Here is a 288,358-nt window from a genome sequence, read left to right as displayed (position 1 = left end):
ATATCTATCTAAGTTGTGACTTTGTCCATGAAGGGACAATGCAACAGCTCTGATTTCCTGTGCATGACATCCAGCACAGATTATAGCTAAATGATCCAGGGGTCATGCAGGCATTACACTACTGGATTTTCACACAGGGCTACATATTATCAAGACCAGCCAGAAGACGTATCCACGCTTCATCTGCAGTACACTGCCACTGAAGCGGACATTGAGGTTTAGCTAATATGCCCTAAGACATTCCCATATCAGGCCAGGTTAAGGTCATGTCATGTCTAAGGTATGAATAGATCACATATCACCCACACGAGGTTTCAAGGTCCTTTTACAGTGTAAATCAGATGAAACTGTGCCAAAGAGGTTCCAGGCAATGTTGCGCATCATATTGGGAACAGGCAAGTTTACCAACTTTCACAGAAGAGTTTGTGTTGATAGATGGATAATGGGTGAGGGGGCAGTTCATTACACTGCCAAGGGGCAAGATAAGTTACCTAGCATAGGCGTGTTTAGAGGGACTAACACAAGGCTGGGTCATGAATGGTTTCCACCAGGATCTAAGTGGTCTATTTTGCCCATACCAGTTCTTCTCCTTTATGAGGTATTTAGGTCCAGGGTTAGACAGGATGTCATGCATGCAACTCTGATTGTTAAACTGCCTTTTCTGCTGCATGATGAGCCTGTGGTGTATTTTCTATGTCGGTGTGGAAGGGGTTCTAGGCGACAGGTCGGGAGTCAGTGTGGCTGCCAGAATCTGCAGGGTCTGCTGTTTTACAAACATTTTTCAATGTAGTATTGAAATCTAAGGATTGTTGTAATCGGCCTGGCTGATGGGCAGGCCCTGCAGCAAAGGGTTCCTTGCTTCAATAGGATGGCATTTGAAGTTATTCCATAATTTACACATGAACCCGTAGCAGGTGACAATTACCTGGCTGACGAGCTTTGTCCGGGACAGGGCAGGTTGTTTTGTTAGTCGTAGGTCTCAGATTGCATGTTTGCAAGGGGGACAGGAGCACAGTTCCAGCTGCCACCTTTCATGTGACCAAGATACCTCAGGGCTGCCAAACTGAATGATGTCTGTTTTACTGCTGTTTAATTTGAGTTTGTTACTGCTCTTCTAGTTACTCATGTAAATCATGCTGTTTGTACAACAGAGACCTGTGTCAGAGTAGTCTGTCCCACACGTACTCAGTTACTGGTTATTGTCAGCATACAATACGCTTTGAGGAGACGTACAATTTCCCGACGTTGGCCAGCAGGGTCAAGTATAGATTGAACAGCATCGGACTTAGGATAGATCCTTAACCCCATGACCAGGACGGCAATGTGATTTCTCAAGTGCATATTGTCAAGCCCTTAATAGCGGGTTTTGCAGCAGTTTCCTGCCGATGTACGCAGCAATATTGTGGAGAACTTTCTTGATATTATTGACACCTGTTGTTGGTAGCGGTGTCCCGGTCTTCTTCCCGTGCATGTAGGCTGAGCTTACATTCGGTTGCCATTGACATATACATACAGCCTCACTGGCAATCATGTAAAACAGTGCCAGTCTTGTCATTGACTACATGAACTGTACACATTTTCAGATAGACACACATGTCTGCACATGTGCATCGTGCAGCAGTAGCAGCAGTGTGTTACAGGGTCAGATGAGGGTGGTGTTGCCCATGGAGGGGTAATGCCACACTACTAATGTTAATTGGACTACTTGCACACACTCAGGATGCCCAATGGTGACATGTTATCACAGTCTCATTTAGCGTATAATTTGTCAGTACATCACACCTGCCATGTACTGTCATGTCACGTTCCATGGCCTGAATTGTGGAAAAAAAGGGCTTGTCAATTATGTGGTCAGGTCACTTTGAGACGTTACAGGATGTCACATGTTTGTTGCCTCCCATGTGGTATGTGATTTGTGCCAAATAATATGATAATAGGCAAATGACCCAGTGTCCTTGTTTTGGAATTGACATTTCTATTTTTTTTCAGACAACATGAATGCAGAGGAGAGCCATGCTTTCAATGTGGCAAAGGAACGGTGGCTTCACATCCGCCAGGTTAAAAAGGGCTACCAGAACATGGCCAAGAAATACGCGACTGCTAGGAAGGCTGGGACCTGGCACTCTATGCCAGAGGCTGTTGGACACAAGGACAAAAATAACACCTCCAGGGCTGCTGGCAAGGCTGGCCAAGTAAAAAAATCTAAGACACAGGTCTCACCAGTGATTGTGGATGTGCAGACCCCTCAAAATCCCATCACAACTACAGCAGCCATTCCGAGTACCAGCAGCCAGGGGCCGGTTCAAGCTGCACCGAGCCAGGGACCAGCCCAGACCACAACACCCCAGGATCTCGGGGCACCCACCACAACGCCGCCAATTGGTGAGACCCTACTAAAGATCCTAAATGAGCAGGCCTGGAACAATAACTTGCTCCTAGACGTTAAAAACGAATTGGTTACCCTGAACCGGCGGATGAATTACATAGCTGTCAAACTGGGTATTCCCTGAACATTGACTTCTTCTGCCCCACACCCCTCTTCTGCCTTCCCTCATTATAGATAGTTGTATTATAGTATTTAGATGTAGATTCGTTTTAGATTAGGTATAGTTAGTTTAGTATAGTGAGATATTTTTATGAGAGGATAAGATAGTGTTGGGGCTAAGTTTCTTTTCTCGTTGGGTGGGGGGTTGATGTCCTTTTTTAGTTTTGTAGTAGTGTATAGTTAGTATTACATGTGTAGTTTAATTTAATATGTGTGTAGGGATTTAAGATATAGTGTTAGTTTTAGTAATTAGTGTCGTTTTAGATAGGTTATATTTTATACAATAAATACTTTTGAATTTATTACTACTTGCAATGGTGTCAGGTAGGTTGCGGAGTGTGTGTCTTGACACATTGTATGCTTCTCAGGTCATCAGTGGAGTGATCCTCCTATGTGTGACTATGGATGCAACCTGTTACTGGGATGCATGTATAGTGTTAAGTAAACCTTAGCTGTGGTATCTGTTGACTTGCATAGTTGACATGTTACATTGGATTTATTGTGTATGGGCAAATTCAGCTACTTTGCGTTCAGCTATTTTGCACTAAATGGCAAGACAGTAAAGAAGTTAGCAAATTTGCAGGAGTACTTGTGGAGTTTGTTGCCATTTGCACAAATATGTGCCCACATGTGCCTGTCACTTTGCCAGCGCACCATAATGCAACGAGGTCCCTTGAGTGAACTGGCCATTATAGTGGGGACGGCCGAGAAGATGTTTCATACTCCTAGTGTGTGGTGGAGGTTGCCAAACGGGGAGAGCTTCTATGGGAGTTCACATGCATCTTGTTGAGAAAGGGTCAGAGACCAAGCAGAGCAGCAGGTAAGGAGAATGCAGGCTCCTTGTCACAGGAGCTTCACAGGGATGGCGCTTGGGAAAGTAATGGATGCTAATATACGTTTGGCTCTGGACCCAAGAATCCTTCAGAAGTCCAAGATTGCTCTGCTGCGCGTGTTGGTACATAGCATTCAGATCCTGCTCAGTGTGTTCATGCGAATGCAGTTGCTGCTGCTGGACAATGTCCCATCTCATACTTAAATGCCCCATACAGGTCTTTTGCTGGCGCTGGGCAGTAGGGTGCAGAGGCATGCAGGTGCTGTACGCATGGTACATGCACATACCTGTGCCAAGAGGGACACATGTTTATTGGTGCTGTGTAGGTAGTTATGACTTTACATTTTGACTGCACTGACGGTGTCACCATCTACACAGATATGTAGCATCCAGGCACAAGACTTCATGGTGCAAGAGCATGATGGTGCTTTGCGTTACGGGTATATATGTATTGTGGGTAGGGGGTCACTTGGCACAATGTGTGCTCACACCCAGAGGGCTCCCAGGCAATTGTGCAAAACATATATTCACATTGGGAGGGTTCAGGGGCAGTTCTGCAGCACAGGGCTCAGAAACACAGGTCTCCCAGGCAGTTTAGCTGTGCCACCCTCTGGTTCCTCACAGCACCCTCTGGTTCACCACTGCCACCCTCTGGTTCACCACTGCCACCCTCTGGTTCACCACTGCCACCCTCTGGTTCATCACTGCCACACTGTGATTCATCACTGCCACTCTCAAGCTCACCACCCACGCAGATAAATTCCTCAACACTGCCAGACACCTCCACGTCCAGATCCACACCGACCCCAACACCACCCTCAGAGGTACACTCATCTCCAGCCCCCCCGGACCACATTGTCAATTCAGCAAATCCCTCGCCTACCTCGCCTGCAACCATGCACTCACCTCCACAGACTACATCCTCCTCGTGGAGCTGACATTCCAGCTCAGGAACAAGAACAACACCAACTCCAGAACCCTGTCGGCCACACTGGCCAACCTCAGCCTCAGCCAACTCGTCACCCCACCCACCCGCCCATCCACCCATGCCGCTGGTCACACGCTGGACACCACCTTCTACACAGGCACCCACGTTGCTTTAGTACACACCACCTGTTTCCACAGGACTGTACCCTGCTGCATCCATTTCCCCTTCAATGTACAGTCCACAGACCACCGCACACAACGGGTAACTCACCACTGCTGGAGGAGAGTGACTGTAGACCAGCTAATCACCACCCTTACCCACAGGCCACACAACAACTCCAACAACTCCAATGCTGCAGGCCGCCACCTCAGGCAGTGTATGTACAACTGTGACAACACACTTGTGCCACTCAAGGCACCCTGTAAAATCCACACCAGCAGGCCAGCCTCCGCGTTCACCAATGTGCTGTTGCGCATCCAGAGTTGGATGCCGGAAACTGGAGTGGATATTGCTCACCATATGCACTCCAGACAACCACGCAGACCACAAGGATGCCATACACATACATCACCACCTCTTGTGATTGGCCAAGGGGTGCTCCTTCAAAGCCTAACTGGATGACAACGCACACGGGAGCAAGGGGCTCTTCTGCATCGTAAGGGAACTCTCCAACTCCAGCGCCAACACCAACAACATGACTCCCTCAGTAGAACTGTGCAACTCACTAGCCATCTTCTTCCACTGCTAGCTCGCTGATATTCATGACAGCTTCAACACGACACCCACCCAAACTATGCCAGGCCCCAGCTCCCCTGTATACACCAGCAGCGCATGCCACCTGACCTCCTGGTCCAATGTCAACAGCAACGAGATACACAAGGTTACGTACTCCATCCACTCACGCTCCCCTTCACACCTATGCCCACACCACGTATATAACATGGCAGATGCTGCTATCTGAGCCGACTACAGAACAGCAACATTTCCATGGAGCTTGGAACACAACAAAATCTACACCCTCCTCAAGTAGCCAAAGCCCGGCCACAAGGACCTCAAGTGCTTCCGGCGTATCTCCCTGCTCCTGTTTCCAGGGCGGATCACTGAGAATTGCTCAACATGCAACTGACCCACCACCTGGTAGACAACAACATCCTATTGCCATCCCAGGCCTGAATCATACAAGTCCACAGTACCCTGCCAGAACTCATGTTCGCCAATGACGACATCATGAGCCAACTGTGCAACAGCAAAACTTCTGCCCTCATCCTCCTGGTGATGTGTCCCTATGCCAGCATGCCCTGGGCTCTCCAGGACTTGTTGTACAGTACATGAGGGTAAGCAATGTAACAACTTGCACGGTACATGAGTGCCACTGTGCCCATCCACCCACTTCCACCCGTCCCTGTTTGACACTCACCCTGCTTTTGTTGTGTGACTTCCAGTACAGCAGTATCCTGACCCTGGCAGAGGCGCACCTGCTGATGCTTACTTCATGGACCACAATGCTTTGGGGCAACACGCTGATAGGACAAGCAGCGTGCGACCAATTGGACTTTCTTTTATATTCAAGCTCCCTTGAGCTGGTGGGGCTGAGGAGCCCGGGTTACGCACCTGCGTGCCACAAGTGGTACCGGACCTGAGGATATTTTTTGGCAGCCTACGCAGCACCCCTACATATATGCCTATTCCCTGCTGACGAGAGGTAACAACCTCGAAACACGTGTCCAGGGATGGCCAACACGACAGTGATTTTTTTGCCCAAGACCCTGGCAGAGGCGCACCCGCTGATGCTTACTTCATGGACCACAATGCTTTGGGGCAACACGCTGATAGGACAAGCAGTGTGCGACCAGTTGGACTTTCTTTTATATTCAAGCTCCCTTGAGCTGGTGAGGCTGACGAGCCCGGGTTACGCACCTGCGTGCCACGAGTGGTACCGGACCTGAGGATATTTTTTGGCAGCCTACGCAGCACCCCTACATATATGCCTATTCCCTGCTGACGAGAGGTAACAACCTCGAAACACGTGTCCAGGGATGGCAAACGCGACAGTGATTTTTTGCTCAAGACCCTGGCAGAGGCGCACCCGCTGATGCTTACTTCATGGACCACAATGCTTTGGGGCAACACGCTGATAGGACAAGCAGTGTGCGACCAATTGGACTTTCTTTTATATTCAAGCTCCCTTGAGCTGGTGGGGCTGACGAGCCTGGGTTACGCACCTGCGTGCCACAAGTGGTACCAGACCTGAGAATATTTTTTGGCAGCCTACGCAGCACCCCTACATATATGCCTATTCCCTGCTGACGAGAGATAACAACCTCGAAACACGTGTCCAGGGATGGCCAACGCGACAGTGATTTTTTGCTCAAGACCCTGGCAGAGGCGCAACCGCTGATGCTTACTTCATGGACCACAATGCTTTGGGGCAACACGCTGATAGGACAAGCAGTGTGCGACCAATTGGACTTTCTTTTATATTCAAGCTCCCTTGAGCTGGTGGGGCTGATGAGTCCGGGTTACGCACCTGCGTGCCACGAGTGGTACCGGACCTGAGGATATTTTTTGGCAGCCTACGCAGCACCCCAACATATATGCCTATTCCCTGCTAACGAGAGGTAACAACCTCGAAACACGTGTCCAGGGATGGCAAACGCGACAGTGATTTTTTGCTCAAGACCCTGGCAGAGGCGCACCCGCTGATGCTTACTTCATGGACCACAATGCTTTGGGGCAACACGCTGATAGGACAAGCAGTGTGCGACCAATTGGACTTTCTTTTATATTCAAGCTCCCTTGAGCTGGTGGGGCTGACGAGCCCGGGTTACGCACCTGCGTGCCACGAGTGGTACCGGACCTGAGGATATTTCTGGCGGCCTACGCAGCACCCCTACATATATGCCTATTCCCTGCTGACAAGAGGTAACAACCTCGAAACACGTGTCCAGGGATGGCCAACGCGACAGTGATTTTTTGCTCAAGACCCTGGCAGAGGTGCACCCGCTGATGCGAACTTCATGGACCACAATGCTTTGGGGCAACACGCTGATAGGACAAGCAGTGTGCGACCAATTGGACTTTCTTTTATATTCAAGCTCCCTTGAGCTGGTGGGGCTGACGAGCCCGGGTTACGCACCTGCATGCCACGAGTGATACCGGACCTGAGGATACTTTTTGGCAGCTTACGCAGCACTCCTACATATATGCCTATTCCCTGCTGACGAGAGGTAACAACCTCGAAATACGTGTCCAGGGATGGCCAACGCGACAGTGATTTTTTGGTCAAGACCCTGGCAGAGGCGCACCCGCTAATGCTTACTTCATGGACCACAATGCTTTGGGGCAACACGCTGATAGGACAAGCAGTGTGAGACCAATTGGACTATCCTGGCCTGCGACTCCTACAACAGTCTCCTCACTGATGACATTGGCCACCTGCTCCTCCAGCTCATCCAGCTCCTCCTGTGGAGCTGGTCCACCGCCTCCCGTCGCACTTGCTGCCCTTAGGTTCGCTCCCAGTTTCTTTTTGGTTTTGCTCTTCGTATCGTGCCACCGCTTCTTGCACTCGTCCACTGTCCTCATTCGCTCCCCCCTGGCATTGACCTTAGTCATGATGTCCTGCCATATTTCCCTTTTCCTCGCCATGGTGACGGTGGAACTCACAAAGAGTTCCTGCTGGTGTCGCGTCACCTCTTCAACCAGTTCCTGGTTCTCCTCCGGAGTGAACTTTGGGTTCCTCTTCTTCTTGGCCTTTCCCTGGGTCTCAGCCTGGCCTTCCTGGGTGTTGTTTCTGCCCTCTGCACTAGTCCCTGGCTGCTCACCGTCATTTTCAGTATTGTCCATAGTTAGCTACAATTTTCGGTTTAGCGGGCATTTTTTCATCCCGCTAACGTGTTATATGGTAGCCTTGGGCCTATTGGTTTAGCGATAATCATCGCTGATAGGCCCACACTATTTGTATCGCATGCTTTTATCGCATTTCTGGAGACAGGAACAGACTAATTTGCATATAGCCAAGTTCTGAGCTGGGATGGTGCAGTGAGCTAAAAAACGGTGATGGATCAAGCCCTGATCTTTGGACTGGGTAAGAGTGGTCTGCTTAATTCAGGCACTCTGTTCATCACCACCCCCTTTTCTGAATCATTTTGTCCACCATAAGCGTGGAAGGGTATACTCAGATGTGAGTCCCTTGCTCATTGCACCATCAGGATTCAAGCAAGCCGGGCCGACGACGCCTGAAATGGCAGAAACCGGTCCCCGGAAGCTTGTTTCCTTCCCAGTATAAGAATTGGCTTGGTAGTTTGGTTTGCCCTGTTCCCATCATGCACTGGGACAGGAACAGACTAATTTGCATATAGCCAAGTTCTGAGCTGGGATGGTGCAGTGAGCTAAAAAACGGTGATGGATCACGCCCTGATCTTTGGACTGGGTAAGAGTGGTCTGCTTAATTCAGGCACTCTGTTCATCACCACCCCCTTTTCTGAATCATTTTGTCCACCATAAGCGTGGAAGGGTATACTCAGATGTGAGTCCCTTGCTCATTGCACCATCAGGATTCAAGCAAGCCGGGCCGACGACGCCTGAAATGGCAGAAACCGGTCCCCGGAAGCTTGTTTCCTTCCCAGTGTAAGAATTGGCTTGGTAGTTTGGTTTGCCCTGTTCCCATCATGCACTGGGACAGGAACAGACTAATTTGCATATAGCCAAGTTCTGAGCTGGGATGGTGCAGTGAGCTAAAAAACGGTGATGGATCAAGCCCTGATCTTTGGACTGGGTAAGAGTGGTCTGCTTAATTCAGGCACTCTGTTCATCACCACCCCCTTTTCTGAATCATTTTGTCCACCATAAGCGTGGAAGGGTATACTCAGATGTGAGTCCCTTGCTCATTGCACCATCAGGATTCAAGCAAGCCGGGCCGACGACGCCTGAAATGGCAGAAACCGGTCCCCGGAAGCTTGTTTCCTTCCCAGTATAAGAATTGGCTTGGTAGTTTGGTTTGCCCTGTTCCCATCATGCACTGGGACAGGAACAGACTAATTTGCATATAGCCAAGTTCTGAGCTTGGATGGTGCAGTGAGCTAAAAAACGGTGATGGATCAAGCCCTGATCTTTGGACTGGGTAAGAGTGGTCTGCTTAATTCAGGCACTCTGTTCATCACCACCCCCTTTTCTGAATCATTTTGTCCACCATAAGCGTGGAAGGGTATACTCAGATGTGAGTCCCTTGCTCATTGCACCATCAGGATTCAAGCAAGCCGGGCCGACGACGCCTGAAATGGCAGAAACCGGTCCCCGGAAGCTTGTTTCCTTCCCAGTATAAGAATTGGCTTGGTAGTTTGGTTTGCCCTGTTCCCATCATGCACTGGGACAGGAACAGACTAATTTGCATATAGCCAAGTTCTGAGCTGGGATGGTGCAGTGAGCTAAAAAACGGTGATGGATCAAGCCCTGATCTTTGGACTGGGTAAGAGTGGTCTGCTTAATTCAGGCACTCTGTTCATCACCACCCCCTTTTCTGAATAATTTATGACAAAGTCACCTTTCTGCACCGCACTGCGTGACAAGGAAAGGGCAGGAATGTGCTGTATTGAAGGTAAAATGGCGTATTCCTGTCCTTTTCCTAGAGCTGGAGCGCTTTTGGAATTCTAAAGCCAACGCAGGCACCCTTGAACCATTGTGCAAGGGTGTCTGCGGAGTATGTAGGATTGTTTCTGTGCAAGAATGGACACCTTCCTGCACAAAAACAATCTTGAGAGGCACATTCCTCTTTCTATGTGTGCTGCAGAATGCAGCATGTATAGGAAAAGGAAAAAAACTAGGAGAAATAGAGGTATTTCTCCTTGTTACATCTCCCCTGGGAAGGTTTAAGATTGTGGCATATCTGCAGGTTTACAAATTCTTGTAAATCTGGGGATGCGTCTAAATCCATGGGAGTTTTATGGGAACAAGCATGCAATGCCCATGGAACGCCTTCCCAGGGCAGAGTAATACAAAAAAGCTATTTGCTCTGCATTGCATTACTCCAGATTTTTGGAGCCATGCAAAATAAATTTGTGTGGCTTTAAAAATCTCTCTCTAGGCTTGCGTCGTTTTTGCTCCACTTTCAAGCTGAAAGAGTGACCCAAACAGTCTCATAAATATGGCCCCAAATGTACTAAAATCAGCATGCATAACCTGCTGTGTGTGGGGTACTGAATTCTTGAAAGTGCCTTCTGTTCATCACCCTCATGGGCTACCTGTCAGTAATGTGAGACCTGCCAAGTTTACTTGGCAGATTTTGAAATACACACAGCGCAGCATCCACAGAGGCATCGATGTGTTGTGTGACAGGATGTGAGCAGGGAGTGCCATATCTACACAGATATGACTCTCTCCTCCCCTTTCCCTAGCGCCGACACTGATTATAGCTGCCAAGCGCCACGCACACACATTAGCGCCATAGCGTTAGGTTGTGTGGGTGGGTGTAGCAGAGGTTTTGTACAGGAAGTGTACTCTTCCTGTACAAAATACCATGCCTAGATAAGTTTAAAAGCTTTTCCCAATTTGTATGAGTGCTCCACAGTGCAGCACGCATGCAAAGTCAGAAAAGAAAGGAGAGATAAAAACATTTCTCCTGTTAGCACCTCTTTTGAAGTCAAGTCAACTTTTGGAGCCAAACCGGGTCTACAATTTTTTATAGACAGGGTTTTGAGTCAAAAGGCATGGGTGGTTGCATGGGAACACCCATGTACCACCTATTTAATGCTGCCTTGGCACTAAGTAATGCAAAGCAGTGCTTTGCTCTGCTTGGCGCTACTTTTAGGATGCTTTTGAGCACAAAAATTCGGGAAAAAACATTTTGTGCTGGTTAGTGTTACTTTTGTAACGTTAACCCAGATTAAAATGTTTGAAAATATGGATTGATCAGACACATAGGATGTTTTTGAACAGGTCCGGATTTGTAATAATATCTTTTTTGTGTGTGTGTGCTTGTGCGCATGTGTGCGTGCGTGCGTGTGTGTGGGTGTGTGTGTGTGTGTTGCGTGTTGCACTATGATGTTTGGAGTGGTGTTCTGGAAGATGCGATTCCATGGCCTTTGAGAAGTGAAGGTTTTCTCCGTTACCTAATTTTCTTGGTTTGAGTGTTTATCGGGCACTGTCAGACAATTCATGTCAGCAGCCTGCTAATGATCGCTGTTCCATTTACTTCCCAGCGCTGTACCTTAAAGTTTCCAGGTACGCCATTTATGACTCGTCCTATTGAAAGCATTAGAGCTACCTAACCATTCTTCGAAAAAAGTAGTCACAAATTCTCATCTTGGAATAGAACCACTTCATTTCACAAGAAAGATCAAATAATTGGGCATAATTATGACCACTTTATCCTTCTGTAATATGTTTTGCTGCCTTCACCCACTATAAATATCGCAAGCCTTTGACATCCAGTTCAAACCCATCGCTTTTTTGGGACAACTTCTCCTGTCTATTTCAAACTGACTTTATTACTCTGACCTTTACATATATTACTGAACACCAACATATTACGCTTTTGACGCTACATTACAACAGTCGTTTTAACCATAAGTTACTTATTTAAATGCATGTCCTTTGGAAGACCTGAACAAACGTTTCAGTTCTGGAACTTGTTGCTTTCGTTAACATGTGATGACCCTCTTCAACATGGACATAAAAGACATGTAATAACTAAAGGATCACTTAAATGCATTTCTTAGCTTTTTAAATCAGTCACTCTCCTTGAATGGCTGAGGTCGACTACACTCTGTTCACTGAAACAAGATTTGAATGGCTGGCTTCTTCTCACAGAGCTCGCCAAAGATTGCCTAGGCCTTTGCTAGAGTACAAATATCAGGGCCCAAGGCGAACGAGGAGGTTTTAAATCCATGCACCCAGAGCCATTGGAATCGGTCAAGCAGTCGTTCCCTTCGGTCACTGATCACCCTGATAGAGTGGTGCCTGTTCTTGCTTCCAGTTCAGTGATCCATCCCTACTCTGTCTACATGCACCAGAACTCTCTGAGAGTGCAATGGAGGACCTCTGATATTTTGCTTCACTCTACCCTCATTTTGTTACTCCAACAGAACCGGACAGCTGTATTGTACACTTTTCAGTAATCATGTAACACTGTTGTGATGGACCTTCCTCATTGTGAGAAATTGCTTTGTTGGTTGAGAAGGGTGTTAGCCCTTCTCAAGGAATAGCAGCAATCCTGGTCAGTGTGAACCACAAAATACACCAAGGGGCATATCCACAAGGACTTATCGCCGAGTTAGCGCACTTTATCCCAGCCAAAGTGGGAATACATTTATCACCATATTCCCAAGCTGGTGCTAACAGCCGACATCACCAGTTTTCTTGCTATAGCAGCCGCGAAAAGATGACACCAGCAACTAACGCTAATGATATGCAGAGTAGGCGTTCCCATGCAAAAAGCTGGGACAACACCACTTTGCAACATTCTCAACGACCAGCCAGAACGGCGATAAGAACCCAAAACATGAGATAAGGTGCGTTAGCAGCAGGGATTTAACACCTGCTCTTACCTGGTGTAAAGTCGGACGACAACCTGCCCCATAAAAGGGAGCCCAGCCCAGAGCCACACATGAAGAACAACAGATGCCATGGAGCCACTGATCATGCAGCTCGGAGCCCCAAGAGGGCCACAACACCCACCGCCACCACCACTAGGCCCACCACCTCCGGACCCTCCTGCCCTCCCCCCAGACTACCACAGAGGCAGCGCAGACAAAGACAGCGGACCTTCAGAAAACATACCAGCCTCACAGACTTAACACCAGAGGATGTCATTGCCCACTACAGGCTCAAAATGACAACTAACCTCCGCATCCTGACCATTATTGCCCACAGGCTGACGGTACCAACACAGCGGACAACCAACATCCCTCAACAGGTAAAGCTGCTAGCTGTGCTGCACCTGTTGGCCTCTGGTACCTTCCAACCAACAACCGCCAGAGTCGGAGGAGTCTCACAGCCAGCCCTATCAAAGTTACTCACACCTATCTTGGACGCCATCATCAGTTTGGTACCCCAGCACCTTGACTTCATCCACACTGCACAGGAACAGTTGGAGACCAAGCAAGGCTTCTACGCCATAGCTGGCTTTCCGCAAGTGTTGGGGGCAATTGACTGCACACATGTCCTACTTGTGCCCTCTGCCGACACTGCACACAATTACCGCAACAGAAAGCACACGCATTCCATCAAGGTCCAGGCAATACTGGCCCACCGGGGACTCTTCACCAATGTCGTCGCCAACTACCCAGGCAGTGTGCATGATTCCTACATCTTCCGACAGTCCATCATCAACCAGCACTTACAAGATGGCACCTACTGAACTGCTCGTTGGTAAGTACGAAATGTACACCGCACACCTCAACTCCACAATCATGTAACTCACAACTCTGGGAAGGCATATGTTACAAACTCACATACAACCTGCCAAACAACATGCCCACCTACCAGACACGACATCACAACTTACTGTGGTAACCTGGGATAGCCATGTACACAAGCCATCAACGGCATGGCACCTCAGCCACACAATAGCAGAATGTGGGGAGAGGTGGGAACCAGGCATGTACGAAGTGACCCATGAATGAGTATGTACACAATGCCAAGTGTGGCGTGGATGTGCTGGCCAGACTGCAGTATGCAGACCACAGATTTGTCCATGTCGCGATATACTGCTGATGTTTGGAGTGCAGTGGACAGTGGACGCAACCATGTTATCCCAGGCAATGGTAAAGACCTGGGACATGTAGCTGTGTCGTAACCTCCTGTAAGTGTAAGCGGTTGGGCTGGCATACGACAGTCCAGCGTAGGGGTGTGGATGATCACCCTGGGGCACTGGGCGTGGTTAAGTTTTGACCTTGCCAAGAAAGTTTCTAATGCGTGTATCTCTGTTGTACTGTCAGGGCCACCCATTCCTCAATGGACAATGTTGCAATGTAGCATGTCCCCAGAGCACGGGCTCGGCCGAAGGGATAAATGAAGGAGTGCAAGCCCGCTCTGGATCCGGGATCATACATGCCAACAGTTGTGTGTGTCGCTATTACCGCAGCATAAGCCAAAGGTCTACCCTTAAATGCATTGCAAGTTCACCCAGTCATGAACTCCACATCTGTGTCCGCCCTATCCTTACCATAGGCCTACACACACGTGGCTGCACACCTTCAACGCACAACAACACAGTGTCTTTGTCAGGCTTGAGGACATGCGCAGACAGGCATGACAATGGTGTGCCGTAGGAGTGCAAGTGATGCAACCGCGCTGTGCACACTAGTAAATAGGCTCGGTGGAGGGAGGAGCAGCAGTGTGGCTACCTAATACACATTGGTGCCGCTCATTTGCTACAAGCACTACATGTCAAACAGGAATCACTAAGTAAACATATCACACACCAATGAACCAGTGAGCCTGCCAACACATCATGCAGAACCAACTATTGACTCATGTCTCTCTGCACTGTCACAGGTGACCAAGGATATGCACTCTGCCCTTGGATGATGACACCCTTCCGATCCCCAAACACACTGGCCAGAGGCAGCACAATGTGGCCTACAAACGCACCAGGGACATCGTGGAATGCACATTTGGCGTGTAGAAGTCAAGTTTCCTGCTGCCTGGACTTTACAGGTGGAAGTCTCCTGTACAGCCCAGACATTGTCCCTGCATGTTGTGTATTCCATAACATACGTGTACGCACCAATGCCCCATGGACACAAGTGCCAGATGCACAGGACGATGATGAGGAAGATGAGGCCGGTGGACCACACCCCACTGCAGCTGCAGCAGGAATAGCCTATAGGAACACCATCATTGACAATTTCTTCTAATGAGCAAATCACATTATGACAGTCCTTAGCAATCATGGGACAATACAAAATGACCACAGGCACAGCATGTGCAAATACATTCATTCCAACACACATTCCCTGAGTGCATTTCACTCTTCTGTACAAGCACATCACTCTGACAAGTGTAAGTGCAACATGTAGCGCTAACAATCTCAAAAAGAGAGGCTGTTTGGGTGTCACATATTCGAAATGCCATTTCTGTGTGTCAAAGATAGTACGGAATTCCACTCATCAGCATTTCACATGTGTCCCAAATCATTACATATCAGCTGTCATTTTTTACCAACAATTGACAACAGGGCTTCTTTCGGGGTCAGATATGTACCACCATGATAGAGGGATGCACCCTGTGACTCAAGTCCCACAACATGAGCAACATGGACGTAAGGGGGAATCACTGCCCCTACATTCGTCCATGCTTTCATACTTGATTAATCATAGACATGGCACGTCTGTGTGTATTGGTATGTATTATGCACGTTCAGTGGAATGTTGAAGTTGTCTTAGTACTGGGCCAAGCAGACAACACTTTACAATGTTGCCCCATGGAGGGCCAGCCAGAGTCCTTTAGGGATTGACAAGTTACTCGGAAGGGGAAGAGTCCAGTCTGCAGGCTGATTGCTGTTTCATTGTTAAGCAAACAAAATATGGCAGTCCATGTCAAGGTCCAAGGTTAGTGTCGCAGAGCGTATCGGGGGTACAGTGGAAGGTGTTATTCCAGTGCATGATGCAGAGGTGGTGATGAGTGCTACTGCTTCCTACTTGCCACTAAGACAGATTCATCCTCATCTTAATCGTCTCACGTTTCATGTGCCTCACATGTTGGTGGTGGTGTTTGGGCTGCTGCACTGTGTGACACTGACACATCAGGGGCCGGAGATGTGGATGTAGAAGTAGCAGCAGCATTCATCTGCGCAATGTCTTGTGGCATTACTACCATGATGAGGATCTGCAGGGCATGGAAGATCCCATCTACAGCTTTCTCGTGTGTATCCATGGTAGCCATTCTTTGCACCTGCACCTGCTCCATGTTCTCCATGGCCCTCCTTATGTTTCCCAATTCACAGATGCCATCACTGTAGCCACTCTGACTAGAGAGTTGTTGTCTACGAGTCATGACTCCAGCGACACCAGCCATGGATTGTTGGAGGGCATGCGGCGGACTGTGGGTGTCAGTTAGGGAGTGTAAGTGGTCACTGATGGGACTTAGACACCCACGTATGGCCGCTAGTTTGGCTGCCATGAGGTCGAACCCCACCCGCACCTGTTCGGCAGCTCCTTCTGGCGGTCCAACACATGGCGTTGGAACACCATGTATTCTTTGGTGAGGTGCTGGGAGCCAGATGTGGTGGTAGGTGCCTCCTGCTGTGTAGTCTGTGCAGGGGTGGTCTCACCTCGATGGTGCTGGGCTGCCCTGCTTCTGAAGTTGGAGTTTGTCGTAGTCGTTGTCCTCGGGGTCGTCTCCATCATCACTGATGTGCTGTAGGGTCTGCTCTGCAGGAGGTGTTGATTGTCCCTCTGCAATGTAAAGGGGAGATGCAGTTTCACAGTGTGTTCCATGTATGTTTACGTATTGGCGAAGTTTACATACAGACTGCATGACAATGTACATTGTGACTATTTGTGTGGAGATGCCAGTTTGATGCGGGACAGTGGACATTTGTACTGCTTCACGGATGTGAGGTTGTACTTGTACATTGTCATCTCACAGTTTTTCACTGCTTTTAAGGTGCATTTTCCCACATGATGCATGGGAATTGCAGGCCTGACGCTGGTTATCGCTTATTTTTGTATCGCAGTTAGGGACATCGCTGCTTTTTAATTTTAACACGGTCATTTGATGCGTTATCATGACACTATCGCATGGTACCGCCGTGTTGTGAATAGGATGGTAACACAGAGTTATTTTCCCGCGATAGACGGCGATATGAGACATTACATTAACCGAATTTGGTGATGATTATCACACGTTCTTGAGAATATCCCACTAAATTAACCTGTCTTTAGCCCTCTGATACCTTGCCACAACAACAGTCAGGCTTAACTTAGAGGCAATGTGTAAAGTATTTATGCAATAATCAAACAGTTCTAAAGTGAAACATCACTCAAGAAAAAACCCTCATCAATTTAGAGAAATAGAGGAAAAGTTAATAAATTGTTTGACATCAACACCACACAGATCCTACCAGGAGAACTGGAGATATGCAATTGCAAAGTTTTAAGGTAAGTGTGGCGCCTGAAAGCACATAGCATTATTCACAGTTTTCTGGTCCTGCAAGACAGGGTTAAAGTCAAAGACTTAGCCGACCGAAGTCGAGCTTGTGCTGGATACTGGTACCAAGTTAGTCAAGCTGAAAAAGTTATCTGCTAAAGTCCAGCACAAAGAGTTCCATTCGTGTTTGCGAAAGCCATGAGGAGCAGGAAGAGTGTTGCTGATAGCTGTCTCTGTAGCATGAAGAACTCACCGGGTATCGCAGACGGTCGTCGCTGTAGTATGAAGATCTTGTCAGGAGACATTGATGGTCGTGGCTGAAGCTTTGCGCTGGCAGTCACCACTAGCTATTAATGCTGTAGTGCAAAGTGCCAATCTCGCGTTGCCAGTCATTGCTTGAGGTCGCTGTAGCATAGGCCAGCAGGATTCAGGTAGGTCCAGTTGCAGACCCATGCAGGCCCAGTGTAGTAGGTCAGATGGCCAGCTACAAAGAAACGTGTTGTGTCTCTATAGCTCAGAATGAGAGATCAGTCAGCTGACCCTTCGAGTCACTTCAGCCTGGGATGAAGGGTGCAGGTCCTGTCATCCTTCTTAGACAGTAGACCTCTAAGATTAGGGCAGTCCTTCTTTTGTTCTTTTTACATGCTCAGGAGTGTACAGGAGAGTTGTTCTGAGTAGCCCCTTTTTATTCCTGGTGTTCGGTTTGAAGTGGAAGGAACTTCTGGATATTCCCCTTACATAATTGTCTGTAGTTTCCTGCCTCTCTGCTCTGGTCCTAGTCTGTCTAGTTGTACAATAGGTTAGTGTGAACCCCCTTGTATGTGAGCTGATGCAGTCTTTGAAGTATTTCTGTGACAGGTGACAGGTCCGCCACCCTCATCAAGTCAGGATGACCCATATTACCAGTACCCAGACCCTCTATCATGTGGCTTTCTGGGAGAATTATTCAAAGACCAGCTGCCAACTACACATAGGCATGTGCCCCTGGCACAGGCTGCAAGCACCAAATGGTTAGAACATGAACATGGAAACTTTCTAAAAGTATTATTTAAGAATTTTGACTTGAAATCCAACTTTAAATTTCAATTCATCAGTGTTGAAAATTGGGTTACTGGTTGAGGGAGGAACTTTCTCAAGCAGCAACCACAATTTCTGTCAAGGTGAAGTTACTAGAAAACCTCAAAGTAACCTGTACGTAATCCTCTGGTAACTTGGCACAAAGTAGTCAGGCTTACCTTAGAGGCAATATTTAAAGCATTTATGCAGCACTTTGTTATCAATTATTTGAGAAAAATTACAAAAATTCAATCAATAGAACCGGAGATATGCAATTTTAAAGTTTACGTTAAAATAATGCCTAAAAGCACACAGAACCAACTGTGGTTATCTGGTCTCACCGGACCAGGAGAAGGCCACAAGTTCAGACCTCCCCCAATGGAGTGCAGGCCAGATGCAGGGACCAACTTAGGCTAGCTTAGCAAAATACTGTACATCCTGGTTTTGGAGTGCAACGAGATCCCGCATAGAGGATGCGTCGCACAATGGCAGTTACGATGTGAAGACTTGCATCGATATGTGTTGCGAAGTGGCAGTTCTGAGGAGCTGCAATGATCCTGTGTTGGGGATGTGGTGCACAGTGGTTCCAATGCAGGGCTGCAAGGTGATGCGTCATGCTGCACCAGTTCTGCTGGGAACACAGCTGGGCAGGTAGAGCACCTTCAGGCCCACTCCCAAGGGTCCAGGAATGGGGTGGCACCACTTGGAGGGCAAGGCTCACTGCAAGTAGAGCCCGGGCCCTGAGTTCATGCTAGTTGGTGCCTTTTCTGTGCATGAGGCTCTGATCAAGAGGCCAGCCAATGAGCACATGGAGTCACTCTCGATATTCTAGGATCAAGATGTAGGTCAAGTCCTTACACTCAGGCAGCAGGCAGCAGGGCATCGTGGCAGTAGGGCAGCAGGACAATAGAGTAGGAGTGGTTCTGGCAGAGCAGCAAACCAGTCCTTTCGAGTCTTCCACAGGTCAAGGGGTGTACTGAAGTGTTGGGTCTAAATGTCTAGTGTTTATACCTAGTGCCGACTTGCAGTGGGAGTAGGTTCTGGAGGTTTCCACCCCGAGAGGTGTATGGGATTTCCTGCCTCCCTGCCCTAGCTTGTCTAAGGTCACAATAGACTAGTGTCAAACCCTTTGTGAGTGTGCTCAGGCAGAGCATTTGTGATCTGCAAATGTGGTATGTGGCAGCTCCCCCTCAACAAGTCAAAGATGGCCCATCCTGCCAACAACTATACGTCTTTGTCCCACTGTCTGAAGCAATGCACAAAAAGCATCTGTCAGCTACACCTAGTCATGTGACCCAGGAAACCTGCACCAAATGGTTTGGACAAGAAAATACCAACTTTCTAAAAGTGCCATTTTCAGAAATATGACTTAAAGTCTGACTTTACTAATACCGAGGGTTTAAATGAGACATCCCTATCTTCTCTCAATTGAAATTTACGCCTTATAAAATTGTTTAAGTTAACCCAATGTTATCTTTTAAGAAAGTTAGGCCTTGTAGTAGTGAAAAATGAATTTAAGAGTTTTTTACTACCAGAACAAGTAAAAGTTAAAAGTACATGCCTAGCTTTTTACATATCACACCCTTCTAAATTGGATGCTTAGGGCATAACGTAGGGGTGACACATATGTATGAAAAAGTAAGGTTTGGGTCTGGCAAAAAGTGTATTTTGCTAGGTCTAACTGGCAGTTTAAAACTGTGCACATCGGTTGCAATGGCAGGCCTGAGACAGGTTTTCCAGGGCTACTTAAGTGACTGGCACAATCAAAGCTGCAGGCCTAGTAGTAGGATTTAATTTATAAGCCTTGGGTACATGTAGCATCTCTTTACAAGGTGACAATTGGGTGTGGGCCAATTTTACCATGCTTAAAGGAGAGAGCACAAGCACTTTAGCATAGCAATGGTAAATTGCCCAGAGTCCTAAAGGCCAACAAAACAGTTTCCTGCCCTGAAGAAGTCCACAGGAATGAAACACATTGGCTACATTCTTTTGACTTGTTGAAAAAAGAAGTAACTAATATAGGGATTTGGAGATACAACTTCTGCTGGAATTGCCATTATTTGATTCTGATGTGAGAATCACAAATGCTTACACTTTCTAAGTTATTTTTGCCAAACTATGACCTGATTTAAGTGTGCTGGGCCATTGTATTTATGGAAATTTTGGGATACTCTGTATCTTAGGAGATTTAGGGACATTGACTCTCCGGTCCCTAGCACCTCGTGTACCTAGATTAAGGTTACTCCACCTTGATTAAGGTTACTCCACTAAAGATAGGTGCATTCTATCTTTGCCTCAATCCCCTTTCTATTTCCATTGCACCTTCCCCATCTACGCCTACTACATTTTCTTCTGCTTGACTGAACTAGGAAAGCATTTTCACAGTCAGTTCCATCACCAATGGGAACTAAAAGTTGTCAAAAAAGGAGTCATCAAGACTATCTGATATCTCTGTCTCCTTACATGCACCCATATCCTCTGAATCTTGATGAAAGGAGGTAAGGCATATTGTTTCATTCCTTTCCAACTCAAAGGGAACACATCTACTGCTATTGCCCTGGATCCGGACGTCAACTGAAATACTTTATCTTATAAAATATCAAATTGAAGCAAACAACTCCACCTCCAAAGGACCAATACTCAATTCTATCTTCCAAAATATATTCCTTCTCAATTTTCACTGATGTAATCCTTCAAATGTCTCATATTCCAATCTACTATCACACTGTCCTTTCCTAGTAAATTCTAAGCTTTCATTTCTCTTCTATATTACTGGAAAGATTTCTCACAAATCTTTTATAATTTCTGTTGCCCTACCTCCCCCTAATCTGTTTATATAACTCACTGTTGTCATATATCGTTCATTCTAAAAATACTGAACACCCCTGTTCTTTGAAACTGCAAAGAGCAAACTGCCATCAAGACCTGCCATCATCCCTAACAAATGTATATGTTCATGGGGGGGGGGCATGGCTTGGCTCCAACCAAGATGGCTGCAAAATAGAGGTGCTCCCATGAGCCTGCAGCCCAAGACCTGACTTCCGTATTGATAGCCGTCTTTATTGGACCCCAACCTGTGAACAGGAATGGGGGCACAACAGCGGCCTCAGACAGGTAAAAATTGGAGCCACCCCCAAATCTCGGGGGCCAGGATAAAGATGACGTGAGGCAGGCCCGCAGGCATTGGACAGGCCGAGGGAGAGTGTTGCGAGCACTTGAGGAGGACACCGGGAGCAGGCGTCCGGAGGCTGAAAGCCCCAGGGGAGGTGACGATCAGGGAGCCTTGGGTGCCTGGCGTCCCCGGTGGAGAACAGCCAGGCCCGGAAGGCGAAACTGAGCACCAGCCATCTCGGACTGGACTTGGTCATGATAGCGACGGTGCTGAGGGAGTGGACTGGCCCACTTGTGGGGGAGGCCCCACAGACATCATGAAATGTGCATCCCAGCTGCAGGAGGGCATGCAGTCGGGGCTGAAATAGCACCTGAGGCCTGCCTGATCACAGCCAGCCCTTCTAGTGAAACAGGTGGTGACTCAGCGCTTCTCGGAAAGAGATGCCATGAGCCACCACGGGCCTGATGGACTTGAGTGAGGAAGAAAGCCAGTATCAGGGCTGGGCCTGCCGGTGAAGACCAGGCTGACATGACTGCTCAATGGCCCTGTGAATGTGTGGAGGCCTGGGGCTGTTGAGCGGGCCTCGCAGTTGCCATCGACTGAACACCCAAGTCGCAGGAGGGCAAGCAGCTAGGACTGAATCCTGCAACCCTGGAAGGCATGCCTTCGCTGTGCCTGCGTAGGAGAGTGCAGAGGACTGGAACTGAGGCCTAATCAATGGTCCGTCGGGGTGTAGTTCTTCCACCATCCCTTCCTAAAATACATGGGGCTCCAGGGGCCCTACCCATAACAGGCCTCCCCGGTTGCAGGAGAGCATATGACCGGGGCAGCTGTGGGATCTGCCTGGGTAAAAGAGTGGTTCAGGCAGGGCCTGCCTTACCGATCATTTGATGATACATGGCTGGGGCTGCTTGGATGACTGAATGGCTGGAAAGAGCCTGGCAGCCCTGTTTTTCTTTCCTTGGCTTTCTCCTCCCTCCCCCTTCCCGCTTCCTTGGAACAACTTTGGGGGAGGCCAAAAGGTGCAGATAAATATAATGAAGAGTGTGAATACACCGACATAGGTGCCAGTGTACCATTGGTCTGCAGAGGTGGGAGTTGCCGTGGAACCCCGCTTGTACATTAGGCACCCTAGGGATAGTAGCAGGGCCCCGCGGCAGATCAATATAGGCAAACCTAGTGCGGCATCCTGACACAGAACGACAGAGTGTTTGGGGCAGCAACAATTCATGGAAGAGTCAGTGGGAGAGTTTTAAGACACTGGAAGATATTCGATGGGAGAGCAGTACAATTAGATTAAGGATAGACCTGAAACAACAGAGATATAGTGAAGCCCTGGGGGGCCAGCCGCAAATCATCAAAATGTAGTTCTCAGACAACAATTGGAGGGGACAGGACAGCCTGGAGAGACCGAGGGCCCGCCAGAGCCCTGCCACGGGGTGATCATGATGGCCAACCAGGTCCTCAAGGGCTCCCTCGGGCCGAAAATCTTCATGGGCATGATTGACGTGGGGATCCTGAGAGCAGACTTTTAGAAGATTTCTGATAAAATGAGAAATGAGGAGTCCCACATCCATGATCTCCTGACTTCCTCTAAGTCCCTGGATGACCAAATACATACGTTGACAAAGCAGCAGTAGTAGCTCGCTGCGAGAATCGAGGATCAGGAGGGGAGGGCCATGCAAAACAATGTGTGTATTGTGTGGGTGCCAGTGTGGACCTCTTTGTGTAAGAATTGATAACTGCCCACCTTCGCCTTATTCGGTTGAGCGGGCACACAGGGCACCGGTCTCGCAGCCGAAGTGGGGGCCCGAAGAGGGGGCCCAGACACAACATCATAGCCTGGATTTTCAATCATAGGGACCAGGACGCAATCTTACAAACAGCCCGTTCACAAGGACACCTGAAGTATGAGAATACCAAGTGGTGCTTTTTTCCAGTCCTTACTTTGCAAGTCCAGAAGCAACGGCTGCGCTTCAATGAAGATACAATGCCCCCCCTGGGGCCCTCTTGGGTGACTCTGGAGCTACCATTGACCATAGAGGGTTGGTGGGTGATGCATGAGTGTGGGAACAGGTGGGTGTGGTGGCCAACGCCCTAACATGTTCTAGTTACACTTGAGAGTGACAGGCACTCTGCAAATTGGGGAGGTGGGCAGTCTAGTCCCACAGTGCAGAGTAGCAGGGAGTAGGGAGTTTGGGGTATAGTTTGGTTCAGAGTGGTTCTAGCAGCAGTTGTGAGGAGCTCAGTGAAGCAATAAAGAACAAGCGGGCAGAAAGGGAAGTTGGATACACATCAGGGAGATGTGACACAGTTCACATTGGCAAATTGGGGTTCAGTAACCAATCAAAATAAAAAATTATGTCTTGGAACATCAACGGATTGGGCTCCAAGATAAAGCACACCTTGGTGCTGCAATACATCAAATGACAGAAGCAAAAACTTGTTTTCCTGCAGGAAACTCTTCTGAAAGGACAATATTGTAGGGCCCTGGATAGATGGGGCTATACCCTAATCGCACATGCAGGAAACTCCTCAGGGTTACAGGGTGTTTTGTTCAAGCCTCCAACACCATACACCCTGGGTTGGACCTGGAGGGACTCCCTGGGTAGATATGTACTCTAAACGGGCTGGTGGGAGGGTCAAATTCTGAACTTGGACTTTGTCGGTGCCCTACCTGGGATGCAGAGAGACTCATTCACAACCCTTGGTGCAGCACTCCTGGATTTGCCGGCGGGATACCTGATTCTCGGGGAGACATGAACAATGATGTCACTTCTATGAAGCATGATAGATGGTGCAATCGTTTATGCCGCAGACCTGCTCTGAGAACGCACCGTTATCTCCAGTGCCATGTATCACCTGGTTCATTGAAGCCATCACTGTAATTGGCAGTCCACAGATGTGGTGCATCTGCATTCTGATCCCAGCTTTCTGAGGTTTTTGCTTTGGACGTCCTTACTAAGAACGTGCCTTTACTCCTTTTCGGCAACCTTTACACAGGCATGTAAATACAATGTTGTGATGATGATCACAATATTGCTCAAATGGGATCGAAATGTCATCGGCTATATGTACTCTGTAAATACTTCACCAATGCTTATTATTATTTTTGTGTAACGGTGTCTGACAATAATTCTGCTTGCTCCTAATCAAATGTGCACTATGCAAGCAAACCGCTCTGTCTGAGCTTTACTGTTTGTTGACTGTTTTTTATGTATGTACACCTAGTAGGACGCAGGCTTGTGTCCCATTTCACTGTTTGGATTTTACATTCTCAGAAATTAAAATATATCTGTCTGGCTGGACAGCCTTAAATATAGCGCTGATTCTGGTTCTATATTCATTCTTTTGAAAAATCCATTGTCCTAGTCTAGGGACCACTGTTTTTAAAACTCATAACTACCCAAGGTCCCTGACCAATCCAATTGGGTTCCCTTGTTCCTTATAACCACGGGAAGAGAGGAGACTCGGTGGAACTTCCCTCAAAACCTTCTCGGACTCCTTGGGGATGGTTGATTTATGGAGGTGCCAACACAAGACAGAACACCAATACACCCACTCGCCAGCTAGACACGGTAGTCTCTCCTGATTGGATTACATAATCACCCATTGCGACCGTGTAGGCCACTTTTGAAACACTCAGCCTTTAGTGCGGGGCATTTCAGATCATTCCCCAGTGGTTACCATTCTCGCAGGACCAGCGGGAGATAATGTTCTGCCACCCTGAATAGCGGCATGGCCCCTGAGGAGCAGAAAACGTGGGACCAGTTAGAGGAGGGTACTGAAAGCTATTTTCAATACAATGAAGGGTCGGTAGCTTTGCCATGTACTCTTTGTAAGGCCTACAAGGCAGTGATACGAGGGCACATCCAGGCTCTTACAGGGGTAGAGAAAAAGGAAGGCATGGCACAACACCAGACCCTGGAAAGGCAGAATAAATCCCTGGAAGCTGTGATATTTGGAAGGGGGTGGAGGGTGAGGACTTGGTACAATGCTTGCACCTTCGGCAGTGACAACTAAGGGACATGGCGGAGAATACTGTAATGCTGTAGTTGCTCACACACTAGTGGTGCAGAGGAGACTATATGATGTAGGCGATAAGGCTACCAAGCTCATTGCCTGGCTGGACAATCAAGACAAAGGTAGGAATTGGGTTACCGAACTTCACGACCGCAAGGGGGAGATTAACACAAGGAGTGGGGAAATAGCTGAGATATTCGCAACATACCACGAAAACACATACTTATCTATGTCCTGTAGGTCTGGGGAGACTGTGCAGAGCTCCTGGTGACCCTGACATTGAAGGTCCTCTCAGAGGAAGAATGGGAGAATCTGGATCGGGACTTGACGGTAGAGGAAATTAAGGGGGGATTCAGGGGCTACAGTTGGGCAAGGCGTTGGTGCCTGACGGCCTCCCCTTGAATTATTTAGATGCGTAAGCCATAGGTTCACACCCCACCTGCTAAATATGTATCTGGCTGGAAGAGATACAGGGGCCCTACCAGCAGACCAGAAAACGGATACAGTTGTGGTAATCCCAAAGAAGGGCAAGCCCACAAAGGCCTGTAGTTCGTATCATCCTGTATATCTGCTCAACATGAAACCTAAAGTACTGGCTAAGGCTCATGCAAATCGGCTGTCAGAAATTATAACTTCAGTGGTCCATCCTGACCAGTCTTGCTTTATTCCTGGATGGAACACCCATCTCAACCTATGGTGCCTGCAAGGGGTGATGCATATACCAGCGAAATCAGAGGCAGAGGAGGGGGCAGTACTCTCCTTACATGAGAGAATGGCCTTTGATAGTATTGAATGGGCATACATGTTTGCAGTCCTGCCTAGACTGGAGTTTGGCCCCAAATTGTGTTCATGGATCTGCCTACTTTACACTGCTCCAATGGCTAGCATCGAGATTAGAAATGTACAGGCCCCCTTTGAGGGGCCTAATATGCTTAAACTTCCTTTTGAACTGTATCGTTTTGACTCTGAACAACTGCTCAATACAAAGAGTTATAAAAAAAATATATATGTTCTTTCTTCTCCCCCAGATCTTATTTTACCCCAGTGTCCTGACTTATACACACTGCACCCCAACCAAAACTGCTTGAATTTGACTCTAGCACAAAATCTGGAACTGTTTGAAAGTTAGCTTGACCATTCCAAACTTCCAAATTCTCTAACTACCAGCTTAATTCCTCCCTCACTTCCTCTAGTACCTTCACATTGTTCCCGTACTAAAGTCCCTTTGAATTGCCTTAGTTCTTCAAACACTACAAAGCCCTGCATTGTGGCGGTCTAGAAAAACTGCCTGTTTTGATAAAGACAGAAGGCCATTCGTTAACTCACCCAAAATCACTATCTGTCATGCCATCATATGTTTTATCTCTCTTTTTATCAATTTTAACTTCCTCTCTGGTAATTGAAGCTGAACTTTCACTTTGTCTTTTCTGAAACCCAAAAACTCCAAAATTTGAGAACGTTGAAAGACAAATTTTTCCTGATTCACAGTGAAACCTAACTTTTCCAATATTTCCGATACCATTACCAAATAATCCTTCAACATATCTTCTTTCCGATTCAAGACATGAATATAAACCAAATAAATGATTATCTTACACCTCGCTCCTGTACAAAACCCACTTCTGGTTTCAAAACCTTTGGAAAACACCATGTGGTTGACTAGAGTCTAAACTATGGGGACTTGAATTGATACCATTAACATTCTCATCTGAATTGCAGAAACTTTTGTCCTCTGGCTCCAGTCTCCCGTAAGACCAATGTCAATGCCATTCCCATTGACCGGATCAAAAATCCTGGCCAAAGAACCTAAATGTCCAACAATCTGTCCTCGTGTTGCTCGAAAGAGTGGTTTGACACTTTGCTAGAGCTCCTTCCAAGCTCAACCCCTTAATTGCTGAGGATTTTTCACACCAGTGCTGAGCCCTATCTTAGCTGTGTGGGGTAGTTTGCGCTTAAGCCTCCATAGCTTTTGTTTCCCACATAAGGTATCCACGTCAAACTTGTTTTCTTTTTTATCAACATCCTAGGGATTTAAACGGTTCCCTGGATTTGTAGATTCCCCTGGAGCAGACAGAGAAAATATCCAAAACATCCCTAAATATTGGGGCTTTTGGGAAAACGTGCTCCACAAAAAAACATCTGGTTTGTATCTTAAAAATGGCATCCACAAAAGGTTTGCTGTTCTAAAACCAATGTTTCCCCAGCTTTCAGGAACACACAGAGCTGTATGGGAAAAAAAACAATTACCACAATTTTGGCTTTCAGCCTACTTCTAGTTTCTGCAAAGTAGACAATATTCTGTCTGCAGTAAGGGGTATTTGTTTAACTCCCTCAAGGTTTTACAAAAGAAAGTAACTGCTGAAATAAATAAAATATGAAAAATAGGTAGGTAGAAATTGCCATTTGTGACAACTTTTTGACCTGTAACTTCTTGTCATAATGGCTGACTTACAAACGCAATACACCACTACACCTGTTAGACTCTACTGGTCCATTGGATATATAGGGTGTGTAGGTTCTCCAAGAACCCGAGGTAACAAGAGCAACAACTGCGCATCACCTTACAGTGTTTTTTTGATTGTGTACCAAGAATGGAGCAATTCATGTAGTAAACCATAAAGAGTGAAAAATGGGCATGTAGGAAACGTATGCATTTCTGAAATGTACACCAGATGCTGAGTTGAGGAGCAGTGGTTATTTGTTTATTTCTGAATTTGTGGGTACCCATACTAGCATGTGATCCAGAGAGCAGTTTGCAAAATATCTTCTTTCTTGCACACTGGCTTACATTTGGAAGTCACAATTGCAAGGGAATTCTATTGGTAATAACAATATTCTACTATTCTGTACCTACCCCATAGGTGTGGCTGAGTCTAGTGCCCACGACAGGAACGGATCAAACCAAGGTCAATGGGAGTCACAAGGACTTTTACTGACCTTGGTCTGATCTGTTCCTGTCCCAAGTATTCCGTGGGACAGCATTTTTATCAAGACAAGTGGGGTAATGCTGGGTGGTAGGAATGTTGTGGATTCCTGTTAATTCTGGAAGCTTCCATGATCTATCACAGAAATGTGAGGCAAGTGCATGATTTTAGTAAAGTTTGAGGTTTGCCGGTCATTGTGGGTAGGAAAGCCTTATGGGATCCACACAAGGCATACCACCCTAGAATACCCTGGGTCTAGTTTACAAAGAGGCCTTTGGGTTGTAGGTTCCCTTTGGTGATGGCGGAACATGGCCCAAATATCACATCTACCCATATCGCTGCTCCCTCCAAGTAGCTCTTCAGGGCCTTTTGTTTGGCTGTCTCTTGGTGCACTCACAAAATTGGGGTAACTTTGTTATGAGGAGGCTTGTGGAATCCTTTATGTCTACAAAGGCGTCTAGGTATGAAAACCTATTGAGATCCACATAAACCACACCATCTGGATTCCCCTACTTGTCTAGTTTTAATAAATGTGCGGGTTTGGTAGGTTTCCCCTGGTGTCGGCACAGACAAGCCTCAAAAACCACATCTACCCACATAGCGAAAACAGGATGGTTTTCAGTGGGAAAATGTGGTGTGTCCATTCTATGTTTACAATCATGAGTGCTAGGACCACCTAAAAAGATTTGGCTTAATTTTTATGTGGAGACATGTGAACGCTGGTTGGATGTCAATTTGTGATGGCAAAGTATTCCAGAAATATACAAAACAAAATGTAAATAAATAAGTGATCTTAGCCATTTAGAAATTTCAAGGTTTGCATGGCATTATGGGTAATTGAGCTAGACACTACAAGTTACACCTCCCTGGATACCTCCAGGTGTTTAATTCTCAAACAAAATGAGGAGTTGTTACTAAACTTTTACTTATCGTGGTTGATTGTGGTACCTCCAGGAGTGCTTGCTTCAAAGAACATATAGTAATCACAGTATCTGAATATTGAAACTAAGACTTCTGAAGATGAGCCATAAAACCACAACAAGGCACTAGGGGGCAGATTTATGATGGGAATGCGCCACGTTTGCGTCACGTAACTGCGGCGTAAACGTGGCGCATCCCTACGACCCATTTACAACGTGACACATCTAGGCAGATGCGTCACGTTGTAAAGCCCTGCGCCACTTGTGGGTGTTCCGGCGCAGGGTGGGCGTTCCGGGGCGGGTGCGCCTCGCAAAAGTGGCTGAGTGAAATGTATAAGATTTCACTCAGTCACTTTCAGGCCAATGCTGCCTCAAAACCCTGCGCCTGCTTGAAGCAGGTATAGATGGGGCACCCCGAGCCTTGCCGGAGCTGCTTCGCGCTTGCGACGCAACTCCAGCAATGCGCCGCCTTTACGGTGCAGATGCGTCACGCATCTGTGCCGTTTTTGCCCCTTGGTGCGCCGCATTGTAAATGCGGCGCACCATGGGTGGCGGAGCAGCGGCGCAAAATAACTGGCGCATCCCTGGGGATTCGCCAGTTATCATAAATCTGCCCCTAGCTGTTTTATGGGCCATTCACACCCAATTCACGCTCTACACATGAGTTAATACTGACAGCCAGTGGCCCAATCCAACACATCAGTGCACTCACACCAACATACGGCCACCATTCAAGGACCTATCACATTATATGCCACAGGATTGAATCTCCAATCAAAACACCTCTCACTCAGTATTCAACCAACTTGGATACAAACACACCACAAGCAAACTTGGAAACACATATGGCCAGACATGGCGACGGTTGCTGCCTCAACAGCTTTAACAAACGAAAAAAAGTTTGACTAATGTTTTACTACCTGTCAATGTTCTGAGCATTACCAAATGCTTGCCTAGTGAACCTTTACTAATGGCTTCCATGAGGGCCAAACAAGGCTCAAGAAGACTTGTCTTTCTAATGCCATTAGTGCACTCACTGTGCTTAACCAACTTCTTCCAGTTTCTTTATGTGAGTTGGAGAGTGTCCGAGGATGCATAGATGCATAGATTCCTAAAACTGAGTGAGCATATCTAACTTTGAAAGTAAGGTGAGCATGCTGGGGAAGACTATCCTATGTTCCCCAAAGACCTCCTCATGAACTACTAAGGATGTTACTTTCTGGCACACAGGGTACTCAGTGAGAACATGGCATACATCCCATCCACAGTTCTCTGCAGGGCTGTGACTGTAATGCTCTTGTCATTCGGCAAACTGAACATCTACCAGGAGGATGGACATGGAATGCTGGCCACAAATATGACCCAGACTTGTAGTATTGGGTGCAGAGCTCTGTGTATCTTATCTCCAGGGGGGGGGGGGGGTAGCCTGCTGCCTACCTATGAAAAGTCAAGTGGTGGCCGCCACAAACAAAGGGTTATGGGGTATGTGGAGAGAATACAGAAGTGGGAGCGCACGGGGGTAATGCGGGGTGTTAGTAATATTATATTTTAAATAAGAACGTACCCGAAGGCGCCAGGCTCCTCCTGTCCTCTTCCTGGTCCCAGTAGCCCATGGGACACACTCCCATCCAATATGGCCTAAGCTGGATGGAAAGACGCTACGCACAGACTGGATAGTCTGTGGGGTTTCTCTCAATGCAGCTAGGCTGGAGAGACCTAAGTGCGCATGTGTGTTATTGCCAGCCTGAGACAGTCAGAGAAATACATATGCGCACTTAGGGAGTGCACATAGGACTCCTCCTCCCCACTCCCATGCCATGGCCTTGCCCCTCCCTACAGTGCTGGGTTAGAGCCAGCAAATATAAAATAAAACAATAGTAGAGCATTGTTTTATTTTTCATTTGCTGGCTCTGAGACAGGCAGTGGAGGGACAATCCTCCTCCAATGCAGAGGAGCCGCGGAGGTAAAACATGGATACACCTACTTGAAGAGCCAAGTCTCGAGCTTCATGTGGAATAATAAGAATTTTAGAGGCAGAGCAAATGTAAAGAGGCAGATTGTTACAGCCTTTTGGAGCATTTAAGAGAAGGAGAAGGCACTGCTGCCTGTTCTGGTGCTGTGTATGCGTGGGATGCATGCGAGTAGGATTCAGCTGGGCAAATGTGTCTGGAAGGGTTTTTTAATTTGAGGTGGTTGTTGAGGTGTGCTAGGACACTGTTGTATAAGGCTTTAAACATATGTGTCAAGAATTTTAAGAGTAACAACACAACAGAGTCTTACCCAATAGAGACACCTACATAGAAGGACACACAGTAAGGATTTGATACCCAATAATTCTTCTAAATCCCAAGGGTGTGTAAACCAACACTAAGCCCTGAGGTCCAGGTGTATTTTTAACTAAAAACATTACTACAGGTAAAATCTCACTCAAACAACAGAAAAAGTGAGCAAAGAGAGAGTGCCTCACGGTAGCACCACCCGAGGGGGTTCATGGCTAACAATTACCAGTTTACCCGCTTCTCATCATCGGCCCTCTCTCTTGGTAGTGTGTGAAAAAGAAAGCAAAAGTGTGTGGAATTCCTAAATAATAATCGTGCAGTGCAGCAATAGTGAATGTGACCAAAATATACACTATTCAATGGCTGTAAATGTGTATGTGCACCACGAACCCCAAGGAAAACCATTGCATCCGGTTCCCAATGTTAAAAACTGGGGAGGCTTGCTGGCTATCCAACTTTATTACACTGCTGCAAGCCTCCCCGGCTGAAAATGGTTAATACTGCACCATAATCATTTTCTTGATGCCAACATGTTTCGTTGCTCAAAAAGTTCCAGCAACATCGTCAGGGCAAAATGGGGTTCACTTTCCTTTATCTTCACACTCATTCAATTCCAGAGCCTGTAGTAACATTACAAACGAGACAGCAGTGAATCGCCAAAGGTTCTTCAGAGAAGGTCTTTGGTTGAGAACAAGTTTATACACCACACAGACTATTTTTGAACACATAACTTACCTTAAGGTCGCCTGGTCACCGCATACCAGCAACCATGTAGAATGTCGGACCACGTGTCACAAGATCACGTGTCCACCAGAGGCTCGTTCTCTTTTAAGCCCCCTGCATGACAAAGAAAAATGCATATCATCATGTCTAGGAAGCACACCTTTATGTGTACAGACGCCAAAGACCATCCTTCTATACAAATGGCCACATCTCGCGACATTCCTTACGAACACACACGGCCTCTTAACAATCGTATGAGTGCATCTATCAATGCCCAAATGAATAGTGGCATCCACACCCTTTCACAACTATCAACAGCAAACACTGACGACGTGCATGTGCTTGCTTAAACAACCTCAGCCCGTCTCCAAGTACTTCTTATGGCCCCCACACACACACGTACCGAAAACCTTACTGTTGCCGAGTCCAGCCGGCGCATCTGGGGATCCCTGGCACTGCCTGCCACCATACTCGCTCTATATCCTCAACTTCAACACCGCCCCTTCCGCAACGTGACGTCAGGGGTCATAGCAACGCGAGACGCGTTGCGTCGCTGTTCCGCGGGGCGGCCATTTTGGACAGGGGTTAAAAGTTTCGTGCCTGTTCAAAACTATGGCAACTGTTATCATCAATTAAACTTGCTCAAAACACCATCAAACCCCATTGGACTGTAATGGAGTTATATGGCCGGCAACCTAAGCTCCCATTATTACTTTCAAATGCTCTTGAATGTACATAGCATAGAACTGGCAAATAACTATGTGCTCTTTAAACAAGAATAATGGTAAAGATAAAAATGACGTGGCATTGCGATTGCATATATCTACGTTCTTTATTAAATTACCAGTGAATCTTGGTAGCTTTCATAAAAAGGAACCTGTCCCCTGTCACATCAAAGCATGTAGACCAAACCTCCGATAGTACCAGCACAAAGGGGGAGGGGACGTGCAGCTATTAGCCAGAGATTGGCCGATCTTACTGATTAAAACACTGAACAGGTATGTGGGGCTCTGTGTAGATTAGTATGTGAACCAAGGGTACCCAAGGCGGGATATGAGTGAGGGCACGGGGGGCAACCTGGGTGGTGATGTAATCCAGAGAATTTTAACATCGAGTTAGTCCCAGTATATGCCCCTAATCCCATCAGTACTTCAGCATCTGCTCACCTTATTCCACTCAATATTTACATTAAGTCCCTCACGATCTGCTTTTTCTGAGAAAATCCATTTTGCCTCTTTCCTTGCTAATATGGCTTCAAGATTATGTGTATCGCCAACCACCTTTTCAAGGACAGTCCATCTTAGATCTCTGTAGTCATGTCCTTTCTCAGTAAAATGTTGCACCAAGCGTGTAATCAATTGTTTAGCCCTTATTGTGCTGAGATGTTCTTGTATGTGGATCTTGACTTTGCGAGAGGTGAGTCCAATGTAATACAGCCCACAACTACATGTAAGTCTGTAAATAACATTCAAGGTGTTACAATTGCTAAAACGGTTTAAATGCCACGTACGACCATCATGTAAGGCAACACTTTTGGCTACCGCAATCAAATCACAGACAGAACATCCTCCACAGGGATAGTGTCCTTTCGGCAGTGTACTAGTCTGTGTAGAGGCTGGACAACGGGTGTGGACCAGTTTATCTCTGAGATTAGGGGCCCTCTTAAACGCAAAACGGGGGGGCTGGCATCCTACTGGTTGCTGTGTCCAAAATCGACCAGTGCTTTCTGATAATCTGTCTCATTTTTGTAGATAAGGGATCGAATGTGGTGACTACAGGAAGACAGGCCTGTCTTTCCTTAACATTTCTCTCAAGGAGAGCTTCCCGTGGGGTATTCAGAGCGCGCTTGCGTGCCTGCTTAATCACCTTTAACGGGTATTCCCGTTCTTTGAGTTTGGTTACCAACTCCTCTGATTGTTCCCAGAATACATCAGTGGTAGAACAATTCCGCCGATACCTGAGAAACTGGCCCACCGGGAGATTATCCCTTAAGGCCCTCGGATGGAATGAGCGATAGTGAAGAAGCAAGTTCCTGTCGGTGTTCTTGTGATGTACATTTGTGTCCAGTTTGTTATTTACCACAGAAATGTCCACGTCAAGGTATACAGCTATTTTATTGCTGATGGACCACGTGGACCGCAGGCTCCCATATGCCTTGTTCAACCACTGCAAGAATGTCATGAGAAGGTCCTCCTTACCCGTCCAGATACAGAGGACGTCATCTATATATCTCTTCCATAAAGGGATGTTACTCAAATATGGATTAGAGGGGTGGTGAACCACACTCTCCTCAAACTGGCCTGCATAAAATGCAAACCAGGCTGGGAGCAAATGTGGCCCCCATTGACGTCCCTGATGTCTGTAAATAAAGTTGGCCTTTATACTCAAAGACATTTCTTGTGAGTACCAACTCAATACACTGCATCACAAAAGTCTGGGGCGTGTCATAGAACGACTCAAGTCCCCCCAGGGCCCGCGCTGCTGCCACCAGCGTGGCATCCTGGGGGATACTTGTATATAACGACTCAATGTCAATGGTGACCAATAGTTGAGTCTCAGAGTCGAAATCAGTATCTTTCAAGATATTGAGGACGTTGGTCGTGTCTTGTACATACGACTTTTGAGTGTTGTTCCTGATTCTGTTCAAGAATTTAAATTTCTTGTAATACCCGTTGTTCAAATACTGCGACTTCAGGGCCGAGCAAGGAGTAGGGAGGGCAAAAAGTAGAAGGGCGGTGCAGATTGGTATTGAACATAGATGGAGACACCTTCTCTTTGTCTGGGAAAAACTTATGCAGCTTAATCTTCCTCATCATTTCCGATTGCTCCATCCTACAAAGAAACGTATCGTGTCTGGGGGTGGGAACAAACCCAAGGCCCTTATTTAACACCCTCTGCTCGGTTGATGTTTGTTCGTATGAGGAAAGATTAACCACAATGGGCCATATGTATCAACATTCCGTTTTGCGATTCCTAAATAGCGATTTTTAAGGAATCGCTATTTAGAAATCGCAAAATGGTATGTATGTAGGAAATCGCTTCTTTTTAGCGATTCCTTAAAATTCCTAAATTGCGATTAGCAAATTGCTAATCGCAAATTTCCCATTCATTTCTATGGGCCAGGAGGCCCATAGGAATGAAGGGGAAATTTGCGATTAGCCAATCGCAATTTAGGAATATTTTCAAGGGTGCAGGAGTGTCTCAAGAACACCCTGCTGCACCCCTAAAAATGACATGTGTGCTCATATGGCGCACATACATGCCCTAAGGGCATGTATGAGCGTCACATGGCACCTTTTGATGTTCAAAGAAATGCTTTTTAAAAAGATTTTGCAACTTACCACCAACTAGAAGTTGGTGGTAATTTGCGATTCCTTAATGGCATTTTGGGATGTTTTTTTCCTTGATACATTGCATTTAAGGAATCGCAAAATTTGCCATTCCTTAAATGCAATCGCAAAATAAGGAATGGCAAATTTAGCGATTCCTTATTTTGCACCAAAAATGTTTCATACACACCATTTAGCGAAAATGGGCTCGCAAAACGCCGGAATTCTGCAAATTTTGGCGTTTGCGAACCCATTTTGCTTTGATACATATGGCCCAATGTCATTGTTCTTAATCGACTGTGGGGTGTTCATAACCCTTAACTCTGGAAGGTTCTGGCCCTGCTCCGTGTGATGCGGGGAGAGTATCTCTGCCATATTGACTGGGCCCTGCCCCTGCCTCGACCCCTTTGTGCCTGACCCCCTTCCCCTCGAGCACCTCCCTGAGTTTGCCCTAATAAGCCCTTAGGAGCACCCCCAAATCCTTGTCATATCTAATGTCTGGGGCAAAGTTTATCCTGTTCTGGTTGGGTGCTGGATTGGGTGTTGTAGGATGAAGCTATCGGAAATGATGAGGAAGATTGAGCTGCATAAGTTTTTCTCAGACAAAGAGAAGGTGTCTCCATCTATGTTCAATGCCAATCTGCATCGCCCTTCTACTTTTTGCCCTCCCAACTCCTTGCTCGGCCCTGAAGTGGCAGTATTTGAACAACGGGTATTAAAAGAAATTTAAATTCTTGAACAGAATCAGGAACAACACTCTGCACATAATATGAGCAAGGAAGATTGACTGGCTGTTCGGTCTTTGCAACAGAACAGTGCTGTTACCATTAAGCCAGCCGACAAAGGCGGTGCTGTTGTTGTACCCAATACCTGCGATTATGAGACAGAGGTCATGAGGTTGTTGGAGGTCCGCATGAATTACGATCCGTTGATGCGTGACCCCACTCCGGAGCTTCTCGAAACAATCAAGAACATGGTGGCGGATGCTGTGGCCCAAAAATGGATAACATCGAAGGAGGCAGACTTTATCATCAATATTAAACCACGGGTCCCTGTGTTTTACATTCTGCCCAAGATCCATAAGCCACAGCGTCCGCCCCCTGGGCGCCCGATTGTTTCGGGCATCCAATCTGTTATGGAACCTCTGTCTCAATTCGCCGACTTCTTCTTGAGGGAAGCAGTGATCACTCAAAAGTCGTCTGTACAAGACACGACCGACGTCCTCAATATCTTGAAAGATACTGATTTCGACTCTGAGACTCAACTATTGGTCCCCATCGACATTGAGTCGTTATATACAAGTATACCCCAGGACGCCACGCTGGGGGCAGCAGCATGGGCCCTGGGGGGACTTGAGTAGTTCTATGACACGCCCCAGACTTTTGTGATGCAGTGTACTGAGTTGGCACTCACAAGAAATTTCTTTGAGTATAAAGGCCAACTTTATTTACAGACATCAAGGACGTCAATGGGGGTCACATTTGCTCCCAGCCTGGTCTGCATTTATGTAGGCCAGTTTGAGGAGAGTGTGATCCACCACCCCTCTAATCCATATTTGAGTAACATCTCTTTATGGAAGAGATATATAGATGACGTCCTCTGTATCTGGATGGGTACATAGGACCTTCTCATGACATTCTTGCAGTGGTTGAAGAAGACAGATGAGAGCCTGCGGTTCATGTGGTCCATCAGCAATAGAGTAGCTGTATACCTTGACGTGGACATTTCTGTGGTAAATAAAAAAACTGGCCACGAATGTACATCACAAGAACACCGACAGAAACTAGCTTCTCCACTATCGCTCATTCCATCCGAGGGCCTTAAGGGATAATCTCCCAGTGGGCCAGTTTTTCAGGTATCGGCGGAATTGTTCTACCACTGATGTATTCTGGGAACAATCAGAGGAGTTGGTAACCAAACTCAAAGAACGGGAATACCCGTTAAAGGTGATCAAGCAGGGACGCAAGCGCGCTCTGAATACCCCACGGGAAGCTCTCCTTGAGAGAAATGTTAAGGAAAGACAGGCCTGTCTTCCTGTAGTCACCACTTTCGATCCCTTATCTACAAAAATGAGACAGATTATCAGAAAGCACTGGTCGGTTTTGGACACAACAACCAGTAGGATGCCAGTCCCCAGTTTTGCGTTTAAGAGGGCCCCTAATCTCAGAGATAAACTGGTCCACACCCGTTGTCCAGCCTCTACACAGACTAGTACACTGCCGAAAGGACACTATCGCTGTGGAGGGTGCTCTGTCTGTAATTTGACTGGGGTAGCCAAAAGTGTTGCCTTACATGATGGTCGTACGTGGCATTTAAACCGTTTTAGCAATTGTAACACCTAGCATATTATTTACAGACTTACATGTAGTCGTGGGCAGTATTACATTGGACTCAGCTCTCGCAAAGTCAAGATCCGCATACAAGAACATCTCAGCACAATAAGGGCTAAAAAAACTTGACTACACGCTTGGTGCAACATTTTACTGAGAAAGGACTTGATTACAGAGATCTAAGATGGACTGTCCTTGAAAAGGTGGTTGGCGATACACATAATCTTGAAGCCATATTAGCAAGGAAAGAGGCAAAATGGATTTTCTCAGAAAAAGCAGATCGTGAGCGACTTAATGAAAATATTGAGTGGAATAAGGTGAGCAGATGCTGAAGTACTGATGGGATTAGGAGTATATACTGGGACTAACTTGATGTTAAAATTCTCTGGATTACATCACCACCCAGGTTGCCCCCGTGCCCTCACTCATATCCCGCCTTGGGTACCCTTGGTTCACATACCCATCTACACAGAGTCCCACATACCTGTTCAGTGTTTTAATCAGTAAGATCGGCCAATCTCTGGCTACTAGCTGCACGTCCCCTCCCCCTTTGTGCTGGTACTATCGGAGGTTTGGTCTACATGCTTTGATGTGACAGGGGACCGGTTCCTTTTTATGAAAGCTACCAAGATTCACTGGAAATTTAATAAAGAAAGTAGATATATGCAATTGCAATGCCACTTCATTTTTATCTTTATCATTATTTTTGTTTAAAGAGCACATAGTTATTTGCCACTTCTTTGCTATGTGCAATCAAGAGCATTTGAAAGTAATAATGGGAGCTTAGGTTGTCGGCCACATAACTCCGTTACAGTCCGATGGGATTTGATGGTGTTTTGAGCAAGTTTAATTGATGATAACTGTTGCCATAATTTTGAACTTTTAATCCCTGTCCAAAATGGCCACCCCGCGGAACAGCGACGCAATGCATCTCCCGTTGCTATGACGCCTGACGTCACGCTGCGGAAGGGGAGATGTTAAAGTTGAGGATATAGAGCGAGTATGGCAGCAGGCAGTGCGAGGGATCCCCAGAAGCGCCGGCGGGATTCGACAACAGTAAGGTTTTCGGGACGTTTGTGTGTGTGGGCCATAAGAAGTACTTGGAGAGGGGCTGAGGGTGTTTAAGCAAGCACATGCACGTCGTCAGTGTTTGCTGTTGATTGTTGTGGAACGTGAAAGGGTGTGGACCCCACTAATCATTTGGGCATTGATAGATGCACTCATACTATTGTTAAGAGGCCGCTTGTGTTTGTAAGGAATGTCCCGAGATGTGGCCATTTGTATAGAAGGGTGGTCATTGGAGTCTCTACACACAAAGGTGTGCATCCCGGACATGATGATATGCATTTTTCTTTGTCATGCAGGGGGCTTAAAACAGAACGATCCTCTGGTGGACACGTGATCTTGTGACACGTGGTCCGACATTCTACATGGTTGCTGGTATGCGGTGACCAGGCGACCTTAAGGTAATTTATGTGTTCAAAAATAGTCTGTGTGGTGTATAAACTTGTTCTCAACCAAAGACCTTCTCTGAAGGAACTTTGGCGATTCACTGCTGTCTCGTTTTTAATGTTACTACAGGTTCTGGAATTGAATGAGTGTGAAGATAAAGGAAAGTGAACCCCATTTTGCCCTGACGAAGTTGCTGGAACTTTTTGAGCAACGAAACATGTTGGCATTAAGAAAATGATTATGATGCAGTATTAACCATTTTTAGCTGGGGAGGCTTGCAGCAGTGGAATAAAGTTGGATAGCCAGCAAGCCTCACCAGTTTTTAACATTGGGAACCGGATGCACTGGTTCTCCTTGGGGTTCACGGTCCACATACACATTTACAGCCATTGAATTGGGTATATATTGGTCACATTCACTATTGCTGCACTGCACGATTAATATTTAGGAATTCCACACGCTTTCGCTTTCTTTTTCACACACTGCAAAGAGAGAGGGCCGATGATGAAAAGCGGGTAAACTGGTAATTGTTAGCCAGGAACCCCCTCCGGTGGTGCTACCATGAGGCACTCTCTCTTTGCTTACTTTTTCTGTTGTTTGAGTGAGATTTTACCTGTAGTAACGTTTTTAATTGAAAATACACCTGGAACTCAGGGCTTAGTGTTAGTTTACACACCCTTGGGATTTAGAAGAATTATTGGGTATCAAATCCTTACAGTGGGTCCTTCTATGTAGGTGTCTCTATTCGGTAAGGCTCTGTTGTGTTGTTATTTGGTTGAGTGGGGGGGCGGCCTTACCTTAATTGCCCCTGATACTCTATTGATCGGCAAGAATTTTAAGAGCTCTGTGGATAGGGAACCAGTGAAGCTCTTTGAAATGCAGAGTGCGTTCTTGGTGGAAGATTGAGGGGGAGCCTGGCGGCTGCGTTCTATATGGTTTAGAGTCATCTGCTTGAGTGAAGAAGTAATTTAGTATCGGTTGAATGTGGCACGTGTGAGTTGAGTACTGTGGTGACGATGAAGTGACAGCATGTGTATCTCTCCTAACTTAACTATCTGCCTTCTACCTATGTTGTATCCCTTCGAAAGCACACCTAGCCTTAGCTTTTCCTACTTGTTCATGTCTCTATCTACTTCCAAAGTCCAGACTAATCCTATATACTTGCCAAGTGAACTTTTAGTATAGTCTTTCGCGGCAGCTATTTGAAACTCAGGGAGACATGTTTTTCATGCGCCTTTAGTGCACTCGCTGTACTAAATCCAACTCATTTAATTTTGTGGATGTGAGTTGGGGTATCCACGGTTACTTTGAGGCCTAGATTCCTTGAGCGGAGTCATAATATCTACATTTGAAACTAAAGTAAACATGTTGGGGACAATTGTCCTAGGTTCCCTGAAGAGCTCATTAAAAATGACTTAAGTCTTTAGGTTTTGCTGTCAATACACAGCCATTGAAAAATGTATATTATGACAGCTCCACCCTTGTCAATTTTCCAATACTTCACTCGTATATGGCACAATGTAAAGCAGGTTGGAAAACTTAGCTATGGCTGAGATGGGCACTGGGACAGGAACAGCAAGTCTCCTGCATATTTCCTTTCTTAAAACAGACTCTGCAATGATGGCATGGTTGAGTTTTTCTCGCTGCTGTGGGAATGTGGTTGGCTAAGTGCCAGTTGTGCAGACTTGCCAATCAATGTACACCACACGAAGTGGAGACTACTACTTCTTCAGCAGTAAGACTTTAAATGATGGTCAAATGAAAGTCAAGTAAAGTCATTGGTCTTTCTGTACTGGATTGATGGTATAAAGCCTACACATCACATGTTGCCAACTGGATCAGGTGCGTAAACAGCTTCTTATATCATGTGCACGTTTTACAACTCGCATTGTATGGCTGAATTACCTAGTGATTGTTAAATGAACATGTTGTAATCAAGTCTATAGGTGGGCTTGTGTTCTTCAACCAACTGACCCAAACCTTGACCAGGTAGTGCTCCTGTCATGGATCGTAGTGATCACACAGACATCTTGCTAATCAGAGAACTTGAATGCGAGCAAATCGTTGGAAGGCAACTTAGTACTCTGGGATTTCTGAATCTTCTTATAAACTAGTTCCTGTGGGAATCCTTTTTGGCGACATCAAACTGTACTGCATACCATAGAGCCAGCTTTATACAGTTTGCTGTACAGCTCTGTCCTGTGTAGAAGTTGTCCACATAAAGCTTATAACCTTTATGAACGAGTGGTTGAGCAAGCTCCCATTCAATTTTTGCTGTGACTCTTTTCATAGAAAGGGCAACCTACAGAATTTCGAGTGGTGTCCTTCCCTGTGTACACTCTTAGGCTGTATACATAGCCAGCTTTCACACAACATGTACATTTTGATGCCATAACAAGCTCTTCTGCTCTGAACAGTAGCTGCCCTTTCTAAAGGAACAAGTACTCATCAATGGCTATATTTGTGCCAGGAATATAGATTTCTGGAAGCCTGGTGGACAAATTTTTCATGGCAGGCTAAATTTTGAACAGTTTGTCATGGTCTGGATGTCCTCAGTGCAATGCAGGAGAATTATCATTGAAAATGCAGCATATGCTGCAATAGCAAAAACCGATCCCAGCTCCTGACCAGTGGAAATCTGTTTGTTTCCCAAACCATGAGAGTAGATCAGTAGAACTGTGCACTTGGTTGGTTCACTTGCACAATTGTGAGCGTAAGGCTCAGAAATGTTTTCACCTCCCAAGTGAAGTGGGAGTCCACCGGTGTGCCCTAGAATAATGCTTAATGGTGCCTTCATGCTCTCCCAGAAACTGTTTGGCACACACATTATGGGATAACTTCCTCAAGGCTGTCAACATTCAAAAAGAGATGGACGTATTCAACAGGCAAAAGAATTGGTGTATCATCTCTACAGCCAAAGTATGCGGTGAATGGGGGTATTTGCAACTGCACTTAATTGGGGGCTGCTAAGAGGCGCTCGGTCTGTGCTTGCTGCCGCTCATGCCTGCTTCCTGGGCTGCCCCAGCCTGGACTGTCTCTCCGCGGCACAGAATGTGCTTGTGAAGGGACATCATGTCTGCCGCGTCCATATTCCTCAGAATCACTGGAATACAAGTAATGGGAAGAAACTCCTCTGACTGTAAAATCGCTTTCAGATTTTACTTAATTTTCTTCTCACTCAGATGCTGTCTCATTATCTGATGCTTCCTAAGAGCTTTCCTCCATAACTCGATGTAGGTCCTGCACAGCAGAATTCACCAAGACACCATGGGCCAGATGTAGGTAATTCTATTTTACCGACTCATAAATACCGAATTTTACCGATTCGGTATTTATGAATCGGTAAAATAGAAGGTGGGAGATGTAGGTAAAATCGGTATTTGAAATACCGATTCTGTAAAAATCAGTATTTTCCGATTCTGTAATTACAGAATCTGTATTTCCCATTGATTCCTATGGGCTTTGAAGCCCATAGGAATCAATGGGAAATACAGATTCGGTAATTACCGAATCGGTAAATACCGATTTTTGCAAGGGTGCAGGGGTTGTCACTTTGACACCCTCTAGCACCCCCAATACTGTCATGTGTGCCATGTGGCAGACAAACATGCCCTAAGGGCATGTCTGTCTGTCACATGGCACAGGTGTGCATGCACACATGTGCATGCACACCTGGATTCGGTATTTTACCACCCAATTGGATTGGGTGGTCAAATACCGAATCTGTAATGGCTTTGGGACTCTGAAGAGTCCCACCTACATATGGAAGATTCTGAATCGGTAAAAATACCGATTCGGTATTTTACCGATTCGGTAAATTTACCGATTCGGTAAATTTACCGAATCGGTAAAATATGCCCCCCACATGCCAAATCTTAAATACCGACCGGTATTTTGGCTCCTACATCTGGCCCCATCTCTGTTAAAAGCCAAAAAAGTGGAGATAAACCCCCTTGATAATATGCCCCTATGTGTTTTTAAAATACCCCTCACACACTATGATTCCCATAGTCTCATGCTTCATCATTGGGGTCTTCCCGTCCCTCTACGGGGCGGGGCGTGCTGCAGCCTACGGACTACACGGGAGCACTTTTTATTCTTGAAGATAGGCTATGTGTGGTGTGACAATTGTGTAAGTGATAGGGGGTGTGTAGGGATTGAAGTGTACAATATAACAAAGTTAAAAATTTCCTGGCTAGTAGAAAAAAAATGATTTATTTGCTTCTCTTGCTGGAAATGTTAAAAAGGGGTTGTGGTAGGGCTAATTAATGCGCCCTACTTGGTCGACATGTTTCGTAAGCAGTCCCCTGCTGCTTTACTCATCAGGACCTCTATTAATCCCTACTAAAACTCAGGTAACTCACTTAGTGTAGTATGCCTATTTTCCTAAAATAGAATAGCAAAAATCGGCTATTCTATTTAGCACCAGGGCTTGAGTTGGCCCTCAGAAAAAGAAAAAGTTGACCCAATCTGGTCTCTAGAAGAAAAGGAAATGAAAACAAAATGGGAAAAACACATGGAGTCAAAAAACAGTCTCAACATTCTTTCCAAAAGACAAAATACAGTCATGTGGTTTTCATTATTGACCTGTTAAAAAAAGTGATATATTCTTCTCATAGTAATTTTTTCTCTTTTCACACTGAAGATTTGCCATTTGGTGCAAACCACATATATGATTTGACTAAATTCATCGTTATTCGTGATATATTTATCATGTTTTTCATAATTTGTATCCAAGCATTTCACACACACACACAAATTACTCTCACTTTCTTAGGAACAAAGGATTAAAATAAACGGTGTAGATTGTGGTCGCCAGATCATGGTGCTGCCACTGGTAGTCATGGAGGGTTTTTAAGGGAATCTTTGACACCCGTTCACTGTGTGGGGGTTGCAATCCCACTAATTGCATGTATAAACGGAGTTGGTGGTTGAAAAAGAAACAATTCTGTTGTGTTTACGATTCGTGCAACCTAAAAAAAAGAAGAAATCAAATATACATACATTTATCAAAACTTATCGTGCCCCATGAGCCAGCATCAGAGGATTGTCCTTATGGTCACTGTGGGAAACAAACGAGCGTTCTAAAGTCAGTCATATGGACGTCTCTCAATGGCAATATATTAAAGACTTCTGGCCGTAGTCTTACTCACTTAACCGCGAATGTTATTCTCCTCATTCCACCCCTGTGCTGCTCCATGGGATGCTTTGGGGTGTCTGGAGCTTCGCTATTTATGTTTTGAATAACCGCGTAAAAAAGCCTTTTCAGTTGAGTCACTGTTCCCGGTTTTTCCGGAAGTAGAATGGTTTCCTCCAAGCGCAAGTGCGCTAACAAAGATGGTTCCAAAAACGGCAAACGCTTGGGTTTAGCTGCAGCACTAGTCTTTTTCTCTTTCTTTTGGTCTTACTCGTGCTCTGATAATTAAATTGTCCAGCCACTTTTATTATTCGTGATTAAAAACAAATGGAAAATGAAAATTGAGTATAAGTTAAACTAAGGTTGAAGATTGTTATCAATTGTTGGCGTTTTTATCCACAGAGCACCGATAATTGTAACTCTATTGGTCTAAATCTTTTGTGGTCTAAAACGTGCTCTGATAATTAAATTGCCTGGCCGCTTGTATAAAAGCAAATGGAAAATAAAATTGAATACAAGTTAAACTAAGGTTGCAGATTGTGAAATAGTTAGCAAATTTTGGCGTTTTTATCCACAGAGTACCGATACTGGTAACTCATATATGGTGGGAAGAGAGCCCGGTGAAAAGAAGGTAATCCTTTAGAAAGGCCCCTCCATATCAATCGTTAATCAGTAAAACCAATATAGCTGATTGGCAAACGGGGGATGGGCATAGGTTACTGGTTTCCCCAATCTCATATTTTAAAATGGGGATTCCTGTTGGTTATTTAAGGTGTGGACTGTAAAAAATCGGGGCTATTCAAAAGATTGCTCAGATAGGCCGTTCTTGACTAGGGACATTGATAAGTTTTAGTCTAGCAGAGCAAACTGTTCAGATGGAGGTCACCCATATAGTCATAGGTACGGTGCCAATATTGGCTATGAACACGGTTGTTGTGCATGAGGTTTTTATGCCATGGGATGTGTCCATCATAGCAGTTGTCCAGTTGTCCCCACGGAATCTCATTGTTTGAACATGGTTGTTGTGAAAGAGGTTTTTTACGCCATGGGATGTTTCCATCATTACAGTTGTCCCCACGGTATGTCATCGTTTAAACCAACAAGGTTGGTTTTGAGACGAAACACCCATCTCTGTTCCTTCTGGAAAAGGTATTTGTCATTGGTCACTTGCTCAATAACAGTCCATGAGATATCTTCAGGTTTATGGCCTTTTTCCAAGAAGTGTGTAGCCATTTTTGTGCTTGTTTTTCTGCATTTAATGCTACTTTTATGCTCACCTATTCTTATCTTTAGGGGTCTGGTGGTCATACCGACGTATTCTAGTCTGCATGGACATGTGATCAGGTAGACCACATTGTGGCTGTTGCAAGTGATGAATTTTCTTTGTTCCCATGAGGTACCATTTTGGAATTTCAGTTCTTTTCTCTTGTGAGGTTACATACTTTGCATCTCCCGCATGGATGATGTCCCTGTACGTTCCCTGTGCCGAGCGAAAAAGAGGCGTCCTCTTTCTTACATGGTCTGGTGTGGACCAGCATGTCTCGTATACTCCTGCCCCTTCTGTGCGAGAACATGGGTTTTGGAGTGTCTAACCCCCCCACTGTTCAGTATTTTCCAATGTTTTGTGACAATTTTTGTCACTTGGTTGGAGTTGGTATGGTATGTGGTGATACAAAATGGCCTCCTTTCCTCCTCTTTCGGTTGAGCTTCTTTTAGTAGGCTTTCCCTTCAGTGGACCAGCATGTCTCGTATACTCCTGCCCCTTCTGTGCGAGAACATGGGTTTTGGAGTGTCTAACCCCCCCACTGTTCAGTATTTTCCAATGTTTTATGACAATTTTTGTCACTTGGTTGGAGTTGGTATGGTATGTGGTGATTGGTGATACAAAATGGCCTCCTTTCCTCCTCTTTGGGTTGAGCTTCTTCGAGTAGGCTTTTCCTTCAGTTATTACGGGCTCGTTTATATGCATGATTGATTACTTTGTCTGGGTATTGGCGTGCCTCTAGTTTCTTTCGCAGATCTTTTGATTGGGATTTGAAATTAGCAATCTCAGTGCAATTTCGCCTTAGTCGCAGAAATTGACCATAGGGAAGATTGTCTCTCAGATGTTTAGGATGGAAACTCTGATACATCAGGAGACAGTTCTTGGATGTGGTTTTGAAGTGGGTGGTTGTCATTAAACTTCCATTTCTCGGGAAAATGTTGACGTCTAAGAATACTAGATTGCTGTTGGTAAAGGTGCTGGTGAACTTGAGGAAGTCATCCTGGAGGTTGAGCCAGGTGATGAATTGCTGTGACGTGGTTTCATCCCCATCCCATGTGATGAAAATATCATCGATATACCTTTTCCAGGTGTTAATGTGTTTTCTGTAGGGATTACTTGGGTGTAATATTTTTGTTGTTTCCAAATGATGCACATAGAGACCAGCAATGCTGGGAGCGAAGGTGCTCCCCATGCTGGTCCCATGTTTCTGCAGATATAGGGTGTCCTCATATTCAAAGACATTTTCTTTCAATGCCAGACAGCAGCATTCCATGATTACATTCCTTGGGGTTTTATATTTCCAATCGTCCTCGAAAAGGACATCTTCAATGATGTTTAGTGTCTCGTTGCGGGGGAGACTCGTTTAGAGACTTTCAACGTCACAACTAATCAATAGTTGGGTGTCTGGGTTGAATGTCAAATCCTCCAGGAGATTTAGGACATCCTTGGTGTCTATGAGATAGGTCGATGTCCTTTGTACCATTAGTCTTAGAAAGGCATCGGCGAATTTTGATACAGGCTCTAAGATAGATCCAATGCCGAATACAATCGGACGTCCAGGTGGATTGTCTATGCGCTTGTGAATTTTAGGTATTGTGTACATGTATGGTATCTTAGGATTTTCTTGGCATAGAAATTCCCCCTCTTTCTTGGTTATCCAATTATGAGCTAGAGCTTCTTCCACCATTGTGGTGATTTTCACCTTGATCCTCTTTGTGGGATCATTGCGAAGAACTTCGTAGTTGCGTTGGTCTTGTAGGAGTCATTTGCATTCTTGGTCATATTGTTGTCTCGTTTGTATGACCGTTGCCCCTCCCTTGTCTGCTGGTTTGATTACTAGCTCGGGGTTGCTGCTGAGTTCTTGTATGACTCTTCTTTCTTCATTGGTAATGTTCTGGAAGATCTGTCTGTTCTGTGCATTCAGGTTGTTGAGGTCTTTCATTACTGCTCTTTCGAAAGCAAGCAATTCTATGGGAAGAGTACTGTCCATGGGGGTAAACTTGAATTTGGGTTTAAGCCCCGTGTCACTTTGTTGTATTTCCGTTTCTTTGTCTTTGAAAAAGACTTGCCGTTTGAGTCGTCGCATACATTCTTGGACTTCCTTACAAAGTAGAAATTTGTCCATATTAGCCGTGGGTACATAACCCAAACCTTTTTCTAGTACACTAATTTGTGCGTCAGAAAGGTTGAAGTCGGTGAGAATAACTACTAAGTTCATTTTCGGCTTGTCGACGCCCCTGTATTCTTCTTGTTGATACTCTTGCTGGTTCGTCTTCTCTTGGTGTCCATTGTACATTCGTGACTCTCCGATTCCTCCCCTTGTTCCTCCCCTGGCGTGAGCCTAAAAAATGGGTTTGGTCATAATAAGAGTATTCTTGAGGTTGATAGGCCCAAGGTGGATATATTCCTTGTGGGTGCGAAAAAGGAGGTGGTCCATATTGTTGTGGTTGGTACATTGATTGGGTTTGGAAATTGTTCCATCCTCTTTGTTCGCGTTGGTTTGGACGTCTGTGATTGTAGCGTGAGCCCTGGTACCTTGGGCTTCTGCCTCTACTGGAATCAGAGCTGGTAGAGCCGGTGTCTGATGATTCATCGTCGGTTGCTTCTCCACGTGTTGGTCTATAATCATCTTTGATGTATGAATATGTTTTTTCATGGCTCCAGCGACTGGTATCCTTTTTGAGCTTATTATATTTGCTTTGCTTGAGAGTTGCCTCGAAATGATTGAGGGTTTTATTGAGTTCCTCCAGATGTTTCCTTAGATTGATGGGGGATTCATAATTTTTCAAGCGTACCTCAATTGCTTGTATCTCGATTTTAAGTTCTTGTGCCAATCTGCTTGCAGTTTTTATGATCAACACAATCCAATCTCTCGTACAGCGCCAAGATATCTGTGACCAATTGATTTTGAACTTTTTATCATTTAGAAAGTTATGAGGTTCATTGCGAACTACCAGGCCAGGTGGTGCAGCATTGACTTTGAGGTATTCTGACATCAATAAACCCATGCAAGGCAGTCTTTGTTTGGGTTCTTCTCAGTTCTTCTATTTCATCCCAATCACTGTTGCTTGTCGAGGGATCCGCTGTAATTAAATCCCTCAAAAGTGCCTAATGATGACATGATGTTTGCAATCTCATCCTCTGTGAAAGTTAGACCTAGGTTGGTGGCCATCTTGTGTATGTATAAAGGTAATGTGTTTTGTTCCAATTAGAGATGAGCAAAAAAGGTGTGGTGTATGTTTCCAAGTAGCAGAAAATCTCCCACAGCTGCCCACTGTCAATACTACTTAAATGAACACAAGGGGGAGAGTAGAGGTAGGAGTGACAGAATCAACCTCCTGAACTAGATACTCAAACAATGGGATTCTATCAATGGGTGTAATAAAACATTATTTTTATATATTTATTTTAATATTTAAGATGAAATCAAGTGTATGGAGCTGGTCTTTGTAGATGACAAAGACAAGCACTATGTGTTTTTAAAATACCCCTCACACACTATGATTCCCATAGTGTCATGCTTCATCATTGGGGTCTTCCCATCCCTCTACGGGGCGGGGCTTGCTGTAACCTACGGACTACACGGGAGCACTTTTTATTCTTGAAGATAGGCTATGTGTGGTGTGACAATTGTGTAAGTTATAGGGGGTGTGTAGGGATTGAAGTGTACAATATAACAAAGTTAAAAATTTCCTGGCTAGTAGAAAGAAAATGATTTATTTGCTTCTCTTGCTGGAAATGTTAAAAAGGGGTTGTGGTAGGGCTAATTAATGCGCCCCACTTGGTCGAAATGTTTCGTAAGCAGTCCCCTGCTGCTTTACTCATCAGGACCTCTATTAATCCCTCCTAAAACTCAGATAACTCACTTAGTGTAGTATGCATATTTTCCTAAAATAGAATAGCAAAAATCGGCTATTCTATTTAGCACCAGGGCTTGAGTTGGCCCTCAGAAAAAGAAAAAGTTGACTCAATCTGGTCTCTAGAAGAGAAGGAAATGAAAACAAAATGGGAAAAACACATGGAGTCAAAAAACAGTCTCAACATTCTTTCCAAAAGACAAAATACAGTCATGTGGTTTTCATTTTTGACCTGTTGAAAAAAGTGATATATTCTTCTCATAGTAATTTTTTCTCTTTTCACACTAAGGATTTGCCATTTGGTACAAACCACATATATGATTTGACTAAATTCATCGTTATTCGTGACATATTTATCATGTTTTTCATAATTTGCATCCAAGCATTTCACACACACACAAATTACTCTCACTTTCTTAGGAACAAAGGATTAAAATAAACGGTGTAGATTGTGGTTGCCAGATCATGGTGCTGCCACTGGTAGTCATGGAGGGTTTTTAAGGGAATCTTTGACACCCGTTCACTGGGAGTTGCAATCCCACTGATTGCATGTTATAAAAGGAGTTGGTGGTTGAAAAAGAAACAATTCTGTTGTGTTTACGATTCGTGCAACCTAGAAAAAAGAAGAAATCAAATATACATACATTTATCAAAACTTATCGTGCCCCATGAGCCAGCATCAGAGGATTGTCCTTACGGTCACTGTGGGAAACAAACAAGCGTTCTAAAGTCAGTCATATGGACGTCTCTCAATGGCATATATTAAAGACTTCTGGCCGTAGTCTTACTCACTTAACCGCGAATGGTATTCTCCTCATTCCGCCCCTGTGCTGCTCCGTGGGATGCTTTGGGGTGTTTGGAGCTTCGCTAATTATGTTTTGAATAACCGCGTAAAAAAGTCGGTTTCAGTTGAGTCCCTGTTCCCGGTTTTTCCGGAAGTAGAATGGTTTCCTCGAGGCGCTAGTGTGCTAACAAAGATGGCCGCCGAAAACGGCAAACGCTTGGGGATAGCTGCAGCGCTAGTCTTTTTTCTCTTTGTTTTGGTCTTACTCGTGCTCTGGTAATTAAATTGTCTGGCCACTTGTATTATTCGTGATTAAAAACAAATGGAAAAGGAAAATTGAGTATAAGTTAAACTAAGGTTGCAGATTGTTATCAATTGTTGGCGTTTTTATCCACAGAGCACCGATAATGGTAACTCTTTTGGTCTAAATCTTTTTTGGTCTAAAACATGCTCTGATAATTAAATTGCCTGGCCGCTTGTATAAAAGTAAATGGAAAATGAAATTGAAAACAAGTTAAAATAAGGTTGCAGATTATGAAATAGTTATCAATCTTTGGCGTTTTCATCTACAGAGTACAGATACTGGTAACTCATATATGGTGAGAAGAGGGCCCGGTGAATAGAAGGTAATCCATTAGAAAGGCCCCTCCATATCAATCGTTAATCAGAAAAACCAATATAGCTGATTGGCAATTGGGGGATGGGCATAGGTTACTGGTTTCCCCAATCTCCTGTTTTAAAATGGGGATTCCTGTTAGTTATTTAAGGTGGAGACTGTAAAAAATCGGGGCTATTCAAAAGACTTTTTTCAACAGGTCAATAATGAAAACCACATGACTGTATTTTGTCTTTTAGAAAGAATGTTGAGACTGTTTTTTGACTCCATGTGTTTTTCCCATTTTGTTTTCATTTCCTTTTCTTCTAGAGACCAGATTGGGTCAACTTTTTCTTTTTCTGAGGGCCAACTCAAGCCCTGGTGCTAAATAGAATAGCCGATTTTTGCTATTCTATTTTAGGAAAATAGGCATACTACACTAAGTGAGTTACCTGAGTTTTAGGAGGGATTAACAGAGGTCCAGATGAGTAAAGCAGCAGGGGACTGCATATGAAACATGTCGACAAAGTAGGGCGCATTAATTAGCCCTACCACAACCCCTTTTTAACATTTCCAGCAAGAGAAGCAAATAAATCATTTTTTTTCTACTAGCCAGAAAAGTTTTAACTTTGTTATATTGTACACTTCAATCCCTACACACCCCCTATCACTTACACAATTGTCACACCACACATAGCCTATCTTCAAGAATAAAAAGTGCTCCCGCCTAGTCCGTAGGTTGCAGCAAGCCCCGCCCCGTAGAGGGAGGGGAAGACCCCAATGATGAAGCATGACACTATAGGAATCATAGTGTTTGAGGGGTATTTTAAAAACACATAGTGCTTGTCTTTGTCATCTACAAAGACCAGCTCCGTACACTTGATTTCACATTAAATATTAAAATAAATAAATACAAATAATTTTTTATTACACCCATTGATAGAATCCCACTCATGCAATTAACCAGTCACTTTTCATCTTCAAGTGCAATTACCCACTGACTACCTTTGCACTCATACAAACACCCAAGCACTACTCTTGGAGTTATGCAATCACTCAAGCAGATCTATTACATATCTCAGTATCTAGGTTTCACTATATTTCAGAAATATTGTATACATATTTAGTTTAGATATCATAATGATTGGAAAATGTAGAGACATATGTATGTGTGCTTGTAACAATATGGAGAGACTTATAGTTGAGTCACGTAATAGTCGGATGCTTTATATCTGGCTAGGCCCAACTCCCATGCAGTTATAAAAACGCCCAGGAACTTGAAATGCAGTCTTCCAATGATGCAGACACTACATATGCGGTGTTGTAATCACTCAGTCAATACAGCTGCACTAATGCAATCCTTTAGGCACTATCTATGCACTCATACAATCACCAAGGTATTACTCATGTACTTATGAAATCACCCAGGCACTACATTTGCATTCCTTTTTTTACTCAGGCTGTACCTCAGTAGTCCTGTAATCACCCAAGAAGTACCCAGGCACTTATAAAATCACCCAGTCACTTTCTATGTAGTCATGTAAATCCCAAAATGTTACCTCTGTAGTCATGCAATCACCCAGGGGTCACCTATTTACTCCTTTAAACCCCCAGTCAAACCCCCTGTACTCATGCAGTCACAAATGCATTAGCTATACAGTGCTTCAATTACCCAGACACTATCCTTGTACTCTTTCAACCCCGCACGTACTTTTCTTGTACTCATGTAATCATTCAGCTAGTACTCATGTACTTTCAAAATCACCCAGTCACTACCTTTGCACTCCTGTAATCACTCAGCCAATATCTTAGTAGTTCAGTAAACACCCAGGCGGTACTCATGAACTTTTAAAATCACTCAGTCACTTGCTATGTTTATTTATTTTATTTATTTATTTTATTTTGAAAGTTTTATATAGCGCGGACAAGATCCTTGCAGATATCAGAGCGCTTTACAAAGAGAAGTACATGAGGGAGCATAGTCAAACAGATAAATCAATAGGTCAAATAGTACAAATAGGTGGCTACAAAGCCAAACATGTGTACAAAATAGTACAAGTAGGTGGCTACAAAGCCAAACATGTGAGTAATAAGACAGTTAATACAAATAAACAAATGGGTCAAACATGTAGTATAGATCGGTGCAGAGTACTAACAGTGTTCGAGATAGTAGTTCAGGTGTATTTAGCCATGAGGATAGCCTTTACTTCATTTTTAAAGAGTGTGGTGGAAGAGATAAGCCTGGTCTCGGGCGGGAGAGAGTTCCAGATCCTAGGCGCCATTCCTGAGAAGGAGCGCTTATATGTTTTTTCCTTCCGGAATCTTCGAGGTTTCAACAGAAGATTGTTTGTGCCTCTAGTGTTTCTAGCTCCTCCAGAGATTGTCAGTTTCTGAGCGAGGTATCCGGGTGAGTTTAGATGTAACGCCTTGTGTGTCATGCAGGCGATTTTCAGATGTATTCTAGCTTCAAAAGGCAGCCAGTTCAGGGATTTCAAGTCAGGGGTAATATGGGAGTGTTTTTTTGACCCAGTGATGAGTCTCGCTGCAGCGTTTAGAGAAACTCTTAGGGGTGCGGTTGTAGTTAGGGGGAGTCCACAGAGGGCGATGCTGCCGTATTCAATTCGAGGGATGACTAGTGCTTGTACTGCGGTTTGGAAGTCTTTGGCTGGGAGGTAGGGTTTAAGTTTCCTCAGAGTATTGATCTGAAAGTTTGCTCCCTTTGTTGCCTTGCTGATATGTTGCTGCATGTTCAGATTGGTGTCGAGTGTTATGCCTAGAGATTTTGCTGAGTCCACGATGGTGGGTTGGACATTGAGTGCGGTTAGGTGTTTAAGCCAAATTTGAGTGGTGGAGACCTTCGCTGGAGGTGAGATCAGAAGGAACTCTGTTTTCAGGGCATTGAGTTTGAGATGATTGTCGGCAAGCCAGGATTGGGTGCATCTGATCGTTGAGTTCAGGAGCAAGATGTCTTTGGGGGACTGTAATTTGAGATAAAGTTGGGTGTCATCTGCGTACATGTGAAAGTGTACATTGGATGCTTGTAGCAAGGTGGTGAGGGGTTCCATGACTAGGTTGAACAGAGTTGGGGATAGAGAGGATCCTTAGGGGACACCTAGCGTTACGGGTATTGGCGAGGACATCAGGTTGTTGCTTTTGAATTTCTGCGACCTGTTGTGAAGAAAGGAGGTGAACCACTTGAGAACAGTTCCAGATAAACCCATTCTTGCGTTTAGAAGCTCTAGTAAATTCTCATGTTTAACGGTGTCGAATGCTGAAGAGAGATCAAGGAGGATGAGGAGGCAGGTGTCGTTTTGGTCTAGCATTTGAAGTGCGTCGTCAATTATGTGAGTCATAGCAGTTTCTGTACTGTGTCCTGCTCGGAAGCCTGACTGGTGAGGGTTGAGGAGATCAAATTGTTCAATGTGTTTAGTCAATTGTAGTTGTGCGCATTTTTCCAGCAGTTTGGCGAGAGTGGGAATATTGGTAATGGGACGGTAATTGTTGAGATCAGAGGGGTCGGCTGTAGGTTTCTTTAGTAGAGGTGTGACCTGACCAACTTTGAGGGAGTCAGGTATGCTTCCTTGTTGGAGAGAACTGTTGATAATTTTAGTCCAGAGAGGGATAAGCCAAGGGGTAAAGTCTTTTACTGCGGTAGCAGGAAGGGGGTCCGTGAGATGATTGGATGGTTTCAGGGTGCTGAGCAGTTTGCCAATTTCTTCTTCTGAGTATGTGCCAAAGGTTGACCATGTGGCATTGTTTTTTGGTTCAGTGGCTGCTAGGCACTGGGGTTTGGAGTAGAGGCTTGCGTCGCGTCAATGAGGAGATCGCTCTTTATGTTGTCAGTTTTTTGGGTAAAGAAAGCAGCGAAGTCTTCACAGGAGGGTGCCTCACGCCCAGTGTTGAGTGGTTGGGGTTGATCCTTGGATTGTGATCTGATTAGCTCAAACAGTTTTCTCGGGCGGTTTTTTGCTTGGTCGAGCTGGAGGCTGAAGAAGTCTGATTTTGAGCGTTTTATTTTCCTGAAGTAGGCGTTTCTCTTTTTCTTCAGATCTTTTAGGTGCGTTGCCGAGGGAGCTGATCTCCAGGTACGCTCTGCCATTCGCATGTCTCGTCTATCTTCATTGAGTCTCCCGTCGTACCATGGATTGGAGATTTTAGTAGAGACTCTTTTTAGCTGCAAAGGTGCCGCCTCATTAATTATAGAGGTCATAGCGTTGAGATAGTGGTCAGTCAGTGTTTGAACGCCCGTATCACCTGTCGGTGGCAGTAGGAGATTGCACCTGTTAGGGGGCAAAGAGCATGGGTTGAGTTTTTTCATGTCTCTTTTCCAGACTTTGGGCTTGGAGAATTGAATCGGGTTGACTTTAACTTTTTCATTGATAAAGAATGTGACAATATGATGATCTGACCAGTCACAGGGTTGGATGGACTCAAGTTGGATAGACTCCTCTTTGGAGATGATCAGGTCGAGGATAGAACCTTTCTCGTGAGTTGGGCTGTTGCATATTTGGGTGAGGTTGAGGGCATCGAGGAAGTTTTTAAGACTATTTACCACCGCGTCATTGCTATCGTTCCAGTGGAGGTTGAAGTCACCAAGGTATATTTGGGTGAGCTGCCGTCCGGAATTGGTTGAGATCATATCCATGATTTGTTGGGAAAAGGTGAAGTTGTCCCTGGGTGGGTGGTAGATGCTGTGAAGAGAGCATATCGGTTTGCCCTCACTAATAATGTCGAGGCAGATGTATTCCCAGGATGTTGGGGATGGTAGGGAGGTGGAATTGACTTTCTGAACAGAGAGGTTATTCCTGTAGATGCATGCAATTCCACCACCTACTTTGCCTGCTCTGTCTAGCCTGATAATGTGGTAGTTGGGAGGAACCAGAATGTCCATTATAGGTGTCGAAGATTCAGTTAGCCAGGTTTCAGTCAGGATGATGAGGTCAAGGTCCAGCGATAAGAGGAGATCGGCAATGGCGGCAGAATGTTTCGAGGCCGATCTGCAGTTGAGGAGAGTGCATTTGAGACGGGGTGTGTTGAGGGTGGTAGACGGTTCTAGAGAGAGAGGGACTTTTCTAAGGTTATTGGGGATGGAGATGTACGCCACTAATCCACCAGATATTATCCCTGTAGTCATGCCATCCCCCAGGCACTAGTAATGTACTACCCCTGCAGTTATGCAATCATGCAGGCTGTATGTATGTACTCATGTAATAACCAACATACTAGTCTTGCAGTCATAGAATCACATAGGCCCTCCAGTTATGCAATCATGCATGCTGTATGTATGTACTCATCTAATAACCAACACACTAGTCTTGCAGTCATAGAATCATGTAGGCCCTACTGTTGCACTCATCTATTCACCTAAGCACTACTAAATTACACATCTATTCCTTCAGGTGGTATTTATACACTGATCCATGCACTCAATGTTTATGTGTGCACTCATGCAAGGAGCCAGTCACTTTTCATTTTCTAGTGCAATTACCTAGTGACTATCTTTACACTCATACAATCACCCAAGCACTACTCATGGAGTTATGCAATCACTCAAGCAGCTCTATTACATATCTCAGCATCTAGGTTTCACTATATTCCAGAAATATTGTATACATATTTAGTTTAGATATCATGATGATTGGAAAATGTAGAGACATATGTATGTATGCTTGTAACAATTTGGAGAGACTTGTAGTCGAGTCATGTAATAGTCTGCTGCTTTATATTTGGCTAGGCCCAACTCTCATGCAGTTATAAAAACACCCAAGAACTTGCCATGCAGTCTTCCAATGATGCAGGCACTAAAAATGCAGTGCTGTATCACTCAGGCATTACTGCTGCACTGATTCAATCATCTAGGTAATATCTATGCACTCATGCACTCTTTTGATCATGTAGGCACTATTCATGCACTTATAATAACCCTGGGCTTATTTCTATGCTATGCTCGGGGAGCGTGCGTAGTTTGCGTCACTATGCTCTACGCAAATTGCACATAGCAGTCCTCAACGTCAAGTTAGCGACCGCGAGTGAGCGAAATCAACATCCCGGCGAGACTTTTTCCTCGGTTGCGATCAGCAACATCAAGTTGCCGATCGTGAGCATAGAAAATAAACCTCCCGGCGAGATTCTCAACAAGGGGAGGTCAGGTATCTCATTGCGACTGGTCACGTATGATCGCTACTGCTCCCGATGAGAAACTACGAGTCCGCATTGAGAAAGCTGCCCTCGAGTACAAATCTACTCGAGCGGCAGAAAACAACCATTTGCACTGTGCAAGATGCCGTTTGCAATGATTGCACAGTATGGACAAGCATCCGGCACTGTGAAATCAGTGTGTACATCATTTTCCCTACCGCACTTCGCAGTTTGCATAGCTATGCGTAGCCTGCATAGTGCGAAGTGCACTTTGTGTAGCTACGCATAGCGCTACTATGCAATCTACGCCCAGGGTTAACTTGTATATTCACCTAGGCACTACCGTTGCAGTCCTTCAATCATATACGCACTACCAGTATGCTCATACAACCTCTCACATATTACTCCTGCACTCATGCAATCACCCACACTGTACTCGTACACTCCGCCAATATCCCAGACATTACCCCTGCAGTTTGGACTCAGGTGTAAGTCTCACTTTATTTCAAAAACTATATATGCATTTGTTTGTACCTTTTAAATGGAAGGTGTTTCTTTAATAATAGATAAGAATATTTGTATATAATTATTTTAGGATTATTTCATTATTTTTAAAATGTTTGTTTAGATATTCTCCATTATTATTATGAAAGATTCAGTATGACAAGAAAAGCGCAAACCAATGCATTCTATGTAGGAGAAAAGTAAAAGGAAAATTTTTATTAATAGAACTAACTTTTGTAAAAAAAAAATATGGGTGAATGGAAGCATACTTCTAGTTCAGAACCTTTTTTTAATGAAGAGAGCTATTTTCAAAACAATACATTAGTTCACGCAGTTGATACCAGTGATCATGCTTATGAGGTTAAGAACGGTTGTACAATTGAAAAAGAAAAGATGGTTCCTAGAAATGTGGAAGAAGTAATAGCTGAAGAAGTTCAAGTGAGACGTTCACAGGCTCCAGTATATACATGGGATTGTAGTAGTATTTGTACTATACAACAGGAATATACTGATATTTTATGAAATTCGTTACAAGAGTATAGTAAAAAAAAGTATTAAACAGAAAATTAAGATGTTGCAAGGACTAGATCCTTGTAAAGTGAGAAAAAGTACTGGCTTACAGGGTCATTTTTCGTTTTTTGGCTTGTCTTTCTAGAAAAATGTGTCAAAGTTGTTTTCATCATTTGAGAATGTTAGCAGTAAGTTAGTAAGAAGATTGTACTATGTAAAAAGTCTTGCATTATGTTTAAGTGAAATAAACACTGCTCTTTTGTATGGTTCAGTGTTTGATGTAAAAAAAAATTGTGATGAGATACAGTTTTGTTTCTTTGGTCCTGAAGAGGAGTGTGGAGAAAGTGAGAGTTTGAGAAGTTTAGGTGTTGAAGACTACTGAGTAGTTTGTAAAAGAACTTACAAAGTTTAGGTTTTTTGTTGTGAAAAACCAAACTATGTTTGAATTTGTTGTCGACATACTCACTATAAAAATCAAACTAGGATTGTTTGAAAAGTGAAAAGAAAACAAGGATAAGTGGAAGGAATTTGGTGCTTATTTGTTGGTTGAGGGTCGTTTTGAGTTGGGTAGTGTTCTGCGTATTTGTAAATATTGTTACAGCAAACTAGAAGAGAACAAAATCCCAGCTAGAGCTGTACATAATAACCTAGAGTTGGTAGCTATTCCTCCAGAACTGGCCGATTTAAATACGTATGAATCTGTTCTTATTCAATCTGTGCACCAGTTTCAGGTTATAGTTCATATGGAGCTTAAAACAGGTAAAACAGGTAATCTGCCTCCAACAGATTTACAAGGTTTAAAAGGAAGAGTTGTGTATTTACCTTTATATTTTAAGAAAAATATTGAAACTGTTAGCATAGAGAGAGGAAAGTGAACCTGTAGTTATTCTAGTTGATGGTGTACCTACAAAGAGTTGGAAAATAAGGCGAGAGTTAGTAGATGTAATCAAAGGTAAAAAGGCTATGTTCTATCTCATAGAAAAAATATTTATCATAAAAATGTATATCTTCAAGAACCAGAAATATCTTTAGAAGATGATAGAGAAAGTTCAACTGGCCAAATTGAAAAAATGGACAACTCCAGGAGTGAAGAAATGTATTAACATTATAGTATTCATCCTTTACATTCAAAAGAAGTGATTGGAAATACTATTGAATTATTCCAAATGAAGAAAGCGACTGGAAATCCTATGAGTGTTTGGGAAAGAAGTTTAGAAGCACGTTGTTTTCCACAGCTCTACCCCAATGGAAAAGGTGGATGATATGATGAACGACCAGTGCAGATTCCAGCTTCAGAATACCGCTCAGCAAGATTGTATTCAGAGGATCCAAGATTTCGACAGTGTGTTCCATATTTATTTCATCTTCCGTTTGACAGTGTCTTGTCTGTAGTTTCATATACAGTGAACCACATATTAAAAACAGGAGTTCATCTTAGACATCTTTCTGCAAAAGAATTTTTGGACAAAGATGAACAAAAAGACGATAATTTAGAATCTCAAATAATTAACTTGATGGCATGTCAACGTGGTACTAATGAGTATTGGTATCGTCGTCGCGGAGAACTAAAATGTCTGTTGAGAAACTTAGGAACCCCTACATGGTCTGTTTTGCTTAGCTGTTCTGAGTACGCATAGGACAATTTACTTGAATTTCTGCAAGAAGCAATTTCAAATGTAAAAATCATTGAATTGAAAACAGCTGATGAACTATGTTACTCGGATCCTGTAAATGTGTGCAGATATTTTTATCATAGGTTTCAAGCTATGATCTCTTTTATCTGCAATAAAAGTAATCCACCTCTTTGAGAAGTTATTAATTTCTTTTGGAGAAAGGAGTACCAAGCCAGAGGTGATAGTGATAAAAGCTTTTTGTAGAAGAATGGAAGAATATGTTACCTGTGCCATACCAAAAGAAGGAGGAAAAAATAGATTGAGACAACGAGTTTTATGGTTGCAAAGTCATCAATGTGGTAAATATTGCTGACAAAAATACAAGTCAAATGAAAAAGTTTATAGAAAATGTTGTTTTGGATTCCCACGTCCAGTAATTTCAAAAGGAGGAGTGAACAGTTTCATGTCTTCAGTAAGACATACTATAACTAGAAAATCTCCAAAGCATACTTGCAACATAAAAAGAACTCAAGATTCAAAATATAATAATGACTATAATCCAGTGATTTTGATAATGTGGAATGCAAATATGGATATCCAGTATGTTGCAGATAATTCGATTGCTGTTGCTCGCTATGTTACCTCATATATAACCAACTCTGAGAAGACGGAGTTGAAAGAAATTTCACAAGAGAAGACTCTTAGTAACAAATTGTACAGATTTAGTTTGAAAATGCTTTTCCATCGAGAGATTGGATCCTACGAATGTTCGGATCGGTTGACCTCTGCAAGTTTATATTCAAATTCAAGAGTAATCATTTGGGTAAGTCTAGGTCTTGATGCAACACGAAACTGAGTATTGAAATCTGTACAATAAATTGAATACTTAGCATTGAATTAACCCAAAAGTACAGATATTGTTAAAACGAATATTTTGGATACGTACTATCCTAAAAGAAGTCCACATATGGAAAACATATGTCTCTATGAAGTACTGCAACATTACAGCTATAAGAGAAATATTACTGAAAATATAAATGAAGAAAAATATGCAGTAATTGGTAGTGATGGATGTTTCGTAAAACATGCCAAAGGAAATCTTCTTAATCACAGGAAACTCAGTAGTGATACTCCAGATACAAGGGAACTTTTCTATTTAGCACTTTTGCAACTCTTCAAGCTTTGGCATACTGAAATGGAATTACTTGGAGATTTTGCTATGAAGCTTCTTTTAATGCTTGCAAAGAAAGCATTGAATGTACAATGTTTCCAAATTATCTGCAAATGTTGAATGAAGAGATTGAACATGAAACTAATATTGCAGCTGAAATAGCTAGAGACAGTTCTCAAGATAGTCAAAGTTCTGCTCCACTAAGTCAAGATCCACTAGGACAACCAATTTGTGAAAAGGAAGCAGCAATAGACATGAATGAAGTATAAACGGCAATGCAACAAGCACAACTGTATATTATTGAGTTTGAAAAGTTAGAAGAACAACTAAACATTGAACAGAAAGAAATTTATCAGCAAGTGACACAACAGATACAGCATGGTTTACTGCATAAAAAAAGATTGTCATTGCACATCATTTAAACCTATTCGAATGTATATCAGTGGGCAAGCTGGAAAAGGAAAACGTTTCTTACCAGTTATCTACTCAAAACCACTAAATCACATTTATCTTGCTGTTGTAACCACACCAACTGGGTTACAAGCACATAACATTAAAGGGATTACATTACATTGTTTACTTATGCTACCAGTCGAACATGAAAAAAGTTAGAATATCACAAGCTATCTGGAGAAGCTTGTTATGAAGTTTCAAGTGTACTCAAGAAAATTAAACTTTAGATAAAAACATATAATTGTATTCGGCGATCTACTACAACTTACTCTTGTAAAAGGACAACCAGTTTTTAAAACACTTGTCCATGAAAACACTAAGAAATCTTCGGGGAGTATTGGAAATGTGAACATTTGGTCTCTTTTTGAATGTAAAACACTTATTAAGAATTTACGACAAGCAAGTGATGAACAATATGGAAACATTCTTCAAGATATTAGAATTGGTGTTTTTACAAAACATGGTAAAGACGCTTTACAAAGGTGGCTACTAACAAACTTGTTTCCAAATGAAAATATTGCACCTGAAATAATGTACAAAAAAATTGGGAAAAGAAGTCTATAGTTTGCCTTATGCCAACACTGCAAGAGTGTTCTACATTCAATCAAGAACTTTTGAAACTGGAGAAACAAACAATAGTAAAAATGGAAGCCATTGATAAAATGGAACGTGAAGGAGTTACTATTATTCTCTCAGAGAAATCACAGTCAAAATTTTATTCTTTAGAAAAGTCTGTATTTAAGACTGCTGGCTTAGAAAATACTTTATATGTGTATGTGTAAACTGTTGGGTAATATTATGGCATACATTGGATGTAGAAAAAGGTTTAGCAAATGGAGCAATGTGAAATGTTGTTGATTTTGTTAATTATGAGAAGAGAGATGGAAGTGAAATTTTGAAGATTTAGGGCCAGATGTAGGAGCCCTAATACCAGTCGGAAACGGCCGATTTTGGCCGTTTCCGACCGGTATTAGGGTTTTCAGATATAGGGCATGCATTTACAGAATCGGTATTTTATCGATTCTGTATTTACCGATTCGGTAAAATTACCGAATCGGTAAATACAGACTCGGTAAAATACCGATTCTGTAAATGCAGATGTAGCTGGCACATGTCAGAGTGCCACAGGGCTTTAAGAATCGGTATTTTACCACCCAATCCAATTGGGTGGTAAAATACCGAATCCAGGTGTGCATGCACATGTGTGCATGCACACCTGTGCCATGTGACACACAGACATGCCCTTAGGGCATATCTGTGTGCCACATGGCGCACATGCCTATTTTTGGGGTGCCAGAGGGTGTCAAAGTGACACCCCCTGCACCCTTGCCGGATCGGTATTTACCGATTCGGTAATTACCGAATCGGTATTTCCCATTGATTCCTATGGGCTTCACAGCCCATAGGAATCAATAGGAAATACCTATTCGGTAATTACCGAATCGGTAAATACCGAATTTTAACGATTCGGTATTTCCACATCTGGAAATACCTACATCTCCCCCCTTAATATTTACCGATTCATAAATACCGAATCGGTAAAATTCGGTATTTATGAATCGGTAAATGTCATTTACCTATATCTAGCCCATAATTTGATCAGATTGAAGGCGTAAAACAGATTGTACGTTGTGTTGTTCGCTTTTTGCTTGTAAAAGACTTGTATGTTTGTAGAAAACAGTTTCCTCTTTCTTTAGCATATGCTGTAACTATTCATAAATCTCAAGGTTTAAGTGTAGATAATGCTTTGGTAAATGTTGGAAGTACAGTTTTTAAAGAAGTCATGGCATACGTTTCATTGTCTCGAGTAAGAACATTATCTGGTTTGTATTTGATTGATTTTGATGAGAAAAAGATTACTGCAGTTACAAACTGTGTGAGAGAGTATAATCAGTTAAGAAGACTGTGTGCTCCTAACTTAGGTGAATATCCTGTATATGAAATATGTGTAGTATGCCAAAACGGAAATATGATAAACATTGTACTGAGATTCAAAAAAATAAAACAATTTATGAGAATGATGAAGCTGCAAAGAAAATGAAAATGGACACTGTTGATGATATTGTAGGATATCAGTTAGAAAATAGTTCAGGTATCAACTGCTATGCTAATGTAATTGTGAATGTTGTCTTTTATCTAGAAGATCTTCATCTAGAAATTATGCAAAATCGAGAAAAACGATTTTGTTCTTTACTGTATTATATTTTGCAAAAGTTGGTAACTGATAGAACTAAAATCCATACTGCTTCTGGCATTTGGCAACTTTTGGATATATGTACTGGTTCTGTGCAATTTACACTTAATGTACAACAAGATGCACAAGAATTTCTTATTTTATGCTTGCTGTATTGGAAGATGAAGGAATAGAAATTGAAAATTTCTTTGGACTAAGTTACAGATGGAATCTTAAATGTGAAGAGTGTTCATTATCTTCAACCACTGAAATAGACACTGAACAATTCATATATTTGACAATACCAGATTGTAAATCAATGTCTTTTAACAAGTTACTAAAATCAGCTAATCAAGATATGAAATGTTCTAATTGTAAATCAGAAATGTTGTCAACATTATTTATAGAAAGATTTGGAAAATATGTCATTTCTAATGCTACAACATTGTAGAGCAGTTGGCAGAAAATTGGAAACCAAAATAAAAAATGTTGTGGCAAGTCAACTATCAATTTCAGGAAGAACTTTTAAAGCTGTGGCTATTATTTTCCATGATGGACCTACTACTACATCTGGACACTATACTGTATACTTAAAGTACAATAAAGGATGGACACATTGCAATGATGCACATTTGGAATTCAAATGTAGGTTGCCTTTCGAATTACGAGATTCATATCTGATATTTATTAATCCAAAGTTTTGAAAACTTCATTCGGCCTATTGGGAAGATGTGAACACAAGTTTATTTTGGATATTTTCAATAGAAATGGCTTTGGAAAAAATCATTCGTCCTATAGGGAAGATGTGAACAATTAGTATTTGCATTATTGTTTCTACTATTTATTATTCCATTTGTAAAATTGTGTTTGAAGGAAGTAGTTGATATATTTGCTCTTTATATTATACGCGATGTATATAAGAGTGTATATTTTAAAAATGTTACTTTAGAGTAATAAATGACTTAGTGTAGTTGAATAAAGTAATTTATAAACTGTAGGTAGGTAAACATATATTTGAGTTTGTTGTAAATATAATCAATGCAAATTAGTTTTTTTTTACAATCATACTGATTGCATTTGTTTCCCGCTGTTATATGATGATCTAAATTGACATCACTGTGTATGGTGAAATTCGGTAGAATCTGAGAACAGCAAAAAAGAGAAACTGAATATGTTATGTAATTGTAAAATGATGTGTTATTAAAACTATAATATTATTTACAATAACAATATTTTTTCTTCTCTTTTACAGAAAGTAATACTAAAGTTTGAAAATATTTCAAATTCAGTTTACAATTAAACAACTGCAAAATAGTCTGAATGAGTTTGATATCTGCTTCAATAAAGAAGATAAGATGAAATAATGTAATAAGCATAATAATATGAATTAATATTTACAGTCACTTTTATTGCAGTCATTCAATTTTTTAAACTCAATCATCTCACTCCTCAGTAATTACCTCTGTAAAACCTATGCACTCCTTCAATCACTGAAGTATAACGTATGTACTTACAAAATCACATAGGCATTACCAATCCATACCTTCAATCACTCTGGCAGCACCCATAATCTAAATAAAGTAATTTACAAACTGTAGATAGGTAAACATATAGTTGAATTTGGTGTAAATATATTCAACACAGTTTTGTTTTATTTTTACAATTATATTGATTGTATTTTTCCCCACTGTTCTATGATGATCAAAATTCAAATCACTGTTTATGGTTAAATTCAATATAATCTGACAACAACAAAAAAGAGAAACTGAATATGTTATCAAAATTGTCAAATGATGTTATGTTCTTAAAAATATATTATTATTTGCAATCACAATATTTTTCTTCTCTTTTACAGAAAGTAATACTAAAGTTTGACAATATTTTAAATTTAGTTTATGATAAAACAGCTGCACAATAGTTTGAATTTGATATCTACTTCAATAAAGAAGGTAAGATAAAATAATGTAATAAGTAGAATTGTATGAATTAATATTTGCAGTCACTTTTATCGCAGTCATTCATTTTTCAAACCTCAATCAGCTTACTCCTCAAATCACCTAGGCAGAACCCAAGCACTCCTTTAATTACTGAAGTATAACCTATGTACTTACAAAATCACATAGGCATTACCAATCCACACCTTTAATCACTCTGGCAGTACCCATACAGTTCTGCAATCACCCAGACATTACTTCTAGAATCTTGCAATCACACAAGTATTAGCTATGCACTCCTTCAATCATCTAGATATTTCTCCTCACTTATAGAATCACCTGAGCACCATGCACTCATGCAATCACCCAAGCAATACGCAAGCATTTACAAAATTACCCAGGCACTACCCATGCACTCCTTCAATCACCCAGGTACTACTCATCCACTCATGCAATAACCCAGGCACTACCCATGTACTGTTCCAATCACCTGTGCACTAGCCCAGGCACTCCTCCAATCACCCAACCAGTACCATGTATTTATTCAATCACTCCGCCAATACCCAGGCACTTATAAAATCACCATGCACTACCCTTGCACTCTTACTATCACCCAGCCACTACTGATGCACTCATGCAATTATCCAGGCATTACCCATAAACTAATGTAATCAGTCAAGCATTACCCATGCACTCACCAATCACCCATACATTACCTGTGCACTCATGCAATAACCCAGGCAGTAACCAAGCACTTACAAACTCACCCAGGCGCGACCCATGCATTCCTCCATTCACACAGGTGCTACTCATGCACTCCTCTAATCACCCAGACACTTCTCATTCACTCCTTCAATTACCCAGCCAGTAGCCATCCTCGCCTCCAATCACCCAAGCACTTTCCAAGAAGTTATAAAATCAACATGCAGTATCCTTCCATTTGTCCAATCACCTAGGCAATACTGATGCACTCATGCAATCACCCAGGCACTACCCATGCACTCATGCAACCATTCAGGCATTACCCATAAACTCAGGCAATCAGCCAGGCATTATCCATGCTCTTACAAAATCACTCAAGCAATACCCATGCACTTACAAAATCACACAGGTATTGCAAATGCACTCCTGCAATCACCTAGGCACTACCCAGCCAGTACCACACACTTATCCAATCACTCCACCAATACCCAAGCACTTATAAAATTACCACACACTGCCCTTGCACTCTTACTATCACCCAGGCACTACTAATGCACTCATGCAGTCATCCAGGCATTACCTATAAACTAATGTAATCAGTCAAGCATTATCCATGCACTCTTGCAATCACCTATACATTACCTATGCAGTCATGCAATCACCCAGGCAGTAAACAAGCACTTACAAAATCAACCAGGCACTACTCATGAACTCCTCCAATCACCCAGACACTACTCATTCACTACTTCCATTACCCAGCCAGCAGCCATGCATTTCTCCAATCACCCATGCACTACCCAGTCACTGATGCAATCACCAAACCACTGCCCATGCACTCTTCCAATCACTTAGGTACTATCCTTGCAGTCCTCCAATAATCCATGCACTACCCATGCACCCATGTAATCATCCAGATATTATCCATGCACTTCTTTATGCAACACATAGTAATTTCTCTTTTTTTTAACCAGATAGGCAGTTCTAACAAGAACCATTTTCTTTCTTCTTTTTTTGTTTTATTTTTTGTGTGTTTTTCTAACTCTTTTTTAAAAAAATCTGGTGTTTAAAAAAAAAAAACAGACTAAACTAACAAGACTGTTGTCAAAACTTTTGCAATGTAAAAAACATTGCAAAAAAAATAAATTAGCAGTGGTGGCTTCATGCAACAAAAACTATGGCATCAGTGGATTGCTTCCCATAACACAGAACCATCTTGCACTTATGCACCTTTCTTCCAGACCAGCAAATTCTGCTCTAATGTCAGGTCTTCTTGTTGATGTTCCAGAAGCAGTAGAAGCGCTTGGTCCTGCTTGCTGGTCATCCTACTGGGCTTGTTCTTCCAGCTCTCGTCTGCATTGCTCCCGAGCTAACTGACGAGGATGTATGGTCTGCAAATGTTATAGCATGGATGAAGTGCCACATGAATATTTCTTCTCAGAGCCCCGAAATAAAACATGTTTGCAGATGCTGCAAGTGACCTTCCTAGCATTTACCTTTTTTTCACCTTCAGGAAAGGTAAAAAAGGCCCACTTAATGCTTTCCTTCCTTTTCTGGGTTGGTTTCTCCAAATCATCTTCTTCACCATGGATGTTCTCTGGTGCACTGGAAGATGGCTTTCTTTGTTGTTTTCTCTAACAAAACACCAAAGAAATTGAATAAGAGAAGAAAACACAATAGGTGTGTCTCCTGACAATCTTCTTGAAGGAATGACAAAACTGGGTGGGGTGCTGTAAGTTCTAGAATGAAAAGGTTCTTAACCAATGAAGTTCTTTTTTTTTAAAGTCACATGGATTCACACACTGAGCGAGCAAAGCAGTAGACACCAGTTGCGAATCCGTAAAAATATATTTAACAATAATTTATCTTTATTCTAGTCACAAATATATGATTTCTATAAATGCATTAAATAATCTCTTGCTTCAATACATATTAAACTTCATATATATATATATATATATATATATATATATATATATATATTACCTACTGGCGGTCGCCAGTAGGTATATATAGTTAGGATTTTTTCTCTATGGGTTTTTTGAAAATTCTATGTCTAATAACTTTGGCGTTTGTGGACGGAATTGGCTGAAATTTTCAGGAAAATGGCACATTTTGTTTCTGAGCAGCCCCTGAAAATTGGGGGGGGGGTTCGTCCAGGGGGGGTCGAGAAAAAAGGGGGGTCCCAAAACGTGTTTTTAACATTGAGTTTTCCATAGGGCGGTTGGCCTCACTTTTAGCCCGAACGGCTGAATGGATTTGCACGAAACTTGGCAAAATTGTAGGGACTGGTAGCCCGATGTGCCTTTTGTAGGTCTCAATATATGTGCTACAGTGGATTTTGAGAAATTAACGTTTAAAAAAAGATATATATCTGTAACAGCGGACCGGGCAGCGCTCCAGGACGCGTACTTTTCGCGCAACGGAGCTTTGTGAAGCGAAGCTGATTGGTTCTCCGGCGTCTGTCAACATTCCAAACAGTCCGTAGCGGCCGCCATCTTGTCTCTCGGTAGGATCGAGAGACAAGAGGAGGCCAAAGCGAAGGGGCAAATGACCATAAGGGGGAATAGTAGATCCTCGCTGACCCCCTAGGTTTGATGTGGAGGTTTTAAAAGGGCCCCGCGGGGCAAAAAAAAAAAATAATAATAATAATCGAACGGCTGAATGGATTTGCACGAAACTTGGCAAAATATTAGGGACTGGTAGCCCGATGTGCCTTTGCTAGGTCTCAATATATGTGCTCCAGTGGATTTTGAGAAATTAACGTTCAAAAAAAGATATATATCTGTAACAGCGCTCCGCTTCGCGTACTTTTCGCGTTACGGAGCTTTGCGAAGCGAAGCTGATTGGCTCTCCGGTGTCTGTAAACATTCCAAACAGTACGTAGCGGCCGCCATCTTGTCTGTCGGTAGGATCGAGAGACAAGAGAAGGCCAAAGCGAAGGGGCAAATGACCATAAGGGGGCATAGTAGATCCTCGCTGACCCCCTAGGTTTGATGTGGAGGTTTTAAAAGGGCCCCGCGGGGCAAAAAAAATAAAATAATAATAATAATCGAACGGCTGAATGGATTTGCACGAAACTTGGTAAAATATTAGGGACTGGTAGCCCGATGTGCCTTTGCTAGGTCTCAATATATGTGCTTCAGTGCATTTTGAGAAATTAACGTTCAAAAACAAGATATATATCTGTAACAGCGCTCCGCTTCGCGGAGATAAAATTATATCTGTATTACCTAGCTGTTGCTAACACCAGTTAGCGACGGCTAGTAGGAGATAGCGACCATCTTGGGCCCCACTTTGCATGTGAGTGATATTTATCACTAATGACATGCAAAGTGGGCATGCCAAGATGTTAGCAACTGGAAACAGTCGCTAACATCGCTATCTCCTATTATCAACTTTTGGAAATATTCGAGATAAGCGCGAATATCTCCAAAAAGTAACAGCTGCCCTGAGCAGTTCTTAGCCATGTTATCCAATGGGAGGTGGATAACATGGCTAAGAGCATTAGCTCGGTAATGCATGAATATCGCTGAGTTTTCTGCGATATTAATGCATTGCGGTCGTTTTTTATCGTATTTGCGATAAACCTTGATAATAGCAAGGTTTATCTGCGATAATTTCTGACGGTAAAAAAATCTTTGCAATGCATCGTTAGGGATAAATATCGCTTAACTTTGGTAATATGCCCCAACGTCTGTTAACGTTCGATTCGAAGGAAATCAGGAAGTGTTGAAAAACATTGTCTGCGCCATCTTGTCTTTTTTCAAATGCCACACTTTTGTCGTGCACGGCAGCCATTTTAGATGCCTTGACCAGACCCACTCTGTGCACGCTGTCGATCCTTAGCATGGCTCCCCACCCTCGCAAGCATCTCACCCAGGCAGTGGTCACCCCCGCTCTCTGTCTTATGCATGGGTAATAAACCTCCCCCCATCTGCGCTGCTCTTCCCTGAGAATCACACCCTGTGCCCGCCCGACACCTCTCTTTCGCCCTATTCACTACCGCACCCTCTGACACTCCTTTTCCTCTGTGTCCGATTGTCCAGGCCGGTCCTAGGCTATCAGCTAGCCCTGCAGATGTAGTTTATGGCCACAGCTGTAAAGAATCACCCCTCTTCAAAGGAGTTATAGTAGATCAAGGCCCACACTCGATGAGATCCGTCACAGCAGAAGCGTTGCTATTATCTGAAAACCATCCTGTATTGTGATTGGGGAGGGGACCGAGCGTGAAGCGGAAGATTCCAGGGATGACTCTTTGTACATCAAAGTTTTTACAATTATGTGTCACATTAAAAATATATAGCACTCCGACAAAGTAGTAAGATTATAAAACTTTAATAATTTATAAATATATACAAGAAAACAAAAATAGTAATAACATATAAACATTTTTAGGGAAAAACAACGAAGTAGCGGTCGGCTGTGCGAATAGTCCCAACGCAGCACAACGTCCAGATTTCCGGCGTGGGGCGTCGCGGGGGGTGGGTCATCAGTAGCAAACTGTTGTGCGAATAGTTCCAAGGCAGCAGAACGCGCCGAAATCTAGATGACACGAAAGTGATGTCTAGTAAGTTGCCACCCAGCAAATAACGGCGTGGGGCGTCGCGGGGGGTGGGTCATCAGTAGCAAACTGTTGTGCGAATAGTTCCAAGGCAGCAGAACGATGGCACCAAGGTGATTCCAGTAAGTTGCTGCACTGGTTTTGGTATCCTACAATGCTGCTCCGAATAACGGCGTGGGGCGCCCCGGGGGAGGCGGCGTGAACGGGCCTCTCCAGGTGGAGTGTCATCTGTTGTAGTGGGGCGCCCCTTTACCGTTTCAGTTGCCATTCCGTCCGTTTTTGGTCCACTGTGTCAAAAGCCGCAATTCAGCTGAGTTGCGCCCACTCTTGCAGTGCAGCGATAGGCGGCTGTCACAGGACTCTCAAAATGGCGGCAGGCTCTTTCCTTTTTGGGCCTGGTCCACTGAAATGGCCCTGGGACACCTTGGAAATCGGACGCTTGTCTGCTAGGTCTTGGACCCCATTCTCGAAAGCGTCCCCTCCGCCTTGAGAATTCATCAAAAGTTTTGGGGGCCCCGACTCCTGCAGGCTTCTGGTGGGGAGCGGCTGCCATGATTGCTCGCGGAATGACCACGACGGAGCTACGAGATGGTGGTGCTCTCATGCTGACGCCAGTTTAGTCTGAAACATCCAGAAACAAGGTGGGGCTTTCATCGTTTGGGAAAAAAAAAAAGTTTTCATCCAATGAAAAGTGTTGTTTTTAGGTCATATGATCAAGCCTTCCATCATTAGGAAACCAAAAGTAAAATGAACCAATGAAAAGTTTTATAAACAAGTCACATGGCCTGTTATGCGGCATAGGGTATAAAATGCGGAGAAAATACGTTGGCACGTGAGGCGGCGTCAGTAGCGGGCCGATGTGCGAATAGGCCGAAGGCAATACAACGCGCCAAGATCCGGATGGCACCGAGGTGGTGTCCAGCAAGTTGCAGCACTGGTGTGGCCATCCTACAATGCTGAAAGTCGGCGTGGGGCGCCCCGTTGGCCTGTGAGTTTGCGTCAGTAGCGGACCGATGTGCGAATAGGCCGAAGGCAGCACAACGCGCCAAGATCCGGATGGCACCGAGGTGGTGTCTAGTAAGTTGCCGCACTGGTGTGGCCATCCAACAATGCTGAAAGTCGGCTTGGGGTGCCCCGTTGGCCTGTGAGATGGCGTCAGTAGCGGACCGATGTGCGAATAGGCCGAAGGCAGCACAATGCGCCAAGATCCGGATGGCACCGAGGTGGTGTCATAGTTGAGAGTTCTGAGCAGCGGTTGTAACACTGTCTGAAGCTTATTTGCAGCTGCTGCAGCTTCACTACGCGCCAAGATCCGGATGGCACCGAGGTGGTGTCTAGTAAGTTGCCGCACTGGTGTGGCCATCCAACAATGCTGAAAGTCGGCGTGGGGCGCCCCGTTGGCCTGTGAGATGGCGTCAGTAGCGGACCGATGTGCGAATAGGCCGAAGGCAGCACAACGCGCCAAGATCCGGATGGCACCGAGGTGGTGTCTAGTAAGTTGTCGCACTTCTGTGGCCATCCTACAATGTTGAAAGTCGGCGTGGGGCGCCCCGTTGGCCTGTGAGATGGCGTCAGTAGCGGACCGATGTGCGAATGGGGCCAAAGGCAGCGCAACAATATTTTCTGACTGACTCCACAAGGCGCTGAGATGCCAAGATCCGGATGGCACCGAGGTGATGTCTAAGTTGCGGACTGATGTGCGAATGGGGCCAAAGGCAGCGTAACAATATTTTTTGTATGGAAGATACCAGTAGGCGTTGAGATGCCAAGATTCGGATGGCACCGAGGTGATGTCTAGCAAGTTGCTGTACTGGTGTGGTCATCCTACAATGCTGAAACTCGGCGTGGGTCGCCCCATTAGCCTGTGAGATGGCGTCAGTAGCGGACCGATGTGCGAATAGGCCGAAGGCAGCACAACGCGCCAAGATCCGGATGTCACCGTGGTGGTTTCATAGTTGAGAGGCACTTCATCTGCAGTGGGGCGCCGAGATCTGGATGGCACCGAGGTGATGTCTAGCAAGTTGCTGTACTGGTGTGGTCATTCTACAATGCTGAAAGTCGGCGTGGGTCGCCCCATTAGCCTGTGAGATGGCTGTTCTTTGGATTTGGGCCTGGTCCACTAAAATGGCCCTGGGACACCTTAGAACTCGGACGCTCGATTTTTTTTTCCTTTCCTGTACATGCAAAAAAAGGTAAATGCCCGGTACGTTACACGCTTCATCTGCCACGATGAACTCTCCAGAGGAACCGAAAAAAAATATAGTTGTGGTAACTATACCATGCATCGTCATATGGAGAGGTGGCACCAATTAATTATAGTGCTGCATAAAAGAGAGATTTGGAGGAGAACCCCTGACCTGCTAGTACATTCATCAAAGAAGTGGCACTGAGAGCTTCAGAGGCAAGGGAAACGGTCCCAAATATTTAGAAGAACTTTGGAAAGATTAAAATGACATGTTTAAATTGTGGCAAATTAATTTCATGTGGACAGATGAGTGTTACTCTAATAAATACAGCATATGAATATCATCATAGTCGATGGTTGGTAGAGACATTTTGACTATATCCTGGACCTGCCCGTCCTCGCCCAAAATGGCGCCGGAATAAATGGGACTCGTAACTCCTTGTTGTGTACTGGTTGCAGAACCTTGAAATCACGAGATACGTATGCAGTTTTGAAGCACATGGCGGGCGGGGACGAGAATTGATTGAATATTTCGACATCCCTATTGATATTAAGTTCTGATGTGTTATTGATTACTGTACTATTGAAAGTTCGAATTAACGTCACCCATGGTACTTGCCCGCAAATGTATATCTAGATAATTTTATTGTAACTGGCCCTGTCGTATTTTAATTATAAAATGTACGTCCACCGATTCCGTAACTGTTAGACACCTTAGTTCTTGCAACCTAATGGCCCGCCCGTTACGTTCCTCTACAGTGTAAATGTCTACTCATCATATACGATTACAGTTTGCTCTGTGGCAGGCCCACGTGGTTATAGGCTCGTATTTGTATAATGAAATTTTCACAATAAAGGTTTTTAAAAGAAAACATGGTAGTAGTATATACATTGGTAAAGTTTTTAATAATAGTGACTGTTTTAGAATCATTAAAAGGCAAGTGAAATAAAGCAGACCAATTACATGAAGGGTAAAAGGTATAATACGAAGGAACGCAGTAAAGATAAATGGTCAAGGGCTGTTGTGTTTTCTATTCCTGCAACATAAAGTGATCGATAAGAATCTCATATTCAGGCGTATCGGCGACTAAGACAGCAGGTCGACCCTCTTTTGCTCAACGGCTCCGTCATGGGACGAAGAAACGCTCTTTTTCTCGAAAAAAGAATATATTTTACTTGCAGGACAGTTGTAAAATTTCCGGGAAAGTACATTAGCCTGGAACATTATAACATATATTTAAGAAAAAATAATGTTCGGAAGTAATGAAAAGCGTAATTTTTAGGTCATATGACTAAGCCTTTCATCATTACAATAAGAAAAGTAAAATGAACCAATGAAAAGTTTTATTAACAAGTCACATGACTTGTTATGCTTACATTACGCGCTGCGCGCCCCGGATGACTTCCGGATGCGCTAACGCGGCGCGTCATATGACGCATTACGCGACAACGCAGGTACAGAATATAGTCAAAATGTCTCCACCAACCAGCGGTCGGAACACAACCCCTTTCAGCAGGCTAAATAGTTCTGTTAAATGACAACAGAAGGGACAGGCAACAAGAACCATCAGTCAAAGAGGGGAGGGCTAGTTCTTCTCTACCGGGTTACATTGGGGCGCTACCGGAACTGATCGAATTGGTAGTCTACAGTGTTTCTGGATGTTTCAGACTGAAGCTGGGGTTAGCATGAGAGCAGCACCATTTCGTAGCTCCGTCGTGGTCATTCCGCAACCAATCATGGCAGCCGTTCTTTATCGTTATTTTGGGCGGGGTGGGTGGCGGAGCCGAGCTGTTTTGCAGCCATCATTGTGTGGAGTTCAGTTCATCTCACTAGTTTTGTATTTGTAATGAGGGGTTGTTCCTAATGTTTCTATTTTAGCGAGGTCAAAAAGAGATCCTATTAGTGGCCTACTGATTTTGCTCGATTCCTTTTCTTTTTTTTTACACGATTTTTCGTTATCTGCAAAGACTAAACAGAGTATTGCGACTCTGTGTTTGTTTGTAAATAGAGAATGAACCAAAGAGAACTAATTCTAAAACAGTAAATACTTGGATAACAATCAATCAAATGGAGAGAGAAGCAGGCACGACGGATTACAACGGGGGCAAAGGCCTGCGTTAACTACCTTTCACTATCTGCAAAGAGAGAGTACTCCTAAACGAAATGAGGGGGGGGGGCACCATTCAAAGCAGATCAGTGTGCATAAACACGAAAATGTTTTCACTTACCACGTACTTGACATTCGACAGCTTATGATATTTGCTATTAAAAAACCATTGAAATTCACTGAAAAAACCATAGGTTATAGACCATATATAGTTAGGAATTAGCATTTACAAAACCTTGAAAATTCACTGAAAAAACCATAGGTTATAGACCATATATAGTTAGGAATTAGCATTTAAAAAACCTTATTTTACTCACACAAAACCATTGAAATTCCATATATAGTTAGTTGCACTAACTATATATCGCGCACCCGCAATCCACTGCTGATCATGTCACATATTACATCATTCATGACATGGTCAGTGACATCACTGATGACATCACTGATGACATCTCAAATGACATCACTGATGACATCACTGATGACATCTCATTTGACATCATTCTTGTGCTAATACGATAAATCTCTTCAGACTCTAATATAACCTTAGATACACTCAGTGTATACAGACACTCACACACTGCCACTCATCCATGGAGTTACTCACACACCCAGTCAGTCATGCAAAGAAACAATCTCACCTCCATTTCTTCAACTATACAGTTAAACACACCTTACTTATTGAAACATATACTAACACATATTTACTCTCTTATACAATCCCTGATACAAGTTCACAATGATCGATACAACCACTCACTCATTCAGTGGCTCTGATGCACAGTTATTTATATATGCCAACTCTCACATGTACTGTGTTTTACATATGTACTTACTATGACATGTAGCATTGAGATATCCATTCACTCATCAATACACTCATGCACACAGTCAACTGCCCATGTAGCTGTTTCCACATGCACTCTTGAACTCATACACCTAGTGAATAAACTGCTCACACATCTATGCATAGAGTCACACACCTTCCAGCCACCCCCACACAAACTCAATCTCCCATAGAAATACTTGGGCAACCAATTAATAACACATATAGCCTCTCGTATAGCTAATGATCAACACATGCAGCAGTTTACAGAACAACAGACATAATGATGCACAAATTAAGACAGTTTAGTCACTAACCCATGCATTCAGTGACACACATTTAATCACTCACTCATACAGTCAGTCACGCACCTACTAAATCCTTCATCCAGACACTTATACATCCACTCATTCTTCAATATGTAAGACATATTTTAACTTTACAGAAACATACAGTCACTGGATGTTGTCATCAGTGATGTCATTTGAGATGTCATCAGTGATGTCATCAGTGATGTCACTGACCATGTCATGAATGATGTAATATGTGACATGATCAGCAGTGGATTGCGGGTGCGCGATATATAGTTAGTGCAACTAACTATATATGGAATTTCAATGGTTTTGTGTGAGTAAAATAAGGTTTTTTAAATGCTAATTCCTAACTATATATGGTCTATAACCTATGGTTTTTTCAGTGAATATATATATATATAGTTTTAAAACTTAAAAATTAGCTGTGGATTCGCGCACCCGGCGCAACCTCCGGAAGTACGTACGTAACGTAACGCGGGGTCAAAATTTACGCACCCGTCGCTTAGTGAGCGCACATCCTACACGACTTTACCAATATGGCGGGATGGATAAATGCACCCCTCCAGACAGTTGCACAATCGGTATGCGAATCCACTTTTTTAGGGAAAAAAATAATAATAATATTTATGTTTTAGAAGATATAAAATATTATGTGTTTTATAACAAATAAAAAAACTCCAAAAAATGTTTTCCCGATACGTTATAATTATAAATTAGCATTTAAAAAACCTTTGAAATTCACTGAAAAAAGCATAGTTTTCAGGAACGTTATAGTTAGAAATTATCATTTAAAAAACCTTTGAAATTCACTGATGTCATCAGTGATGTTATTTGAGATGTCATCAGTGATGTCATAAGTGATGTCACTGACCATGTCATGAATGATGTAATATGTGACGTCATCAGCGTTGCATTGCAGGGGCGCGAGTTATAGTTAGCTCAACTAACTATAACGACCAAATTTCTCTGGTTTTGTACGAGTGAAATGTCCAATTTACTATAACATCCCTGAAGACTGTGTTTTTTTTCAGTGAATATATATATATATATATTATGCTGTTATTTAATTTATTTGATGTGTTGCACTATGCACTTGACCTTTTTAAGATGTATTGAAGGTTTTTTTCAGACTTGGATTAACCCATGTAGGCTGTTCTCTAGGTCTATTAGTGCCTGTACTAGAGGGGAGGGCTATATATAGTTTGGATTTTATGGCGCCATCTGAGATTGATAAAGCCTGCTGCACAGGCGAAACGCGTCTCTCTATCTTTGCGGGGTCGTGGGAGACCTGAACAAAATAAATTAGCTTTATACTCACCGACCATGAGTACGTGCCACTTTCTCCTTGGAGTTGGATGGATGACTGGGATATATATATATATATATATATATATATATATATATATATATATATATATATATATATATATATATATATATATATATATATATATATATATATATATATATATATATATGGGAAGGAGTATGACGTGACTGCCTTCATTCGTTTTGCGCCGCCATCATGGAAGAGCACGGAAAGGTAGCACTTGAAACAGTGAGCTCACACCAAGTAGTAAGTTGTAGAAGTCTTTTTTATTTTTACATTTTAATTGATGCAGAGTGCCAATACTGCAAAAATAGAGACAAAACATGACCTACACATTTCGGCCTGCGACCTTCATCTGGGTCAAAGTGTACAAGTGAAAAAAGAGGTTGGTAGGACCCTCCCCCCTTTACAAAAAATCCATTGCTTTTCAGCTATTAAAGGAACATTACACATTTTTAACCAAACCAGTATGTTTCTTGTTATTACCTACTGGCGGTCGCCAGTAGGTATATATAGTTAGGATTTTTTCCCTATGGGATTTTTGAAAATTCTATGTCTAATAACTTTGGCGTTTGTGGACGGAATTGGCTGAAATTTTCTGGAAAATGGAACATTTTGTTTCTGAGCAGCCCTTGGAAATTTGGGGGGGTTTCGTCAAGGGGGGGCCGAGAAAAAAGGGGGGTCCCAAAACGTGTTTTTAACATTGAGTTTTCCATAGGGCGGTTGGCCTCACTTTTAGCCCGAACGGCTGAATGGATTTGCATGAAACTTGGCAAAATTGTAGGGACTGGTAGCCCGATGTGCCTTTTCTAGGTCTCAATATATGTGCTCCAGTGGATTTTGAGAAATTAACGTTTAAAAAAAGATATATATCTGTAAGCGCGCTCTGGGCAGCGCTCCGGTCCGCGGACCTTAAGCGTACCGGAACTTCGCGTAGCTAAGCTGATTGGCTCTCCGGTGTCTGTCAACATTCTAAACAGTCCGGAGCGGCCGCCATCTTGTCTCTCGGTAGGATTGAGAGACAAGAGGAGGCCAAAACAAAGGCGAAAATGACCATAAGGGGGCATACTAGATCCTCCCTGACCCCCTAGGTTTAATGTGGAGGTTTTAAAAGGGCCCAGCGGGGCAAAAAAAACAAAAAAAAAATTTTGTTTTTTTTTGCGTGGGGAGCGCCCGGTCCGCGAACCGGGAAGCGTTCTGGGCAGCGTACTGCAATGAAAAATGAATGATAGACTTTTCAAATGCTGTATGTTAATTGATTGTTGTTTTTGTTGATTATTTTTTATTTTCTTTATTTTTTAAGCATTTTTTTTTATTGTGATTGTGTTTCATAATTTATTAAACTTTCTAACATTTCATTGTCAGAAATTTCATAATTATCATTGAATATACATTGTAGTCTCTGAGGGTGTAAAATGTCCTCATTTTCAAGGAGGTTATCTACTGCTTGTACACATTGCAGTAGTTCTTTGTCTAAAGTTTCATCGAAAAATTCAATATCATTTTCATCATTGATTTCTTGGCTGCTCTCTTGCAGGACAATTTGAAATTCAACTTTCTGTTCGCCTTCCATTTTGCCTGAAATTTAGATTAAAAAAATATATATTAGTAGAGATAGGGCACTGTTGGGATTAATTTTGGGCAGTGTATAATATCAGAGTGGAAGTAGGAATATAAAAAAGTGTATGTGATTTAACGTAAGTAAATTCATAATTATACAAGAGAAGCCTAACTCCATCCATAACTATAACAGAGAAGTCTATCTAAATCTATAACTACTACAGAGGGATAGTATATAACTATCAGAAAAAGTTTACCATATTAACTTATAGTGCACAATATACTTCAGTTTTAAAAATAAAAACTTACCTTTAGATAGAAGTTGAAGGAATTAGTGAAAATCCTATTGAAATGTACACCAAGAAGTAGTAGTCAAAATGGCTGTGTTTTCTTCTCTTCCTTTATATATATTCAGGTATATAACCAATCAAATGTCAGGTAAAAAAAGTAGAAAATGAAAGTAACATTTTAATTGGTTGTCAATTCCAACACTTCAGATGTGTTTTGTGAAGTAATTTACCTCACGGTATTTAGAGAGGTCTACAGGCTAAATGGCTAAATGGAATTCCAATCAAATTTGTGAAAATGGTAGGGATTGGTATGTAGTATGAGCTAGTCTATATTTGGTGAAATTGTCTCCAGTGGCTTTTCTGTGAACTACTTTCCCACCTTTTTTGATGGTGCGCTTCCCAGGGAGCGACCCGGTATGCGAACCGTTGAGCGCCCCGGTTCGCGAACCTTAGGCGTAACGGGAGTCCACCATTTTGTGTTTCGGTCGAATTAAGATACAAGATGGAGGGCAAATAATGTTCAGAATGGGTAGAAGGGGGCACGGTAGACTTATCTTGACCCCCTAGGTTTTGTGAGGGTGGCTGAGGAGGCCCATATGTGCGAAAAAAAAACATTTTTTTTTTAAATTTCGCGAGGTTAGCTCCCGGTTCGCGTACCGGGTAGCGCCCCAGGGAGCGTACTTTGTTGAAAATTAGTGAAAAATGTTAGAGTAAAATAATAATTGTGAGTGATCAGATGTAGGGTAGCTCTGAGAAGAGCTTTTGGGTTTATGGTACATTTAGGTACTTATAAGTAGGTACCAATGCACATTCTTAAATTCAGAGTGAAAATTCTGTTGCCCTCATCTGAGAAGTGAACTCCATCTCCTCTGTAGATATCTTGCATGTAGTAACGCAAGTTATTGTTGTACAGGGAGCCCATTCCATGGTCTCTCATGTAAGCTGAAACAGATTTGTTTACATGCTTCCTCGACTTCTCAATTTGTGGACAAAATTGGTTTGACCACCTCCATTTCTGTCTTTGGCATATATTTGAATATACCAAGGCAGTCTGAGGAAAAAGTGCCATTAATTGCTCAAAGGTGTCCTTTAAAAGCATTTCCAGACCTACACCAGTCAAAGTGCCCAAGTCATTACCTCCACAGTGCACAATTAACAGGTCAGGTTTGGGCAAATGCATAAAGGTTTTCACCAATGGTATCAATTGGTGACATTTTAATCCTCTGTGGCCAAACCACTTAATTTCCACATCTTGTAAATTGAGGTTAGGTAAATTCCTGTTTTCAGTGTACCTTTGAGCCCAGTGAATATAACTATGTCCAACAATCCAGACAGAAAACATGGTGAGAGAAGGTTCTCCTGCAGTCAGATGAAGTGTGGCAATGAAATGGCAGTTGAAAAAATGAGAGTTTAAAATGAAAAAAACTGTGGAGTTTCTGTGTTCATGAAGCAGTAACAGTGATTGGTGGATTTTGATTGCTGAAAACAGAAAGTTAGGGTGCACGGATGAGTTATTTGAAAGATGTATTTTGAATGGTCAATAAAAAATCATTAAATGAAAGAATGCACTGGATATGCAGGTGCACTGAGAGTTCAGAGTTCAATTGCAACATTGTTGTGTGAACTTGCAAACACCAGAAGTCTTCCAAGAGGTGGTTGCTATGCAGAAAAGGCATGAAATGGCAGAGGGGGGAAGGGTTTTCATTTGAAAAAAAGTGAGGGAAGAGTTTTGATTGGGTGACATGAGAGATATGTGTGAAGAATTACAGCATTTCTGTGCTTTTGATAGCTGCAGACTCTGGAGTGCATACCTTTTGCTCTGCTGAAGACAAATTGGTGTGTTTCTGAGACTGTTTTCAAACTCAAAGTATTTGCTAAGGTGAGAAAATATTTCTTTAATTTAGATAGAGAATAGTGTGCTTTAAGGAGAAAATTATGAATTATGTGGCGCAAATTGCTTGTAAATATGCTCCCACCTGTGCAAGGAAAATTTAGATTTTTAATGTTTGTGTTACATAGCCATGTTAAAAGTGATACAAACATGCTGCAAAGGCAATTAAAAAACGCTTTTATGTGTCTTAAGGACATTTTAAGTAATTTTCCCATGTGCAGTGTTTTGAAATTATGATTTGAAAATCGTTTTTGGGGAAAAGGAATTGTTTTTAAATTTATGACAAGGACATAATGGTGCATGCTTCTTTATAAGGCAATTGACTGTCCCTGATGTTATTTTTCCCATTTTAATGTAAGACCTTTCTCTGTGGCGCAAATTGCTTGTAAATATGCTCCCACCTGTGCATGGCAAATTTAGATTTTAAATGTTTGTGTTACATAGCCATGTTAAAAGTGACCCAACCATGCTGGAAAGGCAATAAAAAAACACTTTCATGTGTCTTAAGGACATTTTAAGTAATTTCCCTGTGGGCAGTGTTTTCAAATTATGAATTGAAAATCGTTTTTGAGGTAAAGGAATGTTGTTAAAATTTATGTGCGCCATATGCCCCCAAATTTCTTTTTCAGGGGTGCGGCAGGGTGTTATTGAGACACCCCTACACCTTTGGAAAAATTCCTAATTTGCGATGAGCTAATTGCTAATTGCAAATTGCACCTTCTTTCATATGGGCATCCTGGCGCATGGAAATGAATGGGTAATTTGCAATTAGCAATTTGCTCATCGCAAATTTGGAATGGTAAAGAATCGCTATTTATTCCTTAAAATTCGCTATTTTGGAAATGCAAAATAGTTATATGATACATATGGCGGTTGATGTCTAACAAGATAAGAAGCTTAGGGATAGATTTATGATGACTGGCGCAATGAAGTGGACATCACTTACTTCATTGGTAGAGCTTTACATGTATTATGTCCTCTGTATTCTTCATCAAGCGTAACTTTAATCTGCAATCCTGAGTAGGCCTCACCTTAAACAAACCTCTGGATAGGCCACATCTTATCGTCATCCTGAATTAATCATTTAAAATGCTAGGGACATATTTATGATAGGTGTATGCCTCTTTTGCGCCACTTACAAAACACTGTCCATGGGGAAATGACTTAAAATATCCTTAAGACACATGAATGTGTTTTTTTTAAGCGTTTGCAATTTTTTTGGGTCACTTTTAACATGGCTATGTGACTCAAACAGTCAAAATCTAAATTCACCATGCACAGGTGGGAGCATATTTACAAGGAATGTGCTCCATGGGGAAAGGTCTTATAATGTAATATGGGAAAAATGACATCAGAGACACTGAAATGCCTTATAGAGAAGCATACACCATTATGTCCTTGTCATAAATTTGCAAACCATTACTTTTCCCCAAAAACGATTTTCAAATCATAATTTGAAAACACTGCACATGTGGAAATGACTTAAAATGTCCTTAATTCAAAATTTGCTATTCCTTATTTTGCGATTGCACTGAAGGATTTGCAAATTTTGCGATTTCTTAAATGCAATGTATCAAACAAAAAATATGTAAAAAAATGACATTAAGGATTTGGAAACTACCACCAACTTCTAGTTGGTGGTAATTTGTGAATTCTTTTCAAAAAGCTTTTTTTCCAAAAAACAAAAGGTGCCATATGACGCCCATACATGCCCTTAGGGCATGTATGTGCGCCATATGCCCCCAAATTTCTTTTTCAGGGGGTGCAGCAGGGTGTTCTTGAGACACCCCTGCACCCTTGGAAAAATTCCTATTTTGTGATGAGCTAATTGCTAATCGCAAATTGCACCTTCATTCCTATGAGCCTCCTAGCCCATGGAAATGAATGGGTAATTTGCAATTAGCAAATTGCTCATTGCAAATTAGGAATGGTAAAGAATTGCTATTTATTCCTTAAAATTCGCTATTTAGGAAATGCTAAATAGTTTGATGGTACATATGGTGGTTCATCTGTAACAAGATAAGAAGCTTAGGGATACATTTATGATGACTGGCGAAATAAAGTGCAAATCACTTACTTCATTGGTAGGCCTTTACATGTATTATCTCTTCTGTATTCTTCATCAAGCGTAACTTTAATCTGCAATCCTGAGTAGGCCTCACCTTAAACAAACCTCTGGATAGGCCACACCTTATCGTCATCATGAATTAATCATTTAAAATGCTAGGGACAGATTTATGATAGGTGTATGCCTCTTTTGCGCCACTGTGCGTCACTTTTATGATGCAGCGGCGGTGCAAAAGATTTGCTATGAGGCGACAAAATTACAAATTGATGCTTTTAGGCAGATATGTCATGGTGTAAAAAAAACGTACCACATGAAACCGATGCAGCAGTGATGCAAAAGATGCACCATGTTGCAAGGCAGGCCTCACTTGGGGCCATATGTATCAAGCTAATTAGCATTCACAAAGATCAAAATTCTGCGAATTTCGGCCTTTGCGAATGCTAATTAGACAAATGGTATATATCAAACAAGTTTGATGCAAAATAAGGAATAGCAAAATTTGCTATTCCTTATTTTGCGATTGCACTGAAGGATTTGCAAATTTTGCGATTACTTAAATGCAATGTATCAAACAAAAAATATGTAAAAAAATGACATTAAGGATTTGGAAACTACCACCAACTTCTAGTTGGTGGTAATTTGTGAATTCTTTTCAAAAAGCTTTTTTTCCAAAAAACAAAAGGTGCCATATGACGCCCATACATGCCCTTAGGGCATGTATGTGCGCCATATGCCCCCAAATTTCTTTTTCAGGGGGTGCAGCAGGGTGTTCTTGAGACACCCCTGCACCCTTGGAAAAATTCCTAATTTGTGATGAGCAAATTGCTAATCGCAAATTAAACCTTCATTCCTATGAGGCTCCTAGCCCATGGAAATGAATGGGTAACTTGCAATTAGCAATTTGCTCATTGCAAATTAGGAATGGTAAAGAATTGCTATTTATTCCTTAAAATTCGCTATTTAAGAAATGCAAAATAGTTTGATGGTACATATGGCGGTTCATCTGTAACAAGATAAGAAGATTAGGGATAGATTTATGATGACTGGTGCATCACCAGGGATGTGTCAGTCATCCTGTGCCGCTGTTCCGCCACCCATGGTGTGCTGCATTTACAATGCGGGGCATCATGGGGCAAAAATGGCACAGATGCGTGATGTATCTGTGATGTAAAGGTAGTGATTGCTGGAGTTGTATCGCAAGTGCGATGCAGCTCAAGCAAGGCTCAGGGGTGCCCCATCTCCACAATGTTGCGTCAAGACCTATGCCTGCTTAAAGCAGGCGCAGGGTTTTGACGCAGTTTTCTCCTATCTGATTGTAAATACGGCACACCATGGGTGGCAGAGCAGCGGTGCACGTTAACTGGTGCATGCCTGGGGATGTGCCATTTAACATAAATCTGCCCCTTTACATTTAAGTATGTGCAGGACACACAGAGTCGGTGAGGCTTATCCAAGGTTAAGAAGAGATGAGTCCTGTTCACTGAAAAATTAGACATAGTCTTCACCTGATCAGCATTGCTGGACATGGCTAAATAATAGCTGCAAAATATTACTCTTGTTAAACAATTTTACTATTATAATCTCTGAGATTTGTCTCTTACTCTGCAACATCTCATTGTTGTTATCTTTCTTTAAAGATAAAGACAACATCAACATGAGTGACAATCTGCAATCAGTTGATTTTGACCTCATCATTGAACTTGTAATTGAAACATCAGTGGATGTTGATCCATTGGATGATTTAAATCCTGAGGATGAAGAAGAGCGTGATGAGGATGCAGATTTGTCCGAATTATATGACATAGGGTGGGAAGCTGACCTGCTTGAGCCTATGGAAATATAAACATTTATTTTTAAAATGTATAATTAATAAAAAGTAAAAATGTAAACCGTTTAATTTAAAAATAAAGACACCTTCAAAAACAGGTTATGTGTAGTGTCTTCAATAAAATATTAAAATATGCTCATAAAATTAGATCAGATTCACATATAAAATAGCACAGGTAACATAAATATAAATGTCATTTCTTTTCTGCTATTTCTGTATTGTAAATTTGCCAAGGACTAAAAAATCTTCTATTTAAAATGTCAAGTAGTGTGTTAAGTTTTTGATCATTGTTATTGATTTACTGTTTGGTAATAGTGGTTAATAACATTTTTTATTATATTTTACCACAGATTCAACTGCAGATCATTTCAAGATTTCACCATGCCAACAATAGAAAGACAGAGAAAGGTGCAAAACGTCAAAGACAGCAGGTGAAACAAAATAAGCAGCAGTCCTCTAACAAAAAGATTTGTCAAGTCACGAAGAAAGCACCGGGTAAGAGCACAAAATATTTCATAAGAAATATGTGTAGTAAAAAAAATATTACTACAGAAAATGTTTCAGTCCATAAAAAGATAAGCAAATCAAATGGAAAGGAAAGGCCAATCAAAAATGTTACTGCTAGAGCAAGAGATAACTCTGTGCATGATAGTAGAAGGAAACAACAGTTTAGGGACATTCGTAAACGAATGTTCCGCAACAGGATAATTGGCAATTTGTTAAAAAATATTAAGAAAGGTCAACAGAAACTGGTTTTTTATAAGAGAAAAAAAAAAGTTGAGAAAGTTATTGATCAGGCATTTGAAATTAAACGTAAGTTATTTATTTTGATAATCAATAGAATTAGGAAGCTAAACAAGGCAATTTATGATTTCAAAAGAAATAGTAGATGGAAGAGAATAGTTAATCGTAGTAATTTTTGTGAAGTTTTTTCTGGAGAATGGATGCATAGTTCAAGCTGTGAGGCATTTTTTAATGAGGAGAGTTATTTCCAGGATAATGATTTGGTGCATGCAGTTGACACCAGTGGTCGTGCTTATGAAGTGAAAGATGGTTGTCCAGTTGAAAAAGAAAAACTTGTGACAACAGAGGCAGAAGAGGTGTTAGGTAATGAGGTTTTAGGAAGACGTGCTAAGGGTCCTGTGTACACCTGGAAGTGTAGTAGTATTTGCAGTGTGCGACAGGATTCCATCAATTTGCTTTGTGATTTTGTACGGTCATTTAATAAGAAAAGTTTGAAGCAGAAAATGAAGTTGTTGCAAGAATTAGATCCTTGCAGAGTGAGAGAAGTGACAGGTTTGCATGGTCATTCACTGGCTTGTCTTTCCAGGAGAGTATGCCAGAGTGTTTTTCATCATTTCAGGATGCTAGCAGTGCATCATAATAAAGTGAGGAAATTAGTTAGAATGTTGTATTATGCTAAGAGTCCAGCAATTATGCTTAAACAATTATGCGCTGCTCTTTTGCATGGTTCTGAAATAGATGTGAAGAACATATGTGAAGAAATTGAGTTTTGTTACTTTGGAAGTAAAGAGGAGAATGTTGAAATTGACCCAGAAGAAGAGGGTAATGTGGAAGATAGTGTACAGGTTTCCAGTACAGATAATTTCCAGAGGGAAATTGCGACGTTTCAGGTGAAATCAAGTGAGAGGCCTAATTTCACTTGTGTGTGTTGTCGACGCACTTATTATAAGAATCAGACTAAGTTAGTGGATTTATATGCAAAAAGTGAAAGGGAAAATAATAGTGAATGGAAGGATTTTGCAACATACTTGATGGTAGAAAATTGTTTTGATTTGGGATTTGATCAACGTGTGTGTACTTATTGTTGTTGCAAATTAAATCAAAACCAGATGCCTGCTAGAGCAGTTCATAATAATCTGGAATTGGTTGAGATTCCTTCTGAATTGAAGGATTTAAATACTTATGAATCTATTTTGATTCAAAGTATCCATCCCTTTCAGGCTATTGTAAGAATGGAGCCAAAGACAGGGAAATTGCCTCCATCAGATTTACAGAGAGGATTAAAGGGAAGAGTTGTTTATTTGCCTCTAGATTTGAAGAAAAACATTAACACAATTGGAGTAGAAAAAGTGGAAGAGGAACCTCTGGTTATCTTAGTTAATGGGGTTCCGACAAAGAATAAGAAAATATGGCAAGATTTAGTAGATGTTAGGAAAGTTAAAAAGGCAACATTGTATTTGAAAAAAAATAATAAATACTATAAGAATGTATATGTTGCAGAAGAGGAAGTAAGTGAGGAAGAGGATAGCGATTTGTGTGCTGGTCAAATTGAGAAAGTAGAACCCTCTACTAGTGAAGAAATATATGAAAATTATAGTGTTCATCCTTTGCATTCCAAGGAAGTCATGGGGAATGCTATTGAGTTGTTTCAAATGAAACAAGCCAAAGGGAGTCCCATTAGTGTTTGGGAGGAAAGTTTGGAAGCTCGGTGTTTCCCACAGCTTTTTCCAACAGGTCAGGGAGGAAGATATGATGAGCGACCTCATCAAATTCCTGCTTCTGAATACCGGACTTTGCGATTGTATGCAGGAGATGCTAGGTTTCGACAATGCATTCCCTATTTGTTTCATCTCCTGTTTGAAAGCGATCTGTCTGGACTGTCATATGCAGTGAACCACATCTTGAAAAGTGGTATACACATGCAAAACATCTCGGCAAGTGACTTTATGGATAAAGTCAATGTCCAAGACAGTATTTTGGATTCTCACCTGATTAATCTCATGGCGTGTCAGCGTGGTACTAATGAGTACTGGTACCGTCGTCATGGTGATTTAAAATGTATGCTGAGGAACTTAGGTACTCCCACATGGTTCCTCACTCTGAGCTGTGCCGAGTATGGCTGGGAAGACTTACTTGAATTTCTACGAGAGGCAAATGCTAACGTAGATAACATCGAATTCAAGACACCCGGAGAACTGTGCTCTTTGGATCCAGTCAATGTATGTAGGTACTTCAATCATAGATTTGAAGCTATGATGTCTTTCATCATGAATAAGAAGAATCCACCTCTTGGAGAGGTGTTGAATTTCTTCTGGAGAAAGGAGTACCAAGCAAGAGGTGCTCCTCATATACATATGTTGCTGTGGATCAAGGATGCACCTAAATTTGGAACGGATCCAGAAGACTCAGTGATGAGTTTCATCCAACAGTATTCTACGTGTGCTGTTCCAAACGCAAAGGAGAAGAAAAGCCTAAGAGAAAAAGTTCTGCGTTTCCAAAGCCATCGATGTGGAAAGTACTGCCGTCGTAAATTCCGAAACAAGGACAAGTTCTACACCAAATGTCTTTTCGGTTTTCCACGACCGGTGATTTCTAAAGGAAGAGTAAACAGTTTGATGTCTTCGCTGCGACATAATGTCATGAAGAAATCACCTAAAAACACATACAATTTGAAGAGGAACGAAGAGTCCAAGTACATCAACGACTACAACCCGGTGATTTTGTCCATGTGGAATGCTAACATGGATATACAGTTTGTGGCTGATAACTGTATGGCTGTGGCTCGGTATGTGACGTCTTACATCACCAAAAAAGAGAAGACAGAATTGAAGGATATGTGGGAGGACATTTCCCATGAAAAGAGCCTCAGCAAGAAGTTGTACAGTTTCAGTCTGAAGATGTTGTCGCATCGAGAAATTGGAGCTTACGAATGCTCTGACCGGTTGTCTTCAGCAAGTCTCTATGCCAAGTCCAGGAGTATCGTTTGGGCGAGTCTTGGTCTTGCTGCAACGCGTAATCGAGTTCTGAAACCTGTGCGGGAAATTGAGTATTTGGCGGAAAAGGAGCCAAACAGTACCGACATTTTGAAGACCAACATGTTGGATACATATTATCCAAATAGAAGCAGTCACCTCGACAATGTTTGTCTGTATGAGGTTCTTCAAAATTACATATTCAAGAGGAACATCAAAGAAGATACTGAGAAAGGAGTGTATGCTGTAATAGGAAGTGAGGGATGTCTGGTCAAGCAAAGAAAATGCCACTTGGTAAACCATCGAAAATTGAGTGGCGAATCTCCTGAAAAAAAGGAGTTTTTCTATTTAGCACTTTTGCAACTTTTCAAGCCTTGGCGTGCAGAAGAGGAACTGCTTGGAGATTTCCTCTGTTACGAAGACTCTTTCAATGCCGCCAAGGAGACCATAGAATGTCCTGCTTTTCCCAAATATGTAGAAATGTTGAATGCGGAAATTGAGCAGGAAGCAACGATTGCAGCCGAGATTGCCAGAGACAGTTCTCAGGACAGTCAGAGTTCTGCTTCATTGAGTCAGGATCCACTAGGAGGACCTGTTATCGAAAATGAAGCTGCCACTGCCATGAATGAAGTGGAAAGAGCCATGGCACATGCTCAGGAGGATGCGGTTAACTTAGAAGAGTTGGAAAGACAACTCAACGTTGAGCAGAGGAAAATATATGACGAAGTTACCATGCAAATTGATCATGGATTAAGTCATGACAAGAAAGAGTGCTCATGTACGTCGTTGAAGCCTGTCCGACTGTACGTGAGTGGAGAAGCGGGAACTGGAAAAAGTTTCCTCATTAAAGCAATTTCATGCTATTTGCAGGAAAGGACAGAGTCATCGCTGTCTTGTGTTGTCACCGCTCCAACTGGACTGGCAGCACATAACATTAAAGGGATTACTTTACATCGTTTACTGATGCTGCCAGTGGAGCATGACAACAAATTACAATATCACAAGCTATCTGGAGATGCTTGTTTTGAAGTTTCAAGAATCTTGAGGAAAATGAAACTTCTTATCATTGACGAAGTAAGCATGGTTTCCAATGTCATGCTTGCCTTTGTGCATTTGAGAATGCAAGAAGTTCTCAAAACAGAGTATGATGTGTTATTTGGTGGCAAACACATCATTGTTTTCGGAGATCTTCTGCAGCTGACACCAGTGAAAGGGCAACCTGTGTTCAAAATGCTCACGCATGAAGATACCAGGAAGTGCCTAGGCAGCATTGGCAACGTCAATATATGGTTAAACTTCAATTATGCTGAACTGCATGAAAATATGCGTCAGGCGAAGGATGAAGTTTACAAGACTATTCTACAAGATGTTAGAATTGGAAAAGTGACCGAGCATGGGAAAGAAGCTTTACATGCACGATTACTGTCAAATTTATATCCAGAACAAGATGTTGTGCCTGAGAATATTTTTCAGAAAATTACTGATAAGAAATCTGGAATATGTTTGATGCCAACTCTTGCAGAATGTGCCAAATTCAACAACAAAATGTTGCATTTAGAAAAGCAAGAGATTGTGAAACTGGAAGCTATTGACAGAGCAGAGCATATGGGATCAACAATTATTTTGTCTGAGAATCTGAAAACAAAATTGGATTCATTAGAGAAGAGTATATCTAAAACTGCAGGTTTTGAAAAGACTCTGAATGTGTGCTTGAACTGCCGTATAATTTTAAGAAGGAATTTACATGTTGAAAGAGGTCTGGTAAATGGATCAATGGGTAATGTTGTTGATTTTGTAAAATACAGAAATAGAGATGGAATTGAATTTTTAAAAATTAAATTTGATGGCATTGAGGAAGTACAGCTAATTGGTCGTTGCTCTGCTAGATTTTTGCTTGTAAAAGACTTATATGTTCGCCGTAAGCAGTTTCCTGTTTGCTTGGCATATGCGGTGACAATCCATAAATCGCAAGGTTTAAGTGTAGACAGTGCATTGGTGAATATTGGCAGTTCTGTGTTCAAGGAGGGTATGGCATATGTGGCATTGTCACGAGTTAGAACTTTATCGGGATTGTACTTGATTGAGTGTGATGTCACAAACATTTGTGCTGATCTAGATTGTGTTAAGGAATACAATAGGTTAAGAAGAGAGTATGCGCCACATTTGCCTCAGTATCCTTTGTTTGAGAAACGTGTGGTAGGCCGGAAACGAAGAAATGTGACCAATACTGGGGAGGTTGTAGCAAAAAGACGAAAAGTCGATGAACCTAAAATTACAAGCAGAAACAAAAAGGATTCTGTTGAAGATGTTGTTGGTTTTCAATTTGAAAACAGTTCTGGTGTCAACTGCTATGCTAATGTAGTGGTTAATGTTTTGTTTTCTCTAGAAAATGTAAAAGAAGAGATTGTGGTCAATTCTGATTAAAGATTTTGCAGTTTGTTAAATTCTGTGTTAGAGAAATGTAGCACTGATAGAAGAAACATAGAAAGTGTGTCTGAAATTCGAAATCTGTTAGACAGATGTTCAGGCCAAACACAATTCTCTCAAAATATTCAGCAAGATTGTCAGGAGTTTTTAATGTATATGCTTGATGTATTACATGCTGAAGGTGTAGATGTAGATCAGCTGTTTGGGCTTTCTTATCAATGGCAGCATGACTGCGAGAACTATATGGTATCAAGTACTACTAGTGTAGACTCAGAAAGATTTATATATTTAACTTTGCCAGACAGTAAATCAGTCTCCTTTAATAAGCTAGTAAAAGCAGCTGATCACAACATGGAGTGTAGCCAATGTAAATCTGAAATGATGTCCACATTATTTATACGAACATATGGCCAGTATGTAATTTTAATGTTCCAACGATGTAGGCCTGATGGAACAAAATTGACAACTTTAATTAAAAATTTTGTAGCTTCGCAGTTGTCAATATCAGGAAGGACTTTTGTAACAGCAGCAATTATATATCATGACGGCCCTTCAATAACATCAGGACATTACACAGCTTATTTAAAGTCTAGAAATGGCTGGTCATTCTGCAATGATTCTGTTTTAATTTTCAAAAAAAATTGCCGTATGACCTTAAAAACTCTTACCTGGTGTTTTTAAAACCAAAATTTTAGGGAAATAATCTCGGGATGTGCTCTGTGGAATTTCAAGAAGTTCTAATGGCTCCTACACAATTTGGCCTTGAGGATAAGTGTAGTTCAGAGACATAACTTCTAACCATAGGACTGGATGTCATGGAGAAATACGTGCACTTTGAATGAGTTCAGAAAAACTGTTTCTTTTTATAAGCTAATTGAAGCAGCCAATCAAAACATGGAGTAGAGGGAATGTAAGTCTGCAATGCTGTCTACTGTTTTACATTGCTTTGTGATTAAAAGTGATGTAGAGAATTAAATAATTGTAGTAGTCATAGAGGTAGTGTAAGTCTGCTTCATAGTAAGCAGTATCAGTGTCATAGGAAATGTAGAACATGACTGAGCAAGAAGGGGAAGATATTACTATTCCAGGATTGTGAAAATGATCTTCAACATTTTAATTCTGAAAGTTGCGGAAATGCCAAATGACGGGATTGGCTTACAAGAAATCCAAGAGTTATAAATGGCTCTGACCAGATTTGGCCTTGTGGAAACTTGTGGTAGAGAGCAAGAAGTCATTTATTGCATGTAATGTGTTTTTAAAAACGATGGAGATTTTCTTTCAGAAAGTGGCGGGCTGAAAGTAATAACAGCACAAAAGAGTGTAAGCTGTTCATAGGACATCCTTGGACGTCATGGAAAGTAAGTTAACTTTAAGGAGTTCTGAATTTTGATTTCTTATGTTGTATGGGTTTTTTAAACACAATCATTTTGATTGTGGTTTTTTTTCCCCGCTGTTATATGATGAATACCTTCAAGTCACTGTTTTTAGTGAATTTTGATACATTCTGAGAACAGCAAAAATAAACCATTTAACATGTATAATTAATTCTGTACTGTTTGCATTTATGATGTATATGTAGAACTGTGTAGGAGGCATGGAGAAGGTGAGGCTTCTGTTAGTGTCAAAGTTGTTGCATGCAGTGCTGCACTTCTGCGTATTCTTTCATATGCTAGACTACATCTGCACAATGAGATACCTAAGCAAAGGAAACACAAGTGATGTGATTGTGAAATGAGCAAAATAAATTGCACGTATTTCAATTACATCACCTGTGTTTCCTATCATTACGAATCACATTGTGCAGATCAAGTTTAGGTCTGTCCAGGGAAACATAGGAGGTTTGGACTTTGTTGAAGAGTGCAGTGGACATGACTCACTTCATTGGTAGACCTTCACATGTATTATCTCCTCTGTACTCTTCAACAAGTGTAAATCTCATCTGCAACCCTGAGTAGGCCTCACCTCAAACAAACCTCTGGATAGTAGACATCTTATTGGCATCCTGAAGCAATTATTTAAAATTTTAGTGTCTTGCGACACTTTTCTGAAACAACAGCAATGCAAAAGATGCACCATGTTTTAAGATAGGCCTCACTTCATCTGCATCAAGATACTGTTAGTTTAAAATGTATATCTTTAGGACTGTGTAGGGGGCCTGGAGAAGCAGAAGCTTCTGTAAGTGTCAAAGTTGTTGAAAAACTGTTTGTCCTTCAATCTTTTCCCTTGTCTTTTCTAATTTTTAAATACATGTTTTAATATTTTTCAAATGTTTGTTCTCTCTTTCACAGATTGAAAGTATAAAAACAAAAAGTGAGTAATTTAACGACAATTATAAGGTAAATATTTTGTACTCTTTTCGTTACATTTCTATCACATTTAACTACTATTAGTTCCACTGCTTCATTTCTTTAACCCTCAGTTTCCTGCCTTTGCTACTTCCCTCATTCCTTTCTCTATTACCTACTTACTCAACTCCTTCCACTCTTTTTCTCAGTCCCTCTCTTCTCATAGTTCCTCACTCTTGTTCACTCACTCCGTCTCTATTACTCTTAGTGTCTTTGACTGATCACTCTATCACTACTTGTTCATAATGCTTTCTCTGTGTAGTTGAAGCACACTAAGGGGAATATTATGAACACAGCCAATAAAATTATTGCTCTTTTTATTGGCAGAAAACTGGTGCAAAAGTGGTTTTAGCGGCAGTTTTCTGCCACAAAAGCAGCTTTAGCGACACATTTCTGCCAATAAAAGCTGCAAAACTTTTATTGCCTATGTTGATGATATGGCTCTATGTTACTTACATTTCTTTGCTGTTTCAATTAATCTTTTTCTGTTATTTTTTGTTTTCTGTTTTCTATTTTTTCTCTCTGTTATTCCTCATGTTTTAATCTTATTTTGAACATTCACTCACATTCTCCAAGAAACTCTTCTTTGTTAATGTTATACTCTCTTTTTTTTTCTTTCACTTCGTTATCTATTTTGTTTTTCACAATTATACCCTCTTCTGTCTTTTCTTCGGTAAATAGATCTATTAAACAGTATCTCTTCTTTACTCCCTACAGCTGTCTTTCTTTTAACATCACTCTCTGTTTACTTTCCTTATACTTACACTTTTTTTTTTTTTTTTTTTTTTTGGTTAGCTCCCGGTCCGCGTACTGGGAAGCTAACCCGGGAGCGAACCAAAAGAAATAGAGCTTGCCAGAGTGCTAAACATTCTAGCAATTTTTTTTGAAAGGGAAGGTAGTTCTGAAAAGAACTTTTTTTTAAATATTTTTGTTGTTTTATTTATTTTTTTTATTTTTTGAACATTTTTTGTTTTTTTGTATTTTCTGAACGATTTTATATTTTTTTTGGTTTTTTTTGGGGGGGGGAAACAACAAAAAACAGGCGTTGAAAAGGGCTCAACAGGAGCAAAAAAAAATTACTGGGGGCGGTTAGGGCAATCATGGTGTTCATACGCCAGGTTGAGTGCATTGATGCTCATGTTGCCACAAGCTAATAATGCACGACAGTGCATACATAAGTGAATCATGTGCCCAAAATTTTCTTGAATATTTGGCACAGTTTCCCGTGCCTCTTCTGGTGTTAGAGAAATCGGTATTGTTGGTCTGGCCACAGGAGTTGGTCTTGGATTGTCCTGCATATCCCTTATTTCCGCCCGGCTGTAATTTAGTGGATGCTTCCTTGTCATGTGCCTGTGCATTGTGTGATTTCCATAGCTATATTTTTTGTCCGTCCCTCTGGACAATTGTTCTTTGCATATGCGGCAGGTGACATACCTCGCATTGACTTTTTTTTGGCCACGAGGGATCGAATAAAACTGCCAGATGAAACTGGCTTTCTTTCTGGAATCTTCCTCCTCAGTGTTGGTAATGACCTGGGGAGGTGGTCCTCTCTTCCCATGAGGAGGTGGAGGTGGTGGTGGGGGTCCACCAGCTGAAGCTACCAATGAAGCCATTTTCCAATAAGCAAAATAGGTCTTCCTCTCACAATGATGAAAGTCAGAGTGAGGAAAGAAGGAGGGGTTTTCATCATTTGGGAAAAACAATACTTCTCAACCAATGAAAAGTGTTATTTTTAGGTCACCTGACCTAGCCTTACATCATTATGAAACCAAAAGTGAAATGAACCAATGAAAAGTTTTATTAACAAGTCACATGACCTCTCACGCTCATGTTACGCGCTGCGGAACGCGCCCCGGTTAGCTTCCGGGTCGCTAAGCTTCGCGCCCCGGTCCGCGCCCCGGGACACTTCCGGGTGCGCTAACGCGGTACGTCACACGACGCATTACGCGGCAACGCGATACGTCGCGTTTTCGCGACGCGCCGCGGATCGCTTCCGGGGAGCTGCGTTTCGCGCCTCGGTCCGCGCCCCGGGGCACTTCCGGGTGCGCTAACGCAGTACGTCATAAGACGCATTACGCGGCAACGCGATACCGTCACTATGTTGATTTTTTACCGGTTCGCGGACCGGGTCGCGGCATCAAATTGAGCTAACGGGAAGCTTCCCGGTCCGCGGACCGGGAGCGAAACAAAAAAAATATTTAAAAAAAATTATTAATAAACATATAAAATATATTTTTGGATTTAAATAAGAATACATTTTACAGCTATAGATATTTGCTATTAAAAAAACATTGAAATTCACTGAAAAAACCATAGGTTATAAACCATATATAGTTAGGAATTAGCATTTACAAAACCTTGAAAATTCACTGAAAAAACCATAGGTTATACACCATATATAGTTAGGAATTAGCATTTTTAAAACCTTATTTTACTCACACAAAACCATTGAAATTCCATATATAGTTAGTTGCACTAACTATATATCGCGCACCCGCAATCCACTGCTGATGATGTCACATATTACATCATTCATGACATGGTCAGTGACATCACTGATGACATCACTGATGACATCTCAAATGACATCACTGATGACATCACTGATAACAACATCCAGTGATTTTATGTTTCTGTAAAGTTTAAATATGTCTTACATATTGAAGAATGAGTGGATGTATAAGTGTCTGGACGAAGGATTTAGTAGGTGCATGACTGACTGTATGAGTGAGTGATTAAATGTATCTCACTGAGTGCATGGGTTAGTGACTAAACTGTCTTAATTTGTGCATCATTATGTCTGTTGTTCTGTAAACTGCTGCATGTGTTGATCAGTAGCTATATGAGTAACTATATGGGTTATTGATTGATTGTCCAAGTATTTGTATGGGAGACTGAGTGTGTGTGTGGCTGGCTGGGAGGTGTGTGACTCTGTGCAGATCAATGTGTACTTATATCAATGATTGTATAACAAGGTAAGTATGTGTTAGTATATGTTTGAAAATGTAAGGTGCTCTATGTTTAACTGTATAGACAAGAAAATGGAAGTGTGATTGATTCTTTACAGGACTGACTAGGTGTGTGAGTAACTCCATGGATGAGTGGCAGAGTGTGAGTGTCTGTATAGGTGTATGAGTGCATATGATAGTGTTGTAAAGATGAGTGATTGTATGTATGAATGATTGTATGGGTGAATGAGTGAATGTGTGTGTAGACGTAGGAATCAGTGAGTACATATGTAGTAACTAGTATTGGTGTGTCAATGGTTTCAAAAATTATATTCTGTATTTAACACTGGGTGAAACAGAGGTTATATTAAAATGTGAGGAGATGCATTGTATTGTCACATGAATGATATCATCAGTGATGTGGTCATTGATGTCAAATGAGATGTCATCAGTGGAGTCATCAGTGATGTCATTTGAGATGTCATCAGTGATGTCATCAGTGATGTCACTGACCATGTCATGAATGATGTAATATGTGACATCATCAGCAGTGGATTGCGGGTGCGCGATATATAGTTAGTGCAACTAACTATATATGGAATTTCAATGGTTTTGTGTGAGTAAAATAAGGTTTTAAAAATGCTAATTCCTAACTATATATGGTGTATAACCTATGGTTTTTTCAGTGAATTTATATATATATATACACACAGAGATTTCTCAGTGCTGAAATTATGAGAACTATAATGAGTCTCTTTGAAGTTACATGAAAGGCAGTTAAGTGTGGTACTGCTGCAGAGTAAAAAAACAAATTCCTGCTAGAGATATCTGACTTTTGTCTAGCGCCAGTTTTGACGCCATAAAGTATTGCAGAGGGCATGCTGGAAAGAACAGATCTGTATTATGTGGATAGCTAAGTGGATTAGTAAAGCCACACATTAGAAACACTTTAAAAAAGATTAAATGTATGTGAGAGAGGGGCTATGGAGAGATAAGAGGCACGTTTGCTGAATGGTAGTGAGGGAATCAAAGGAGGTCATGGTGTGCAATTGCGAATCACATGTTCACCTGTAGGCATCGTGACGCTAAATAACAGATATTTATTGAAAGTCATGGAAGGGCGCCAAAGTGACTGTCGCACTGGCTTCCACCAGCACTAAAGGCTGCTATGATGGTTCTGTGGCAAGGTAAAGTAATATTGTGCCTTTTTTCTCTCTTTCTTAGTCTTTTTGGAGAGCGTGCGGATATGCAGAGGAAAGGTAACGTGACTTTGTCACTACTGAATGCTGAACACTTCACTCAAGCACAAACCCACATACACTTTGAAACCAACAACCTATCTGCGTTCTACATAGGATAGTGTTTTAAAAGGATAGTTTTATGCTCTAGCAGAGATGGCGTATCGTTGGATGAATGCTGCCCAGACCCTAAGTCTGGTTCTGGAGTCCAGTTCTGAGGCAGGATCAGAGACTGAGACAGCTAGTACTGAGACAGCATCTGAGGAAGAGGACAATGGAGCAGAATCTAGGAGTAATTTTACAGTCAGCGCAGTTCCATTTGTTTATTTATTTTTTATTTAAGAAGTTTTATATAGCGCTGGCCTGACCCGGGGTATCGGAGCACTTTACATAAGATACAATGCAGTTAATCACATAGAAGAATAATAGGGAGGTCGTTGGCGGAAAGTTCTGCTTCGAGGTCTTGCTCACATCGGGCCTGTTTTTGGGTTCCGACTGCTGCTAACTGTTCCCTAGGGAGCGGTCTAGGAACAAGACTTTGAGTTGACTCTTGAATTTTACAAAGGAGGGGATAGTTCTGATGTGGGGGAGTTCCAGATTGTGGGCGCACTCCCGGTGAAGGATCGAGCCGCAGTTTTTTGTTTTCAGCGGGATGGGTAGAAGAGAGTTCGAGCTTCTGAGGTTTCTGGCCTGACCAGCTTTTTTGAGTTTAACCGCCAAATATTCGGGTTTTCCCGTGTGCAAGGCTTTGTGAGTGATACAGGCTGTTCTGAAACTAGCCCTCTTTTCCACTGGGAGCCACTTCAGTTCTCTGAGTGCAGAAGAGATGTGGTTGAATTTCTTGATTCCGTTGACCATTCTGGCTGCAGCGTTAAGCGTTGTTTTGAGAGGAGCAAGATATGATTTTGCTATTCCTGAGAGGACTGCATTTCCGTAGTCCAGTCTTGATAGTACCAATGTTTGGGTGGCCTGTTTGAGATCATTGGGCAGGATGAAAGGTTTTATTTTGTTCAGTAGTTTTAGGGTAAGGAAGGCGCTTTTAGCTGAATTCTTGATGTGTATGGACATGTAACCATTCAGCAATTTGGGGGTTCTCCTCTTTGTTTGAGATGAGGAGTACTTTGGTTTTGTCGGGATTTAGTTTAAGGTGGTTACTTGACAGCCACTGTTGGACATCTCTCAGTACATCATTGAGTCGTTGAATGTCCCTTATGGATGCGCTTTCCAAGTAGATCTGGGTATCGTCTACATGAAGATAGAAGCAGATGTTGGCTTTTTTAAGTAGTTTAATGAGGGGTTCCATTTAGATGTTGAAAAGTTGCGGAGAGAGCACTGAGCCTTGGGGGACTCCCTTATTGACTGGATGCAGGTCGGACGTAAAGTTCTTGATTTTTATTTTTTGGGTGCGGTTGTGTAGGAAAGAGGAGAATCATTGGAGGACCACTTTGCCAAGACCGGCTCTTTCTTGAAGAGTTCTAATGAGAAGTTTGTGGTCTACCGTGTCGAATGGTGCCGATAGGTTAAGGAGAATGAGAAGGCAGCATTGTTTTGAGTCGAGTGAATTGTGGATGTCGTCGATGATGTTAAGGATCGCGGTTTCCGTGCTGCAGCCTTTTCTGAAGCCAGACTGATGGGCGTCAACAAGTTTGATATTGTCTAAGTGTTGGGTTCGTTGTTGGAGTACGCATCTTTCTAGGGTTTTGGACAGAATAGGGAGGTTAGACACCGGTCTGAAGTTATTTAGTTCTTCTGTGTCAAGGCCGGGTTTTTTCAACAGAGGCTTGACTTACCCAACTTTAAGGCAATCTGGCACAACTCCATTTTTCATGGAGCTGTTTATGATCGTGCACCAGAGCGGTGCAAGGGAGAGCTTCAGCTTTTTGGTCAGTTGGGGTGGGATGGGGTCTAGGATATGAGATGAGGATTTGGCGGTGGAGATGAGATTGATTATCTCGGTTTCCTGCATGGGGCGGAAGATTAGCCAGGGTGTGGTAGAGGGAGAGAGGGCGAAGTCATCTACCTCCGACGAGCTGTTCTTTGTGAGGGGGGTGGTGTTGTTGTCCAGTGAGAGTTCAATCTTAGTGATCTTGTTGTTAAAGAAGTTGGCGAAATTGTTGCAAAGTTCTTTGGATGCCGCCTGTATTGAAGTAGTAGCGGGCTTGGAGGTCTGTTGCCTGATGATGTTGTATAGCTCTTTGGGCCTGTTTTGTGCGGTATCAAGTGCGGTACGGGAGAACAATGATTTTTTGTTCTTTATGTAGTTGTTATACTTCCTGCGAGCTGTTCTGAGTTGTTCTCGGAGTGTGTTTGTAGGATTGTTCCTCCAGTGTCTTTCTTTGGCTCTTAGTTCTCTCCTTTCGGAGTTAATGTCATTGTTGAACCATGATCTGGACGGAATGGTTCGGCTTTTCTTTTTGGGCTTCATGGGGGCTATTTGGTCGAGCATGGCCTCCAAATTTGAGTTGTAGAGTGAGGTTAGTTTGGTTGTGGTGAGGTGGCCGATGGCGCTGGAAAGAAGGAGCAAGCTTATCCATTCTTCTATGGCAGCCATGGGAAACTGGGAAAGGTTTCTAGTCCATTTGGGGGGGTCATGCACGGGTGACTGAGAAAGCGTTTTTTGGTTAATGTGGCATAGGATCAAGAGATGGTCCGACCCATCCACGTGGAGAATGTGATCAATCGTAATAGTCTTTTGTTTAGCAATAATGGCATCCAAGGTTGCTCCTTTATAGTTTGTTGCCTCTGAGCAATGTTGGGATAAGTTGCTGTCATGGAGAAGGTTGGATAGCGTTTGAATTAACGAGTTGTTTGTTTTATTCCAACATAGATTTAGGTCGCCAAGAATTAGGTTGGTAGCATCCCTTAGTGCGCAGTGGGCAATCAGGTTGGCCAAATGTTCCCCGAATGCGGTGGTGTTGCCTGGTGGGTGATAGAGAAGGTGGCAGAGTAATAATTCATTATCCTTCGTTTTGATGTTTACGGTAAGACATTCAAAGAAACTGTATTTACCAGAATCTATTTCCATGATGACTATGTTGTCCTTATGAATGATAGCTACCCCTCCCCCTCATTGATCTTTTCTGTCTTTGTTAATGATGGTAAAACCCGAGGGGGACAAGCATATCTAAGCACGGAGTGGAGAGATCATTGAGCCAAGTCTCCGTGATGAACGCAATGTCTATGTCTTGCAAGAGGATTGCTTCTGCTAGTTCAGTTGCATGCAAAGACGCAGATCTGCAGTTAATGACCATGCAGTTTGTGGAAAGTTCTTTATTACTATGAGTCTTTCCAGGGGGGGGCCTGGGTAAGGAAGTGAGGAAGGGCGGGGGTCTAGGGTGATCTCTGAGGGGACGGTCTCTTCTGAAGCCGGTGATCACTTGAATCTTGGATTTAGGGGAGTCAGTAGGGGGAGGGTTTAATGTTGTGGCTAGATCGGTCCCTTCTTCGCCGGACAGTGCGATTGGAGGGGAGTCGTATTGTGAGGCTAGATCGGCTGCTTCTTCAAAGGACATTGCGGCTTTGGTTCTTGTGGGTCTTGATGTCATGATTACATTGTTGTTTTTTAAGTATCTCTTTAGCCTGGGTGAGGGGGCTTTAGTTTCTACGGGTTTCTGTGATGGGTTCTCAGCGATCAATCTGGCAGGTCTCTGAGTTTCTGTTGCGGGGGTCACTACGGGCCCAGAATGGTGCTTAGAGACGTTGGGACTGGACGGCGTGGTTGCCTTGGGAGGGGGTTGCTGGGGCTTTCGGGTCTTGCCCAGGTTGTAGAGGATTTCGTTCAGGTCTTGGGATATCATTTCTAACTGGCTTTCAAGTGAAGCGAGGTGCAGTGCCATGTTATTGCGGGTGCGGGTGTAGGAATCTTGGGTAGGATTGCCCTGTGAGGTGAGGCCGTGACTAAGTAATGTTGCCTAATGCTGTTTGAGCACCCCATGTTGCTTCTGTTAGGGACCCTGGGTGAGGGGTGAATTGTGTCATGTCGTGGTTTCGTCCACCTGAGGTCTGCAGGAGAGCAAGTGTGAATAGTGGTCAGTGTCAGCAGGGCAAGATCATGCTGTTGATGGGGGTGGATTGTGGGGGGAAGTTGAGTTTGGTGTTCCTCTGGGAGTTGGAGATCACGACTCATGTGGGAGAAGCAGTGGGAGGTGGTGGAGTTGGGCGAGGTGGTGTTAGATTGCTTACCCTGGGTTATGTTGCCTGTGGGAGAGAAATGGGTCGGGAAAGAATGAAGCGAGTGGAGGAGAGCGGTTCGGAGTGTGGAAAAGAGGAGGTCGAAGGCCTCTAGGTTCCCATTGTTTGCTGTGACAGGACTGTGCCGCTAGTGTAGATGGTCACAGATGTGTTCCCACCCCTAACTGAGCGGTTAGGGAGAGAGATCGTTAGTTAGCAACTATGCAGAGAAGTTGTGGTTTTAGAGATGTAAAGTTGTGATCTGAAAGTGGCATTCCAGTTGTCTTGTCTTTCAGTGTGGAAGATGAAATCCATCTTGATCTGCCCTTTGGAGGAGCAGTGGTATGTGTCCGCGAATAGTGTTTCTGGGTACTGTCTAATTAGTCTATGCTTGAAGTTTCTTCTCGCTTGAGGTTAGGGGGGAAGCTAATTGCGAAGTAGTTTGTGCTGTAGGGTTTCAGGAAGGACAGTGTGGGGTGGTTGGGGGGAATTGGCGTGCCTAGTGACATTGCTAGATTTCTAAGTGGGGGACTGTGAGACTGAAAGGGTGTTTTGGATAGTTAGTTGTGGATGAATTCGGTTTGAGGGGGGTTAAAATTGACTCCTTGGGCTGGGTCTGGGTGGTTGGGTTTAGCAGGTGTGGGTCCCCTTCGGGCTGGGGGGAGTTAACATTAAAATGTTCCCCTTTGGTTGGGACAGGGTGGTAGGGATTAACAGCAGGGGGTTGACCTCCTGCCGTCAGGTACGTCTGGCTGTTGCAAGGTGGCAGGGCTCTTCTTCACTGTGCATTACTGCTAGTAATGCCTTCGATTTATGGTCAAGAGATTAAATATCTGCAATATGCAGACGATACCATTTTAATGAGCCAAACAGTTATCTGGTTAAAAAGGTTAATTGATTCTTTTAATTGTTATGTCATACAAAATGGACTAACAATTAATATAAAAAAGACAAAAATAATGACTATGGGAAAAGGGAAACCGAGGATTAAAGAGTGGAATATCAACGGCCTGGTAATTGAAAATGTGAAATCATATAAATATCTTGGGATTACTTTTGATGACGGATTGATATTTAGACAGCATTTTAATAATCTTGAAGCCAGGGGTTGCTCTCTCGCATTTGCTTTTAGAAAATTAAGAGACAAATTATCGTGCCCTAACTATGAACATCTAATGAAGGTGATGAGAGCAAAGTTAATTCCATCTTTGGACTATTGCTCAATCATCTTTAGGGGCAAAGACGCGAAATTGCTCGACGATATAGAAATTAGAACATATAAATCTGTTTTTAAGATCCCTAAATATATCAGTCGTGGAAACATAAGACTGGAATTTGGATTGAAGAATCAATTTCTGGCGCGTCAATCAGCATTTTTGAAGTCCTTATTATCATTAGTCCGTTCGGAGGAAGGATCTTTAGCAAAGCTGTGTTGGCTCGAAATTTCAGAAGGTGAATATTCAAAAAATTGGCAGCTGTACTTAAATGAATGCTTATGTAATTTTGATTGCTCTAAATTAGAAGTGGAAATGAGGACTAGAATAGTTTTTAAGAAAGAAATTAATCAAATGGCCGCATTACTAACGACTATAGCGGATAAGGAGGACTTAAGAAAAAAAAAATCATTTCTGGTCAATTGCTAACTCTTTTGGTAGGTTGTCGCCCCAACCCTATCTGTCATATCATCTAAGACCTTTGCTTAAGAATACATTTATGTACTTGAGGTTGGGAAGATATCCCACAAATGATGGAATTCCAAAATGGGAGAATCAATGGTCATCGAGTATTTGCAGGCTCTGTGGGCTAAGGGAGGAAACAATAATGCATATAGTAACTTTATGCCCAGCATTGGCAGACGCTCGGAAGTCTATCCTAAAACCGATTTTTAATGAACTGGGATTTAGAACATGTAGGCAAGCAATTATTACCTGTTTGAGTGGGGTCAATATTAAACTTATTTATCTTTTTGTTAAGTTCATCATTATTGCAGAAAAGAATTTCAAAAGAGTTGATGGAGTAAGTAAATGTATTTTGAGATAAAATATCTAAGGAATATAACTGAAGAATTGTTTGAAGCAAAGTGTTATTCCAGCTTAAGGGACTATTAGTACAATCTAATCTAGTGATGCACATTGCACTTTATTATCGCTTGTAAATGGAAAACAGCTAAACATTTGTATTTATAATACCTACTGCTAACACATGTCACTTTAGTTAAATGCTGCTATAATAGTATTTGCTGCTAGTATAAGGCACTTTTGCAAGTATAATGCATTTTAATTGTTTTTTTTGTAATGTTTTAATATTTTTATGGAAATGTCATTCATCATCTCATAACTGGTGGATCATTTTAAGGATGTTAATAGTTTTGTGTATATTTGTTTGCTTGTTTTTTTTTGTTGGTTCTTTTCTCTTGTTTGTAATGATTCTAATTAATCAACAAATAAATTCTACTACTACTACTGCTAGTTAGTGGCCCTTTACGTGGATAGGTGAATTTCTTTTCAAGAGGTGATCCTGCCTTTAGATGGCTCTTAGTGGGCCAGGTGCTGTCCCCTTGCCGACTATCAGTGAGTCAGGCAGGACCAGCTGCTGTGTGGTATCAAGGTTCCTGGGTGTAGTCAAGGCTCTGCTTCCCTAAACTGCAGGCCATTGGATTCCTGCTCTTAGAAGACCCTTGATCAGGTTAGGTGCCTTTGAGGATGGGAGAACTTGACTTGGGTGCGAAGGGATCTCTATGAGATCCATTCGGGGTCAGAATCAGTCATCTTGGGCCAGGCAATTGTCCTCCCGTCGCCCATCACAGAGTCAGGCATTTCTGGCTGTGGTGTGATGGCTTCTTCTCACTTTGTTCTGATGCAAGGTCATCCGTTTTCTGCTATTTTAAGGCCCTTGTAGAGGATAGGTGCCTTTGTTATGCTGGAGAGATACCGCTTTTAAAAGCTGGCAGATCTTGGATGAGGCAATCTTGTTTCGGGGAGTGGGGCTCGGAGAAGGGCATGAGAGCTGCTTTGGCTCTGTCACAGGTCTCCTCAAGTCTGTTGGTGCTTGGGGGAAACCCTGGTTCGCCTGTTCAGAGTGCCCTGGGGCGCAGCAGGCCTTAGCGCTCGGTGGAGGGGGCCGAGTGTCACCATGGGTGGCCATTTTGGGGACAGGCACTCGTACCTGCTAGCTGCTGCTCCGTGAGGTTCGGCGAGAGGAACACTTCGGTCTGGGACCTGTAAATAGTGCACAGATGTGGACACTCTTCAGATGTGTGGCTTTTTTTTCTGGTACAGCAGGAAGTTTTCCAGCGCTTGCTTGGTGGTTTTCCTTCGGGGTGGGTGCTGCAGCAGGACCATTTGCCGTCCTGGAAGCACCGGGCAAGGGATGATGTTCCCATGCGAGTCTGGTCACCGTCTCCTGTTCCGGTGAGTCCTGCGTCTTGGGGGATGTAAGTTGAGGGGGGATCCGGTGGGGTTTCTCGAAGATAGAGGTCCCATACCCAGGAGCCTGGATTTCCGAGCTCCTTCCCCCGCGGCGTGAGTCTGAAGGAGACAATGTCAGTCATGCTAACCCTTTGCCAGCACAGTCTGTGCAGCAGGACACCAGTAGCAGGTTAGAGCAACTCAGAGAGCAGGCACGTGCTGCCACAAGCACAGACAGAGCCTATCTTGGCAGCCTCCCAATTTAGTTCAGCCCCAAAGTCCACCTTTCACTGGTGACGCTGGATGTAAAGTCGATACGGCTAATGTGTTGCCAGTTGACTACTTCCATCTCTTTTGGGATGTTGACTTCCTTGATGAAATTGTGCAGCAAACAAATTTGCGTGCCGAACAATTTCTGAGGGAGCATGGAGGCACTCTTGGGCCTCATTCTAGGGCACACAAGTGGGCTCCCACTTCTTTAGGGGAGTTGAAGATATTTTTGGGCCTCACGCTTAAAATGGGGGTAGGGCATAAACCAACCTTGCTATCCTACTGGTCTACTCGCACGGTTTGGTTCACCCCCATCTTCGCACTATACATGATTATAGAACGTTTTTTGCTATTGCAACGTATGCTACATTTCAATGACAATTCTGCTGCATTGTCCAGGGACCATTCAGACATTGACAGGTTGTTCAAAATTCTGCCTGTCATGGAACAATTGTCTGCCAGGTTTCCAGAGGTTTATACTCCTGGGAAGAATATAGCCATTGATGAGTCCTTGAGCTTGTATAAAGGGCGGCTGCGGTTCAGGCAGTACATCCTGAGCAAACGCGCTCGCTATGGCATCAAGCTGTACATGCTGTGTGAGAGCTCGACTGGCTGTGTGTACAGCTTGAGAGTGTGTACAGGGAAGGACACAATTCCTAACTCTGCAGGTTGCCCTCCCATGCTAGGGGTCACTGGAAAGATCATATGGAAGCTTGTCCAGCCACTCTTTCACAAAGGTTGTAACCTTTATGTGGACAATTTCTATACAGGAGTAGAGCTGCTCAGTGAGCTCTACAAAGCTGACACTGTGGCTTATGGTGCAATTCATTGTCACCGCAAAGGATGCCAACAGGAACTTATTTGCAAGAAGCTCCAGAAATCCCATAGAACTGCGTTGCGCTCCCCTGAACAGCTCGCAGTCAAGTTCTCAGATAGGCGTGACTTGTATGTGCTCACTACAGTTCATGGTGAGAGCACTTCCCCTGTCACAGTTTGGGGTACATGGGGGGAGTGGACAAGAATTACCAGGTTCTTCAGCCATACAATGCGAGTTGTAAAACTCGCACTTGGTATAAGAAATTGTTTATTCACCTGATCCAGCTGGCAAGATACAATGCATATGTTGTTTATCGTCAGACCACCACAGGAAGACTCATGTCTTTCCTTGACTTTCAGTTGTCTGTGATTTAAAGTCTCACTGCTACAGAAGCAGCAACCTCCACTTCATGTGTTCTGGAGGACGTGGCAAGGCTGCAGGAGCGACACTTTGCTGGTAAAATTTCTGCAACACCCAAAAAGGAGCGACCATATTGTCATTGTAATGTGTGCTCGATGCAGGGAAAGAGGCAGGAGACTTGTGCTTACTGTCCCCAGTGCCCAAGTAAGCCTGCCTTCTGCTTTTCTACTTGCTTTATGTGGTATCATACTAAAACAAAATACTGGGAAATTGACTATGGTGGAGCTGCCAGTAGGTAAACTTTTCAATTGGTGTGAATGGATACCTACTGTCTGTGGGCCATTTCTTCACTATGCAAGCAGCTGCAGAATATTGTTGTTCCTCTACTTCAGGAAATCATGGACTTCTCAACACCTTTATCTGTTTTCAGAACATGTTAATTGTTCTGTTCGCCAATTGACAAGTGCATTATAGTACCCACGCTGCACATACTGGTGGACAGAACATACGCCACGTTGTCACGGAGTACCCGTGTTTCACATTCAACCATTCCTCATAGTTCATGATGTTTTCCTTAGAAAATGTTTGAAAATTTCCAGGATGTTTGCCTTAGTTTCAAAGGTAGATATGCTTGCTAAGCTCGAGGAATGGCTTTACAGCATACTCGGGCCCCCCTCAACTTGCATTCACTAACTGGAAGGAGTAGGATTTAACACAGTGAGAGCATTGATGGCATGTGACAGAAACGTTTTCTCAAGCTTCAAGTAGCTAGAGATGGAAGGCATTTGTATAGGGTCTCTTGACAATTAGACAGGATTAGTCAGGACTCTGATGAGGACAGACACACGAACGGGTTAGAACACCTTACAGTAGGTGCGCATTCCAAGGAATATTGCAAAGGTAGAAGGCAGATAGTAAAGGTAGTACAGATGCACGTCATGCCTTCATCTTCACCCATAGATTCAAATGCATTGCTGCCACTCTCGCACTGAATTTACTATGGTGCTTATGGGTCAGTGCTGCTTGCCATGTTCATCCTCCATTAGAACTTAGTAGAGGGTCAGTTTGCTGTATGATAAGTGCATTACAGTCACTACACATAACGGTGGATTGTACATATGCTACGTTTTTGCGGACTACCCGTGTTTACATTCAACCATTCTTCATAGTTTATGATGTCCTCTTTAGAAAGCTTTTGAAAATTTCCAGCATGTTTGCCTTAGTTTCAAAGGTCGATATGCTTACTCTGCTCGAGGAATGACTTTGCGGCATACTTGGGCACCCGCCAACTTGCATTCACCAACTGGAGTTGGATTTAGCACAGTGGTGCGCTAAAGGCGTATGAAAGACATATCTTCCTGAGCTTCATGTGACTGTCATGGGAGCCAGTAGTAAAGGTTAACTCGGCATGCCTTCGGTAACTTTCAGGAAAAAGGAGGCGGAGAATTGACAGGTGTTAAAATGTAGTCAAACTCATTATGTCTCGTGGCGTATGAATGTGAAGGGCCCTTGCATTGCGATGGTATGTTTATGATACAGCAAGTGATCTCGTTGATTGGGCCAGCGGCTGTTGCCATGGAAGTCTTGTGTCTGGTGCGTGAATGGCGTGTGAATGGACCATAAATGGACCATAAAATGGCTGGTGCCGTGAAATGGCTTTATGGGTCCCCTTCAGAAGGCTAGGCTTCAATATTTATATACTTTGATAAGTATTTGTGCTTTGAAGCCAGCATTTCTGGAGTTGCTAAAACCAACCATTGTAAGTGGTGGATTAACTTTATCAAATTAGTGTCAGATTTATATTTGTGTCGATTCAATGGCCTTTTGTAAGACCTTTTTTTTGTCAATATGGGGACTTTGTGTCCTAGCTCAGTCATCACCTAGGCAAACCTTTACATTTTTGAGTAGCAGACAACGAGGGAAGTACAGGGGTGAATGACTTGTGTGGCTCTCACTGTTTGGTATTTACCCAGCATCCCCTGCAAATCTCAAATGTAGCTCAAATTCAAAATGTCTTCACATTTAAGTGATGAAAAGTTCAAGAATCTGCGGCGACCTACAAACTTCTATCTACCTATGTTTCCCCAGGTCTTCCGATAAAAATGGTACCTAACTCGTGTGGGTGATCCAAGTCACCCAACAGGCAAGGGCCCAAAACGTATTGAGGAGAGATCAAAATTGCTTATAACAAAACAACCTGGCTTTGCAAGGGGGTCATTTGGGTTTTTGGCCCCGTGCTCGGCGGCCATCTAGGCAAACCTACCAGATCCACACATTTCTGAAAACTAGACACCCGGGGGAGTCCAGGGATGTATTTCTTGCGTGGACCCCCCAACATTTTCCCACCCAGAATCCCCTGCAAACCTCAAATTTAGCAGAAAAACTATACCCAGAGTTCTCAACTGGCAAAATCCGGCTTGAAAAATTGCATGAGGCTTTTGCTGCAGCAGACGTCACGCTTCCTTTGTGCATTGTGCTCACCCTTGTCAGAAAATACCTTGGCCTTTCCTCCACTGCTCCCGCCACACCCATCTCTTACGCCTACCCCTTCCAAAGGTCCATGCAAATAGTTCCTACCTGTACAGAGCGGTACTAGATTAAGGATGGGCTCATTGACTGGCATTTCCCACAGCTGTTGAAGTCAGCCTGAGACAAAGGGCAGGAGCCCGAAACGCATCGGCGAAAAGACTTTGGCTGCTGGCTCTGTACCTGTTTTGCTGCAGTATTCATGAAAGAAATGCAGAGATACTCACCTGTGTGGGCTTCATCGTTATGGCAACTCTTTTTTGTGGTATTATGAGCGGAGAGCCTAGCTGCGATGAGAGCCCCGCTGTCATTACGGACCCTGGTGATGTCAAAATGGCAGTCGCTGCTTTGGGACGAGGTGCTGTAATGGAGGCTATGTACGGCAGCTTTTCAGTGTGCATTGAGCAGCAGCAGCCCACTGGGGGATTTCGTGAACTTTATATACTGCGTGTACACCAACTCACAGGAGTAACACTAACTCCTACGAGTTATATTGAGCAAACACTACGAGTACCAGGAGGATGCGTGAGCAGCCACGTCTACTTGGGTAGGCACTAGATTAATGATGAGCTGATGGACTGGCATTTTCCACAGCTGTTGAAGTCAGCCTGAGACGAAGGGCAGGAGCTTGAAATGCGTCGGCGAAAAGACTTTGGCTGCTGGCTGTGTACCTGCTTTGCTGCAGTCTGCATTAAAGAAATACAGAGATACTCACCTGTGTGGGATTCATCATTGGGGCAACTCTTTTTTGTGATATATATATATATATATATATATATATATATATATATATATATATATATATGTATATATATATATATATATATGGTTTACCAATCCAATCCAAACTGATAAGAGGAAGGCACTGACTCCATGAATTTCATTCAAGAAAGAGTGTTTATCCCAAACATGCTGCACAACGCGTTTCGGCGGAAGCCTCCGCCTTGCTCACTTACTCTGTTGAAAGTGACGCCTGTACATATACTCTGAATCACATGTTGACCCACCTAAGTGATAGACATAGAAGAGTTTTTCTATTTTGCTGCCAACTATCATGTACGTTTCTGTTTAAATAATTAGAAGAACGAAAAGAAATGCATTATTCCTAAATGATTCTAAATTACCTCTGGAATCAAAAAAACATATTTCAAACTGTTAACCATTACTCGTAATATCTATTAACACAAACTTATAATTTGTATTAACACAGACTTATCTCGCACCCCACTGCCCAATTACATTCATTGTGCATGTTGCAAACATGGATCATCTCCATATAATTCTGCATTAACTCCATAGTGGAGTGGGTGGTCACATATATAATGGCAACACTCTCATATTAACTTGCTGTTTTCGTGTCTATCACAACAATTCAGGACATATTCTTATTGGCTATGGGTCAGTAACAAAATTATATATTTCTCAATTATATAACATATATAGTACAAATGTATATACAATAATTAATGCACAGAGTTATTCTTGGAATGGGGTTTGTTGAGTGGGAGAAGTTTTCGCTACTGGACTATAAGTGTACTGTTAAAGCTTCATCAGAGTTAAGGCCATTGGAAATCTTTGAATCTAACAAGATAATGTATCTTGATTCAAGGCGTCTTAAAGCCAGTCTTCGATTCCCTCCTCTCGGATTTTTGGGGACATTGTCTATTACGTAGTAAGAGATGTGTTTAATACTACCATCATGTAGTGTGTTCACATGCCTTGCCACCGGGTATGTGGGGTCATTGTTGGTGATTGCACGCAAATGTTGCAAAATCCTAATGTGGGCTTGATGGATTGTACTCCCCACATAACGCTTCCCACAACTGCATACCAGAACGTATACGGCATACTCGGTCTTGCACGAGTAGCCACCCCTGATTTTATAGGGTTTGTTTCTGAATGGCACTGTAACCTCTTTCATATTGATACCCTGTTTGCAGGCTTTGCACTTTGTGCATTTCTTAAAGCCTTGCTGAGGTGGTGGCCATGTGGCAGCTTTTACCACCGTAGGGGCATTACATACCAATTGGCTGCGCATGGATTTTGCCTTCCTAAATGTTATGGAAGGTTTGTTGCCATTCAGGTGTCCTATCACAGGGTCATTTCTTATTAGTGGCCAGTGTTTTTGTAAAATTCTCCTCACCTGATTATGATAAAGATTGTATCCTGTTATCATCCTAGGGATATTTGATGTGGGCTTAGATTGTTTGTTTTTACTCTCCTAATCATTTGTAAATAGCAGATCCTTCCTGTTCTTAGTTTCACATTTTTGTTCTGCTGTTACTAATGTTCGTGATTTGTAACCCCTCTTACTCAATCTTTCAAACAAGTCAGCTTTAGCTTTCTCTACACCTGCTGCAGTGCTGCAATTCCGAGTCATTCGTAGGCATTCAGCATAGGGGATGGACTCTTTGAGTTTTACTGGATGGAAACTTAGTGCGTGAAGCACCGCATTGCCTGCTGTCTCTTTTCTATAGGTCCTCGTCTGTATTTTATTGTGTTCCACATAGAGTTCTATATCTAGGAATTGTATCTTCTCTTTACTAGTGGAGCACGTGAACCTCAAATTTAGAGCATTTTCATTTAGATCTTTCGCAAAGGCCTGTGCACTCTCTGTTGACCCTCTCCATAGGATGAAAATATCATCTATGTAGCGTTTATACAACTCGACATTTTTTGACAAATTTTCAGCATGGGTTGTCCAAAGTACTTGCTCCTCCCACCAGCCCATATGCAGATTCGCATAGCTAGGGGAGAAGCAAGTACCCATGGCTGAACCTTGTAGTTGTTTGTAATGCAATTTGTCAACAAGGAATGTGTTGTTATTCAAACACCATTCTACCATTTGCATTATCATCTTTGAGTGTTGGTATAAAGCTATGGGTCTTTTCTTGAGATAGTGTTCCAATGCTCTAAGGCCATCTTTGTTATCGAGTGCTCGTATACAATGCTTGGACGTCTAACGTCATAAATACATACTCATCATCCCATGTAACATCATACATTTGTTTGAGAAAATCCCCACTGTCTTGTATGTAAGAGGGTAGTTCCTTTACAAATGGCTGCAGGAAATAGTCCACATAGGTACTAGTATTTTCGAACAAACTGCCAATGGCCGATATAATCGGTCTCCCAGGTGGTTGGGTTGGGTTTTTGTGTATCTTTGGTATAAGGTACAGTTGGGGTGTTGTCGGATAATCATTTTTCAAAAAATTATATATATATATATATATATATATATATATACACAAAAAGAGAAGGTTGTCCCACTGAAGCCATCACACACAAAGTGGAATACGTCATGCGTGCCACATTCCTGCCTTGCTTCGCATGTTAAGCCAAATGCGTTTCGAGTATCCTCGTACCCTTGATCACTGGCAGCTTGTCGTTCCTCAATGATGCACGGACACAGGAAAACTGCTGTGGGACACCTGATTTATTTAAATGTGTAAGTCCCGCCCCATTGGGCGATGGCATTGTGGTTAGAGTAGTTCCCAAAATACATGCCAAACTCGAAGTCCCATAATTCCCCACGTGCGTATTTACAAGGTCCGTAATATTTACAAGCATTCATGAGTCTTTTTCCAAATGGATGAAGCAATAGTTTGGTTCGTTGTAATCAAAGCCAATATGATCCCATGGCCCCTTTGTTCCAATACAGGCTTGAGTTTGCGAGCACTGTGGATCCCCCGTTTCAGGCAGCGAGACGGCTTCGCTGCTGGACACGCCGCTATAAACAAAAACAAAAAATGTTGCCCCACTGAAGCCATCACACACAAAGGGGAATACCTTACACGTGCCACAGGCAGCCATAATCACAGCATTCCTGCCTTGCTTCGCATGTTCAGCAAAACTCGTTTTGAGTATCCTCGTACTCTTGATCACTGGCAGCTTGTCGTTCCGCAATGATGCACGGACACAAAAACTGCTGTGGGACACCTGATTTATTTAAATGTGTAAGTCCCGCCCCATTGAGCGATGGCATTGTGGTTAGAGTGGTTCCCAAAATACATACCAAACTCAAAGTCCCATAATCCCCCATGTGGCTATTTACAAGGTCCGTAATATTTACAAGCAAGCATACGTGAGTCTTTTTCCAAATGGATGAAGCAATAGGTTGATTTGGCTTAACATGCGAAGCAAGGCAGGAACGCTGTGATTATGGCCACCTATGGCACGTGTGAGGTATTCCACTTTGTGTGTGATGGCTTCAGTGGGGCAACGTTCTCTTTTTTTGTGTATAGCGGCGTATCCAGCTGCGAAGCCGTCCCGCTGCCTAAAACGGCGGATCCACAGTGCTCGCAAACTCGAGACTGTATTGGAACAAAGGGTTCCTGAGCCACTGGATCATATTGGCTTTAATTACAACAAACCAACCTTTTGCTTCATCCATTTCCTGCAGGGGAATCTTTGGAGGCACCTTTATTGGATCAGCGGCATGATGCAGCCTTCGTCAGACGCCGTTAATACTCACGAGGCACTGTTAAACCCATATTTAAATGTCCTGCAAATGTCCCGTTGGTGGGAAACCCGGTAAGCCTCCTTCTGTGTCAGCTCACCGTCCCACAGTTCATTGGAACTGCAAGTCCCAGAATGCTCTTCAATTCAGGTAGATGTCTTATGTATTATTTTAGGATCCTATTGTAGGTTTCCCGATTCATGCCCTTATATAGGTATAAATCACCATATCCTTATATAGGCATGGAAATCATAACCATATTTAGGCATAGCTCATGCAGTCCAAATACGGCGGGGCTACTTCCACTAGTTCCGAAAATCCACAATGATTTCTTGGAAAAACCCGCATTCAGCAGTCAGAGATTTCCCCTTCCTTGAATATGGCTGTGTCCAGTAACTCATGGAGTTTTCAAAGAGCTGAGACTCTTTGATGACGTTATTATGTCCAACCATACGTCAAACCCGGCACCTTCAAGGTATAAATATGCCCACACTTGCCCAAGCAAACACACAGTGGTTTGAAGCAGTTCAACTACCTACTTGCCCGACGCGCCCTGCTACAGCAAGTGCCGAAGGAAGCCGACCCTCCAGCAGACGCACTGAAAGAGACGCTGTCTTTTCTCCTGCCGAGAAATCCAGCTCCAGTGTTTCCAAGCTACCCTTGCGGGTTGTTGGGAAATCGAGTCCCGAGATCAGCCTTCTTCATTCTAAACTAAGGTACGGAACTGATTAGACCCTTAGAGAAATCTTGGACACATTCTTGGCAAAAGAATACTACATTTATGCTACAACTCACTTACTTCTTCCCTCGTACTAAGCTTAGATTAAGTACACCGGGGTAGGCGTATTTTAGAAGCACCAGTTGAGTACTTTTAGCCTCTGTTATTTATGTATGTATTATCCTATGGTTTAGGAACCATACGATGCTCTTACAGTTTTATTTTATTCTACTATTTATACTGTATGCATTATATTTTACAACCAGTTTTATGATTGTAGCAGTTCATTTCTTATGCTTGAGAAAGAAGACTGTTCAATAAATCCTTTTATTGAAAACGCCCGTCTTTTTGGTTTCTCTGCACCTCTGGTGAAAAGAAGCATGCACGATTGACTGAGTGAAATATCTATCTATTGTTTTCACGACTCTGAAGATACGTTTTATCGTGGGGAAACAAAGTTGTCATGTTTATGCGGTTGTCAGAAACTAATCCCTTCTTGTGAATTCGAGAAAGTTTCTAGTGACCTCTGAGCTAGATGGCACACACAATTAAGTCCAGTATATTCGATAGAGACCTAGTCGACCTCAGTCCTACGTCTAATCTATCGGATATATTATTCCAATGCACAGAGCCTATTGGGAATATAGGAACTACACTATAGGTGATGCGTGGGGGAATCTGCATTATTCCATGTGGATTGGTGGGGTCCAGGGCAATCCTTGGTGCTGTCTCATGCCAATATCCTGTTGTAGATTCAATCCCAGGGTCTCCTCAGGTCCCCAAAACTGCTTCAGCCCCCAATTCCAAGACTCACTTTGGGCGGGGGCCGGAATGACAGTGCATCCCGCCACACTTGCTGTCAGTGACCGCAATTAACCGCCATATGCTTCTCCTGGACTCAGAGGCGGGCCCGGACCAAAGTAATACCTTGGACGTAAGAAGAAACCTGCAGAATCAGGAAACATTGACGTCCGGGCCAGCTTGCGAAACAGGGGCCTCTGTACCGCGTCTCTGGCTGACGTGCACAATATCCAAACAAACTCCTCCAGACGAAAGAGCAGAGGCCACGCAGGGGAATCTTTGGAGGCACCTTTATTGGATCTGCGGCATGATGCATTTCGGCACGTGCGGCCTTCGTCAGACACCGGTAATACTCAGGAGGCACTGTTACACCCATATTTAAATGTCCTGCAAATGTCTCATTGGTGGGAAACCCGCTCAGCCCCCTTCTGTGTCAGCTCACCATCCTGCAGTTCATGGAAACTGCAAGTCCCAGAATGCTCTTCAATTCAGGTAGGTGATGCGTGGGGATATCTGTATTATTCCATGTGGATTGGCGGGGTCCAGGGCAATCCTTGGTGCTGTCTCATATCAATATACTGTTGTAGATTCAATCCTAGGGTCTCCTCGGGTCCCCAAAACTGCTTCAGCCCCCAATTCCAAGACTCACTTTGGGCAGGGGCAGGAATGAAAATGCATCCCACCACACTTGCAGTCAGTGACCGCAATTAACCGCTGTATGCTTCTCCTAGACTCAGAGGTGGGCCCGGACCAAACCAATACCTTGGACGAAAGAAGAAACCTACAGAAGCAGGAACCTTTGACGTCTGGGCCAGCTTGTATATATATGTATATACATATATATATGAAAAAAAGAAGCAGAGAACTCTGTGTAGTTCTCAAGTTCAGGTGGAAATTAGCTTTGGGGTGAAGCTTGTTCAGTTTCACCCCAAAGTTGTAATTTTCTAGGTCATAGTGTCAGTGTACTGTATGACCTCTGGTGTGTTCTCAACTGTGTGTTCTTTGCCCATAGTATTCTCAAACTTCTGTAACTCAAATGTATGATCTATTCTACTCTGCATTATTGATGCCTTGCTTATTTTGTCCTGCATGGGCATTTGTATCACACTTTGACATAGAAAATATTGAGTGATGATTATGCCCTGAATGGGCTGTGATCTAGCTGATCGCCATTGAGAAAAAGACCCACCTAATGACTCTTAGCATGTATGTGCCACCCTTAATGGAGTCTACCCAATGTGTGTCCACACCTCCTCATCCCAATTCAAACCCATGGGGTTCTGGTCTGCATCTCAATAATATACCTTGACTCAAGTTGTCTTAGCTTTCATATTCTGTCTCCTCCCCTTTCCTCATTTGGAACCTGATCCAAACAGAAAAATCATGGGAGATTTCTGTTACTCTGATGATCTGTTTGGAAGTGCCTGACAACTGGATATTTTACATCTACATTAGATATGGCACGAATGTGTTCTAAAATTCTTTCAACCAATAATCCACAAAACTGGAGTAACAATTTAGTAGTTACATTATGGGGTTGTTTTTCTCTCTTCTAGAATCTATATGTATGTGTATTCACTGAAAAACACAAAGGTTACAGGGACATTACAGTTAGGCTCATATTTCCCTTGAACAAAACCAGCCAACTATTAATTACACACTCAATGCACTGCTTAGGACCTGACATATTACATCACTCATGACATGGTCAGTAACTTCACTGATGACATCATTGATGACTTCATCCAGTGAGTATAAGTATTTTCTAAGAGTTTATGATTGTTAAACATATATACTAACCTACTACAAAAGTTAAATTACTATACTAGGTGCACTATTAGAGTGATACTGCTTCTAACATGTATTACGCGAGTGGCTGTGTGTATGGGAGTGTGAGTGGCTGCACAGGTGTATAGGGGTGTGTGTGTAGCTGTGTGGGTAAGTGAAATGTTGTCTGAGTGTATTGGTGAGTGAGAGGTTGTGCCAGTGGCTTTATGGGTGAATGAGTGGCAGTGTGAGTGGCACTATGGGTGTGTAGTGACTGAACGGATGAGTGAGTGGGTGTCTAAATGTCTGTATGAGTGAGTGAGTGGGTGTGTAAGTGGCAGTAAGGGTGAGTGATTGGCTGTTTCAGTGGGTATTTGGTTAAGGTAGTGTGTGAGCGGCTGTATTGGAGAGTGAATATGTAAATGGATGTATGGGTGAGTGAGTGGATATGTGAGTGCTTGTAAGGATGTGTGAATAGGTATGGAAATGGTTGTGTGGATGTGTGAGTATGTGTGGGAGTGTTTGTATTGGTGAGTGAGTGGCAGTGTTGGAAGGCTGTATGGGTGATTGAGTGGGTGTGTGAGTGACTGTGTAGGTAACTAGGTAGGTATATGAGTGCTGCATGGGTGAGTGTGTGGCTATGTGAGTGGCTGTACAAGTGAGTTTCTAGTTGTATGACTGGCTATACGGGTGAGTGAAAGGCTGTGGGACTGGCTGTACAATTGAGTGAGTGGGTGTGTGAGTGCCTCTGTGGGAGAGTGAGTGGGTATGTGAGCACTGGTATGAGTCTGTAAATAGGTATGTGAGTGGTTGTATAGGTATGTGAGTGAGAGTACGAAAGTTTGTATAAGAGTGTGAGGGTGTATGAGTGGTTCTATGGATTATGTCATCAGTGATGTCGTTTGAGAAGTCATCAGTGATGTCACTGACCATGTCATCAGTGATGTAATATGTAAGGTCATAAAAAGTGCATTGCAGGGGCATAAGTTGTAGTTAGCTCAGGTAACTATAACTCCTGAATTTCACTGGGTTGGTACAATGGAAATATGAGCTTAACTATAACATTCCTATAACCTTCATGTTTTCAGTGAATTTCTCATGTTTCTTTAAATTCTATTTCCCAACTATAGTGAATTTCTAAGGTTTTTCAAAATATATTTCCTAACTATAAATTCCATGTAACCTTTGGTTTATAAGTCAATTTCTATGTTTTTTCAATCAAATCAAATTCTTTATTCGGTCAAATAAAAATAGACCATAAAAGCACATGATATCTGATACAAATCCATAATCTAAAAATAATAGAAGTACAAATTTACATTAATTTAAAAATACAGTGAAAAGTATGATTGCATCAAGTGCCCTTAAAGACTCCATATTCATCAGTAAAACCAGATTACAAAAACACATTTTTCAATTTGGAAAGGAGCACAAAAAACCTCAAGAGGGGTCCGCCATGTCCTCCTAACTGAAACTGAAAATAAAAGAGAAGACACCTCGACCTAACGCCATCTAACAGAGGGAGGTTTTCTGCAGGACAGATTAGCTGTCCATAGTTTTTCTATCCCAAATTGCTGCTTTCAGGAAGGCACAGAAAAAATATGAAGTTTCATGAGAGGTTAAAAACTGAGGGCCTCATTTATGAGGCCTTGCGTGAGTTTTGCGCTTCCGATGCGTCACTTTTTGTGACGCATCGGCGGCGTAAAACATGCCTCCTGATGCGCACTATTTACAAAGTGACGCATCTAAGTAGATGCGTCACTTTGTAAACCCCTGCGCTACATTATACCTGCATCAGGTATAATGTATGCAGAGGGGCGTTCACCCGCAAAAAGCCTCGTAATAGTGACGCAGTGAAATTTATGAGATTTCACTGCGTCACTTTTAGGATGCTGTTGCGTCAAAATCTTGCGCCTGCCTCACAGCAGACGTAAGACTGACGCAAGCCCTTTCACATGGGGCTTTCCCCATGTGAAAGGAAGCATTGCTGGAGTTGCGTCACTTTTGTGACACACTCCAGCAATGCGTCACTTTTGCGCCTACAGATACGTCAGAAATACTGACGTATCTGTAACTGCTTGCGCCATGATGCGTCATATTATAAATATGACGCATCAATCATGTTGCAGGGAGAGCGCAGTGAAAAGTGACGCATCGCTGTTTTCACGCAGCGATGCGTCACTTTTCATAAATGAGGCCCTGTAAGTGGAGAAAAGCTACTCTACACCATCGAAACCTAGCTTGCGTTATAAAGGCTGGATAAAGTGTTTATGTTCTAAACTGTAAGATTTGTAAAACAATGTAAAGTGCAAGAGTGATTGTGCAGAATGGTTTTGAAAAAAGATACACATGATGTAAGACTTGTAATAGGGATTGATAATAAGTCGAAACTGAAGGCTTTACTAACTCAGTTTTCATTCTTAAGTCTGCGCTATGCTCCGAGTGTGTTGCTTTCACCTCTGCCTTAGCAGTTTTAGGAATACTAGTAGGTTCAGATAACCAGGCAGTTAGGCCAAGAGTTTACAAGGTGTCCTGAATATAGCTCAGCCATGGGATAGTACCTTGTTGAGTGCAAAGCAGTCGAGTATGACATCCCTACACAGTTTTGCCCCTGGGTTCGTCCAGACACTGACCCACAGTAGGAGAGGAGCCATGCGTACTTTGTTCAACATATAACCCTGATTAATATCTGTGTGAGTAATACAGCTGAAAGTAGTTGGTGGTAGGCTCAACATCCACCAAAGAAAATTATTTTCCTCAGACTGGAGGCCAGCGCAATCGTTAAAACCCTAAACACCCGTACCATAAGTGGCTGCATGAATGCTCTGAGATTTGCACACTTTCAGAAGAGGAAGGACAGATACTCCAGAGTCTGCTCTTAATAAGTTACATACAATCCCTGGCTAGCATGCACCAGGTGAGGGTTCCAGGGGTTCCAGGGCCCTGATGAACTAAAAGTTAATCCTAGGTAGCTGAAATTGTCCACAGTCGTTAGATTTTGGCCATTGAGACAGATTTTGTTCTGCTTTATTTTTTACTAGACCACAGGACATGATTTTTTTTTTTAAACAAATTTTTATTAAGTTTTGGTCAAACATCTTACAGCCATAAGCGGGTCTACATCTTCTCAGCTCTTTTCAGGACAAAAAATCAACAATGGTCTGCTTCCCCTGTCCCTATTCGATTCACCCTCCCCACCCCCCCTTGTCAGTGTGCCTCCTGCTGTTTCTCCTAGAGAGTGGTATAAATTTTTGTGCAGCAGCGCCCAACTCCTTCCAGGATACCCACAGTCTCAGCCCTCGGCAGCGCAGTGACCTAGAATATACGTGAAACATAACACGTGACCTTAGGGGTCCTTCATTCCCTTCCGACAAAAGTGCGGGAACCATCTCAGGTACTACGGCGTTCAAGCCTAGCTAGTCTCACCTCCCATATGTACCCCCGCAATCCCCGCCCTAGTCACCAGCGCCTGACTCGCCGGCGCGTCCATCTTGTCACCCCCATTAGCTTCCACCATTTATTGTAGGTCCGCCACCAGTGCCCCCCACGCCCTGGCCGCCTCCAGCGTTTTGGCGTTAGAAGTGCGTCTGGCTAGCTGCAATCTAAGAGTCCCTTCACTAGTGGCTCATTGTTGGAAACTCCCTCGCCATCTCAGAAAGCTGGGGCCCCCCTAGACTTCCAGTGCATAGTGAGCTCCCTCTTGGCCATAATCAACCCCAGGTCAAAGAATTTACTTGTAATTTTTGTGGCTGGTGTGTGTGGGAACCATAGTAGGAGGCATGCCCCCATGCTTACTTCAACCTGACGTCCTGTGACCTCATTCAAACACGCCATAACATCAGTCCAGTATGCACCTAGCCCTGCGCAGAACCAAAACATATGACCAAAGCCAGCGCCCTCCCCGTTACATCAGGGGCACACTGAGTGAGCTCCCCCGAAGACCTGCTGGATTTTAACCGGCGTCAAATAAGCCCTGTGGAGTGTAAAATATTGAACCAACGGAAACGGAACATTGTGCGTGCCCTTCCAGGCCCTCCGCACAAGCTGTGGCCAAGTCGCCTTTGGTATCTGTCGGCCGAGGTCTCCCTCCCAACCTTCTCTCAGCCTATCTAGGGGTGGCGGACTCTCCAATGCCAATCTCCTGTACAGGCAGGTGATAGCCTTGAAAGTGCCAGCGGCCATCGTGATGTATTGGCAGCCCAATGATGTAGGGGGTTCTGCCAAACCCATCTTCCAGTGTTTCTGGATTACCGACACCAAAGCCGCATGTAACAAAAAGTCACCCCTCGGCAAATCAAAGGTGCTCTGCAGTTCGTGGAAGGGCAACAAGGTACCATCTCTATACAGGTCCCCTATCATGTGGACCCCACACTCCTCCCAGTCAGCCAGCACTGACCAATCCCCGCCATGTGGGAGGGCTGTGAACATGCCCAGAAGGATCTCCGGGGCATACGGGATGGTAAATCCCGCCCGCTTCTGGCTGCGTAGCCAGCATTGGCGAAGGGTACGTTCCTCGAGAATGAGCTGGTCCAGCCGAAGCCTCTGCTGGAGCACTATAAAGGACAAGACATGGCGCTGAATAATTCTGTCCTGTGGACCATCCGGGCCTCTAAACTCCCGCGCCACCGCCTGTGTGAGCTATTGCAGTTGTGCCACCAGGTAGTACCATTCAAAGTCTGGTACCGCCAGACCTCCTTCCTCCCGCGATCTGAGCAAGGTATTCAATGCCACACGTCTCCTGCCGGAGCCCCAGATGAACCCTATCACCATCGACCGCAATATCCTGAAGAAGGACATCGGAATCCACACTGGTAGCGTACGAAAAAAATAAAGTAGCTGCGGGAGTGCCACCATCTTTAACAACGCTATTCGTCCGGCTACTGACAGCGGAAGGGTACGCCAAAACCCCATACTGCCTCTAATGCCCCTCAACGCTCTGCCCACATTCCCCTCATATAGGAGCGAGTGGGTGTGGTAAATAAAGACACCAAGGTACGGTAAGCACTCCGATTCCCAACGCAGTCCCCCCAACACTGTGGGCTGGGCGCAACGTGGCGTCAGTGGGAATAAACAGGTCTTGGACCAGTTAACATGCAGTCCCGACAATTCGCCAAACTCCCGGAGGAGGGCCCGTGCTCCCTGCACCGAGGTCTCCACGTCGGCCAAATATAGTAAGAGGTCGTCAGCATGCAGGGAGATGTAATGCGGATCGCCGTGCAGTAACACCCCCCCATAATGTCGACCCTGCCGGGCTTGTGGTGCCAGAGGCTCGATCACCAACGCGAAGTGAAGCGGGGACAAAGAGCAACCCTGCTGGGTGCCTCTTTCCACCAAACATGCCGCAGATATTGAACGACCCGTACGAACCCTGGCGGTAGCGGAGTTATACAGCAGCTGCGTCCAACGTACGAAGTCATCCCCTAACCCGAACCGACGAAGCACGCAAAACAAGTACGACCACTCCACGCTATTGAATGCTTTTTCGATATCCACCGACAGCACCGCCGCACCTGGGGGACCCTCCCCCTCAACGTTCATGACCCGTATCAGTCGTCGAATGCACGTCGAAGTGTTCCGCGTGGGAATGAAACACAGACAGACACAGACAGTCGCGTGGCCAAGATCCTACTCAGTACCTTATAGTCCACAGTGAGCATCGAAAGCGGATGATAAGCCGCCCTCGCGGTAGGTAGTCCGCCCTTCTTCAACAACGGCACTATGATCGCCTCTCTGGCCGATGGCGGTAGCTTGCCCAGTTCCCAGGCCTCGCTATACACCTGATGTAATTGAGGTGCCAGGAGGTCAATGTACGAGGTGTAAAATTCCACCGGCAAACCGTCAGCCCCGGAGTCTTTTTTCTGGCCATGTGTTTAACTGCCGCTCTGATCTCTCCCAAGGATATTTCAGCGCCCAGCGCGTTCCCCTGTTCTGGGTCTAACTGCGGCAACTGCGCCTCCTCCAAGAAGGTATCCAACCCAGCCGGCGGCGCCGTCAGCTTACTCCGATAGAGCTCCGTGTAATAATCTAGAAACTGGTCGTTGATCTCTTTCTGCGAATGAACGAGGTCCCCCGCGGGCGTGGCCAGTGACAGTATCAGCGTGCCCCAAGTGTGCGGATTGGCCAGCCACGCTAACAACGTACCTACCTGATCTCTCTCGGCGTGCGCCCGGACCATGTACTCTCTATTGTCAAGGCAGCAAAGCCTCTCAACCTGAGTGGCCACCTGCTCCCGAGCCGCCAGCATTTCCTCTCTACATCCCCCCTCCACATGACTGGCCTTCTCCGCCTGCCGCAGGGAGGCCTCCTCCCGTTCTATATCGCCTAACAATGTCCGACACGCCCCCGCTGTGGATGAGAGGCACACACCTCGTATCACCAGTTTGAAGGCGTTCCACTCATGCGCCTTGGTAGTCGCGGATCCCTCGTTCTCCTGAAAATAATGCTCTATGCCCTCCCGTATCTCCGCGTGAAACATCGGGTCCTCCAGCACCAGTGGGTTCAGTCTCCAAGTGGGAACCGATTGCCGCTGTCTCGACCAGAGGACCGTGAGCAAGCAAGGATTATGATCCAAGATAGTCCTCGCTAGGTATTCGCTGCTGCGTGTGAGTTCCTGAGCTCCAGGTGTACAAAGAACAGTATCAAGGCGCACGTGAAGGTCATGGGGTGCAGAGTAATACTAGTAATCCCTGTCCGTGGGGTGGTGTGTTCGCCAGGCATCTAAGAGGTCCCATTGTTCCTGCCAATTCTTCCGTGCCCCGGCCACCCTGCGCACCACCGGTTGTGCCAGTGGGGGATGGGAACGATCCAGCTCCACGTCCACCACTGAATTAAAGTCCCCCCCCAGAAACACTGTGCCCACCAATAGGGACGCAAGCCTCCCCGACAGCTTCGAGAAGAACGCAGCCTGATCAGTATTCGGGACATAGACACTGCAAAACGTAACGTCCCGGCCATCAAGACGCCCCAACACAGCCACAAACCTCCCGTCTGAATCTACCATCGTCGTCATGGGTTGAAAGGGAACACCTGCGCACACCCCGATCAGAGTCCCCCTAGCATACGCGGAATAGGTGGTATAGAAGAGTTGCCCCCTCCAACGCCGCTGCAGCACCTGCCCTTCCGCCTGAGTTAAATGTGTCTCCTGTAAAAAGGCCACCTGGACCCCCCTACGGACCAAGTATGCATGCACCTTATATCGCTTCCTCATAGAGTTGAGCCCCCGCACATTCCAAGTAATACATTTCAATTCAAGCCTAGACGCCATCAGTAGGTCTATAGCTGAGTCCAACCCCACACAGCCCTACCGGCACACTGACAACCCCCTTTAACGTGTAACAGTCCCAACCAACCCCCAGCCCACCCTCCCCCAGAACAGGGGCAAAACAGTTGTTACCCATCCAAACCCAACCCCCGTCAATGAGGGTAACTCTGGTAACCACCAGAGACTCACAAACTATGTGAGGTAGAGGGGGTGACCCCACACCAGCCAAGCCGGACAGCAAGAGACCCATCACACCGTGATAGGCCGATCTCGTACATGTTAGCTGTCTCACCCCAGCCGCGCCCCGGCCAATTTGTGTTCCCAGTCTTCCAGAGCCCTTCCACTCCCCAGCAATAGTCCCTCCACACAGAAGCAAGTGCACCTCCCAGCGCCCCAGGAAACGGACCCCCAGCATCCCCCACAGTGTCAACACCACAGGCCGGGCATGCCCCTTACTGTACTACGGTCAGCATCTGGCAAGATCATTCGTCCAGCAGTCCATCGGCCGTCTGTGGGGTAACCTGAGCGGTACAAAAGGGGGTGGTGATGGACGGAGCATCTGAACCAATCAAACACTCATACCCAGTCAAAAGATCTGGGTTAGATCCATCACCGTTCTTTAGCCCACTCTGCCACCCCAGTTCAGACATGGCTATATGCAAATCAGTCTGACCCTGGGCCTCATGGGAACAGTCCAGCCCGAACTGCCAAGCAATGCCTTCCATGGACCAGAAACAAGCTTCCGAGGACCGGTTTCTGGCATTACAGCCGTCTTCAGCCCGGCTTGCTTGAATCCAGTGGCGAAGTGAGCAAAGGACTCACCTCTGAGCATACCCTGCCACACGTACAGCGGCCAAAGCGGTACAAAAGGGGGTGGTGATGGACGGAGCATCTGAACCAATCAAACACTCACACCCAGTCAAAAGATCTGGGTTAGATCCATCACCGTTCTTTAGCCCACTCTGCCACCCAAGTTCGGACATGGCTATATGCAAATCAGTCTGACCCTGTGACTCATTGGAACAGTCCAGCCCGAACTGCCAAGCCATGCCTTACCTGGACCGGAAACAAGCTTCCGAGGACCGGTTTCTGGCATTACAGCCGTCTTCAGCCCGGCTTGCTTGAATCCAGTGGCAAAGTGAGCAAGGGACTCACGTCTGAGCATACCCTGCCACACTTATGGCGGCCAAAGTGGTACAAAAGGGGGTGGTGATGGACGGAGCATCTGAACCAATCAAACACTCACACCCAGTCAAAAGATCTGGGTTAGATCCATCACCGTTCTTTAGCCCACTCTGCCACCCCAGTTCAGACATGGCTATATGCAAATCAGTCTGACCCTGTGCCTCATGGGAACAGTCCAGCCCGAACTGGCACAGGGTCAGACTGGTTTGCATACAGCCATGTCTGTACTGCGGTGGCAGAGTGGGCTAAAGAACGGTAATGGATTAAACCCAGTTCTTTTGACTGGGAGTGAGTGTTTGATTGATTCAGATGCTCCGTCCATCACCACCCCCTTTTGTACCGCTTTTGGCCGCCATAAGTGTGGCAGGGTATGCTCAGACATGAGTCCCTTGCTCACTTTGCCTCTGGATTCAAGCAAGCCGGGCTGAAGACGGCTGGAATGCCAGAAACCGGTCCTCGGAAGCTTTTTCCGGTCCAAGGAAGACATGGCTTGGCAGTTCGGGCTGGACTGTTCCCATGAGGCACAGGGTCAGACTGATTTGCATATAGCCATGTCTGAACTGGGGTGGCAGAGTGGGCTAAAGAACGGTGATGGATCTTTTGACTGGGAGTGAGTGTTTGATCGATTCAGATGCTCCCTCCATCACCACCCCCTTTTGTACCGCTTTTGGCCTCCATAAGTGTGGCATGGTATGCTCAGACGTGAGTCCCTTGCTCACTTTGCCACTGGATTCAAGCAAGCCGGGCTGACGACGGCTGGAATGCCAGAAACCGGTCCTCGGAAGCTTGTTTCCGGTCCAGGGAAGACATGGCTTGGCAGTTCGGGCTGGACTGTTCCCATGAGGCACAGGGTCAGACTGATTTGCATATAGCCATGTCTGAACTGGGGTGGCGGAGTGGGCTAAAGAACGGTGATGGATTAAACCCAGATCTTTTGACTGGGAGTGAGTGTTTGATTGATTCAGATGCTCCGTCCATCACCACCCCCTTTTGTACCGCTTTTGGCCGCCATAAGTGTGGCAGGGTATGCTCAGACGTGAGTCCCTTGCTCACTTTGCCACTGGATTCAAGCAAGCCGGGCTGAAGATGGCTGGAATGCCAGAAACCGGTCCTCGGAAGCTTGTTTCCGGTCCAGGGAAGACATGGCTTGGCAGTTCGGGCTGGACTGTTCCCATGAGGCACAGGGTCAGACTGATTTGCATATAGCCATGTCTGAACTGGGGTGGCGGAGTGGGCTAAAGAACGGTGATGGATTAAACCCAGATCTTTTGACTGGGAGTGAGTGTTTGATTGATTCAGATGCTCTGTCCATCACCACCCCCTTTTGTACCGCTTTTGGCCGCCATAAGTGTGGCAGGGTATGCTCAGACGTGAGTCCCTTGCTCACTTTGCCACTGGATTCAAGCAAGCTGGGCTGAAGAAGGCTGGAATGCCAGAAACCGGTCCTCGGAAGCTTGTTTCCGGTCCAGGGAAGACATGGCTTGGCAGTTCGGGCTGGACTGTTCCCATGAGGCACAGGGTCAGACTGATTTGCATATAGCCATGTCTGAACTGGGGTGGCGGAGTGGGCTAAAGAACGGTGATGGATTAAACCCAGATCTTTTGACTGGGAGTGAGTGTTTGATTGATTCAGATGCTCCGTCCATCACCACCCCCTTTTGTACCGCTTTTGGGCGCCATAAGTGTGGCAGGGTATGCTCAGACGTGAGTCCCTTGCTCACTTTGCCACTGGATTCAAGCAAGCCGGGCTGAAGACGGCTGGAATGCCAGAAACCGGTCCTCGGAAGCTTGTTTCCGGTCCAGGGAAGACATGGCTTGGCAGTTCGGGCTGGACTGTTCCCATGAGGCACAGGGTCAGACTTATTTGCATATAGCCATGTCTAAACTGGGGTGGCAGAGTGGGCTAAAGAACGGTGATGGATTAAACCCAGATCTTTTGACTGGGAGTGAGTGTTTGATTGATTCAGATGCTCCGTCCATCACCACCCCTTTTGTACCTCTTGTGGGGTAACCTGAGGCATCTCCCCAGGTTCCTTCTCCGAGCCCACATCCGAGCCTCCAAGATCCGCCTCATCGGAGCCCAGCTAGGAACCTGAGTCCACCAAGGAGGCCTCCGTCACCGCTCCAGAGATAACCGACACCGCCTGCAGGGCAGCCTGCCTCTCCAGTACCGTCTGTGATGCAGATGGGGAGTTCCTGTTCTGGACGCGCTTCCGGTTGCGCCTACTCCTGCGTGGTTTCGGTCATTCCTCCGCTGCCTCCGCCCAGTTACCAGCGCCGTCTTTGCCCGCTCGGTACCGTTCCAGCCACTGCCAAGCGTCATCCGGCATATCGCAAAATGTCGCTACTCCATCCACCATCACTTTCAGGCGTGCCGGATACAATAAGGAGTACTCTACTCCTTCATCACGAAGGGCCGTCTTGACTGCCAAGAAGGAGAAGCGGCTACGTTGGACCTCCTGGGAGTAATCGGGGAAGAGAGACACCGATGCGTTGTCCACCTTATATGGGCCAGCCGACCTAGCCTGCCGCAGGATGATGTCCCGATCTCTGAAATGCAGCAGGCGCGCAGACCACAGGATATGATGTGCAACTTTGTATAATTAGTTTTCAAATTCATGTTTGACATAAAAGAGCTGAAAATCTCAACTTGGTGTCTCAATGCATTTGGGGTGAGAGCAAGCAGCACTGCATCATCAGCGTAGAGCAGCACAGGTATTGGGGAATCGGCTATTCTAGAGATATCTGATGCATGGGAAGTTAAAGAGCTGTTAGTCCATTTATATATAAAATGAATAATAAAGGGGATGCATCCCTGTCGCATGCCACTTTTCAGGGGGAAATCATTAGAAATCTCACCATAGGAATTTAAACGCACTGTAGCCGAGAGATCTGAATGTACTGAGAATAAAAACTAACAGGAGGGGGGGGGTTCACTCTTTGATCCATCAACATTAACCATAGCTTGGTTCTGTCCACTGAATCAAAGGCAGGTAGATGGGTGATCACCTGGCATTGGTATATATAGAAAATTGTCAGGGCCAGGTTCAAAACACTGTTCATTCCTGCGTAAGTTTGAGCGGAAACCAAATTGAAAAGGGGAAAGAATGTCCTTGCCTGCCGCTCAGCTTACTTATCGGTCGCATATAACTCTACCAATAATTTTGATCGTACTATTAATAAGTGATATAGTGAGGTAACACTTTGAGGACAGACGATCACCCTTTTTATATATCGACATGACCGTTGAGGTAGCCCAGGAAGGGGTAATGTTTGCTGTTAGACAATAATTAAATGTATTGGTGATGAAGGGGCCACAAAGCTTGGGCAGAGATTTCCCCAGATTCATTGATACCCCATTTCGGATCAGTGCCTTCCCTCCCGTGCTCTGATGAACGGTCAAATAAACTTCCTGCAATTTTATTAGAAGGGGTAGGGAGCTTTGTAATCAATTACTAAGTTTGACTAGCGTTCTAGGGTCTTCGTCTATAGAATAGATTGAAACAAAATGAGAGACCCAATCTGAGCCTAAAATGTTATTTTGCAAGGATGGATTATGGGGGAATTCCTAGATCTAATTGAGTCCACTAAATCCCAAAAGGATTTACTGTCCTTTCCAAGAGCTACGTTTACTAACAGCTTCCAGTCCTATTTGTCGAGTTCCCTCTTCCTGATTTAAAGTACAGATTTGTACTCTCTCCGTGCCGCAGGGATCTTGCTCCTGTTCCTAGGCAGTGCATTTACGGCCTTCCTCAACTTTCGGTTTGCCTTTGAACAGGAATAATCAAACCACCTTGGGTCCCCATTACTTGAGTGAATTGGCTTGATCATATACTCTCTAATTATATCTATTAACTTGTGACAATGCATAGCCATCAACTCTTGTCCGGTCTCAACTAGACAATTGAAAAAGACTCCTAAATGAGTTCTAAGAAGGGTTGATAAAGCTTCTAAGGACTTTTTCATGCACCAGGCAAATCTTAAGCCATCTGCAGAGTGTTGTGTTATGAATAATAAATTCAAAAGCAATGAGGAGCACAAGGCATTATGATCTCTCCACTCTATCGGTAAGATCTCCTCTTTGTAAAACCAGGGTGTAAAGTTGGAACTCACAAACATATAGTCAATTATTGAGGCCCTGCCCCCATCCTCTAAAGTCGGAACTGTACAGTTAGCACCCGAAAAAGTCACAATTAAGTTGACCAGTTCGTGAGCATTAAGGTATGTATGAAGCTCCACCCACCTTGCAACCAAAGTGGTTACATATCCAGCTATACAAGTATTTTGAGACTCTGGTCCTTCGTTTAGCGTTGCATTAAAATCACCAGAAAAGCAAATGTATGATTAAGAGTGGCTAGTTTTGATTTTAATTTGTATATCAGATAGAAAATGAACAAACTAATTAAATGTGTGCAAGTAGCATTAACAAAATAATTGTTTTCGGAATACGAATTGATAACTCTAAACAGGCCGTGACCCAGAATTGATCTGTGATACCTCCACATTAAGACTTAAACTCACCCAGATGGCTAGCCCACCCATAGCCTGGCCCGAGTAGGTAGAATGGCATCACGAGAATAACAGGCATAACCCTCAATATGCTGTGCTGTGGTAAGCCAAGTTTCTTGTAATACAATTAAATCGTATTTTCACACAAAGTCCTGCCAGTCACTATTATTAATCTTCTCCTTTAGGCCTGCTACATTCCATCTAAATATAAAGAAAGAGATCTGTACCGGGTGGACAGGGTAAAAGACGAATAGGCTGCTGCTACGTACATCTGGGCAGTTGAGACAGCGGATATTACTGGTGATTTATTAGCCTGAGCTTTAATAGGGGAGGCAGCAGGTGATGAAAGGGCCTTATACACCCCATGCCAGTCCAAGTCAGAAAGTGCGTCAAACCTATTGGATAGCTGTACAGCGCACAAGCGTGTGGTATGTCCCGTATGGACTGTCCACTGGCTGAGACATTAGTGGGGGAGGTACTAACTAAACTCAGAGATTTAAAATGATATGAGTATGGTTTGTCCAGCCCTCGTTATGTAGAAATGCACATATCCGGTGCACGGTGTCACTTAGCACGTGAGAGATTGCGTGACTGCTGCCTTAAAAAAGGAGAAGGTCGATAAAAGTAGCTAAGCAGGACCTGGGTAATAAAACTACTCAGTAGAATAATATGCCTGAGGTTAAAAAGCAAATAGTGTACCAAGTTTGGGGTTCTAAAATTTACTACAATGCAATCTCCTTGTTGGTCTGGGGGATTTGGCCCTATCCAAGCGCGCCTCCTAACATGCAGGATGAACACTACTAGGAGCTAGTGTGGATTCTATATTATCCAGACGCAAGGACAAAGGAGAAAGTGCTGTACTAAGCATTAGGTGAAGCTTCTCTGAGAAAGATTCCAAGTGAGTAGCCAAAAGATTGTTAATACAATTAGGGAGAAAAGTCTTATCATGCTGTGGTGATATCAATAAATGTCTGGGGCTTGGTATTGTAGTTGATAAGTTCTCAAGTTCTTGCAGAGTACCAGAAGGAATTTGGTTTGGGCTGACTGTCTGTTTATGCCCCTTGCCTTGTTTGGTCTTCTTTGGCGTTTTCTGGTGAGTCGCCTTTTTTTTTTTGTCGCAAGGGCAGGAATGCTGGTGTCTAAGGATCTAATGTCCTCACGAGTTACATTGGGAACTTGAGTAAGTGGAGATACAAGTTTGTGGGGAGAGCAGAAGATGTGTCTGGAAGGGAGCGGGGGAAGGGCTAGCTCAGGCCCCACTATCACCACTTGGTTCAAAGAAAGTCTCCGCTCTGTTTGAGTGATTTTAATGCTGATGGTGCTGACAGCTCGTTGTAGTATCCGATCTATTGATGTTGGTTTTGTTAAGGGGGTTGTAACAGAGCCGCCATACATTTTTTCCTCCCCTTATCAGTGTCCGAATTCTTAATACCAATGCCCAAGATAAAATAATTATCAACTCCCCCACAACCCCGGAGTGGAGTTGGGGCCACACTTACAATACAATAATGAGAATAAGCAGTACCTCTGCAGAGTAGATCTACTCTTGAGGCAGCGGGCTCTGTAGTCCTGCGTCAGCTTCCTGAGACACTCTCCTGAAAATATTGGTGTGAAGTCTGGGGTCTCAGAGAGTGGACCCAGGCCAGCCTTGGCCGATGACAGATGGACACAGATTGGCACACTCTTTGCCCGGTCTTCACCCAGACACATGCCCAGGTGTGTCCCTTACAGCGGTAGCCCCAAGTGTAAAAGTGGGCGCCTCTGGGCACAACTTGGGCAGCAAGAGCGGCTCCTGCCACAATAGCACCTGGGGCCTGTGGTCCTCAGCCCCTCCTGACTGCACAATGGGCGTCCCGTGCAGTGGGAGCTCCAAGCAGTAAAAGTAGGTGCCTCCAGGCACACGTGGGCAGTGTGAGCAGCTGAAATAGCACCTGGGGACTGTGGTACTCAACCCCTCCTAACTGCACAATGTGGTAGTCATGCTTGAAAAGGTTTGGAAAAACTGGTCGGGCCATTGAGCAGCTCTCAGGTTTCCTGCTGTAAGGGACTTACTGGAGGTAAAACGAGGGCTTCTTGGCCCCCAAGGTCCCTCAGCATCCAAAAGGAGTTCATCTCCAAACCCGAACTGCACCAGGAGGTGTGTTTGTAGAGTGGTGGAGAAGAGGGCGGTGGCCTCTGATATCCTCACACCAATCGCACTCTGTGGAACTTAGTGGAGCTAACAGGAGGTGTAGTTTGCCCCCAAAGACCCTCAGCAGCCAACAACTTTTTCCGGCCAGCCATTTTAAAACAAATATTTTTATTTACTCTGGAAAGGGGCCATACGGCCCCACTCCCTGGGCTGGTTTCAACCCCAGGGACCCCATCCCCCTGGGGCCCAGCCTAGAAGTAATATGTTTTGTTTATGATGCCATGGGGCGGTGGTGGTCCCTGGGTCATCAATGAGACCCAGGAGAGGGGGTCCCTGCGTCCCCCCTCCTTTATTGTGAATCGCCCCCTGAACCCAGCCCACCCAGGGGCCGATAAGAAACAGGAGCCTCTGCTTAGTTTTTTTTGCAAGGCAAATAAAATGTTGGTAGGCCGCCAAAATGTTTTTAAAAAAATGCTTTCTTGGGTCCTGCTGGGTCCCTATGGAACCCCCCCCCACCCAAGAGGCCTAGAGGGTCAGGGTATTTCTATCCTGACCTCTTTTTCTTTTACATTTTGTATGGGAAGGTGGCTGCCAACTCTTCCTTGTTGAAATGCTGACAGCCAATAAAATTTCAGTAGGAGTTTGGGTTCCCATATATCTAAATTTTTCAAACTTAAATTTCTCTGTGATTTACACCGAATCACAAAAAGCAAGCTTTCTGGACCAACATCTAACTTTCTGCCAAATTTGGTGTAATTCCATTTAGGGGTTCCGACTGTAGTCGTGTTCATGAAAAATCCCTATTGACATAGCATAGGAAAAATGCGTTTGGGACCCTCCTTTTTTCTCGGCCCCCACTTGACCGGTCAACCTGAAACGTTCAACACAGCTGATGAACTGAACTGGGGACTTGTTGTGTAAATTTCATGAACAGTCTCCAAGCGGCTCCAAAGTTATTGGCAAAACAAAAAATATATATTCACTGCACAGTCGAAGGTTTAGGCCAAAATGCGTAGGCCTGTTTTCAGAGCATGGTGCACTTTGGATAGAATAAAAGAAGAAATATATTTAAAAAACTGATGAATTTGAGATATCCCTGATCTGGTTATGCTGCTTTGTCCTGGTTGCCTGAGTTTACAGAGATTCTAGCTCAGAAAAATATTACGGCGTGACAGGTACCGAAGTTTCCTATATATATATATTAACTGAAAAAATATAGGTTTCACACACGTTATAGTTAGGAATTAGCATTTAAAAAACCTTAGAAATTCACTGAAAAAACCATAGGTTTCACACATGTTAAAGTTAGCTGGACATTTCACTCATACAAAACCATTGAAATTCTCCCGTTATAGTTAGTTGAGCTAACTATAACTCGCGCGCCTGCAATGCACTGCTGATGATGTCACATATTACATCACTCATGACATGGTCAGTGACATCACGCACGACATCACTGATGACATTTCAAATGAAATACCTGATGACATCACTCATGACATCATCCTTGTGAAAGAGTGGCAGACCTCCTCTCAGCGTAATATAACCCTTGATACACACATTCAAAAATAGAAACTAAAATTTTCAAAAAAATGGAGATACCAATAGCAGTTACAACAACCTATTCAGTAATTCCACCATCTACATACACATACACTCATTCACCAACAGTTCTATATAGTCACTCATACATGTACTAATTCATCATATATATTCATACACCTATACATCCTGTTAAATACCGACACTCATCCATAGAGTGACTCACACACATACTCACACATACAAATAAACTATCAAACATCCATTTATTTGCATATACAACTATACACACACCACTACACTTACTTTTACAGAAACGTACACATACTTACTTTCTTAAACAATCACTTATGGAAACACATACTTATTTATACAGGAACTTGTCCAATCTCTCACTCTCACATATAATCACTTATATACATCAATACTCACTTATACTAGATCAAAACATATGTTGTTACTCATAAAGATACTATTGAGACAATCATTCACTCACTAACACACCCATACACACACTCATCCACCCATACAGTCCTGCACACATGCTGTCTTCAAAACACATACAAACAGTGAGTCACTCATTCATGCATCTATACGCTAAGTAACATCCCACACTGAACCATATAGACACTCATACTGATACTCAAAAAACCAACTAATAACCCATATAGACACTCATGTAGCTACTCACCAACCCATGCAGCCACTTATAAACAAAGTGAGACACTGATACAGATATTTACATATTTAAACATTACTCGCTAATACATGTATTCACTAAGATACACTTAATAAGTCAGTTATGCAATCATTTTTACAAAAAAAACATCCATTCAGACACTTATTTACCCATTTATTTTTCCATCGACCTTTAGATATACATATATAAAAAATATTTATTTTTCAGAAAGACACACATTCACTGGAAGATGTCATTAGTGATGTCATCAGTGATGTCATTTGAGATGTCATCAGTGATGAGAGGGGGTCTGCCACTCTTTCACAAGGATGATGTCATGAGTGATGTCATCAGGTATGTAATTTGAAATGTCATCAGTGATGTCGTGAGTGATGTCACTGACCATGTCATGAGTGATGTCATATGTGACATCATCAGCAGTGCATTGCGGGCGTGCGAGTTATAGTTAGCTCAACTAACTATAACGGGGGAATTTCAATGGTTTTGTATGAGTGAAATGTCCAGCTAACTATAACATGTGTGAAACCTATGGCTTTTTTAGTGAAGTTCTAAGGTTTTTTAAATGCTAATTCCTAACTATAACATGTGTGAAACCTATGTTTTTTTCAGTGAATGTCTAAGGTTTTTAAATGCTAATTCCTAACTATAACCTGTGTAAAACCTATGGTTTTTTCAGTGAATTTCAAAGGTTTCATAAATGATAATTTTTAAATGTATTAATTATTATATTTCTTTCTCTTTATACTAATTTCCTACATTTTTATTATAAATATTTATATTTATTTTATTTTTTAAGGTATATTTCATATTCTTAATGTAAAATAATAACAAAACTAAATTCAAAAATATTTTTTTTATAAATTACATACTTTTTCAATATATTAAAATGAAAGTCAATATAATTCCTTTTTCATTGTTTTTTTTGATAATCGTACCGTACGCGTACGGTGATCGCACCATACTTTGTACGGTAAATCGTACTCTGCCCGTACCCGTACACGTATGGCGCAAAAGTTTCTAATTGTTCAAAAACATATATTTATGTATTTAAAGTACATATTAAGGGAAGACATTATCTGGGATAATCATGAAAATAGTTTTTTTAAACTTTTAATAAGCGTATATTACTTTTAAAAGCAATTACGCAAATTGCGGCGGTCCGTCGTACGTACTCGCAGCGTAAGAGCACCGTAAGCGCACCGTAAGCGCACCGTAAGGGTACGCAAAGCCATGTGACTTTAAAAGAAGAGATTTGATTGGTTCATAAAACTTCCTATTCCAACTGTTGAAAGCCCCCTCCTATTTTAATCATTCTACTTTGACTTTCTAAGAAGAAGCTTCTCTTCTGTGAATCCTGTCAAAATAGAAGGAAGATCACTATGACAACACCTATGGAGTCGTATTCCAGCCATTCACCTGAGGGAGAATTCATTCCAGAAAAGCCTCAGAAGGAAGAAAAAAGAAGCACTGATTTGGAAGTTTTTTACTTTCCCTGAAGGGGAAAAAAAGGTAATGCTTCGCTAGTAACCTGCAAAATATGCCAAACAGCTCTTTCCAGGGGCGATCCATCAAAAAAATACTAATTTGGCACAGCGAGTATGGTGCGACACGTGAAAAACTTGCACCCCAACAACTTTGCAAGGGCTGCAACACGGAGGTTGCAGGAGAACCCACCTGCTGCTGTACCAAGTACATCGACTACACCACCACCACCTTTGATTCTTTTGTGTCTGTTGGACACTTTTTGGGTTCCAGTTCAATTTTTTTGGTTTAAAAAAAAAAACGTGTTGAAAAAATAAAAAAATAAAAAGAAAACTAAAAATACAAAAAAACCTGTTATTTTTTTAACTACCTTCACTGGTCAAAGAAAGAACTATGGGGCATATTATCAAGGGGGTTTATCTCCGCTTTTTTGGCTTTAAAAGCCAAGAAAGCGGAGATAAAATTATCTCCCTATTTCCTAGCTGTCGCTAACACCAGTTAGTGACAGCTAGTAGGAGATAGCGACGATCTTGGACCCCACTTTGCATGTCAGTGATATTTATCACTAATGACATGCAAAGGGGGCGTGCCAAGATGTTAGCGACTGGAAACAGTCGCTAACATCGCTATCTCCTATTACCAACTTTTGGAGATTCGGGCTAAGCGTGAATATCTCCAAAAGCTAACACCTGCCCTGAGCAGTTCTTAGCCATGTTATCCAATGGGAGGTGGATAACATGGCTAAGAGCATTAGCTCGGTAATGCATGAATATCGCTGACTTTTCAGCGATATTCATGCATTGCGGCCGTTTTTTATCGCATTTGCGATAAACCTTGGTAATACCAAGGTTTATCTGCGATAATTTCTGGCGATGCTTAGCGTTAAAAAATTAGTTGCTAAGCATCGTTAGCGATAAATATCGCTTAACATTGGTAATATGCCCCTATATTTCTATGTTAGTGTGTAAAAGTTTGTCAGAATGAAGGTGTAGTTCATAAATGAATGAATGAATGAATACATTACTAGTGTATGGTAATTGTGAAAGTGCAGAGCTATAATGAAGTGCTACAGCATAAATCTATAAGGTGTTTACCTATAGTATACTGTAGTACCTCCGAAGCACTTGAATGTAACATATGCGCATAAATATGTTACAAATCTGTGCTTCAATTTGCACTGCTGGTGAAACTGCCTGGGTAAATTTGGATGTGTTAGGAGCGGATTTACAAACCCCTTGTGCCTCTTGTACACATCTGTTGCGTCACTTTTGTGATGCAGCGGTGGTGCAAAAGATGTGTCATGGTGTGTGGTATTTACAATGTGACGCATATGGAAGGTGCATCACATTGTAAAGCCCTGTGCCAGAAGGAGGCTTTCCTGGGCGGGAGGGGAAGGTGTTCTGACGCAGGAACGCATGCTAAAAGTGACTGAGCGAAATCTATAAGATTTCATTCAGTCACTTTTGGGCTTATGCTGCATTAAAACCCTACACCTGCTTGAAACAGGTGTAAGGATTGGCACAGCATTGTGAGCATAGGGCCCCAAGAGCATTGCTGGAGCTCCGTTGCGCTTGCAACCCAAGTCAAGCAATGCGCCGCCTTCACAACACAAATACATCACATATCTGTGCCGTTTTTGCCCCATATACACCACATTGTAAATCCGGTGCATCCATAGTGGTGATGTCACAGTGCACAATAGCTGGCATATCTCTGGGGATGTAACACTTATTGTACATCTGCTGATTAGTGTTTGAATGTAGTGAATGGATTGCTACACACTGATCAATGAGTCACTACAAAACTATAACAGGAGTGACAGAGTGTTTGGTGGAAGTGTAAGGATAGAGACTGGGGAATTCAACATATAAAATGTAAATTTGCAGGCGCATAGAACAGTGCATGCATAGTATATAGGAGTCCATGCCCTAAGGCCCACTTTGCACCATGAGTACTTGGGTACTGGCTGAATGATTACAATTCTCCAAGGAGAGTGTGTGACTGAATGTATAGCAACTTTACTTTTACAACAGTGCATAGATAAGCACATACTTCTGTATGGTTCACTACAATACTGAAACAGTAGTGTGAGAGTGTTTGGTGAAAGTGTAACGATACAGACTGGGCAATTCAAAGTTTAAGAGCCAAGTTTGTATATGTTTAGAAAAGTGCATTTATTATCTATAGGTGTTTGAAGCAGCCCATGCCCTTAGGCCTACTTTGCTGCATGACTACTTGGGTAGTGGCAGAATGATTACACTTCTCCAAGGAGAGTGTAGAGCTGAATGTATAGCTGCTACACTTTTTATACAATGTATAGATAAGCATATATTGCTATTTGGCTCACTATAATATTGAAACAGTAGTGGCAAAGAGTTTGGAGGGAGTATAAGGATAGAGACTGAGTAATTAAAAGTTTAAAAGACAAGTTTTCAGGTACATAGAAGAGTACATGCATAGTATCTAGGAGTTTGAAGCAGTCCATATACTAAGGCCTACTTTACTACATGAATATTTGGGTACTGACTGGATGATTAGAGTTCTGAAAACAGTGTCAAGTCGAATGTGTAACTGCTTCACTTTTAGAACAGTGTATAAATAAGCACATACTGCTGTATGGTTCACTACAATACTGAAACAGTAGGTTGAGAATGTTTGGTGAAAGTGTAACGATACAGACTGGGAAATTGAAGGTATAAAAGGCAAGTTTGCAGGTGTATAGAAGACTGCAAGCATAGTGTATAGGGGTTTAAAGAAGTCCATGGCCTAAGGCCTACTTTGCTCCACGATTACTTGGGTACTGACTGGATGATTACAGTTCTTCAAGGAGAGTGACTAACTAAATTTATAAGAGCTTCAGTTTTAGCACACTGCATAGATAAGGACATTCTGCTGAATAGCTCAATACAATACTGAATCAGCAATGACAGAGTGTTTGCTCAAAGTATAGGGATACAGACTGGGGAATAGAAGATATAAAAGGCAAGTTTGCAGGTGCATAGATGACTGCAAGCATAGTCTATAGGGGTTTAAAGCAGTCAATGGCCTAAGGCCTACTTTGCTCCATGATTACTTGGGTACTGACTGGATAATTACAGTTCTGCAAAGAGAGTGAATGACTGAATTTATAAGAGCTTCATTTTTAGCACACTGCATAGATAAGGACATTCTGCTGAATACCTCAGTACAATACTGAATCAGCAATCACAGAGAGTTTGCTCCATGATTACTTGGGTACTGACTGGATGATAACAGTTCTGCAAAGAGAGTGCATGACTGAATTTATAAGAGCTTCATTTTTAGCACACTGCATAGATAAGGACATTTTGCTGAATACCTCAGTACAATACTGAATCAGCAATCACAGAGAGTTTGCTGGAAGTGTAAGGATATAGACTGGGAAATAGAAGCTATAAAAGACAAGTTTGCATAGTCTAGAGTTTGAAGCAGTCCCTGCCCTAAGGCCCACTTTGCACCATGAGTACTTGGGTACTAGCTGAATGATTACAATTCTGCAAGAAGAGTGTCTCAAACCATTATTATTATATAATAATACATTTATTCTTGTAACATCTCATAATTTAATAGAGCTTCTAAAATAATTTCATCAGGTATTTCATTTTCCTGGTTATCAATTTCAAAAGTCATATGATCAAACTCAATGTCATCTAAAGCTTCCACAAAATCAGCATCCAAGGTTTCGTCTAGGAAATCACAGCTGATATCTGCAGCACTAATTTTTTCCTCTTCATTCTTGCTGCCCATGAAAGGTATGTTTAGCTCTTCTATGAGAGTGTTACTAATTTCGAAACCGTCTTCCATATTGTTCTGTAGTTTTTCCATAGTGAATTTCTTATGTTGTAGGTCCTTGTACAAAAACATAAACACTTCATTTTATAATTTTTCCTATTACATAACACAAAACTAGCGTTATCAACTATATTGCCCTTTAAAAAATATTATACAAATACCATTCTCAACTACTTTAAAAGATTATATAAATATAATTATTTATATGAATGTTCAGTTTTAAAATGTTCTTAAATTTTCAAACCAGTCACTCCTTATCACTACAGGAAAAAACTAAGGCTGTTATAATAAAATGCAGTACTAAAAAAAGTACAATATGTCTATTCACCTTACCTGTTCCAAACTAGTAGATGTGTTGCAGTAAAATGCAAAGAATACTGGTACACTCACTATATATATTTTAATTTTTTCAAATGTCTTTAAAAGATACAAACCATTTTTACACACTTAGGTACTCCATCCATGTTTTGTTACTTGAGCTCTGTAGAAGCACATCCCATCGACCATTTTTAACAGTTACTTATACTTACCTTCAAAATAATATTTATTTATTTATTTATTTATGAAACTTATAGAGCGCACAAATGCCCGAGGGCGTCTCGGTGCTGATAACAGTAGACTAAGACTCTAGAGGGCGAGCGGCTGGGAGTTATTGATTAAATACCCATGTTTTGATTTTTCTACGAAAAATCATCAAGGATTGAGAGGATCGCACCTCTAAGTACAGTGAGTTCCATAGTTTTGAGGTAGACACCAAGAAACGTCTGTCACCCCAGGAAGCCGTTCTGGTTCTAGGCATGGACATCAGGAAGGCATTAGCAGATCGTAATGATCTATTGGGGACATGAAATGATAGGGCGTTTAAAAGAAAGCGAGGTCCTTGATTGCGAGTTGCTTTATAAGCAATGCACAAAGCCTTGAACTTTATTCTGCTTTTCACAGTAAGCCAGTGGTACATTTCTATTACATGGGCGATAGGCATGAACTTAGGAGTTGCTGAAAGCATTCTGGCAGCCGCATTCTGCACCGATTGCAACTTACGAATCACTTTCTGTTGGGTGTTCATGAACAGCCCATTGCAATAATCCAATGAGGACATTACAAAGGCAGTGATCAATGTTCTGCCTGAGCAAGGAGGTAAGTAAGGTAAGATCTTTTTGATGATTTTAATTTTATAAAAGGAAGCAGTTGCAATGGCATTTGCATGAACAGCGAACGTGAGCTTTTCGTCCAGAGTAACTCCAAGATTTTTAACCTTAGCAACTGGATTGGAAGGAGAGCCTAAAAAAATTATATATTATAAAATTAGCATCTGTGGAAGACAAAAAATATATAGTTACAATATATCTTTTACAACACAAAATAATTTGTAAAGCATTTCATTTGCCTTTTTTGCTGTTCTCAGAATATATTGAATTTCACTAGAAACAGTGAGTTCAATAGTACTCATCACATAACAGCGGGCAAAAAAAAGGCAATCAATAAGATTATCTTAAAAAAAACATTCAACATTCTCAATACCAATATAAAAAATAGAAATAAAAAATATATTAAATGTTTTTTTCTAACTGCAATTTCTTAGATGACTATGAGATATCTCAAACAATCTTAAAATAACAAAACAGTATCATTAATTTTCATACACTGCAAATAAAGTTACTTAGAAATATATGCTGACAAAATATACAACAAATAGTCCTTAATGGTTTTATATAATTTTCCTCATGGCCAAATAGTATATCTCAAATTCTTAGTTCAGAAGTTCTTCAATGCTCATCCTCACCATCCGTCTCCCACCTTTCTGATCCAAAACCACCAACATCATTTGCAACGTCCCCCAGAGCTCATCCCTCAACTTGACGCTATTCAAAATCTACATGGCACCCTCACACAAGTGGCCCGCCATCACAACCTGAACATTATCTGCCAAGACAACGACACCCAACTCATCTTCTCCATCACCAAGGAGCCACAGACCACCGAAAGACGTCACCAACTGTATAAGGATCAACTCTCTAAATCTCAACTCGGACAAACACCTACAACGAGTCCAAAACACTTCCGCCCGACTGATCATCAATCTCCCCTGCCGCAGCCACATCACCCACCACCTGAGAGATATACACTGGCTTCACGTCAACAAGAGGATCACCTTCAAGCTCCTAACCCTCACTTACAAAGTATGCTAAAACACCAGACCAACCTACCTTAACAGCAGTAATCCTGAAAGGCCAAATTTTGGGGCATATTACCAAGCATAAGCGAAAAATATCGCTAAGCTTGGTTAGCGGCTATATTTATATCGCCGTGCTTCGCCTATTTTTATCGCTTAGGAGCCTTGCTATTATCAAGGTTTATCTCCTAAGCGATAAAAATCGGCCGAAATGCATGAATATCGCTGAAAAGTCAGCAATATTCATGCATTACCGAGCAAATGCTCTTAGCCATGTTTTCCACCTACCATTGTCTGATTGACACCGCCACCATATTAAACCTGGCGAGGCGACCGGGGCAGAAAAGTGTCGGACAGTCTTTCCGTTCGCCACGGACACCCCAGCCATGCTAATATGGCGGGGGGTCATTCTGGTTAGGATGGTGTTCAGATTGCCCCCGCCAGGCTGGCGGTGGCTACCGCCAGCCTAGCGGGGGCAATCCGCCCGCCATGGGCCCCTTAGTTGTTCTTCCAAGTTTCCTACGTTTGTTACATCTTCTTCAGCTTGATACATTACTGTTTCCACCTTTACCATAGCAGTTGCTGCTTCATTTTAAACAATTGGTTCTCCTAGTGGATCCTGACTCAACGGAGCAGAAGTTTGACTGTCTTGAGAACTATCTCTAGCAATCTCAGCTGCAATTGTAGCTTCTTGCTCAATTTCGTCTTTCAACATTTTCACATAATTAGCAAAAACAGGACCTTCTATAGTATCTTTACTTGCGTTGAAGGAATCTTCATAGCTCTCAAAATCTCCAAGTAATTCCAATTCTGAACGCCACGGCTTGAAAAGCTGCAAAAGAGCTAAGTAGTAAAATTCCCTTTTGTCAGGAGTTTCGCAACTCAGTTTACGGTGATTAATCAAATGTCCTTTCCTTTGTTTTACCAAACATCCTTCAGAACCAATGATGGCATATATACCATTATTGATGTTTTCTGTAATATTCAGTTTAAAAATATCATTTTGCAGTACTTCATAGAGACAAATGTTCTCAAGATGATAACTTCTATTTGGATAATATGTATCCAACATATTAGTTTTCACAATATCTGTACTTCCCGGCTCTTTTTCAGCTAAATATTCATTTTCTTGTACAGATTTAAGTACTCGATTTCGTGTTGCAGCAAGACCTAGACTCACCCAAATGATTCTTCTAGATTTGGAGTATAGTCTTGCAGATGATAAGCGATCCGAACATTCATATGCTCCAATTTCTCGATGAGATAACATCTTCAAACTATAACTATATATTTCTTACTAAGACTCTTCTCGTGAGAAATCTCTTCCCACATTTCCTTCAATTCCGTCTTTTCTGATTTTGTTATGTAGGATGTTAAATATCGAGCAACAGCAATAGAATTGTCCGCAACATATTGAATATCCATGTTAGCATTCCACATGGACAAAATGACTGGGTTGTAGTCATTTATGTATTTTGACTCTTCATTTCTTCTTAAGTTGTAGGTATTTGTTGGAGACTTTCTTGTGATAGTAGGTCGCAAAGATGACATAAAACTATTCACTCTTCCTTTCGATATTACAGGACTGGGAAATCCAAAACGACATTTGGTGTAGAATTTATCCATAGATTTGTACTTTCAACGACAGTATTTCCCACACCGATGGCTTTGGAATCGTAAGACTTGTTGTCTTTAGTCTTTATCTTGTGTACTTTTGGGCATATCACATATAGCATATTCTTCAATAAAAGACAACACAGTATCATCTGAGTCTGTTCCAAATTTGGGAGCATCGTTGATCCACATTAGTATATGTATGCGAGGAGCACCTCTCGCTTGATACTCCTTTCTCCAAAAGAAATCCAGAACCTCTCCAAGAGGAGGATTTTTTTATTGGTGATAAAAGACATCATAGCTTCAAATCTATGATTGAAATACCTGCATACATTAACTGGATCCAAAGAGCACAATTCTCCAGGTGTCTTGTATTCAATATTTAGTTTATTTGTATTTGCCTCTCAAAGAAATTGAAGTAAATCATCGCAAGCATATTCAGCACAGCTCAGAGTAAGGAACCATGTAGGAGTTCCTAAGTTCCTTAGCATACATTTTAGTTCTCCATGACGATGGTACCAGTACTCATTATTACCACACTGACATGCCATGAGATTAATTAGCTGAGATTCCTAAACATTATCTTTCTGCTGTACTTTATCCATAAATTCCTAGGCCGAAACATTTTGTAGATGTACACCTGTTTTCAATATATGGTTTACTGCATAAGAAAGTCCAGACAAATCACTCTCAAACAAAAGATGAAACAAATACGGAATACATTGTCGAAATCTTGTATCTTCTGCATACAATCTTGATGTCCGGTATTCAGATGCAGGAATCTGCACAGGTCGCTCATCATATCATCCTCCTTTTCCTGTGGGAAGCAACTGAGGGAAACAACGAGCTTCCAAGCTTTTTTCCCATACACTAATGGGACTTCCTTTTGCTTCTTTCATTTGAAATAACTCTATAGTATTCCCCATCACTTCTTTAGAATGAAGTGGATGAACACTGTAATGTTCATAGATGTCTTCAGTTCTGGACACATCCACTTTTTCAATTTGTCCAGATGGAGAGTCACTTTCTTCTTCTACAGTTATTTCTTCTTCTCTCACATACACATTTTTATAATATTGATTATTTTTTACCAGATACAACGTTGCCTTTTTCACTTTCCTAACATCCACTAATTCTTGCCAGATTTTCTTACTCTTAGTAGGAACGCCATTAACAAGAATAACTAAAGGTTCATCTTCTACATTTTCTACACCAATTGTTTCCATATTTTTCTTTAAATCTAGAGGCAAATATACAACTCTTCCCTTTAATCCTCTCTGTAAATCTGAAGGAGGCAATTTCCTTGTCTTAGGCTCCATACGAACAATAGCCTGAAATGGGTGCACACATTGAATAAGAATAGACTCATAGGTATTTAAATCCATCAGTTCAGAAGGAATATTTACCAACTCAAGATTATTGTGCACAGCTCTAGCAGGCATTTTGTTCTCATCTAATTTGTTATAACAATATTTACAAATACGCTGATCAGAACTCAAATCAAAACAATTCTCTACCAACAAATAAGTTGCAAATTCCATCCACTCATTATTATTTTCCTTTTCACTTTTTAAATACAGATCAACAGTCCTGGTCTGATTTTTATAATGAGTACATCGACAACAAATACAAGAATAATTTGGCCTTTCACCTGAAATCACCTTAAACTTTGTAATTTCTTGCTCAAATGTTTCTGTACTACAATGTTGTACATTCTCTTCCACATTTCCTTCTATTAATGTATCAATTTCTGCACTGTCTTCCTCAGGACCAAAGTAACTAACCTGAATTTCATCATAAACGTTCATTACATTTGATACAGATCCACACAAAAGAGCACTGTTCAACTTTTTTAACATTAGTGCTGGACTTTTTGCATAATACTATCTTCTGACTAATTTCCTCATTTCAGTATGATGTACTGCTAACATCCTGAAATGGTGAAAAACACTTCGACATACTTTTTTAGAAAGACAAGCGAGAGAATGACCTTGCAAACCAGTATTTTCTCTCACTCTGCAAGGGTCTAGTCCTTGCAACATCTTAATCTTTTGTTTAGCACTTTTCTTAATATAGTTACGTAAGAAATCGCGTAAAAAATCAATACATTCCTTCCGTACACTAAAAATACTACTACAATTCCAAGTGTACACTGGAGCTTTCGGTCGTCTCCCTAAAACTTCATCAGCTAACACCTCTTCTGCATTTCTAGGAACAATTTTCTCTTTCTCAATAGGACAACCATTTATAACCTCATAAGCACGACCACTGGTGTCAACTGCATGCAACAAATCATTACTCTGAAAATAACTCTCTTCATTAAAAAAAGGCTCAGAACTTGAACTATGTTTCCATTCACCCAAAAAAACCTCTGAAAAATGACTTCTGTTAATTACTCTTCTTCACTTACTTTTGGTCTTCATTAAATGGATTGGCTTATCTAGTGATCGAAGTCCATTAATTACTAAAATAAACAATTTTTTTCAATTCAAAAGCTTGCTCAACTACATTTTCTATACGTTTCCTTTTCTTATAAAATGCAGTTTTTTTACATTTCTTCACTTCCTTGATCAAATTCAACAAAACTCTATTATAAAACATTCTTTTTCTAATTTCCAGAAATTGATTCTTCCTCCTTTTACTATACACTGTTTTCTTATAAGATGTATTACCATGGTTGTTTTCTTTTCTCTTGCTTTTCTTTTTAGTTGCAGATACACAATTTGTTTTTTGAATATTGTGCAGACTACTCCTAGTACTTGATAAGTTCTTAAAAAAAAACTTTGTTCTCTTACCACATTGTTGTTCAGGTAAATCTTGTGGATGACTTCTCTTTAAATAATTAGCTTTATTCTGTTGTTTACTCTTTTCACTTTTTGAAGGCATGATGAATTTCTTTTACTGTTGATAAATAGAATCTGTTATAAAAAATATATATAACAATATAAAAAAATTAAATAGTTAATCTACTAAGCCCTACTTAACTGCATCAATACTTGAGTACTGACTGAAAGATTACACTTCTGTAAAGAGAGTGCCTGACTGAATTTATAGCTGCTTCAGCGTATGAGGACACACAAGCAGTATGAGGAAACAGGTAAGAATATGAAGAGAAAGGAGTGAGGATGAAGAAATAGAGAGGAGTATAAAACACACAGATGTGTATAAGTTGACAGGAATGTGTATGAGGAAAGAGGGAGAAGTATCAGAAAATACGGGAGAGTATAATGAAAGGACGGAGTATGAGGAAAGGGGGACAAATGAGCAGAGAGGGAAGAGTAACAGGAAAAAAGGGGGGATGAGGAGAGAAGAAAGAATATGAGGAGAGTGAGAGAGACAGAGTGTAAAGAGAGAGAGGGGAGAATATGGAAAAAGAGGCGAGTATGAGCACAGAGAGGGGGAATATGGTGACAATGGGGAATATGAGCAGAAAGGGAGGAGTAACAGGACATAGAGGGGAATATGAGGACAAGGGAGAGTATGAAGACAAGGAGCACTATGAGGAGAGAGAAGTGGGAATAAGGAAAGAGGGGTAATATCAGAAGACAGGGGCCAGTATAAGCAGAGAGAGGTAGACTCTGAGGAGAGAGGAGGAAGATTATGTAAATAGGAGCAGCTATAATTCCTTAATGTACACAGACGCTTAGTGTGATACTAGGCATAAAATATGAGACCATACATTTTACCAAAACACATTTACTACACTAAAATATTTAAGTGACGGCACACATTCTATGTATATAACTACTAAATTTCAGTGTACAACCCTGACTCATTTTGCTAATTCATTTCCAATCTGCTGCATTATTTTTGGCAACATTACATCCAAAAAGTGACACAATAGAACAACAAAAAGGCATAAGGAGCTTATAAATCTGTCCAAGAGTGTATGCAGCAGTGTATGTATACTGACTGGGGAATTGTTAAGAGGCAGTTATTATAAGAGAGGGAAAAGTAAGAGGACAGAGGAGGGAATATCAAAAGAAGGGTGGGTATTATGAGACAGAGGAGACAATAAAGACAGAGGGAAATATGAGGACATGGAGTACTATGAGGACAAGGAGCACTATGAGGAGAGACAAATGAGAATAAGGAAAGAGGGGGAATATCAGAAGACAGGGGAGGGACAGTATAAGCAGACAGAGGTAGACTGTCAGGAGAGAGGGGGGAGATTATGTAAAAAGGAGCAAGTATAATTCCTTAATGTACACAGATGCTTAGTGTGATACTAGGCATAAAATATGAGACTATACATTTTACCAAAACACATTTACAACGCTAAAACATTTAACTGACTGCACACATTCTATGTAAATAACTACTACATTTCAGTGGACAACGCTGACTCATTTTGCAAATACATTTCCAATCTGTGCATTCTTTTTTTCAACATTACATCCAAAAAAGTGACACAATAGAACAACAAAAAGGCATAAGGGGCTTGTAAATCTGCCCAAGAGTGTATGCAGCAGTGTATGTATACTGACTGGGGAATTGTTAAGAGGGAGGTATGATGAGGGAGGGAGGAGTAAGAGTACAGAGGAGAGAGTATCAAAAGAAGGGCGAGTATTAGGAGATAGAGGAGACAATGAGGACAGAAGGGGAATATGAGGACAGGGGGGACTATTAGGACAAGGTGCACTATGAGGAGAGAGAAGTGAGAATAAGGAGAGAGTGGGAATATCAGAAGACAGGGGACAGTATAAGCAGAGAGAGGTAGACTGTGAGGAGATAGGGGGGAGATTATAGAAAAAGGAGCAAGTATAATTCCTTAATGTACACAGACGCTCAGTATGATACTAGGCATAAAATATGAGACCATACATTTTACCAAAACACATTTACTACACTAAAACATTTAACATCACTGCACACATTCTATGTATATAACTACTACATTTCAGTGGACAAGCCTGACTCATTTTGCAAATACATTTCCAATCTGCTGCATTATGTTTGGCAACATTGCATCTAAAAAGTGACACAATAGTACAACAAAAACGCACAAGGGGCTTGTAAATCTGCACAAACGTGTATGCAACAGTGTATGTATACTGACAGGGGAATTGTAAAAAGGCAGTTATGATGAGAGAGGGAAGAGTAAGAGGACAGAGGAGGGAGTATCAAAAGAAGGGGGAGTATTAGGATACAGAGGAGACAATGAGGACAGAGGGGGAATATGAGGACAGGGGGGACTATGAGGACCAGGAGCACTATGAGGAGAGAGAAGTGAGAATAAGGAAAGAGGGGGAATATCAGAAGACAATGGACAGTATAAGCAGAGAGAGGTAGACTGTGAGGAGAGTGGGGGAGATTATAGAAAAAGGAGCAAGTATAATTTCTTAATGTACACAGACGCTCAGTGTGATACTAGGCATAACATATGAGACCATACATTTTACCAAAACACATTTACTACACTAAAACATGTAAGTGACTGCACACATTCTATGTATATAGCTACTACATTTCAGTGGACAACCCTGACTCATTTTGCAAATACATTTCCAATCTGCTGCATTATTTTTGCCAATATTACATCCAAAAAGTGATAATAGAACAACAAAAAGGCACAAGGGGCTTGTAAATCTGCCCAAAAGTGTATGCAGCAGTCTATGTATACTGACTGGGGAATTGTTCAGAAGCAGTTATAATGAGAGAGGGGAGAGTAGGAGGACAGAGGAGGGAGTATCAAAAGAAGGGGGAGTATTAGGAGACAGAGGAGACAATGAGCACCGAGAGGGGAATATGAGGACAGGGGGGACAATGAGGACAAAGAGCACTATGAGGAAAGAGAAGTGAGAATAAGGAAAGAGTGGGAATATCAGAAGACAGGGGACAGTATAAGCAGAGAGAGGTAGACTGTGAGGAGATAGGGGAGATTATGGAAAAAGGAGCAAGTATAATTCCTGAATGTACACAGACGCTCAGTGTGATACTCGGCATAAAATATGAGACCATACATTTTACCAAAACACATTTACTACACTAAAACATTTAAGTGACCGCACACATTCCATGTATATAACTACTACATTTCTGTGGACAACCCTGACTCATTTTGCAAATACATTTCCAATCTGCTGCATTATTTTTGGAAACATTACATCCAAAAGTGACACAATAGAACAACAAAAAGTCACAAGGGGCTTGTAAATCTGCCCAAAAGTGTATGCAGCAGTGTATGTATACTGACTGGGGAATTGTAAAAAGGCAGTTATGATGAGAGAAGGAAGAGTAAGAGGACAGAGGAGGGAGTATCAAAAGAAGGGGGAGTATTAGGAGACAGAGGAGACAATGAGGACAGAGGGGGAATATGAGGACAGGGGGGACTATGAGGACAAGGAGCACTATGAGGAGAGAGAAGTGAGAATAAGTAAAGAGGGGGATATCAGAAGACGAGGGACAGTATAAGCAGAGAGAGGTAGACTGTGAGGAGAGAGGGGGAGACTATGGAAAAAGGAGCAACTATAATTCCTTAATGTACAAAGACGCTCAGTGTGATACTAGGCATAAAATATGAGACCATACATTTTACCAAAACACATTTACTACACTAAAACATTTAAGTGACTGCACACATTCTATGTATATAACTACTACATTTCAGTGGACAACCCTGACTCATTTTGCAAATACATTTCCAATCTGCTGCATTATTTTTGGCAACATTACATCCAAAAAGTGACATAATAGAACAACAAAAAGGCACAAGGGGCTTGTAAATCTGCCCAAAAGTGTATGCAGCAGTTTATGTATACTGAATGCAAAATTGTAGATTTAGAACACAAGTCTAATTCTAAGCAAGCAACACTATTAACTACTCTACAACTAAAAGAGTGACTGCACACATTCAACATTTTTTAGTACTGCACTTTATTGCACAAGGGTGACTCACTAATCACATTAACTTACCAAATAATTTAATCACAATAGTTATCCAAATGCAGACAAACTCAGAATATGACTCTACAAACTTTAGAAGAATAAACACATTACTCTTACTAAAAATAAAATGCACCACATACATTCCCATACAAGTTATCAACTCACCTCTCAAACTGTTTTGTAGATTAAGAAGAATGCCACTCACACAGCAGATATTCTTATACAGAATCTCTCTACTTCAGTGTTTGCAGCAAAACCAAAGAATGGCATATTTTCCCTCTCAATTTACACATATGTACATGGCAATAACAAAACAAATTCCTTCACACATCAATTCAAAACCAAACACACATTTCTATTGGTTCAACATTTCAACCCTTTCCAACTGACATAATGTTGCACCCTACCCCTAACAGATAATGCAAAAGTAAACTGTACACAGAGGTCAAAAGTTCAGCACTCTATAAAACACTTCTCCTCAACAAGTTTAGACTATGCATAAGTACTTACTTATAAGTACCAATAAAGAGAAAAGGTCTCATTGGAACCAACCAACATATAAACACATACACTTGATAGATATCTGTAAAATATATTTTTTTAATAGTTTTTTTCTAGCTTAGGTACGCTTACGGGACCAGTTACAGTCTTCGCACCGTACGTCGTACATACATGCATGGTACGCGTATGCTAAATCTACCGTAAAAAAAATAACCTTTATCACTAATATTTTTAAATCCCCGGGGCTGAAATATAACATTGGGGACCGTGGGGGGAGCCCCAATGCCCCCATGGTCCCAGCCGGCTCCCCGCGTCCTTCGGGAGCCTGCATTGCTTTTCATCAGAGAGAGCAGCTTACATGCTGCTCTCTCTGACGAAAAGCAATATGCTTTCCTATTTGAAAGAGAGAGCAGGTTTCCTGCTCTCTCTTTCAAATAGGAAAGCAGTTTGCTATGGTAGGGTGGGAGCCGCGAGGCAGTGTCCCGGGTTAGGTACCCCTGGACACTGCTGGAGCCAGCCCTGGGGTGTGGCGGTCCTCAGGGCCATCAAAGGCTCCAGGAGGGGGGCCGCGTGTCCCTGTCCCAACATTCAAAAGGCCCGGGGGGGTGGTGGTCCCCGAGGCTATTTTCTAAATTAGAGCCCCGGGGAGGTGGCGGTCCCCGGGGTTTGTGGGGGGGCTTGAGCCCCCCACACAGATTTTTAAATAAAAAGAAGCCCCGGGGAGTGATGGTCCCCGAGGCTGCGGGGGGCCAAGAGCTCCCCACATACATATAGTTAAAGCCCTGGGGGGTGGTGGGCCCCGGGTACGTTTTACGGTACGCTTACCGTACGCGAACGGTACTTCGTCTACAGATATATCTATGATTTTACTTTTGATTTTCTCAGGAACAACTGAATGGATTTACACAATTTAACAAAAAGCGTAATCTGCGAACCGAACTCTACCTTTTTGCCAAATTTGGTGTAATTCCGTTCAGCAGTTCGGGCTGTAGCCTCGCTTAAAGGTCCTATGGACAATTGCATGGGGAAAACACGTTTAGGACACCCCTTTTTTTTCGGCCCCTGCTTGACAAATCACCCCCAAACTTTCAGGTAAGGAGCGGAGCGGAGCAGGCCATTGTCTTGGAGAATTTTGCGAAGATTTGTCGACCGCTGCCAAAGTTATTCCAAATAGAATGTTGCGGATTTCCTATGGAAACTAGGTCCTAACTTTAACTACCTACTAGGTAATATATATATATATATATATATATATATATATATATATATATATATATATATATATATATATATATATATATAAGCGCTGCCAATTCCGTTGTGTTCAAAACAGAAATTCGGGCACACAGGAGGTGACCATGGATGTGGTTTATTCGGCAAGTAGTACGGTATATATATATATATATATATATATATATATATATATATATATATATATATATATAAAATCACCAAATTGCCAAAGCATTTAGAAGCGCACACTCGTCAAACTGAACCATCCGGCTTTCACTTGTAGGGCATGTACTTGCGCTGCTACTCCGTAGTAATATTATTCATAGACCTGACGCATTTCTAGGCTGCTGCCTTTCGTCAGAGGTCGCTCGAGAAAATGAATAGAAAGGGAGTGTCTGGTATATTTTATTTAATTACATGCCATGCCCTCCTGGGCTCAGCTCAGTGCTTGTGATGCATGTTGGTAATAATAGTCCATCTAGACAATTAGTCATGTTAGTAGGTCCCTTTAACCACATCCCTGCTGCAGCAATCCCTCTGCTGTGCTGGACAGCAATAAAAATGGGTGTGGTCATGATGAGCTCAGCTCGTCATGAGCACCCTAGAGGTATACCTCATGACGAGCTGAGCTCGTCATGAGCATCGAAGGGGTTAAACATTCAATTAAAAACATTTTTCACCCTTAGTGGGCCCCAGGGTGAGGTTCAAGTTTCTTTTGCCCCAGTTTGTCGAGCCACATTCGGGTCCGGACACAGACAAATCTGATGGTCTCTGGGTGCTCTCCTGGGTGAAAAAGTATGCGTGGGATTTATTCTTGTTTATTGTAAGACCTGAAATATGTTCAAAGTGATTAAAGATGCACAGTATAGACTCCTGGTTGCACCCTAGGTTGTGGACATATAGGATGAGATCGCCAGCTTTTCCAACTGCCTCCTTCCAGAGTCTGATAGCGAGGGATTCAAGCACCAGCACAAATAGCAATAGGGATAGAAGGCAGCCTTGCTGTGTGCCTCTGCACACTGGGTAATGCTGTGATACATACACTCCTGTACGGGTTCTTGCCATGGGTGCCTTGTAAAGTAACTTGACCCAATGCACAAACGCAGGAGGGAGGACGAATTTACAGAGGACGAGTAGCATGTATTCCCAGCTAAGGGTGTCGAAGAACTGACGGAAATCGAGGGAGATGCACCCAGCACTTAAAAGGTCTTTAGGGACAGCATCCAGTACGTTGCAAAAACATCTGATGTTCACAGAGGTACTATGTGCCAGGACAAAGCCACTTTGGTCAGTGTGGATAAGTTGCAGCAGAAAAGGGAGCAGCCAGTGGGCTAAAATTTTGCTTAGGATCTTATATTCGGTATTTAACAGCGACAGCGGTCGGTATCCCGGCATGTCTAAAGGATCCCTTCCGAACTTAGGAAGGGAAGTAACCAGAGCCTGCATTTTGGTAGGCGGTAGGCCCCAATGTTCTAGGGCTGATTGATTTAGGCGCTACAGGTGAGGGACTAATTTGTCCGAGAAGGTGTCATAAAATTCTGCCTGAAGGCCATCTATCCCTGGTGCTTTGTTGAATGGGAGTTCCCAGATGGTCTCCTTAATTTCAGTTTTAGTGATAGGGCCAGCCCAGTCCTTCTGGTCTGCCTGCGATAGTGGGGACAGAGGAGGTTATGCAGGAAAGATTCTATTAATTCCACAATGATCCACTCGGGGGCCCTATACAGTGCCTTGTAGTGTTTGCAAAAGGGCGAGTTAATGTCTAGTTACGTGTTTACTTTTGTGCCGCTGGGTAAGACTATCTCATGTATAGAGGTGGGGGGGGGCGGTGCATCACACAGAAGCCCTGCAAGAAGCGCGCCCGATTTGTCTGCCTGTGCATGCTTACGTTGGGTATAGGACTGGGGCTCTATTATACGGAGGCGCTCCAGTAACTCTGCATGTTGTATATGTGCCTCCTGTAAGCCCTCACTTTAGTGGAATCAGTGACAGTTTCTTGATCTAGTTTATTCAGTGTGTCCTCTACTGCCTTAAAGTGTTTGTGGATCTCTTGCCAGGCCTTTACAGAGGCACTAATAGCAGTACCCCTCATGACTGTCTTGAATGCTTCCCGTTCTATGAGGTGCGAAGATGCCTAATTGGCGTTTTCTGCAAAATAAATAGTACAGTAAGGGTTTCAATGCTAGACTGCCAAGGTACGTACACATTTTCTCCTTATTTTTATGTTGATCAAATGCTTCCTAAAAAAAGGTTTGTGTAACAAATAAAAGCCAACGCATGTCATCCAACACACTGGACTTCTTCAGGGTAGAGAATAAATGAATGATTTGATAGCATGCTCAAATCACCCCAATCGGGGTATCTTGGTGCCAGAGTTAGTACAAGATACTACAACAGAGTCTAGAACCTAAAATAAAGAACAAGAGGGACGTATCATCAGTTACAATGTGCATCTTTGGGCTCGTTCTAGATTCAAAATGGTATAGAAATACTCTTCAGTGGACCGATAATCTTCAGACAGCAAACCAGGCAAAGTAGTATCATATCCATGGCAGAAAATATGAATATCAGCACCAAAGTTGTATTTCAAAATATGAAATTCAAAGCAAGAATATCGGAATTATCGGAATGAGATCCATCCACCTCATAAAGGTACATATATGGTCCCACTTGTATCAAAGAGGAAACAAAGTCCGACAATGCCCTTAGATCCAATTGATATTTTGAAATATATATATATCCACAGTCACGAAATCCGGAGACCCGGTCTGCAGTGTTGGGCGGTCCTGCGGTACAAAAGGGGGTGGTGATGGACAGAGCATCTGAACCAATCAAACACTCACACCCAGTCAAAAGATCAGGGTTTAATCCATCACCGTTCTTTAGCCCACTCTGCCACCCCAGTTCAGACATGGCTATATGCAAATCAGTCTGACCCTGTGCCTCATGGGAACAGTCCAGCCCGAACTGCCAAGCCATGCCTTCCCTGGACCGGAAACAAGCTTCCGAGGACCGGTTTCTGGCATTGCAGCCGTGTTCAGACCGGCTTGCTTGAATCCAGTGGCAAAGTGAGCAAGGGACTCACGTCTGAGCATACCCTGCCACACTTATGGCGGCCAAAAGCGGTACAAAAGGGGGTGGTGATGGACGGAGCATCTGAACCAATCAAACACTCACACCCAGTCAAAAGATCAGGGTTTAATCCATCACCGTTCTTTAGCCCACTCTGCCACCCCAGTTCAGACATGGCTATATGCAAATCAGTCTGACCCTGTGCCTCAAAGGAACAGTCCAGCCCGAACTGCCAAGCCATGCCTTCCCTGGACCGGAAACAAGCTTCCGAGGACCTGTTTCTGGCATTGCAGCCGTCTTCAGCCTGGCTTGCTTGAATCCAGTGGCAAAGTGAGCAAGGGACTCACGTCTGAGCATACCCTGCCACACTTATGGCGGTCAAAAGTGGTACAAAAGGGGGTGGTGATGGACGGAGCATCTGAACCAATCAAACACTCACACCCAGTCCAAAGATCAGGGTTTAATCCATCACCGTTCTTTAGCCCACTCTGCCACCCCAGTTCAGACATGGCTATATGCAAATCAGTCTGACCCTGTGCCTCATGGGAACAGTCCAGCCCGAACTGCCAAGCCATGCCTTCCCTGGACCGGAAACAAGCTTCCGAGGACCGGTTTCTGGCATTGCAGCCGTCTTCAGCCCGGCTTGCTTGAATCCAGTGGCAAAGTGAGCAAGGGACTCACGTCTGAGCATACCCTGCCACACTTATAGCGGCCAAAAGCGGTACAAAAGGGGGTGGTGATGGACGGAGCATCTGAACCAATCAAACACTCACACCCAGTCAAAAGATCAGGGTTTAATCCATCACCGTTCTTTAGCCCACTCTGCCACCCCAGTTCAGACATGGCTATATGCAAATCAGTCTGACCCTGGGCCTCATGGGAACAGTCCAGCCCGAACTGTCAAGCCCTGCCTTCCCTGGACCGGAAACAAGCTTCCGAGGACCGGTTTCTGGCATTGCAGCCGTCTTCAGCCCGGCTTGCTTGAATCCAGTGGCAAAGTGAGCAAGGGACTCACGTCTGAGCATACCCTGCCACACTTATGGTGGCCAAAAGCGGTACAAAAGGGGGTGGTGATGGACGGAGCATCTGAACCAATCAAGCACTCACACCCAGTCAAAAGATCAGGGTTTAATCCATCACCGTTCTTTAGCCCACTCTGCCACCCCAGTTCAGACATGGCTATATGCAAATCAGTCTGACCCTGTGCCTCATGGGAACAGTCCAGCCCGAACTGCCAAGCCATGCCTTCCCTGGACCGGAAACAAGCTTCCGAGGACCGGTTTCTGGTAGGGTTCTGGCAGGGTTCCGGCAGCCCAAATTAACACACCAACAAATCACCACAGTCTAGAGATTGCAATGACACTCTAGGAAGCTTTGAATATTTATTCACACAATAGTCTCTATACCAATGTGTTTTGGCTTTTGCCTTGCTCATTTGAGCAAGGTGAAAGCCGAAACGCACTGGTATAGAAGCTATTGTATGAATAAATAATATAAGCGTCACAGAGTGTCCTGGCGATCTCTAGACGATAGGGATTTGTTGGTGCCAAATTCAAAATCACATTTCAACACGGGGGACTAAAAATCTCTATGTCCAAACCATTCCATATTGCTGCAGCTGGAAGGATTTGGTTTATTCTTGAAAGAGCGCTGGGCCTTATAACGTAATTTGTTAGTCAACTTGTTAAAGATTTCCCCCCATTGGCCATATGAACCTTTGTTTGTTGACATGAACCACTGAAAGGGAAAAGACATCAGCAATGAATTTCAATCTTATGAAGCCAATGTGACTGGGGGGCGTGGCTAAGCACACAATGGAGGCAGACGTCCTAGGGTAGAGCTCTGGCCTGAGCTCCCCTTCCCTAGGCCATTACCCCATTTCATTAACTTGCCGCCAGATGAAAATTCATCACTAAGCCACTGGCCGCCACCCCGCCGAATCTGGGACTGATCGGAGGCTTCCGACCGCAACACGGTCTCCAGGGACGACGCGGCCGCACATCTCACCGCCGGGCCGGCGGTTGCGCCTAAGCAAGGTTGGGGTTTTTGCCAGTGGGCCGGGCCCCGGGGCGCAGCCTGGTGTGGGGGGTGGCCGCGGCTGCCCCGGGGCACTGTCTTCGGCCGCAGGGCTCGCCACTAAGGCCCAAAGAAAACCCAGACTCTGGCGCGATCATCTGGCTGCCATTCACCCCGGGTGCCTCGGCCGCCGGATCGCTTGAGCCATGGGGCGGGGTGCTTGCCAGGCGCTGCCGGCGGACGCGCCTACGGGAGGCCGAGGATTGAACCAGCCTACTGGGCCCAGAGACATGGCCTAAAGAATAAGGTGCCTGCTTTTGGCTGCCGACGCCGTATTTCTGGAGGGCGGCGGCTGCTGTGACCTGGAGCTGCCCCGGGTCTGGACGCCGCACTAGACTGGTCCCCCCACCCTGGAGGCCGGGTGCTCCGCCGAAGCTGGGCCCTGTGCGGGGCGCTGGCCCAGGACGCACATCACTGGTCGCCGCGAAACGAGGCCGCTGGCTGTTGTGGACTGTGATGGGAAGCAGATGTGGCGCAGTCCAAGGGGGACTTCAGTGACGACATCATAGACGATGTGCCCCGTGGCCGCCCTGAGGTGCTGACTTTGGCCCAATGATCGCACATTTGCCGCCATAGCTGGGACCCACTGAGCGGAATTGAGTGGCTCCCTGGCCGACACTGGGTACATGTGAAACGATCATCCAATCCTGATTCTTAGCCGGCTGGAGATGAGAGGCTGAGGAGAGACGTGACGGCCGATTCAGGTGAAACATATCTTCTTGTAACTTTCCCGCACCCATGTGACCCTTCGCTTGTGCAGCCCATGCTCCCCACTGACGCCCCGCACACCGGTGGACATTGTTGGCATGAGCACAAGCCCTACTCCCGCTATTCTGCTCATGTATGGGGGCACTAGGGCGCGGACTGGCACTGGAGGTGCGCAACTGAAGGGGAAGATGAACAAGTCCACGAACCCTGCGGATGCCGACCAGATGGCAGCCAAGCTCTACACCATGCTGGCTGCCATGGAAAGGTTGGAGAAATCTGTCCAGCTCACTCGCACCTCCCTGGAGACTAAAATAGACAGTGTCACAATCGATCTTACCCACCTGCGAGCTGATCATAAAAAATTGGCGGAACGCACCACGGCACTGTAGGGTGCCATGGCAGAGCTTGAGCCCCGGGTTACCCAGACCGATAAGCAGGTGCAGGATCACCTTAATAGGGTCGAATTCCTAGAGGACCGTGCAGAAGACGCGGAAGGGCGGGCACAGAGAAATAACGTGAGAATCGTAGGTGTGCCGGAGTGATGGGAAGGGAAGGAACCTGCGACGCATATGGAGGACTGGCTGAAGACCCTACTACCTGAGGGCGCGCTATCACCTCACTTTGTTGTGGAACGGGCGCACCGCGTGCCGACGAGACCGCTTCCCACATGATCCAATCCCAGACCACTGCTCCTTCGGATCCTGAACTATCGCGACCGCAATTCCATTTTGCGCGAAACAAGGCAGCTTCAAGATGTCCGGATCGACAACGCCAGAATAATGTTCTTCCCTGACTACACGATCCAGGTTCAGCGCCAGAGGCACTCCTTCCTTGCCGTGAAGCAACACCTGCGCCAGCTAGACCTTAAGTATTCCCTCCTATTCCCCGCTAGGCTGAGAGTGGTAGCGCAGGATAGAATGCATTTCTTTACCAACCCGGAGGAGGTCGACGCCTGGCTGGACAGCGGAACGGACACGGCGCCCCTGTGAGCGTCGGGGCCTTCTGGCACATGGCGCATTCGTGGACCTCGATGGCGCCGCAGGAGCGTGTCGTCACGGGCCTGCGGGGCACGGGGGCAGCAGGCACCGGCCCACCTGTGTAACCCATACGCCACGAAAACCAGGACGCCCTTCGCATGGTGGCGGAGCTCAGCTGCTCTCCAGCTACAGACACGGCTCCGGATGCTAGCCCCCGAGACTTGCCCAGTGATGACAAAGCTGTCTATGGGTTGCCTGACTCCCAGAACTCCATGGAACGACCAGATGCCACGCCACAAACAGCAGATCTGCTTCACTGACTGGCTGCCCAAGCCCCTTTTGAACTGAGCACTTGATTTGCGATACCCTGACCACATCACACCCCTGAACTCGTGCTGGGCGCGGGACCTGGCGGCGCCCGGAACGTGGCCGCCTTGTGGGTGTTTGTTCGCTTGCCACGAGACGCAGTGAGTACTCACTTTTGGCACTTGACCTTCAGAGGGACACTGAACTGGCGGAGGCTTGCTAATGCCCCTACCCACCGGGACCCAGCTGGTGTCGTCTCGGCTGGACGGGAACAACGAGACCTGATGGGCTTTCCTGACGATGACCCGTCTGGGTGTGAAACATATGGCAAGCCATGTACTTTTTTTTAAACTTTTTTACTTGGAACATTTCACACCAGCTGTGCCTGATTTATGATGCCTGGGAAGGGTGATGTTTCCTTTCCTCGCCTGACTGTTCCGATAACATAACCGTGCTTAGTGCACAGCGACCCCCCTGGATCTAATTGTTAACTATCTCTTTAGAGAGTTTGGATGGCGGCATGTTCAGCAGCCGACCTTTTGGTATTTTTTCACTTGTATTGTTTTTTATGGCTTTTTGCATTACCTGGGCCGCAATCTTTTTGTTTTTTTGCATTTGTATTGCATGCATTTATGGATGTGTCTTTGGTGATCTGCCATGGGAGTACTTGGGAAAGACAGATATGGCGACCTACTGTGGGGTTGTTGCGGGGGGCAGGGGGGGGGGTGTTACATGAAGTGTCAAGATGTCAGCGATAAAGCTATGTACGAGGTATGTACGAGGTATACACACATGCATCACGCATGTACCAGATTTGTCAAGCGACTTGCTCCCCCATTTTACTGATACTTATTACATGGGTCGCACTCACTCCGACCACAACCCACACATACTGGAGCTGGCATGGGAACGACCACACCCACCCATACCCACCTGGAGGCTACAACCAGACCTGCTCCTTGACGCTCCTTTTCGGAATTCCCTATATGCGTAAACTGCACATTATATTTGATGAGAATACAGGCACTGCATCTACCCCCCAAATAGAGTGGGACGCTTTTAAAGTAGTTATCAGGGGCCGCTGTCTGGGCACACAAGCTAATATGCGGAAACAACTAGAAGGGGACTACTTGACACGGATTGAAGCCGACTTGCTTCAAAAGGAACAGGAGGCGAGGGAGGGTGATGAGGAAACGTTGCTGGAGGCTCGCTTACTGGATAGGCTACGTCACCTTAATTACATGGCCCACTCAGCACGAACACACCACTTAGGCGATAAACCCGGAAAATTGATGGCCTTGCTGATTAGAAAGGAAGACCGGGCGATGCCCGTGGCAGCAATATGCACTGACCACGATGAGGTGGTCTGCACACAAAGCGAGATTCATGCATCTTTCGTTGCCCACTACCGCACGTTATATTGCTCTCGACTACGGATCCCCCTTGCTGACATTGCTGCATATCTCTCCGCTATATCACTGCCAGAGCTGGAAGACGCTCACCAGAATGACTTGGAAGCCCCACTCAGGGCAGATGAGCTGCGTGCAGCCATCTTTGCTCTCTCTAATGGCAAATCCCCCGGCCCAGACTGGCTGCCTGCAGAGTTCTTCAAGGCCTACTCTGACATACTGATCCCCGAATTATTAAAGATGTACACGGCGGTTGCCGAGGACTCCTCCCTTCCCCCAATGCTAAATGAGGCTAATCTCATCTCCCTCCCGAAGCCGGGCAGGGACAGCAGGCGCCTGGGCTCGTACCGAACGCTAGCCCTTCTAAACACTGACTACAAGATACTGGCTTCCGCGCTAGCTCAGCGGCTGGCCCCCTTTAGTACCCACCCTTGTACATAGCGACCAAAATGGTTTTGTACACACACGAAGCACCTCACATAATATACGGCGATTGTTCAGAGTGCAGGATTATGCCACACGGCAATGGCCTCGATCGGGGTGCTTAGTGCTTGATCTTGAAAAGACCTTCGACTCCGTGGAGTGGCCTTACCTCATGGCAGTACTGCGGAAGTATGACCTTGGAGACCACTATATTGACATGGTGGGTCTATTGTACCAGAAACCTACGGTGCGAGTACACACCGGTAGATTGCTGTCCGACGTCATCAGAGTCAAAAGGGGCAGTAGACAGGGATGTCCCCTGTCCCCACTACTTTTCTCGTTGGCAATGGAACCTCTGGCGGCACTACTGAGAACTCAGAGAGCGGAGTGGGGGATCCCCTTGGCGGACGGTGTCCATGCGGTCTCTCTATATGCCGATGATCTCCTCCTGTATGTCAAAGACCTGACCTGTTTACCACTGGCATTATCAGACACCTTTTGCACTTTTGAAGCCATGTCGGGGCTCAGGGTTAACTGGGCCAAATCTGGAGTATACTCTTTCAGCCCAGATATGCAGGAATATGAGGTCAACATTAACAATGAAAGGCTTGCTTGGTATCCCACCACGTCCCGCTACCTCGGTATCCACATCTACAGAACCCTGACGGACGTATTGGAGGGCAACCTGGTAAGAGCTATCTCTTCCTTACAGGCGCAAATGACCTTTTGGAAGACCCTCCACCTCAATGTGCCCAGCCTTGTAACACTGACAAAAATGATAGTCTTACCAAGGCTGCTATATTATTACTCTAACATCCCAGTGTATGTCACGACCCGGATTTTTCATGAATTTGAAACTTTGATTAGGAGCCTTATATGGAATACTGGAAGACCCCGGTTAGCACTGACGAACCTCTATGCTCCCACAGATGCTGGAGGTCTCGCAGTCCCCAACCAAGAACTTTATTACCTAGCGGCACAGCTGCAGTGGGTGTCCGGATGGCTGCATGGGAAGGACCTGTGCGATACTGCCACAGATACCACAATGTCGACTTACATGCAAGTCCAGACACTGTTCCACCCCTTAACCAAAACCCCATGCCCGACGCAGCTGCACCTGGCCGTGGCCCGCAAATGCTATATACGTGGCCTGAAGCTCACACACACTGTGAAGCCCTATTCCCCGACACTACCACTGTTGGGCACGCCCCGGTACGGCGGGGTGGTGATGGAGACTGCACTGGAACGATGGACACAAGCTGGAGTGGACACAATGGCAGATTTATATACAGACAGTGCCCTGGTTCCCTTTGAAGCGCTAACTATAGACACAGGCCTGCCAGCTGGGCAGTTTCTTTTGCATGCATCTCTCGTACGCACATTCGTACGAGCTTGGGGCGGCATTTCCGAGGAGCTGCCGACGCATCTTCTGGTACAGTATTTGCATGTCATGGGCAATGGTTCCCATGTGATCCACTGGCTGGCGCAGGCTCTCTTGACACACAGACAGTGCACCCTCCAACCACTGCGGGATAAGTGGGCAACAGACAGGGGAAGGGAATGGACGGATAGGGAATGGACAGTTGTGCTGGCAGGCCCCGTCAACATTCCGCGCAACTCCCACTTCAAAATCATTCAGTTTTATATATTGCATCGTGCATATTTGTCGCCCGGTAAAATTAATCAGTACTTTGCGGTCAACACCTCCGCGTGTCCGCAGTGCTTGCTGGTTGGAGCGGATCTCCTCCATATGTTCTGGACCTGTCCCCATATACAGACATACTGGCACACCGTGACGTCACCATTGGCAGGGGGGGTTGGCGAGGACCTACGACATACGTGGGAGACATGTCTGCTAGGCTTATACAAAAGAACGAAACACAACAAAGTCCCTTCTAGGTTCTGAGAGCTCGGGCTTATTGTGGCCAATAGACTCCTCACTAAGCGATGGAAATGTAGCGAAGCCCCACATGTCAAACATTGGCGTGCCTCTTTTGACAATTGGGCGAGAGCGGAAAGTACCACCCTCCACAGGGAGGAGACAACGGGGCTGAAAAAGTTCCCCATAGCGCAGCTCTGGGATGACACCCTGAGGTCGTTCCATCAGGCATGTCTCGATCAAGGAGTTACCTAGACTCTCTCCCCTCCGGACACAGCTAGGCAACGGGTCAGATGGAGAGCTGTGCACCCACACAGTTGTTTCCTGTCCGGTACCTGCACACAACATGCTGCGCCTGCGTTACGTGCAGCCGCGGCCCGTGGAGGGAGCTACGGTGGGGCAGGGAGGCGGGGAGGGGGAGGGGCAGGGTGGCAGGGTGGAGGGTGCTAAAAACCGGCATATGGATAATTGCAGGTAAGTAAACAATTTAATTAATGAAACGAATTTCATGGGCGAGCACTGCATCGCAAAATGCGATGCAGTGCACACTACGAAATTTGTTTTATGAATTAAATTGTTTACTTACCTGCAATTATCCATATGCCGGTTTTTAGCACCCTCCACCCTGCCCCTCCCCCTCCCCGCCTCCCTGCCCCATCTTAACTCCCTCCACGGGCCGCGGCTGGTTACATGATGTCACTGTCTCCCACGTGGCAACGACCCCGCCTCCCCTCTAGCATAGAGGGCTAGATGCTCATAGACCATGATCATGTTTGACCCTGCTACCCAACCCCCACACTGGCTTTCCCCTGGAACTAAGGACACACGCCCATGGACGCATATGGAAGCAATGCTTGCTTCCTTACATTTTTGCATTTTCTTAGATCTTTCCTTTTGCTGTTTCCTTTCTCCTCTTAGTTTTCATGGCCTTCCTGCCCTCTTTTTTTTTTCTTTTCTTTAATTTTACCCCTCTCCCCCCTGTTGGCTAAGTTTCGGTGTCATGGCAGTTTTTCCACTTGACACGGTTGTTAAGATGTTTTGAATAGAGTATCGTAAATTCATTGCCTTTTGCCTCACAGCACCTACTTACGGGACCACCTTAGATGGCACACCTCCTACCTGCTGTTAGACGAGGGCTGAGGGAACCATGCACATACAAGGCAATGCCATAACATGTCACATCTATGGACCCCAGGTCACAGTCATACCTGAACTACACGGCTGTACACTCTCTAAAGCCTTTCTACCACATATATTGCTCATATCTGTTCAAGCAACTCCTCGGGGATCACCATGTTTTCCCATTGCCTGACATATTCTCCCTCCCCGATACGGACGTATTGCTTTATAGGGAGGAGGCTCCTCATCGAACATAACATGCCCCCATGAGAATGTTGCTTTATTTCTTCTTTCTTTCCTCCTTTTGCATAGCAGGACGTGATATATGACCAATGTCCCACGGAACATTATTATTGCTTATGATCATCTTTGTAAATTTAAGGGATGGTTTGTTGCATTTCCTGATTATTACCTTGGAATGTACTGTGACTTTGCACTGAAAAACTAATAAAAGATATTCAAACAAAAAACGAAGCCAATGTGACTGAACAATAAGGACTAGAAATTGCCAAATATAGCTAAAGGGTTTGGATTACCAATCAATCCAGTATAGATGCAAACCAGGAGTAAGTTCAACAAGTATATCAGCACAATAGGTAAACTGAAATATTTTAATAAGTTGAGGCACTATAGAATGAGATACAGAAGTGTGACTTCCACAATGATACAGAGACTGACTAAAGGGAAGAAGTTTTCCATAAAGAAGCACACTCTCTGTAGGCAGACTTAGTCTCTCTTTCCCCTGCCTTCTTGGCCAACTGTCTTCAGCTCCCACTCGGCTTGCCACAGCACTAGGCCCTTCATCAGGGTCTGAATCTGGCTCAATCAGCTCCACAAGCCGAGACTCTCCTGTCTCAACCTCTGATGCTGACTCATCAAGAACCCCCTCAGGACGAGGATGTGCTGTTTCAGGATCCTGCTGAGTTTCTGTAACTTGTTTAACCTCTTTCCGCTGTCTTTCAATGGTGGCCTGCACTTCTGGGAGAGGTACTGCATCATCATCAAGGGGACACTCCACTGGGGCCAGCGGGAATCCAGTTCAGGAGATCTCCACACTTAACAGCAGTGTTCGTGACTAGGATGACCTAGAATGGTCTACGCCATTGAGGTTACAGACACGTTTTCACACCGTGTTCCTCCATGAAGACCCAGTTGCCAGGAATTGAGGGGCATATTATCAAGGGGGGCGATAGGCACTTTTCGCCGGTTTAGCGGCCGTTTTTGAAAATTCTATCGCCCTATTATCAAGCTGTCGCTAACAGAAGTTAGCGACAGCTTGAAGGCGATAGCGAGCGGTTTGGGGCCCGCTTTGCATGTTAGCAATTGTAACGACAGGATTCTCGGACCAGATAAAATCAGCTCACCAGAGCACCACCAACCCAGCCGGAACGTAATCACCTCCCTCCTTAGGACCTATTTACAACAGGTATCTATGTCTCCTACCCAAGGATGGGGAATTAGCAATATAAATGCCTAAGTTTTCTATAATACCACACTCTTACCATATGGTCTCACGGCAACTCAGGCCCAGACTATTCTACCCTAAGGCAGTTCTAATTATATACCATTACACACTGGCCGCAACCAATGCTCGCTCAAGCCACAATCTTGTGGGTATACACATCAGTTTCCCCCCTGATGCTGCTCTCTTTTATCTCCGTACAAGCCACAATCTTGTCGGTATACACATCAGTTTCCCCCCTGATGCTCTCATTAACGCCGCCTCACAACGACGATCACTTTCCTATGAATACCGTTAGCTCCTCATGTCGGGGAATCTCTCGTTATTTACTAGAGGTACAATACTACAATAGTATAGATCACACAATGATGGCCAAATTATAGAATGTACGACTTATTCTCCATTCTAAGAGCTCCTCTCTCCCTCATTATTCAGCTACCGTTTACCTGATCGGGGTTGCGTCCGTTCGCGAAACAGTACCTGACTAGAAGATCAGGTTACCTTTATTATACAAGAACAAGAGGCACATGCCGGTTCACTAAGAACTGGGGTACTTTATTTATCATAACAACAATAGCAATATAACACTATACTATAACATATAGCCTGCAAAGGAAAATGAAAGGTTAGAATGTGCACGCTAATAAGAAAGGGTCGACGTCACCTTATTAATATGAAGTCTGGACTCAGCGGTCATCTGGGTTCCCTTCTCTTCTGTGCCTTGGCTCGTCTTAGGGTCACACCTCTGCAGTCACGGATACACGTCTGCACCGCTATGCTCTGTCTCCTTCGCCTCCCTCCAAGTCACTGGAACCTTCCTCGTATCAGCTGCTTTCTCTCTGGCTATTCTGCACTACTCCTCTCTTCTCTCAATCACGGACCATCTCCACTTCTCGGCTTCGATCTTATAACTCAGTTTCTGCCACTCTGGTATTCGTTCCCTCAACTAGCTACTTCACTCTGTATGCTCTGATCTTAATGTCAAAGCTCGCCAGCTGCTCCAGCTAAAATAAATTCAATCTTTCTAAGAGAGTATCAGCTTCTCAGTCTTTCTCGGACTTCAAAATGGCGACTGCCTGCCCTGGAATAATTAATGGCATTGATACTAACGGCTAGCTGCCGCCTACAGACTGACTCACTCACTGCTTCATGCTTTCACTAATATGGAAGCTTGTTCCTTCATGGAAAGTTACGGCCAGTAACCTGCCGCCCACCAAATTCTTGTACCTCCCCGTACCAAGGACACGTTCCCAGCCGGCCGGCCTGATGTTGTGTCTTCGGAATGGAGAAAAATACAGTCCTTCGATAAGGGCCAGCCTGAGCCGGTTCTCTCGAAGCGAACAACACCTCGTAACTAAAACATTACATTTGACCTAGAAGCATCTCAAGCTGCCGGGGCAAAAAGAAAGATGGAGTCTCTCCCGTTTGGGGCCTACAAGGCCCGAAATAAGCATAACTCCATGGAAGGTATACTAACACTCTTACAAAAGGACGGATTATCACTAATACTAATGAATCTATCCCCTAACATAAGTTTATAAGCCCTGATCTAAGGAAAAGGGTACGAAATTATATCAACACGCCTTGTAAATGGGCTCTATTTATGGTTTAATCCCTCCATTAGAAGGGGGGCTTGGGGAGGGAGCTGACCGCAGGGAGGTCTCCTCCCCCGGGCGGTTTGGGAGGGCTGCGAGGGGTTTTCGCCTGGAAGTTGCCGGAATGTTCTGGCATTGGGCTGGCCTAGTAGGACTGGCCAGCCCAATTATAAATTCCCCTGTTCCCGCCTCCTGGCCACCATTTTAGGTTTGGTGACCTGGTGGCTAGGAGGGCTGTTAGCGTTTTTGTAAGAGGGTACTGTGTGTTTATTGTGAGACAGTTTATTAGGCTTTATTGTTTAGGCTTATTGTCTTTGCCTCTTTCCAATGGAGGATTCGCGAGTTGTCGAGGCGATGCGTCTGCTGGCTGAGGCAGGTCGCATGGATTTGCTGGCAGGAGGTGTTCAGGCGCGGCCCCAGCGCCAGGCTTCTGCTGGCGTGGTCGCTGCTGTAATGGCGTGCTCGTCGCCGAAGAAGAGAAGCCCAAGCCAGGTAAGCGATAGGGGCCGGTCCCGTACGAGGAAGCCGGCCCCTCAGCGGCTGGCGCATGTAGCTGCGGGGGAGGTGGAAGCTCCGGCGGTATGCGGCGCTTCTGGTGAGGGCGGGAGGGAGGCTTTTCTGGCTCCGGCGCCCCAGGTAAGAGTTGTGGTGGGGGCGGGGGGAGCTCCGGGCATGTCCGGCGCTATGGTGGGGCAGGCGCAGGTGTCGGGTGGCAGGCTGCTTTCCCCCTCGGTTGTGCGGGCGGGAGCCCTGGCTTTAACTGAACCGTTGGGGTCAGTTTCCACATCGACGGGAAGGCGGGGAAGAGGGGGCCGGGGAGGGAGCAAAAAGCGCTCCGCTTCGGACCCGCTGGTCGAGCGGCGCGTACAACCTCAAGAGGTAGTCTCTGCGCGTGGAGCGCGCAGAGGCTCTGTTCCATTTGTTGTGCAAGGAGCAGGCCAGGAGCGGGTTGTGCCCGGTGTCCATGATGCTGAGTGGGTTGTCGATGAGTCGCAGTTTGTGCCTGAGGCGGCACCTCGAATGTTGTTAACCCCTTCCAGGCATTTTGTTTATGAGAGACAGGCTGGGGAGAGGAGGGATTCGAGTATGGTGGTATCTCATGTTGAGTTGGGCTCAGGGGGCTTGGCACCTGCTTATGGTCAAGTAGTTTCTGGACAGGATGCTGATACTGGTATGGTGGATGTTGGGGGTAATGTGGGTAGCCCTTTATTGTTTTCCACGCCTGGTTCTTCAGTGGGTGATGTTCTGTCTGTGGGGGGGGTTCCAGGGGAGAGGGAGAATGAGCGCAAATGGGCGAGGGGGGTTCCCTTTCTGGTGTGGTTTTGGAGAGTGAGGCTCCACGTTCAGGGGGTTTTGGATCTGCTGTTTTTCTGGGAGTGGATGACAGTCTTCACAGAGAAGGCAGGAGAGTGTCACTGGTGGACCATGGATCCTTTCTTTCTGATAGCAATATAGCAAGACCTGCTCTGGGTGCGGGGTCCACGGTTCTTGGTAATTCAGCTGTAGATAGTACTGGAGGGACTTGCCCACCTGGCGTACTGAGGGTAGGGGGTGTGGGCTCCCAGGGCGCGATGTGGGGGCATGGAAGGGGTTCTGGGCAGGTGAGTAGGGAGTTTGTGCAAGGGCCTAGGGATGCGGTTCCACGTTTGTTTGGGGATACAAGAGGCCCCTATTTTATGTGTGGTTCCCCTGGATGGGAGCATTTTGGTGCGGCAGGTCTTGCGCAGCGGAGTTTTCAGAAGGACGGTGTGGGTCCAGAGTGGCGTGCAAGGGCTCATATTCAGGCTTCTTCTTCAGCGGTGGCGGGGGATAACTTGGATGAGAGTGATGATGAAGAGATGATAGGCGACTCTCCGGCCAGGGGAGTGCCTTTGAGGGGCTGTATTAGAGGGCGTTCTTTGGATAGGTGTCAAGGGACGGTTGTTGATGCTAATTTGCAGAGGACAAGGTCTGTTTCAGGCGTTGTATTCAGGGACCCTAGCACACCAGTCCAAACTTTTTCTTTTCAGGATAGGAGTAGGTGCGGCGGTCCAGACTTGGCAGGGCGCGGTGCAGTCCACTTTCGCCAAGGTGAAGCGAGGAGAATGCCTAGCGCGGCCCTCTCTGTTCCACCGAGGGAACCCGCCGAGGTCAGCACAAGAGGGTCCGGCGTGACCCCGCTGGCCCCAACGAGTAGCAGGTATAGGTGCCCTACCATGCCGGCGGCTATGGAGCCACAGAGTCAACGCAAGGGGAGGTACAGGCGGGTACAGTCTGCTCCCCCACCTGGAGGTGCTTCACAAGCATTAACATGTACTCTTGTTGATACCGGGTTAGGTAAGACCCGTAGTGATGTCTTGCCGGTTGGTTTTGATTCAGTGATACTGGATTATGATGACGATAGTCCCGAGGAAGGAGAATTACGGGACGTGGAGGGGGCGGAACCCTCTCATGCTTCTGGTAGTGTTTTTCAGGCTCCAGCGGTGCAAAGTCAAGTGCAAGTGAGAAGAGAGCACGGCCCGTCAGTCAGGGCGCCTCGCAGACAGCATACTTTGGTCCCAGCACACGGGCGGAGCCTTCGAGAGTGGTCTCTTTATTACCAGGTGAGCAATTAGCTACACAGGCCAAACCTAATATGGTGTCTGTGGGCACAGGGGGGGAAGTACCGATTGTCTTAGGCGAAGGGAGGTTGTTGAAAGGACATTATGTTAAAGACACTGCTGTGGGCACTGACGACGTTGTTGAAGTCACAGGTAAAGTGGAAAGTGGTACTAGCACTGATGCTCTTACTGTGGTAAAGGAGCCATTGGCCAGCAAGGAGTTGAAGATTAAAAAGTTGCCTTATATGGGCGTTACGAAGCCTTTGGGTGCCCATTCGATGCTGACCACGAAAGAACGTATTTGGAAGGGAGAGTATGTCGAAATTCTTAAGCTACTACACCTGGAAGTCCGGTCAAAAGAAGGGTCAAAAGAAGAGGAATTTGAGCTGGCCAAACGTCCAAGAGTTCCATTAACCATTGAAAACTGGACAGCTGCATTCCTTATTTATGCAAGTGTATATTGTGAAAAGTTTCCAGAGCGCAGCGTGTCACTTTTCAAGTACATGGATGTTATACGCAAGGCACAGCTTACTGGGGGGGGGTTTGCTTGGTCACAATATGATGAGGAGTTCAGGGCCAGGATGGCATGGGATCCAGAGGCCAAGTGGGGGGAACTGGACACTGACCTGTGGCAGCATACTATGGGATCTGCAACGGGCGGGAAGACTATTTTTACAGCCAGCGGCCTTCCTTTAATCTACCGGCCCTTTCAGGACAAGCCCACCAGGGGAGGGGTGGGGAGTCATTCAAATATACAGTCCGGAACTGGTGCATGCTGGGAGTTTAACAAAGGGTTCTGTGGCAGAGAATACTGTAAGTTTGAACACGAATGCTCTGGTTGTGGTAGGCGGCACCCATTCTCTAAATGCTGGGATAACAAGACAGCAGGAGGTCCACAGGGGAAGCAGTCAGGGGCAGGTGGTTCAGGGACATCCCAACATTTTTCAGGGGGTAGGGGATCCAGAGGTACTCAGGGTGTTGGGCCCAAAGGCTCATACACCGGTTAAGTTGGAGAATCTGCGCCTTGCACTTCATGACTATGATAATGTAGCTGGGAAACAAAACATTGTTGGATGGTTTTGAATTTGGTTTCAAGTTAGGTTACACGGGTCCTAGACAAAGAAGATGGTCTGCTAATTTAAAATCGGCATCGGAGCATGGCACAGTAGTACAAGACAAGTTGAATAAAGAAGTGCATGAAGGGAGGATGGCTGGCCCTTTTCACGATTGGCCGATCCTTAATTTAATAATATCACCTATTGGAGTGGTCCCGAAGAAAGATCCGGGACAATTCAGGCTTATCCAACACTTATCATGGCCGGAAGGGTCGTCTGGCAATGATTTTATTGACCCAGATGCTGTTTCCGTCTCTTAGTCCTCAGTTGACGTGGCCATGTCACTTGTTGTGACCGCGGGCGCAGCTGCTGAGATGGCCAAGTGTGATATAAAGTCTGCTTTCCGGCTGCTGCCTGTCCATCCGGATGACTGGTGTCTTCTGGGTATCCATTTTTTAGGAAAATGGTATGTGGACAAGGCTTTGCCGATGGGTTGCTCCATTTCATGTGCTCTTTTTGAGTGTTTTAGTACTTTTCTACAATGGTACTTTACTCATCAGTCTGGTCACTCACTGGTAAAGCACTACCTAGATGACTTTTTCTTTGTCGGGTACCCGGGCTCCACGGAGTGCCAGTCTGCTCTGGACACTTTCCAAGGGCTCATGGAGGATCTGGGAGTTCCTTTGGCTCCCGAGAAAACTATGGGTCCTGAAACAGTCTTGTCCTTTTTGGGAATTGAACTTGATTCTGTAGCAATGCGGGCTCGTTTGCCGGAGGATAAGAAAGTGAAGATGCTGGAGTTGCTGGAAACCATGTTAGCAAAACGGAAAGTGTTGGTGAAGGATGTTCAGGTGTTACTAGGGCATCTCAATTTTGCTTGTAGGGTCGTGAGAGCAGGAAGGACTTTTTGTCGCAGATTAGGCAGGGCCCTTGCAGGTCAACATTTGCCTCACCATCGTGTTCGATTGTCTGCTGGCGTCAAGGAGGATTTGAGAATGTGGAAATTTTTTCTCTCTTCTTTTAATGGTGTTCCTTTGTTTAGGGACGTTGACTTTCAGTGGGATGTGCAAATGTTTTCGGATGCAGCTGGCAGTGATGGTTTTGGTCTGTATTGGAATGGAAGATGGTGTGCGGAACGTTGGCCGGATGAGTGGTTGAATGGTGGTCGCAGCATTACCTTTTTGGAGCTTTTTCCTTTGCTGGTGGCTTTGACCCTGTGGGGGGAGGTCTTGGCACATAAGAAAGTGCTTTTTCGTGTGGACAACATGGCTGTGGTGGAAATTGTTAATCGACAGTCTGCCAGGGATGAACAGGTCTTGAAGCTCATGAGAGTTTTTGTGCTGGGCTGTTTGAAACACGACATTCACTTTCGTGCTTTGCACATTCCTGGGGTGGACAATGACATTGCGGATGCTCTGTCTCGTTCACAGTGGGGGAGATTCCGTGGACTGGCGAGGGAGGCAGACCGAGCACCGACCCCGATGCCGATTCATCTGTGGCACGTAGGCAACGTCGGGTCTTACAACTGGTGGTAGGTTCTTTGTCTGTGTCTATGCGTTCTGCTTATTCTCTGGCCTGGAGGGAATTTCTGGAGTCTGGCGCTTGTAGGCGTGTGGAGGTTTGGCGCCGTTCTGAGGATGTCGTGAACTTCATTTTAGATCTCATGGACAAAGGGCTGACTAAGGTGACCATCGCAGGTAAATTAGCAGGGATAGCATTTATGGGCAAGTTTTTATGGGGTTATCCTCCGTCAGCAGGGGAGATTGGCAGGAGGATGCTTGAGGGTTGGGCCAGAGAGCAAGGGCATACTAGTAGACTCAGGGCTCCTTTATCTTGGCAGATTCTGGCTCGGTTGATAACTATTCTACCTTCCGTTTGTTCAGATGACTTTGAGTCATGTTTATTTTCCATGTTAATGGCATTCATGTTTTTTGGAGCTTTCAGGGTTTCGGAGTTGTTGGGTTCAAAACACAAATGTGGCCTATTTTGGCGCGATGTTTTTTGTTCTGATGAGGGGGTTCATATATGGTTGGCCAGCTCCAAAACTGATCAGATGAAGAAAGGGAAGGGTGTGTGGTTGCAGGCGCGTGCTCCAAGGCTTACTTGCCCTTTACTGTTGGCGCGGCGCTGGCGTTCTCTATGTGGGGGTGGTGATGAGGCGCTTGTTTTTCAGCATATTGATGGCACTCCTGTTACAACATACCAGTTCCGCATGGTTTTGCGCAAGGCTTTGCAGCACTTAGGCCTGGATGGGAACTTATATGGGACACATTCTTTTAGGATTGGTGCTGCAACTGAAGCCTTCAACAGAGGTTGGACTCAAAGAGATATCAAGAGATTGGGGCGTTGGTCTTCAAACTGCTTTCAGCGCTACGTGTGGAGTCCAGCGGAAGAGGCGCATGCGTCATCTTCCTTCCCATGAGCTCTAACTCTGTTTTCTTTTGTAGGATCGGTTGCTGGGCCTCGTTCTCCTGTGGTGACAGTCTGGATTGTTGGGCATTCCTTCGTGAAGTGGGCCCGAGTCCAGGCGGCGCAGAGTTACTTTGGAGAACTTCTGGGTTTTAACGCTCGTATGTTCAATGTGGTTTGGAAGGGGAAAGGTGGGATGCTCTGGAGAGAGTTAATCCCTTGTCTTAACAACAATATGGTGGGCGGGCTATGTCCTGATATTTTAGTCATCCATCTGGGGGAGAACGATCTCTGTGCTACTAAAGGTGTGGTGTTACTTCGAGCTATTAAGAGGGATTTGGGCCTTATTAAAGAACTTTGGGCTGGGTGCCATGTCTTCTGGACTGAATTGATACCACGTAGGATCTGGAGAGGAGCGGTCAATCCCAGGGCTGTTGACAGGGCCAGGAAGAAAGTAAACTCTGAGGTTTCTCGATGCTGCCGTGGTCTTGGTTTTAGCAGAATTTCCCATAGGGAAATTAAATTTGAGACAGTGGAATTTTTCAGAGATGATGGTGTTCACCTGTCCAGAGTGGGAATGGACCTATACTTGTTAGAGTTACGTGAGGTTCTGGCGCGTTCACTCGCTATGCAGTGTTGATATGGGTTCGGTTCTGTTTCTAGTTTACTGGTTGGGGGGGCAGAAAGGGAGGTGGTGTAGTTTCTCTCCCCCTCCTACCTTTCTGGGTGGCGGGGTTTTTGGTTGTATCGGTGCGGTTTATGGTAGATTGTTTGATGAGTATTGGATTGATTCTTTGATTGACAGGTTCAGGGGAAGTTGGTCATTGTTTGACCGTTCAGGTTTTGGGGGGGTATTGGCAGGAGTGAAGGGTCAGGCAGGGTTTATGGTTATAGAGGGCCTGGCTTTCAATATGTGTTGGGGTTGGATGAATAAAGGGGTTAAATGATGACGTAATGATTTGATTAATGACGTAATGTTTTATTGATGATGTGATGTTTATAATGTTGTTGTAATGTTTTAATGCTGTATTGTTGGGTGGGGGAGGGGCCAAAGAATTTTAGGGGAGGGGGTGGGGGGCGGGGTTTGTAGTTAATTATTTATTTAGTGAGGTATAGTTTTGTAAGGCGTTGCCAAGGTTTTATATTTGTAATGTGCACCTGTTTCCTAATAAAGCGGCCTTTTCCACACTCAAAACAATTTTGGTCTACTTTTCTCCCACCCCTCGCCCTCCCTCCCAAGGGGGGCTTAGGGGAGGGAGCTGACCGCAGGGAGGTCTCCTACCCCGGGCGGTTTGGGAGGGCTGTGAGGGGTTTTCGCCTGGAAGTTGCCGGAATGTTCTGGCATTGGGCTGGCCTAGTAGGACTGGCCAGCCCAATTATAAATTCCCCTGTTCCCGCCTCCTGGCCACCATTTTAGGTTTGGTGACCTGGTGGCTAGGAGGGCTGTTAGCGTTTTTGTCCCACCCTCCCTCCCATTTATTATGCCTCTTTCTGGGATTTTTTGCCCCCTTACATTTTTTTTTTTTTTGATATGTTAGGTTTTTCCCTCCTTTTAATGTTAATTTTAATTTTTTGATTAAAGGCTGTTTTCTTAGATATAGGTGTGCAGAGGTTTTTCTTGTGACTTGTATTGTCGCTAGGAGCAGGTGCTGTGCGGGGTTTTTGGTTGTATCGGTGCGGTTTATGGTAGATTGTTTGATGAGTATTGGATTGATTCTTTGATTGACAGGTTCAGGGGAAGTTGGTCATTGTTTGACCGTTCAGGTTTTGGGGGGGTATTGGCAGGAGTGAAGGGTCAGGCAGGGTTTATGGTTATAGAGGGCCTGGCTTTCAATATGTGTTGGGGTTGGATGAATAAAGGGGTTAAATGATGACGTAATGATGATTAATGACGTAATGTTTTATTGATGATGTGATGTTTATAATGTTGTTGTAATGTTTTAATGCTGTATTGTTGGGTGGGGGAGGGGCCAAAGAATTTTAGGGGAGGGGGTGGGGGGCGGGGTTTGTAGTTAATTATTTATTTAGTGAGGTATAGTTTTGTAAGGCGTTGCCAAGGTTTTATATTTGTAATGTGCACCTGTTTCCTAATAAAGCGGCCTTTTCCACACTCAAAACAATTTTGGTCTACTTTTCTCCCACCCCTCGCCCTCCCTCCCAATGATAGTAGACTGAAGTCACCTCCAATCACCTTCCCTCAAGGAAGGGCCGAAAAAGTCGGTCAGAACACTTCACCCTTGACTTAAGGCTACTAATCATTTGCTAAATGGAACTAACATCTGTAGAAGAATAATATGAAACAAAACTAACTGATCTATTTCTCGTACCAAATCTACAGTACTGGAATAGGGAAGGAATGCACTGAATAAAGCAGCAAATAGCTACTAAAATGCTAATAGTAATCATAATACCCCCTAATATTTGTCGTAGAGAATGTAAGTCAGGTAACCAATTGAAGAGCCAGTCAAACCAGCCCTGGTCAATGTGTTTTCTAACCTCTTCAGTCAAGTCATGAAGATTGTCAATATGGGCCTGAATGGATCTAGTATGATCTGACAGATTAAAACAGCAAAGGCCCTCAAAGTCAGAACAGTCATGTCCATGTTTGAGCAAAAGATAGTCAATGGCAGCCCGGTTCTGCAAGATAGCTCTGCGTTCACCCTGGGCGTCTAATAACATGTCAGATAGAATTGTAGAAGTATGGTTAATGGACTTGACCATCCAGCAGGCCATTTTCCCAATGGACTTGGCGTTGTAAACTGCTAAAGCTGGAACACCAATAATTGAGAAAGCTAAACTAAGGTATTCAGATTTGGAATATAAATGTAGTGAAGAATCACAATCTTCATGTAACATCACAGCATCACGAACAACACAGGAATATGTATTAGGATGTGAAGAAAACATCAATAAGCTTAGTCTAGTGATGGCACACGGTCCTCCAGAAATGTTCGCGGGAATGTAGGGCCAGGAAGTATTACCACAAGAGAAAAGCCATCCAGAAGGTAACAGCATTGTACGATAATGACTAGGGGTAACTACTAAACTTTTACAGGTCATATTATTTCTAACAGAAGTACATGATTTCGGGGGTCTGCGGGAACACAAAGTCCATTCATGAGCTGAAAAGGAAGTTGCTGCTTTCAATTTTAAACGCACACATTCAGTAATTGCATTGGGATCACAGGTAAGGAAGAAACACAAATCTCCTTGGGTGACATTATATGTAGTGATTTGGGAATGAATAGGTGGTATTGGATCTAAAAGTGCCGTACATAATGGACAGTACTCATGGGTGGCGAAATCTCCAAGGATTACATTGGGCCGTGCACTTGATATATTAAAAATATGGGCTAGAGTCTCCAACGAAGCGGGGACAGCAACCAAACAGGTCGCTAGAATGTCAGTCACCGAACGCATCGGTGTCAAGCAAAAATGTGGAGAGTTAGTAACTCGTTTAGCTAAAGTAGTCCAAAAATTAGATGATGAATCCCACGTAGCAAAGGAACGCGGTACTCGGGTTATCAAATCAACCAAAGTCTGTGGGTTCCCTCCTCTTCTGACGTAGCAGACCAAAAACGAGTCCAACGCCGACACATCCTGCAGCAACAGTCCAGAGAATGATCTGAAAGAAAATCAAATACAGGCATTATTCATTCTCGTAAGTAACATTTGTCAGCCGGGACAGTTTCCCAGCTATCTTTCCCTGGTCTCATGACAAGGATCGTATTATCATGACCGGTTGCAATAATTTCAGCTTGTTCAGGGGGATTTTTAGGCGATTGCACCCACACTCTCGCTCCGGGATTATCTGTGGAGCCAAAGCCTTTTTGTCCTCGTACAGTTAGCAACGTTGGGGCAGTGCCTTTTTGAATCTCACCACTGAAAACAGGCATTATTAGCAACTGAGCAATCCGGTCAGTTTTGTGAATCGGTAAATCAACCTCACTGCTATTCAGCAGGAGCATCTTAATCTCTCCCTGATAATCACTGTCAATGACTCCTCCGAGTACTTGAATGCCTTTAAGGCTAAGCCCGATCTAGGGGCAATCAATCCAAAATTTCCAGTTGGTATACAGATACCAACACCAGTTTCAATGATAACTCGATCTTTGCTTTTAATAGTAGTGTCATCCATGGCATGCAGGTCCAAGCCTGCGGAACCTGGGGTCGCTCTGCATGGAGCTAGTGCTCGGGGGGAAATTTCCCAGTACATCACAGTATTGCCAATGGTGTTTGGCTTTGCATCAATAGCTGGAGGAAATAAATGCATTAATGGAGATTCAGCATTCAAGAAGGGACGATGATTTAAAATTAACAGTGCCTGAAACAAATAATCTCTCCAATTCTTATATTTGTTGCCAGTTAATTTTCGCAATTGATCTTTTAGCAAACCATTCATTCTCTCAATAAGGCCTGATGCCTGTGGATAATATGGTATATGAAACACCCATTCGATGTTATTTTCCACACAAAATTCCTGCACCAATCTTCCTCGAAAATGGGATGCATTATCAGATTGAATTTGAAATGGAACACCATAATAGAGCATAATCAATTCCAATGTTTTAATGGTATTCACTTGAGTAGCTCGCTTACAGGGAAAGGCCACTAAAAGGCCACTGTATGTATCAACAATGGTGCAAACATATTGGCAATTTTTACTCATAGGAAGTGGACCAATATAATCAATCTGTCAAATTTGAGCGGGCAATTTTCCTCGATGTAAATGACCTTTAGCAATTTGAGGTACTTTTCGTTGTCTAGAATGTTGACAGATAGGACAATGCAATATTGTGTCTTTAATCAAATTTAAAGGAATATAAATTCCTCGATCGGCGGCCCACCTGCTAGTGGCTCTCTCTCCAAAATGTCCTGCTTTCTGGTGGGCCCATTTCGCCAATCCCGCCAAATCAGAATCTTGCTGTCCACCACTGCCTCAGCAATTTTAGATTTCTCATCTGCAATGTTATGAAAGAATTTGTCAAGGGAGTCTATCGGGGTATGAGCATCCACATGAAAGATTGTAACAGTACTTTGTGGGAGCATTTCCCAGATTTCTTGCCATAACTCTTTTCCCCACAGTTCTTTGGAGTGCAATTCCCAATTATGAGAATGCCAAGTTGGTAACCAAACCGCCAGTCCATTAGCAGTGGACCAGGAATCAGTGAAAATATGACATGTACCAGGTAACTCTTGTTTCAAAACTTGATAAACAGCATACAATTCTGCAAATTGACTGCTCTTTCCTTCACCAGTCGTACTCAGCAATTTTTGTGTGATGGGATTATAGGACACTGCTTTCCAATGCCGTTTCTCTTCTATGTACCTCGCTGAACCATCTGTAAACCACACATGGTTTCTGTCCTCCGCGGACAAATCATCAAATGGCTTACCCCATTTAACAGGAGATTCCTGTACTACAGGTACGGAGCAATCACTCCCAGTCTCAGTCGATGGCGCCTGCACCACTTGCTCATGCAGAGATGCTACACCTTTCGGTCCCACACGTGCCCTGTCTTGTATGTACCATTTCCACTTAATCACACTCGCCTCTAGAGCATGTCCAATTCGATGAGTTTTTGGCGAACTCAAAACCCACTGCATAATAGGAATTTCAGGTCTCAAAATCACATCATGTCCCAAAGTCAATTGCTCGGTATCCACCAGAGCCCAATAACATGCAAGCAACTGTTTCTCAAAAGGTGTATAACGCTCACCAGCATCAGGTAACTTTTTAGTCCAGAAACCTAATGGTACTTTATTTTTGCCTTGCTTTTGCCACAAACTCCAATTTGCATAAAGACCTTGCACGGACACATTCAAATCCATATCATCATCGCACACAGGCCACAAGTCCAAAGCATACTGAATCGCCTCTTTTGCTAAATTAAACGCATCTTGCTGTGATTTACCCCATTCAAACACATTCTTTTTGCGAGTGACTCGGTATAAAGGGGCCAATATCTGACTCAAATGTGGAATATGCTGACGCCAAAAGCCAAATAAGCCAATGAAGCTTTGAGCTTCTTTCCTATTTCTTGGGATTGCAAAATCGAGAATTTTCTGTTTCACTTGTGGAATCACCTCTCTGTGACCTTCATGCCAATTAATACCTAAAAATTTTACGTTTTGAGATGGACCTTGCAGCTTGTCGGGATTAATTTCCCAACCTTTTTTGCGTAAGCAATCAATGATTTGATCTAACTGGGTGTGAACTTGGTCTTGTGTCTCACCTTGAATTAAAATGTCATCAATATAGTGACATATCTGAATCTGCGGGTGTACAGGTACTTCGGACAAATGGACGCATACCATGTACCTGAATGTTTTTGAATTCTCTCAATTAAAGTAATGATATCTGGTACTGCAACAGTCAAAGGGGGTGTATGTTTATTCAATTCGCGGTAATCAACAGTCATGCGCCAAGAATTATCACTCTTACGCACGGGCCAAACGGGATTATTCCAAGCAGAAGTAACCGGAGTTATAACTCCTGCATCCACCAAATCCTGAATCGGAGCACTAATTTCTTCATGGCCACCTGGGATACCATATTGCTTTTGACAGACAACCTGTGTAGCCTGAGGAATTTTCATGGGGGGCATTCTCAAACGACCAACTCGTACAGGTCTGGACGATATATAATATTTACTTCCAAATTGATAACAACCGTCATCTAAATGCAATGTCATTCCTTTCAAAATATCAATTCCAATTATGTATTCCAAAAGTGGCACAACTAACACAGAATACTCTTTTCGGGGAATTCTACCTATTTTCATTTCAAGTGTAGTTTGCACTGCAGGGGTTTCCTTTCCACCTAAACCAGTAATTGTGAAAAATTGACCTTTAAATTTCTTTGATTTTCCATGAATAAGAGTGGCCTCCGCTCCCGTATCTACCAATGCTCGGGCCCTTTGGATATTGCGATGTTTCCAGAAAATTTCAATATCTACATAGGGTCTTTTATCTTTGTGAGCCCACCTTGACCTATTTCCTAGTCATTTTTACTGCGTTCTGCCAACCAGGACAAATCAGGGTAAATGCTCTCATACTTCTTGGGTGTGAAAACATCATGTTCATACCCATCTCCATGACGAAATGGATTCCTGTCATCCGCCTGGTACTGTGAATTTCGATCGCAAGGTCTGTGTCGATCCTCCCTTCTCCTCAACTCAGGGGACTAATCCCTTTCCTCTCTATATCTGCTGTTAACACGGTCGTCTCTCCCCCTTTCTCTTTCCCCCTCACGCCCCCTCCCCTTTGCACGGTGAGGAGACACATCACGTTCATGCCGTCGTTCACCACGACGATCAGAATCATCACGACGTCTGTCATCACCACTGTCATCAGAGTATCCAAGATCACAATCATTCTTCCGCACACGTCGGGCACCCTCCTTTCGATCCAAACCACGCTTGCGAAACATGTCCCACAAGCGATTATTAGGTTCACCATCAATGTCTTCCTGTTTCACACCATCAGCCAACAGCGCAAGAAACATATCACGTCTAGAGAATCTATGATCTCCAGGAGTACGACCCTCAGGTCTGGACTGTCTCTCAGGTTTAAACCATTCACCCAACTCACCAAGCTGACGGACAGATTCAAGCACCATAGACAAAGGATTACCAGTTTGATTAATTAGCAAAGTCATCATAACCTGCTTATAAGCAACAGGAGAAGAACGAATAATGCGATTGCGCACAGAAGATGTCAGTAAACCATCCAACAAGCTGTCAGCTGTACTCAGAAAAATAGCAGTTTTCATCACCTCCTCTTTCAACCGTTGCGCCGCATCGCGCAAGGTGTACCACGGCTTGTCATTCAGAGGCCAATCAGATTCAGTAGGGCATTTGTGATTACAGCCGTCAGTCGCTAACTGAAGTAGACTAGTCTGACCGGCACCATTAAAATTCCGAAAATGATCTTGCACAGTAGAATCGGAACTCAAAGACAAAATTTCAAAGCATCTCCTGCATCTAACATGATACCTGCAGCGCCTAACTCATAAAGGCGCACCATCCACTTAAGCAAGGCCTCACCAGGCCGTTGTCGAAATCGTAGCAAAATGTCACTAACTTCCTGTTGTGTAAAATCTTCCAAACTATCCAAAGGAATACCATTTGGATTACCAGGAGCTTGTTGTAATTTACGCCGAAAAACCGGATGCGCAGAAACCTCCGGACGAGCATCCGAAGAAGCCCGATCCATATATTTAGAGGAACGATCAGAATGAGAAACGTCATTAGAATGGGAAGAGCGACCAAGGTCGCCGGAATCATCATGTTTGTCACAAGAAGCAGATTGACAGTCGAGGCCGGAACGAGAAGACTCGCGCCTGTCAGACTTCTCAGTCGAGGAGCCAGAATCATTCGAGTCCCAGATATTGCCATCCCATACATCAGGATTCCAGTCCAGTCCGGCTTTCGCCACGACCAGACGCACCTTACGTTTACAAACACGACCACGACGATTCTTATATTTGTATTTCGCAATGCGAACAGCAGCCCTTTCGGCTATAGTCTGATAAGTTTCAAGTTTGTCGGCAAGCAATTTATTTTGACAGCGCAAAAGAGTATGATCATTTTGCACTTCAACAAACTTTTGTTCCATATCCACATATTGCTTCTGCAATTTCAAAATTTTTTCATGTACAATCCTGTATGCAGTTAAAACAATCCAACCTCTACGTCCTAAAATAGGAAGTTCCTCACCCTTCACTACCGGCGCTTTCTGCAAACAAGAAATCACATGAGCCGGTTCCGCCAATTCCAAACAAGAACTCCAATTTTCACTCAAACCAGTAGAATTGGCCCACTCACGGGCCAAGGCCTCGTAAGGCGTTGATTCCCAGCCGGGAATTTCAACAGGCAATTTGAAAGTAGATTTTGACCTCCGCAAAAACATTTTGACAAACCAAAAAGATATATACAATTATTAACAAATAAGATACAAAAGAAATCACGTACGAGCCGAGCGCAAACCAACAAGATAAAAACAATACAGCGCACACAAGCTTCGTAAACAGTTCGTGACGCCAGATGTAACGAACGGATTCTCGGACCAGATAAAATCAGCTCACCAGAGCACCACCAACCCAGCCGGAACGTAATCACCTCCCTCCTTAGGACCTATTTACAACAGGTATCTATGTCTCCTACCCAAGGATGGGGAATTAGCAATATACATGCCTAAGTTTTCTATAATACCACACTCTTACCATATGGTCTCACGGCAACTCAGGCCCAGACTATTCTACCCTAAGGCAGTTCTAATTATATACCATTACACACTGGCCGCAACCAATGCTCGCTCAAGCCACAATCTTGTGGGTATACACATCAGTTTCCCCCCTGATGCTCTCTTTTATCTCCGTACAAGCAACAATCTTGTGGGTATACACATCAGTTTCCCCCCTGATGCTCTCATTAACGCCGCCTCACAACGACGATCACTTTCCTATGAATACCGTTAGCTCCTCATGTCGGGGAATCTCTCGTTATTTACTAGAGGTACAATACTACAATAGTATAGATCACACAATGATGACCAAATTATAGGATGTACGACTTATTCTCCATTCTAAGAGCTCCTCTCTCCCTCATTATTCAGCTACCGTTTACCTGATCGGGGTTGCGTCCGTTCGCGAAACAGTACCTGACTAGAAGAACAGGTTACCTTTATTATACAAGAACAAGAGGCACATGCCGGTTCACTAAGAACTGGGGTACTTTATTTATCATAACAACAATAGCAATATAACACTATACTATAACATATAGCCTGCAAAGGAAAATGAAAGGTTAGAATGTGCACGCTAATAAGAAAGTGTCGACGTCACCTTATTAATATGAAGTCTGGACTCAGCGGTCATCTGAGTTCCCGTCTCTTCTGTGCCTTGGCTCGTCTTAGGGTCACACCTCTGCAGTCACGGATACACGTCTGCACCGCTATGCCCTGTCTCCTTCGCCTCCCTCCAAGTCACTGGAACCTTCCTTGTATCAGCTGCTTTCTCTCTGGCTATTCTGCACTACTCCTCTCTTCTCTCAATCACGGACCATCTCCACTTCTCGGCTACGATCTTATAACTCAGTTTCTGCCACTCTGGTATTCGTTCCCTCAACTAGCTACTTCACTCTGTATGCTCTGATCTTAATGTCAAAGCTCGCCAGCTGCTCCAGCTAAAATAAATTCAATCTTTCTAAGAGAGTATCAGCTTCTCGGTCTTTCTCGGACTTCAAAATGGCGACTGCCTGCCCTGGAATAATTAATGGCATTGATGCTAACGGCTAGCTGCCGCCGACAGACTGACTCACTCACTGCTTCATGCTTTCACTAATATGGAAGCTTGTTCCTTCATGGAAAGTTACGGCCAGTAACCTGCCGCCCACCAAATTCTTGTACCTCCCCGTACCAAGGACACGTTCCCAGCCGGCCGGCCTGATGTTGTGTCTTCGGAATGGAGAAAAATACAGTCTTTCGATAAGGGCCAGCCTGAGCCGGTTCTCTCCAAGCGAACAACACCTCGTAAATAAAACATTACATTTGACCTAGAAGCATCTCAAGCTGCCGGGGAAAAAAGAAAGATGGAGTCTCTCCCGTTTGGGGCCTACAAGGCCCGAAATAAGCATAACTCCATGGAAGGTATACTAACACTCTTACAAAAGGACGGATTATCACTAATACTAATGAATCTATCCCCTAACATAAGTTTATAAGCCCTGATCTAAGGAAAAGGGTACGAAATTATATCAACACGCCTTGTAAATGGGCTCTATTTATGGTTCTAATCCCTCCATTAGAACGATAGTAGACTGAAGTCACCTCCAATCACCTTCCCTCAAGGAAGGGCCGAAAAAGTCGGTCAGAACAGCGATATTTATCGCTAATGACATGCAAAGTGGGCGTACCCAACCCGTTAGCGACTGAAAGCAGTCGATAACGTCGCTATCGCCTATTCACAAGGCTGGCGTAGCGATGGAAATATTCCCGCTATCGCCAAAAACTAACGTCTGCTCTGACCAGTTCTTAGCCATGTTATCCAATGGGAGGTGGATAACATGGCTAAGAGCATTTCGCCGCTAATGCGAGAATATCAATATATTCTCAGCGATATTCTCGCATTACGTCGCTATCGCTGGATATTTTAGCACTATGGAGAAAAACGTTGCTAATAGCATGTTTTCTGCACTAAAATATTCAGCGATAGGCAGCGATAAAAAAAAAGTCGCTAAGCGCATTTAGCGATAAATATCGCTAGTTGTCGGTAATATGCCCCTGTGTCTTGGACTGCTCCTAATGTGGTGGGGGTGGTAGCAGCTCCAACCTGGTGAGACAAAGAATGCACAACATCAGCTAGTCCTTTGCAGTAATCAACAATCATGTCAACCAATCAATAAGTCAACCAATAGGCTTGTAAAGCATGACTACTCAACTGTAAGGGTCCCAAGGCAATGGAGGTGGGGCGACTGCAAATCTGTCGCAAGAAACTGTGGTTCAGTTAAAGAGTCAGGTTTTGAGGTCCTTCCTGAATTGGGGCAGTCATCTGCAATGTCAACAGGTGCATTTATAGGAACTGCTGCCACTCTCACTCCTTGACTCATGATGATTTCATATAGGGACAGACCTGTCCCCTGTTCAGGAATGCTGCGAAGACTCATTAACACACGGGCAAAGCATCAGACCACTTCAGAGACGTAGATGCACACACTTTGGCCAACATGGATTTCAGCATTCCATTCATTTGCTTGACTATGCCTGAACCTTCAGGTCAATAACTGCAATGTAGTAGTTGCTCTACTTGTAATGCTGCAAGCAACATTTTCTCGACATAATTATTGAAATGAGTTCCTCGGTCTGGAAACTGAACCTGGGCATCAGTTCACTCAACAACAGCTTAGCTACTGTGAGGATATCAATTTCCCTTGTCGGGTCTGCTTCAATCCAATATTTGAAGATACACACAATCACCAGGACATATCTCTGTTGCACCCAATCATCTTGATGAAGTCCAGCTACATTCTGTTGAATGACCTCCTTATTATTCTATATGGATTATTGTCACTGTGGTTCTTTTCCCTAAATTCATCTATTGACACACAACACATCTGTGACACACTCCTTAAGCCATTAACCTGAATTGGGGGTTAAATCAGTTCTGTCAAAACAATCTGACCATAGCATCTTGCCCAAAATGTGCGGGTCCATTAAAATCTCTAGCCTTTGGGAACAGTAAGCTATATGACAGTACAGATCTTCCACCTGCTGAAACTCAAATATCAACTTGTCTTTAGACACTACCGGCTCCTAACATAGTCTACTGTTCTGCCTTTGGCACTTCCTCCTGCAACCTTTTCACTTCTTCCCATGTATCGTCTGTTATCACCAAAAGGTTGTAATTGGTCTCATCTTCAGATACATTTACATATTCTCCATTAAATGTTCGGGCTCCATGAGCAAAATATCTTGCAACCTCGTCAGCATATCGGTTGCCAATTGCCACATAGACATCACCACTTCTATGGGAGGACATTTAATGAGAGCAATTTTGGTAGGCTATTAAAAGGCCTCCAACAATCTCATGACATGTGCTCTGTGCTGTTTAGGCGATCCTGACAATGTTATACATCCCCTCTTTGACCATAACTGTTCAAAATCATTAACAATACCAAAGCCATATTGACTATCAATGACAATTGTCACATTAAGCTGTTCAAAAAGCTCTAATAAGAGTGATCAATTCAGCCACTTGTGCAGAAGATACCTCCTCGAAGCCAGGATGTCTCTAATACCCCCTTGAATATACCGACTGTATAAACAGCTCTTAGGGTTCCTCCATTGTCTCTTAAGCAGTACCCATCAACATACAGTATGAGATCAGGCTCTGTTAGTGTCTCATCTGTATATCTGGTCTTGGCTTGCTGCATCAACTAGTGACCTGTGACATTGAGACAGTAATGCTCTACTTCTCCATCATCATTTTCATTTTCAGGCAAAGCTAACAGTGTAGCAGGATTCAAAGTTGCGCAACGTATTAAACTTATATTCTCAGCAGGACCTGTTCATACTTAGTCAATCGACTGTTGATTAAGTGTTGAGTGTGGGTATGTGTCAACAATGTCTCCACAGAATAGGGTCTGAACAGAGTAAAGGGGTGTCCCTTGACAACAGTTTGACATTATTCTATGCTGACAACTACTGCCGCTACAGCTTTAAAGCATCTGGGCAGTCCTGCAGCTACGGAATCAAGAGTAGCAGAAAATAAGCCACAGGTCTTCGTGCATTTCAATGCATTTGAGTAAACATTGAGAGAACCCAGAACGCCTTCTCACTGCAAAAACATGCAAAAGCTTTGTTAGAATCCGGCATTTCCAATGCTGAGACACAACCAAGATTTTCTCTCAGCTCTAGGAAGGTAATCAAGCAATCGTTATCCCAGGATACCGGATCTCACACATCCTTGTGTGTCAGCCTCAGTAAAGGTTTGTCCACTAGGTAAAATGTGGGTATGCACTATCAACAGGAGTCCACCATTCCCCAAAAGCATCCTGACTTCTCTCTTTGTAGCTGGCATATTCATTTTCAGAGTCGCTGAGATTCTCTCTTGTGACACCTTCCTTCCTTCCTTCTCAATGTAATTTCTGAGATACAGAACTTCTGTTTCACAATACTGCAACTTACTCTGGGACACTTTATGTCTATTCTCAGCCAAGTGGTTTAACAGTGCAATGGTATCTCATTTATATGCTTCCTAAGTTTCTGATGTAACTAGCAGATTGCGGATATACTGCACTAGGAAAAAGATAGAGGGCATCATTAGGGACTCACTGTTCTTTTTAAGGATCGGATTAAAGATCAAGGAACTTTCTACATACCCATGTAGGACTCAGCACCATGCCAAACATGCTTCTGAAACCAGAAGGTGAAAATTTACTGGCAGTTATCATGCAAGGGTATAGAGAAAAAGGCCTGGCACAAATCAATCACAGTAAACCACTCAGCCTCACATGACATCTGAAATAGAATCACAGCTGGATTAGGTATTACAGGAAAACACGAACATCAATGTTATTAACCTTTCTCAGGTCCTGCACTTTTCAGTAATTACCGCTAGGCTTCTGAAGGCCTATGATAGGTAAGTTACATAGACTCCCCATAATCTCTGTCAAAATGCCTTGTTGTATCATTGACTCAATCACCGGTGTAACACCAGCAATCATTTCAGGAGTCACATTGTACTGAGGAGTACTTGGGTATTCGACATTAGGTATAAAGTTTATGCTGACAGGCTCAACTACTTTTATGAGACCTATATCCTTTCCTGGGAAGTCTCAGACTTCAGTCTTCACCTTATCTCTGAGGTTTGGTGGCAAACCATTATTTTTCATCAAAGGTCACAGTCTAATGTTTGTCCCTTAACTTGCCAAATTGAAATCCACATCTTTGTCATGAGTCCGAAATGCCACACCTTTCGGCATGCAATAGATGGTGCAATTTAATTTCCAGAGCATTTTGCATCCCACAAGATTTACAGGACTAGAATCACACACCACAAACTGACGACTCTCTTCAAAGCACTCTATTTTAACAGGCACTTCTCATGTTACTGGGTTTGTCATTTGCCTATTTGCAACTCCCACAGCTTAGATTCTTTTCCAGTAAGGGATAGGTTTGGAACTTCCGGTGTTCTTATAGTGGAAAGGGTAGCACCATTGTCAGTGAAAAATGACACAGTGTCCATTTACCTCACCTTCCACGAATGGACTACTCGGATCTACCTCTAGGACTGCACAAAGCATGCAATCTTCCTCCCCTAACAGGCACTGTCATTGTGACAGATCTGAACCATAACCCTCAAGTGAGGAAATTGCTGAAACAAATTTTGTTTCCGGAAGGAATTCTGATTAGAATTCAGGATCTGATTAGTGTTAAATCTGGGACCATTTACATTTTGCTGAGGAATCCGGGCTTGCGGAACTTGCATCACTGGAACTTGTTGTACATTAGCACCTTGCATCCCTTGTCTCAGCACATTCTGTGGCTGTACTGGGTTGTTAACCTGTGTCTATACAAACCCTGGATTTTGAACCTGATTCTCATTTGTTATTCTGTTTGGATTAAGATGACATTCCCGCTTCCAATGCCCAACTTGTTAAAATTACAACATGAATTTGATTTCTTTAATGTGGCAACATCAATTCCAGTAGTATAGTCAATCGAAACTCCACGTTCTCTTCCGTGTTGTGGATAGCCATTCCCACCTTGCATTGCAGGAACTCACTGCTAATGCACACCTTACATAGCTCCAGCATTGTCTATATAAGGTTGACACTTGTTTTCTCTCCATGATGCTTTTATTTATCAAACCAACAACACAGTCCTTGATATTTGACACACAAAAAATGTATCTCTCTAGGGCATCACCATCAAGCCAAAGTCTTTAATAGGGGAAGTCAAGCTCAGGTAACAGTTCACAGTCAGACCCCTTGTCCAGGTGTGATACTTTTTACAAGCCTGATGTCATGGGACACACAAATCAAAAAATTAATTAAAATATATAATATATAGGAAGTGCCTCACATAAGCAATCACCATGAGGTGATTGACTGTTACTCACCAACTCACTCAATTTATCATCGACCACTTTTGTTTAAACCAAAAAACATCAACCTCCTGTTGGTCCTCATTAAGGGAGAAATTACAATGCTCTCTTCCTTACAAAAATACTAATAATGAGTCAATAAAGCAGATAACACAAATATTTCTTCTATGCTCATGATTAAAAACAAAATTGCATTTTTAAACCATTTTGTTGTGAACAGCCAATATGTTTTGCTGCCACACAAAAACTTACTGGCAAAGTCATCCGGTCATAAGGACCAGTATTCACCCAATTGTGCATTGAACCGGATGAACCCGAGGTGAATGCATACCAGTAGGCCATAGGAAAAGGTTTCTGAGCAAACTTTGTGGTGGCTGCCAGTGTTTGGAGAACACATTCATGACCACAAGGTTTGTACAAGGAAACTGTGGGACCAATAGAAACCGGAACAGTTATTGCCTCCACATTATGCTCCACGTTACGCTCCACATTATGCTCCATATTAGAACTAGTACAGTGAACAGGGGCACAAATCGCTGAACTGCCTTCCATAAGGTTCGACTTGTATGTACTGGGGCGGTGGCTCCCTCTGAGCTTCCACCAGTAACAACACCACTTATTCCTTCAGGTTGGGTCACATTATAGGGAGGTGAATGGGTTGTCAATAACACACCGAAAAAGTAATCACTAGAATCACTATCACTGACATTGCCTCATCCTGCTACACTTCCTATCTTATCTTTATTTTCTTTTTCTCTTTCTGAGGTTCCTCGCAGTTACGTCATCTCTCCATTTTTTTGTTCTGCATCCCACTTAGCTTCAGCACAGCTTTGCACTGCCTTTCTGACTCTACCCTGGTACTTCTCTTTTTCCTTGACATGAGCTTTACTCTCCCATGCATTAAGTGCCTCAGACGGCGCAGGTCTAGGAGGTGACTTCATCTCATACAATACCCTTCTCAGATTTTTTATAATTTGAAAATGAAATGTGCCTGCTCGTAGAAACATCAAAGCACTGTTTTTTTCCAGTGATCTTATGTCATTGGCTCAGCCAAATGCATGTGTGGAGTCTCAGTTCTCGCAGCGGTTCACCCTTGATAGAGCAGAGGTGTTATCTTTTGTCTTTCTCTTCAAATTCACCCTGGAAAAATTATTTTTGATATTCATTTATGATAATGACAAAAGTGTGTTAGGTTACCAAGTTTAAGAAAATGCCCAAATGAAGTTTGATTTCATACACTAAGGGCCTTCTCTTATATAGGCCTCCCAGGGCAAGAAACTCCTTTTTGAATGCCATTAGTCCTTTTTTAGAATCCAGTATAGATGCGCCTGATGATACAATATTAGGAGACTTCAAGCATCATCTAGAAAATCAGTAGGATCGGGATACAGCCTCACTGATCAATACGAAGGCCAGCTTTTCCCTGACACAGATCATTAGGCATGATACTCATGTCACAGGCCACACCTTTGTAGGTATTTTTACGTCAAATCCATCTCTCAAAGTTTCAGAAGTGTTATCTGTCCCATGGTCAGACCATGAAGCCATAATGTTTACACTAAGTGCGGATCAACACATTCCAGGATCTTCAAACCCACCAAGTAAATTGTTGGGACTGGGTTAGCGTCAATCCACTCACTCTACAAGCGGCCCTACTTCACACAACGTGGTACTAAAGGGGGTGGTGATGGATGGAGCATCTGAACCAATCAAACACTCACACCTAGTCAACAGATCTGGGTTTAATCCATCACCGTTCTTTAGCCTATTCTGCCACCCCAGTTCAGACATGGCCATATGCAAATTAGTCTGACCCTCTGCCTCATGGGAACAGTCCAGCCCGAACTGCCAAGCCATGCCTTCCCTGGACCGGAAACAAGCTTCAGAGGACCGGTTTCTGGCATTTCAGCCATCTTCTGCCCGGCTTGCTTGAATCCAGTGGCAAAGTGAGCAAGGTACTCACGTCTGAGCATACCCTGCCAACTTATGGCGAACAAAGTGGTACAAAAGGGGGTGGTGATGGACGGAGCATCTGAACCAATCAAACACTCACACCTAGTCAACAGATCTGGGTTTAATCCATCACCGTTCTTTATTCCACTCTGCCACCCCAGTTCAGACATGGCCATATGCAAATTAGTCTGACCCTGTGCCTCATGGGAACAGTCCAGCCCGAACTGCCAAGCCATGCCTTCCCTGAACCGGAAACAAGCTTCCGAGGACCGGTTTCTGGCATTTCAGCCGTCTTCACAAAATGCCAGATCTCACCACCGACACTAACAATAACATTGCTGTTCACAGGCTTTCCACTTGAATCAAAACAGCAGTAGATCATTTATTCCCAATGAAGAGCTCCCTCTCCAGGTGAAAAAATCCATCAGAACCATGGACCTCTGATAAGCTAAGAGTACATAAACAAACCTGTAGGAGGGCTGAAAGACAGTGGAGAGCAAACTATGACCCCATAAAAAAAACGAAGGGGCATATTACCAAGCCCAATTTCTCTGCTTTAGTGGCCGTTTTCGGCCGAAAAGCGGCGTTTTTTTCCGCTCGGTTATCAAGGACACGCTAATGTATGTTTCCTGGAGTTAGCAGCCCTTTTTACTCCACTTTGCATGTCAGCGATTATTATAGCTAATGACATGCATTGTGGGCGTAGCTTAGCAAAACTAAAAGGAAAACACTTGCTAACTCTGCATCGCCATATTAACAAGGCTGCCCCTGACCCGCGATTTGAGAGGAAAAGGCACGCTAAGCACCCTTTATCGCAGGATTTAACTTCTGCAAAAATTCTAACTTAGCCATCTCTTCCATGGATGTGGATCGATGGGCTAAGTCCACCATGGCCTATGAGCAAGGATTTCCCCATCGCTGATGTCATATCACTGGATTTCTTGCAATAATCCTGCATTTTACCGCTATTGCTGGATTTTATATCACCAATGCGCAAAGCGTTGTTAATACAGCGCTATCATGGTGATAAAATCGCTTTTAGTGATAATTATCGCTACGTGTTGTTAATATGCCCCTAAGTATGCACAATCTTTGACAGTCTACAATAAAGTGATACTGGAAGAAAAAAGTAAATACTTCTCATCTAAAATTCTTCAGGCTGGAAATTCTACCAAGGAGCTCTTCTTAACTGTTAAAAGATTAGCTAAAGTACCTGAGACACCTAGGATGGAGAACAGTGTTGAATTCTGCAACACACTAGGACATGCGTTCAGGGACAAAGTTGAGATGGTGTATAAATCCTTCTGGGACAGCGCGGTATCCATCCCCGAGATCTCTACAGCACTCAGGGCTTCTATTCTTTCCAATTCATCTCGCTCCATTTCCCTACCTACATTAGAACTGATTATGCAGGAGGTAAAAACATCTAAATCAGGTGCCCCTGCGGACTCCTGTCCTCCCAAAATACTTCATCTGTTTCTTGAAATATTAAGTGAACAGTTAGGCGTAGTATTCAATGGGATAATTCAGTCTGGCATTTTCTCAGACGCCTGGAAAATAGCATAAATCCTCCCACTTTAAAAAAAAACGAACCTTGACTCTGCGGATCCCAGCAGCTATTCACCCTAATCCAGACTACAGTTTCCGGCCAAGGTGCTGGAGAATATACTAAATGCACAACTCACGGCATTTATTACATCCAGGGACCTCCTAGATCCTTCACAGTACGGGTTCCTAGAAGGGCATGGAACTGAGTCCGCTCTGGTCATGGCTGTAGAAGAACTGAGAGCAATACTGGACACGGGGGCAAGGCCACCTTGATTCTGTTAGATCTATCGTGGCCTTCAATACTGTGAACCACAAAATATTAGCCAGCAGGCTATCTGAGCTGGGGTTCAAAAACACACCGCCCTTACACTGCTGACATCCTTTCTTGTGATAGGACCTTTTCAGTAGAATATGTAGCCTTTTCCTCTGAGTCTTTTAAACTTCCTTGTGGTGTGCCTCAGGGCTCATCCTTGAGCCCCACAATCTTGTAAATGTGGCCCCACTGGCCTCTATCATTAGGCAGTTTGGTTCTCAGTGGTCTCTTATACTAACGACACCCAGCTGGTGGTGTTGGTCTCAAGCAACATTGAGGAGACAGCTGACTGTTTCAACAGCTGCATGACACAGGTAAACCTGTGGATTCGGTCCAACTGCCTGATACTAAACGGCGCAAAGATGGGGGTACTGCTATTAGGCTCTGATTCCTCGTTTTGGTCACCTAGATGGTGGCCCGCCAGTCTAGGCAACTGCCCAGCCCCAGTTCATAAGGTCAATAATCTTGGTTTCATCTTGACAATAAGCTGACATTCAAGAATCAGATGACTACTCTCTCCTCAACCATTTGGTTCATCCTAAAAATTATCTGGAAATGCGCCCTTTCATTCCATCTGACCCTCTAAAAACACTGGTTACAGCATTAGCCTCGTTCAGGTTGGACTACGGCAATGCCCTGTACATGGGGATCCAATCTCAGCATCTATAAAGGTTGCAGCAACTACAAAATGTGGCAGTCAGAGTAGTATTGGATATCCCTAGGTTCCAGCCAGTCTCCCATGGTCTAGGTACCTTTCACTGGCTCCCTGTGGACAAGAGGATTACATTTAAATCCCAATGCCTAGCCTTCAAGGCACTACATGGTGCCGGGCCTCAATTCCTGAGGACTGATTTGAAATGGTATGTGCCATCTAGATGAGATCTGCACACAGTAAACTCCTGCAAACACCCAGGTTCAAGAAAGCACACTGGGGTGGAAGAAGCTTTCTGTTAGGGACGGCAAAACTCCTGGTCGCCATAAAGAGCAGCCCTACGCTGCAATCCTTCAGCAAGGCACTGAACACCTGGCTCTTCTCCAATTAACGTGCTACATACACCATACTGTCAACCTTACTTGGCCCACCTGTCTGTAGTGCCAAGATGCCCTTGGGTATTCGTTGCGCTTTATAAATTTATAAATCAAATAAAATAAAATTTAGATACTGCATCCTAAAGGGATGCAAAATGTTGGAGGTGGTTTTCTGATAACACTAAACAGTCAATAAGCTAATGTGAAGTTTAATACATTATATTGACAAATGTTTTCTTTATACAAAGATGAATTTAGTAAACAAACAATAATATAGAAATGTATACAGAAGAATAAAGTTGTTTTATGTCTTAGGAAAATGTCATTAACATATTAATTTATAATATGAGCACTGACATTAATGAGAAAATAGATGCTATAATAATGTGTGCTATATAAAGGTTTATTTTAAATGTGCCTTTCAGATCCTGAATGGTGTTATGTTATGTTAATTGAATTTGTAACGTGCACGGCTACTCATGAGTGATGTATTAACCTATAATGTGCAAGAAGACTTACAAATGTATATGTGAAATAATAATGTGACAAATTTTGTAGGCGTACCTTATATTTACATGATGTAATTCTAAATCATTAATCTGCCTAATTGAAGAACTAATGCATTGTATTCAATAATATGAGATTCATATTTAGCACTGATTTATCATGCACAAACTGTGTTTCATGAAGGCCTCAAAACTTGCTTTCCTTTCCTAGTATGAACTTATGAACTGAATAGTCTAAAGCCCATTGGGACCTTTCATAAAGATTCTACTTACTACTATAGAAATAATCTCCTTCCTATCTGAGGCGACTATCCATGCCAATTTGATTTCTTTGCTGGTGTTTTCCCTGTCTCATTGTATTATCTTTTCATGCTGTATATTCTATATGTTGATCCTTGTATATTTGCTGCGCTTTATTAGGTTGTACAGCGCTCTGACAAGAAAAATGTTGGTAATGTTCCCGCTTAATAAAACTTCATACATAAAAATACATGAAAATAAAACAAAATAAATCAATAAACACGTGTGCTCTAGCACCCAATAATTCCTATCACATTTGTAGCTTACATGACTGGACTTGCAACAAAATGGTTACTTTCTACAGCACATGCTTGGGAAAGAACTGGCAAAGGATGAGAATGTGAACTCGCCTACTTCCTAAATGTCACAACCAATCATATGACTAAAGTACAGTGGTCCTAAGAAAAATGCAAAGTAATGGATTAATACATTCTTCCGGATTTTTATACTTTTACCTAATACATCATCTCATCCTATCGAAAGTGAGACAGAGTAGTCCGACAAATTTGGTGATGTCAAGCAGTGTAAACCAGAAATAGATTGAGTATATTTGCCTAAACTCTGGACAGTAGCGATTCCTATCTTGTCCATCTCCCCCCGACCCATCTTACGGTATAGAGACTGACGACTTGGACTTCCAAAACCAACTCGAACTGTGACGAAATCATACGTTTGCTGTCAGCTGGTATGACTGCATAGTGGAATCTTTCCGGCTAGAAGGTTTTCTGACAAATAGCTGTGACATTAATGCAGCAGTACGGGCTGGGCGCAGTGTCAAGACTGATTTGCATATGGCTGGGTCCAAACTGGAATGACATGGTGAGCAAAAAAATGATGGATTCAGGCCTAGATCTCTGTACTGGGGTGAATGTATGACATTGTTCTACATTCTGTCCATCAATTGTTCTTTTTGCATTTGTTACCCCAAGTGGGACGGGTATGCCCAGACGTGGGCCCGTGCTCTCCATGCCACTGGAGTCAAGCTATCCTGGCTGATGAAGCATTCTGGGTTAAATCCATCATTCTTTTACTCACCATGCCACTCCAGTTTAGACCTGGCCATATACAAACCAGTCTTGAACCCCTGCTCTCCGTGTCACTGGAGTCAAACTATCCTGGCTGATGAGGGCTGAAAGCCAGAAACCGGTCCTAGGATGCTTGTTTCCAGTCCAGGGAGGACCTGGCCTGGCAGTTCGGGCTGGACTGTTCCCACTGGGCACAGGGTCAAGACTGATTTGCATATGGCTGGGTCCAAACTGGAATGGCATGGTGAGGAAAAAACAATGGATTCAGGCCCAGATCTCTGTACTGGGGTGACTGTATGACATTGTTCTGCATGTACATCAATTGTTCTTTTTGCAGTACGGACATTGGCAGACAATCCTGTTCATGAACTGGAACTCGTTATTCAGTGATTTACTGAACTTTTATCAATAGTGTTTGTATAAGAGATAATTGATTTCCTATAAAACTCATGTCCTTGGGATAACATTTCCATCAGCTAAGGAAGATATCTCCCTTCAGGTTGAAATTCACAAGTTATTAATGCTTATTAAATATGTTAAATTCTTAAAATTAAATTTGTATGCTGATCATTTGAAATTTTATAAAAATAAAACTTGAGATAAAACACTTTGCTGATTGTGTTGCATTATTTGTTATTGCCAAATTAATCTGCCTTAAAATTAACTGACCTAGAAGTGAAATTACCTGGGAAATTCCATCAGTAGTAAATTAGTGTTAACAATTATCTTATTCCAGGTCCTCACATGATAATTGTTTCTCCGTATTATTGTCCCTTCCAGCACAGAGCAAGATCCATCGGAGGACCTAAGAGATTTAGGGGCATATTATCAACAACTGCGATAAAATTATCATTGCTTTAGCTGCAGGAAACAGCGGCTAAAATGGCGATAATGGGCTTGATAATATGCCCTTGTAAATTCCCATAGCAGCCCAGGTTAACACCAGAACCTGGGCTGCTGTGAGAATTCACAAGGACATATTATCAAGCCCATTATTGCAGTTTGAGCGGCAGTTTCCTGCAGCTAAAGCGGCGATAATTTTATCGCAGTTCTTGATAATATGCCCCTTAGTATGGTAGCTGAGGTTATTTTGAGGTTAAGAGTAACAAGATCAAGGTAAATAATTTATAAGGCCCAACACGTTTACGCTACAACACCCTCCTTTACAATTTTTATGAGTGCACCCTTTCTAAACACTAAACAAGCATAAAACAAAATGTTAAGTGATTTCAACAAATAACCTTTGTCTGCTCCACGAAAGAAATCAAAGTCTTCAATCACACAAGAGAAGGTCTGGAGCAACACTTTCCAACCTACTCAGACATACACTTAGTGAAACCGCGAACAGAAGTGAATAACCCAGGTCACTGCAGCTTCCCCTATGTGTAACAGGATCTACTCCTTACTCTCGCACAAAGGTATATGTCCCTATCTCAATTGTGCAGTCAATGGTACCTCACAAATAGCACCACAAAACTTAGCAGAGAAGTTGCAACACAGTGTATTCTACACTTATATAGCCATGGATATTAGCTACGCCGAGACTGCTAACAACTTCAACTGCTCAAAATTAAGCGCATTCAGATCTGTACCACAACTAAAACATGATTGCATCGCACCACGCAATCTTCGCAAAATACCACAAGCTTGACATGCACAATTACAATGCGCGACCATATTAATACTCACTCCTCCACTGTTTCAATTCTTTCTAAACCTCTAGAACTCTGCTGATCCCCCAAATCGAGAAATGGGCTTTGAACGGCTGGCTTTGGGCAAGTCTAGATTTTCTACATGGGATAATCTGACTCCCTTTACTTCAGTAACCAACCATCTGACAAAGCTGCCATCTGAAAGAGCACTTGGCATTACAATGTAATCTATTAGTCAAGTCTCTAAAGATGGTCGTGTGGTCCTTTGTTGGTTGGCATGAAGCATTGAAAGGGGGAAGACATCAACAATACTTTTAAATCTTGTGATGTCAATGTGACTCCACAAAAAGGATGAGGAATCACCAAATATAGTAAAAGGGTTTAATTTGGATTGCTAATCAATCCAAGATGTATGCAAACCAGAAGTAGGATCAATGAGTACATCAATACAATAGGTAAACTGAAATATCTTAGTGAGTTGAGATGCAATAGAATCAGATACAGAATTGTGACAACCACCATAATACGGACAGATTAAAGGAAAGAAGTGTTCCAGAAAGAAACTTCCCTTCTCTCTTCTAAACATAGGTCAAATAGAAGATCATCTATTAAGGGTCTCTAATTTGAGAGCATGGACGGTGTCAGCAATGATCAGACTTCAGGAGAAGTCTTTGGAAAAAGAAATGTGTTTATCATAAATCATCACACTTCCATGAATAAGGTAATAGGAGATTCAGAAACATCCTTGTCTTCTTTCATACCACCAGGTAAGAATCGAATAATTACTTGAGTGCATCTGCAACATATCTTCAGTTTCCCAATGAATCGAACTGAGATTGGAGTTGTCATGATCCGCAGGGCAAAGAGAGCGGCGACTCGATCAGCGCGCTCCTACCGCATCGGAAGGTCCAAAACTACATTTCCCAGCATGCAGAGGGGACGTCACGTAAGCGACGTACGGTGCGTGCGCATCGCAGAAACAAAGGGGCTTCGGAGGATTCAGGCGGCGAGATAATTCCTTGCCTTGCCTCGGTGATGGTTGGTACCTATGGAGTAGTGGTAAGAAAGCGGAACTCTCCCGCGAAATCCTGCTATTTGCTGCCTGATTTATTTGGACCATACGAGCCACGTTTTCAGCGTGGCGACTTGATTCTTTGTTACTTTCCTCTCGACTGAGAGGGAACAAGGGTTCCTTAAGAGTGACAGTTACTTTGGTGCTTGTTCAGGGAACCGTCACGCTTGCTCTTCACTCATAGCAAACCACGGTGACATAGCCTGGATGTACATTTATGGAATCAAATAGTTCTGCGGTGTGTTCTTAGCGCCCACTGCAAAGACTCATCATTCATTTGTGAAGGAGCAGTGATTTCGTTACCATTTATGTTGTTATATTCTATACTTTTCCTCCCACAACTTTTGTTTATCATTTACCCAACTCAGGAGACACAGGAGGGGTACCATAACAGAGGGATTGTACTTACCCATTGATGTATATGTATTCCATGTTTAGGTAGGTGTGTGAGTCCTCCATTGACATAGCGTAGCTCTCATTAGATTAGGTTTTCATGAGAAGCCTCTCTGTTTGTTGTTTTACAGCTGGGTAAAGTCCCTGGTATCGCCTCACTTCGTGTCTACTAAAGAAACAGTCAGTTACATTTTCCTTTACTTGTACGAGTGTGGCTTTGGTAAATCCATTTGTGCCAATGGACATAGAATAGTGGGTGGGATAGAATCGCACACCCGGGAGGGTTTTCTAAACACGTTGTTCTTTGTCATTTCAGATCTCCCTCCCCGCTGTCCCCTTCCTTTCCCTCCCCGGTGGGACTCTCTTAGCAGTCTGTGTTTTATGCTTCAGACTCTGAGGTCGTTCATAGGGGAGGTTATAGGCATTTCAACACAGCCCCGAAGAGGCCAGCAAGCAGAGCCTGACAGGAGTTCTCAAATTCATGAACATCTCTCCATCCTGGTACATAAAGAATAGAAGGCATTTTTGACCACTGAAGCTCCAAATTCACTGCCAAGGTTTCCTCCAAGCCTCTCTATCAACAGTCCAATACAAATAATATGTGTTTCATTAGCTGACAAAATAACACACATGCAAGAAAAGAGAACATACTGACAAAGGAAAATGCCTTTCACTTGAGGCCTGTAGTCAGGCTAAGTTTAAATAAGCATTTAATGTGCACTTCGAATACATAGTTATACATGCACACGTGTATCATAAGAAATAAATGAAAAATGTCAGTAAATGAGCACATGTTAATATCTGCAAATATAACTTGAAGTGTAAGTGTAAATGTGAATAAAGAATTCATGTAAGCATGATTAAACTGAACATTAATGCACACATGTATAGATCTTTAGTCTCTACAGTAAATTAATTTCATTATTATGTTTAAATTCTTTACAAAGGTTAATAAAGTTAAGGCACATAGTGGGCCTGATTTCCAAAGATAAACTTAGACATGAAGTCTAAGTTTAGACCTGAAGTCTACCTTTAGACTTGAAGTCTAACTTTAGACCTAAAGTCTAACTTTACACCTAAAGTCTAACTTTACACCTAAGGTTTAGGTTTAAACCTAAAGTATAAGGGTCTGACTCACAAAGGTAAAATTATACCTGAAGTCTAGGTTTAAAGCTGAAGTCTAAGTTCAACTTAACACCTAAAGTCTAACTTTACACCTGAAGTATAAGGGCCTGATTCAAGTTGCAAGTGTGGAGTCTCCACACTCATGGCAGAGTCTCCACACTCAGGACGGTACCCCCATATGGAACACGTTCTGGAGTGGACGGTGTGGTGATTCCGCACCGAGTGCGGAGACTCCATCACAAGTGTGGAGTCTCCGAGTCCTCACTCATAACTTTACTACACGTAAGTATCTTTGTGAATCGGGCCATAAGTTTAGATTTCAGGTCTAAAGTTAGATTTTAGGTCTAAAGTTAGGCTTCAGGTCTAAAGATAGACTTTAGGTCTAAACTCAGACTTCAGGAATAAACTTAAACTTCAGGTCTAAACTTAGACTTCAGGTCTAAGTTTGCCTTTGTGAATCAGGTCCTATGTTTGGACCTAAAGCCTAAGATTAGACTTCAGGTCTAAACTTAGACTTCAGGTCTAAACTTAGACTACGGGTCTAAAGATTAACTTCAGGTCTAAACTTGGACTTCAGGTCTAAAGTTAGACTTTAGACCAAAACTTAGGGCCCGATTCACAAAGGTAAACTTAGACCTGAAGTCCATCTTTAGACATGAAGTCTAACTTTAGACCTAAAGTCTAACTTAAGACCTAAAGTCTAACTTTACACCTAAGGTTTAGGTTTAGACCTAAAGTCTAAGTTTAGACCTGAAAACCAACTTTAGACCTGAAGTCTAAGTTTAGACCTGAAGTCTAAGTTTAGAGTCCAGATCTAAATTTAGACTTCAGGTCTAAAGATAGACTTTAGGTCTAAACTTACACTACAAGTCTAAAGTTAGACTTTAGGCCTACAGTTAGAAATCAGGTCTAAACTTAGGGGCAGATTTACAAGCCCCGTGCACCTCTTTTACGCCGCCATTGCGTCACTTTTGTGACACAGCGGCGGCGCAAAAGATGCGCCATGGTGCGGGGGATTTACAATGTGACGCATCTGGGAGATGTGTCATGTTGTAAAGCCCTGCGCCAGAAGGAGGCGTTCCTGCGCAGGGGGGGGGGGCGTTCCGGCACAGGAACGTCTCTTAAAAGATTTCACTCAGTCACTTTAGGGCCCATGCTGCGTCAAAACCCTGCGCCTGCTTGAAGCAGGCGTAAGGATTGACGCAGCATTTGAAGGATAGGGCACCCTCGAACCTTGCTGGAGCTGCGTCGCGCTTGCGACGCAACTCCAGCAATGCGCCACTTTTACGCACAGATGCGTCACGCATCTGTGCCGTTTTTGCCTCATTGTGCGGCGCATTGTAAATGCGGCGCATCCATTGTGGCGGAGGCTTGGCGCACAATAAGTGGCGCATCACTGCTGATATGCAGGGATGCGCCACTTATTGTAAATATGCCCCTTAGACTTTAGGCTTAAACTTAGACTTTAGGTCTAAGTTTACCGTTGTGAATTGGGCCCAATTGAGTATAATGTCAAATGCAAATATATAATTCCATTTCCATGAAGGGTAAGGGAGAAGTCTAAATTGTACTGCTCCTTTCTCATGCCAGGTACATCATTGCCACATTTGTAAATGTTTACATGTTTATTTGCACAGATTAAACAGTGTGAGTGCTATACTTGAATAAGAAGAGATCAAAGACAGGACAGCGTGTATCAGTATGAGTTCTAAAAGGCATCAGCCATTGTCTAGATCTTATCTACAAATAACGTTAGCTGTCTTTTGTTCATGACCTATTGGGAATAATACAACACACAGAATGAGCTTTGGGTCAAACATGGGGGATACACCCACATCTACAGTGGTCATTATTAAATGAACTGTCTTACGGTTTAAGAAACTTCATTAAAGATGACCACCGTGGATGTTCATGTATCTGCGGTTGAGATCTAAAAACAAACAAACATTGACAATGTTTTATTTTTTATTTTTTAAATTATTACAGATATGCATATCCAAAAGGTAGGAAAATAATCAATGTATGAAATATATCCAGGGTTGGACAGGGACAAAAAAGAGGCCTGGGCATCAAAATAAAAGGAGCCACAATAAGTGAATTAGATTGCTTAAAAAGTGGTCCATGTTTGCAAACTGGGGTAGTTTTGAATGTATAAAGACCTGCTATATAGATGTTCTGCAAGATAAGGGAGACTGTATCCATTTGTGCTTGCTAAAGGCAATGTTTTCAGTAATATCAGGGTGGCAGAGAAGCTGACGGTCACCGCTGAATCCGTGCACTGGGAACTTTTTGTTTCACAGCTAACGTGGTCTCTGCCATCACCTAAGGTGTTGGTAGCTTACCGAACGTAGGTCGAGTTTTCGATATCCCCAGGTATACTTTACTGTGAGGATTTGGTTGTATGATTGGGGTACCTTTTTCTAATGCTACATACATTTTACCTAACCAAAAGCAGATTAGGTTTCATTTTTCGGTTCTGAAGAATTGCCCAGGTCGATAGCAACACTTGAGGCAAGAAACATGTTGACCTACACACACACTATTTTATGAGCTGGATTGGGTATCTCTTAGCTATTTTTTAAACTACAAATTGGCATTACACCGATTTACACCTGGATCACCTCCACCCTACACCTCACATCAGCATCGCTTGCTCAAAAGACCTCTGGCAAAGAGCCCTCTTGAGGGGCCCATTGGGCATTGCAGCGCCGGCCCAACAAGGAGTTGCGTGATGATGAAGCATGACACCAGCTGTGTGAGGGCTCTTGCTTCTGAGCGATTATCTTCCCTGATCTGCCTTAGTTTCCCCAACCTAGATCCTCCCTTCATTCCCTCCCCCAGGAACTCCATACCTTTTGTATTACATAATGTTTGCGGTAATATCACGGAAACCACCCAAAAAACTGACACCAGACCATTTAAGGGCCCACAAACAGCCAAAAACAGCCCACACAGATCAGCCTTTTGGACACTGCCGAATTGCACTGTAAGCCAGTCCAGCCCTGATCACATAGTTTTGATGCCTAAACCAGGACAAGAAATAATGTACCTGGGATCCACAAAAAGCAACTAAAATTCATTTTTGCGCACTTGGCTTTCATATATTTAGTGGCATATATGCCAGAAAGTATCTCTCACTTTGGCCCAGATTTACTATTGCTTAGTGCTGGTGCAAAGCGATTCAAAGTGATGCACAGCATGGCATCTAATATCAGGAGCAAAAGGTTTTTTATGATGAAAAGAAGCCTTTTCTCAGTTAAAAAATAATTTGTGCTGCTTTCCATCAGCATGTATTAAGTGGGCATTACAGGGGTGGTTCCACTTAAACGCGTAATAGTTTTGATATAAGGCCAAATCTACAAAGGTAGGCAGATAGAGCTTGGTGTCAAAATGTAACACCAACTTGAAGCAGGAATAAACAAAGGGAAATATGTTTATGTTTTCAAAAAATTATGCACTGCATGTGTGTTGCTCTACACAGCGTATTATTCAATGATTGGGATGTTTATGAGTTTGCCGAGGCATAAGAATGTATGCTGGATGATATGCTTCCATTGAAAATCCCATGCTAGACAGTGCACACTTACCAAGGGGAAAGGCTGTGCATCACACAAGACAGCCTAATTAGAACGTGAGTGGAGTGGACTCAGCAGCCCAGCAGACCATATTAGACATGGCTCTGTACTGTGTTTCTCTCTTGCACAATGCAGAAAAATGTGTAAATCTGTATCCCTGGATCTGAGGCTTCTCTTGATAACTAAAACAAAACAAAACTCTTGGACTGCGTGCATCCAGCCTAAAACCACATTCACTTGACTCGCAACCCAACTCCACAAGACATCACACAATCAATTCATCACCTCAATCTATCACACAACGCATCTCTATTGAGACTCACTCCTCTGTTCACCACTGTTCTCGCCGCACCATCAATCTCCGTGTGTTCCGCCAAAATCCGTAACTCTTTGTTCTCCATTATTGGGCTCTATTTTTTGGGCTCCATGGAGCTAAATCTTTTCTAGAATTTTTTAGATTACCCCCTTGCTTTATGAGACAACCATCCTACACTGCTACCAACTGAAGGAGCTGGGTTCCACATTCTAAACTTAGTCTGGAAACCCTGGCTGATGGTTCTTTTTGTCTGCTTGGAAGTGTGGAGGGGAGAAAGTTTTCCATTGGCCAATTATATCTTAGTAATCCAACAACCCATGTCTCTGAAGAATCAGAGACTCCCAAATGCATTTAATTATTTTATTACAAAGCAAAGAACAGTTGGATATAAAAAACACCTCAAGATGAGTGTATAAAAATACATTGGAACTAATACAAAGCCAAATCTACAAGTGAAGTTAAGACGGTGTGTCAGGCACAAAATAACCAATTTGAGAATCAGGACACAAAATATCACTGCGTCTACATCCAAAGTCCCCTTCATCGGAGGTTCGTAGGTAAAAGCGTTAGTCTGTCCCTACATTACCACTAATGTGACATCCCTCCTTAGAATTACCCCAAAGGCAAGTTCTGAAAAGGTGTCAGATTGTGAAGGCTAACTAAGAAGACCATTCGTGTTGAATGGGTCATGTAGCACAAAGCTACAGAGCTCGTTCTAAGATGCTCTCTCCTCTCAAGGCAAGGCAGAAATCCCCGGACTCTTTCCCTAACCTCAATACAAGAATCAAATGAAACTTCCAGAGGGCAGTGCAATATCACCCAATCCACGAAAGACAATGATGCTCCCAAGCTGTGGCTCGATGGGCTTTATTTCCAGGCTTTCTAAGAAAGAACACCATCCCACATTATCAGCATCGCCATTCAATATATCTTCTCCTCCCTAAGACTAACTCCTAAAACAAAGACTTTATTCTAACTAACAAAGATGAGTTTTTCCACCTGCACCAGAAATGTGAGAAAGAACAAATTAAACATGTACATGAACTCTACTAGCAAACCCGAATGAAGAGCACTCAGGGAGAAATACCCTGTAGGACTACACAATTCGGCCAACATAAGGAGCAACACGTAAATTCATAAAACACATGTATTCATGAACATTGTTACTGTGCACATTTAAATCAAGACTTACATAAGCATACAAATTATAATGTTCATTAGTCACCTACAGAATTATTTACATCAGGATTTTAGTCTAATCGTACATAATCGTAATGCAGATTCTACACTTTGTACAAGAATTTCTCAATCACTTCACTTTCCACCTTATTACAGTACACATCCTAATTGACACAAATGTTAACATGATAAAAGATTGTGGGGCATATTACCAACAAATAGCGATATTTATCGCTAAGTAGGCTAGCGGCAATATTTTTATCACCGCGCATCACCGTTTTTTATCGCTGAGATAACTTGCTATTAGCAAGGTTTATCTCAAAAGCGATAAAAATCCAGGCGATAGCAGCGAAATGCGTGAATATCGCTGAGAATACAGCGATATTCACGCATTAGCGACGAAATGCTCTTAGCCATGTTATCCACCTCCCATTGGATAACATGGCTAAGAACTGGTCTGGGCAGGTGTTAGTATTTGGAGATATTCGCGCTTAGCGCAAATATTTCCATCGCAACGCCTGCCTTGCTAATAGGCGATAGCGTCGTTATCGACTGCTTTCAGTCGCTAACGGGTTGGGTACGTCCACTTTGCATGTCATTAACGATAAATATCGCTGACATGCAAAGCGGGCCCCAAACCGCTCGCTATCACCTACAAGCTGTCGCTAACTGCTGTTAGCGACAGCTTGTGAATAGGGCGATAGAATAATCGCCGCTTAGTGGCCAAAAACGACCGCTAACGCGGCGATATTCGCCTACCGCCCTCCTTGGTAACATGCCCCAATATGCGGGTGTGGACTACCCATGATTATGATGCACCCCTACAACCACCAGAGCAGTTTGCGCTCTATCAAAAGTACGAATGTGCGCTATTTTCAGGGACAGGACTTTGCAAGGCATAATTGTACATTCACAATTTTTTTGACAAATGTTATGCAGATGCCACCGCCATTATTGCCCTCCTCAGCTTAATATTCCGAAGCTTCTTAAGTTTTTTACGCGGTCACACAAAGTATGCTGCGCACATACGAAAATGGCACTGTATTTGTGAGTATTTTCTTTTACACTTCCTTGCACCTTGCCCGATTCTGTCATTTGCGGAACGCAACTTGTGTCCCAAAGGACAGGAGTGGAGAAATAGCACAATTTTTCTGCTCGAGAGCACACTGCATGACAGACACATGAGCGTTTGAACCTGCCTCCGCAGACGCCCCTCTGGTAAACACACGTGCAAGCGATGGCAATTGGTTAAGGCAGGGTGCTTTTAACAGTTCGCACGTGTCCGCAGGGTTAGAAAGAAATTAAAACGTTTTCTACAAAAGAATGCCGCTCATCGCCCTTTTCTCCCGGGCTTTGAAAGTATGTCGCTATAAGCACTCGAACCAGATGCACATTACTCGCTGAGTTTAATGGACTTTCATTGGATCGTTCCCAGACCTTGCCACTTGTCGCTTGGGCATTGTACATGGTTTTCCACTTAAGCGCCTTGAGGCAATTGTGCTAGCTACAAGGGAAGTTAATATCTCCGAGTGCCTGCATTTTCTTCACATGTCACCTTTCAACGGTATTCAGATACCTCACCTTAAAAAATCTCTCTTTAAATAGAGTTACACATTTTTCTTAACTGAAGGGATTCAGCAAATATTTGTAAGTTTGTATTCATTTTGAGGCACGGTGGGAAATTAGCATACTGCAGCGGCACACATTTCTTTTATGAAGCACTGGATTTGCTAAAACGCGGTATATATTTACAAAAGCAGTTCAAAAGAAGAACTAGGAGTGATTTTCTAAAAATGGAGAAATGAAGCATATATGCAAATGGGCAGCAAATATGTATTTAAGACTGTAAATATCACAGTCATTTAGTGCAAATCAGAATTTCTTCTAGTCCAAAATTCTTGTCTCGCAAATAATTATCAGCCCTGAGCTTTGGTAGGTGTCAGCCTAAATGGTGAAGGCAGCTGCTGCTTCACCTCTCTTACTGCTGAATGGCAGTATCCCTTCACAGTCATTTTGCTTAAGAGACACAGCGCATTTCTGCATCTTGCAATCAATCAATTAGGGAATTCTTAGCCCACTAATCACCCGCGAGGGTCTCAAGGCGCTGGGGGGAGGCTTCAAGATTGGCGGGGGGGGGGGGGGGGGTGCAGGTGGGAGCAGCAGTTCCGATCAGTCGAAGAGCCAGGTCTTGGGTGCCTTCCTGAAAGTGTTCAGGGAGGGGGTGCGTCTGATGTCATTAGGGAGCTTGTTCCAGGTCTTGGCTGCTATGTGATGTTATTTGTATTTATTCAGCACACGCGATGCAGCGGTTCTCGGGAAATAATTTCTAAAACCATGACACCTTTCCCTGAAGTACAAAATCATACATATACTCGACAGCGGGGCCCATGACACTGCGAGTCACTCACAAAATACTTAAGGGCAGATTTATGAAGGCCTTGCGCCGCCGGTGCGTCACTTTTTCCCATGTTAAAAATGACGCACCGGCGGCGCAAGGCCTTCATAAATCTGCCCCTTACACCTTACTCCATGGATCGATGAGATTCAAAGGGGAGCTGCTGTATCATAGCAGGATGTCTAAACTATAACTGAATATTTATTGTATTTACACCTGAAGTTTAAATGAGTTTACCATGGTTTTCACTGACAAAACATTTATTTAGACACGCCGCCACTGTAGTCAACGGATCTGCTAGTAAAAAATTTGGCGTAGGAAAACTCAAGACCAGCTTAATTCTCCATTTATTTTTATCAAAAGCAAATTTAACATGTCTAAAATGTATTCACTTTATTTATTTCTTTATTCAAAAACGACATTAAGAGGAAAATAAGGATTTTATTTCAAAACAATTAATTTCATTATTTTTAGAAAAATTCAGAAATAGACATTTATTTAGATTGCAGAAATGCAAATATTTTAGCAAAAGACAGATAGTTCCCAAAATTCATTATTTCTCCTAACTTCCCTGACTAATAACCTCACCTAAAGTTCGAATCTCATTCTAAAGAAATAAGAAAATTATTCAAAGTCTTACATCTCAGGAAAAATCAGCATACGGACAGCATCTCGAGAGGAAATCGAAAAGGAGTTTTTTCTTCACTAAAATCAGCACTTTTTATACCTTTTTCACCAGCTATATCTATCTAAAAGAGTAACTTTCAGCATAAATTTGAGTTCTGATTGGACAATTTGGGGCGGATGAGCATTATCTCATCATTACAACATTTATTCCGCTTCCGTCAGCCTGATTTCAAATGGGTCATTGTTTTTGGGCCACCTCCGGCCTAGTCTTGTTCCCAGTTAGCTACTTTACCAAACTCTCTCACATTCATAACCATTGTGCAAAATTCTTTGGCAGCCATCTGGATTTCCAGGTCACTCTGTCCTTGAACCGCTTTCACTCCAGGCACAAGCAGCTCGCATTCGAACTCGGAGTTGGGTTTGCGCATGCTCAGTTCATTTTCTATTCGCAGTTCAGCAAGTCAGCCATCTTTTATTAGGCCTCACAGGTCAGAATGGGATCTATCATAGAAACAAACACAAACAAACGTTAATTTTAGAATTTTAGCCCTTATGTTTACCTCCCCCTTTACTAAGGTTTTCCCTATTAGTAGTTACCTAGCAGATAAGCAACATTTAGGCGTGATATACTTACTTATTCTTTGGTTTCTGCCACAAATACATAAACAACAGCACATTTATGCTGCATTTTATTATTTCAAAGCTGCTTATTAGTTTAGGACACGACAAAATCACATAGTTAGTTAATATTAATTGCAACATAAGCAAAGTTAATTCCCATGTGTACTTGTGTAGGTACAATTTTACTCTAGATTGATTAATTCCACACATCATTCCATTAGTTCAGGTTATAGTCATGGAAGTATGACTTCACAAGGGGTACACAAAATTTTGTTTCTCCTCCTTGCTCCATCAACTACCCCCTTTGGTGATTTATCACCAAATATCTCCCAACATTTTGCAAATTTTTATCAGAACATGTTTCAAATTCTTCAGATTAGTATATTCTATACTTTAGTATCTTTTTCTCTGGTCTATTTAAAAATCTTTTCTCTGAACTCTTCCATTTCTATAGCACCTTTTTCTCTTTCCCTTTCTCGTTTTTCTTGGATCATCTTCTTTAATGACTTTATAACATTCCTTCTTTTTCTGTATATGCAACATAATCTTATCACTAAAATAATCAATACTATGACTGTTACTGGAATTAGTATTTTGCCTATAATTGAACTACCTATTTCTTGAAACCAATTTTTAACTGCTGTAAAACGTCTAGCAAGTCGTTCAAGAATACCATCAACCTCCAGTGGTTCAATTTCTCTATGCAACTCTGTAATATATGTAATGTACTTTTCAATGTTTTGACTTTTGTCTGGAATGTAGGTGCAGCAGTGCTGTACCTTCAAAATTCCACGAAACAGCAGCGTGAAAGTGACTCAAGGGGCTTGTAACTCTGCCCTGCAATGTTTATCACAATATTTAGAATTTGATCATAATGACCACAAGGATTAAGTTGAACATTTCAATCCAAAAATGCATACATAGTGCAAAGAAAAGTACTGCGCCATGAATAGGAAAGGCTGCAAACATTGTAATGCTAAAGCATCTGCTTTACACAACTAAGTAATTTAGGGCCAGGTGTAGGAAGGGTATTACCAGTCGGTAACGGCCGAAATAAACGAATTTCGTCCGTTACCGACCGGTAATAGGCTCTTCTGTTGTAGGGGCCGAAATTAACAATTTGATAATCTACCGAATTGGTAATTTAAGGAATCAGTAAATTACCGATTTCTTAAATACCAATTCGGTAAATTACCGAATTCCTAATGTAGGGAGCACTTAAATGAGTGCTTATCCCATGTTAGGATTCGTAATTTACCACCAACTACAAGTTGGTGGTAAATAACGAAAACACCCCAAAAAGCAATTTTATGCAAATTGCTTCAGTGCCATGTTGCAGACATACATGCCCTTAGGGCATGTATGTCTGCAACATGTGCACCCATACACAATTGAGGCGTGCAACAGGGTGGTGCAACAGGGTGACACCCTTCAATGTTTTCCCCCTTTTTCCGAATCGGTATTTACCGATTCGTTAATTGGCATTCATTCCTATGGGCCTCCAGGCCCATAGGAATGAATGGCTATACCGATTCGGTAAGTATCGAATCTTAACGATTCTGTAAATTTTACCGAATGATTTGCTACATAGCATTTATCGATTCGAAAATACTGAATCAGTAAAATTCGGTATTTTCGAATCGGTAAATGCTATTTACCTACATCTGGCCCAAAATGCTAGCATTACAGCATACTGTTAGAAGCTGTCTGCCTTTTCCGTAGGAAGAGATCTTATCTTGACAGAGAGTGGGGCTTAAACAGTGTGAATAGCTTTTTGTAGAATATCATAAATGCTTGCAGGCAGGGAAAGATAACAAAAAAAAAGTTCTACACAAAAGCGAATGAACTAAGGGCCATATGTATCAAGCACATTTTTAGTCGCAAACGCTGCAAATCGCAAAAAAATAGCATTTGCGACTAAAAACTTTGCTATTCCCAATGTATGAAGCACAATCTCATAGGAAAATAAGGAATCGCTAAAATAGCGATTCCTTACCTTGCGAGAACCTGAATTCTGTGATTTTTCAAGCGATTCCTTTTTTTGCGATTAGCAGATTTTGCGAAAATCGCAAATGGGGTAATTGCAAAATAAGGAATCGCAATGGAATGTATGAAAAAATCGCAATTTACAAATTCACGAATTTCGCATTTTAGAGAATCGCAATTAACACCAAGTAGCAGCAGGTGGTAACCAGGTGGAAACTATATAAGGAGTCCCACAATGCAACAGACTTTTTCCCACAATGGCTGGGCTTTACGTGATAGCCAGGAGGCTGTGACTCAGAGCTGTTGCACAGAGGAGGAGACGCCAGGAGAGGATATTCCGTGCGCGCATTACCATCTTCTAGCGCACTGAGGAGGACAACCATACACACTACAGGCTGGATGAAGAGAGCATCCTTGATTTAATTGAGGAACTCAAACCCTTTCTTGAACACCCCACACGCAGGACACACTCCATCCCCACCCACATCCAGGTCCTGTTCTCACTCCACCTCTTGGCATCTGATAGTTTCCAGGGGGTGATTGCCTCTGTAGGAGGGGTGTTGCAGAATGCACTTTTGCGTTTTTCCACGCATTCCTTGATGCCATAGTACAGAGGCTGCATCACCACATTCACTTCCCAAGCACCCCACAGGCACTAGACCAAACCAAACAGGACTTTTATGAAATAGCTCAATTTCCCCACGTCATAGGATGTATAGATGGGACACACGTTGCAATATCCCCCCCTCCCAGAATGAGTACGTGTTCAGGAATCGCAAATCCTACCATTCCCTGACCATACAGGTGGTGTGTGATGCCAAACACATCATCACGGACATTGTCGCCAAATTCCTCGGCAGCACCCACGACTCTTTCATCTTCCGCCACAGTGGGATACACCGTAGACTCACAAGTGGGGAGTTTGGCAAGGGCTATCTACTAGGTAAATACATTTGAACAGAGGCCACACTTGTTAAGGATAGCATGTGCAGGACAGTGTTTAACCATATATCTCCCACCCCACAGGTGACAGTGCGTATGCGGTCCGTGACTTCATACTGACGCCTTCCTGAATCCAGCCATTGCAGTGGAGCGGCAGTACAACAGCACCCACATCGCAACAAGAGCAACCATTGAGAGGACATTTGGGATACTGAAAAGCAGATTCAGATGCCTTCACAAAAGTGGAGGGGTACTAGAATACACCACACAGACCTGTTGCAAGATAGTGGTAGCATGTGCCATGCTGCACAACATCGCCACCAGGAAAGGCACACTGGTGGAGCTCAGTGAATCTGACACATCAGATGTGGAGGGGCCTGCTCCAGCATGCATGCCAGCCGGTGTACATGGTGCAGCTGCTGGATGCCAGAGGCGGGATGAGATCACACATAACTATTTCTAGGTAAGACAAAGTGACACAATGCTATATATCAGTTGTCAGACATTGGGGCATATTACCAAGCAATAGCAATAATTATCACTATTGCTTGGTTAGAGACAAAAATTTACAGCTGAGCTGCAGCGACTTTTATCGCAAATAAACCTTGGTATTACCAAGGTTTATCGCAAATGCGATAAAAATCGGCCGCAATGCATGAATATCGATGAAAAGTCAGCGATATTCATGCATTACCGAGCTAATGCTCTTAGCCATGTTATCCACCTCCCATTGGATAACATGGCTAAGAACTGCTCAGGGCAGGTGTTAGCTTTTGGAGATATTCGCGCTTAGCGCGAATATCTCCATAAGTTGGTAATAGGAGATAGCGATGTTAGCGACTGTTTCCAGTCGCTAACATCTTGACACGCCCACTTTGCATGTCATTAGTGATAAATATCACTGACATGCAAAGTGGGGCCCAAGATGGTCGCTATCTCCTACTAGCTGTCGCTAACTGGTGTTAGCGACAGCTAGGTAATAGGGAGATAAGCTTTCTTGGCTTTTAAAGCCAAAAAAGCGGAGATAAATCCCCTTGATAATATGCCCCTGTGTTTTTTATTCCTTAACATCAGGATTATTAACGTCATACAGGCTGAGTGATACACAATGTACTTCAAAATGTCATGCACATGTTCCTGCGCAGTGCAAATATCCCTTCAGGGGCAAGTGTCCATGTGCAGTGGGTAGCTGCACCCATCCTGTGGTCCCATGTACATCTCCTCACTAACGGCGGTGGCGGGAGGAAGCCCCTGTTTCGGGATGCACAGTGCCTGGTATACAGCAGGAATATCGACGATAAAATATCGACAAGCAGAAATATCGAGGTAAGAATATCGAATGTGTTAAATATCGATGAATTAAATATCGATGTAGTAAATATCGTTTAATTAATACAGCAGAAATATCGACATTGTAAAATATCTTTGTAGTAAATATAGTTGAAATAAATATCGATGTAAATAATATAGATATTATGTTTTTAATGGTATTAATAAATTTAAATGTATAAAGTATTTTAATTATTTTAGTAAATATTTTAGGAGCGGGTTGGTGGGTTTATAGGGGATAAGGGTAGGTAGTAATTTAAAAAAGTGTGTGAATATTTTTTACAAATTTGAATTTTGAAGGAAATCAATTCTTAAATTCAAAATTTGAAATTTGAAATTTTTAATTATATTATTAAATTTTAATATATAATTGAATGTGTAAATATTTTAGGAGCGGGTTGTTGGGTTTATAGGGGATAAGGGTGGGTAGTAATTTAAAAAATATGTGTGACATTTTTTGTAAATTTAAAAATTTGAAGGAAATATTTTTCAAAAATCGATATTTTTTATTTGAAAGTAGAAATATTTTGATAAATTTAAATTTTTTATATATTTTAAAATGTGTAAATGTTTTAGGATGGGTTGTTGAGTTTATAGGGGATAAGGGTGGGTAGTAATTCAAAAAAGTGTGTGAATATTTTTAACAATTTTAAAATTTGAAGCTAATCAATTTCTGAAATTGAAATTTGAAATTTGAAAGTAGAAATTATTTATTATAATTTTAATTTTTATATATTACTGAATGTGTAAATATTTTAGGAGTGGGTTGTTGTGATTATAGGGGATAAGGGTGGGTAGTAAATTGAAAAAGTTGTGTGAATATTTTACAATTATTAAAATTGACTAGGAAATTTTTTTTAGAATTGGAAATTAAATATGTTTAAATTAGAAAATATTAGATTTTTATATTTTTTTTATATATTATAACATTTGTAAAAACATTTGGATTGGATACTTGTGTTTAGAGAGGCTAATTGTGGGAAGCAATTTACAAATGTTTATTAGAAAAAATTGAAAAAATAACATCTTTTGGAGTAAAACAAATAAAAATTTAGAAAATTAAAATTTGGAATATTTTAATTTGATTTTAATGAAAATATGGTATATAATATTAAGTATTGTATATATATTTAGGGAGTGGAGTATTTATAGGGGATAAGGGTGGGTAATCATTTTCAAAAGTTCAGATTAATTTTATAATAAATTGGAAAAAGATTTTAATTTCATTTAAATTTTGAAATGTGAAATTTGTATTTTAAAATTATAAATTTCTAAATTTGGATATTTTTACTATCCAGCAGTTTCCCTAAGTTATGTAGGATTTGGAGTTAAATTAGTAAATTATTATGGTTTACTGTTCAGCACTTTCCCTAAGTTATGTTTTATAATGGAGTTAGATTAGTAAATTATTATGGTTTACTCTCCAGCAATTTCCCTGAGTTATATTAGATTTGGAGTTAGAATAGTAAATTATTCTGGTTTATTGTCCAGCACTTTCCCTGAGTTAAGTTAGATTTGGAGTTAGAATAGTAAATTATTATGGTTTACTGTCCAGCACTTTCCCTGAGGTATGTTAGATTTGGAGTTAGAATAGTAAATTATTATGGTTTACAGTCCAGCACTTTCCCTGAGTTATGTTAGATTTAGAGTTAGATTAGTAAATTGTTATGGTTTACTGTCCAGCACTTTCCCTGAGTTATGTTAGAATTGGAGTTAGAATAGTAAATTATTATGGTTTACTGTCCAGCACTTTCCATGAGTTATGTTGGATTTGGAGTTAGAATAGTAAATTATTATGGTTTACTGTCCAGCACTTTCCCTGAGTTATGTTAGATTTGGAGTTAGAATAGTAAATTATTATGGTTTACAGTCCAGCACTTTCCCTGAGTTATGTTAGATTTGGAGTTAGAATAGTGAAATATGATGGTTTACTGTCCAGCACTTTCCCTGAGTTATGTTAGATTTGGAGTTAGAATAGTAAATTATTATGGTTTACTGTCCAGCACTTTCCTTGAGTTATGTCAGATTTGGAGTTATATTAGTAAATTATTATGGTTTACTGTCCAGCACTGTCCTTGAGTTATATTAGATTTGGAGTTAGAATAGTAAATTATTATGGTTTAGAGTCCAGCGCTTTCCCTGAGTTATGTTAGATTTGGAGTTAGAATAGTAAATTATTATGGTTTAGTGTCCAGCACTTTCCATGAGTTATGTTAGATTTGGAGTTAGAATAGTAAATTATTATGGTTTACTGTCCAGCACTTTCCCTGAGTTATGTTACATTTGGATTTAGAATAGTAAATTATTATGGTTTACTGTCCAGCACTTTCCCTGAGTTATGTTAGATTTGGAGTTAGAATAGTAAATTATTATTGTTTACTGTCCAGCACTTTCCCTGAGTTATGTTAGATTTGGAGTTAGAATAGTAAATTATTATGGTTTACAGTCCAGCACTTTCCCTGAGTTATGTTGCACTTGGAGTTAGAATAGTAAATTATTAAGGTTTACTGTCCAGCACTTTCCCTTAGTTATGTTAGATTTGGGGGTCGATCCGGTAAATAAATCCGCCGTACAACTCGCATCCGGAACCCTTTCCGTATGACTCGTACCAACGCCGTACGACCCGACGAGTACGATCCCGACCGGTGTACCAGGACACGAGTTGTACGGTCCACGTTAGGTAAGGGCGATCCGTACGGAAAAGCGCATATTCACATACACACCGTACGGCGCATACCCCTGCGATCATGGGGGGTACATGCCGTACACCCAGCGTACATCGGGTATGGTGCGTACCCCATGTGCGCTGGGTGTACGGCACGTACCCCCCATGATCGCAGGGCTACGGCGCGTACCCCTGCGATCATGGGGTGTACGCGCCATTCCCGGGGGGGCCGTTCTGTACCTGTTTTGGGGCAAACTCCGCTTTTACGGCTGTTTTCAACTCCCGTAGGAAAAGGGTCGTACAGTGCTTACCCAACACGAATCGTGCTTGCCAGGTCGGAAAAATCGGCTGTGAACCTTACAGATGTCGCGTACAGCGGGTTCCGAAGGAGAGTCGTACGGGGATTTCATTCGTACGGTCCCTGTATGATTCGTACGGAGTACGGCTCCTGGTACAGATCGTACTTCGTCGTTCGTACGGGGGACATTGCAGGGTACGAATCGTACGGGAAAAACGCTCGAACGGCAATTCGGAGCGCTTTTTACCGGATCGGAATCGACCCCTTGGAGTTAGAATAGTAAATTATTATGGTTTACTATCCAGCACTTTCCCTGAGTTATCTTAGATTTGGAGTTAGAATAGTAAATTATTATGGTTTACCGTCCAGCACTTTCCCTGAGTTATATTAGATTTGGAGTTAGAATAGTAAATTATTATGGTTCACTGTCCAGCACTTTCCCTGAGTTATGTTGGACTTGGAGTTAGAATAGTAAATTAATATAGTTTACTGTCCAGCACTTTTTCTTACTTATGTTGGACTTGGAGGTAGGATGGTAAATTATTATGGTTTACTGTCCAGCATTGTCAGTGATTTATAAAGAGTTTGGAATTAGAATATATATTTTTTAAATTTACTATATACTGTTTTATTTTCCTTTATTGTATTTGGAATTATAATACTGAATTAAGTTTTGTGAATAATTTTTAAATTACAATATTATAATTAAATACAAATTATTATTGTTTTAATTCTTTAATTTGAATATTCTATTATGTATTGTGAAGTATTTAATAGATTATATTTAATAACATATGTATAAAAATGAATAACACATTTTGGTAACATTTTATTTGGTAATATTTATTATTTATTATGATGTATAACATTGCAGTATTTGTTATATATATATATATTGTACATTTTTAAATATAATGTTTTATTAATTAGCATATCAAATTTTATTTTATTTAATTAAAATGTAATATGTTAAATAATTTACAAACAATTTGCATTTACAAAAGTATATACATAGATTTTTAAAATGTGTTTATTATAACTAAATAAAGAGTTAATGTTATAAACATATTTTAATATACATTAGGTTTTTATTATATATTTTTTAACATAAAGTAGGTAATGTATATTTTACAATATTAATAAGTTTATTTTACACATTTTAAAAATAATAAAAAAAATTAAACCAATTTCTTTTTTTATATTTGTTTCTAGTCATTTCTATAGGGTTGTAGTCCTATTTTTGTTTTAATTATGCTGCCATTTTGTTTTCATTAGCTCACTTTTTAGACTATCTACATCGTTGTTTGGGTCATTTGTGAAGACGGAACCTCGCGGTTGGGAGCTGCTTCGTGTTTCTTAATGTAAGTTTGATTTTAATAACTTTTAAGTTAGTTTTAAGGTGTTTTTTAGTTAGTAGTAGTGTATATGTGTTGCTATGTGTGTTATTTAACTAGTTATGTAAAATGTACGTGTTATTTAAGTACGTTAGTGATAGCGTAGTTTGTTTACTATCTAATATTAATTTAATGTTAATGTGTTGCTTTTAATCCTTTTTTTATGTATATTCATACGTTTTATATGTTGTTTACTCGATTTGTGGGTTTATTATTTGTTATGGGTGGGTTTTGTATGTACTTTATTTACAGGTGACCGTTTTGGTGAACTGACGGAATTGCTCTCGCTTTTTTTTTTTTAAATAATGGAAATTGTTACTATTGTTTTATACTAGTTTACATACATTTCCTTATTTTTCGGGATTTTGGAGCGTTTTTTATAGTGAATTATGTTCGGGTTTTTATGGTTTCGTTATCGAGAGGATTGCTATGTTGGACTGTTTTTAAACAGTTGTATTTTTTCATTTTTTAGGGTTTGTCATCACTATGTGGATTGTTTTTTGCTTGGATTGATTTCTAAAGCATCTATTTTAGACATATTCTACAGCTACAGAACTGTAAGTTATTATTTATTATTTTTTTGGGGTGGGTCATGTTTATTTGTGGATTTGTATTTTTATTAGGTATATTATGTCGTGTGATATTAATTTATATTTTACATCACATGACAATTTAACTAACATTAAAAAAAATGTTATGTGTTATATATGTTTTTATGGTTTGCTATTTGTATTTTATTAAAGGATGGATTTTGCTATTAGGTCTATGTATTCTAGACATTGGATGTTTGGGTACATTCTGTTTTTTTGTTGGAGATATTCGTACATATTTATTGTTTGTTTGCTTAGTTTTGGTCCGATTTTGGCAGCAGTGTATAAATTAAGGGGATATTAATTTCCTGGTATTCACCATGGATGTTATAAAGTTGATAAAAAGATTTTGGACACACTTTAAAAGTTCCGTCCATCATCCATGTTTCACAATTTTTTAGTTTTTGCATGTTGTTATTTGTTGCAAAAAGTAGAATTCTTTTATCATGGCTTTCGTTATCATACATCAAGAATTTTTCTTCTTTATGGGTAATAGTATATTCAGGATATATTTTAATTTCTTGAAATGTTTGGGGTGGAGGTGGAGCTGGATCAGATGCTCTTTTAGTTTTAGCTATTAATCGTTTCAAGTTGGGGATTGAGGGTAGCTGTCCTGTTACCTGTTCTGGTACTTTGGTCAATACATTTTTCAAAATTGCAGTGCTTGTTTGTTGGGAGCCTGTACTTGCTTCTCTCAGTGTTTCTAATGCTTCCCTTACTTCTACTTCTGTTACATTGGGTGGGTGGTTATGCTCTCGTACATTTACAACATTGTTATCTACAGTTGTAGCTCTACCATAGCATGCAGTTGAATAGTATTTGCTACATTTCCAATGTGTTTTGTTATCTTTTACTTTTTCTTGGGTGTAGGTATAACCCATGTAGCTGAGCATTAATTTTCCTTTTTGAGATGTTATAAAAGTAGCTCCTTCTGCCATTTCTAGGATATATCTGTGAATACATATATATGTGTTTTTAGTAAATATGCAATAAAATTATTTCAATTCGTAGCTTTAATTAGTAATTTTAAAAATATACTTACAATGTTGTTCTTTCTGTTCCCTTGATGTCTTTATTTCTTTTTATTGGAGTTTCACTGTTGTAATTCCTGTAGTTGTGGTAGAAAATAGTTTTAATTAATGATATTGTTTGAAATTAAGTTATTTCTCTTTTGTTAATATTTATTTACATTGTGAGTATACTTACTTTATTTGGTAGAAGCTTTTGTTTGCGTAGAAGTAGTTTGGTAGATGAAGTTTGTTGAAGCTGAAAAAATAAGTATTTTTATTAGTTGTGTATTATATTTGTATTTATTTACAGCTTAGACAATTTCATTTTAACGTTTAGTTTGGTAAATATTTATTTGTTACATTTCTAGGTAGGTAATGATAAGGTTGGACATTTTTTTGTACATTTATTCTTTTTTGCTTTTGTTGATAGGAAGTTTTGTTTTAAATAAAAAACGAGAGCATTTATATATTTTAGGAAGTTTAGCAAAGGTTCTAGAGTTTTTAATAGTACATAAAATGGAAATTTACTTACTTGTGTTGTTATATAATATGTTGTAGTAGTTGGTCTAGGTTAGTTTTTCTTCGTGTTTGTTCCAAAAATGGTAATTTGTAGTTAATTATGTAATTGTTTTTATAGTAGCTAGTTAAGTCCTTCTGCATTTTGATTGGTTCATCGAGATTTAGTTTAAATTTATTGGTTTAGAACTTTACTTTGAATTTGGTATCTGTTATTTTTTAATGAGGGTGTTTTATTTGTTAATTAGTAGTAGTATATAATTAAATATGTTTTGTATGTGTTTTAGATTTAAATGTATACGTTTTGTTTATAATTTAAAAAATGTTTATATATGTAATGTGTGTTAAGTAATTTTTATTGAGTACATTTGTATTATTAAGTATGTTTATATTTATTTGTGTATTAATAATTACTTTATATGTATTTTAAATATATACTATATATATATATATATATATATATGTTTATTTAGCATTTATTTAAAAGTTATTATTAATTCTATTGTTATGTTGTTGAGAGGAGTGTGTATTTAATGTTAAATAAAATTGTCAATATTTTTTGTATTTGTTAATAAGATGTATGTAAGTCGATAATAGTGTTGTCCATATTTTTGTAGTGTTTCATAATATTTAAAGTATTTTTGATATTTTAGTAGTCGATATGTTTGTAGTCGATATAATTTAAAACGCTATTTTTGTAGTCGATAATAAAATATCGATATTTGTGTAAATCCTTGTTTAAGTATATGGTGACGATATTTTTGTGGACGATATTTTGCGGCGATGTTTTTGTAGGTCCGTGTTTTTGTAATTGATATTTGATCAGGGATCCCAGTGCCTCCCTCACTTGGGCCACTAGGCCTGGTGTTACGGCCACTACCGTGCCTCTCCATGGTGGGTGGGGGGTGGTGCTGCTCCGTGCTGATTGGGCGTCCTCATCAGTGGGGGTCAGTACTCCTGGCCCAGTAGTGCGTACTGCGCGCAGCTCATCCACAGCCATGGTGATCTGGAGTAGGGCCCTTGCCACGTCCTGGCTATTATGTGCCACCTCGCGCTGCATACAGATGCTGTGCCTAGCTAATACACTGGTGGCAGAGGACAGGCGGTTCACAGCCTGGGTATACAAGTCCAGGCGCTGCATCTCCCTATGCCGCACAGTCGGCCCTGAGTTCGGCACACAGTGCCTCCATGGCACATGTCATGTTCCTGAAGCCTGCCCTGACTTCCCTTTGGTGTGACTTGGTGTTTTTTGCTTGCAGGCGCTGTACCTGCAACGTGTTGAGCTCCAGGCCAGCAAACACGGACCCATCCCCTGGATCAGCAGCATGTGACCTGCGCCTGATTGGGACAGCTGCAATTGGTTCTGTACATGGGCACTGTTGTGGTTCTGGCTGTGTGGTATCAGTTTGGCCATCACCATCAGTGTCCTGGCTCTTGTCCTCCAAAGGGGGTAGTGGGCACCCAACATTCCGCCTGCGGCGCTTGGGTGGGTGCACTGGGCTAGGCTCGTCGTCATATTCATCCTCCTGCGCAGCCGCTGGTCTTTTAGGGGAATTGCCCTGTCTCTCACTTGCTGTTGGCAGTGTTGCGGTTGATGCTGCGGGCGTAAAAGCGCATATTTATTTTCTGTTCTGACTTGCACTTGTAAAATATTAAATATCACTATTTGGGATTACATGTATCTTGTTTTTTCTTTTCATGATGTGCACAAGCATTTGGGGATTGGCTTGGTGTAAATGCCCCACTGTTATGTGCATGTGACTACATCCTCCATAATACATTGTAGTGTGTGCTTGTGTACCTGCACTGGCCTTCTAGTTTTGTTCTGCCCCTGGGTCGCTGCTGGGTGTGTGGGGGTAGTTGGGGGGGTCATGGGTGTGATGGCATGCCTCTTACCTTGTCCTGGTCCCGGGGGGTCAGAGCTGTCCAGGTCGGCCACGCCCACGACGCTTTCAAGAAGTAGGGTTCCCTCCACCAGTTCCTCCAAAGGTGTTGAGTCAGTGGCAGTGGAGGTCCCTCCACCAGTCTTCCTGGCTTCACCCAACCTGGCAGCCACCTTCTCCTTGGAGCGCATGTCGTGCCAGCGCTTCCTTAAGTCTTCCACACTCCTGTGTGTTACCCCAACAGCATTCACCTTTTGTTGGATGTCTGCCCAAATGCGCCTCTTCCTTGTCTCAGGCACCCTGAGAGATTTTTTGCCAAACAGCATTTCATGGCTTGTGACCATCTCTTGAATCAGCACTTCCAGCTCAGCTTCAGAAAATTTCTGTTTTCTTTTCCTCTGGTTGTCAGCCTTCTGCTGCTGGGGGGTGTCCTGGCTGGGCCTGTCTCCTGTGTCCTCCATTTTTTCAAACACTCCAGAGCTCCCTCTCCAACACTCCTTCTCTCTGTGATTCAGAAACTCAGGTGCAGCATGGGTAGTCACACTTCCTGGTTGTGATTTTTTTCCCGTTAAGGAATCGCATTTTTGGACATTGCAAAAAAAATTGCGATTTTTTTGGGAATCACTATTTTTGTGCGATTTATTTCATACATACCGTTTTGCGATTCTGATTTTGCGATTCGCAAAAATTCACTATTTCAGAATCGCAAAACTGCAGCATGATACATATGGCCCTAAGTATTTCCACTATGGGAACTGATAAGATACCCCTTTTAAGATATATTAAAGAGATATCACAAGCAAAGCACAAGGTCTGTGCAGGCAAAACCTAAAAATTACACTGGGCAAGCAAACATGCCTAAACTGCATCATTGTTTGTCCCTCAGTGAAGTATCTCTGATTCTTCCAGAACAAGTTAACAATAAGGAGCATGGGTTGTTACCACATATTGAAATAACTAATTCATAGACCCTATATATTTTTTTTATTTAAAGAGATAATCTCTGTAATCGTGGCTCTCCCATTCAGCAGCCAGGAAGCAATCCAAGTTAATACACCAATATTTCATCTCTGGGGATTGAGTACTTCTTCATTTTTATGTAATGTTATGACTTTTGGTGTCAGTACAGACCATTTGCCCAACATACACAAATGTGTAACTTTTGTTATCAAAAGTAACTCCATCCCCAATACTCAGAAAGCAATCTCACAATTACCTCCCAGTGGAACTCCAGTTAGGCACAGTCCAATTTCTTCTGTATGAACATGCCATCATAATCCCAGCACCTGAAGCAAGTACCTTGTCTATTTCCTCATCATCTGTTATCTAGCCCAAATATAGTCTATATAGCACCTCAATCGGTATTAAAAAGTAGCAGCGTTAATAAAAAAACACACAATGGGGAACCAGAGCATGGCTCAATTTTTATAATCACGAGCTCCCAGACCATTTTCCCTTATAGCCCTATGATGTCCCAGACAGCCTAGGACATAGGTCACCAATGTACCTTTTATCAAGATAATTATCATTATTGATGTGCTCTTTGAGAACCCCAGTCTGCTTGAATGGGGAGTCTGGCAACCACCAAGTGGTTAAAATGATTTATTTTCCCAAATGCCTCCAGCTTAAACAACGCTATTAGTTTGCCTTTTCAAAAGCTTCTCAACTTACTCTAATTAAGTATTTTCTGTCCACTCCCACAGAGGTTTTCTTTTCCAGCTTACAAATGAATTTCCTGGCTTCTAGGCCTGATTTGTTGCAGCCATTGCCTCTGGCAGGTTGTGAGAATTCCTCATGACGTAACCTGATAAGTATGACGTTTCCCTTAGTGCAATACTGTGTATGGAGAGGGAAGGTTCAGAATTGTGGCAAATGACAATGTGCTTATTTTTGTCAGTTGAGAAACCCAAAAGTAAGTTCTAATATTGGAGGTGGGGTGGTTTCACTATCAAATCCCCACTGTAAAAGGCCTCCTTGGAGATTTGAGGTGTGTCCCTGCCCCACAGTAGGGTTTTGAATATAGAATTTGCTCTATCAGTGTATTTTTGGGATACTCACATTGGGTGTTCTGAAGCAAGTAAAGGATCCTTTGGATGGGGAGATAATTGTCAATATGGCAGCTCTCTGTAGGTACTCATCTTGTTGGCTGTAATAAAGAAATGACATAGCTACACAACTGCATTAAGTTATCACTGCTAGGTATTACATCACAGCAGCAGAAATGTAATCAAGGAAAACAGGAACTAGCTTTTCTTTCTTCTTATGTGTTTTACTAAAATAAAAAGCGTTCAGTAAAAAGGAGATATTTATGACCACATGTTAGTCTAACGGTAATTTCGAGAAAGATAGAATCTCTCCATTTTCAAAAAAACATTTTTTAATGACATATGAAACAGATCCTAGTACATTTTGACAAAACTACTAAGGGCCTGAGTACGAGTTTGGCGGTGCTGCACCGGGTCCACCCCCCCACCGCTCTGCGAAACCCATGGTCAGGCCATCTGCCAGATTACGAGTATTTCTCATGCCTGATGGGCTTTTTTTGATGTTCCCTTGGTGGTGCCCTGAAAATGGCTACCACAATGGGAACACCAAAAACAGTTCATGCATGGTATTGACCGTAAAGTCCATGCCGTGCAGGAACTGTGGTGCATGCACACAAGTGGGAACATTTTGTTATCCACTACATGCAGCCTAGGGCACAGAGGTACAAGGGGGCCCTGCAGGGCCCCCTTTGTTTGCTGTCTGCCAAGGTTTTCATGGAGGAGGAACCTCGGTGATACCACCTAGCATATTGCGGCCTCCTGACAGCGCCAGGACCGGCAGATGCAGCAGGACAATGGCGGTCTAACCTTCCTAATTGTAAAGAGCAATCAGAAGCCTGCCCCGCCCCTACCAGTCTAGCAGTTTGTGGACTGCCAGACTCATAATAGAGCCCTAATTGTCTTTGCTGTGCTAAATTTCACACTGCAGGTTCTGTTGTTATTCTTTGTGTCTGGATTGAACAAGAAAGAGCAAAATACCAAGGATTTAAGCAGTTGGTGAGACCATGTATTATATCGAATAAAATACCCCTGGCTATACATTATTAGGATAATACAAGTCACCTAGGAGTTTCATGACATTGAAAAAGAAATCCGCCTTGGTGTCTTTCCTCTGTATAGTCCTGAACCTCCTTGATGGCTTGCAATATCCATATAATGTATGGCAGGTGGTATTTTATCCCATATATATTCATAATGATGAAGATACCCAGGTACTTAAACTCATAATCCACAGTCTTAATGGGATTTAAGTGTCCAGTGGACCTGCCAGCCACTAAGTGATGGCATATGGGACAGGCTTCTCCCAGTGAATCTGGAACTAGGACTGCAGACCATATTCCTTCATATATAAAAGAGCCTGGGAATAGTTCTTGTTGGGTCTGCCACATAGGTGAAGAAGTCTAAAATGATGTCCTTCCATTTCCTACGTTGTTTTAAGACTAGTACTTTTGCTACATGTTCATTTAAATGATAATAAAAATAATCAACAACACATGCCGTGCTACTATCATAACAATGTGTAAATGTATCACTCCGGATTAGCTAGCTATTTCTCCGTTAATGTCTATATACAGACCTCTCATAGAGATTAGAAGTAGATTCATAAGCTTTGCAAGTGTTTGCTTCTGCGAGCAACAAGATTTTAGTAACAGCATAAGCTTTCTTAAGACAGGTTTAAAAATACAAGCAAAAGAAAAATAATTAAATTGAACTGACACTTTCCAAACTTTATAATTGCTCACAACACTATATAAGGAGTTTTTTACATTAAAGTCACGTTTAACAAGGAGTAGGCGTCGGAGAAAATGACGTTGAGCTGTCTTTCTGCTTTCGGCTCAATAAAGCTTATGCAAGCTGTATGTAGGTTTGAACACATTCAGAGTTCATGGACCTCTGCTGGTGCAGCCTGGAAGATAACTCCAAAAGGAACATTTAATTAGCTGATTTCTTTAACATAAGGTGGGCTTATTTCATTTTTTCATGATATTGAATTTACAGTACTTTGGCAATTAGCAGATAAACATGTTGCAATTATGTAATTGGAAAATGTATTTTTGGGTTGGAATGAACACTGCAAATATGGAATATGTTTTCCATTTCTTTTTGTACATGAATCAAGGATGTGTGTTTCCAGGGCGGATTTGTTCTCACTATAAGCTTCCAGCTTGGTGGCACCCTGTGAAACGATCTCTGTTGACGCCAGCCCTCCCCACAGGGCACCAGCAGGGGCGGCTCTAGGCTCATTGTGGCCCTGGGCAGGGAGCGTAGGTAGGGGGCCCCGGAAGAGGGGGTCCGGGTGGACCGGAGCGCGGAGGCCAGTGAAAAGGGGGGGTCAGGGTGTTTGGAAGTGGAACAGACCCGGAGGCCGCCAAATCCCTGTCAGAGGCCTCCACGCAAATATGTATCCATCCTCAGAGGATTATTATATTAAGGATATATATTGGCGTGGTGGCCCCTGGGGTTTGGTGGAACTGTGCAGGTGCACAGCTTGCACATGCCTAAGCCCGCCCCTGGCACCAGGTTCGGGAGGGGGGGGGCTGCCATTTGCCCATGCACTCTGAAGGTACGCCCAGTGATACTTCTAACAGTGCATGATTTCAGATTGCATGCACTAATGGTGCTGCCCAAGCTTGGCACCTGGTGTGGTGGCACAGCGATATTATTGGTGCTGTGACCTTCTGCAAGACAGTTGTGATGGTTTACTTTTTCTCTGTCTCCTACATAGAGAAAATAAAATAAAAAATGTAAAACTAAATTCCTAAAGATATAAACTCCATGTCACCCAAAATTTAGGCTTTTACCATCACCAAATAGATATGTTTAAAAACGATGTACTTTACCATGTTGATCTTTAGATGAGAGGAACATTAGAAAGTTGTTAAAAATATGTGACAGTTTGAGTATTATCACTTTTGTAATTCCAGACTAACATCTCAAAATCATCACACCTCTCTTGCATTAAATTACAAAAAGAGATACTAGCCACCATAACTCAGTGGTCCTCCTGCCTCTATAAACTTGCCATTTCTCTGCTCAGTTTTGAGTCTGTGGAGACTACCTGTTTACACTAGTGGATCTCCCACTTGCTCCTCCACATCACCTTTAACCTGTTGGGCTGTGTGTCAAAGGGAGGCTATGTCAGAGTAACAATCATCCCATCCTATTCGGGGTGGGGCAACCATCACTGATCTTCTTAGCCACCATGCCAGACAAGTTGGACATGGACATAAAAAATGGATACATGATTCCGCATGCACAGGAAGAAAACGTTCTGCATGTTAGGTAATTTAACATTTCCACTGAGAAATCAAACTCATGCTTTGGGAATTTATTCCCTCAATACAAAAAAGTTTGCCGGGTAGTTATTTTCAACTTGGCACACGCTTGGCAAGTTTATAATGCTGTGAAGGGAGCTCCTTCAGCAATTGCGTCCTTCAAAGTACAGCGATTTCTCACAGGCAGATGACTTCTGCCATGTTAGCGCCTCCACCACCTTAGTGGGCGGCAGGCCACCAGTGCCTCCTTGACTCACTTTGGGGCATATTACCAAGGCCATGCGATAATCATCGCAAATCGTGCTTAGCGCGATTTACATTATCGCTGGATTACTTCGCCGTGTTAGCGACGTATCATCAACATATTGCTAACAGGCGATGTAATTCCATCGATAGAGGCCGAATAACAGGATTAGCGCATGAAATCCAGCGAGGATTTCACAGCGCTCATGATATGCTTGATAATAAGGGAGTGTGGACCTAACCAGACAATCCACCTCCCATACAAAATGTGCCTAAGTCAGGTTTTAAGCAGACGTAAGGAACCAGCGATAACCGCGGTTAGCGCAGCTTTTAATATTGCTTTGCGGTTCCTTGGCCGAGTTGCTAATACTGCGATGATGTGTTTGCAACCTTATTCATGTTGTTTGAAGAAGGAACTCCTACTTTGCATCTAATTAGCAATGTAATCGCTAAGGTGCGAATCGTTACAAAAACGGCAGCTAACATGTGCTAATGCATGTTAGCGCTGCCTTGATGATTGTGCGATATGAAAATCACAGCTTTTTCGTCGCTAAGTGCCAAAGAAGCGGCGATATGTGTGTTGCTAATATGCCCCTTTGTTTTCCTTTTGTTCAGAAATCTTAGGGGCATATTACCAAGGACATGCAATAATCATCGCAAATCGCGCTTAGTGCTATTTACATTACGCTGGATTACATCGCCGTGCTAGCAATATATCATCAACATTTTGCTAACAGGCGATGTAATTCCAGCGATAGAGGCTGAATAACAGGATTAGCGCGTGAAATCCAGCAAGGATTTCACAGTGCTCATGAAATGCTTGATAATAGGGGAGTGTGGACCTAACCAGACGATCCCCCTCCCATACAAAATATGCCTAAGTCAGGTTTTAAGCAGACATAAGAAACCGGCGATGACCGCAGTTAGCGCAGCTTTTAATATCGCTTCCTGGTTCCTTGGCTGCGTTGTTAATACCACGATGATGTGTTTGCGACCTTATTCATGTTGTTTGAAGAAGGAATGCCTACTTTGCATCTAATTAGCAATGTATATTGCTACGATGCAAAGCGTTACGAAAACGGCAGCTAACATGCGCTAATGCATGTTAGCGCTGCCTTGATTATTGTGCGATATGAAAATCGCAGCTTTTTCGTCGCTAAGTGCCGAAAAAGCGGTGATATGTGTGTTGATAATATGTCCCAAAATGCTACATTATTTTTTCAAGTCAAGGAGCATTTGATTCGCCACGGACTTAACTTACCTGTCCTTTGCTTTGCAAATACAGACGTCAGGGCAGAAGTGATTGCGAGTGTGAGTCTTCAGACATGGCACTACAATGTTATCAATGAACCAACATGGGCAATCCCAAGTATTGTGAATTTGTAGAAAGAGGTAGACTAATCACAGAGCTGGGGGTTCAGCATTAAACTCGGTACAAATTAATGAGAATCTCAGATGTGAGGGTAAGGGCCTGATTTATATTTTGACAGAGAGTCCTCTGTCGCAACTGTGGTGGAGTTCCCTCACCTCCAATATAGTGGTCCACCTACCAAATTTACTTGAGGGGCTGACCTTAAGTTTGGCAATTGTGGGAAAATGGCTACATGTCCACCCATTCAATTTAGATGGGCGGATATGTAGTCATTTTGTACTGTAAAATCTTGTGGTAAGGAACAGTAACACTATTATAATGCCCCCCTTGTCATGGGCGAATCTTCTCATGGTGAGGTGAGCATTATTTTTTTTACTTTCCACAAAGAAAATCCCATTTTGGGATTTACTTTTTGGAAAGAAAAACAAGAATACTGTTTGCTACAAAGCTGTGCCTTTCTAACAAAGCCCTGAAGGAAGCAGTAAAATGCACTGACAGGAACTGCCATCACGGTGGTTTCTGCCAATTCCTTTATAAATGACTGCCTGCTTGGTGATCATTTATAAATTAGGTGGGGAGCCTCTCTACCATGAGGATAGAGTCATTCACTCTATTTCCATGGCGGGATGGCAGTCCACCTACCTAAATATAAATAGGGCAGTAATACTTGCATTTTTGTGAGTAAATTGAGTTGACCTGATTCTGAAGTAAAGTCCTAAATTGGAACCTGCAAGTGTGTGCTTTTATGTTGTAATTGGCTTATTAATTTCTTGAGTTCACAAAGGTTTCCAGAAGTACATTTTGAAATATGCAGAAGTCACATACATACATTTGGAACCTTGTAGAATTTACATACATACTGCACACTCTTAAAAAACTGTAGTGAATTCCATTTTCGCATGTAAAAATATGGACATGTGTCATTGCCGATGCAAAAATGTTCTGAGTAAGTTTAAAAGGAAAACTTTTTCTCATAATGAAACATATGTATGTATACTCTGCTATTTGTAGGGTGTTTGATCACCCACAAACTTTCATATTTGTGAGTGTTGACTAAGTACTCCCCTGCACCTTTCTCCCCAGGAAAATGTCCCAAATTGATTCCTGACAAGAGAAGAAATAAGCCTTTCAGCAGAATGGAATAGCAGCAGCGACCACAACCCTTTAGTGGTACAGTTTAGTTGTTTTGAGGTGGGGGCAAGTCCAATACAGTCTTTAAAGAGACCCTGAAACTGCAGGCCAAAGACCGTAGACTTGGATGGGGCAAAACTGTTCCGATGATTTTGCCTTCCAATTGTGCCTTCCAAGAGTGAGGTCGCCTCCTTCCAGTGAGGCCTGGACAGAGAGTCAGCGGTGTTCTCCCTTATCTGTGTCCCCACCTTCTCCGAGACATCGGGCCATCATGGATCTCGCTGTTCTGCCACCCACTCTGAGGCCTGTTCTGGAGTGTCAAAGAAGTAGGTCGTAGAGTTGAAAAGTATCTTTAACCGGGCTGGGAAGAGGAGCATATACTGGCGTTTGAGGGCATGAAGCTTCTGTTCGACGTTCTTGAAGGAGTGTCTGTTGAACTGCTTGTCTGTAGTCTGGTAACATCATGATTTTGGTGTTTTGGAAATGGATGTCCCGATGTTGTCTGGCCTCACAGAGGATGGCGTCAAGGTCACAAGGATTGAGGATGGGAGCAACAACAGAATGCGGAGGGGCGCCCCGGGGTGGTCGCTTGGTGAGGGAGTGATGTGCCCTCTCCACCACGAAGCAGTGAGACAATTTGTCGGTAGGAATTCAGGACCAGAGCCAGCCACTCCTCCAGCAGGTAATCTGCAATGGATGTCCCTATACACTAATGATTTGCAGGTTATTCCTTAGAGAGCGGTATTAGGCATCTTCGGTCCGTTCCTCCAGGGATGCCGTTACTGAGATCATCCTTGAGACCTTGAGTTTCAGGGTCTCCATCTCTTTCTCCACAGTGAAAACCCTGTTTTCACACAAAACTATATTTCTTCCAACGTTGATTTCAGAATTCTTGGAAGATCAGCATACAATTAAAATAGGTGACTTACTTTTAGACAGTGACTTGCATTAGGACTCAGCCCGATCTTTACAGCATGCCACCCAATCGGTGATTTTCTCTCACAATTACTGACCTGCGTGGTACACCTGAATTCAAGCACCTGTCAATGCAATTTTCCTTTTTCCCCTTTTGCTACCTCTATCTATCACAGGTTGCACTTTTCCCCTACCCCTCACTAGTGATATACACTTTGTGGTACAACATGAATTCTTTCTTGTATCGCGTGTAGGTATCACATGTACCACAACATTTAATAGATCAAAATTCACTTTATCTTCTTGACTCTTTTACCTAACATAGCATGCAAAGTAAAACACAATCACTGGTGATTGTTACAAGGATATGTTGGGTCTGCCACATAGGTGAGAATTGCCTCAATATTGCATATGATTTTGCAGCCTTGAAGAAGTCCTTTGGACAAAACAAGTGTTGAATGCCTGTAACATGAAACTATCCACACTCTGATATTTATGAAATAATAAATGAAGAAACTACATTGAATCCTCAAACTTGTCAAACCCCCTTCTTTTCAAGGAAGACTTTGAGATACAAGTGTGTGCTCCAGTACTAGTACCCAAACGTCTGTCCCTACTGTTTTTACACAGGAGGGTGTACTGCACCCTGGGTGGCTGGGTGTTATCACTGCGTGAGTACCATAATTAGACTACCTAGATTTTATTCTTTTCCTGATCATCAGCCTTTACTGATATGTCTCATTAATACATGATCTGTATTGTATAACCTATTGTATACTGGTGATGGATGTGTTGACATTTGGTATAGCCACTACATATTGTGTATTTGAGACCCTAGTTTCAGCCTCCCTCATTTGGCCAGCTACATTTCGAAGATCATGGCATAATAAGGATACGTTTCTTATAAAACACTCTCAAATCTGTACCTGAAGGTTTATTACCTTGCAAAAAGTTTTGAGAGGAGTTTGCAAATTCACACACATTTTTGAGGGTATGGATGTTCTTAAACTTACCAGGGAAACCTGACCATTCATTGCCCACTTCCCACCACTTTTATGGGATTTCCTCAGGTACACTATTATACCATCATAGGAAATACTGTAAAAGAGTAAGGGGGCTTGCTGGGAACTTTTTGGGAATAATCTGCACTTGTAAATTGAGACATATTTCCCTGGGTATGCCAGACTTATGTGCACAAATGGCTCAGTGAATCGGGCCAAATGAGTCTGAATGCTTATGCAACACACACAAACATTTCTGCTATAGCTAATCTTAATAGAAGGAGCATAGCTGATGTGGCCAGAATTGCCTAGTAAAGGTAAATAAAAGCAGAAAGTGGAGGTATGTATGGGAGGAAGAGCTCAAGGGGGAATCCTAAACTTAAAAATTGCAATGTATAAAAAAATAAAGGTACGGCCAGAATTATTAACAAAGTTATTGTTTTAGAGGCACATTAAAACCATTGCAAACAATACACCACTTTGTCAAAGGAACATTAAAATCAGGTAATGATTTGAATGGGTGAAGTAGTAATCTAAGTATCAACATACACAAGCATGAATGAGGGTACATATGTTCTTAAAGAATGCTGAACAAAGGTCCTAAGATGTAAAAGGGGCCCACTCCTCTGTGGCAGTTCACTGTGTCAGATTTTTACCTAAACCAATGTAAATGAGCTTCATTAAGGTTAATAGTAGAGCGATGTATTACATGGATAACGTGAAACTCTGAAATATCTGAATGAGATACATGGATCTGGACCTACATTGAACACCCCAGCATTACTCATGAGTGCTTAAACCTAGTATAACTGGAAAATTGATTTTTTTTAAAAAGAATACCATTTACATTTCCAATACTTAAAAGTGGTGGGTATGTTATGAAATAAATCAAATTCTTGGATTTGGTATGCGGCTGACACCATTTAACCCTTGTCTGATATCCATAGCATCTTTGCTCAGATCCTGATTAATAAAAACGTTTCTGACCTCGGGACTCACAATAGCTCTTCTCTTCACAAGGCATTTATTTACATAGAATCTCTAATTCGGCAAGAATATACCTTGATTTCACTTCTCTTATAGTCTTAGAAAACCTAAGATTCATTCTTAAATTATTTATGCATATAAAAAAGATTTACATGCACAAATAGCCTTTTTTATGAGTGCAAAACTAGTTTTCAAATTCTGAAAAGTGTGCTTTATACTTGTAAATAGATTTACTCACAAGAGGTGTGTCCCTCTGAGTAAATGTACTACTATGGGTGGTGAGTAGTTATTCCAGGAAGGTAATGGCCTGGAATGTGTGCACGCCTATGAACGTAGATGTCTGTATGTATTCAGAAACCATCATCTGGTTCTGTCTGCTTTGTGAGAAGACTGAGATAAACTCCTATAAAAGTCAGGAGTAAATCCCTTACAAAGGTTTGACAGGGAAAGGGACGCCCTCCCAAGCCGGGCGATCCAGGAAATGCATTTTCTATGAGGGAAAAATATATTAAAAATGTAGGGAACAGTTAGTATATGCTTGAATATACGCACATATAAAAACGGGATTCACAATACTTTTCCAGATTTATGCCTGGAAACCAGCAACTGGGACTGTCAGTCAGTCAGTCAATTCACTTTATTCAATACTTATATTGTGAGATCATAAAAGTACAAATATGCAAAAATAAAAGCATTCGTCCAACTACAACATTTAAAAGATCATATAAGAACATCCATTAAAAATATACAAAAGGTTCATTTTAACAATCAGTTAGGAGCAATTGCTAAAACCATAGCATGCAATTCATTCTTGGGTATTATACAGTCGCCTAGTTTTCCATGATAAGGAAAGAAAGGATGCCACAGTTTAACAGACAAGAGGATCAAGCAGTGATTGTAAAAAATACATTCCTATACGGCATTGTGTGAAGTTCCATTTGTGCATGAGGGGCAATATACATTTTTTGTGGTGTACCACATAAAATTTACAAAAGAAAAAAATGTGCAAGTTTGATTGTGCGGAGACACTGTCATAGGGATAGAACGAAAGATCATGGACAGAAAAATTTCATAGGGACAGAACAAAAGATCATGGACAGAAACATTTTCCGCTGGATGGGCCAACATACAAGGGATGAGATTCAGTCGAAACCTAAGTAAGAGAAATCTGTGACATAAATTTGTCCCTGTAAATAAATATGAGGATTTTATTTCTTAGTTCTAAATCTTTTGTTTGCCCTGTGTGTGAGTAAACAAGTTTTAATCTCTTCTTTTGAAATTTTAGAGCAATCACTTGGCGAGAAAAATAGGTGCTCTAAACCAAGGGAGAAGAGACTATTTTTGATATATGTTGTCCATGGAATCCTGTGGACATGTTCCAAAGAGACATAGGGCCCCATTAGGATGGTGGGCGGATCGCCCCCGCCGGGCCGATGGTAGCCACCACTGGCCCGGCAGGGGCGATCTGCCCGCCATCTGTGCAGAAATGACCCCCGCCATATTATAATGGCTGGGGGGTCCGGGGCGGATGGAAAGACCGTCCGCCGCTTTTCCACCCATCGACATGTCACCACCAGCCATATTAGTATGTGGGTTTACAGATGCCTTTCCGTGGCGGCATTGCCACCATGGAAAGGCATACGGAGTCTGCTTGGGGGGCCTGTTGCGGGCCCCCAGAGACTCCGGGGGCGTGAGGGGTGCACATGGGGGTACCTATGGTACCCCCTACAGTTCCATTCACAACATGGCACGCACCGCATGGTGCGTGCCATGTTGTGCATGGAAGTGCACACATGCCTCCATGGCATTGTGGCGGGTGGTGCTGAGTGCACCGCCCACCACAATGTTAGGGATGCAGGATGCGCCCACCACTGCAGCGGGCGTATCCTACTTGCACACAGGACCACCACCCTAATGGCGGGCGGTCCCTTTTTACGACTGGGTTGAGGGCGGACAAAGTCCGCCCGCCATCCTAATGTGCCCCATAGTCTTCTACTAACTTCTGAGTGATGGGAACAGATTCTCTTCTCCAGATGGAAGGCCATAAAATGATTGGCACCAGGCTAATTATATCATTAATATATGGAACATCAATTTCTGCGTGACATATAAAATTTGAGCAACTTACGGGGAGGCCTGTTAGTTTTTTCCAGGAGGTTTCCTCCATAAACTGGAGAGCTGAGGAGTTAGAATCACCCCAGATGCCTGCCCCATTAGTTGCTACAGAAACAGATTTGGCAGTGTAGACTTTTCACCATATCAATAGGTTTCTCTCCTAGTTTTTTTATAAAAGAGTGTAGGGTGAATAAACTTTTTTCTAGCAATAAACCCTTTGTAGTAATCATGGTAGACAAAGTAAGTTGTCCATCAAAGGCCACCCATAGATAAGAGAAGGCATCAATTTGGGCTACCTTCTGACCACTTATATAAGAACTTGGCGCCTTCCTATCCTTTTGTCCGGTAATTAAAATGAAGGACTTGGCCTCGTTGGTTTTGAAATCCAAATTATTCATAAATTTCACATAAACCTCTAATACCTTTTGTAGGGCTAGGTCCATGCGGGCAATTAACACCGCAACATCTGCTTAGAGGAGGATTGTGGTGCATACATTGTTAATCTTGGGGACATCTGGTGTTGAGTCCGATAGGGGAGTTTTTACCCCATTAGTATAGATGGAAAAAAGAAATGGGGTGACTACCCCACCATGTTGGGTGCCCCTGATAATTGGGAATGCCCTGGTATACTCTCCCTGCCTCCCGTATGAGACACAGGCCAATGCAGAAGAATAAAACCTTATAAAGAGGGTAATTGCCTCATCGATACCCATTTCCTTCATTATCCTGCCACGCAGTTAAATGCTCCAGATAAGTCCATAAAAGCCAAGTATAACTTGCCCTGCTTGGCTTGGGTATAATGGCGATTAACAGACTTAAATTGAGGCACTGATCCTGAGTGCCCATCCCCTTTTTAAAACCGTATTGGACCGGGATCAAAAGATATTGCTGATGGCCCATTCCTCAAGTCTGTTCAATAAAACCCGCCCATAAGCTTAGCAGTACTGTCCGGGAGAGAAAGTGGTCTATAATTTCTAGACTCTGCTTTATCGCCTATCTCGTGGAGGAGGATTAAAATAGATTCTATCCATGAGTCTGGTGGTCCCAATCAAGCGACTGCATTAAAAACGTTTGTCAACGTATGTCCAGCTGCTCAGTAAAGAAATCTATTGGAGTACCATCCGAGCTTGGGGCTCTATATTAATGGAGCATTTCATAAGGGCCTCTCTGATCTCATGATGGTAAAAAGTGAGGAGAGGGTTAGTGGAGGGAGAAATAGCTGCCCGCTGGGCAGGCGCTCCCTCAGCTTTAGGGTCAAATATTGAGGAAAAGTATACAACCCAGGATTCTTCATGCACATGACAATCCTGACTCGTGGCTGTAAAAAGAAAGGGAGCATTGATAACTTTCCAGAAGTCCCTGGTGTTATTAGAGATGGCGGCTAGGTGCAGTTGTTCCCATGCTTCTTCCTTTAAGGTGTTAATTCTGGTCTCCCTGGCCTCAATATACCGGAGGCGGAGAAGTTTGACTAATTCCACGTCTTTAGGCGTAGCTCTGAGAGCCTGATGTAAGACTGATAGGTACTTGGTACTAGCTTGGTCGAACCATGTAGGACCAGAATTTTTGTCAGTAGGATTTTTTCTAGTTAGGAGATTTTTAAACTCAGATAATATCAAATGAAAGGCCATGGTAACCCAAATTCCGCTTCTAGGCAGGTCATGATATCATTTTGCCTAATTACAACCACGGTAGGAACAATGTATACTTTATCTATTGTGGCCCATTTGTGGGTAATCCCATTCTTCCTTGATATTGTGAGATTGACATGTCTAGAGTTCTCTGAATAGATTCCTACCTATTCCAACTCGCCAATGATGGCAGCATGATCACTACAATTAAAGGGGCATATTTATGAGTTCTGGCGCATCTCTGCAAATCAGCAGGGATGCGCCAGAACTGATGCGTCATGCAATCCCCTCCTTGCGGTACCACAGATGCGCCGCATTTACAATGCGGCGCACGATGGTGCAAGGAAGGGCAGATGCGTGACGCATCTTGTGGTGTACGGGCGGCGCATTGCTGGAGTAGCGTCGCACGTGCGACACAACTCCTGCAATGTACAGAGGCCACCCATACATAACGTGGTGCGTCACTCCTTACGCCGGCTTCAAGCAGGCGTAAGGATTTGACGCAGCAGCGTCCTAAAACTGACTCAGTGAAATCTTGTAGATTTCACTGCATCAGTTTTACGGGGCTTTCCTACGAGGGAACGCCCACCCTGCGACAGAACACCCACATGAAACCTGACGCAGGTTTCATGTGGCGCAGGGCTTTACAACGTGAAGCGTCTGCCTAGATGCGTCACGTTGTAAATAGGTCGCAGGGATGCACCACGTTTCCGCGCTGTTGCGTCACGCAACGGCGGCATAAACGTGCCGCAAGTCCAACATAAATCTGCCCCAAAATACTTAGGGGCAGATTTATGAGGCCCTTGCGCCACGTTTACGCCGCTGTTGCGTCACGCAAGGCGGCGTAAACGTGGCGCATCCCTACGAACGATTTACAACGTGACGCATCTAGGCAGATGCGTCACGTTGTAAAGCCCTGCGCCGCTTGTGGGCGTTCCGGCGCAGGGTGGGCGTTCCGGGGCAGGTGCGCCTCGCAAAAGTGACTGAGTGAAATCTATAAGATTTCACTCAGTCACTTTCAGGCCAATGCTGCGTCAAAAGCCTGCGCCTGCTTGAAGCAGGCGTAGGTCTTGATGCAGCATTAGTCAGATAGGGCACCCCCGAGCCTTGCTGGAGCTGCGTGGAGCAACTCCAGCAATGCGCCGCCTTTACGGCACAGATGCGTCACGCATCTGTGCCGTTTTTGCCCCATGGTGCGCCGCATTGTAAATGCGGCGCACCATGGGTGGCGGAGCTGTGGCGCACTGTGGCGCACATTAACTGGCGCATCCCTGGGGATGCGCCAGTTAACATAAATCTGCCCCTTAATTCCTAAATTGTGGCTTGATTTTTTTAAGGGGTCCGAAATTATTAAATAATCAATAGTTGAACCCTGGGTTGATGTGTAAAATGTATTTTGTAACATACATGAGCTTAGATCGATAGGATTCAGCATCTCTAGATTATTAATCACAAGGAATCTGTTCAGAGTGTCTCCATAATGGTTATGTGTGAAATGGAATGAAGGCTCACCTGCCTCGTCAATTAAGCCACAAGCTGTTAAGTTTGAGAGATGACAACAATCAGCTAGATTCATGAACGAAAAATCTGCTCGCAAAGGGCCAGATTCTCAGAATCTTGCCCTATGCGAGCGCAATTTTTGCATTTGGGATTCATCATCCCAAATGCAAAAATTGCTATTTGCGAGGAATTGCATTTAAGGAATCTCTATTTGAGATTCCTTAAATGCAATTCATTAACCATTTTTAAATTGCAAATTCGCAATTTTTGGCCGCTATTTACCACGAAGTCTGACTTCGTGGTAAATAGCGAAAAAATAGAAAAAAGCACTTTAGTGCATTTTTCTCAGTTGCATGTTACACACACACATGTCCTTTGGACATGTGTGTGCGCAACACCTGTGTAAATTTGCATTTCATGGGTGCTACAGGGTGTCCTTGGCACCCTTGAAATCGCATCCTTATTTGCGATATAAGGAATAACTCCCCATTCATTCCTATGGGCCTGTAGGCCCATAGGAATGAATGGGAAGTTATTCCTTATTTACGATTAGCAATTTGCTAATCGCAAATAAGGAAGATGTAGGAATCGCAATATTTTTTGCAATTCCTACATGAATCCCGTTTTGCAAGGCCTTAAAAGCGATTCCTTATGAATCGCTATTAAGGACTCGCAAAACGGGATAATGATGAATTTAGCAGAATGTGCGTTAAAATCACCCACCCATAAGATGTCCAGAATTAGTTTTAAAGAATTAAAAAGTACATTAATTTCCCCTTCCAACTGACCAACAACCTTCCTCATGTCACCGGTGAAGTTGCTGTAATAAAAATTAATTAATAGTACCGTTTTACCTTTTTTTGTCCAATTTGAAAAAGCACCGCTTTGTAAATCAATCCAATCCAAATGGAAAAAACTAGACAACTCTCTTAGTGTCTTCACATACAGACGCTGAGTCTTGGTATAAATTTTCAATGCCTGTTTAATGATCCGTTTTGGGAAAAAAGCCAGCCAACGCGTTTCGTTCTGAAAACAGAACTTCTTCAGGGCGAAATGTTTGCTCCAAAGCACGATAATATCCAGTCACAAAGAGGGGAAGATCCTTTATATCCTTATAATCCTTTTTGTTCCTTATAATCCGAATTCCCCAAACAGAGCTTCAAATCAGGAGTAATGCATTTGCTCCACTCGAATATTAATCATTTTGTTGGGTCACAGTTGTACTTAGACCCAGTTAGTTTCAAAAGCAATTCTTTATCTATTCGCAAAGATCTTAGGAGTACAGGTCCGTCCTGTATGATACAATTTATATGTTTTCCGTGTTCCACAGTCTCAAGCAATAGGTATTAAACCGGTAGTCACCTAAAGTGTTGATCCCGATGAATCAACGATGCGGCGTTCTGCAGTTTCAAAGAACCGCCGTTTCTGCTTACAAAGCGGTGCTTTTTCAAATTGGATTTGGGTTTGGGTGATGCTCTTAGGACAGGGAGCATTTGGAAATAGCACGCTAAAGGTTGAAGACTAATTTGATTGGTGAACTTAGGATTGGTGCCTTTCTTTTTCTTGACAGGTCCACTGTCCCAAGTGTTGTTGTACTGTATTACCACCTGAGCCTTTTAGATGTAGTAGATGATAATAAGGGGAAATGTTATGATATGACAGGACTACCAGATGTAGGGTATTTTTCAACAGTCTCAGGATCCCTCCCCTAGCACGCCCTGATTTAGACTGACTTAGACAGAAGGGAAGCGATTTAAAAGGAGCGGTAATAATCTACATTAATAATCCCAGTTTCCCATGTTTCTTGAAGACAGATCAAGTCAATGGAGGTGACTATTTTTAGCCATTTAAGGTCAGATAGTTTGGAGCTCCGACCGGCAATATTCCAAGTAATTAATTTGGCATTATCCATCTGATCACAATCGGTGGCTTGGGGCTTTCTGATCCTGATGTAATGGGGCTCTGAATAGGAGTGGGAGTCCTTTTGTTCGTCCTCTGTCAGTCACAACCCTCTAAGTCTGTTAATACATTAAATCGATTGTGGGGGGGGGAAGAGATAAAGTATTGCCCCAACAGAAGGGATTGGGGCTCAGGGTGGGGGTGACTAAGAGGGGTCGCAGGATCTTGTCCCCAGAGGCTGGTCTTGACTGGTTTATAAAAAAAGCCGAGCGGTAGTGCAAATATTTGGGTGAGCGATGATGGCCCTATCGGAAGCCAATGAAGCAATTGCTGAACAAGTTTTCATGAGTTGAAGTTAACCACCACACAATCCCCTTCAATAGATTTCTTTGAATCCCTCACCCAGCCCACCCTTCTTACCATTAGAATGTATGACAGTGTCTTCCCCCGCCACCCCATATGTTTGATAATCCAATAGCAGGCTTTGGAGATCAATTGGTCTGTGGTGTCTTTTTGGTTACTATGTATTTGGAGACATTTGCCAGAATTACAACGTAAGGACAAGCTGCTGGAGGAATGGTCTGTCTTGTATGGCAGTCTGTTCCACTCCCTCTTTTTGATGCGTTCCCTTCATCAGGTTTTGTTGGTGGCAGTGACACTCCATTGGATATCCCCTGTGAGGCATTAAGCTTGGGAATGGGTGGGTGAGAAGGTAAGTGATTGAGTTGCAGCATTGGAAGTTGAACTGGGGCTATGTGGGCACCTGCTATCATACCTCCTGGGTAAGAACATTTAAGCCTTTCACTAGAGTCCACTCTCATAGAGCCTAGGTAATCCTTATGGTTTGTGGGTGGGCACAAGGATGCAGAGGTTGGATCTTTAGGGATAATTGCCTCTACTGCTTGAGCCAACGAATTGGAAGAAGTTGGGCCTTTCCCTGCTAAACAAAGTGTTGCTTGGTTAGCCTCAATTCTGGTTAGTCTGTCTATAAGAAGTTGGAGTAAGACTATGATTGACTGTTCAGTTTTTAAATCAAAATATCAGAGATAGGCGGAGAGGTCATAATGGGATCATGGAGAGCGAAGGAAGTGGGCTTAGTTAATCTCTCCCCCACTTTTTTCTTCTTTGTGGGTGGTTCTATAGGTGCGTTTTGAGTGAGTAGTTGCTAACTTTGGCATTGAGTGTGAGGTGTCTGCTACAGTCACTGTTAAAGGCTCACTATATAAAGGCTCGCTTAGTTGGCCCAGTACCCCCAGGTCCCCATGGAGAGTCTGTACTCATCGTATTGAATCTCCTTGTCTAGTACATCAGTAGCTCCTAGTAAAAAAGAGTCTAGCGTTTTGGTGGGCTCACCTCCAAGCGTGGTTGTGGGGCTCACCTCCAAGCGTGGTTGTGGGGCTCACCTCCAAGCGTGGTTGTGGTAGACTGGAATCGCACACACCCCAGTCTTCTTCTGGCTCCAACGGGGCGTGGATGGGCCCACCCTTGGCCCAGGTTTGCCCACGCGCAGCCCGTGCTATGGGAGAACCATGCTCTTTAAAAGCACCTCGGGCGTGGAATGACATGGTCCTGAACGGGCATTGCAGCGGGTTGTAGGCTCCTGCCTCCCCTCTCCAGAAACCAAGGTGCTGGGATTTCTCAACTGGGAATGGTTTCTAACAGTGCCCTTGAATAGGTTTGTAAATTTGGTAAATAAGTAAACCTACATCTATGTGAGGTATACACTTCTTACTGCACATTTACTAACCTCTTTGGGAATTAGTCCTTCTAATTCTTCCTTCAGTTTAAAATCATCCAAGTAGGAGACCGAAAAAATGACCAACTCTCTTTCAAAATATCCAGACAGGTTTCTCTGCTTGTACTTCTCAGGGCACTTAACATTGTTTCTCTGACTTTTTAAGTCTAATGTGTTTTTTTCAGTATTATCCTGTGTAGACCCCACTTCGCATTTGTTTTGGATATTATCATTTATTGTCATGTAGCCTTTGCACTACTTGACATTTCGACATTGATAAGGAGGAATAAATTGAGGAAATCGGCAAGGAAACAGTGATTTCTGCATGCTACTCTTTATTTCACCTGCAAAAGTAGAATAGCCAGGAACATGGCAGGAGCACTGTGCGTTCTTACAGTGCCCCCTCTAACATGCCACGCTTGATAGGCCCATCACTGACTTCTTGAAACGTTCACTCAATTGTATCATATTTATCGAGCATTTCAGCTATACCTGCTGAGATTTCTCAATAGTTATGCGTTCATGTTCAAAGAATAGCCACTTTAATCAATGTCTGCTTTTTCGCCCGAAGTTGCTGTCAACTGCTGCTGGACATTAATGTATGAATGGATGTATTTGGAGAGCTATAGAGTAGGCAAACCCGGCCCATACACATAGATCTGCATCGAGGACACTCATCCTTTCATGTTCCTCATTGAGGAGAGAAAACAGCGCCCTGTGCCCCTCGCCATGTGGTATGTGGTGCAATTGAGTTGTACCTCCTCTGCATGGCCCAGTGGTGGAGTTAGTTATAGATTACGGGGCAGATTTATGAGGCCCTTGCGCCACGTTTACGCCGCTGTTGCGTCACGCAAGGCGGCGTAAACGTGGCGCATCCCTACGAACGATTTACAACGTGACGCATCTAGGCAGATGTGTCACGTTGTAAAGCCCTGCGCCGCTTGTGGGCGTTCCGGCGCAGGGTGGGCGTTCCGGGGCAGGTGCGCCTCGCAAAAGTGACTGAGTGAAATCTATAAGATTTCACTCAGTCACTTTCAGGCCAATGCTGCGTCAAAAGCCTGCGCCTGCTTGAAGCAGGCGTAGGTCTTGATGCAGCATTAGTCAGATAGGGCACCCCCGAGCCTTGCTGGAGCTGCGTGGAGCAACTCCAGCAATGCGCCGCCTTTACGGCACAGATGCGTCACGCATCTGTGCCGTTTTTGCCCCATGGTGCGCCGCATTGTAAATGCGGCGCACCATGGGTGGCGGAGCTGTGGCGCACTGTGGCGCACATTAACTGGCGCATCCCTGGGGATGCGCCAGTTAACATAAATCTGCCCCTACGTTTTTTATGCTGTTTCAGATTACAGCTTTGCTTTGTGGATCTCAGGTCCTTCAACCAGTGTGAAAACACAACCCTGATCATACATTTTGCATTACAGTGTACCCTTCTCGTTACATAGAGCTATCGCTGGCTCACTTCAGTAGGTCCAGTGCCACAAAAATACAGCTGTGGAGTTTTTTTTATGTATTTTAAATAAATGTGCTGACTGCACTCCACCGGCCATGGCTTATATCTGTTCCCAAGCCTCCCAGAATTTCTGAACAAAAGGATGTTAAAAAGAAACCGCAGGACTAATAGCTCGTTGGGCTGTACCAGATGCGCCAGCGAGGAGGTGTGAAGTCGAAATGAGGAAACTCCACATGAAAAAGCTGGGCACACTGACAAGGCGGAGGCGGGAGTTGGTGCCCAGGGTAGAGTAGCAGAGGAGCTCAGCAGTCTACTATCAAACGTGAGAAACGAAGGCACACGGATGTTGGAACAGCGACTTCCTACACAACAAACCTGAAAACAGAAGTCAGATTCGTCCCGAAAATACAGATCAGAGACACAGCTACACTACTGCTATTTGTATTGCATTTTGTTTTCCACTTTCTGGTCAGGAAAACTCCTTAAACATTGACCAATGCTTGGTTGTAATTCCTTGTAATTTTCTCCAAAAATTGCTAAATTGAAGTATTGGCATAAATATTGCTCGTATTGCTACTGACAACATCGTTAAAGGGCACTATGGGCCATATTACCAAGATGTGCGTTAAAAAAACGCACATCGCACATTTCCCTATTGCCGGCTATCGCCGGATTTTATCGCCGTGTTAGCGCGCCATTATCAACGCGCAACACATAGGCGATAATAAATCCGGCGATAGGGAACATTAGCGCAAGAAAACAAGCGTTGTTGTCTCGCGCTAATGTGTTGATAATATGGGGGGTTGGATTCAGCTTTATGATCCACACCCCCATGTTATCAATGCCTAACACCTGATCAGAGCAGGCGTTGGGAGACCTGCGATAAACAAGTTTATCGCAGGTCTCCTGCTCCCAACGCCTGCCTTGGTAATAGGGTGTTACCACCTCCAACCACATTTTACATGTGGTTGGACGTGGGAACGCCCACTTTGCATGTCATTAGCAATGTTTCTCGCTGACATGCAAAGTGGGCTTGAAGCAGGCGTTAGCATGCCCTTGTTGATAGGGCGCTAGAAGTGTCGCCGCTTTCTCGGCAAAATTCGCCGAAAAAGCGGCGATACTTCACCTTGGTAATATGGCCCTATATTCTCAAGAGGCACTTATATGTTTCATAGTCCTAAAAGTTTGACAATAAACCATTTGAAAGACTATGGGGCATATTACCAACGATTAGCGATATTTATCGCTAACTAGGCTTAGCAACGGATTTTTTATCGCTAAGCATCGCCGGAAATTATCGCTGAGATAATGTGCTATTAGCGACGTTTATCTCCAAAGCAATACATTTTCCGGCGATAGCGTGAATATCGCTGAGAATACAGCGATATTCATGCATTAGCGTCAAAATGTTTTTAGCTGTCACTAACTGCTATTAGCGACAGCTTGCTAATAGAGCGATAGAATTATCGCCGCGTAGCTAAAGCGGCTACAATTGCCTATCGCCCTACTTGGTAATATGCCCCTATTTTTCCATATTATAGAAATATCGTTTTATACAGCGACATGGGGGCATATTACCAACAAATAGCGATAATTATCGCAAAATAGGCTTAGCGACGTTTTTTCTTATCGCTGCCTATCGTGGGATATGTTAGCGGAGAAAACATGCTATTAGCAACGTTTTTCTCCATTGTGCTAAAATATCCAGCGATAGCGGCGAAATGCGTGAATATCGCTGAGAATACAGCGATGTTCACGCATTAGCGACAAAATGCTCTTAGCCATGTTATCCAACTCCCATTGGAGAACATGGCTAAGAACTGGTCTGAGCAGGCGTTGGTTTTTGGCGATAGCGGGAATATTTCCATCGCTACGCCTGCCTTGCTAATAGGCGATAGCGACGTTAGCGACTGCTTTCAGTCGCTAACAGGTTGGGTACGCCCACTTTGCATGTCATTAGCGATAAATATCGCTGACATGCAAAGCGGGCCCCAAACCGCTAGCTATCGAGTAAAAGCTGTCGCTAACAGCTTGCTAATAGAGCGATAGAATTATCGCCGGTTTAGCGGCGCTAAACCGGCGATATTTGGCTATCGCCACCCTTGGTAATATGCCCATGGTGTTTTCCAGAGGGAATCAACGACGGTAAAACTGCAGTGTCTATGTTAGTCTTTTCCTTGGTCGGTTAGCTGCAGTTCTGTGGACGATGTCAATGTCCTCGCTCCGACGTGCTGAGAAATACTCTCTGTAAAAGGGGCCTGTGTTTCATCCAGAAAAAAACTGAACTTAATTCAGGGGTATGCTAACTGCAAGTGCAGCTAACCGAAATTGGAGAGACGGAGCTTTGCTAGTTAGCCTGGGTGACCGATGCACTTCTGTGGTCTATGCTTTTTGAAGACCTACAATTACACATTGAGGCAGCCGAGCTGGTGACTGCTGAAGCAAGCTTTTATAGAGGCAACAGTAATAGCTTTGACAATTACTTGCAGCCCAGGTACAGGTTAGGACTACCTTCTGAAGGACCGTGAAGTAGCAAAGTAGGTATCATATCATGTTGTCTGGAGTACCACCCGTGTGCCACAGTCCACCAAAATCTCAAAGTTCTTTATCAACATCATCATCAATCTTTATTTCGCAATGTTTCCAGTGCATATGAAGTGCATAAAGAAAAAAGAACATCTGTAATCTTTACAGCTTAAGTTTTATTTCAAAGTCTTATTTCAAAAGACAATAAGACCCTCATTTTGATGTTGGGCGGACTGCTATCGACAGGCCATCGGAGGTGGTCCAACCGACATCCAGCCCAGAGGTCCAACTGCTGGATTTCAATGCTGGCGGTCTGAGTAGCGATGTAGGGGGGAAAGACTGCCACCTACGACAGGTCCAAGGAGCCCATTGGGGCGGCGGTCAGACTCCTGTCCCTACCATGAGGTTGGTACCTGCACAGGCACCACTGTAGTGATTAGGAGATCCCTTTCCGACTACCTTTTAATGGCAGTCCCACCGCCATGGAAAGGCAGCCGGAAAGCGGCTTTGGGTGCACAAAACAGCCATGCACTGTATGTCAGGCACAACATGGTGCTTGACATACAGTGCAGGCATGTTTGAAAAATGCCTTTCTCTACTGTGGCTTGTGCTGCAGCCCATTACTAGGCCACAGAACAAGCCGCAGTAAAAAGCGAGTTTCCTACTGCCTAGAAGTTAGTCTTATCAAAATATGCTGGGTGGAATCACCTACTCCTTGTCGGGTGGTCTCAATCAAGCTGTGATGGCAGACCGACGCTCGTCCGATTGCCATCATAATGAGGCCCAATGTATTTGTCCTGCTACATCCAGTTTCAGAAAGCTTCACTGCACTAGTGTTTAAACAAAACAATGCATTTAAAAATATTGCGATGCAAAAATATGTCGGGATGTAAAAAATATTATTGTTAGGAACATCAAAGGCAAAAATATCATTGTATGTGTTGTTTTTAATATTGGTGTGGAAATATACATTTATTAAAAATATTGATTTCGAACATATTGTTCTATGTAATATCGTGTTATTTTGTATGTAATATATTGTACTGGTCGATTTATATGTTACTGTTTTAGTCAGATAATTTCTTAATTATGAAATTTGTGCAATTCAAGTGTTAATGTATAAAAATGGTGGATTTATCATTTTTCCCAATCAGCGGGATGTTGGGTTATTATGGTCTTAGGTGGGAAGATTTTTCAAAAGTAGATATTTTAATGCATATTCAATGTTACATACTTTGATGAGATGAAAAATAATATTGTAAAATGTTTAAATGTGTTTTTTTACTTTAATAATTTTTATAAATATTAAATCATAATAAAAAAGAACATATATAATAACTATAATTTTACAAATATTATTTTATTGTAAATATGCAAATAAATATGCAAGTTATTTTTTTTGTTAAAAATGTAACACTAATAAATTTAATATTTGGAATTAATTTGTTTTCTAAAATACATGTTATAATTTATGTGAAAAAAATCCATTATTAAAATATTTTTAAATTTGGGTATGTGGAATATCAAAATGTAATTGTAAAAATCGTTTTTTAATTTTTATTAAAAAAATTGGTTTTATAAATTTAATTTTGGATTATGACTTATTTTTTTTATGTTCAAAGTTTAGTAATGATAGTAAATTGTGAAACTTTTTTATATGTTAATGTTTAAGTATCAATATATAGGTTTGAACTTTCAGTTACTGTCATTTCTTATGTAAATCTTAGTTTAATTAATGGATGAAAGATTATGTGGGCGTATAGAGTAAAAATTGTTTAGTCTGCATCACCTTGCATAAATTGTTTTAGATATGAATGGAAATAGAAATCTTCACCCATTTAGTGTCTAACACCTTCCCCTTCAGTTTGCAGCACCTACCTCAAATTGGTTTAAATTGGAATTGTAACTGTCATCCTTTCATTGTCCAAATTGGTATTGGTTCGCGTGGGAATAGTAAATATCACTCTTTTAGTGTCCAACACCTTATTCAAATATTTACAGTAAGATAATGATTTTTTAAATGTATAATTAATATATGTTTAATTTCATTATAAATTATTATTTATAAAAAATTGTAATGTAACAAAACACTTAAAAAATGTTTAAATATTAATTTGTATATAATTAAAATATTAAAAATTACATATACATTAAAATATGCACTTTAAAAAAAATCCCAACCTTATGCCATAAAACCCAATATCCTGCTGCAAAAAAACTATAAATTCCATTATTTGTATGTCTGCATACAAATAAAAACACACATTTTGACAATTGAATATTAAAATAAATTATCTTACTAAAACACGCGAAAAAATTAATAAACATATAAATCACTCATAGTACAATAAATTACTTACAAAATTCTTTTCTTATGAATTTCTTAAGCGAGTGGCTATTCAAAAGTGCCTCCCAGTGCCGAGGACATAATTTCAGTCGCAAAATCATGTGCTCACAAAACTAATTAAAGAGGATGGTTTTCAAACATTTTCTAAAACTCAGGGCTTAAGTCCGCCCGCCATCGTCACGGGGATTCGGACCAGCCGCCTATATGGCGGCAGACCCACCATATAGGTACCCCCCAAGTACAAAACTTAAGTGCCCCTGCTGAAGGGGTGCCTGCTACAGACCCCTAAAGTACATTCCCACCAGCTTGTAAATGGCTGTTAAACCGCCATACACAGGCTGGCGGGGATGCAGCACCGCCACCATTTTGTGGATGCAGGGTGGGTCCAACAGGCAATTGTAACAATTGCCTGTGTCGGACCCACGGGGGACGTCTTTCCGTCTGCCAGAAATCCGCCCGCCATTCTTATCTGGCCGGCAGAGACTGGTCACACAAAGGCAGTGAATCCACCACTGGCAGGCTGCAGGTGGTGGATTCACTGCTATCCTAATCAGCCCCCTCAGTTCCAAATCAATATTCCTCAGCTCCGCTTAAGAGCTAGGAAGGAAATTGAGGGGCATATTATCAAGGGATTTATCTCCGCTTTTTTGGCTTTAAAAGCCAAGAAAGCGGAGATAAAATTATCTCCCTATCAGCAACAGGGTGCTAACACGCAAATTTGCATGTTAGCACCCTTTTTCTCTACGCTTCCCCTTGCATCTCTAATGAGATGCAAAGGGGGCGTTCCAGAGAAATATAATAGGAGAAATGTTGTTAAGCGACATTTCTCCTATTATCAAGGATTTCGCTAACTCTGTTGATAAAAAAAGCAGCGCTAACCGCGGTTAGCGCTGCTTTTTTTACACCTGGTATTTTCCAGACTTAGCCATGATATCCTATGGAAGGTGGATATCATGGCTAAGTTTGTGAGCCCCTATCATCAAGCTAACGCCAAACATCGAGAGATTATCGTTGGTTTTCCAGCGATAATCTCTCATTTGGCAGTTAGCGCGAGGATTTTTATCACTTCTGAGATAAACCTTGCTAATAGCAAGTTTTCTCTGCGATAATTTCCGGCGATGGTTAGCGTTAAAAAATTTGTTGCTAAGCCTCGTTAGCGATAAATATCGCTAATCGTTGGTAATATGCCCCTGAGTGCTGAGTCCTCTATGATCCTAGGGACGCAAACAATCTCTGACCAGGTGAACGCAATGCTTTCCTGGGCATGTAGGGAGATAGAAATTGCTGTGTTAGCCATGGTCCCTTCTTATGCATTACTCGATGACAAAGCATCTTGAATTGAATTCTTTTATGCACTGGAAGCCAATGCAGAAACACCAAAGCCGATGTAACTGACTGGTTCTTGGAAATTTTTAGAAGGATCTGGGCTTCAGCATTTTGAATCACTTGGAGTCTATTTACTCCAGATTTGGGACTCCCCAATTAAATAAAGTTTCCACAATCTAGTCATGATATTACCATACCCTGCACTACAACTCCCCGTGAGGATTCTGGAAGGCATCTTCACACTTTTCTCAGTATCCTGAGTAAACCAAGGCAGCTTGATGCCAATTTTCTGGCCTGAACCTCCATAGAATAGAAAGTTTGTTGTCAATCCAAAACCTTAAGCTCTTACCCTCTGACTGATTATCAGGCCATCTCAGTTCCAACCAGCAAGAAGAGTTATTACTAACAACCAGCACTTCTGTCTTCTCACCATTTAATTTTGGGCTGCTGGCAGACAGCCTATCTCAATCAATCAGTCAAGCAACCAATCAATCAGGGGAATTGTAAGAGCGCTATTCACCCGTGAAAGTCTCAAGGTGCTGGGGGTGGGGGGAGCAGGTCCGTTCAGTCGGAAAGCCAGATTTTGAGTGTATTTCTGAAGATGTTCAGGGATGGGGCACGTCTAATGTCGATCAGGAGCTCATTCCAGGTCTTGGCCCGCGATGTAGGAGAAGGCTCTGCCACCTGTTCTGGCTCTACGGATGTGCGGGGTTTCAGCGAGGTCGGCAGATCGGAGGTTTCTTCTGGGTACGTGGAATGTGATTCTCTTGTTGAGGTATTGGGGTCTGGTGTTGTGGAGGCACTAGTAGGCATGGGTGAGTATCTTGAAGGTTACTCTCTTCTCAACAGGGAGCCAGTGGAGGTTCTGTAGATGTTGGGTGAGGTGTTCGTGTTGAGGGATGCCAAGGACGAGTCTGGCTGCGGTGTTCTGTATGGTCTGGAGTTTGCAGAGCAGGGTCTTGTTGATTCCGGCATAGAGAGCGTTTCCGTAGTCCAGTCTGCTGGTTACCAGTGCATGGGTGACGTTCTTCCTTGATTCGAGGGGGGATCCATTTGAAGGTCTTTCAGAGGATGCAGAGGGTGTTGAAACAGCTGGAGGCAACAGCGTTTACCTGTCGGGTAATGGTGAGTGAGGAGTCGAGTACAATGCTGAGGTTTCAGCCGTGGTCCTTGGGGGTGGAAGAGCTGCCGAGGGCGGTGAGCCACCAGGTGTTGTCCATGTAGAGGGGGAGGGTCCGAGGATGAGTACCTCTGTCTGTTCCGAGTTGAGCTTCAAGCAGCTTCTGCTCATCCAGGACACGACGTCCTTCATTTCTTCCTGGAAATTGAGTCTGGTTGTGACAGGGTCCTTGGTGAGGAGAGGATGAGTTGGGTGTCTTCGGCGTAGGATACTATGCTGAGTCCGTGCTGTCTGACGATGGTGACGAGGGGGCCATGTAGATGTTGAAGAGCGGGGGGCTGAGTGACCATCCTTGGGGTACCCCGCAGTTGATTTCCGTGGGTTCAGAGAGGAAGGGTGGAAGTCTGATCCTTTGGGTTCTGCCTAGGAGGAAGGAGCGGAGCCAGTCAAGTGCGGTTCCCCGTATGCCGGCGCCGAGGAGTCTGGCCGAGAGGTCGAGTAGGATCAGGGCCGTGGTTTGTCCTTGGTCGAGGAGGGAGCATATGTCTTCTGTGGCGGCAAGTAGAGCAGTCTCGGTGCTGTGATTGCTGCGAAATCTGGATTATTATCTGCAGTAGACAGTCATTAACTGGTTGGACCCCGTTTCTGTATGAGGAGTAAGGGAAATTACAATCTATTAGAGACCTGCGTGAGACACTAGAGAAAGGCCTTGTTGGGCTGAACAATCTCTGCCAGGGGTAGAACATACAAGTTAAACAAAGTGGGCCCTAATGACGATCCTTGAGGAACCCCACATGTTAAGGAGTGAGTTACTGACATCAGGTTCCCGTCATAGGCTCTTGGAAAGTTCTATTTTAGAGAAAGGAGGCAAGCCATTTGAGCGCCACCATGGAGATTCTGGCCTCTTCCAACCCTTGAATAAGGATGCGATGGGACACAGTGTCAAAAGCTGCACTCCGATCTAGTATGATCAGTGCTGCTGCACCATCATGATCTAGTATTTCTCTCAGTTCCCCAGTAGCTGCAAGCAAAATAATGTCTGTGCCGCGTCTGTCTGAATTGGATGAAAGATGGAATTCAATTTGTTTCACTGCTTTTTTTTATTTGCACTCGCTGGCCTCATCATAATTTTTCTTAAATGCCCTTTCCAATTTTTTAGATTCTTACAAATGAAAGTACATGCAACAATATTTTCTACATCAATATATGTATTAAATAATATTAAAATTAACACTTAGGGCCTTATTACAATGTCGGTCCCACCGTGGCTGACACAGGACCGACCGACATTAGGTTGGCCATTCCAACCGCCTAATTATGATGCACCATTCTGCCGTTTCTCTATGGAAGCTTCAGTTAGAAGCTCCCATTAAGAAATAGGCAATTGTGTTAATCCTTGCAACCTGTGGCAGGCACCTCAAGGTGCCTGCTACGTGATGCAGGGATTAACAGGGAGGCACCATAGGAGCCCACTTGCCCCCCAACCGAAGGCCGCAAGGGAAAGGGGGCCTTGCTAAGGGCCCCGAAACACGCTTTCCGACAGGGTTTCCATGTCGGAAAGGCCGGCATGGAAACCCTGCGTGAAACCGTGCATCATAATCCAGACGGCATCCATATGGATTACGGGCTGGTTCCGCCTGGCCGACGGGCTCCTTGACCGGCCGGTTTCAATTCCGACTGGCTGTATCATAATCTGCAGGTTGAGTGTGAAACCTATGTTTGGAGGCTTTACGATCGACTTTGCAATCAGTCCCTAAAGATGATATTTTTACCTTTAAAATTCCTGTTGATGATATTTTTGACATGCAGATATTCTTGACTTAATATTTTGTTCAAACACTAATAAATCATTGTCTGGTCAGTGCTTTTTTTAAAAAAAGGGTAAAAGTACTTTTATAACACACACTAATAAATACTACACGTTATGGGCCTCATTACGATGGCAGTCAGACCGCACCCTACAGCTGATCGCCCTTTGGGCCAACTGCCGCATTAGAAAGCTTCACGGTCAGCCCACAGCAGTCGACGGCAAGGCCTCCGCCTCCGGCACGATCTGGGATCCCGATGAGGTGAAGGTCGGAGCTGCCTCTGACCATGAAGGCGGTTCTGAATCAGATACCGCCATCGGAATTTAGATATCGCTTTGCGGCGGCCTTTTCATGTCCATAAAACTGCCAGTTAAAGGCAGTCAGAAAGGGATATTGAGGGGCCCAATTAGGGCTCCAGTCCATCACTGTAAAGTGGCCTAGGGAGAACATGCAATACCCCTACATAACCCTATGAACCGTATGCCATGCGCCACATGCTGCATGACACATGGTGCATGTATATGAAGGATGTGCTTCTGTACATGGTGGCTTGTGCTGAGGTCCTTGTCCTTGACCACAGCACAGCCCTTCCATGTAAAGGAACACTATGCAAACGCCAGCCCAGCAGTCACCACGCAATGCGGCGGTCAGACCAGAGACTGTTTGTCGGCGGTCTCCTGACCGCTGTGCTAGTGGTCCGCGGTACAAAAAACTGCTATCCAAATAGGGGCCTAAATTACAAACATGCACAAGGAAAATACCTTTGATGACACCTTCATTTGACGTTGCACCCTTTGTGGGTCCAGAACCCTAGTATGACAATACCCTATACTTATACACAATGCAATACTACAATATAAGAGGGTGTCATTATTATTAAGGCAGGCCTACTGGCTTTTTCGGGGTGCCAACACATCAGTAAAAGCAACAGCATGCTATAATTCACTATTGCAACCCCAGAGAAATCATTGGTGATAGTGCCAATATTCAGTGGATGTTATAATCTACCATGAAAGTCAATGAAGGTAGTTTCCACATTCAATAGAATTCATTACACTCAGAAACCCTGCTTTGTCAATCATCCACACTGTCAATAAAGCATTTTACTAAACAGCATGTGTACCAGAGTTATTGTTCTACTTTTACTATGCTGCTACTTCAGCTTTAAGACAACCAATTTCGGTCCCAGCACTCTATCACCCATATGCTAAAGCACAGTCTCAGGGAGAGCTCTAGAAAGAAACAAAACATGTAGGGCTAGATGTAGGTGGCCAATTACCGGTCGGTAACGGCCGAATTCGGCCGTTACCGACCGGTAATTGGATTTTGAGATGTAGGGCATGCATTTACAGAATCGGTATTTTACCGATTCTGTATTTACCGATTCGGTAAAATTACCGAATTGGTAAATACAGACTCGGTAAAATACCGATTCTGTAAATGCAGATGTAGCTGGCACATGTCAGAGTGCCACAGGGCTTTAAGAATCGGTATTTTACCACCCAATCCAATTGGGTGGTAAAATACCGAATCCAGGTGTGCATGCACATGTGTGCATGCACACCTGTGCCATGTGACACACAGACATGCCCTTAGGGCATGTCTGTGTGCCACATGGCGCACATGCCTATTTTTGGGGTGCCAGAGGGTGTCAAAGTGACACCCCCTGCACCCTTGCTAAAATCGGTATTTACCGATTCTGTAATTACAGAATCGGTATTGCCTATTGCCCATTGATTCCTATGGGCTGCAAGGCCCATAGGAATCAATGGGCAATACCGAATCGGTATTTACAGAATCGGTAAATACCGAATCTTAACGATTCGGTATTTACCGAACCTGAAATACCTACATCTCCCCCCCTCTATTTTACCACCTCTTAAATACAGATTCGGTATGAATCGGTATTTAAGAGGTGGTAAATTAAAATTACCTACATCTGGCCCAAAGTGAGATCACACATATAACCCCCTGGGTGACTTAGAGCAACATGTATTAACCACGGTTGCGTGCATGAGGGAATTACACAAATCTTTGAGAGTGCCTCAGGGAATTCAGGTATGCTCTTTGACTTATGGGGGGAATGTTAAATTAGCTGCCTCCTGCTGTATTTCTTTATTTATTTACCATTTGTTGGGGGGTTGTGGGGAAACTTCAAGGGCCATGCAGCCCCTGCCGTTGCCTTGCATGGGACTTGCAGGCGTGGGGATACTTTCTTCTGCTCCAAACTGGCAAAACTCACCAATGCTGTTTTGACTCCTGCCCACAGGAGGGAGTACCTTGGTTCTCTCCTGGCCACCTGTATAGCCCTACACTAATAGTCACTCAGTGGCACATATGGAGCAATGCAAACAGCCATGCGCGTGGACCTATTACAACAATGCGAAGGGTCATGCAGTGGCCCTACTACAGCAACACAGTGGCACTATTACCACAAATCAGAGGGACATGCGGTAGCCCTACTAGAGCAACGAAAGCGGCCATGCCACTCAGATGTTAATGTTGTCCTATAACCAGCACATAGAATAAGCCAACAATATGTGATGGTGTTTTCAGCAATATAGTTCAGCAGTTATGTCACTATTTACTAAATATATGAGAAGAGATGCAGATTGTAGATATACATGTGACCCCGCACAGTAATGCACACAAAGAGCCATATGTATAAAAAATTCAGCAAACCACCTCACTAGCCAGATGTGTGTGAAAGGAAAAGGGCTGGAATGTTATTCACTTTTTTCACTGTTTTTCACTAGAATGCTCCATACTCATCCTTTCATGTAGCATTTCTGTCCCTTTCTACTGCTGGCACACTTTTGGCTACCTTGTGCCAACATATGCATCTTTCAATCATGTTGCAAGGGTACCTGCCTTGCAGGCAGGTTTGTTTTTGTGTAGGAAGTTACACCTTCCAGCACATACACAACCCTCTGGTGTATGTTCCCATTTCTCAGTGTGCTGCTGATTGCAGCTAACTTCAAAAGTGGAAACAAGGAGAAGGCAATGCAATAGTTTTCTGCCATGGACCTCTGGTGAGGATTCGTGCAACTAGTACCTATTCCATGGTCTACCAATATATGTCAACCTGGTGATGAGTCGGAATCCATAGATGGATGCATAGGAATAGCCCCATTACTAATATATGGTATTCTTCCTTGCTGCAGAGTCGCACAAGCCAGTGTTTTGTGCAGCCTTAGGTTATCCTAGATTAATCCAGACACTCAAGGCCATGCAAGGTGGTCTTGCATGACTTGTCAAGTCATGCAAGCTTAGCTTTGGTATTCCCATTGTGTCCCGTTGCTTGGAGCAACCCCAACAATTAATGAACATGCCCCGAAGTGTAGCAAAGCTTTGTGCACAAAATATCAAGCATGTACAGGTATGCATGTAGCTGACCATTACCTGATTTACAAGTCCTTATGGTGATACAAATACTATACTAACAATGTGTGGATATGTGTAAAGTGTTACATTCTCCTCACTATTATCATTTTGCAAGGGCTTTGTAACTCAGGTGCTGAAGGTGCCGCTCGCAGTGAGGTTTCCTGATTGCAATTGTTTCCTGACGCTACAGGAGTAGCTTGCCGCCTAATCTTTGCTCCAGCCCCTGGTGAAGAGGACTCATACCATCTGCGTGGCCGCAGAGGAGGCGCGAGGCGCGGCTCCGGGACTGCGAGGCTCAGCGTTAGTCACATCAGCTGTTGCCTCTTCCCGTGGAGCCGCGCCCCCTCCCAGTGCCCCGCCCCCATCAGAACTGCTCTTAACCTCTCGCGGCCCCGCTACGCGGGTGCCGCTCGCAGTGAGGTTTCCTGATTGCAATTGTTTCCTGATGCTACAGGAGTAGCTTGCCGCCTAATCTTTGCTCCAGCCCCTGGTGAAGAGGACTCATACCATCTGCGTGGCCGCAGAGGAGGCGCGAGGCGCGGCTCCGGGACTGCGAGGCTCAGCGTTAGTCACATCAGCTGTTGCCTCTTCCCGTGGAGTCGCGCCCCCTCCCAGTGCCTCGCCCCCTTTCAACCTACAGTCTTCATAACCAGGACCACAAACGCGCATCGCGGGACGCGCGCGGGTCGGAGCCCGGGGCGAGGGCGGGCCAGTTGTTGCCCGTTAGTGCCCGGGAGTGACCGGACCGGGGCCCCCCCCCTTATTCCATCGACCCTAAAGACATCTACCATCATGCGACCAAAAACTAGGAGCACTACTAAAACCAAATCTAAACACGCCCAAGAGGTAGCCCAAATAACGGGCCCCATTGACCTGTTTATTTCACGGACTCATGAGGTAATTAATCAGAGTATTGCGGTAATGGAAAAGAGAGTGTCGTTAGACCTCATGAACGCGAATGCAAAGCGTTCCTCACTTGGTGCCATCGCTAACGCCACTTCTCCTATCCATCCCAATCCTCTTAACTGTTCCCTTCCCATGACTTTGGCAACCCCGGAAATAAACACAGTACCATCTATAGTAAACCTCTCTGTAACACAATCCGAGTCAGATCTCTCACTAAACTCGGACGATCTGGAAGCAACCCCTGACTTGGCGATCTGTCAAAGTGAGGAAGCTTTTCAAACGAACGCAAGTCCGCTCCAACAAGGTGAAAGGGAAGGAGCCATCCCCAAGCGTAATATAATAAATACCGGAAACGTAGCAAACATGGCCCAGTCTCCTGCCTATGCTATAACTGACACGATTCTTACAACGTCGCAAAGCAGCCTACTCCCCCCTGTAACTAAACCACATCATCTGGCATTCTCAAACGAATCTTCTGATAACGTATGCAGAACATGCAAAGTCACCTCCCAAGTTCTTACCACTGTTAAAGATCTTTTATTCCAACATTTGAAACCCATTCAACTCAGTATCAGGAATGTAGAAGCTCAGTTAAATATAATTTCGGCAACGCTTCTTGACTCTAACACGCGCATCGAAACAAGAGCCCAACGGAACCAACCCCAGCTACCAAGAAAACAAGTACAAGTGCATAAAACAGTCGATCGCTCCAACACCTCATCCCTAGCTCAAATACGTCATAAACAAAACGTTCCAAACCAAAACTCGCAACCTAAATTGCCTCAAAAACAGCAGAATAATGTCCCTGCACCACTTAATCAGCAATTAGACAATACTGCAGGGACCACTGTAGCCACCCCAGACCTAGCGAAAAATAGAGATACTCCCAGAACCCAACCTGACAATAAGCCAGTACCCTCTCTATTGAAATCAGCGACCTCTCAACCGTCCCCAAAGAATATCGGGAAAAAAACATCAGTAATTAGACGCCCCGCTCACTTGCCCCCGGAGGCCACCCCCTAAACAATAGTACTTACAGGTGTACCAGAACTCACCGATGATACCACTGAAACTGCATGGTCACTTAAAAGCAAAGTCATGCAGTGGCTAAGTATTAATAGACCTCTTGAATCCCACCTTTCTGGAGGGATTACCACAGTCCGTAGAGTAGTATGGGTAGGCAAATCAACAAAGTCAACCCGCGGGGATTGCATTATAGTGACATGCAAAGATCCCTCTGTAGTGGACTATATCTGCGCCTGGCCCTCACTTGATAAAAAAGGGGGGATAGACGCCCGACCTCTCTCCTTTTTCTATCCCCAAGCGAGACAGAATCGCAATACTCCACCATGGTCCTGGCACCAGTTCTCTACTGAACCATGGAACCAAGAGCCATGGAACCACACGGAGTACTCACATGATTACTCAGGTAGAAATGGCCCGAGAGAACGGTTGAGGGACCGGCCGAGGCATTACTGGCAAGAAAGACCCTATCATACCTACGAAGGTTGGCAGGGGGTTTCATTGCAAAACCGATTCGATTGTCTCGAGATGGTCGATTGACCACCCAGGGATGAACCCAGACATAGGAGATCTGGCATGAAACCCCAACTAGCCTACCCCGCACAACATTTAGCATCCTTAGAGCTTCCCCTTCCGAACCACACAAACCCACCTCATGAACTGCCAAATGTCCCCTTTAATATCTCAAAAAAAGCCACATATACCGCCCTTGCGTCAGAAGACGAGGGCCCTTCGAGATTATGCCATAAATCAATTGCACCCCCTAATACTCTACGTGGACCCTCGTGGGTCAGTTCACCTCATCCATCAATAGCTGAAGATGACAATAATCAGCCAAACTCACCACATGCTCGGAAAACATCCGCAGTTTTGAGCGTTTCCATCGTATACTGGAACATTGCAGGCCTAACTACTAAAATAACATCTTCAACGTGGCTTGACACAGCAAAGCAACATCAAATTCTGTGTCTTCAAGAAACTTGGTGTACAACCCCACTGCATTTGGCGGGATATAAAACTTTTTTCACCCAAGCCATACCAGGAAATATGGGCAGATCAAAGGGGGGGCTTACGACCTATATTGCCAATACCCTCCCTTTCACAGCCAAACTACTAAAGGAGTCACCCACTTACCAAATCATACGAATCACACAATCAACAGCAACCAAAGGAAACGTTCACATAATTATCAACTACTATAATAACTCAGGAAGTCTGGAATGCTGCCTGTACCTGGAAGAAATAGTTGCATTTCTAACTTCACTTCAAAATGATAATAACAACATCTCAATTCATTTTATCTGGGGTGGCGATTTCAACCTGACACTGTGCCCAAAACACAAAAATGGGATTTGTGGGCTTCTAAATGAACTAGGGAACCCGGTACCCCATTTTTCACATTCAATATGTGGCAATAAATTGAATGAAATTCTATTCTCCTTGGATTTAGACTTTGCTAACGAACTAGTTGATCCCCAGCAGGACTATTCGCCCACCTTTCATGGGCGAGGCTGCTCCACAACTATCGACTACATAATGGCTTCGAACTCCTATAAAGGGCAACTAACTAACTATGAGACCGGAACAAATCCAATAAGTGATCACTTTTCGCTCAGTGTGGTAATCAACCTCCAACAAACAGTGACTCACTCCGCTAAGGCTGTTTCCCTTGATCAACATCTGATCTCGATTAACAAACTGAACGGTTACACAATTAAATGGGCAAAAATTGACCCAGAAGAGATGATGCAGAAGATTCTTGAAAAAAACCAACACTGGCTAACTAAGTGTATGTCTTTGGAGACACCACCCGAAATAGTTGTTACTTCCTTCGAAAGCATACAAAAAACAGTCAGGGACGAGCTATTTGTTAAAACAAAAAACAAGCCTAAGCCCCACCCTGAGAGATGGTTTGATACTTCTTGCCGGAAGGCTCTTTCATCTCTCAAAGAAGCCCTACGTAAGCAACCCAGAGAGCCCCAGGAAGTGTCCCGATTGAGGAAAAATTACAACACTGCCCGACAGGACCGCAAAAAACAGATCAAGCGAGACCTATGACTACGCCTACATGACAGTGCTCTAAGGAAAGATAGCACTGCATTTTGGCACACCATAAGATCACCCTTTTTGGCTGACAGCAACGACCCTGGCCATCTTGATGTGGCAATAACCGAGGAGGACTGGGTTACTGATTTCTCGAAAATCTTCGGTATACCACCAGAAGCCACACCAAACAATTCCACCCAAGGAGTTCAAATGGAGAAAAACACCATCTATCCCATCAACGTTCATTTCTCCCTAAATGAAGTCATAAAGGCAATGAGGGCCTCAAAAACCGGCAAGGCCCCCGGCCCCGACGGAACTCCAATGGATTTGTTCCTATATGACGTAGGCTATTGGTCAAAAATAATTACACGGCTCATGTCAGCGGCAGCTACTACAGGCCTCCTCCACTCATGGTCATCCTCAACATTACTACCTATTTTTAAAAAAGGTGACCGCAATGACCCAACATCTTATAGACCTATCTCCCTTCTGGACTCCACTGGTAAACTTGCAGGCCGATTACTCCTGGACCGATTACAATCCTGGGCCCGGGCGAATAACATTTTAACCGACCTGCAGTATGGCTTCCAGAAGGGCCTTGGGACCGTGGAACAGGCCCTCAATCTAGTCCTCCTGGCCGATAAATATGTCCGTGTCAAAGGAGGAAACATCTACCTCATCTACGTAGACCTAAGCGCGGCATTTGACTGCGTCCAGCATGCTAAACTTTGGCAAATTTTAGCCGATCTTGGCGTGGATCCCCCAATACTAACCTTCTTAAGACAACTTTACACCAATGCAGAAGGCCGTGTACGATTTGGTACTAGTGGGGAATTGTCACGCCCTTTTCAGATAATGAGAGGAGTACGACAGGGCTGCGTTCTGGCTCCCTTCCTGTTCAACCTCTACACAAATGGGCTTGATCAGGCGATGCTGGGAGGGAGTCAGGACTTGCCACAGATTAACCACCGCCCGATACCTACACTCTTATATGCTGACGACTCAGTAATTCTAGCACGGACCCTAAACGAACTTCAACTGCAGCTCAACAAATATGTATCATTCATGGACTCTCTTGGTCTTAAAATCAACATCAAAAAAACGTTCACAATGAATATTGGCCCAAGGACAAGAATTTCCAAACCCATTTTTGTCAATAACAACAAGTTAGATAAAACCCCGGTGTACCCATATCTGGGTATCCTAGTAGATGACAAAATGAATTGGCATAAGGCACTGGAAGCTAGAAATCTTCATTTTCGCCGAGCAACCTCAGCATTAACATCTTTTTCGAGGAAACTCTGCAAACCAGCTCCATCCGAATTGTTAGCCATTTACTATGCCAAATGCCATAGCGTGGCTACCTATGGAGCTGGAATTTGGGGGTACAGCCGCATTGACCAACTCCAGGTCACCGAAAATGCCTTCATTAAGTATATTCTGGCACTCCCCCAAAGTTCCCCGATACTAGCTTCGCACCGGGAGCTTGGTATGGAATACATCACTGATACCATCCGATGTCAACCCATCTTACTTTGGCATCGAATATGGTGTAACCCTGAAAGCCATCTAACTCGCTCCCTTATTACTGACTGCCTAGGCCTGACACACTGGCGGAAAATCCCGTGGCTAAAATACATTCACAATTTCTTTAAAGATCTGGACTGTGAACACTATTTCTTAGAACCACCTTCAGTCGAAGACATCTCAAAAAAACAGCTAAAGCAAATGGCCATGAGTCACTTGAGAGACCTTCGAAATCAGGCCGAGATTACCAAACCGCAAAATGAAAAGATCTGCTTGCTGCAGACAGGAAAAGTTATCCAGCCATACTTAACATATTTCCTATCAAACTATGAGAAGTTCCTTCTAACGAGACTGCGCTTCGATGTTTTCTTTCGTCTGGTGACATTCCCCGACATACAGAATTGGTCTCGTAACCTGACGAGATGTCCCTGTGATGGACTTTCTTCACAATCTACCATTCATGTTGTGCTCTTTTGTAAATACTATAAACCTGCAAGGAAAACGTGGATCATTCCTATCCTCCGGTCCAGTGGTCTCAGGCAATCCTACCCAGCCCTTTCTTATCTCCAATCTCCAAAATCACCGCATGAAGCCAAACTTATAGTGACTTTTCTTAAGGCAGTTATAATAGCACGGCGTAACATTCCCAGCTAAATCAAGCATTTGAGCTAAACCGTAAATTTATCTTATTTTAAGACATTTCTCTGTATAGTGATCTCGTTTTTTTCTCTCTTAAATGATTCTATTTTTTTAAATACTTTCAGTGTGTAATTCTGTTAAATGTACTTTTTATGATTATTCAATTTTATAATCGAATAAAAGTTGATGAAACTACTGCTTTGACAGCGCATCACTGGTGATGTGATGGTATTATATGTCATGTTCAATATATAGGCTAACTATTTTCAACATTGAGACTTATGTATTTATATGGGTTCATAAAGACTGCTTTTTTATACAGATTTTGTTGATAGTATCTGATATCACACATACCTAATTCAAGAAGTCCCCAATTTTGTCTGTACAAAACATTTTTGTATGTCACATTTCTGTGTGATATATCTTTACACATTTTTGGTAACTGTCAGAAGTGATTATGTTCACAATGTAAACTACAAACTTTGAGAAATGTAGGCGTTTCAAAACGCATTTATTCTTACAGCTCACAATTTTAAAATAAGTGAAAGTAATTTTACAACTAATAAGTAAAGAAATGTACTACAATTTGGTCACATCTGACATGACCTGCCAAAGAATGCACAATTTCTACTTCTGATTCATAGTCCTTATCATCTTCGAGTAGGTTTGCACAGTCATACTCCAATTGTACATTGGTCTTCAGAAATATGCTGTGCAATATTGTGCAGACTAATATTATGTTGCAAACCGGAGAACGGGGGTCGCACACTGCCTCACATCCCAACACTCGTTTTGTTTCATTTCGTTTCATAATCTTTATTCGAAATCCAAGAATTCATAAAAGCACAGACACAATTTACACAAATATCATAAAATCCAATTAAAAATTGATTAAATCATAAAAGCATAATTATACAGCTTAATATTGAATTGAATTGAATAAGCTTTTATTCGATATGCAAGATATCTTATAAGCACACATACAATACAGCCATTTACAAAAAAAGCAACAATTTAAGAAGGCAATATTAAATCTCATTAAAAAGGATAAAAAGGACATAGAATGCCCGGAATAATTTAACTAAAAAGAGAATTAAACCGCTATTGTCAGTCTCTTGCAACGAATAAGCCAGAACTGTTTTAAAAATTTAGCTATGCCACATACAATAGGAGGGGAAGTGTCTGTCATTAGAATGCGCAAAGCTACTAGGTAACTGCGTGTACCCATATTTTGGCAGAGAGGTTTAAGCCAAAAGCTCCTGGGCTTTGCATAGTCCGGGCATTCGAATAGGATGTGCGTGATGGACTCTATCCTACTAGGACAACATGCACAGTTTGGGGACGTATGAGCAGATGATTTCCAATTTGATGTCAAGGCCCCAAGCGGGAGCAGACCTACTCTAAATTTAAAATACAGTGCACGGTCAAAGGGGAGGCTTAATATACAGAGAAAAGACTCAGACATTGTCCATCGTTTTATGGGCTCGAACAGCAATTCTCAAGAAAGTGCAAGTGCGACAAATTATCTCCTCATTGTCAAAGGAAAGCAGCAATTGATATGATTCCTCCAGAGTAATTGGTCTATATTTTTTAAAAAGGGGAATTAAAAGCCATTTTACATATTTCAGGTAAAACTTGCAAGCAAAGAAAAAGTGTAAATCATTTTGTTTGCTACCCCGTCACAAGGGCAACACTCAGTTTGACCCGATGTATCATAATAAATGCAGTGCATGATGACACTTACTTTGGTGACAGGCTTTAGTTTTTCACCCGTGTTGGTGCAGCCAGTGCTGTGTATCTCTAGTTTTGAAGGAAACAAAGGTCCAACGCAGTGCATAAATATAAGAAAGCAAAGCCGTAATAAGCCGCCTGTGTTTATCCAAGTCCAGCCGGACAAGGAATTTATTTACACAATGTGGGAATCATTTACAAAAGATACAAGAGCACAATCCTGTGCTTTACCACAAAATAGAAAAGTTTAGAGAGAGTTGGAGGTAAGAGATAGGAAAAGGTTTACAGGCAAGGAAAAGAGCAAACTGGCCACTTTTTTAGTAATCAAAAAATAACAGTGTTTTACCAGAGTAGTATGTACAGCGCAATGATACACAATATTTTATACCGTACAACTACTGTAAAAGGTCGACGTTTCGATCCCCCGCTCTGAGATACATGGGGATCATCATCAGGACTTAATAATTGAGTTGCCTGTGGAGAAATTATATATACGCCTCTTAGAGCAAGAGGTGCGGTTGAGGGGACTGCAGTGGCTCGAGATAGCCAGACAGCTGTTATGCCTTGTTACGTCGCACACGAGGTCAACGGGCGGCGCTGGGGGCCGTGGTCTTTGTCCACGTGGAGGAATGTACTCCGTAATTCCGCACAGTTGGCTGGATTACAATCTAGCGGTGCCGGGTCAGTGTTCGGGTCCGCTGCTTGGATTGCCTGTGTTGCAAGATAGCGGTATCGGGTCCGGATCCGCTGGTCAAAGGAACGATGTCCTCATCTACCACGGCGCAGCCGATGCTGCAGTTAGTCCGTCATCTCTAGACACGCGTTTCAGGATAGTTGTCCTTCTTCAGAAGAGAGCAACACGATCTTTTAAAAGGTGCTGGTAATGCTGCCCAAAGTCTTCTCAGGTCTCTGTAGCACTCGCTGGGCGCAGGTGCGTCAACTAGAGCTCGTCACCTCATTAGCTCAAGGGAGTCTTTTTTTTTAAAACAGGAGGAAGGTGGGCGCAAACTGCCTCACATCCCACCTATTTTGTCGTCTGTAGACTTCCCCCGCTCCACCCTACCACGCTCCACCAGTTTTACCTGTGACTGCCGCCGCTGGCAGCCAGTGCTATGTATCTCTAGACACGTGTTTCAGGATTGTTGTCCTTCTTCAGTAGGGAGCAACACAATTTTTGTAGAGGGTGCTGAAAATGCTGCCAAAGTTTTCTCAGGTCTCTGTACCTTTTGCTGGGCGCAGGTTCTGTATAATTAACCCTTGATTGGGGCAGATTAAAAGTCAAAATGAAAGATACTTCCGACCCACATTTTGTGAGACATAGAACTGTCCATATTCTCGGATCAATCACTAAAAATTCAACAGAAGGGGGGGGCATGGCTAGCTGCCAATGTTAATGGCGGCTAGCTAGAGAGGCTCCCGCATCCTCGCTAAATATCCAGCAAAATCCTGAGCCTGCAATGACGGCAGACCAGATCTTGAGATGGCTCATCAGCCCAGCAGTCCACTGCTGCCAGCGACAGTGAGATACAGTCCCGATGGGAAGAGTAATCCGAGGCAACCCGGCAGCTGAGAGCGAGAAACCAGCATGGCAGCATAGAGACCTCCGACCGCAACCCTGAGGTTAGTGAAGAGAGTGCAAGGGCTCGAGTAGGCAGGAGGAGACCCTCAGCCCTGACGTGACCGTTGATCGGCCTTGATTGCGGCGAATAGTGGTGCCTGTGAGACGGCTGTGTGTGAGCAGCGAGACTGGATGCACACCGCGGTGGCAGGTACTTGAGATCCCAGCTTCGGAGGCCTGCTAGGCCATAGCACTGTGCGCATCTCCCAAAGCCCGGGCATTACTGGGGGGTGTGGCGCAGATCGTCGGAAGAGGCGACAGGATCATATCACCATGGTGGCCTGTGATCTGGAGCCCGGCTCCCGATGCCGGTTATACACAGAACTGAGCAACTCTCCAGGGGCCCGGGCGGCCATTGAACACTGCAGTGGATAAGGCCCCCCACCTGTGGAGCCGGTTGGCTATTACTGGACCTGTGTGAGATCCAAATCGGAGCTACAAAGGGCAGAGACGGCCTCTACATGGTGTGCTTTTGTTCCGATTGGACCTGGGGGTGACATTCCACACACTGGATGGGGTCAGGCAGACTGTAACAACAGCCGGAAATATAGTTGGCCTGGGAGTAATCGCTGGCGACCAAGGCTGCTGCAGGCCGGAGTGGGCCGCATAGACGATTAAAGGTAGCCGACCCCTCCTACACCTATCGACCGGATAGTGCCCCGGGCTAACGAATGACCCCTGGAGGTACCCAAGTCCTCCTTAGGGTCAGAGCTGACGCAAAGACAGGGGAAGAACTGACAGGATCTGGGGTGAGACTAAGGATATAAGATAAAGGAAACCCCTATGCCCTAGATCCACGTGGAAGTACCAAGGCTCCCAGATCGGTGCGTTGATTGTTGTACCCTGATCAACGAACAGCGCGTGGATGCCGCTGACCTCCTTGACAAGCCCGCATGTTGCATTGTGGCAAGGACATCCGAACAAAGTGGTTTATTGGTAATCAGGTCTGGGGAAACCCGACAGGCCGACGGCGAGAAAAACATCCTCGCCCGGTACGCGGCTGGGATTACCTAAACTGATCTCGGACACAATACCCCCTCACGCGCTTCACAGCCTCGACATGGCAACGGGCAAGGGACCGAAAGTGAATGCACACAACAAGCTTGCTAAATTCGCTTGAAACTAGTCAGGGGACGATCGTGAGGCACAACAAATGGAGGCATTAGACGCAGAAAAATCCTGGACTGCTGTCTGAACCAACACTGCACGATGTCATGGAAGCTATCAACGGAGTACGCTCCTCCCTTGACTCAGTGACCATAGAGGTGTCCCTTATACGAGCAGACTTTCGCAAAATGGATGATAAAGTGAAAGACCTCAAAATAGTAACGGCATCGCTGCAGGCCGATACGTCTCAACTTTAGACACAAGTCGCTGAACTTCAAAGTCAGCGGGTACGGATGGCGCAACAACTTGATGAATATGAAGGGAGGGCTCGAAGAAATAACATACGTATACTATGTATGCCAGGGCGGGCAGAGAGGCCAGCGCTAACCTGTGGAAGAATTAATTCTGCAATACCTACAGCCCAAGATACTATTCAATTATTTCTTGATTGAAAGAGAGCATAGAGTGCCAGGAGGTAGGCCAAAACCAGGAGTCCCTCCGAGGCCACTTATTGCCAGTGTCTTTAATTATAGTGACAGAGACACCATCTTACAAATGGCACGATCTAACCCTCCACGTAAGCTAGACAATAACGAAATCATGTTCTCCCCAGATTACACTGCCAAGGTCCTGGCCAAAGACATAGCTTCCAGGCCATGAAGAAAGAGCTTTGAAACTGTGAAGTGAAATATGCCATGCTTTTCCCAGCAAAACTCAGAGTGGAATCAGACGGCAAGACATGGTTCTTCACTTCACCGAATGAAGCGTGGGACTGGCTGGAGGGGTGGCACAGAGTGGGAGGCCAACGTCAAGATCGAAACGAAGGACAGAGGGTGCACGGCGAGAGTGGCGGGACTCCATCTGAGGATGAGTCCGCTAAAGCAAAAGAAAAAGAGATGATGCACAGATGATGCACCCACGCCTTAGGCTGGGACTGTAAGAACTTAACGCACCTATGTGCTCCACTGTGGTGGTAAGACTGTTCTTAAACTGTTGCCGAACAGAGGGTCATAAATAGACATGATTTTCAGACTGTCACTATCAAAGAGGCCCACTTATGGGATGTGACATTTGGATCTCTTAATAGGTGGGTTGAGAGCCAAACAATTGTATGCATGATATCAATGGCTATTAGCGGGGGTGGGCGGACAACAAGCGCACACCTTTCAGTATTTTTGGGAGGGTGAGAGGCACTCTGCCTGGTTGGGGAGTGGGTAGTTATAAATCCACAGGCAGGAGGGCAGAGGGGTGGATGCCGGGGGGTGCAGGGATGGGTGTTTGCCTTTTCGAGGATTGTTTTACTCACAAGTAATGAAAGATACTGCCATACACTGATTCCATTGCTGGTTTTAGTTGCAGGGGGGATGAGCTGAGACAGACTTTGCCAGTTCTGCTAGATGGAAATGCTAAGCACTATTGACACACTGTACTCTTACTGTCCTAATATCGGATGATGGGGGATAAAATGGAATCGTCACTCTCTATACTCATGTGGAATCTAAACGGACTGGGGGACAAAATCAAACAGGGAATTTTTCAGCAATACCTAAAAAGACAGGCTCCTGATGTAGTATTACTGCAGGAGATGCACATGGGTGGCAATAAAAGTAAAGCCCTTACAAGGTGGAGTTATAAACTCCTAGTGCATGCTTGGCAGTGTACTTGGGCAGATACCGCGGGCAGATTTGATGCTTAAGAGGCCCAATGGGAGGGAAGGGCGCTCAATGTGATCTCCTTATGCCTACCGCCAACACTGGGCAAGGAAGCACTGACAGACTTAGGCAAACTATTAATTGACCTTCCAATGGGCACCCTGATCCTGGGACGGGACTATAATATGACCATGGACGACAGAATAGACAGACACCCACAGCGGTCGGGGGTGAATCCAAATGTACAAATGGAAGAATTTACCACAGCTATGGGTCTGACAGATGTATGGCATACGCTAAAACCAAATGAGGCTCAATACACCTATTTCTCTTAAGCGCACAAAAGCTCATCTTGTATCGATTATTTTCTAACACACACATCCTCAATTGGTAATTTTTGAAACCCCTATGCCCTGCCAAGAGGCATCTCCGATCATTTCCCGGTTAGGGTCGAACTTACATTTTGGGAACGACAGCCGCGGACCACTATCATCCTAAACCCGTGGTTGTTGAAAATTCCAGATATCAAGAAGGAATTGTGCACACAAACCAACAATTACTTTAAAGAAAACGTCGGCTCGGTTGAATCGGCGTTAACTATATGGGAAGCCTTCAAAGTAGTCTTAAAGGGACAAGCCCTGTCTCTAAAGACGGGATATATCCAGAATAAACACCTACAGCTGGTCCAATTAGAAGATGAGCTCGAGCAACTGGAATTAAAAAACACCAATATTCCATTAGAAGACACACTGCATCCCCTTACACTTAAACAAGAGGAGTATAGGATCAGAGCAAGGGAACACATGATGGCTAAGCACCGTAATATTTGTAAACAATAGGATTCTATCAATGTGAGTGGTGACTAATTTTAAGTGATATTCTCTAAACTTGTGAAAACCTACAATGTGAAAATTAGGCCTCTCTGCGGGTGGCAGAATGAGGGCACTGTGTGTTTTTAAAATACCCCTGACACACTATGAATCCCATAGTGTCATTCTCCCATCATTGGGGTCTTCCCGTCCCTCTACGGGGCGGGGCGTGCTTCAACCTACGAGTGACGCGGGAGCACTTATATTTTTTGACAATAGGCTATGTGATGTGATAAGGATAGTGATATGTGTTAGGGAGTGTAGGGACCTGTTTACGTGAATAGTGGTGTAAAAAAGGATAAACATTCCCTGGCTAGTCGAAAAAATTAATTTTAATGGTTTTGTAAGCTGGGAACATTAAAAAGGGATTAGTAAGTAGAATCACAAGTGTAGTCTACTTTGTCGACATGACATGTTTCATAGGCAGACCCCTCCTGCCTACTCATCAGGACCTCTGTTGATCCCTACAAAAATGCTCAATTCTAAACTAAATGTAAAATGCCTATGGTCCTAAAACTTAACAGCAAAAATTGGCTGCTAGGTTTTGCCTCTGGGCAAATGTGTTCCCCATGCTGGGACCAGCAAATGTGCTCCCCATGCTGGGACCAGCATGGGGAGCACATTTGCTCCCAGCATAGCTGGTCTTTACGTACACAATTTGGAAACCAGGAGGATCCTACACCCCAACAACCCATTCAGACAAAGGATAAAAGTCTGGAAGAGATACATCGACGATATTCTGATCATTTGGGATGGGGATGAGGATACATCAAAACAATTCCTGACGTGGTTGAACTACCAAGACGAATTTCTCAAGTTCACCAGCACGATCTCCAAAACCAGTCTGGTGTTCCTTGACCTGAACATCTTCCCAAGAGATGGAAGGCTAATGACGACAACACATTTCAAAAGTACAGCCAGGAACTGCCTCCTCTTGTACCAGAGTTTCCACCCCAAACATCTCCGAGATAACTTACCCTACGGACAATTCCTCCGTCTAAGACGGAATTGCACGGAAATTGAGAGTTTCAAGGTCCAATCAAAGGATCTGAAGAAGAAATTAGCAGCCCGCCAGTATCCAGAAAGGATAATAGATCAGGCATGTAAGAGGGCACGGAATAATTTCAGGGAGAGCCTCCTGGAAGAAAAGACACTCAAAGAAGAGGAACAGAGACCCATATGCATTACCACATTCAATACCTGCTCAGACAGGGTTTCGAAAGTCATCAACAAACATTGGAGTATTCTAAACAGTGGGGTACTCCAGTTACCTAAACCTATGTTCTCCCACAGGAGGGGGAGGAGCATACGGGACATCCTTGTACACACTAGACCAAAGACCAACAACAATAACCAAGGACGGGACACTAACTTTGTGAAAGGCCACCATCCATGTGGTCAATGTAAAGTATGTTGCCTGACCAAGAAGACCAACAACCTGGTCTTTAGAAATGGATCTACCTGGGAACAGCGAAACTTCACAACATGCAACAGTTGCAACATAGTGTACCTCATCACGTGCCCCTGCCGCCTCGAATATGTGGGGATGACGAGCAGGGCAATCAAGACCAGGATAGGGGAACACAAGAGCACAATCAGATGCTAAAGAGCTAGTACTAAACTGACTGCTCACTTTCTGGAAAAAGGTCACAGGCCTGATGATATCTCATGGACAGTGATAGAGCAGGTATCCAGGGAACATATGCTCTTGGAGAAATAACAAAGGTGGGTGTTCCGCTTGGACACTAACAACTGCGGCCTTAATGATGATATTCCATGGGGCCAACCCTGATGTCTGGCACGGCCATCCACCACATTAATGATTGCGCCATATATCCACCCCAGTTCATGCCACAGCAACAGTAATCATGATGACACGAGAACGATGATACCCTGAGCTCTCAAGCTATGAGGCTATCCGTATTATAGTTTCAAAAAAACAATAGGAACAAGGACTAATGTGAGACTCATAATAATACTGATGAACATAGGGCAACATGTCTTGCGGAAGGACCCATGAATAGCTACCCATTTTTCAAAGACGGTGCACAGACTCTGACCACCCTGGGAATATGGATCATGCATTCAATATAACTCCTTTCACATTTAAGAAAGTTCGAGCCCGCCTATTACATTCAGTGAGCCTCCTGGCAGACAAATTCAAAAACAAAAACAATAATCGCTTCTAAATTAATTTAAGATGTTGCGGCACGAATGAGATGTATTTAGAAAGTACTGCGCAAATTTTCCTAAAAAACACGATCAAGAGAAGAAAAAATAGATGACAGACTATAGACCAGCAGTGTCCCGATGGACGCCGCCATTTTGGGTCAGCTCTCTAGTCTTTTTTCAGAGGCAATCATGACTAGGTTTCTTTTTCCGGCATAAGAACACAAGCCGAGGCAGGACTCCGGTCACATCCACAGAGATGCGGAAGGGTATGGAATGAAGCCAGATTAGGCATGCGGTCACGTAAGTGAGACCCTGACCATGGGTCTTTAAAAACTTGGTCTTGTGATAGAAGAGGGGTGCGTCTCTGATGGTGAGATTCTGCCACCCAAAAACAGCGTGAGTGACTATGTTAAAACTTTCCTCCTTAGTAACCAGTCAACTAATCACCCTGAGACGCAGGCTCATGAGGTCCTATCACCACGCTTCAAATGTATGTATCAATTGTAGCATGCTTGCACATATGGAGGCATTTGCCATCATCTGTTTTTGTTCGTCTTTACGATCATTATTTCAACCAACATGTTTGACTACGGCGCATTTGGGAGCTTATTAGGCTGATGCCTGGGAGGCACTAAGCCATATTTTTTTTACGAATAATACATCAACCGGCATGTGTGATAAATGACCCACTTATTAGTATGATTTTTGATGTCATGCTGCTAGTGAGACGCTTTTCTTGATTAGACACTTGTCCTGGAACTGCAAGGCCCACATTCTTGCTTGTCTAAAACCCCACCACCAGATGGGTCGTGTTGGATTGTGAATATGTGTTTGTGTTTGAAGTGTGTATCACGCTTTGTGTTGAAGTTTTCCAAGGGTTCATACCCTTTGGCCACGATGGCAAAAGACAGTTCATCAGGTCACATACAGAATTAATTTTGAGAATACTTTGGGATACAAAGTCATATTGTGACTAATGCAAAAATGAGCCATGTATGAATTATGCTTAACAAATTGCAATTCTACAACCATGTACCCTTTTTTCTCCCTTTCTTCTTTCCACAGAGACCATACTAGGTCATTTTTCATGACAATTTTTCATGATAACGCCTCACTAAGGGCCAACTCAAGCCCAGAGGCAAAACCTAGCAGCCGATTTTTGCTGTTAAGTTTTAGGACCATAGGCATTTTACATTTAGATTAGAATTGAGCATTTTTGTAGGGATCAACAGAGGTCCTGATGAGTAGGCAGGAGGGGTCTGCCTATGAAACATGTCATGTCGACAAAGTAGACTACACTTGTGATTCTACTTACTAACCCCTTTTTAATGTTCCCAGCTTGCGAAACCATTAAAATTAATTTTTTCTACTAGCCAGGGAATTTTTACCCTTTTTTACACCACTATTCACGTAAACAGGTCCCTACACTCCCTAACACATATCACTATCCTTATCACATCACATAGCCTATTGTCAAAAAATATAAGTGCTCCCGCGTCACTCGTAAGTTGAAGCACGCCCCGCCCCGTAGAGGGACGGGAAGACCCCAATGATGGGAGAATGACACTATGGGATTCATAGTGTGTGAGGGGTATTTTAAAAACACACAGTGCCCTCATTCTGCCACCCGCAGAGAGGCCTAATTTTCACATTGTAGGTTTTCACAAGTTTGGAGAATATCACTTAAAATTAGTCACCACTCACATTGATAGAATCCTATTGTTTACAAGTCTAGTTCAGGAGGGTGATTCTATCATCTACTCTACACTTCCCCAATTGATTTTTTGGAATTACAGTCAGCGTGCAGCTGCGGAAGTCAAACTACCAGCCCAGCCCAGCCCGTCTACGCCCGTCCGCGACACATCGGGGCAGGGGGCGGGCTCCCCTGATAGGTTAGTACCATCTAGGCTCTCTCTAGCTTACACCCAGGTAGAGTTACTACGACTACGCCCATGTGTGTCCACTATATGTGCCCACGTACTTCAAGCAGTTATTTTGCCGCCAAGGTGCGGTACATGTCAGCAGGCTCTCCCATCCCTTAGGAGAATTATAAAAGAGATTCCTAAAGTGAATATGGCCTTAGTAAATTGTAGGTCGTTAAGAAAGCATAGGGTCGAAATACACGATCTATTACTGGCAGAGAATCTTGATGTCCTTTACCTCACCGAAACATGGATGGACGAGGAATCGTCTCCAGAGGCACTTGAGGCCACTCCTCCTGGGTACTGTCTACTTCGCCTTGACAGACACAAACAAAGAGGGGGGGGCTCGCCCTCATGTACAAAGCTGAGCTTGAATGCACTCTAGTGAAGGCTATTTTACCCAATAGTGAAAGTGGCCTATTCACTATTACTATAGGACCGAGAGATGTTATTCATGGGCTGCTGGTATACAGGCCGCCGGGGGCGGCGGGACAGTTTGGCAGCCAGCTTCTAGAGTGTGTCACGCAAGCGGCTCTCCGCTATAAAAATGTATCATTCTAGGAGACCTTAATCTCCATTATAATGACACGACGTGCAGGGAAGCACAGGATGTGACTGCCGCTTTAACATCTTTAGGCCTCAATCTTAAATCCATTGCCCCTTCTCATCAACACGGTAACCTTCTTGACCCCATTTTTGCAAACTGGGAGGGTATCAATGTATCCACTCCAGTGAGAATAATCTAGTCAGATCACTTAATCATCCCGTTTACAATAGATAAAACTCTTTCAGTTGATTTATCTTCTAAACCTCCATCTGAGAGACGTAGAAAATGGAATAAATTTAATCCAGAAGGCTTTAGATGTGCACTTCAAAAAAATCCCCCTTCCCAAAGTAACTCCCTGGAGGAAGCCTGGAACAAATACAAAGCATGGGTAACTGCTGCACTTGATGAGATAGCCCCTTGGACCACACAGCCACCTGCTAGGCACTCGAAAACTGCCCCGTGGTTCTCAGTTACACTCAACCTGGCCAGGTCGAGATGTAAAAACTTAGAACGTAAATGGAGAGCTCAGTATAATTCTGAAGACAAACTGTATTATAAAAGTGAACTCAACACTTATAAAAAATTGTTAAGAACAGAAAAAAGCAGCTATCTTAAAAACAGAATCGATTCAGCCAAGAATCAAACTAGAGAACTATTTACCATCTATAGAGAGCTTACAGTTCCTACCAGGCTGAATACACAAGACATCTACTCAGAAAAGCTGTGCGATTCTATAGCAGACTTTTTCATACATAAAATTGACAAAATTCATGCTACCTTTCCAAAGAATGTAACCCAACCATCGAATCATGCAGAAGGCAGCAACACCTCTACAGAAATTCCCTGTCTTTCTACTTTTGTCTCACCTGAAAAACATGATCTAGTAAACATTGCTAATAGCATTCAATCTGGCTCACCCAGCGATGTCTGTCCTCCTGCTCGCTTTAAAGGACTACTGGAGACTACAATAATAGATCAGATCAGTCTCATGGTGTCACTCTCCTTTCAGGAATGGCAGGTACTAGACGTGTGGAAGACTGCCCAGGTTATCCCTCTAAAAAAAAAAAACAACATTCACATCACCCAGTTTCAAAATCTCCGCCCCATCTCGCTTCTCCCTTTCTGTGCTAAAATCGTGGAGAAGGTGGTGAATAAACAGCTCATGAGCTACCTAGAACAACACTCTCTCCTGCATTCCACTCAATCAGGTTTTAGAGCGGGTCACTCCACAGAATCAGCCCTTCTTTTTTCCACCGAAAGATTGAGGAGAATAGTGGATGAGGGAGAGACAGCAGCGTTGGTTTTATTAGACCTTAGTGCAGCTTTTGACACCGTGCTGCACTCAACGCTGCTGTCTCGGCTGGTGGACATTGGAGTGAAGGGACGAGCCCTGGCTTGGGTGGAGTCTTTCCTGACTAACAGGAGCTTTCAAATGCACTGCCCCCCTTTAAATCCTCGCGCAGAAATGTAGGCCATGGGGTTCCTCAGGGCTCGAGCCTGAGCCCTACTTTATTTAACATTTATATGGCACCCCTGGCCCGCATAGTCGAGAGTTTCGGGGTAGGCATTGTTAGCTATGCCGATGACACCCAGCTGTTGCTGAAACTTACTCCAGAGTGTAGAGAAGAGGCCAGTAATTTCTCGAGCTGCCTTACATCGGTAGCAGCTTGGATGGACCATAACTGCCTTTGCCTTAATGGCGACAAAACTGAGCTGCTGGTAGTGGGGAAATCAGTTTCTGCTTGGTCACACTTGTGGTGGCCTAAAGAACTGGGTAGTCCCCCCAGTACGGTGGAATCGGTGCGCAATCTGGGCATCACTATGGACTCTGATCTCTCCTACAAAACCCACGTGAATAAAGTTACAACCAAGTGCTTCGCCATATTGAAGGTCCTTCGCAAAATTCTGGACCTCTTACCCATAAACTCGAGAAAGACCATTGTTCACGCATTGGTAACCCCCACCTTGATTTCGGAAATGTTCTGTTGCTAGGCTTGAGTCAAAAAGGATTACATCAACTACAATGTGCACAGAATGCCGCAGCTCGCCTAGTACTCAACCTTCCCCGCAAAGCATCGGGTAAATCTGCCTTATTCAAACTCCACTGGCTCCCGATAAGAGAGCGTATCAAATTTAAGTCTCTTTGCTACGCTCATCGCATAGCTCTACGCAAAGGCCCAGCCTATCTTCAAAATTTACTGACAATTCACCGCCCCACTAGAGATCTTAGATCTGCTGGCAGAATGATTTTTAAACTTCCGAAAATTACTAAAGCCAGAATGGGCGGACGCTCATTTAGATTTTTAGCGGCTAAACACTGGAACGAGCTCCCGCTTGGTCTCCGGATGGAGCCTTCTGAGAGTATGTTTCGAAGAAAGCTCAAAACTCTTCTCTTCCCTCAGGCCTAATCTTGTTCCTCTTTTGGTTTTGTTGCCCTCCCCAGCTCTGTCCTCTTGGCTTTCTGTGTAGTGTCTAGCGCGGGGACACCCTGTTTTTGGGTAACCAGGCGCTTAATAAATGGTTTTAATAATAATAATATAACTTCTCCACAGAGAGATATAGCACCTCCACTTACCTTTACACATTTACCACCACAGAAGTTCCATACGACAAGTGAAATACGAGTTGAAACATGTCTAACATAGGACTTGCCTTTACCGAGGATGAAATTTCAAACCTCATGTCATCACTAGGCACTTTTGAGGGGCTTAACACGGCGGTGCCTAGTACGAGTAACAGTGACTGGGATGAACTGGAGGAACTGAGGAGAACCCAGATCAAGACTGCGCTCCATGGCCTACTCATGTCTGAGTATCTAAGAGTCAATACAGCACCACCAGGCTTGGTGGTCCATAACGAACCGTTCATTTTCCTTGAGGACAAAACTTTCAGAATCGACTGGTCCCAGATCTCGTGGCGATGCACCCGGGACTGGATTGTATTAATTATAAAAACAGCCAGCAGACTAGCATCTGATTTAAAAATTGAAATTCAAGCCATAGAGGTTCGACTGAAGAGCTACGAGTCCCCTGCTGCACTCAAAAAACACCTGGATGAATTGAATAAAACACTCAATGATTTCGAAACATCCTTGAAATTGAACAAGTACGAGAAATTCAAGAAGGATACATCCAGATGGACACAAGAGAAGGTCTACCCCTACATCAAGGATGATCACCGTCCCACTAGAACCAACACCACTGATGATGACTCCTCAGACAGTGGCTCCACCGGCTCAAACTCAAGTAGAGGAAGAGGACGAGGATACCAAGGCACTCGCCAGAACTACCGACGATCACACTACCAGGGGGTAAGAGGTTGGAACAACCATCCGCCGCCAATGATGTACCCACACCAGCAATACGGGCCCCCACCATTTCAACACCCACAAGGACCATACCCACCATGGTCTTACCAATAACAAGACTATGGCTATTACAATCAGAATCCTTTTTTAGAGGTGCACCATGGAGGCAACCGGGGGCGCAACCGGAGGGGAACGACCGCACACTGGACCGAAGGAGAAGAAGATCCTCCGAGAGTGTCAACAAGGAGCATGACAGGGGCGTCCAAGAACAAGAAGTAAGTCTCGTTGTAAACCTGACCGACTCAACCCTGACAGAAGCTCAGATGCGAGTTTTGGAAAAAGGCCTGGGGTATGTCCCTACCGCCAACATGGACAAATTCCTTCTCTGCAAGGAAATCCAAGAGTTCATACGACGTTTGAAGATACAGGTTTTCTTCAAGGACAAAGAAAAAATAACGGATTTGGGAGACACAGGTCTCCGACCCAAGTCCAATTTCACACCTTTGGATAGCACCCTACCTGTGGAACTCCTTACTTTTGAGAAGGCGGTTATGAAAGACATCAAGGATATGGACCCAAAGGAAAAGAAGGTTTTCCAAAACATCACTAAGGATGAACGAGAAGTATTACATGAACTGAGCAACAACCCCGACTTGATAATAAAACCAGCGGACAAAGGGGGAGCGACGGTCATACAGAGCAAATTACAATACAACAAAGAATGCGTGAGATTGCTTCAGGACCAAAGAAATTATGAAATACTCAGGACCGATCCAACCGAGAGGATCCAAGTAAAAATCAACACCATGGTGGAAGAAGCACTGGCTCACAGCTGGATAACAAAGAAGGAAGGCGATTTCCTGTGTCAAAAAAACCCAAGGACACCATACCTGTATACGTTACCCAAGATACACAAACGACTGGATAACCCTCCAGGACGACCGATTGTATCTGGCATCGGTTCAGTGTTGGAACCGATCTCCAAATTTGCAGATGCTTTCTTACGCCCGATGGTACAACGCACTAGTACATACCTCAGGGATACTAAGGTTGTACTGAATTTGCTAGAAGACCTCCCCTATGATCCAAATTGCCAACTAATGATCAGTTGTGATGTGGAGAGTCTCTACACCAGTCTCCCCCACAATGAGACGCTCAGTATCATTGAAGACATGCTATTTGATGACGACTGGGAATACCAGACACCAAGGTACATCGGGATGGAGTGCTGCTCCCTCGCCTTGAAGGAGAATTTCTTCGAATATGACGGGACTCTGTACTTACAAAAACATGGGACCAGCATGGGGAGCACATTTGCTCCCAGCATAGCTGGTCTTTACGTACACAATTTGGAAACCAGGAGGATCCTACACCCCAACAACCCATTCAGACAAAGGATAAAAGTCTGGAAGAGATACATCGACGATATTCTGATCATTTGGGAGGGGGATGAGGATACATCAAAACAATTCCTGACGTGGTTAAACTACCAAGACGAATTTCTCAAGTTCACCAGCACGATCTCCAGAACCAGTCTGGTGTTCCTTGACCTGAACATCTTCCCAAGAGATGGAAGGCTAATGACGACAACACATTTCAAAAGTACAGCCAGGAACTGCCTCCTCTTGTACCAGAGTTTCCACCCCAAACATCTCCGAGATAACTTACCCTACGGACAATTCCTCCGTCTAAGACGGAATTGCACGGAAATTGAGAGTTTCAAGGTCCAATCAAAGGATCTGAAGAAGAAACTAGCAGCCCGCCAGTATCCAGAAAGGATAATAGATCAGGCATGTAAGAGGGCACAGAATAATTGCAGGGAGAGCCTCCTGGAAGAAAAGACACTCAAAGAAGAGGAACAGAGACCCATATGCATTACCACATTCAATACCTGCTCAGACAGGGTTTCGAAAGTCATCAACAAACATTGGAGTATTCTAAACAGTGGGGGACTCCAGTTACCTAAACCTATGTTCTCCCACAGGAGGGGGAGGAGCATACGGGACATCCTTGTACACACTAGACCAAAGACCAACAACAATAACCAAGGACGGGACACTAACTTTGTGAAAGGCCACCATCCATGTGGTCAATGTAAAGTATGTTGCCTGACCAAGAAGACCAACAACCTGGTCTTTAGAAATGGATCTACCTGGGAACAGCGAAACTTCACAACGTGCAACAGTTGCAACGTAGTGTACCTCAAGTCAAAGTCAAAAGCAAGCTTTATTCGATTAATTAAAATCATAAAAGCAACAAGACAATGCAAATTTAAAAATGTCACAAAGTTCATATAGTTAAAATTATTAAAAAGTCAAGCCCAGTAGCAGTGTCTAATGCATTCAAGTAATTAAAAAGTTGGTACAAATACAAATCGATCACAATATAAAAATGAGAAAAGTTTAAAAAAACGTTAACAGAATCTGCAGTATAATGGGGTCATCCTTACAAGTACCTCGGGGATAGCTTCCTGGCCTTCATGCGCATTGCTGCGACCAGAAAGCTAGCAACCCCGAAGATTGTCCTGGGGCTACCCAGTAGCTGTAAATAAAATAGGGCTGGGCGTACTTGTGCAAAACCTGCTTCCCTTAAGATAGGGACCAAGAACTGCGTTCTGCACTTCTTAAAATGATCGCAAAACATTACAAAATGCATAAGGGACTGCTCTGAGAAGTTATCGCAGCTGCATGGGATTGACTCGTCTGGGACCCCCCATACGGGGAAGTCACCTAGGGAATACTGTATAATGTTGAACCTAAATCTAATAAGCAAGTGTCGGTGATATGGACGTTTACAATTTTTAGATAAGGTTCAATTGAAGGCGTAGTCAGGAGGAGGAAGTTGGCTCTGGCTCTGGGTTTAGTCAGTTCCTCACTCTCCCGCGTTTGCGATGCCATCCTCAAAAAGTTGTCCTTAATCCATTTCACATCCCCCCTAGAAATTGAGTTTGGGTGGCTGAAAAGGTTAGGCCTGCCAAGACTACCCAGTGCGCCTTTTATGTAAGCCAGCCACGAGATCTTTGAAGCGTTATCCAAAGCCATACAGTCCCTAAGAATGATGTGATTAAGTGTAATGTCCTTATTCAACCAGGTTTTGGCCCAACATACCAATGGTGCCAAAAGAAGCAGGTCAGTGATGTAGCCTAAACCTAACTCAGAGTGTAATGTAAAAACTGGTGTTGATTGTGGAACACTTAGTAAGGATCTAAGAAACTGGTTTTCCACGATCTGCAATTCGCAAGTTGAGGAGTAGCCCCACAGTGGTGCGCCGTAAGTGGCAATGAATAGGCTTTTAGTTTTATAAATTTTCAGTAATGCCTCCATAGGCCGTGAGCCAAGTCGCTTTGCAAAACTCAGCAAAGCAGAGGTTGGTCTTGTTACGGCGAGTGATTTCGCGGATACCTGTGGTTTCCACGAGCCCTTCTCCTCAAAAATCACACCCAGGTATGTGAAGACTTGCACCCTAGAAACCCTCTCTCCGCAGCAGGTAAAAGATTTTATCTTTTTCGGCCTTTGCCGCCTCCCGGCCACCATGACATGAGATTTTTTGTTATAGATCAAAAGATCTAGTTTTGTCATGAAGTCACCGAACGCGTCCAAAAGCCTTTGAAGCCCCACACCCGTGCGGGCTAGGAGGACCGCGTCGTCCGCATATAAAAGAACAGGCACTGCACAACCCCCCACATACGGGATATCAAGTGTGGACCCCTCCAAAGCTTTATCCAGGGAGTTGTTATAGAGGGTGAACAGGAGCGGGGCTAAAATGCAGCCCTGCCTCACGCCTCTTCTGGAGTTGAAAGGTCTGGTGGTGTTTCCTTCTCGGGTGATTCTAATGGAGGCTGATAGGTCTTCGTGGAGTGCGGCCAAGAAGTCCACCAGGCGAGGATCGAACCCAATGTCCGCCAGTATGGCCCATAACTTGGCCCTATTGACCAAGTCAAAGGCCGAGGAGAGGTCCATAAAGGCCAGATATAAGTGGCCCTCCTTCGCCACGGTGTACTTACTGACCAACATATGGAGATTCAAACATTGGTCAATTGTACCTCGTTTCTCACGAAAGCCATACTGAAGATCAGAGAGGACCCCCTTCTCATTAGTGATGTTGCCCAGTCTATGTAAAATGACTCTGCCAAGAATCTTAACGGCAGAGTCGATTAGCGAAATCGGCCTATAGCAGGCCGGATCGCTTCTTGAGCCCTTCTTGTATATTGGTACAATGGTTGAAGTGGACCAGGATTTGGGGAACCCTGCTGTGACCGTTGCATTAAAAACATTTGTGAGTATTTTTGCCCACAGGGGTGATCTTGAGCGGTATAGGTCTGCCGGGACGCCATCAGGTCCCGGGGCCTTATGTTTGGTCATCTCGTCAATGGCCCGGCTGACCTCTAATTCGGTAAAAACAAGGGGGGATGCTTCTGTCAGGGGCTGGTGGGATCTACCGGGGGCTGGAGTCATGTCACTGTTATAAATTTTACTAAAGTGATCAACCCAAAGGTCTTCGGGAATCACACAATCCATGGCAGTGTTGGTTGATACAGAAAAATAAGAATGGTTTATGACCGTCCAAAATTTAGAGCTGTCCTTCAGAACATTTGCCGTTGTTAGGCTGTCCCATGCCTCATTTTTTATTGACTTTTTGCGAGTCTCGATGGCCTGTCTATATTCTTTCCTCAACCCTGCCACCAAAGCCCTGTTTCTTGGCTGCTGTTTCAGGGCGTGAAGTAAGTCATTGTGTGTCTTTGAGCACTCCCTGTCAAACCATCTTGGGGTGGAGGAGTCTACTTGCTTCTTGGTGCTTGTTAAGTCCTTATTAATCTTCGCACATATGGTGGAAAAAGAGCTGATAGTGGCAATGCCTTCGGATGTGCTATCCATACAGATTGTCAAATCATCTTGTAAGTTCAATACGAGGTTATCCATAAAGGTATCTGGCACAACCTTTGCCCAGTTCAATCTACGACCCTGCTCCTTAGGGACAAGGGTATCACCACAGCCCCCCAGACGCTCAACCTGGGTGGCGATGTTCCGACCCATGTTCAGGGACAAGATCACTGGGTTGTGATCGCTAAAAGGGGAGGAGCTTAGGATACCACTGTGTCGATTAACCCTGGTGAAATAAAGATATAATCAATGACAGTGTTAGCATCCCTACCAACAAAGGTCGGCGTTCTCACGTCCCCCAAGACCCTTGTGCCTCGTAGATATTTTGATTGGCTAGTAAATTTTCCAGTTCCGCCCCCTGTGGAGTGTGCTCAAAGTGAGTGCTGACTGCTCCCGGCGGCCCCAGTTGCTCATTGTCCTGACATCCCCAGCTGCATGGATGGACATTAAAATCTCCCAATAACAGGGTTTCGAATAAAGCATGTTGCTGTGACTTATATGTTGATAGAAAAGAAGATAGGGAACTCAAGTGTGGACAGTTTCTATCCCTATCGGGTGCGTTATAAAAATTTATTATAAGAATTAGCGGGGAATTTGGCCTAACCCACTCTATACCTAAAATGTTTTCCGATGTGTAAACAATTTTCCGTGTAGTACCCACCAGGTTTATAGAGAAGAATATATACAGACCACCCTTATGTCTGCCACCCTCCCCTGGAGTTGCTTTAACTGAAAAGCTGCGGTACCCATCTAAAAAGAAATCATCACTGGTGTCCCATGTTTCCTGGAAACCCAGGATATCGTATTGTGTTACGAATTTTAACCATCTAGCATCAGTGACTTTCTTCCTTAGCCCAGCAATGCTCCAGCTCACTGCCGTAACATAGCGATAGCTGGCCACAGTAGTGACATCCCGAGTCGGTGAAACAGTGGGTAGTTGTCAATCGTTAGTATCTAAAGTGGAGGTAGACACAAGAGGATGGAACCTGTTGCTAAGTACAATCCCTTGCCCCTGACTGTGAGTATGCTGTTCTTGAGGGACTGGTGCTGCTGCGGTGTTAGATCTAGCCCGCAATAAATCCTGCTGAGTTTGATAAGATACATGGGGCTTCACTCTTGTGCCATCTACTCTGCCAGGGGGAAATGGGATATACGGGTAATGTGTTTTAGGCTGAGAATGGGTCGGGTAGGTAGGGGGAGGATAGAAGTACCCTAATGGGAGTGGTCTAATACCTGCACCACATAAATCAGATCCATCCCAAAGTAGAGTATCTGCTATATGGGGTTTATTAAAATTAACAATCACACAGTCTCCAGTGATGCTTTTGGGCCTCCTCCCCACCCAATCTACCCTTCGTGCGGCTATAATGTATTTGCCCGCATCCATGCTTCCACTACTGAACTGTGTACACCAATTCCTAGTTCTATTTAGTAGATCTAGCTCCGATTCCCTCTGATGTGTACCTCATCACGTGCCCCTGCCGCCTCAAATATGTGGGGATGACGAGCAGGGCAATCAAGACCAGGATAGGGGAACACAAGAGCACAATCAGATGCCAAAGAGCTAGTACTAAACTGACCGCTCACTTTCTGGAAAAAGGTCACAGGCCTGATGATATCTCATGGACAGTGATAGAGCAGGTATCCAGGGAACATATGCTCTTGGAGAAAGAACAAAGGTGGGTGTTCCGCTTGGACACTAACAACTGCGGCCTTAATGATGATATTCCATGGGGCCAACTCTGATGTCTGGCACGGCCATCCACCACATTAATGATTGCGCCATATATCCACCCCAGTTCATGCCACAGCAACAGTAATCATGATGACACGAGAACGATGATACCCTGAGCTCTCAAGCTATGAGGCTATCCGTATTATAGTTTCAAAAAAACAATAGGAACAAGGACTAATGTGAGACTCAAGATAATACTGATGAACATAGGGCAACATGTCTTGCGGAAGGACCCATGAATAGCTCCCCATTTCTCAAAGACGGTGCACAGACTCTGACCACCCTGGGAATATGGATCATGCATTCAATATAACTCCTTTCACATTTAAGAAAGTTCGAGCCCGCCTATTACATTCAGTGAGCCTCCTGGCAGACAAATTCAAAAACAAAAACAATAATCGCTTCTAAATTAATTTAAGATGTTGCGGCACGAATGAGATGTATTTAGAAAGTACTGCACAAATTTTCCTAAAAAACACGATCAAGAGAAGAAAAAATAGATGACAGACTATAGACCAGCAGTGTCCCGATGGACGCCGCCATTTTGGGTCAGCTCTCTAGTCTTTTTTCAGAGGCAATCATGACTAGGCTTTTTTTCCGGCATAAGAACACAAGCCGAGGCAGGACTCCGGTCACATCCACGGACCTGCTGAAGGGTATGGAATGAAGCCAGATTAGGCATGCGGTCACGTAAGTGAGACCCTGACCATGGGTCTTTAAAAACTTGGTCTTGTGATAGCGGAGGGGTGCGTCTCTGATGGTGAGATTCTGCCGCCCAAAAACAGTGTGACTATGTTAAAAATTTCCTCCTTAGTAACCAGTCAACTAATCACCCTGAGACGCAGGCTCATGAGGTCCTATCACCACTCTTCAAATGTATGTATCAATTGTAGCATGCTTGCACATTTGGAGGCATTTGCCATCATCTGTTTTTGTTCGTCTTTACGATCATTATTTCAACCAACATGTTTGACTACGGCGCATTTGGGAGCTTATTAGGCTGATGCCTGGGAGGCACTAAGCCATCTTTTATTTACGAATAATACATCAACCGGCATGTGTGATAAATGACCCACTTATTAGTATGATTTTTGATGTCATGCTGCTAGTGAGTCGCTTTTCTTGATTAGACACTTGTCCTGGAACTGCAAGGCCCACACTCTTGCTTGTCTAAAAACCCACCACCAGATGGGTCCTGTTGGATTGTGAATATGTGTTTGTGTTTGAAGTGTGTATCACGCTTTGTGTTGAAGTTTTCCAAGGGTTCATACCCTTTGGCCACGATGGCGAAAGACAGTTCATCAGGTCATATACAGAATTAATGTTGAGAATACTTTGGGATACAAAGTCATATTGTGACTAATGCAAAAATGAGCCATGTATGAATTATGCTTGACAAATTGCAATTCTACAACCATGTACCCTTTTTACTCCATTTTGTCTTTCCACAGAGACCCTACTAGGTCATTTTTCATGACAATTTTTCATGATAACGCCTCACTAAGGGCCAACTCAAGCCCAGAGGCAAAACCTAGCAGCCGATTTTTGCTGTTAAGTTTTAGGAACATAGGCATTTTACATTTAGTTTAGAATTGAGCATTTTTGTAGGGATCAACAGAGGTCCTGATGAGTAGGCAGGAGGGGTCTGCCTATGAAACATGTCATGTCGACAAAGTAGACTACATTTGTGATTCTACTTACTAACCCCTTTTTAATGTTCCCAGCTTGCGAAACCATTAAAATTAATTTTTTCGACTAGCCAGGGAATTTTTACCCTTTTTTACACCACTATTCACGTAAACATGTCACTACACTCCCTAACACATATCACTATCCTTATCACATCACATAGCCTATTGTCAAAACATATAAGTGCTCCCGCGTCACTCGTAGGTTGAAGCACGCCCCGCCCCGTAGAGGGACGGGAAGACCCCAATGATGGGAGAATGACACTATGGGATTCATAGTGTGTGAGGGGTATTTTAAAAACACACAGTGCCCTCATTCTGCCACCCGCAGAGAGGCCTAATTTTCACATTGTAGGTTTTCACAAGTTTAGAGAATATCACTTAAAATTAGTCACCACTCACATTGATAGAATCCTATTGTTTACAAGTCTAGTTCAGGAGGGTGATTCTATCATCTCCTCTACACTTCCCCAATTGATTTTTTGGAATTATAAGCACCTTAATATGCAACGCAGACTGTATGAACTAGGTGATAGAGCCAGTAAAACATTGGCCTGGCTGGAAAAGAGAGAGCAAGGCGATAGATTAGTGCTGAGATTGTCTATGACGGATGGTAAGACTATTATATATCCTAAGGACATAGCAGAGGCATTTGCAGATCATCTAGAGCATGTTTATACTCTCTCCACTAAATACACTGCGGAGGATTCCCGTCAACTCCTTTCTGATCGCAACATACCGATGCTCTCTGAGACTGATACAGTAGCCCTAGAGGAAGATTTGACAGACTTAGAGATCCAGAAGGCCATAAGTCAAATCCACTCTGGGAATGCAATGGGGCCCAATGGGACTCCCATCAGATTTTTAAAAGTAACTGCCTCTCAAGTAGCCCCACACCTGTGGGCTATGTACAATGAAAGCTATGAGAGAGGGAAGCTGCCTAGCGACCAACGTCTAACATCCATAGTTGTTATCCGTAAGCCAGGGAAGCTCGTTGATAACTGTGGCTCTTATAGACTGATCTCATTAATCAACGTAGAAACTAAGGTACTAGCGAACGTCCTTGCCACCAGGCTGGTCGCAATGATCTCCCCCTTGGTCCACCATGACCAATCTGGCTTTATGCCAGGGAGGACGACAGCACTGAGCATCCGCCATCTCCACAACGGGCTTGCATGTAGGGAGTACATTAAAGAAGACGCAGTAGTGCTGTCTTTAGACGCCTCCATGGCGTTCGACTCTATAGGGTGGCCGTATCTATTTGAAGTTCTGGCAAGGTTGGGATTTGGTCCGAAGGGATGGGTGAAACTATTTTACACCGATATACAGGGTCAAGTGAAAGTCAATAACTCCACATTCCGGGCATTCACATTACGGAGGGGTACCCGACAGGGATGTCCTTGGATACGTCTTGGATGTCATGGTAAGGGGCTTGAAAAGGGTGGAGGGCCAAGAAGATTGAGTATCCTTGTACGCTGATGATATTTTATTATACCTCACCTCCCCCTATAGATCCATACATGGCGTGCTGAACATCTTTATGAAGTTTGGGAATCAACTGGAGTAAGTCGGTGTTGTTTGTGCTTAGGGGCCAGGTTCCTAGTCACCCGGTGAACTGCAAAGTTGAGGTTGCAACAGAGGGCTTCCGCTATCTGGGAATATATGTAATGTCCGACCCAACCCTTTTCCTTAACCGTAACCTAGTCCCCCCACTGGCCTGGCTGAGAGCAGACGTAAAACATTGGAGGTCCCTACCCTTATCCCCAGTGGGCTAATCAAGATGTTGGCTCTCCTTCGCTTTTTATGCATTCTCCAGAATTGCCCACACCGAGTCTCAGATACATATTTCTCAGCAGTGAAAAGCAAAGTCCGTACATTGCTATGGGATGGCAAAGCCCCTCGCATTTGAATGAAAAAGTTAACGAAAGGGTGGTATGATGGGGAATTAGCCCTCCCAGATCTACTACTGGGCTTCAGATTTACCGCTCCACTGATGATCCCGCTTATTTATTAGACAGATATCAGACAGGGCGAGCTGGTTAACTAAGAGTGTTATACTGAAAAGTCAGGAAAGGGCGATATTTTTGGTCTACCTCTCATACCATGGAGATCTGGCGCCAGGCAAACTCGTGTCTGGGTTGGTCGAGTTTTCACACAAAAGCGACACCATTGTGGCATGGCCAGAGACTGGGTTCTCTCTGCTATCAGCCTGGCTTCGGCAAATGGGATACCATTGGGATTTCCGTAGTCGGAGACCTGATTAAGAAAGGGTCGCTTCCTAGATATGAAGAACTCTGGGGACAGTATCACTTGGTGCAAGGGGAACTGTTTAGATATTTGCAAATTAGACACGCCCTCACCACAGCTTTTCCAGATCTTACGAATATAGCAGAGGCATCGCCGCTAGAAGATCAACTGCTTGATGGGCCGCTGCACTCAAAAGTCATATCACTGACCTACAAAAAATGATGTAACAACCTACCTGATGCATTCCATAAACTCAGGGAGCAATGGCAGAGAGACGTGGGACCACTTGATGATGAAGACTGGCAAGTGGCCCTAATTTCCCCCGGAGAAGCGGCTATTACACTCCGCTTCCGACTGATACAACGTAGGATCCTACATAGGTCACACCTGTCAGGAGTTTTTTTGGCAAAGATGGGGGCCAGATCAGATGCACTTTGCCTCAGGGGATGCATCCAAACAGCTACCTTTAATCATATGGTCTGGGAGTGCCCAAGGCTCCTGCAAATATGGGAGGGGGTCACGACTCATATCCAGACTGCATTAGGGAAATAAATAAATCTAACCCCAAGGTTGGGCCTACTTAATATCTGGATGGCCACGGACCTTACAGAAGTAGAACAGCAGCTGGCCACTTTAGGCTATACCCTTGTTAAGAGAGAAATAGCAAGGGGATGGGGGGCGGCGGACTCACCGTCTATCCAGATATGGGCAAAAGAGCTACACAAATGTATGATTGCAGAAAAGTAAGTATTTACAACACAGGGTCCCCTAAGAAATGGGACAAGAAGTGGGGCAAGTGGAATGTCTATCGTGGGAATATATGTGTATCTCCATCGGTGGAGCTTGAACTGCGACGAAATGGTGATCGAGATATGGCTATTATGTTACTGTTGCTTTTCTTCCCCCCGTTAATGTAATAACACATTATGTGATTGTCGGTAACACTGATTGGTAATGTATGTATAAGTACTATGATGAAACTAATAAACAGAAATTAAAAACAACAGTAGACTGAGCCACATCAGCCATCTCCTGTGAGAAAATCAGAGGACCAGGAAAGTGGAGTGTCAGCCCTTTTGGCAAAGACTATAGGTCTTGGTTTTTTAAACAAGATTTGCTCAATCCATTAGGTCTAGCTAGTATGTGATAATGCAACAAATCTAACATCTTCTTTGTTATTGTTTATTACTACAGATGACTCCAGTCTTATTTAGTGGTTGAATAGACAGAACTATTTCCACAGATTCCCTCCTACTTTTAATAAGCCATCATTCTGAAAGATGGTGGTATTATAACATAAATTTTTCATAAATGTACTGATAGAAGAAGCCTACTAAGGTTTTATAGCCACCACCTTCCAAGATTAAGAGAGAATTTACCATACAGCCATTTTCTGAGATGTATTTGCACAGAGATTCAGAAGTTCTGTGAACAAGCCCAAGATTTAACCTCTAAGCTGTTACAGCGACAGCACAAAGTAAAAATCATGGACCTCTCTTGGTAAATTACACTCATCCTGTTAGCAATAGATTAAAAAAACTTTATTTACATACTCAACAAGCTCCACCTGTGTTAGCATCATAAACAATCATTGGAAAATATTGAACATAGGCAAAGTTAACTATTACACAATGTTTTCTCTTACATGAGGAACATAAGGCTTAGAGCAAAGTTCTTCAAACCT

Source organism: Lissotriton helveticus, chromosome 6 (assembly GCF_964261635.1).
Source record: "Lissotriton helveticus chromosome 6, aLisHel1.1, whole genome shotgun sequence".
NCBI classification, from domain to species: domain Eukaryota; kingdom Metazoa; phylum Chordata; class Amphibia; order Caudata; family Salamandridae; genus Lissotriton; species Lissotriton helveticus.
The sequence above is the reverse complement of the archived record's forward strand: the minus strand, read 5'-3'. Positions refer to the sequence as shown.